The 226122-nt window shown below is 54.7% G+C and overlaps 4 protein-coding genes, 5 long non-coding RNA genes and 1 pseudogene across 75 annotated transcripts; 4 read left to right on the top strand and 6 right to left on the bottom strand.

Annotated features, from left to right (window-relative positions):
- Positions 1-20676: 20676 nt before the first annotated feature.
- On the top strand, positions 20677-57214 carry Plekhm1 (pleckstrin homology and RUN domain containing M1). Of its 6 annotated transcripts, none has more exons than XM_004859170.3 (12): positions 20677-20802; positions 26717-26803; positions 29385-29632; positions 30307-30933; positions 37437-37839; positions 42667-42922; positions 45501-46421; positions 48463-48608; positions 51506-51699; positions 54111-54174; positions 54531-54688; positions 55325-57214. In XM_004859170.3, exons 2-12 carry the CDS (start codon positions 26756-26758, stop codon positions 55434-55436), a joined length of 3177 nt encoding a protein of 1058 aa, XP_004859227.2. In that variant the 5' UTR covers positions 20677-20802; positions 26717-26755; the 3' UTR covers positions 55437-57214. The 6 variants fall into 6 exon arrangements, with proteins under 6 accessions (XP_004859227.2, XP_004859228.2, XP_021095717.2 ...); XM_004859171.3 differs by having other exon boundaries at positions 54978-57214; XM_021240057.2 differs by having other exon boundaries at positions 20725-20802; positions 29385-29568.
- LOC106010629 (uncharacterized) lies at positions 51764-56001 on the bottom strand. Of its 3 annotated transcripts, none has more exons than XR_015447778.1 (5): positions 55849-56001; positions 54715-54808; positions 53986-54208; positions 53181-53249; positions 51764-52561 (listed from the first exon to the last, which is right to left on the bottom strand). It is a non-coding gene; the product is annotated as an uncharacterized LOC106010629 (long non-coding RNA). The 3 variants fall into 3 exon arrangements; XR_015447777.1 differs by having other exon boundaries at positions 54715-54876; positions 55849-55978; XR_001184391.3 differs by lacking the exon at positions 54715-54808 and having other exon boundaries at positions 55849-56000.
- Positions 57215-58054: 840 nt separating the features above from the next.
- On the top strand, positions 58055-117247 carry Arhgap27 (Rho GTPase activating protein 27). 10 transcript variants are annotated; one of them, XR_015447776.1, is made up of 23 exons: positions 58055-59623; positions 60262-60415; positions 61311-61792; positions 77480-77893; positions 78047-78232; positions 78349-78429; positions 78512-78595; positions 78840-78907; positions 79124-79214; positions 79600-79707; positions 89551-89649; positions 90196-90274; positions 90352-90474; positions 90573-90671; positions 90763-90840; positions 90909-91043; positions 91121-91226; positions 91302-91507; positions 96360-99506; positions 104746-104787; positions 106702-106856; positions 106938-107842; positions 110540-117247. XR_015447776.1 is itself a non-coding variant. In XM_087202406.1 (18 exons), the coding sequence occupies exons 1-18, from the start codon at positions 59321-59323 to the stop codon at positions 91477-91479; spliced, it is 2832 nt and encodes a 943-aa protein (XP_087058532.1). In that variant the 5' UTR covers positions 58055-59320; the 3' UTR covers positions 91480-92392. The 10 variants fall into 10 exon arrangements, 9 of the variants coding, with proteins under 9 accessions (XP_087058532.1, XP_087058531.1, XP_021095718.2 ...); XM_087202406.1 differs by lacking the exons at positions 96360-99506; positions 104746-104787; positions 106702-106856; positions 106938-107842; positions 110540-117247 and having other exon boundaries at positions 60298-60415; positions 91302-92392; XM_087202405.1 differs by lacking the exons at positions 96360-99506; positions 104746-104787; positions 106702-106856; positions 106938-107842; positions 110540-117247 and having other exon boundaries at positions 61314-61792; positions 91302-92392.
- On the bottom strand, positions 81248-88767 carry LOC147821078 (uncharacterized). Its single transcript, XR_015447779.1, has 2 exons — positions 88220-88767; positions 81248-82958 (listed from the first exon to the last, which is right to left on the bottom strand). It is a non-coding gene; the product is annotated as an uncharacterized LOC147821078 (long non-coding RNA).
- Positions 97900-106868, bottom strand: LOC110344801 (uncharacterized). The gene is made up of 3 exons (XR_002387629.2): positions 106694-106868; positions 101205-101287; positions 97900-98084 (listed from the first exon to the last, which is right to left on the bottom strand). It is a non-coding gene; the product is annotated as an uncharacterized LOC110344801 (long non-coding RNA).
- A 14610-nt stretch (positions 117248-131857) lies between the features above and the next one.
- Positions 131858-137985, bottom strand: LOC101703082 (uncharacterized). Of its 28 annotated transcripts, none has more exons than XR_015447735.1 (10): positions 137581-137949; positions 137375-137504; positions 137111-137220; positions 136810-136996; positions 136484-136676; positions 135342-135466; positions 134439-134893; positions 134004-134140; positions 132478-132736; positions 131858-132378 (listed from the first exon to the last, which is right to left on the bottom strand). It is a non-coding gene; the product is annotated as an uncharacterized LOC101703082 (long non-coding RNA). The 28 variants fall into 28 exon arrangements; XR_015447737.1 differs by having other exon boundaries at positions 132566-132736; positions 137581-137948; XR_015447738.1 differs by having other exon boundaries at positions 132566-132690; positions 137581-137947.
- A 209-nt stretch (positions 137986-138194) lies between these two features.
- Map3k14 (mitogen-activated protein kinase kinase kinase 14) lies at positions 138195-173874 on the top strand. Of its 2 annotated transcripts, none has more exons than XM_004859174.4 (16): positions 138195-138346; positions 156774-157030; positions 158171-158240; positions 159831-160041; positions 160110-160718; positions 161920-162057; positions 166602-166731; positions 166907-167038; positions 167347-167451; positions 169053-169216; positions 169554-169704; positions 170642-170977; positions 171093-171199; positions 171560-171704; positions 172523-172623; positions 172876-173874. In XM_004859174.4, the coding sequence occupies exons 2-16, from the start codon at positions 156793-156795 to the stop codon at positions 173038-173040; spliced, it is 2802 nt and encodes a 933-aa protein (XP_004859231.2). In that variant the 5' UTR covers positions 138195-138346; positions 156774-156792; the 3' UTR covers positions 173041-173874. The 2 variants fall into 2 exon arrangements, with proteins under 2 accessions (XP_004859231.2, XP_021096029.2); XM_021240370.2 differs by having other exon boundaries at positions 138231-138350.
- Positions 173875-177863: 3989 nt separating this feature from the next.
- On the bottom strand, positions 177864-182582 carry LOC110344858 (V-type proton ATPase subunit G 1 pseudogene; annotated as a pseudogene). Its single transcript, XR_015447724.1, has one exon. The product of XR_015447724.1 is annotated as a V-type proton ATPase subunit G 1 pseudogene (transcript).
- A 3902-nt stretch (positions 182583-186484) lies between these two features.
- On the bottom strand, positions 186485-220024 carry Fmnl1 (formin like 1). 22 transcript variants are annotated; one of them, XM_087202270.1, is made up of 28 exons: positions 203096-203579; positions 197221-197304; positions 196122-196235; positions 195505-195578; positions 195292-195375; positions 194936-195061; positions 194755-194772; positions 193619-193727; positions 193333-193409; positions 193131-193224; positions 192477-192551; positions 192269-192379; positions 191357-191506; positions 191036-191137; positions 190825-190954; positions 190251-190523; positions 190039-190163; positions 189543-189745; positions 189095-189329; positions 188951-189019; positions 188270-188350; positions 188073-188202; positions 187782-187945; positions 187592-187693; positions 187409-187504; positions 187189-187309; positions 186964-187060; positions 186485-186799 (listed from the first exon to the last, which is right to left on the bottom strand). In XM_087202270.1, exons 1-27 carry the CDS (start codon positions 203204-203206, stop codon positions 186969-186971), a joined length of 3150 nt encoding a protein of 1049 aa, XP_087058396.1. In that variant the 5' UTR covers positions 203207-203579; the 3' UTR covers positions 186485-186799; positions 186964-186968. The 22 variants fall into 22 exon arrangements, 20 of the variants coding, with proteins under 20 accessions (XP_087058396.1, XP_087058381.1, XP_087058394.1 ...); XM_087202255.1 differs by lacking the exon at positions 194755-194772 and adding an exon at positions 193994-194125; XM_087202268.1 differs by lacking the exons at positions 186964-187060; positions 194755-194772; positions 203096-203579 and adding exons at positions 193994-194125; positions 202621-202678; positions 202772-202932 and having other exon boundaries at positions 196122-196278.
- Positions 220025-220342: 318 nt separating this feature from the next.
- On the top strand, positions 220343-221529 carry LOC101704041 (uncharacterized). The gene is made up of 2 exons (XR_205844.4): positions 220343-220439; positions 220786-221529. It is a non-coding gene; the product is annotated as an uncharacterized LOC101704041 (long non-coding RNA).
- The last annotated feature ends 4593 nt before the right edge of the window (positions 221530-226122 follow it).

Below are 226122 nucleotides of genomic sequence, written 5' to 3'. Positions count from 1 at the left end.
TCAATAAACATGTTTTCTGCATTGTATTATTTTAAGATTACTTTTTTCAAATCTTTAAAAACAAATAGTGAGATTTCTGTGCATAATTTAGGCTAGATCATGTATTTTAAAATGTCCCCTGAAAATTGGGGTCCTCAGCAACCCACAGGCCACTCCTGCCTCTCAGGAGCTATATCTCTCAATAATTATTTCTTACTCTTGATTTCTTTTTTTGGTACTGGGGATCGAACTTGGGTCCTTGTGCTTGCAAGGCAGGCAGTAGAACCACTGAGCTAAATCCCTAGCCCTAATATTTCTTACTCTTAACCTCTGTTGTTCCTTAGACTTCATCGTTCAATTTTGGGGAACATGAACTTGGCATATCTGACATGTAGCAGATTTGGAGTTATAATATTTCCACTATAACATTCTTGGAGGCCCCAGTGAGATACCTGGAAAGAGGTAGGAGTTTGCTTTTATTTCATGGATTCTGGATTGTGATTCATTTGGATAATCAAAAATTGTCATCCTTGGGCCGAGGATTTAGCTCAGTGTTTCCAGTGACTGCCTTCCAAGGACAAGGTCCCAAGTTTGATCCCTGGTTAAAAAATAATAATTGTCATCCTTGTTTGTCAATTGCTTATGCTTTGTCTCTCATACGCATTATTTTCTTGAAATGATGGTAAATTTTAGTTGAGAACATGGGAAGACTGTGATATCCCATCAAAGGATGTGTCCCATCAAAGAATAGGACATTTTATTTTTGCAGGCAAGGCCTTATGTTTCTGTTTTGTTTATTCTGTACTTCAACTTGCTTGATCTGTTTCTTGCTTTCACTGTTGTGGTTTGTTATCTTAGCACTAAGAAAAAGTAATGTTAGAGCGTCCCCTGGTGGACTTTGATGCTAACTAAAATGTGAATTTATGGAATGCTGTAAAATGGGTCTTTTATGAAATCTAGTTGACATTTAGGAAAATATTCATGCCTATTAATAAATTGTGGGACTCCAACCACCAGTTAAAAGACAAGAGTTTGATGGCCGTTCTAAAGACTTGGGGGACAGGTTTCATTGGGACAGACTGGCCCCGATCCCCCTCTACACTTTAGAGAGAATACCAAGCCTGTTCTGCATCAGGTTCCTTTCTGGTCTGATCTTCCACTGGTGAGGATGCAGTCTTAGCTCTTGAGATTCCTGCTGGTGTGTTTAATATGTTCTGTTATAAAGTGCTCAAAAATGAAAATGCTTATGCTACTTTGCAGCTCCCTAATAAAGTTTTAGTTACCTGTAACTTAAAAGGGGTGATTTATTGTGATATATCACATATATGAAAATACACTCTGATTTCATAGGGCTGTCCTTTAAAAGATTCACTAAAATGAGATTTGCTATGATACCGATCTTCTGCCTTTGTGTTTTTCTTTGTGGGGAATATTGTTTCTGAATTGGATTATTTTTCATATTAGATAAGACATAAATTTCTGACCATCTATATATCTAAATTTTAGCACAATAAAATGGATTAAATTGACTAAGATCTATAATAAATTAAGGCAAAGAATAAAAGCTTCAAAAAATTCAAATTCAGTTTAATTAGGCAAGCAATCTTCTTTGAGATACATATTTCCAACCTGGTTACAACCTCAATCCTACCTTCAGATATGCAAATTGAAGATTAAATATTGCATAAGACTAGTAAAAAGACAGGACAATAATATAACTTTTTAAAGGCTGATAAATTAGAACTTTAAGTCATTGCTTTATGTGTGTTGGCATAAATGTATATATTATGTTATGCCTACCTGTATACTTGTGTTTATATATTGTTGAGGTGGTACCAGATTACTTTCTTTAAAAAGTGCTCAATAGGGACTGGGGATTTAGCTCAGTGGTTCTGCCACCTGCTTCACAAGAGCAAGGTCCCAAGTTCGATCCCTGGTACCCAAACAAAATAAAACAAAACAAAACAAAAAAGTGCTCAATAACTTAAAAACATAAACCCAAGTACTTCTTTGTTCACATGACTTTTTAAAATGTTTTTAAAAGGTCAAGCATGGTGATGCATTCCTGTAATCCCAGCATGCAGAAGGATGAGGCAGTAAGATTGCCATGAGTTCGAGGCCACCCTGGGCTACATAGTGAGACCCTGTCTCAAAAAAAAAACAGGTTTGGGCTGGAGATTTAGCTCAGTGTTTCTACTGCTGTCCTCACAATTGCAAGGCCCAAGTCCAATCCCTGGTACAAAAAAAAAGTTTGTATTCATTAGACATTATCTAATAAACGTTTATTTGAGAGCTCTGTCTGTATAAAAAAAAACAGGCGATTTTGTCTTATACATTAACGTGTGTCTAAATAAGCACTGTCCAGCCATGCTGTACTTCTTCCTAATTTCTTGAAAAAGCTGAGTCCACATTTACATAGATACTAATTCATTCAACTCTAAAATGATTATACAAAATAAATATTGCTCCCTACAGTTCTTAGAAGTTTCCAGATTTTCTGAGCTATTCCATTTTCAATGCCCACAATTAATAAAGTTCCCTTTATGGTCTTCCAAGTTGAACCACTTATGGGTATCCTTGTTTCCCAAAATAGTTTGCTTTATTGACATCAAAATTTGATTATAAATAGTTCATTGGGGTCAATATGAAGGTTCAAGTTTGAAAGCCCCCCAAAAAAACCTTCAAAAATTTAAATGATATTCTGTTATAGTGTATGCAAAGGGCATTTTGAGATATTGACAACTTTAAATTTTTTTTCTCAACAAGTTTGCTTTAAGATAATTACTTATGTTTGTCAAATATTTTACATTTTACATACAATGTAAAAGTAATTGTTAAAAATTAAACAGATAAGCAAAAGTTCTAAATTATTTACAAGTTAAAATACTGAACACATTTGTTAAATATATATTCATATATTCTTTGTTGAATGTCTGATATATATCACTAACATAAGCTCAAATATGTAAAACTAGAGTTTTGTCAATCTACAGGTCAACTAGTAAAAATGAGTTTAAGAAAATAAGTCTCTTGGTGGGGATTTAGCTCAGTTGTTCCACCGCCTGTCCCTCAAGCACAAGGACACGAGTTCGATCCCTGGTACAAAAAAAAAGAAAGAAAGAAAGAAAGAAAAGAAGTCTCAAAGTGATTAAGGATTATATCTGTTCATCATTTTAAGTTATTTATGTAAGCACAATTTATTTCAAATTCTAATAACAGTCAGTTCTTAAATTCTTAAAAAATATTTTGATATAAAGTTAATAGCTATGTTACCTGGTGTGGTAATGTGTTTGTTTACACTGCCTAATGCTAATAGATTTAGGAGACAGTAAAAGGCTTGCTTCTCTATAATAAGAAAAGTGCTATTATTTTAGTGTCTATCTAGTCTTTGGTTAAATTAAGTACTTAAAATGAGTTTTTATTTTTAAATCTCTTTGTTTTTACTAAAACTATAAGGTTCAAAAGCAATGATTTGGGTTATTTCCAGCATCAAATTTGTTACATGGCTGTTCTTTTTTTAGATATCCAGTGCTTACATCAATTTATGACAGTTTGAGACACAAATAAGATCTAAGAACAATTTAGAAATACTGATGATCCAGTGGCAAAATTTTATAATATAAAAGTTATGGGCCTGGGGATTTAGCTCAGTGGTTCCAGTGCCTGTCTCACAAGCACAAGGTCCTCAGTTCGATCCCCAGTACCAAAACAAACAAAAAAATAAAAAATAAAAGTTATGTTTCTGTTATAAATTCATCATATATGTTAAACAGTATAACCTTTGAATAAAATGTCTCTAGAGACAGTCACTGAGCTACATCCCAAGTCCAGTAAATGAAATTTTAACTGCACCTTGTTTTAGTTGCAATGCTTCCTATTTAGCAATAATAATTATCTTTTTAAAATATTTCATCTCTGTGAATTGATGAACATATCCTGTGTTCACATTTCCTTCAGTTATCTCCCTATTTCTTCTTGATTTATATCTACTCCATCAGTTAATGATATGAATCATTTGTCTATTATTGACAGCAAAATGTTAAAATTATATTGATTCTTAGCTTTCAACATAGTTGGAAATATATACTAATTTTTATAAAATCTATGGAGAACATAATTTAAATTTTGACAGTTTGTTTTCTCCCTAGTATATAGTACTGATTATTTAGCATGAGCCTCAAGATTCTTTGAAGCTTAAATTTGAAATAGTAGTTTGTATATTCTGGAACTTCTTGAATAAAGGATTCTAGCATAGCCAGAGGTATACCTCATCTTTTCAGCTGTTACATATCAGGTACTTCCTCTGCTTGACAGTATTAATGATTTTGTATGGGTCTCATTTTCACATTCTGCTCTTTCTCACCTTTCAGAAAAATCAGACTTTGAATTAAAATATCTTGTGCTTTATGAATTGAATCTAAATCCCATTTTGTAGGGAAGAAGGATGAAGACTTACATATTTGTGACTTTACCTTCTAAATCTGTCTTCATGGCTATGTTTGGGGAGTGCTTTGAAATTGCAACTTTCTAATTTTTACTTTTTATATGTGCTAAAAATTATTAGTAATAATAATTAGGAGTAGTATGATAATAACAAAGTAATTATTATTATTGTATTTCATACTAATGTAACTATTTATTTCTCCAGTTTTTCACTTATATCTTCAGATATGGGGTATAAATTGCCAATAAAGAAAGATTAGATTTTTCTCTCTCTCATATCCCCACAGCTATAGCACAGTATTTGGTGCACAGCTTAGATGTACCATATCTTCCATGGAATAAAGAAGTGAGGAAAGGAGGGAGAAAGAGGAGCAGAAGTGGGGAGAAAACAGAAAGGAGGCAGGAGAAGGGGAGACAAGAGGTGGGAAGGAGATAAAGAAAGCAAAACAGTAACAGGGCATTTATATACAGGAGTAGAAAACCAATAGGAACATGCCATGGTTTTATCTGTGGGAGCAGAAGTCTCCTTTTTATTTTTTTTATTTTTTTTGGTACTGGAGATCAAACTCGGGACCTTGTGCTTATGAGGCAGGTGGCAGAATCACTGAGCTAAATCCCTGGCCCTTAATTTTTTTAAACTTATAATCATTCAAAGATGTCAGAGCTGGCTCAGAATCAGGCCACAATCAGGAGGTGTCTTGCCCACCTTCTGCACTTCATGACTTCCCTCCCTCTGTGCCCCAATGTACCCTGCCCAAATAGATAGCCCAGAGTGCAAGGAAATGCACTCTGTTTATTGTAGTCCTAGTTGACATGGTCCTAGGAACAGCAGGCTGGCATGTCCCTGTCCCCACCAGCCTTATCAGTCAGCTATTCTCAGATGTATTGGAACAACAAATTACCAAGGACACGCTGCCCCATCTTTCTGTTTGTACTTCCCCTCCTTATGCCTTAAATAAGGTGACATGCAGGCTGCAGAAGTGGTCTTCTCCACTCAGCAGGTGGGGAGGCCACACCTGGTCCTGCTTTAGTTCTCTTTTGCTTTCTGCATCTTCTGTCACCCTTTTCAGACCATGGACCCTTGCCACACAGGCCAGGTCACACAGATATTAAGTAAATAATATAATGTGGTGATAGGGAAAAGTTGTAAAGTCAATTTAGTAGATTAGCTATCAAAGTAGTTGTGGAGGCAAACTAGGTAGTGTATCCCTTTAAAAGCTTGCCTTAGCCCATTGCTTCTGCTGTTTAAAGTGAAGGTTACATAGCTCCTTTGATCTGCAGCTCCACTATAGATAACATCCTAGCTCTGAAGAACAAAGTGGGAATCCTTGAACAAACTTGTGATATATGAGCATTAACTGTCATGTGTTTAGGACTGCAATCAGTGGCAGAAACCACCTGTGTCTAACAAACAGGAATTGCAACTTTATTTACTTAACAAGGACCACTAGGGATGAGATAATGACTGACAAAAGTACAAAAGGTGATGGACAAAGAAGGCAGGGGGGGAAAATCTGGCCTATCCCAGCTAATGGGATGCTTCTGAAATGGCTCAGAACAGCTCACAGGAAAAAAGAGAGTGCATTCCATCCACCTTACACATATCCTGCCATGGAGGAGGATTCCAGGCCACAGTACGGCCAATCCCAGCTAATAGAATACCGCCAAAATGCCCCAAAACCCTCACAGGAAAAAATAGAATGCTTTTGGTCTGCTGTACTATATCTCCTGCCATGGAGTAGGATTCTGGGCTGGCAGCACGCAGCTCCCATACTGGAGGTGGGTTCCAGGCCACTGTACCAATCCTCACAGCAAATAGGATGCCTCCAAAGTGGTTCAGAACCCTCACAGGCAAAAAGAGAACATTTTCAGCCCACTGTACTATATCTCCTGCATGGAGGAGGATTCCATGGTGGCGCCACGCTTCTCCAGTAGTGGAGGCGGCTTCCAGGTTGCCGTACACCCAGTCTGAGCTAGTGGGATGCTTCCGAAATGGGCCAGAACCCCTCACAGGAAAAATGAGAATGAGTTCCATCCACCTTACCACATCTCCTGACATGGAGGTGGATTCTGGGCTGGCACCTCACCACTCCCATAGTGGAGGCAGTTTCAGGGCTACCTTACCGATCTCCACAGCTAATAGGATACTTCAGAAATGGCCCAGAACCCTCACAGGAAAAAAGAGAATGCTTTCAGTCTACCATACTACATCTGCCTTGGAGGAGGATTCCGGCCTGGTGCCATACAGCTCCTGTAGTGGAGATGGCATCCAGGCCACCATTCCAATGCAGCCAGCTAATAGGATGCCTCCAAAATGGCCCAGAACAATCACAATAAAAAAGAGAACGCCCTTGGTCCACCATACTACATCTGCTGCCACGGAGTAGCATGCCGGGCTGGCGCCATGCTGCTCCCATAGAGGAGGCGGCTTCCAGGCCCTGTACAGCCGCTCTCATCTAATGGGATGCTTCTGCAATGGCTCAGAAATGCACAGAGGAAAAATGAGAATGCTTTCTGTACACCGTACTACATTTCCTGCCATGGAGGTTGATTCTGGGCTGGCATCACTCTGCTCCCATAATGGAGGCTGACTCCTGGCCAACATATGGCCGCTCCTAGCTAATCAGATGCTTCCAAAATGGCTCAGAACCTCTCACAGGAAAAAATAGAATGTGTTCTATCCACCTTACCACATATCCTGCCCCAGGGGAATATTTTGGGATGGCAACAGGCTGAGCCGGAGTGTAGGCAGCTTCTGAGGAACACTACAGACACTCACAGCTAATGGGATGCTTGTGAAATGGCTCAGAACCACTCACAGGAAAAAAGAGAATGCATACGATGTACCTTACCACATTTCCTGCCACAGGGAAGGATTCTGGCCAGGCACCACCCTGTTCCATAATGGAGGCACCCTCTGGATTGCCATAAGGCCAATCCCAGCTAATTGGATGCTTTGAAAATGGCTCATAACTGCTCACAAGTAAAAAGAGATTGTGTTGGACCTCACTTACCACATCTTCTGGCATGGGGAGGATTCTGGGCTGGCACAATGCCACTCTCATACAGGAGGCAGCATCTGAACCACCGTACCAATGCTCACAGCTAATGGGATGCTTCCAAAATGGCTCAGAACCACTCACAGGAAAAAAGAGAATGCGTTCCACCCACCTTACCACCTCTCCTGCCATGGGGGAATATTTCAGGATGGCACCAGGCCACTCCCATAGTGGAAGCTTCTTCCAGGCCATGCGTACCACCACTGCGAGTTAAAAGGATGCTTCTGAAATGTCTCAAAACAGCTCACAGGTTAAAAGAGAATGCATTTGATGTACCTTACCACATTTCCTGCCATGCAGAAGGATTCTGGAATGCCATCAACCTGCTCCCTTAATGGAGGCACCTTCCAGGTTGCCATAAGGCCACACCCAGCTAATTGGATGCTTCCGAAATGGCTCAGAACTCCTCAAAGGAAAAAAGAGATTGCGTTCAATCTAATCTACCACATCACCTGGCACAGGGGAATAGTTCGGGGTGGCACCACACTGCCCCCATAGTGGAGGTGGTTTTCCAGCCACCGTATAGCCACTCCAAGCTAATGGGATGCTTCCGAAATGGCTCAGAACCACTCACAGGAAAAAAGAGAATGCATTTGATCCACCTTACCACATCTCCTGCCAAATGGGAAGATTCTGGGCTGGCACAAAGCCGCTCCCGTAATGGTGTTGGGTTCTGGGACACTCTAATGATTCTCACAGCTAGTAGATTGCCTCTGAAATGGACCAGAACCATAAAAGGAAAAAAGAGGATGCTCCTTTTTTTTTTTTTTTTGTACCAGGAATCAAACTCAGGTCATTGCACTTGCGCAGCAGGTGGCAAAACCACTCAGCTGCATCCAAAGCCCTGAAAAAAGGGAATGCTTTTGGTCCACTGTACTACATCTTCTGCCCCGGAGCAGGATTCCAGGCTGGCATCAGCCCACTCCTATAGAGGAGTTGGCTTCCTGGATGCCATAAGGCCGTTCCTAGCTAATGGGATGCTTCTGAAATGGCTCAGAACCGCTCACAGGAAAAAAGAGAATGTGTTTGATCCACCTTACCACATCTCCTGCCACAGAGTAGGATTCTGGGCAGGCACCAGGCCAATCCCTTAATGGAGGTGGCTTCTGGGACATAGTAATGAATCTCCCAGCTGAAGAGATGCTTCTGAAATGGCTTAGAACCACTCAAAGGAAAAAAGAGAATGCATTCGATCCACCTTACCACACCTCCTGTCAAGGGGGAGGATTCTGAGCTGGCACCTTGCTGCTCCCGTAATGAAGGTGGCATTCGGGCTGACATATGGCCACTCTTAGGTAATGGGATGCTTCCGAAGTGGCTCACTACCCCACACATGAAAAAAGATAATGCTTTCCATACATCGTACTACATCTTCTGCCATTGAGGTTGATTCTGGGCTGGCTCCACTCCACTCCCTTAGTGGAGGTGGCTTCCGGGCCACCATACCAATGCTCACAGCTAGTGTGATGCTTCCAAAATGGCTCAGAACCATACACAGGAAAAAAGAGAATGTGTTCTATGCACCTTACCACATCTCCTGCCAGAGGGGAGGATTCTGGGCTGGCAACACACTGCTCCCGTAATGGAGGTGGTTTCTGGGCCACTGTAACAATGCTCAGAGCTAGTAGAATGCCTCCTAAATTGCCCAGAAATCTCACAGGATAAAAGAGAATGCTTTCAGTCCACTGTACTACATCGCCTGCCACAGAGGAGGATTCTGGGCTGGCACCATACCACTCCCATAATTGAGGTGGCTTCCGCGCCACCAAACAGCAACTCCTAGCAAATGAGATGCTTCCAAAATGGCTCAGAAGTGCTCACTGGAAAAAAGAGAATGTGTTCAATCCACCTTACCACATCTCCTGACATGGGGGAATATTTTGGGATGGCACCTCACCGCTCCCCTGGAGGAGGCATTCAGGCCACCGTACGGCTGCTCCCAGCTAATGGGATGCTTCGGGAATGGCTCAGAACAGCTCAAAGGAGAAAAGACATTGTGTTCAATCTAACTTACCACATCTCCTGGCATGGCAGAGGATTCTGGCCTGGCACAATGCTGCTTCCGTAATGGAGGCACCTTCAGGGTTGGCATAAGGTTGCTCCCAGCTAATTGGATGCTTCCAAAAGGCTCAGAACCACTCAAAGGGAAAAAGAGATTGCATTGGATCTAACTTATCACATCACCTGGCTCGGGGGGAATAGTTAGGGATGGCACCATGCTGCTCCTGTACAGGAGGTGGCTTCTGGGCCACCATACAGCCACTCCAAGCTAATGGGATGCTTCCGAAATGCCTCAGGAACACTCAAAGGAAAAAAGAAATTGCATTCAATCTACCTACCACATCACCTGCCTTGGGGGTGGATTCTGCCCTGGCACCATACCGCTCCCATAGTGGAGGCATATTCTGGGCCACTGTACTAATGCTCACAGCTAATGGGGTACTTCCAAAATGTCTCAGAACTGTTCACAGGAAAAAAGAAAATGTGATTGATCCATCTTACCACATTTGCTGCCATGGGGGATATTTCAGGATGGCACCACGCAACTCCCATAGTGGAGGCACCTTCTGGGACACCATATGGCTGCTCCCAGCTAATGGGCTGCTCCTGAAATGGTCCAGAACCCCTCAGAAGAAAAAAGAGAATGTGTTCAATCTACTTTACCAAATTTCCTGCATGGGGGAGGACTCTGGCATGGCACCATGCAGCTTCCATAGTGGTTGCTGATTCCAGTCCCCCATATGGCCACTCCCAGCTAATCAGATGCTTCCAAAATGGCTAAGAACCTCTCACAGGAAAAAAGAGAATGCATTCCATTTACATTACCACATCTCCTGCCACAGGGAAATATTTTGGGATGGCACCACAATGCTTCCATAGTGGAGGTGGCTTCGGGGCCACAGTACGGATGCTCCCAGCTAATGGGATGCTTCCAAAATGGCTCAGAACTGCTCACAGGAAAAAAGAGAATGTGTTCAATCTACCTTACCAAATTTCCTGAAATGGGGGCACATTCTGGCATGGCACCATGCTGCTCCCATAGTGGAGGCAGCTTCCAGGCCACCGTACCAATGATCACAGCTAATTGGTTGCTTCCTAAATGGGTCAGAACTGCTCACAGAAAAAAAGAGAATGTGTTTGATCTACCTTGCCAGATTTCCTGCCACAGGGGAGGCTTCTGGCCAGGCAGCACCCTGCAACTGCAATGGAGGTGACTTCCGGTATGCCAGAAGGCCGTTCCCATCTAATTGGATGCTTCCAAAATGGCTCAGAACTGCTCACAAGAAAAAAGAGAATGTATTCAATAGACCTTACCCCATCTCCTGCCTCAAGGGAATATTTTGGTTTGGCATCTGCCAACTCCCATAGTGGAGGGGGCATCTGGGCCACCGTACAGGCACTCCCAGCTAATGGGATGGTCCCAAAATTGCTCAGAACCACTCACAGGAATAAAGAGCATGTGTTCAATCTACCTTACCAAATTTCCTGCCATGAAGGAGGATTCTGGCATCACACCATGCCTGTCCCATAGTGGACAGTGCATCCAGACCAGTGTACCAATTCTCCCAGCTAATGGCATGCTTCTGAAATGGCTCAGAACCATTCACAGGAAAAAAGAATATATTCAATCTACCTTACCATGTCTCCTCCATGGCAAAGAATTCTGACCTGGCACCATACTGTTACCGAAATTGAGGCGGCTTCTGGGTGGCCATATGGCAACTCCCAGCTAATTGGATGCTTCCAAAATGGTCCAGAACAGGTCCTAGGAAAAGAGAGATTGTGTTTGATCTACCTGATGACATCTCCTGCAACGGAGGAGGATTCTGGCATGGCACCATGCCGCTCACATAGAGGAGGCGGCTTCTGGGCCATTGTACGTCCGCTCCCACCTGATGGGATGCTTCTGAAATGGCTCAGACCCACTCATATGATAAAAGACAATGCATTTGATCCACCTTACCACATCTCCTGACTCAGGGGAATGTTTCAGGATTGCACAACTCTGCTCACTTAGTGGAGGTGGCTTCAGAGCCACTGTATGGCCACTTCCAGCTACAGGAATGCTTCCAAAATAGCTCAGAACCACTCACAGGAGAAAAGATAATGCATTTGATCTAACTTAAAACATCTCCTGAAATGGCGGAGGATTCTGGCCTGGCACCACCCTGCTTCTGTAATGGAGGTGCATTCCAGGTTGCCATAAGGCTGCTCCCAGTTAATTGGATGTTTCTGAAATGCCTCAGAACTGCTCACAGGAAAAAAGAGATTGTGTTTGATCTAACTTACCACATCTCCTGTTATGGGGGAATATTTCAGGATGGCACCACGCCACTCCCTTAGTGAAGGTGGTTTCCGGGCCACAGAATGGCCACTCCCAGCTAATGGAATACTTCTGAAATGGCTCTGAACCTCTCACAGTAAAAAAGAGATTTTGTTCAATCTACTTTACCACATCTCCTGCCACAGGGGAGGATTCTGGCATGGCACCACTCCACTCTCATAGTGGAGGTGGCTTCTGGGCCACCGTACGGCTGCTCCCAGCTAAATGGGATGCTTCCAAAATGGCTCAGAAAAAATCACACAAAAAAAGACATAGTGTTTGACCTGCCATACCACATCTTCTGACATGGGGGAGGATTCTGGCTTGGCACAACTGCACTCCAGTAGTGAAGGCTGCTTCCAGGCCACCATACATCTGATCCCAGCTAATGTGGTGCTTCTGAAATGGCTCAGAACCAATCACAGGAACAAAGAGATTGTGTTCAATCTGCCATACCACATCTCCTGCCACAGGAGAAGATTCTGGGCTGGCACTACCATACTCAATTAGTGGAGGCGGATACCGGGCCACCATACGGACTCTGCCAGCTAATGGGATACTTCTGAAATGGCTTAGAAATGCTCACAGGAAAAAAAGTGAATGCGTTCCATCCACCTTACCAAATTTTCTGCAATGTGGGAGGATTCTGGCATGGCACCATGCTGCTCCCATAGTGGAGGCAGACTCCAGGCTACCGAACTGATAATCACAGCTAATGGGATGCTTCTGAAATGGCTTAGAACTGCTCACAGGCAAAAAGAGAATGTGTTCAATCCACCTTACCACATCTCCTGACTTGGGGGGGGAATATTTCAGGATGGCACCATGCCCCTCCCATAGTGGAGGGGGCATCTGGGCCAACATATGGCCCCTCTCAGCTACTGGGATGATCCTGAAATGGCTCAGAACTGCTCACAGGAAGAGAAAATGCATTTGATCTACCCTACCAAATTTCCTGCCATGAAGGAGGATTCTGGCATGGCACTATGCCACTCCCATAGTGGACGTGGAATCCAGGCCACCATACCAAGGGTCACAGCAAATGGGAAACTTCCACAATGGCTCAGAATGGCTCACAGGAAAAAAGAGAATGCATTCCATCCTCCTTCCCACATCTCCTGCCACGGGGGGAACATTTCAGGATGGCACCATGCTGCTCCCATAGTGGAGGTGGCTTCCCGGCCACCATACGACCACTCCCAGCTAATTGGATGCTTCTGAAATGGCTCAAAACCAGTCACAGGAAAAAAGAGATTGTGTTTAATCTACCATATGACATCTCCTGCAATGGGGGAGGATTGTGGCCTGGCACCACACTGCTCCCATAGTGGAGGCAGCTTCTGGGCCCCCATAGGTCCGCTTCCACCTAATGGGATGGTTTTGAAATGGCTGAGAACCACTCACAGGAAAAAAAGAAAATGCGTTTGATCAACCTGACCACATCTCCTGCCATGGTGGAAGATTCTGGCCAGCACCATGTTGCTCCCTTACTGGAGGTGCCTTCCAGGCCACCATACTGCACCTTGCAGCTAATTGGATCCACCCAAAATGGTTCAGAACCACTCACAGGATAAAAGAGAATATGTTCCATCCACCTTATCACATCTCCTGCCAAGGAGGAATATTTCGGGATGGCACCACACTGCTCCCATAGTGGAGGAGGATTCCAGCCAACCATTTGGCCACTCCCAGCTAATGAGATGCTTCCAAAATGTTTCAGAACTCCTCACAGGAAAAAAGAGATTGCGTTTGATCCATCTTGTCACATCTCCTGCCACAGGGTATGTTCCGGGATTGCACCACACTGCTCCCATCATGGAGGGGGCTTCTGGTCCAACATTTGCCCTCTCCCAGCAAATAGGATTCTCCCAAAATGCTCAGAACCACTCACAGGAAAAAAGAGAATGCATTCAATCTACCTTACCAAATTTTCTCCCATGGGGGAGGATTCTGGCATGGCACCATTCCACTCCCATAGTGGAGGCAGATTCTGGGCCACCATATGGAATCTCCCAGCTAATGGGATGCTTCTGAAATGGCTCAGAACCACTCACAGGAAAAAAGAGAATGCGTTCCATCCATCTTACCACATCTCCTGCCATGGGGGAATATTTTGGGATGGCACAATGCTGCTCTTGTAGTGGAGGTGGCTTCCAGGCCAAATTACCACCACTCCTGGCTAATGGGTTGCTTCCAAAATGACTCAGAACCACTCACAGGAAAAAAGAGATTGTGTTCCATGTACCTTACCACATTTCCTGCCATGGGGGAGGATTCTGGCCTGGCACCACCCTGCTTCTGTAATGGAGGTGCATTCCAGGTTGCCATAAGGCTGCTCCCAGTTAATTGGATGTTTCTGAAATGCCTCAGAACTGCTCACAGGAAAAAAGAGATTGTGTTTGATCTAACTTACCACATCTCCTGTTATGGGGGAATATTTCAGGATGGCACCACGCCACTCCCTTAGTGAAGGTGGTTTCCGGGCCACAGAATGGCCACTCCCAGCTAATGGAATACTTCTGAAATGGCTCTGAACCTCTCACAGTAAAAAAGAGATTTTGTTCAATCTACTTTACCACATCTCCTGCCACAGGGGAGGATTCTGGCATGGCACCACTCCACTCTCATAGTGGAGGTGGCTTCTGGGCCACCGTACGGCTGCTCCCAGCTAAATGGGATGCTTCCAAAATGGCTCAGAAAAAATCACACGAAAAAAGACATAGTGTTTGACCTGCCATACCACATCTTCTGACATGGGGGAGGATTCTGGCTTGGCACAACTGCACTCCAGTAGTGAAGGCTGCTTCCAGGCCACCATACATCTGATCCCAGCTAATGTGGTGCTTCTGAAATGGCTCAGAACCAATCACAGGAACAAAGAGATTGTGTTCAATCTGCCATACCACATCTCCTGCCACAGGAGAGGATTCTGGGCTGGCACTACCATACTCAATTAGTGGAGGCAGATACCGGGCCACCATACGGACTCTGCCAGCTAATGGGATACTTCTGAAATGGCTTAGAAATGCTCACAGGAAAAAAAGTGAATGCGTTCCATCCACCTTACCAAATTTTCTGCAATGTGGGAGGATTCTGGCATGGCACCATGCTGCTCCCATAGTGGAGGCAGACTCCAGGCTACCGAACTGATAATCACAGCTAATGGGATGCTTCTGAAATGGCTTAGAACTGCTCACAGGCAAAAAGAGATTGTGTTCGATATACCTTACCACATCTCCTGAAGCGGGGTAGGATTCTGACCTGGCACCATCCCACTTCCATAGTGGAGGCAGTTTCCGGGCCACTGTATGGCCGCTCCCAGCTAATGGGATGCTTCTGAAATGGCTCAGAACCACTCACAGGAAAAAAGAGAATGCATTCCATCCACCTTACCACATCTGCTGCCATGGGGGAATATTTTTGGATGGCACAATGCTGCTCCTGATGTGGAGGCATCTTCCTGGTCACCATACCACCACTCCCAGCTAATGGTTTGCTTCAGAAATGGCTCAGAACAGCTCACAGTAAAAAAGAGAATGCATTCGATCTACCTTACCAATTTTCCTGCAATGTGGGAGGATTCTGGCATGGCACCATGCTGCTCCCATAGTGGACACAGACTCCAGTCCACCGTACCAATGATCACAGCTAATGGGATGCTTCTGAAATGCCTCAGAACCACTAACAGGAAAAACGAGAAAGCTTTTGATCTGCCATACCACATCTTCTGCCACAGGGGAGGATTCTGACCTGGCACTACCCTGCTCCAGTAGTAGAGGCGGCTTCCTGGCCACCATATGTCCAATTCCAGCTAATGGGATGCTTCCAAAATGGCTCAGAACAGCTCACAGTAAAAAAGAGATTGCATTCAATCTACCTTACCACATCTCCTGCCACATTGGAGGATTCCACATGGCACCATGCCACTCCCATAAAGGAGGCAGCATCTGGTCTGTCATACAGCTGCTCTCAGCTAATAGGATGCTTTTGAAATGGCTCAGAAGCACTCACAGGAAAAAAGAACATGCGTTCAATCCACCATATCACATCTATTGCCGTGGGGGAGGATTCCGGGCTGGCACCGTTCTGCTCCCATAATGGAGGGAGCATCCGGTCTTTTGTACTGCCACTCCCAGCTAATGGGATGCTTCTGAAATGGCTCAGAACCATTCATAGGAAAAAAATAGCATGTGTTGGATCCACCATATAAAGTCTCCTGCCATGGGGGAAGAGTCCAGGCTGGCATCTTGCCACTCCAGTAATGGAGGCAGCATGACGTCTGTCCTACAGCCCCTCCCAGCTAATGGGATGCTTCCAAAATGGCTCAGAACCACTCACAGGAATAAATAGCATGGGTTTGATCCACCATATAAAGTCTCCTGCCACAGGGGAGAATTCTGGGCTGGCACAATGCCACTCTGATAATGGAGATGACATCCAGTCTGTTATATGCCTGCTCACAGGTAATGGGATGGGCAGATTCCTGGATACATATGAATTACCAAAGCTGAATCAAGAAGATATAAAAATTCTAAATAAACCAATACTAGTCAGTGAAATTGAAGATGCAATTAAAAATCTACCAACAAAGAAACCCAGGCCCTGATGGATTCACTGATGAATTCTACAAAATATTAGAGACCTAATGCTACTACTTTGCAAACTTTTTAATGAAATTGAAGGAGAAGCAGTACTCCCAAAGTCATTTCTGGAAGCAAGTGTTACTCTCATACAAAAACCAGAGAAGGCTCCAATTTAAAAAGAGAACTTCAAGGGCAGGGGATTTAGTTCAGTGGTTTCACTGCCTGCCTCACAAGCAGAAGGACCCAAGCTCGATCCCCAGAACCAAAAAAAATAAAATAAAATAAAAAGAGAACTACAGGACAATCTCCCTAATGAACATAGATGCAAAAATCTTCAATAAGATACTGACAAACAGAATGCAGTAAACCATCAATAAAATGTGCAAGCCCCTCTTCCCATGCCTCCACAGCACCATAGGACCTGTGTCTTTATGCAGCTTCACAAAGGCTTGTAGATCAAGAGAGATCACAAGCCTAGAAAGTAAGAGACCAGGAGACAAGGGCTCCTGAAAAGCAGGCAAGAGATTATCTCAAGGGCTTGCCCTACCACTCCAGCATTCAGTGGCTGTGTGGAACTTCAGTGGAATAACTAAGAGACAGTAAGTGCTTGATTTGGGGAGAGGGCATAGCTGTGCCATGCTGCTGATGCTCGACTGCACCAGTTTTTACCAGAAATTTCTACCCTTTTTGATAGGTCTCCCACTGCCTCAGCAGCTATTATGTATAGTAGCTGCCCTCTTCCTATGGTGCCTTGCCCCCTCCCCTGTGTGACGTCATGCCAAGATGGTTGCTCCCACCAAAGAACATACCCTTCTTCCCAGCATGCCCCTGTTCCTGCCTAGAGAGTAACCTAATACTCGCTCACCTCCTACCACCTAGTGACATTACCAGCTCCTCCATTCCCAAATCACTACCTCACTCAACCCCACCTCAGCTCCTACAAACCCCACCCCAGTCTCTATAAAAGACTTTCCCTGCCCTGGCCATATGGCTTTTGTCTCTCCTTTGTTCAGAGACAGCCCGGCAGATCTATTCCCCTAATAAAGGCTTGTTGTGGCCTGGTCTGGTCTTGGTCTTCGGCCCTTTTACCTGACACTTTTGCCAAGGTAGACTTCCCTAGAAAATCCCTCACTTTCCACCTTGTTTAAAATGAGTTTCACACCACAAGTACAGTTTTGCTACCACATGATGAATTCAGCAGGTAAAACCCAGGCTCCTGTGTATGATGAGCAATGAAGTGCAAGTGGACACCAGAAGGCAAGTGAAGAGCAGCTATATTTATTGAAGATCACAGGAAGTTGAGCTCAGTCAAGTCCAGGCTGACAAAAACATGACAAAAACAGAAAAGTGGTGCCAGGGCAACAAGAAAGCAAATGCAGTGCACACACCACACAGATAAATCAGGCTTTTGGAATTTAAAGGATATGTACCTCGGCCCAAGGGCTCCCCTGGGTCTCCAGGTATGACTGATAGGAATGAATGACAGGGTATGGGTCATCTCAGGAAGTCTCAACATTCATGCCTGTCCCAGAATTCACTCTGATCTTAATTACACGCATGAGATGTAGTACATATTCATGAACACTTAATAAGGTTGGAGCTAGGTCAGGAGAGGAGATTCAACAGTGCAAGTGCTCTTGCCTAAAGTCAGAGATTACCTGGGTTTTTGTTACATGATTCTCTACCTCTCTAAGGACAATGGAAGGAGGAATGGCCCTAGGGTGCTGTTTAAAATACAATTTTTTTTGAGACAGAGTCTCACTATGTAGCCCAGGCAGGCCTTGAACTCCTGGCAATCCTTCCACCTCAGCCTCCCAAGTGCAGGGTTTACAACCACGTGCCACCACACCCAGCCTAGTGGGTGCAGTTTAGAATTAAATGGGTGGAAGGGAGCCACTTCCTAAGCTCCTTTGTTTCTTACTTGTAAAAATATGCAGAGTTCTATTCCCCAAAGCTGAAGAGAATTCTAAGGAAAAATAGAGGGTAAGAGTAGAAAAATTTACTGGAGAATAGGAATGTGGAATAAGAATAGCTCCTGAGAGACAGGAGGGGTCCTGAATGAGTTGCCAACAAGCCCACTTCTCAAAAGAAGTTTTACAGAGCAAAGTCACAAGGGGTGGGTACAACATCAGTAAAAACTATAATCAACCAATAAGATTACAAGTATAGTCACTTAGGTAATATTGATCTAATAGTAATAGGGGTATATAGTTGACATCATTAACCTTGGTTGATAATCTGTCATTTTAGTCTTCTTAGTCTTGTGGGACCAAAATGACTCCATTTTGGAGCCGTCTCCTTTGTTCTCTCAAATTTGTGCTTAAACTAGGAATTCACCACTTAAAATTCCTGAGTTTATTACCCAACCACCTGTGTACCCGGGGAAAGAGCGTTCCAGGCACACTATCTATAAGATAAACAGTTAATGAGCTAACTATCCACACAAGATAGATGCGGCCATTAGTCAGTGGGTCTGCTAACGATCAGTATGTGACAATCGGCCGTTAATCTTTGCCCCTTTCTCCCTTACAAAAACCAATACGTAATCCCCTTCGACCCCCAAAGCCTAGCCAACCAAAACCCTACACTTCATATGTATTAAGTATTAACTAATCACCTGGCTACTAATAACCAAAGCTTGTTGTATTCTCAATAAAAACCCTGCTAGTTTGGGACTCAGGGCTCTCAATCTCGATCCGCTGTGTCGGTGACAATTGAGAGTCCCTGCTTAAGCTTAAATAAACGACCCTCGTGTGCTTACATCGGAAACGGCCTCCTGGTGGTCTTTGGGACTTCACAATCTGGACACAACAGTCTTAATCTTAGTGGCCAGGGATTTAGCTCAGTGGTTCTGCCACCTGCCTTGCAAGCACAAGGACTTGGATTCCCGGTACCAAAAAAAAAAAAAATCTTAGTGGTCTTAGTTTAGTGGGTGGGAGAGGATGGCCCACACCCAGTGTCTATACAGGAAATCTCAAAAGGATGGTACATATAATCTCATACTTCTATTCCTTCCTTAGAGAAGTATGCAAATCTGGCCATTGTGATTTTAATCTTCTTCAGATGCGCCTCCAGCCACTGACTTCCTCGAGGGCCCACTCCTGTCTGACTGCCTACCATATTTCTACCTGACTTAGCTGTCTATAATCAATATGCCCTATATTAAAGCAAGGGTGATAGGTGGGAAGGGAACGTTCAATCCCCAGGGAGTAGCTGTCAGGAAGACAAGAGGATCTGGGTTTTCATTTCATGTTTTACTGACCTGAGTTCCCAGGTTACACAGACAAGGGAATCAGCAATCTGCAGTCAAACAAGTCTTGGTCAAAAGGTGGTTGGAAGATCTCAATCTTGGGGTTTGTCAGGACTGGCCTTGTTGAAATTGCTGTTGCCTAGGGAGTAGTTTCAGACTAATCAAAGTTGTTTATGGATCAGACCTGTTGCTCCCAGAATCCAAAGAGACTGCCAAAGAGAATGACTCCCAGCAAGAGCAAAGGAGATAAGATGCAAAACAGACGCAGCGATGCCAACTTTTAAATCCTACTTTTAGTTACCCACTGAGCATTTGCAGGCCCTAATGAAGAGCAGTATTTTTAACAAAAGCAGCCTCCAATTTTTGTTACAGGGGCACATCCCCAACAGGAGGTTTTACAATGGAAACAGGTACCGTGCCCCTAATCTTTGCAGATATGAGGGACATCTTTCTTTGCCCAGGAAGCAGAGGTAAGTTTACAGCACCCAAACCGGGGTCCACTGCTGACACCAGCTCCCAGGCCTTCGCTAGCTGGGTCGGTAGACTACTTCTAACATTTGTTACAAATGCAAAGATACTGCGTGGCTAGAAGGGGAAAAGCGGGCCCCTGGCTAGGTGGCTGACGGTGAGTCAAACGCGGGAAAGTGTCCAAGGGAGCCTCAAGACCATCCATCACAAGGCACAGTGACAACAAAGGTATCTGCCGGCTCCGAAAGCCTGCGGCTCCACCCTGGACCCGGCTCTGCCCTCTGGGCTGCGCTGGTGTCCTGAGAGGCGAAGGCAGGGCAGGCATCACTGGAGCAGCTCTTAAATGGCTCGTCGTCGGCTAGGGACAGCCCCACGGTCGCAGAGCTGGTGCCGAGGTCGAGCGAGGTCGGGGACCTGGACTCCAGGACCCGGTCTGACACGGATCTGCTGGAGGCGGGGTCACAAACACCTATACTGCGCCCCTGCCCCGGTCTTGGCGCACTGCTTCCGGGAAGCGCCGGCTCCGCCCCGCGGCTCCTCCGGGGCCCGCGATTGGCTCGCGGCTCGGGGTGGGGCCAGACGCCGGCCGGCGTGCTGACGTCAGCGTCGCGGCGCCGCTTCCTGTTGTCAGTGACCTGGGCTCCGAGGCGGAGGCGCTGCCTGGTCTGGGCGCCTGTCCTGCTCCTGCTCCCCGTGGTGAGTTAGGGCCCGGGAGCGGGGGCGAAGCGGGCAGGGCAGGGGCGGCGGGGTCTCGGCGCGAACGGGTGTTGGCCTCTAGCCCTCGCCGGATCCCAGACGCTTGGTTGACTGGAGACAGCTGGGCTCTGGAGCCCCAGCCCTCCCGGCCGGCACCCTACCGTCTCGCGTCTTCCCCCAGACCACGCCTCCCCCCCCCCCCGGCACCGGTCTTTCCTAAATGCAGCCCTCTCGTGACCCTTGCAGCCTTGCTGCACCCCCAGTCTGGGCCACAGCCCTTCACCTCTCCTTGCCAAGTCCTCACCCCTCAGCCCCTCTGGCAAGCCCAGTGCTCTGCGCAGGGCTCCCCTTTTCCGGCTCCCACACCTGCTCAGCTCCCGAGTGTCTGCTAATCGCCAAGCATCCTAACCCTGCCCCGTCTTGAAGACCCACCGCCAAAGTGGGTGCGCTGCTGAACTCCCCTCTTTCTTCCTGATGGCTTGATCTCAGGTTTACTCCAGTCTTAACGTGCACCCTGGCCTCACAGCCTCGGTCCCCAACTTCCTAGCTCATCATGTACTCCTTTGTCCTCTCCTACTATCTTGAAGACACCCCGTCTCTGAGTTTTTGCTAACCTGTCGTCAACTCTTGCTGCCTCAGTTCCTGTTACCCTCTGCCAGTGTTAGTACTCTGGGGTTTTCACCTCTGCTGTCCCCATGGCAACTCTTCACCCCAACTCTATGCCCATTCTTCCTTTGCCTTGCCTCCCATTCAGCCTGAGAACACATGTAGCACCGAGCCCCTGCAACCCTACCAGCTGCCCCTCCGCAGCAGGTCTAGGCGCTGGCTCAGCTGGGCAGTTAGAGGGGAGCCTGCTGACTGGGGTGTGCAGGCCCTCAGCTGGTGAAGGAGTGTGGAGGAGTCGAGATCCCAGCCCCCAGGCTTGGGTCAGAGGTTTTTCTGGTAGCTAGTCCCCTGGACCTGGACCTAGAGATTGTTTGTTGTTGTTGTCGCATTGTTGTCGCATTCATCTCAAATTGCTGGTGCAGGATATTGGAATGGTAGATGTCACTCAGCGACCTAGAAGGTGAGAGGTGGGCATTCATCCACCTCACTCATCCTAGGGTGATGGAAGCCATCACTTCCTTTTGGCTGGCGTTCTGGCCCCGGAGAACCTCAGGGAGTTGCCGCGCTATGGAGTTGGCAGTGATCACAGAGCCATGTTCCTGTGTCATGTGTCTTGTCCTGGCCCTTGTGGAGAATCCTCTCCCGGGGCTCCCCTCTGCCAGAGCTGATTGCAGACTGGTCCCAGTGCTTAACCCGGGGAACACAGTGAGTGTCGGAGGCGCGCTACATGTTGAGAAGCATGGAAGGGGGTGGACAGACGCTGTTGAATTGCCGACTCTTTCTGTAGGTGCTGGATCGTTGAATTTTAGCCGTTTGGGTTCCATGAACACAGGAAGCCAAATTTTCTCATAGCTGAGACAGAGGGCTGTTCCTCAGGCCCCCAGGCCCCTTGCTTGGCATTTCTAATCTCTGGGAGGCTTTCTTGTGCACATTTCCTCTGAATTCTGGTGATCTGCCATCCGGAAGATCAGCCATTTGATGGTTGTTTTCTGTTGGGGGTTTTTCTTTTTTGGTACAGGGGGTTGAGATCTGTTTGGGGTTTTTTCGGTGCTGGGGATCAAGCCAGTTTCTCTGACATGGCAAGGAAGAGTTCTACCCTTAGATACGCCCCTGGCCACCAGGGCAGTTTTAAAGAATCCAAAGGACCCTTGTCTTTGCCCCTTTGGTCTCTGCCTTTGAAAGCTGAATGTGGTTCTACCTTCAGTGTCTCCCTGCTACGGTGCAACTATCCAGATGGATTTCAGCATTATTGGCAGCTTGGTTTAATGGCAGTTCCACAAGAGCCCCACCACATCAGAGTGGTGTACCTCAACTTCCACAGTCCGTAAAATGAGCATATCTGCCCTCAGCTTTATTTTTATTTTACCCATCAAGTCAGTCAATAAGCATTTTTCAGCACCATTGCATGCCAATCACCATTCTAGGTATAGTAATTCCCTAGCTTCCGGGAGAATTTTCATAATCCAACAAAGTGAATCGATACATTACAGCTGTGAAAGTTTGCAACTCAAATGTGTGTAAGTTGGGGACTTATTGTACTAGAAATGTAGTGGTAAGTTAGCTAAAGTTCCAGTGCCCCTAGTTAGAATCCTGTAGCAACTGGGACAGAACATAGGGCAATGGGTGTTATCGGACAGAAGGGTGGAGAGAAGAAAAAAGGATACTTGGCGTTGTTCACGACCTCACAGTTCTGCCCTCACCCACAAGTCCTTGGCCTGGAATCACAGGCTGGAAGTTCTCACCCTTCACATTTGATTGAAGCTGTTGCTTAAAAGGCCTCCACCCAGTCTCCCTCATCCCACCCCTTCCGGGACCCCTGTCCAGAATCCAGCCTTCCTCAAATGGAAGGGAGTGCTGTTAACTCAGGCAGTCCTCACACGTCTGGCAGATCAGCTGCCTTTCTGAATCAGAAGATAATGTCATTCCTTTCCAGCTGAAATGACATGACTCTTCAGTTGGGACAGCAGCTGCATGCCATCACTGGCAGGCTTGTTGTCCCCAAGGGCCAGGTACTGCTTCAGGCGGTAGAAGAAAGGCTGTGGGAAGTGGCTGGGAAGTCACCACAGAGAAGCAGGTGCTGTTTACTGTTGGACTGAGTGTTCTGAGAGTGGTAAGGCCGGGTGTGCATCTCTTCCTGCTCTGTGTGTCTCCTGTAAGCCCTTCTTCGCTTTCTTCCTTGATCTCTGGAAGAAGTGAGCTCATGGGGACATGGTGTAAGCAGAAGGACAAGCAGTAGAATGAAGAAGAGCCACCGGGACAATCGCTCCCCACATGTGAGAACATTTAGGGAAGTAGAACTCTGAAACGTGGGACCAAGGGAAGGACTTGGGGTTGGCTGGGTGGGGCTAGAAATCCAACCAGCTAGACTGTCTCTCTTCAGTTAAATGGAGCTTTTGAAGAGATCTGTAGACTCTGTGAGCGATAGTGTGCTGGAAATTTTTCCAGCCGAAGACCTGACATGGTTTTATGTAGTGAAAGGAGTCAGGGGTCCCAAGAATTTTGTCCCTTACTTGAGGCCTGTTTCTGTGGAGCCCCGGTCTCACCTCTTAAGTAGGGACAACCACCTCTTACAGGATCATTCTGAGGAGGAAATGAGGTTGGAGAGTGAGATCAGAGAAGCTTGTTCATTCACCAGGGAAGCTGGGAAGGGGGAATCCAGGCCAAGGGGCAGGATAGACGTGTGGTGTCGTCTTCCCCTCCCAGACTTGCCCTGTAATGTTGCAGAGCCTGCAGAGGGAGTGGCCCAATTCTCTTCATGTTCCCTGCAGCATAGGTCTCCTCAGAGCTGTTTCTGCTGTCAGTGAAGAATACTCTGAGAACAGGAAGTGACACCAGTACCATAGGATGGTGAACTTGGGGTCTGAGCCACCAGGCAGAGGGTGCAGCGCTGACCCAGCGATCAAGACACCCAGTGCCTCGGTCTGGGCCCACCAGTGAGATCTTATGTCACTGATGGTCACACTCCTGACCCTGGAAGCACACTGACACGTGTAGGCTGCTTTGGCTTCATACAAGGAAAGGTCAAGTTGTCCTGAACTGAGTTGAACCCCAAAGCCTTTGTCCTGTTTTGTAAATTGTCAAAGGGCTATTATGGGTTCTTCTGAGGATCAGTCACATTTTGGCTTTCCTGACACTTGGTTTTCAGGAGTAGTTACTTGTCTCATTGGCCTGCTCTGACCTCTCCTAGCTTCAGTTTACTTTGGGGTTTTTTAATAGACTGTTATTTTGCCAGAGCACCTACTCTCTGGTAGCCCTTCCTAATGAATATTCTCTTACTCCCAGCTAATTAACGAGGCCTTAATGAACCCAGGCTATTTAGGTAAAGGCCTAGGCTCCAAGGTCCTGTCCTTGTAGCTGTTTGGGGAAGGGCAGCTGTCTAGAACAGCCCGAGGGAGAGGCATAGGCCTTGGGAATTGAGGACGGGCCCTGGAGCCCCAAGCCCTCGAGCCAGAGAGGCTAGATTTTGTCCGAAGAGCTGCACTGGGGTGACCCACCAGGAACCCAGCCTCAGGATAGGCATGTTGCCAGGAGTGACTGACTGTGTTTGGCCACACCACATCCCTTTTCCTGTCACCCTGAAGCCTAGAGTGCAGGGCTCCTCTCCAGAGCTCCTGACAACTCCTGATTAGGGGGAGCACAGTATGATGAAGACTGAGGCCTGCAGGCAGCCAGGGCCAAGGGCTCTTCCTCGCCATGCACTCCATATGGACATACACCTCCCTCCCTCTGCATGGCCTGACTCACTGGGCCCTCTTCCTCTCATCAAGCCCCAGGCCAGACTGAGCCAGAGGCTCCATTGAAGGCCACCCTACTTCCCTCCTTCTCCCTCCAGCCTCCTGCAAGCCTTGCCTGCAGACTGGCCTCTGTCCCCACACCCCTCCAGGGCCCCCACTGAAGTCCTGGCTCTGAAGATGGCCCTCACTCAGGAGTCTGGGGCCTCCCTTAGGCCGGGGGCAGGACAGTGGAGGCAGGACACTTGTCAGCCGTGGTACCCATGTCAGTTCACCCTGTCCTTATCTGTCAGGTGGAGATAATAAAATGGCTCTCCTGGGATGATTGGCAGCATAAATGAAGCAATCTGTCACATGCCTTGGTTTTTGTTAACTTCTTGGGGCCATAATTCTGAGCAGAAGCACCTTTAAGCCCTCCTTCCCCACATCCTCCTACTGGAGTTGAACCCAAGGCCTTCACATTTTTTTTGAGACAAGGTCATGCTAACTCACCCAGCCTGGCCTCAAACTTGACAATCCTCTTGCTTCAGTCTGCCAGAGTGCTGGGATTACAGGCTGCAGGAGCACATCTGGCTTATTTTCCAATTCTCATGTTCAGCAGGCCTGCCAGTACCCCTCAGGCTCAGACTCAGGCTGGAAGCCAGCTACCCTGAAGGGTTTAGCATTAGACCAACTTTGCCAGGGCGTGGGGGCACACACCTATCATCCTAGCACTTGGGAGGCTGAGACAGGAGGATTGCAGCAAGTTCAAGGCCAGCCTGTGCTGCATAGTGAGACCCTATCTCAAACAAAACAAAACAAAAAAGCATGAGGCCGACTTCTGGGAAATGGTATTCTTTCCTTGTAGATTTGTGTGGCCATATCCACTAGAACTGTGCTGGCGAACCTTTTAGGGCTTTCAATGTTAATAAACAGCCTGCCGAAGCACACATGCCAGAGGTTCACAGCACTGCGCTAGGATGACCAGTGCTGTTTATAGCAAGGCAGGAGGCCTGTGCTTCCGCACCTGAGCTGTCAGACCCTGCTCCACTTGCCTCGCTGATTAGTGGCAAACTGATCAGAACCAGTGTTGTCCCGTTTAGACTCCTCCTTGTGCTGCTCACGTGAAACCCTCATAGCCCAAAGGAGAAGCAGAGCTGAAGCTGATCTGTTTGGGCTTTGGCAGCAGGGCTGGCCATCCCTGGACTGGGACAGGAGTTAGGCCGGTACAGGGTATGGGCCTTGGCTGTGACTGTGCTCCTGCCTGCTGGTCGCCTTCCGCTGATGCTGCCCCTGTACCCTCAGTCGGCCCTTGGTTCCCCACTGGAACCCCATCCCAGGGGCCGGACACCCTATACAGTGTGTACAAAGAGTCCCAAACCACACACAGAGCTCCTTGCCTCCCCAGGACAGAGCCTCTGGTTTTTCTTTCCTTGCTTCCTTCCTTAAAATCTGCTCTTCAGTTTTACTTTCGTGTCACTCAGAGGCCTCTTGGTTGCAGTTTGAGTGAGCCGGCTGACCGCCTGCCCACTACTGGGAGGGACTGTGGCTGCAGGGAGTTGGGAGCATGCTCATGTGGCCACCATCTGTCCCTGCAGGTGTCATGTGAGTCTCGGCGGAGCTGCTCCTGAGTGGAAATGCTCTCAGTGGTCGAAAATGGACTGGACCCCCGGGCCACTATCCCGGTAAGCGGGCAGGGCTGATGGGGTGGGATCTGAGGGCAGGCAGGCCTCCCACTCCCAGAAAGAGGCCTTCGGAGAAAAGAAGGGAAGGCAGTCTAGAGGAGATCCTGCCTCTCCAGATGGGCTTATTTGCTGTGAAATTGCAGTTTATTTAATAAAACACTGGGGGTTAAGGCATGCTACCTCGAGACCAAGGATTTCCATTCAGACCTTCAGCCCTGTGCCCTTAGGCTGTGATGTGGTCACAGTTCGGTCAGAGCATTGATTTGGTCAGAACAGATATTCCTAGGTGCTGGCTTGTTAGCTCAATAATATGATATGTTCATAGCTTGCATCTGCCTTTCAACATTGACGGTTTTCCAGGGTTTTCAAACACAGTTGTTGGTGACTAGTTCACCAAAGTCCCTTCTGCCCTGTGCAGGCCCTGGGCTGTTCCAGGCATGCTGGACTGGCTCTGTCAGTTCCTTAGAGAGACGGAAGGTCAGGTAGGTTTCTGGCTGTCCCTCAGCAGAGTCCAGAGGTAGCTCCTTGAGAAGCCAGGATTTCCCTTTCTTCCCTCTGCTGCTCTGCAACTCAGAGCTTTCTCAGAGGTGCACCTTCCCCTGCAGGCCACCAGAGGGTGCAGTTCCACCTGTCGCCTTACTTGGTTTTGTGCAGAAGCCTTTACCAGACCGAGCTCTGGGTTAGATGGTCCCATTCATGTGGATTGTCCCCGATGGCAAATCCAGAGACAAAAACAGGACTGATCACCGTCCCAGTTCCCCTCTCCTCCAGCACCTGGCAACACTAATACACTGTTTCTTTTGTGGGTTTTGGTTTTTTTTGGTAGTGAGATCGAACTCAGGACCTTGCACTTGCCAGGCAGGGCCAAATCCCCGGCCCTGTACACTGTTTCTTTTGAGAGGAGATGAAAATGGCCTGAAATTAGTGGTGAATGCTACACAGTTCTCTGATTTACTAAAAACCACTGGACTCAATGAGTGCTTTAAATGAGTGCATTTGTGGTGTGTGAATTATATCTCACTGATATTTTTAAGTTAATTTTTAAAAACTTAATTTCCCAAAGCCAAGTGTGGTGGCACATATAATCTCAGCTCTTTGGAGACTGAAGCAGGATTGAGAGTTGGAGGCCAGCCTGGGTTCAACAAAAAAAAAAAAATTAGCTTCCTTGTTTGGGATAAATCAATGTAAAAGAGTGAACTATTTATCCATAACTCTGTACTCAGTTTAAACCAGTTTTTGTGCAGTCCCTTCTAGTCCTTTTCCAAACACATAATTTTGTCATAATTATGATTGAATAATTTTACTCTGTAATCCCAAAGGACTTTATACACATTTTGTAATGTGTTCATTTAACCAGCATTTACAGTTTGAGGACTCTCATGTTGTTTGAGGACTCTCATGTTGTTTGAGGATACATGGGTAAATTTAAAAGACCAGTCTGAGCTGGGCATCATGGTACATGCCTATTATCCCAGCTACTTGGGTGGCTGAAGCAGGAGGATCACAAATTCCAGGTCAGCCTTTGCAAGTTAGCCAGACTTTGTCTCAAAAATAAAATGAAAAGGACTAGAAATATACTCAGCACTCCCTGCGTTCGGTCCGGGCAGAGTAGGGGGCGTTCTTCTGCCTTCAGAAGCAATGCCACAATTGCTATAGTTCAGGAAATGTTATTTCTTTCCATTTAACAGATGCAGGAATTGAGGCTCAGAGAGATTAAGGAAATGTCTGAAGTGACTGGGCTGACACTGAATCTAGGCCATTGGCTCCCAGGATGAATGGATGGATGGATTGGTCAGTCTTGCATGCACAGTACTGAAGATTGGACCCAGGGCCTTCTCCCTGAGCTACATCTCCAACCCCTCCCCCTTTTAAATAAATTGTATTTTAATTTTATCCCATTCCCCCCCGTGCACCCCTTTTTTTATTTTTTATTTTGAGACAGGTTGCCCAGGGTGAGCTCAAGCTAGTGATTCTCCTGTCTCAGCCTCCAAGGGCGCTAGAATTATAGGCATATATGACCTTGTCCAGCCCCTAGGAAGGATTTCTCTTGGAAGCCGTGGTCCTTTTCTTTGATTTTTTTTTCCCAACAGTGCTGGGAATCAACCAGGGCCTGTGCTCATGTTCTACCATTGAGCTACATCTACCCCAGCCTTGCTTGATATTTTGAATTTTTCCAAAGCAGCACTTTTTACCTCTGAGCTTATTGATTCTGTTCAGACTCTTGGTCATATAATACCTCACTCCCATCCTAACCGAAGCTCGCTAGCCCTTCCTGTGATGGAGCCTTTATTGAAACACAAAGTGATATGGCTGTAAGTTTGCTGAAGTTCTGTTTGGAAAACAAAAGGGATCCTCAGTGAAGGATGCAGAACAATACTATTAGTTACCTCTGGGTACTGTGTACTTTCCTTTCCTTCTCTATGCGTTGTCTTTGGTGTGATTAACACATGCTGCTTCTGGCCCCAGAATCTACTCAGGAGTATGTGGTTGCGCAGGTACTTGGTGCTAGCCTGGGGCTGCTTTCCCAGGCTGTCCATGGGCTTCTCTTCTGAAGGCCTGCCTTCTGCTTGGCACTGCCTAGGTCATCAAGAAGAAGCTGGTGGGGTCTGTGAAGGCGCTGCAGAAGCAGTACATGTCCCTGGACGCGGTGGTCACGAGTGAAGATGGAGATGCCAACACCATGTGCAGTGCCCTGGAGGCTGTGCTTATCCATGGCCTGCAGGCCAAGCACATCCATGCAGAGACCGGAGGAAAGCGGAAGAAAAGTGCGCGTCAGAAGCCTCTGCCTCAGCCTGTCTTTTGGCCCCTCCTGAAAGCTGTCACCCACAAGTGAGACGGGCAGGAAGGTGTCGTTGGGGGAGGACCTTCCAAGTGTGGGACCCTTGGCTGCCCTGGCTGTGTGGAGGCCAGCAGACAGCGAGTATGGAGATAGGGTGAGGGCGGGCGGGAACGTCCTGTAGAAAGGGCTGCCTCCAAACCACGCTTCCCAAACTGCCGCGTGGCCTGCTCCACAGTCCAGGCCTATGAGCTTCGGACCAGACTGGCGGGGCTGGGTAGATTCTGTGTGGCCTGCAAAGCCTGAACTATTTATTTACTCTCTGGCCCTTTACAGAAGGGGTTTAGGGGTTCAGCACACATATCTTGGTCAGCAGGGATAGTAAGTAAGGGGTTATAACGAACATGACCGTTGTCCTTCATGACCCCTCAAAAGGTTGAGGATTATAGCTTAGCATTTCTATGTTTCCCTTGAAACATCATTACCAAGGAATTTTTCATGCCTACATACACTTGCCATTGTCACCAGAGGTTCTTGCTAACTAGTGAATAAAATAGTACCTCGTTACTGTTTTTTTTGTTGTTTTTTTTTTTTTTTGGTACCGGGGATCGAACTCGGGACCTTGCGCCTGCGAGGCAAGTGGCAGAAGCACTGAGCTAAACCCCGGCCCCCTCGATACAGTTTTATCTGAGGTAGTTTCTGAAACAAGTCTGCTCTGCCCTCCCAGACACATCATCTTGGACCTAGAGCGCCTGGCCTTCATCAACACGGACGTGGGCCGCTGCCGGGCCTGGCTGCGGCTGGCCCTCAATGACGGCCTGATGGAGTGCTACCTGAAGCTGCTGCTCCAGGAGCAGGCGAGGCTATGCCAGTACTACCAGCCCAGCGCACTGCTGCGGGACGCCGAGGAGGGCGAGTTCCTCCTGAGCTTCCTGCAGGGACTCACGTCCTTGTCCTTCGAGCTCTCTTACAAGTCCGCTGTCCTGAATGAGTGGACGATCACCCCACTGGCCCTCGCTGGGCTTTGTCCACTCTCAGAACTCGACCCCTTCCCTACCTCTAGTGCAGAACTCCAGCGTGAGGAGTCTCTGGACTCCATTTCCCACTCCTCAGGCTCAGAGGATATCGAAGTCCAGCACTCGGGCCATAAGATCCGACGGAACAGGAAGCTCACAGCCTCCTCACTCAGCCTGGACACAGCCAGCTCCTCACAGCTGTCCTGCAGCCTGAACTCTGATAGCTGCCTGCTCCAGGAGAGTGGCTGCAAGAGTCCAGACCACCCCGAGGAGCCCATGTCCTACGACTTGGATCTGGGAACAGCAAATGCTGATGATTCCAAGCAGTCCCTGCAAGAGTGAGTGCCTCCCCCTTGCATCCTCCTTTCCTCTCCCCTCCGGCCTCTGCCTGTGATTATCACTGAACTCTGCTGGGTATAGAGTCACAGGAGACACGGGCAACAGGGCCTGGAGTTTCTGGGAGCGGGGCCGGGAACGTGGCACCGTGGGGTGGGTGTAGAAGGACTCGGGGCGGGTGCAGCTCCAGCTGTGCCCCAGTGGCTGAACAAGTCAGTCCCCAGCCACCCTGTTCCTCCTTCCCATCCGTGCGACCATAACTATTAATGTCTTGTATATTCTTCCAAAGTCTCTAACAGCATCTGTGACAAATGATACACAAATTTTTAAACTTTCTTCCTTGTTTCTTACCCTCCCCTTTCCATAAAAGGTAGTACATTGTCCAGACTTCATTTGGGGGGAAATCTTTTTATATCAAAGCATCTTCTTTTTTTTTTTTTTTTGTCACATACCGCTCTGTTGTAGGAATGTGTCTTAGTTTATTTAATCAGGCTTACATTTAATGGGCATTGGAGTTCAGTGTTTCCATAAATAACCTCTTCTATGTGGCCTTTTAATTTTATGTAAATATCTCGGTTCAGTAAACTCCCAGGAGCAAAATTGCGGAGGCAAAGGATTTGTAATTTCAGACACTGCCTGTTGATACTGCACCAGGAATGCACCCATGTCTGCTTAGCCTTGCCACTAGGAAGCACTGTCAAACTTTGTCTGTTTGTGAAAATTGGTGATCTTTGTCGGAGCCTCCCTCAGTTGAGCTGTGACCCATCAGCCTGTGTCTAGGACCTTTCTCCTCTTGTGCGGTCCCTCACCCTGCCTGGGTTCCGGTCCTTCCAGAGTCCCTACCAGAGAGGGACTAGCACTGGCTTAGGTGCTGTGTGTACTGGGCTTGGAGCAGACCTGCTGTCCAGGCCTGTGCACCACTGACGGACGAGGCAGCAATGTTGGGCAGATTGCTGAAGCTCAGCCTCTTCGTCTTTAAACTGGAGAGGCCCTCATGGGGCTGAGACTCGGATCCGATGCCTCGTGGTGTCTGCCGGCTCCGCTGGTGGCTGTGAGCCCTGGGCCCAGGCAGCAGCGTCTTCAGGTGTCTGGCGGAAGAGCGGAGTGGAGACGGGCCCACTGAGCCTTGGTGTGACCGGGTTTGCTTTCCTGTCCCAGCCCTTCATGTGTCTCTGTCTCCTCCACAGACACCAGCTTCTGCCATGTGCACCTTCATCTTCGTGAGTCTTGTGATGGGAATTCCAGCAAAAGGTCACTGAGTCAGTAGCCCTCCACCCTCCGTGGGACGCATTGTCCTGAGTTTTATAGGAAGCGGGAGAGACAAGGGTCAGAATGCGCACAAGTTGTAGACAACTCCCAGACACTAAACACTGGACAAACACACATGCAGCACTGTCGCCCTTGCAGAGGGGCCCTGAAGTCAGTCTTTGAGCAGCCACAGAGGTTAGCATTTCTTGAAGGAAGCATATGTTTTAAGTGCAGAAATTCTCACCAGTCTTAAGAGTTCAGTTATTGTTAGTTTTATTATTATTAAATATTTGTAATTTAAAACTGGGCATACTTGGGCCAGGGATTTAGCTCAGCAGGATAGCGGCTGCCTGGCAAGCTCCAGGGTCCTGAGTTCGATCCCTGTACCAAAAAAAAAAAAAAGCCTGGGCATACTCTATGTTTGTTGTTACAAATGTAAAACCAATGTCTCCAGGCCAGGCATGGTGGGATTACAGGCCTGTAATCCCAGCACTCTGAGAGACTGAGGCAGGAGATCACCAAGTTCAAATCCAGCCTGGCAACTTAGTGAAACCCTGTCTCAAAAAATTTTAAAGAGGGCTAGGGTTGTAGCTCAGTGTGAAGGTCCTGGGTTCAACCCCTGCAAATTAAACATAAAATACAAAACACAATATTCAAAATGAAATATTTTAGCCAGACATGGTAGCACACACATGTAAACCCATCGCTTAGGAGGCTGAGGCAGGAGATTCAAGAGTTCAAGGTAAGTCTGAGCTACATAGTTCACAGCCAGCCTGGACCTCATAGACCCTGTCTCCAAAAACACCCCCAAAATTAAAATTAAAACACACACACAGGGTTCTTTTTTGCAGGAAGCAAACTGTGTCTTGCTTTATGGCCGGACAACAACTGTCCTTCAAGTCTGTGTTACAGTTGTGACCAAGGGGCCTAGGTCCAGTCCAGCGGAGTCAGGAGCCAGACTTGTTCATCTTTCAGCCACCTGACCTGGACATCCTGTAATATGAGGTTAAGAATTCTTCAGAGAAAAACAGTTCAGGGTCACACTGTGTAAAAGTGAGAAGGGTCGCCTAGGACGCAGTGAAGGTCGTTTTGTTACTAGGTTCTGGGACAGTAGGCTGCCGCTGTGTGCAGAGCTGCAGGCCCTCTGGGGGCTCATGTTCATGGAGCCTCCCTTGGGGGTGACACGTGTGCAGCCTCCGCTGCCTGCAGAACAGCGCCGGGCCTTGCCAGCCCTGGGTCTGTGGGTCAGAGAGCCCACAGCCCTCAGGTGGGTTCTCCAAGCCAGGCTCAGTTACTGCAGACACACGTGTGTGAGCACACAGTTACACGTATGTACATGACGTGCTGTTGTCAGACTGCTTCCTAAATGGAAGCACATTTTAAATACTTGAATAAAAAGTCTTTGGGAAATGCAGCCTCAAGCCAAATGGAAGCGGAAGGGCTGTAGCCATTTCAGTTTCCTTTCTGTTGTGTTTTCTTCAAACCTTTTTCTCTTTACGTTGAAAATCTCTGCTCTAGCTCGCATTTTTCCCCCTTGATGAGTATGTCTGTCTTATTTTCCCGGGGCCCTGAAGACTAGTTCTAATTCTGGACTAGTACTAACTCTGTGAACTTCATTTCACCTTGACCTTGGTTGTGATTTAGTGGAAGTTGATTTATTACCCAGGCTTGCTGCTGTCTGGTGGCATTTAGGCATTATTACCTATTCTAACACTGTCATTTCATCATTAAAATCTCCTTCATAACCAATGTAGTGGCACGTGTCTCTAATCCTAGCTACTTGGGAGGCTGAGGCAAGAGGTTTGTAAGTTCAAGGCCAGCCTGGGCAAGACCCTGTCTCAAAATTAAAAATAAGGGTTGGGCATATAGCCCAGTAATAGAACACCCTTGGGTTCGATACCCAGTACCACCAAAAAAATTATGTCTTGCAGATTAAGATTCATTTGTAGTCAATCTATGTACATGTCTTGTTTTTGTAATGGTAGCGAGTATTCTCACACTTCAGCTTTTTCCTCTGTATTTTTATATTTGTATGTGGCGTCTAAGCCATCTAATCAGTGGTAAAAGCAGCCAGCGTACCATCAAGGTGAGCGTTTTCTGAGGGCTTTGTCCCAAACGCTCCTGAGCCTTCTGCCTGTGTTATCTGCGTGGCCCTCGGCACAGCCACGAAAGGCAGTGACGCCCAAGAGCTGCAAGAGGCCGGGGTGGACGGGGCCCTCGCCACAAGTCTCCCTGGCCCATGCGGAGCTGAGCCTCACAGGGGACACCTGCGGGAAGTCTGCCCGCCTGGCTCCCCTCAGGTGGCCCCTCCTGTCACCGAGGTGTGGACATGTACGGTTGGTTGGAATGTGTCCTCTTCTCCACCGTTGGAAGCAAGCCCTTTGTTTCCAGAACTCAGCATTTCCCATCCCTGCAAGTTGCATTCTTAGATTTTTGTTCATCTGTTTGTAGAGTGAGACCTTAGAGCAAGAACCAGCCCCTGCCTGCCTCCCCCGAAACTATTCCTTTCCGCCTTTCTCTGATTGGTCACCTATATTTTTATCAAAACAGAAGTAATATACCATTAAATTCAACATTTTGCTCCAGGTGTGGTGGTACATACCTGTAATCCCAGCACTGGGGAGGCTGAGGCAGGAGTATTGCTGCAAATTTGAGGCCAGCCTGGGCTACACAGTGAGGTGAGATCCTGCAGGGCATGGTGGCATATTCCTGTGATCCTAGCCCTCAGGAGGCCGAGCCAGGAGGATCACTGTGAGCTACGTAGTAAGTTCAAGGCCAGCCCAAACTACACAGTGAGCCCCGTGTCTCAGAAAAACAAAGCTAAAAAAAAAAAATAGTGAGAGCCAATCTCAAAAAACAAAAGCAAAACAAATTCACCTTTTTTTTTCTAAGACAGGGTCTCGCTCTGTAGTCTAGGTTGGCCTCAGACTCACAGTGATCCTCCTGCCTCAGCCTCTCAAGTGCTGGGATCACAGGCATGCATCCCCACACCCAGAAAAAAATTCATCATTTTCAAGTGTTAATGAAGTGGTACTTAGTATAGTCACAAGATTATACAACATCACTACCATCTAATTCAAAAATACTTTCTTTTTTATTTTTTTCAATTCAAGAATATTTTCGTCACCCTGTAAGGAAACCCCTTTCCATCGGCTGTAGATTTCCAAGCATTCCATATAAATGGAATCATGCAATATATGGCCTTTTGTGCCTGGTGTCTGTCACCAAATAATAGTGTTTTTAGGACTCACCCATGTTACAACATGTCACAGCTAAATAATATTCCATTGTATGGATCTGCCCAGTTTATCCACTCATCAGTTGACAGTTCATTTTTCCCTGTATTTTGGCTTTTATGAGTAATTTTTCTGTGAACATTTATGTCTAAGTTTTCAGGTGCACGCATTTTTAATTCTCTTAGGTATATACATGGAGTAGAATTGCCGGTTGCCTGTAACTCTGTTTAACCTTTTGAGGAACTACCAAACTTTCCTACAGCAGCTGCACCATTTTACACCCTCCTCACTTATCTGTGAGTAAATTTCTCCACATCTCTGCCAGCACTGTGATTCTCTGTGGGTTTGACGGTAGCAGCTGTCTGAGTAGGTATGGATTGGTTTTTTTCCCCCATGGCCGCTGAGCTTGAGAGTCTCTTCATGTATTTTTTTCCTTTTTACTTCATGTGCTCATTATCCCTTTGTATATATTCTAAAGAGAAGTCTTCAAATCCTTTGCCCATTTTAGAATTCAGGGTTTTCTTATCGTTGAGTTGTAAGACTTCTTCATCCATTGTGGATATCAGACTACTATATGTGATTCCCGAATATTTTCCCCATTCTGTGGGTTGTCATTTCACTTTTCCTGGTGCTGGGGATCAAACCCATGGCCTGGCACATGCTGGGCAAACTCTCTACTAATAAACCTCACCAGCAGTCCCTCACTTTCTTGGTAGTATCCTTTGAAGCACAAATTTTTTTATTTTGTTAAAGTCTGGTTTATCCGTTTTTTTCTGGTTGCTTATGGTTCAGGTGTCATATCTGAGAAACTGCGGCCTCATGAAATTTATACTTATATTTTCTTCTGAGTGTTTCAGAGTTTTAACTGTTACAGTTAGGGTTTCAATGGATGTTCAGTTAATTTTTATGCATGGTACGAGCTGCCCACCTTTCCCTCTTCCACGTTTTGAAGACTGTCTGTTCTTCCCCCACCGAATGTCTTGGTGCCCTTGTTGGCAGCTACTTGCTCATAACTGTCTGGGTTGGTTCCCTGTTCTTGGCTGTAAATGTTGCTAGGGGTCAGGATGGTGTCGGTAAAAGCGGCCCTCAGTAGGAAGGAAGCAGGTGAGCAACGTGTGTTCTGGAATCCTCCTTTCCCTCAGCGAAGTCAAGGGAGCTCCGCGTGCCTTCCATGCCCCGGGGAAGCTGTGGTGGCTGCTGCACGCCACCTTTGGGCCGCAGGCAGCCTTTCGCCGTCTGAACCTGCATCTGTCTGTACCTTACTCCACTAGTTTGCTAGGCAGAGAGGAAACAGCAAGTGGGTTTATCTTAGAAAGGGAACTTGGCTTCCCAGAAGCCCAGGAGGGAGGAACGTCACTGGCCAGTGCACATTCCAAAGGCCCAGAAGTGTCACTGTGCAGTGTGTGCTCTGTCCGGAGGGCCTGGCATTGGCTCCGTGGCCCAGCGGGGCCTCTGAGGGGATGAGGAGTGGCGCCGCCCCCAGGGAGGGGGTGGAACACACACCCACAGTCTGCCCAGTCCAGCTCCGAGGGGCCTAGCCTGGCACCTCCACCGTGCCCTGCAGCCCCAGACTGTCCACAGGCAGTGTGTCCCACATCCCAGCCCTTGTCCCAGGAGCGGTGGTGTCCGGATGGATGCTCTGCTGCCAGGGACCCAGTCTGGCTCTGTTCCCAGGGCCTCTGCAGCAACGACATTCAGGAAACAACTGCCCTTTTTTGCCCACAGTGAGCCTGTGGGACGCCAGTCAGTCCCCACTTGGGTCTGCAGAGCGAGCATTCTCCCCTGAGCCTTGCTGCACAGCTCAGGTGTCCCTTCCAACACAGTGCCCAAGTCCTGCCTGCCCAAAGAGGGCCACGAAGAGCTGTGTGGTAGCCGGGGAGGGCAGAGGGCAATGACAGCCGTGTTGGATGGCTAGGGTTTAATCGCAAACAGCATTTTTCCATTCTCACCACTGCCCCAGTAGGCTCAGGCATTCTGGCCATTACCCTGTCACACAGGTTTCTCTGTTTGAAAACTTCTAGGGTGTTGTCGGAATTCAGCAAAGCCCAGGTAAACTCTGTGCCAACCCGCGGACCAAGCCAAGAGTCAGAGATGCCTATGTTCCAGGCCCCACTGTCCCTCCACGGCCTGGCCACCAGCACACACCTGCTCTCAGACGTGCCTGGGGAGCCCCTTCCTGCCCGTGCATCCTCTGAGACCCCAGACAGTGACCACAAGCGGGAGCCGCTGCCCCAGGCACCCAGCACCCTACGTGTGCAGCAGCCGGTCACTGCCCAAGCCTGCCCTGCAGGGAGCACTTCCGGTCAGCCTGCTGGGCCTGCCAGAGAGGCGAGTGGAGCTGTCAGCCAAGGGAGCGGTCTGCAGAAGGCCCTGGAGAATGGCAGAGTGGGGCTGAAGCTTGTGGTTTCCTCCCCCACCAGTCCGGTGAGTGTCCAGGCTGTTGGCATGGGGCCGGGAGTCCTGGGGAAACCTCCACGCTGAAGCAGGGTCTCCCAACATGACCCTGCGGCAGTAGTGTCAGTCACATCGTGAGGTTGAGCGCAATTGTAAGTCTTGGCATGGGTGCGGGGCCAGCGCTGGTCCCTTCCTGCGTGTCCCCTGTCGTGCTGACCCTGCAAAGGGAGTTCCCAGCTGATGACAGTCTGCTCTTGTCCCAGCGATTTCACCTCTCAGCCTTGGTTTTCTCCTCACTACTTACCATACTGTTATTAAATTAACATATTTATAAAAACCAGGCTTCAAGAATACTGCACTCATTTTCCATCGTGAAGCAGATTGTAGAACTCCATGGTCCCATGTGGCGGCTGCCCAGCACAGGTGCTCTGGGACCTCAGGTGGCCAGTCCGGGCTGAGATGAGCCACGTCAAGTAGGCACTGGACACCGGGGATGTAGCTCAGTGGCACAGCGCCTGTCTGGCAAGCGTGAGGTCTGGAGTTTGATCCCTGGCACCAAAAAAAATTTAAGTACTGGATTTTGCCAACTTTAAGAAATAATGTAAAACTCTCATTAATAATTTCTATTGATTTACATATTAAAATGAACATATTTTGGATATATGGGACTGCATAAGTTATTATTAAAATCTACTACTTCTTTTTGCATTTTTCACCGTGGCTAACTCCTGTTCTGGAATGAGCTCATCCAGGTCACCCGTAGCCCGAGGAAAGCCAGCCTGGGCATCACCCGCCCTGGAGAGCTATGGGCCAGGGAGGCCCATCAGGACCAGGCACTCGCTGCTTAGCCACGTCTGTTTGTTCTTGCCTGCCTTTGACGTTTCCCAGGCAGAGTTGCTGATTTATTGAGTTTGCAGGAAGGGCATGTGTGTGGTATCTGCCCTCTCTGTGACTCAAGCCCCAGCCACCCAGCAGGGCAGGGTGTGTGTGGACCAATGCTGTAGAACATACAGGAGTTCCAGGGGAGAGGAGACGAGACTGTCACCATGTGGCTGCTCTGACCTCCTCTGTCCGGCCTGCATATTAGAGCCCCGAAGGCTGAGCTGGGAATCTGTGCACCAGATGCCCAGCCGTGGTCTTTCTCTTTACTGCCTCGCCCTTGAGCCATAGTTTCTAGATCATAACGGGGGGGGGGGGGGGGGGGGGCAGGCCATGAAGAGGAGAGGCCCATCTTCCCCTCTTAAACAGCCTTACCGAGCTGTACTTCACATCACTTGATCACCTTAGCTTATCATTCCATGGTTTCCTGTAAATTCAGAGGAGTGTGTAACCACCACCATCACATTTTAGAGCATTTTAATCCCCACTAGGGAAACTCCCAGCCCAGGGGCAGCAGTCACTCCCTGTCCCCCGGTGACCACCAATCTACTTTCTGGATTTTGTCGTTTTTTCCTGGTGCTCGTACCTGAGCCTCCCGCACGCTAGACAGCAAGTGCTACAGTACTGAGTTGCATTCCCAGGACTTTATTGCATTTTACTTTTTGGCTTGGTTTTGTTCTTTTTTAAATAGGGTCTCACTATGTGGCCCAGGCTGGCCTCAAACTCGCAGCAATATTCCTGACTCAAGCTCGCAAGTGCTGGGATTACAGGCTCTTGTATTTTATTTCAGAGGCAAAGTCCTGCTAGTTGCCCAGACTAGCCTTGAACTCATGACCTCGGCCTGGGCCCCCTAGGTAGCTGCGATCACATGTATAAGGCTCTGATCTACTTTCTATCTGAAGAGATTTGACTACTCTGGAAATCTCGTACAAGTTAAACTGTACAGTATGTGAGCCTTTGTGACTTCTTTGGCATAGCGTGGTATTTTTTAAGTTTCCTCAGTGTTACGGTATGTAGCAGTCCTCTGTTCCTTTTCATTGAGAGTCATGTTCCATTAAATACTCCATTATATAACTAAGTCCCATTTCACTTACGTCTTCTCCAGTTGAGAGATGTCGGTGTTAGTTACACTTTGGGATGTTCGAGATAATGCTGCTGCAAGCATTCATGTATCAGCTTTCCTATGGGTGTAAGTTTTTAATTCTCTTGGACGCGTAACTAGGAGTAGCTCATATGGTAGCCTTTTGTGCAACTGCCAACTGTTTCCCAAAGAACTGGCTCTATTACGTATTCCCACTAGTAATTTGTTTTTGTTTTTGTTTTTTGAGACAGGGTTTCCCTGCATTGCCCAGGCTGCCCTCAAACTTCCAGCACTATTCCTGCCTCAGCCTCCCAAGAGCTGGAATTCCGAGTGTGTGCCACCATGCCCAGCTTTCCCACTAGTAATTTATATCTCCACACCCTCACCAATAATTAGTACTATCTTGTAGCTATCCTAGTGATTAAGAAGTGCAGCTCGCCATGGTTGAATCTGCATGGCCCTGGTGTACAAAGACGCTGATGCTTTTCTTTTGCTTCTTGGCCTTTTGCTCTTTCTAAGGAAGTGTCCGTGCATTTCATCATCCCACTCTCAGGGTGGTGGTGTGTGGTTTCTGCGTTGACTTTTAGGGGCTCTTTATGGATTGTAGATAGATGTTTTTATTGGAGGGACGGAGGGAAGGAGAAGGGTTCCAGGGTGGTTTGCCTTACGTCTTTTAACGGTATTTTCCACTGAGCAGAAGTTCTTCATTTTAATGATACTCAGTTTATCGGTCATTTTGTTTATGATTTGCCCAGATTTACACGTGTGTCTGTGTGTTGTGCTGTTGAAGAGATCTGTGTTTTCTCCAAGGCTCTGGCATTCTTCTCCCGTGTTTCCTGGTGGAAGCTTTTGTAATTTGCCGTACACAGTGACGGTCATAGTCCTTGGAGGATTAACTTCTGTGTGGGGGTGAGGTAGGCCAAGCTTATGTCGCTCCACACGGTTATCTCATTGACCTAGCACCATGCATTGAATGTGCCTATGCACATCACATAACTGAGCCCCGCTCTGCATCTGTTACCCTGAACATGGCTTCAGGAAGATGAGTGTTGGGGATCCCAAAAGTTGTGACCAGCAGCTGGCTTGACCGGAGCCAGAAGGTGTCTCCTGGGATGGTGGCCTTGCCACGCCGAGCTGGCCCCTGCCGATGACCTGGCCTCTGCTGTGCAGTCTCGGACACGCATCTGCCAGGGCCCCAGACCCGATGGAACAGGACCGCTAGCTTGGCGACAGAGCCCCTTCCCTGCCCACTAAGCGACCTCTGGCCTCCTCGCAGCTCCCTGGGCAAAGCAAAGCAGGGTGGGTTCCATCTGGAGATTCTGAGGAAGAATCTGCCATGCCTTTCTCCTCAATTCTAATGCTGCTGGCAAACCTTGGCATTCTGCGGCCTGTATCTGGATCACTCTCATGCCTGTCCACCATCGCATGAGTTCTCCCTCCCTGTTTCTGTCTTGTGTTTGGATTAAGAAGGGCCCCTAAAGGTCTCGTGCTCATAGATGGGTCTTTTAGAAATGATCAAATCATGGGGGCAACACAGCTGACTTGCTGTGGGGAAATGGGGTCTGGCCAGAAGAGTGGGCTCACAGGGGTGTGGCCTGGAAGGAAAGATCTCCCTCCCTGGCTCCTTAAAGCTCCTCCTCCTACTCTGCTTCCTGGCCACCATGACGTGAGCAAGTTTCTTCCACTCAGGCCCTTCCACCATGTTTCTGTGTTCAAGCTTGCCAAACCTGGGCTGAAACTTCTGAAACCCTGAGCTAAAATAAACCTTCCTCCTTTAAGTTGCTAATGTCATGTATTTTGTCCCAGCAACAAGGAAAGTGACTAAGGTGTGTCTATCTGTCTTTCCTTCTCTTTGTATAAGGACCTCAGTCGTATTGAATTAAGAGCTCACCCTACTCCAAAAGGCTCTCATCTTAATTAAATACATCTGCAAGGACTCTATTTCTAAATGAGGTACCCCAAGTCTTTAGGGAGCATGATTCAGCCCTTAACTCAACAACTAAATGATAACCCAATATTATGGATACAAATAGATTCTTCTCCAGTGAATGTGTGTACCAATAACCAATAAGCACATGAAAAGGTGTCATCATCAGACACTAGGGAAATGCACACATTAAAGCCACAACAGGATAGCACTTCGCACTCATCAGGAAGGCTAGAATCAGAAGACAGAATAGTGCATTACTGGTGAGAATATAAAATGGTATGGGCACCTTGGGCAACAGTCTAGCAGTTTCTCAAGAAAGGGAACATGGGGCCAGGGATTTAGCTCAGTGGCATCGAGCCTGCCTCATAAGCACAAGGTTTTAAGTCAATCCCTGGTACCAAAAAGAAGAAAGGAAACACAGAGTCACCTTTGATCCTGTAGTTCCACTCCCAGGTATGTAGGCAAAGACAGAAGAACATAAGTCCACACAAAAACTTGTTCATAGATGTTCATTATAGCCAAAACGTGAAAACAACCCAAATGTCCGTCAATTGATGAGAAGATAAACAAAATCTCACACAATTACTTGGCAGTAAAAAGGAATGCATGCTGATATATTTTTGCAACATGGATGAACCTTGAAAACATTATGCTGGAAGAAGTCAGTCACAAAAGATCACTTATTATAAAAAGTACGAATCTACAGAGACAGAAAATAGACAAGCAGCTGCCTAGAGCCAGAGAGGTCTTGAAGAAATGGCAAGAACTCCCAGTGGGTATGAGAGTTCTTGGGGCGGGTGAAAACAGTGTGCTGTTCACCCATGGTGGTTGTGCCGTTCTGTGGGAGACCAGATCTGTTCAGCCATACACCCGTTCTTTCAAACAAGTCCATGCTATGGTTAGTGAACCGTAACTAAAGACCTTTTCAAAAGGGTAAAAGCAGACTGCCTTTATCTTCTTTCTTTAGAAAAGCCAGAGCTGGATCTCCGAGGAGGACTTCTATCGGCCTCCCCAGGAGCCCGCTCCCAGCAGCGCTGCAGCTGCTCCTAGAGGATGCCCGGAGCCAAGGACTGCTCTCCACTGGCACCGCTCCCAAGGAGCAAGAAAGAGCTGCCCCCTGGGAGCCCTGAGTGAGACGTGCATGTCTTCCCCAGGACATGGGGGTGCCAGGGAGGCCCCGGAGGAGCACAAGAGCTTCTGGGTGGTGCACCGGCGCCAGATGGGTAGGTGGCCCCACAGGTCTCCCAAGGACCCTGCCTCTCACGAGGTCCTGTTTGCCATTACCCAGCAATAGCTACCCAGCAGCGGCTGCCTGCAGAGCTTTCAAAGATGCAAACAGCGCACAGCAGCACGGGTGCCATGGGTTCACCACCCCTGTCCTAAAACATGGTAATATGTATAGGGCACTCATGCTTAGTAATTCAGAAAAGCGCTATACTCTTCCCTAAAATCTTATTAAAATAAGTGTCCAAAACTGCCTACAGAGAATAAAGATACTTCATGTACTGAAAGGGAAGTATTCCCCTTGGAGTTAGGCTATACAATTCAGGATGACAGAGAAGGCTTAATTCCCTCAGGCCCAAGGCAAACCCTGCCCAGGTATCCAGCAGCTCCTTCCAAAGGTTTTCATCTCTGTTCATTTAAAACTCTGGTAGGGTTTATCAGACCTGCTCTTAGATTTCTGTCTTTGACGTGCTATTTAGAGTGAAGCCAGCTTGATTTCTATACCCTGTGAAAGTGCAGAAAGCATTAAATAATTGTAACCTAATTTTTGTGTACCGTCCAAATGAGTTTTCTTTTAAAACAACACAAGTGTGCCCGAACATCGGCCCTTCTCTCCTCATTTCCTGTGTGCAGTGATGCAGCAGAGAATGCTGCCAGGTTCGTGGCCCCGGCCTGGGAATGCGGGCAAAGCTCTGGCTCCTGGGTTCGTCTCAGCCCCTGGCTGTGGTGTGGAACCCTGTGGAGCGTGTGAGCCTCGTTGCTTGGCCCTTGGGCCCCTGAGGTGCAAAAAATCGTTCGAAGCTGTTTCCAGCCTCTGGGCTGCTCCAAGCTAGGAGAGAGCGCCGTGTGCCCCTGGGACTCGCTGTCGTGGCGCCTCTGGGGAGAAGGGAGCCGGAGTGCTGCATGGCACACTGGCACCCTCCGCTTGTTCTCCAGCAGACTTGCTGAGCGTCTGTCATGCACCCAGCACAGTTCCAGGTGCTGGGGACACGACAGACAGCACAGCGGTTCCCTCCATTTGTGGGATTTACTTCCTAGTAGGGGAGACAGGAAATACAAACATTGCTAAGTGTAGGTAGAGCATGGTCTGTTAAGAGTTAGGTGGACAAGGGCCAGGGATAGAGCTCAGTGGTTCCAGCGCCTGCCTCGGAAGCGCAAGGTCCCAAATTCGATCCCCGGTACCAAAGAAAAAAAAATAGTGAGGTGGACAGAGTCGGAGTGCAGCACTGGACAGTAGTCCTGCTGGAGGGGGACCAGGGCGGCCCTCATGAGCCAGGTGACATTGGAGAGGAAAGGACAGAGGGAGGCAGGAGGCGATCTGGGTGTTGAAAGCAGGGAGAAGAAATGCAAAGACCTTGCACTGGAATATACTACACATGACAGACTGGGTGCCAGGGATGGGGCAGCAGGATGGAGCCTGCGGGCCAGGTAGCTCATCTCTTAAACTCCTCCCGGCTCCCATGCTGGAGGAAGCAGCAGCAAGGGGCTGTTGTCCTAACCCAGGCCAGAGTGTCAGGACTGGCCCTGAGGTGGCGGGCAGGGGTGTGTGGTGAGTTCTCGCTGTGTGTTGAAGGCAAAACCTATGGGCACTGTTGATAGACTGGATGTGGGCCATGAAGGAGAGAACCTGAGGTGACTCCAAGGTGAAGTGAGTGGAAGGCTGAAGTTTAATGATCTGTGAGATAAGAAACTTTAGGAAAAAAGCAAGTTTGCGGCTGGCAGATCAGGATTTTTTTGGATATAGCAACTGTGAGATGCCTCTGAGGCGGGGCAGGTGGTTATGGGAGTGTGCAGCCTCAGCGGAAGTCTGGGCTGGAGAGGACAACTGGGGCTGGGTTGGCGGCCCTGAGAGAGAAGCAGCTGGGAAGTAGGTGTCCCAGAGAAGAGACAGGGCCTGGCCTGAGCACCAGGGCACGCCAGGCCTGAGAGGTAGGGCAGTGAGGGGACCAAGAGAAGCAAAGAGCACCCCAGGAAGGCCTTTGGGCCCTTCCCAGAGGCAGAGTCAGTGAGTGAGGGAAGGACAGCCGAACTTAGGCGAGCTCAAGAGGGAACAGGAGCAGAGGAACTAGAGACAGGTGTTGGTACTTCCTCGTGCAGTTTTTCTGTAAAAGGGACCAAGAAATGTGTGGTAATTGGACATGTGAGTCCAGACTAGAGGAAGTTTTAAGGTGGGAGAAATTACAGCATGTTTGTGTGCCTCAGAAGGGAGGGGGAATTGCTGGAGGGATGGCCTCGAGTGGGCAGGGGGTGGGAGTGAGCTCAGGCAGAAGCACAGTCCTTTCATCCCAGTGAGGGAGTCGGGGTGCGGGCACAGACGCCAGAAGGGGCATGGCGTGAGGACTGTGTGCAGGGGACTGCTGAGCTCGTCCATCCTCCAGGGGAGCTCGGAAGAAAGGTCAGCAGCCAGGCTGAGGCAGGGAGGACGCCTCCATGGGTATCCCCCCCCTGGCCCGTGGAACCCTGCCTGCATCCCTGTGGCTGGCCGTGTCTACCCCCGCAGTGGGACACTGGGCACTGCAGGCGGCGGGGTGGTAAAGGGCGAGGCCCACCTACTAACCTGCCGCTTTCTGCCTCCAGGGCTGTCCAACCCGTTCCGGGGCCTCCTAAAGCTGGGCACAGTGTCACGGCGGGGGGCCATGGGCATCTGGAAGGAGCTCTTCTGCGAGCTGTCTCCGCTGGAGCTCCGCCTCTACCTGAGCGCCGAGGAGCGCGCCTGCGTGGAGAGCTGCTCCCTGCTGCGCTGCGAGGCGGTGGGTCCGGCCCACAGCGACGGCCGCTTCGAGCTGGTCTTCGCCAGCAAGAAGCTGGCCCTGCGGGCCTCCTCCCAAGATGAGGCTGAGGACTGGCTGGAGCGGGTGCGGGAGGCCCTGCAGAAGGTCCGGCCGCAGCAGGAGCACGAGTGGGTGGACGTCCAGTACCCGGATCAGCCCGAAGAGCCCCCCGAGGTCCCTCCTGGCGGCCACCCCTCTGGCTCAGCTCTGTGCCCAGAGCCGGCCATGCCCCAGAGCAGGCGGAGTCACTGGACACCGGCCCAGGTTCCGGAGCCAGACGCCATCAAAGAGTCACTTCTGTACCTGTATGCAGACGGGACCTGGGTGCCCTGTATTTTCTCCCTGTCCGTGGAATCTCTGAAATGCTTCCGCGTGAGGAATAATGAGAAGATGCTGAGTGACAGCCATGGAGTGGAGGCCATACGAGACATCCTGCCCGACACGAGCCTCGGGGGTCCGGCCTTCTTCAAAATCATCACAGCCAAGGCCGTCCTGAAGCTGCAGGCTGGGAACGCCGAGGAGGCCGCCCTGTGGAGGGGCCTAGTACGCGAGGTCCTGGCCTCCTACTTGGAGGCGGCTGAGGACGCCGAGACACTTGCTGGGAGTCTGGACGAAAACTGTCAGGAGGGGCTGACGCCCGCCGCCCAGGAGAACGGGCTCCTCCTGCAGCACCTGGTGGCCGTCCCCACGGAGAAAGGCCTGGACTCCCAGGGTTGCTTCTGTGCAGGTGCCAGCTGGTGCCCACTGCCCCTGCTTGCCACAGGCTCCTGACCCAGGCTTCCCCCCAGGGCTCCATCCCTCCCAGGCAGCCCCGCAGAGGGCCTTGCCCTCCCCGCAGCCACGGCTCCTGCCCGTGGGCACCCCAGCCCCTCTCCCACCTCCCTCGGGGTGGGGCCTGTGGTGGCAGCCCTGCCTCCTGCGCCTCCTGCGCCTCCTGCCCTCCCTGCACCCTTTTTGCTGTTTGCTCACAGGCTTCCATAGCAGAGGCATTGGGTCCTCCCAAAGCAGAGACCTTGGCTTGCTTTTGCAGGTTGTGCTGTTCAGTGCCGAAGGGCTTTCTAGGTCTGTGCTGGCCAGCTCAGCAGTGAACACACACACTGCTGAATGAGTGGCTCGTGTGGCTAAGAAACTGGATTTTCATTTAACTTTTCTTTAAATGTAAAGGGTTACCGATGGCTCATGGCCCCTGTCCTGGGGAGCACAGCTCCACATAGTTCTGCAGCTTGGTGAATGACACATGGTGACAGTGTTTGTTTTGTCAGTACATCTGCTACAGAACAGTTACTGTGGAATCACACTGTCCTGAGCGGCACAGGACCGGTGCTGTGTTTGGATTATCTCATTTAACCTTCACACCGGCCATATAGATGGGTCTGTTTATGGCTGAGGAAGCTCGAGGCACCCAGCTGGGAAGCTCCTTGCCTCGGGCTCCACAGCCAGTGAGTGCACAGCAGATGGCGTGGCTGGCCAGGCTGGGCCTGTGCTTTTGGGCAGGACCCCAGAGGGTCTCCCCTTGGCCCAGGCTGCACAGTCTCCACTGCTCTGCCCATGGTATCTGCCTTCCCTGCAGTCGGGGGGATGCTCGCTGCCTGCTGCAGAAGGCAGAGAGGCCGAACCATGGCTTCAGAGCAGTCCCGATGGGGTGGAGCCTGTGGGACTGCAGGCAGCCTGCCTCAGGTGTTGAAGACAGAAGTGGCCTGCAGTGGCCCGGAGGATGGGAGAAGCCAGCAGAGCAGGGTTCCCTGCAGAAGCGTGGGTGAGGGAGGCCCTGCCTTTGGGTGTGAGGGCTGCGGGGTGCTCTCCTTGAGCCCCACCAGCCTGCCAGAGGTGCGGTGAAACCAAGGAGTTCAGGGCTCCTTTCCACCCTGCAGTTTTTCTGCAAAAGGCCAAGCAGACACCGACCGCTGACACCTCTGTTGTCATTCAGCTCCAGGGTGCAAGAAGACCCTCACTGGTGTGTGCTTTGCCTTTCCAGTTTGTCTCTGTTTTTGTTTTTGTTTGGGTGATCCTGGCAACAGTGTGCAGACTTCACACATGCTAGGCAAGTGCTCACCAGCGAGCTACACCTCGAGCCCAAATTTATCCTTCGTGATAACCCCAAAAAACAGAAGTAGCTGACTTTTACAGATGCTGAAATGGAACCTTGAGAAAATTGGGTGCATATCAGGATGAGGCAGTTGATCTCAAGGCCAAAAGGATCCTTCCCTCTTCCCTGGGGGAAGCAAGGCTGGATGGAGGTTTCAGCTGCCCCTTGGCTGTCTGCCCTGGGCACCGTTCACACGGCCCCTGCTGTGGAGAGTGCCTGCTGTCAGGTGGCTCCCTCTGTCCAGGCTGCTCTGCCTCTTGCCAACTTCCTGCAGCCGTGCCCACTGCTCACCCAGACCCCCACTTGGTGGCTTGTATTTCCAGGCCCCGTGGAGGAATGGACAGAGCCCTGGGGAGCGGGGAGCAGAGCCTGAGGACAGGCTGCCGGGTGTACTGGTGAGAATGGGGCTTCAGGCCCGCCCAGTGCCAAGGTGACCACTCAGACTTCTCAGCCTCTAAGCATCAGTTCCTCATCTGTGAAATGGCAGCAGTGACTCTTGCAGTGTACTGTCGCAGTTAGTAGTGTTAACACTGGAAATATGAGCAATGGTTTTTACCTGTGTACTTTCCTTAAAAAAAAAAAAACAAACAACAAACTCGCAGGGCCTTCCTGTCAGAGTAGCCTGTTTTACTCGGAGCTGACTCTGGCCTCTGCGTCTCACCCACCCACCCCTCCTCCCCAGGCTGCTCCCGGCAGATTGGCTTCTCCTTTGTACGACCCAAGCTCTGTGCCTTCTCTGGCCTCTATTACTGTGACAGCTGCCACCAGGACGATGCCTCAGTGATTCCAGCCAGGATCATCCACAACTGGGACCTCACTAAGCGCCCGGTAAGTCTGCAGGCAGCCTGATGTAACCACACAAGGTGCTGAGTGACCCAGCAGTGTTGACCCCTCTGCTGCTGCTCTTTGTCTATCTGGGGGAGTTTGACTAGAAGGAGGCCAGGGTCGCTAGTTCAGTGACCAAGCGAAAAGCTTCATGCCTACCCAAGTCCAGAGCAGAGCTCTGTGGACGCCTGCCTTGGTCCCCAAGTGGAGCATCTGAGGATGGTTCTCTGCAGCTCCCACAGTGACAGACAGGACTGTTTAAGGCACTAGCAACTAGCAGGTAGGTAGGTAAGTAGATAGGCAGGTGGATAGGTGAGTATATAGGAAGATTAGGATAGATTTGATGTTGATGGGTGGATGGTAGTGGGTAAATGATAGATGGTAGTGGGTGGGTGGACAGGTAGGCCAGCCGGTTGGCTACACCCGCTGGCTTTGCCAGCCCTGTGAGGCCCAGCCCTGCATGGCCTTACTTATTTCATGTTTTGGAAGGAGCATTTCTTCTGGGGCTCCACCCATTATTAAAACAATATGTGGTTATTGCTTAACATTTAAAAATTACAGACAAGCCCAAAGACAGATCGAAATTTTGTGTCAGCTGGTCATGGTGGCGCATACCTATAATCCCAGCACTCGGGAGGCTGAGGCACGATTGCCTCGAATTCGAGGCCAGCCTGGACTACATAGTGAGAACTTGTCTCAAGAAAAAACAAAACAGAATTTTGTGTCATAGCTCAGAGAGTGTCACTCGACATTTGGGGGCACAGCCATGCTGTGCGTTCAGTCACTCACTGTGAAGTTGGGGGTCGCGCTGGACTCCTGCTCGATCCGTCCTTGCTCGCTTCACACCACTTCTTGTGTGCTTTCTTACATCTACCTAGCACCTCTGAACAAGACCTTTGAAAGGTTGCTGCTTTTCTGTAGCTGAGCGGAGCCAGTTTTCCAGCTGTGTTACCATGAGCACATTAGCTGTTTCCTTGTCCCTAGCGGGGTGACTGACAGCGTCTGTCTTGGCTTGCTGTGAGGAGGGCCGTGCCAGTACATGCTCGGCACTGAGAACAGAGCTTCCCACAGTGCCTTTCCTCCCCAGAGGCCCGTCACGCCCTTCACCTGTCGGGGTCTGCCTCGGGAACACACTTGGCTCTCCTGGAGGCTCAGCCTTCCAGCACAGCAGCCCTGAGACACGTGGGAGAAGCTGCTTGCTTCCTTGGAGGCACAGGCCACACGCGTGTCGGTCTTGGCCTGTGGGTGTGTCCCCGAACTCAGCTTCCTGCTGCTGTTCCATTGTTTATCTTGTCCCCACCTCTGCCCTCAGTGCTAAGTTTGCAAATTAGCACACAGAAAATTAACCCTCAAGATTGCCACTGTAAAGAACCCTCTGACCATGAAGCACTCTCCCTCCTTACAAGGCCTGATGCTTCTGTTGATCCATCTCCTCACTGATGGCTGAAGTCTTTGTCTGCTCCTGTTTCCTAACTAGGAAATCGCAGTGCTTTCCTAAGACCAGGAAGTATACAGCCCTCCCTCAAAGGTCACTGGCCTGAGAAGGACAGGAAAATTCAAAGTAGAAAGTGGCTGGTCCTCGGTTGGGCCCTTCTTGTTCACGGTGGCTGCTCTGGCTGACCTACTTGTGCTGAGGCCCAGCTGGGCCTGGGGTGGAGCTGTTGTCTGTCTCCTCTACGCCCACAGAGTGGGGCCAGTCCCTGGGAGGGTGAAGCCCCTGCCCACCTGCACCCCGTCCTCTGTGTCATTTAACCTGGGCCTCACCCAGAGCTCTAGTGGAGCCCTGCTGGTTGATACTGGTGAGAGAACCTTGGTCTGCTCTTTGGCTTCCAGTGGCTGGGAGAGCCACTGAATCGGGCACAGCAGAGAAGAGCTGGGCTGGGACTGAAGACCGCACTTGCCTGCTGGACTGCCTCCAGCCAGGGCTCCCACCTCCGGGCCCTGGTTTCTGGGAAAGAGGAGATGTCCACGGTGGAGGAGGCAAGAGGTGCTGTGGAATTCTGAGACCGGAAGCCAGAGGTCTCCCTGGGCCCCGGAACAGGGACGGGTCCCCTGACTCTCTCGACCCTCAGGGGCGGCAGCTTACATTTGCTGAAGATGAGCTGCATGCCGGCCCAGTGCCAAGGACGTGTGTGGAGTCACTCTTCTCAGGAAGGAGCGTGCGCCTTCCCCTGGTAACCCTCAGCTCCTTAGCACACTCCTGGGAGACCACAGTGCCAGGGAGTCCTGGCGTTCAGAGACCACACTGCAGCTCAGAGCTGGGCTCCGCTCTCCGGTGGGCTGGAGAGACCACTTGCGCATCTCTGGGCCTGTTTCCTAGTGTATCAGATGGGGACACTGCCACCTCCCCACATGAGCTGCTCTGAGAAAGGAAAGCCTGTGGGCACAGCATAGGTGCACAGTTGTGGCCACTGGAGTGAGAGCTGGGCCCAAGCGTGGGGCCTTCAGCACCCCTGCGGTCAGCTGGGAGCGGATCTGGCTGGAGCGCGCGTCACAGGGGAGCCCTGCCGGTTGCTGCCAGCGAGAAAACCTGGTGAGGGACCTTTGGCTTCCTGGGGCTGGATGAGGCCCCTGGCTGCTGAGCTGGGCCCACGGAGGAGAGCCCGCATCCCCCAGGCAGGAAAGGAGCCAAGGGCACGAAGAAGGGTAAGGGTCTGTGAAGCCCAAGGGTGGGGCCCTGGATAGAGCCACCTCCGTCTCAGCAAGACCAGGAGAGGCAGCAACCCTGGGTCAGGTCTGGACCACACCCTTCTGAGCTGTGTGACCTTGGCCAAGAGGTCCTTGTCTCTCCAACCCATTTCCGCTGTGTAAGGTGGAGGAGGGGCTGCGGGGCGGGGCCGGGGGCCGGTGCAGGTACCCCAGAGGCCCGCGAGCTGAGCAGTCCCTTCCCACCGCCCCAGGTCTCCCGGCAGGCCCTGCGGTTCCTGGCGCAGATCCAGGCACAGCCCCTCGTCAACCTGCAGCTGGTGAACCCCTCGCTGTACGAGCACGTGGAGCAGGTGCACCTCATTGGCCGGAGCCGCGAGCGGCTGAAGCTCCTGGGGGATTACCTGGGCCTGTGTCGCAGCGGAGCCCTCAAAGAGCTGAGCAAGAGGTGAGCAAGCGCATGGCGGGTGGGCGGGGCTCCCCCTGGGCCCTCAGATTACCACAGCTTTGAGGCCCGTTTATACATTTATTGGTTCATTCAACAAATATTTCCTGGGAACAGGGAAAGTACCACACAGCAGGCGGGGCGTGTTTGGGTCTCATGCTGAGCAGGGCAGGTGCAGGGCCTGCCTCCTGGAGGTGATGAGCAGCGGCAACCAGAGGCAGGAAGGAGGCCTGCAGTTACAGAGGGAGACTCACCCAAGGAAGGTGGCACAGGCTGGGGGCTTCCTGGAGGAGTTGGGAAGGGGCAGGGGTTCTAGCCATGCACAGCAAGCTCAGCGAGGACCTTGGCCAGGGTGGGAGTGCAGTGAGTGGCCGGCTCCGGAGGCTTCCTGTCTCCTCCCTGTCCCGGCTGCTGGCAGCTTCATGGCGGTGTCCTCCCGAAAGTGCACACTGAGCATGGAAGGCTGATGCAGAAGCTCCTTGGTACTCAGGGTGGGAGGTGATGCTGGGCTGAAGGATGGGCATGAAGGCCACCAGGGCTCACTGCAGGTGCCCTGGCTTCGCCTCTGGGCTGCCCGGGGAGCACGGAGGGGCTCCTGGGTCCTGGTCAGCCACATCAGCTCTGCTCCTCGGGGCTGGAGCCGGCCCTCGACCTGGAGAGCAGCCCCTGCAGCGCTCACCTTCCTCCCTCAGGGCCTGGTTGGTCAGAGGCTGGCTGGGGGCTTGCCTGGGCCCCCCTTCTTGGCCAGGCCGGCCCATCCTGCCCCTTTCTGAGATGCTGTGGCCTCCTGTCTTGCAAGGTGGTAGAACATCTTGGGCTATCTCAGGAGCCTCATCTTCCCCGGGCACCTGGAGGGGCTGTGGACCTGTGCAGACCAGGACACCCGGTGGATTCTGGTGGGCTTGGTGCTCTCTCCGCCACCTTGCTGCGTGTGTGTCTGTGCAAGTACCATTTAGAAGAGGCATGGGAGGGGGAAAGGGGCCACCCTGCCTGGCCCCCGCCCCACTGGTGGCCCCAGAAACCCTGTGTTCCTGTGGCCCTCCTGAGGCGGGGTGAGGGCTGTGGGAGGAGCTCATCACCTGGCAGACAGATGGCCTGGGGCAGCATGGTGTGCACCTTGGGGGAGGGCACTGACTTAGCCTGGAGGCCTCTAGCCTTTCTCTAGTCTCTTCATCTTCTCATTCATTCTCCCTCCCTCCTTTCCTCTTTCTTTCTGATGTTTTGTTTTTGTTTTGAGACAGGGTCTTACTGTGTAGCCCAAACTGGCCTTGAACTTGTGATCCTCCTGCTTCAGCCTCCTAAGTGCTGGGATTATAGGTGTGCACTACTTGCCTATATCTGGCCTTGACTGAGTGTTGCAAGGCCTCAGGGAACAGTGGCTCCCAGTGTGGCCGGGCCCTGGCTGGTGTCCAGGGCTTCCAGGACTGGACAGAGGGGAGATGACAGAGATAATGCTCCATCCCAGCCATCCCCACCCTTCCTACCTGCTCAGGGCTGGCCTGTGAGTCCCTCTGTCTTCCTGGTGATAAATGGCAGCTTCCTGTTTCAGAAAGCTGGACGTTCAGTGGGGAAAACAGCATGGTGAGCAGAGTGGCCAGTTGGCAGTGTCCTCACCCCTGGCCCAGTGTGCCTGTTGGCCGTCCTGCACAGGTTCCCCCACTTCCTGTGATGCAGGGTGCCCCCCCATGCCCACAGACAGCAAGGCCAGGAGGGCTCCGTGCCAGGGGTTTTCTGCAGGCACTTCCTCTCCAACCCTCAGGATGTGACTGGGGCCTACTGGGGAGTGGTGGGAACCAGAGCCCTGGTCCTCCGCCCCCACCCCATCTCTGAAATGGGATCTGGGCTCCTCTCACATAGCACTGAAACCAGAGACCGAGTGTCCTTCGGCTGGACCTGGGGCTGCAAGAGGGCAGTGGCCACATCTGCATTTCTTCCCTTGGTGTGTCAGGAGTGGGTGGATGGGGGCTAGCCTCTGGTACCAGGCTCCCGTCCTCAAGCTCCAGCACTGACTTACTATGTGTCCTCAGGCAAGTTACTTAAGCTCTCTGTTTCCTGTCTTCCCCAAACAGCCAGTCTCACAGGATTGTTATAGGGTGAGATGAGTGCATCATGGGAAGCTCTTAACCCAGTTCCTGGTACCCGGGGTCGGCATGCAGCAGGAGCATCCGCACTGTCATTAGTCATGTGTTTGCTGTGTGCTGGGCACTGTGCCACATGCTTTAAATGGATTGTTAATCCCAAGACAGCTCCATTTCTCAGAGGACACCTGCACTCCGAGAGTTTGCTTACCCAAGTCCTGCCAGTTCGTGGTCTCCCTGTGAGGCCCTGCCAGCCAGCAGTGCTGTGGGGAGGGAGATGTCACAGGCTGGCCTGGGCCTCAAGCCTGGCTGAGGAAGCTCTTGTACTTCTTTCAGGCTTGGCCACAGGCATTATCTCCTGGAGTCTCCCCACAAGTTCAGTGTCGCTGACCTGCAGCAGGTGAGCAGGCATGGCCCTTCCCAGAGCTCTCGTCCTGGAGAAACCAGAAGGGAAGTGGGAGGAAGGGCCTGCAGTGCCTCAGCTCACCCCCAAAGAATGGGCTCCCTGCTGTCCCCAGCTTCCTGGGCAGGGACTGACAAACACGCACTCTGCAGACTCGGTGCCAGGGGTGAGAGTTGGGGACCCTGCTTTCCTCCAGGGAGAGTAGGTTTGGGAGAGGGGTTTGGGGCCCAACACAAATCCCACAACCCCCAGAGAGCTTGGGGTGCAGGGCTGGATGTCCCCCTGCCCCACGGGAGTAGAACAAGAGTGTGGCATGGCAGCACAGCTGCTAAGACCAGGCCTGCATGCCCCAGATTGCAGAGGGGGAGTACGAAGGCTTCCTCAAGGCCCTCATCGAGTCCGCCTCCCAGCACGTCTACCACTGCGACCTGTGCACCCAGCGGGGCTTCATCTGCCAGATCTGCCACCACCACGACATCATCTTCCCCTTCGAGTTTGACACCACGGTCAGGTATGTGGGACGCCCGCAGCACTCACCCTGGCCCAGGTCCCGGCGGTGGGTCAGTGCCATGGCTGGGTAGTGAGGCTGTCCAGAGCAGCCCAGGCCCGGGCGTCCCCCTCTGCTAAGCCCCTGTCACCCAGAGAGAGGCGGCACGGGCTCTCCAAGCGGGCCCTCCCTGACCTCAGCCTGCAAATGGGCTGAGGAGGGATTGAACAAATTCCCACCCAGCCAGAAATAAGCACCTGGTGGCTGGTGCCGGCCACAGCCTCTGCACTGCAGTGCTCATTCTTGCCCCCAGTTATTCCTCCGGATGGGAAGCCTCCATGGAGAACTTCACCCCATCCTTCCTTCAACCCACATAGGAACCAGTCCTCTGTCTCAGGAGGTTCGTCCGGCCAGGACGCAGCCTGACTGGGCCTGAGGCTGGCTTTAGACCCGAGTATTTTAAAGACGGCATTTAGGGACACTCAAGGAGCTGTTACAATAATGCAGCGGGGCAGACTGCAGTGTGCGCGGATGGCTTGCAGTGGCCTCATCCGAAGCAGCCTTCAGCACAGGAAAGGCTACCACGTGTGGGCTTGAGCTGCAGAGCAGAGCACAGCTGACCCCTGCCCCGCCTGGCACAAGCAGCTGCTCTCTCCTCAGGTGTGCTGAGTGCAAGACAGTCTTCCACCAGAGCTGCCAGGCTGTGGTGAAGAAGGGCTGCCCCCGCTGCGCCCGCCGGCACAAGTACCAGGAGCAAAACAGCCTCTCCTAAGCCGGGCAGGCAGCAGGCCCCTGCTCACCAGCATCACAGAGTCTCCCTCGTCAGAGACCCCACGCAGCCAGGGCGGTGCCCTGGGCTCCCTGCCACCCTCCCTCCAGATGCCGCAGCCAGGGCTGAAGGGGCCTACACCAGGCCTGCCCCAACATGCCACGACCCCACCCTTGGGGCAGTTCCAACGCTTCTGGCACTCGGGGACATGTGGTTGCACATTCCCAATTAAAAGCTCTAGTTTTTTAGGGTGGGTTTTTTTCTTCCCCTCATATTTCAACAGAGAATATTTTTTTATTCTTGATCCCAAATAAGTCTCCCCAGAAATCCAGGCCTTCGCACCCTAAGCAGATGTGCAAAAACCACTCGGCCTGGCGCCAGACGGGTGGGGGGGCACGGCCACTGCAGGACAGACCTGCTGCCAATGGACAGACGGCTGATGGCAGGTCGGGCCAGTCCTGGGGGCCGATGACGTCATCCTCTTCTCTTCTTGGCTCCCTCTCCCTGCTCCTCACCAAAGCCTCCCTTCTCAGCATCAGTCCCCCGCTCTTCACTCCTCGGGTCTGGGGTGCTGGCCTCGGCGGGAGAAGGAGAAATGACTCAAAACCAGCACTGTTGGCACTGTTGAGCTTTCCTTGTTCAAGGAAGGCTGGCATCACCCGCCCTTAGCCCACGTCCTCCTCACGCCCACAGACAGCCAGGGACGCCTCAGGCGGCTCTCGGGGTCACACCTCCACCTGGTTGACCTCGAGGACAAACAAAAGTGGATCCCCAAGAGGGCAAGGAGCCCAGGCCAGGGCCAGCCCCGGGTGCCACACTGGGGTAGCAACCTGTTCTGAGCTTTGCAGGGACAGACAGAGAAGCTGCTCTGCACGGTTCACCCCTGCCGAGCCACAGGCTCACACGTGGCTCCTCCTGGACTGGCCCAGCGGGGGTACTGCCAGGGCCTAGAAAGTTCCCTGGAGCATGACTGCCTTTTGAAAGGGGCCTTGGAGCAGGGAGGGAGGCTGAACTGGTCTCCAGGTGATATTCAGACCATGCAGGCTTGGGGGAAGTGAGGGCATGAGCTCTGCTTTCCTCTCCTCTCCTGCACCAGCAGGCCCCTCTAGCCACCCCCACCTGCCTTGGCTTGGAGTCGAAGGCCTCAGGACATGCACCTGTCACAGTCAGGAGGCGAGCGTTCAGGTGATGCGGCCCAGTGAAGGCAGTGCCTAGCATGCCCAAGGCCCAGGTTCCATCCCAGCACCGGAGGAAGGAGAAAAAAGATGAGCCTTCCCTGCCCTCCCTGGGGCGACAGGGCTGCTGAGTCATCTGCCCAGCCCCACAGAGCTGGAGGAATTATGCAACAGAACAGGAGGCGGTAGGCAGGTGACAGCAGCTGCCACACAGTTCCTCCATCCCCAGGATGTGTCCCCATGAGGGAAGGTGAAAACACCTATGCCCGGAACACCAAAGCCTGAGTGGGAAGTGGTCCACCTCCCCACCCCACACCCACAGTCAGCGTTGCTGCTCCCACAAACAGCCCAGGTCCCTGAGTGGGCAGGGGTCACCTGGGGCCTGAGAGTACATCCCAGGTGCCCTGGGAGGCAGCAGGAGCAAGGCCGGCCTGGAGGGGCCGCCTCCCATCCCGCCTCCTTCCAGAAGGCTGCTAATGCAGTCAGGTGCGTTGGCTCTAACCCACACCTCCAGACAACTGCTGCAAGCTTCAGTGATACCCACACTGCTTCAGTTGTGATAATACGCAATAAACTTTTGAGAGAGGGGCTCTGCCCCTGAGAATTGCTTGGCAATGTTTTAAAGGCACTGCTGCTGTGTGCTTTTGAGAGATTTTGTAGTAAAGGCCTGATCTTTCTCATCTGTCTCACTTAACCCTAACCCTGCTACTGGGGGAGATGTCAGCCATGGCCAGGGCTTCAGGGCCCCTCCTATTAGTCCATCTCTGAGCGTGGGGAGAATTGCAGCCAGGGTTGCACACTTACAGGCAGGGGTTTGTGGGCCGGGGTGCAGGGAGAAAAGGGTGCATGAATCCAGGCCTCCCTGTCTGCCCAGGAGCAGGGTCCCTGGGGTGGGGCCTGGGGTCTTCTTGAACTGTAACAGCCAAAGCTGGCTGCCCATGGCTTCATTCCCCTCAAATGCCAGGACACTGCAGCTTCAGGAACACCGGGGGAACCAGGGAGCCCGAAAGGGTCGGGAAATGAGTTCAGCACCCCCGCCCTGTGGGTTTAGGGTCTTTACGTGGCGGCTCGCTTCCTCTGCAGATCCCAGAGAGGCTAAGGGGCCCTGCAGGGAGAAGCCCTCACTGTCCCTGCAAGAACAAAAGAAGGAAACAAAATCCTGGGGAAACCAGATTGCAGGAAAATGAGGCAGAAAAAGCATTCAGGTCTGCCGCTTCCTGTTGAACACTCCTCTCAGACCATGGGTGGGTACCCCATCTCCGTCCATGAGCCCAGCTCCCCCAGGGGCAGTGGGTGGAAAGAGGCGAGCTAGGTGGAGGGCAGGGCTGAGCTGGTGCTGCCTCAGCAAAGTGCCCTTGCAGGCACAAGTTTCCCTCTGCCTAGAGCAGGATGGAGGGTTTAGAGAAGCGAACCTAGCCTGCAGAGCGCATCTCATGGTAAAGCAGTATGGAGCTACACACCTGGAGTTCCAGCGCTTGGAGCTGAGGCAGAGTCACAAGTTCAAGCCCAGCCAGGGCAACTTCGTGAGGCCACATCTCAAAAAATTTAATGGGAGGTTGACAATATAGCTGGGTTCAGTCCCCAGTACTGCAAAATAGTAAAGTGCTTACCAGCATTGCCCTTGCTGTATCTCATTCAGTCCTTCCAGCAAGCTGTGAGGAAGGCATTACTGTTCCCCGTGTGTAGGAAAGAAAGATGCAACCCTAAGGCCACACTCCCAAACATCGGAAGGCCAGCATGTGGCAGCACTGCATCAGACCACCAGACCCAGAAAGGACCACCACACACCAGCCACTGCCACCTGCCCGGCACATTGGGTGACTAGGGCAGTGAGGAGGGCTCGTGCAGCCACTGTCCTCCCAGCACACAGGGCACCATGCTTAGGTCTGCTGCACATCTGTTCTGGCAGATCCTGAGATGCCACCAGGCCTCGGACACACTGAGACATACCCAGCAGTGTGGACTCGCTGGTGGGCAACGCCAGAGTCAGAGATGTGGAGGAAAGGGAGTTCAAGAAAGAGTAAGAACCAGGTGTGCTGAGGCACACCTGTGATCCCAGCACTCCAGAGGCTGAGGCAGGAGGATCATTGTGAGTTCAGTGCCAGCCTGGGCTACAAAGTGGGTTCAAGTTCAGCCTGAACTAAATAGCTAGACCTTGTCTCAAAACAGGAGTATGAGGCACCATGGCACACACCTACTCAAGTGGCTGAGTCAGGAGAGATCAAGAGTTCCCGCCCAGCCTGGACAATTTAGGGAAACAGTATCTTAAAAAAGGGCTGGGATGTAGTTCAATAGTTGAGCGCCCCCTGGGTTCAGGCCCCAGTATGGGGGGGGGGGCTCTTATTCAGGTGCTGTCTGGAGTCCAAGGCTTGGGAGGGGCTCCCTCCTCTCAGCACGCGCAGCTATGTAGATGCACCACTGTTCCTTGGGGGCCCTGAGAACGAGGGGCCCACGGGGGCTGGTGTGCCCATGTCTGGAGTGAGAACTGGGTCGAGACATAGGGGCAAGGCTACTTTCCCGAGGCAGACCCTTCCCAGAGAGGAGACCCCCAAGGGCGAGGGCCCTGGACGCCACTGGAGACCCTGGCCTCCAGGGGGCGGCTGGGCAGACTGAAAGGGCAACCCTCTCTACAAGGGCAAGGGTTGCTATAAGAAGGAAATCGTGTTGAAGTCGGTGGGAGACCCCCGGGTCCTCATCCCTGGAGACAGCCAGATGTGGCCCAGGATCCCACCCCAGGAGGTGCAGGGGGAAAGGGTGGCGTCTCTGCTCCCGGGGCGCGGGCCGGCCCAGAGGGGACAGGAAGCCGGGACACCGGGGATTGTCTCTTGCAACCGCAGCCCAGCCCCAGCCGGAGAGGAAGTTCTGCCGGGCGCTCCGCCGGTGCTTCCCTGTATATTGTTGAACAGGAAACAGGGCAGCTCGGAGGCCAGGCGGTGCAGGAGGGAGCGCCGGACGCCGAGCCGCGCGCGCCTGCCGGGACGAGTGGAAGCGAGGCCAGCGGGCAGACGCCCTGAGGTGCCAGGGCCAGCAGGGCTGGGCGGGGGAGGGAGGCCAGTACCCAGGTGCCGGTCCGAGCCCCGTGCGCCGCCCCCCAAGGAGGACCCCGCGGGCCGGTCCCGTGGGGAGGTGAGGGACGGCCCTCTACCCCCGAGGCAGGAGGCGACGGGGATCAGGCGTTCCGCGCCTACTCGGCCGGCGTTGGCGCCTCTGTAGCTCCTGGGTCACCTGGGCAGCAGGCGCCAGGCACCTCTTGGCAGCCATGCGTGCTTGCGCTGGGGCGGGGGGTGGGGGTCCTCTCGGCTCCCCAGAAGCGCAGGCGCGGGTCACCTTGCTGCCCAGCCCGGGCCCTGCGCTGAGGCAGGTGACACTGCTGTGGGAATCTCCCTCCGCCGGCTGCTCGTGGCTGGTGACTCAGGGGCAAATGGCCTCGCTCAGAAAGGGAACACCCGGACCGGACCAGCAGCCCAGCCCGGCACTCCCAGAGCCGCGCGTCCAAGGCTTAAGGGGCCTCGCGGACAGCAGACAACGTGGGCGCAGGGGCGCTGGGGCTGCGCGCACGACCCACCAGCGCTCCTTCCGGTCCCCGCACCGGGTCCCACTTCCCCCGCAAGGGCCCTGCTCACACTGTGGCTCCTCCTCGCCCCCGCCCACAGCTGCTGAGGGCCCTCTCCGCGCTTTACCCTCGCCAGCTCCCGCGCGCGCTCCACGGCTGCTCTCCACGTCCTGCCCCGCGATGGGGGCCTAACCTGTGCCCTCGCCAGCACCGTGAGCCCCGCCCATGGGCTCCCCGAGGCCCGCCCAGCCCAAGTGAGTGCGTGGCGGGAGTCGAGAAAGGGGTCGCGGGGTGGGGCTCTGTCTCGGCTAGCTCCAGAGCCCAGCGTGCTCAGTGCCTCAGTTTACACCCACCCCTTGAAAAGCAGCGTTTGAGAAAGTGAAGGAGGGCCCTGTCTCCCGCACTCCTCGGCTCTTTCCCGGAGTCCTTGGCCTCAGCAAGCGGCCAGCTCCCGGCCGCTGGGGGCAGCCACCTTGTGGGACAGGAGCCAGTACTGTCCAGCGGGAATCGGAGCCACTTCCGGAGGAGGCCTCGTGTCGCCTAGCTGAAGGCGCGAGCAGGCGCGGCCAGGCTGAGCCGGACAGGCCGCAGGTACTCGCTCCAGAGAGCTCTGGGAGCCTGGCGAGACCAATGGGTTGGCCATGGTCACCGTGCAGATCCTAGGGTGGGAGGGCCGGGTTCACATCGCGGCCAAGTCACTGGGGAAGGAAAGAGAGATGGGGAGAACCGGTTCCCCCGCCTCCGCAGCCAAACCTGAGTCAAGGCCCTGGGACTAGGGCGAGGCAGGGACACCCCGGGGACAGCTGGGGAGGGGCGCACAGAGCGCCCCGCAGATTCCCTGCAAGGAACAGGCTGCTCTTCCCACTTTTCCAGCAGGGAAATGGGACTCAGTCAGTGCTAGGCTCCACATGCCACACTTCCCACCACGCGATCGAAGCGAGCCTCAAATCTTAAAATCAGGCCACGGAAGCAAGGGGTGGTCCTAATTCCGGCGCTGAGCTAAGATAGGGAACCAGGGGTGGTTCATGCAAGTCCCCTGTCAGAGACGCAGACCCTGGAGCCCGGGCACACGCGCCCGGCTGGAGCAGCCCTCTGTCCCCTCGTGCCTGCGGAGCTCACGCTGACCTCGCCCCTTCTCCGTGTCGCCAGCAGGGCACGCGGCGGCTGCAATGGCGGCTGGCGTCGAGGGCCAAGTGGACGTGCTGGTGGAGCACCCCTTCGAGTACACCGGCCAGGACGGACGCCACGTCGTCATCCGGCCCAATGAGCGCTACCGCCTGCTGTGCCGCAGCACCCCGCACTGGTGGCACGTGCGGCGCGAGCCCGGCGGCCGTCCCTTCTACCTGCCTGCCCAGTATGTGCGCGAGCTGCCGGCCTCGCCGGCCGGTGTGCCCCAGCTCCTGAGCGCGCCCGGCCGGCCCGCCCGCCTGTATGCGCGGCCCGCGGCGCCCGTGCGCCCGGCGCAGTCCCTGGACGACCTGGCGCGCGCCGCGCCCCCTGGCAGCCCCCGGGAGGGCGCGCGCCGCGCCAAGGCCTGCAGCGTGGCGGGCTCCTGGGTCTGCCCGCGGGTCCTGGCGCCCAGCGCCTCGGAGGATGTCGACGCCGCCGCCGCGGAGGGGGTCCCGGAGCAGGTAGGCCCCCGGGGCGCGGCGGGGACGCCCCCCCCCCCCCCCGGTCTGAGGCTCTCCGGCGGCGACGCGCCCTGGAGGCCGCCGGGCCGGGCCGACCCGACCCGGGTAGGTCTTTATTCCTCCCGCTGCTGGGAAGGTTCGAGTCCTGCCGCTGAAAGGCAGCCGAGCCGTCTGGGCCCCGACGCCCCCTGGCACGGGGTGCGCGCGCCGCCCGGTGGCGACCGGATCAGGGGCGAGGGCGGCTCGAGAAAGGCGCCGCTTCCCCCTGGCGGCTTCCGACCTTTCGTTTCCTCGCTGAGCTCGCGGCGGTTTGGTTCTAAAAGAAACGCAAAGCTGGCTCGGGCCCCTCAGTCCGGGTATGTGGATTTGAGAAATCGAAACGGCGCGCGTTTAAGACACCATGCGTCCCCGGAGTCCTCCTCTGGCCCCTCTGTTTCGACCCCAGGGAGGCGCGCGGAAGAAAGGCGCCCGGAGCCGCCGTCACCTCTGTCACATCCGCCCTGCTGGGGACCCGTCGGCGACTCGCTCCTGGCCCCGGCTCAGTGTGCTCTTTAGCCCGGAGGAGCGGGCGGTGGGGACCCCCGGGACTCCTATCGCACCGAGGCGGGTGCCCAGCCCCAAGCCGCCCGGTCTCGTCGCCATGCAGAGTTCAGGTTTTGTACCAACGGAAACTAGAATTTGACCCTGCTCGATCCCTTGCCAGCTGCTGCAGAGCCACTGACGGCCGGGGCTGGGTGTGGTGCACACGATACCCACGGTTTAGGCTTGCTGGGGTTCTGCAGCGCCGGGCCACGCGCCCCCTCGTGGCTAGAGCGAGAACAGCGCACGGCGGGAGCGCAAGGGGCCTGAGGGGTCACCTGCCAGCTGGGCGCCCGCGCTGTGTCCTGGCGGCCGTGTTCCCAGTCGCTCCGTAGCCTCTCCGCGTTCCGACGCTTAGTGATGGTGGGAGTGTGTCCACCGCCTCACCACGCACACTCCTGGAGTTGGGATGTGGCCCTGCACTGCGACCCTCACCATCTGGCCCATGGATTGTGCGCTGCGGCGTGTGTCGAGGAGGAGCGAGCAGAGGCGGCCCAGAGCCCGTGAGCTGGGGCTCTGCAGTGTGTCCAAGGGCCAGCAGTCCAGACTTCCAGGCCTCCACACCTTCTCAGAAGTCGCCCCCCCCCAGTCACTGCCCAGGGTGCCGGTGCCCTCTTTCCTCCTGCAGTGGTTTGGGGGGTCACAGGAGATGTATTCTTACACAGGGAGGGGCCAGGACCTCAGAGAGACCTGGGTGTGGCCCAAAGGTGCTACTGCCTCGCTGCACTGTGGCCCCAGTGCGCTGTGACCCCAAGTCCCTCCCAGCGTGAGGATAGCAAACCCAGCTCTCAGCACATCTCACTCAAGGCCAGCTATGTTCCCAACCAACTCTGAGGGCGGGAGCTGGCTGTCCCCGGAAGGAAGCCCCGGCAGTCTTTCCCTGTCTGGGCTGGGCTTCAGGAGGGAGTTTCCTGAAAGGTGAGCCTGCCTGCCTCCAGCTTCGCCGTGCAGGAGGAACCCTAAGTATGACCTGGCTGGCCACCTGCCCAGCGCCAGGTGAACCTGCAGCTCTGGGGCTCACCCTCTGGGACTGGTGACTTTTGGAGGGGACAGATAGTGAGCATGGGCGGAGGAGAGGTGTGGACATTCCGGGCCGGGTGGCATGGATGCAATCAGGGCAGGCTGTGTCCTCCTGGCTGCTCCTCCTGGGGCTTTGTCAGGAATTTAGTCTATCCCACAGCACTGGGAGGCTTTTCTCAGAGAAGGAGCATGGAGATGGGAGGCTCTTCAGGGGCACAGCCTGGGAGGAGTGGGGTGGAGGACAGGCGGGCAAAGGAAGGAAAAGCGGAGCAGAGAGGAGACAGCCGGGGGCAGGGAAGAAGAGCAGGAAGCTGAGGAGTCACGTCCAGAGGAAAGGGGTGACCGGAAGGCCAAGGGAGACTTATCTGAAGTAGCTGCAGAGTAGGCAGGGACGGGAGAGTCAGCCAGGAGCCCAGGCTGTGCCTAGGGCTGGGCAGGCACTGGGCTGGGGCTGGGGGGAGCCAGGCGAGGAGTGGCTCCTGGAGAGGGAGTGGGAGGGCCCTGGGACAGAGGGCAACCTGGTCCTTGGGGAGTGAAGGAAGGGGTGCGCTGCAGGCCCCAGAGCGGAGCCTCTGCCACACAGGCACCTTCCAGGCTGGGGTGCAGCTCACTGTGTCCTCCTGCGGGACACAGGGCATGCTGGACAGTCCCCAAGGGCGACAGCCCCATGGCTCTCACAGACACAGGCGCCCCATTGCCCAGAGCACAGATGGGCCCAAAGAGGGTCCATGAGCCTGAACCCCAAGCCCACCCTGGCCACCAGGCTGTGTCTCAGCCTTCCTGCTCCCCTGGGCAAGAACAGCACACACAGAGGCTGGGGGCAGCAGGCCTGTCCTCACCTCACCCTCCACGGCAGCTGGGGTGCCGCCACTGGAGGAGGGGCCAGACGTCCCAGGAGGAGCCCCACCCCAAGGGGCAGAGGTGGAAGAGGGCAGGGCGTTCAGGGACGGCTAGGGGCCTCGAGGTGTGGCCTCTGTCCCCGCCCTGGGCCTTGGCCCCAGGCCTTGGGCAGCAGATCTGGTGCGACCCCGCCCCACTGCTGGGCATTGGCCAGCTGCCCGATCCCGCTGCACTGCAACTCCTTACGCAAACAGCCTGGGAGGCGCCACACCTGAGTGAGGCCTGGCCTGGAAGGAGCCTGGGGCCTTGTTCCTCCCTCTCTGCTGCCCGGAACTGGGAGTGAACCCCCTGCTGGCATCAGGAGCTCAGGGAGGTTCCCCCAACTCTCCCCTTCCCCTGACTCCCCATCTGGCCTTCCATGGACACTTCCGGGACGGAGCTCAGGACAGACCCACACGTGCCCTCCCCTGGCCTGCCAAGGAGCTTGGTAAGAGCAGGGAACTGAAGCCAGACTGAGGGTCAGGGAGCTCCTGTCCCTCCTCCCACAGCCCTCACAGGTGGCTTAGCCGGTGCTTAGCTGGCTTCTTCATGCCTGGTCTGACCTTTCCTCCAGTGACTCACACAGCCCCGGGACCTGGCTTGTGAGAGAGCAGGTTCTTGGACCCGCATTTCCGGGCACTTAGGGTGCTCCCCACATCCCCCACCCAGCCGAAGACGCCCATGTCCCCCACAGCTCCCTGGAGTGGGCTCATTCTTCACCTGGGTCTCTGCCCTGCCAGCCCCAGGCATCTGAGAAAGCCACTCCCCGCCCTCTTGCCGACTGTCTCTGCCCTTCCTGAGCTGAACGTTGGTGGTCAGCGCCAGGCCCTGGGGTGCAGGACAGTGAAGAATGAGTCAGGATCCACACCAGAGTGTGGGAGAGTCTGGGCTGACGCTGGTCTGGCGAGCAGGGGGGCTGTGGTGCATGGGGGATGGTCTGGGAGCTCCGAGGCCCAGGGTCCAGAGGCATCAGAGCTCTGGCTTAGGCGGGGAAGCTCTGTTCCCAAAGAGGCAGGTCTGGTGCCAGATGAGGCTTGGGAGCTACTCTCCAGTGCGGGCAAGGCTCCAGCCCCCGACAGGCTCAGCCCTGGCCCCCGTGGGTGTCCCTGCCTCGGCCGGAGAGCAGACCTGGATCCCAGTGTTGTCCTGGAAGCAGGGGCCCAAGGGCGCCACCCCAGGTGCGTCCACCCCAGCCCTGTGGCAGACCGGCCTGGGGCACAGATGAAAGTGTGTGTCATTAGTTAAGACATGTGACGCAGTCAGTAACATGACTTCCTCTGCATGTTGTATTTTTGTTGGGACACGGACATGTCTGACTGGTGGACCCAGGCTGCACACGGCCAGCCCCCTCCCCGGTCCTGGGCCTTGGCCTCTTTGAAAGTGTGGATGGCAGTGTCTCCTGCACCTGGGCCGAGCCTCGTTGTGAGCACTGAACACTGGGATAATGGGAGGTCTCTGGCTCTTTCCTGCTGGGTTTCTTTCTGTGTCTTTGCTTCTTTGGCTTCCATGGTATGCTGACCACCAAGTGTCCTCCTGCTTTTCCTTTCTTTTTCCTTTCTTTTCCCTTCTCTCTTCTCTGCCCTTCCCCATTCCTTTCTCTCTCTCTCTCTCTCTCTCTCTCTCTCTCTCTCTCTCTCTCTCTCTCTCTTTCTTTCTCCTCTTTCCCTTTTCCTTTTCTCTTTCTGTCTTTTAAGACAGGTCTTGCTGTAGAGTGCAAGCAGGGCTTGAACTCCCACGCTTGAGCTCCTCCTTCCTCGGTCTGCTGAGTGCTGGGGTCACAGGCGGGTGCCCCACGCCTGGCAGAGCACCCTGCTCTTCCCTTGCATGTTCATTTGGTCAGGTAGGCAGGTGCTGGCCGGGCACTGGGAGAGTCCAGGGGCAGCTGGTCAGCAAAGCCCGGTCGGGTGCAGGCTGTGCAGGCGTCTGCAGGGTGCTGAGGCTCCCTGTCCCCTCCCTGGGCTTTTGGCAGGAGAAGCCTGGGAACACTTCCTGGAGGAGGAAGGGGACCTCCCAGGCCCCTCTGGATCCAGGCTTTCAGTGATAAACTTTTTTCTCATTGATGGTAATTAGTCTACTCAAGTTTCCTATTAGTTAATTTTGACGATTTTGTGTTTTATTAGGAAAGCATTCATTTTCTCTAGATTTGTAAAATTTCCATTTAAAAATATATTATGGATTTCTTTGGAGCCAAGGAAATGATTTTTCTTTTTCTTTTTCTTTCTGAGGCAGGGTCTCCCTTTGTAGTTCAGGCTGCCTCTAAACTCACTATGTAGCCCAGGCTGGCCTCAAACTCACAGTGATCCTCTTGCCTCAGCCTCCTGAGTGCTGAGATTACAGGCGTACACCTCTGCATCTGGCTCAGGAAGTGATTTTTCTAAGCTTTTCCTAGACATAGAAAATTGTGTATTCACTATTTAAGGAATGTAAGTTTTCATATGGATTGAATTTTCTAGTTATATTAATTCAGACTTTCGTATCATTCTTTGTCTTTGTTTCTTTTTCTTTTTTGGTAGTGAGGATCAAACTCAGGACCTCGCACTTGCCAGGCATCATCTTTGTTTCTGATAGAGGTTTTATAAAGTTTCCACTCAGATCTTATCTATTAAGTCTTTGTGCTTTTCATCATTTTTGCTTTTTATATGTAAGTGCAGTAGTGTTGGGAGCACACAGATTCCAGCTGCTCCATTGTCACAAGCAGGCCACCCTCTGCATCCTGTGTCAGTGCTTAACGTTCGATTTCAATATGGTCTGGTATCTTTTGGTGTCTTTTATTTTCAACCATAATCACTTTTTTTCTTTTTTGCTGCTACTGGGGACTGAACTCGGCCTTCACACTGAGCTACATCCCTAGCCTTTTATTATTTTTGAATTTTTTTTTTTTGTACCAGGGATCGAACTTGGGACCTTGTGCTTGCAAAGCAGACAGGGGAACCACTGAGCTAAATCCCCAACCCAGCCCTTTATTATTTTTGAGACAGGGTCTTGCTAAGTCACTAAATTGCCCAGGCTGGGTTTGAACTTGAGATTCTCCAGCCTCAGCCTCCCATAGTGCTGAGATTACAGGTGTGTACCACCATACCCAGCCATAATCATTTAAAAAAAGTTGTGCCCCCCCCATGCCATGTCCCAGTGCTGAGGGATAAATTTAGGGTCTCAGGCATGCTAGGCTAGCATGCTACTACTGAGTAAAATTCTGCCCCTTTTAGTTTTTTATTTTGAGACAGGGTGCATTGAGTTGCCCAGACTGACTTCTACTAACTTGTGACCATCCTGCCTCAGCCTCCCAAATAGCTGAGATTTAACAGATGCGAAACTGTGCACCTTGCCTAGAAAGTGTATTTTTGTATATGTTCTATGTACATGCACAGTAAAGTAGTTTATGTACAGTACTTGTAAACCCAAGGTCTTTGTCCCTTAACCCATTTATGCTGAAGATTGCCATTTTTTGAATTTAACATGAAATTCATAAACATTACCTAGAAAAATTCAAGGAACCAGAATTTGAAAGGAAAAAGGTTTATTATCTTCCATTGTCAGGGGCATTCTAAAAATGAAACCCTATGCACCAAAGGGTTAAATGGGCACTTCAGCTACACTCCACTGAGCAACCAAGTCCTGAGCATGCTTCTGTTATCTGCATTTATTGGTTGGCCTGTGGGTTTCCCCTTCAGTTGGGTTGCTATTGGTTCCCTCTCTTGCTCTGTGCTTCCTTCATCAGTGACATCTGTCTCACCAAACACAAGCATGAGCCCGTGGCAGATGGGTTCTTGGTGGGCTCTCTGCCACACGCCCCCTGCCACTCACAGAGCCGGCTGGTCTGCAGACTTGGTGTCTTAGTTACTTTTCTTGTGGCTTAGACAAAGTATCTGACACCCAAAGTTAAAGAAGGAAAGATTTATTTCGGCTCACAGTGTGTAGAGGTTTCAGTCCATAGTCAGCAGCTCCAGGGCAGGGTGGCCTGGCAGGGGGCATCGCAGAGGAGAAACCGTCCATGGCAGGCAGAAGGCAGCAAAGCAAGCACATGACCAGCACAAGCAGCAGCCGCAGCTTCTTTCTGCCCTTTTGTGCTCTGTCCAGGCTGCTTGGCGTAGGGCAGTGCCAGTCCACACGGTGGACTGATGTGGTCACCATGCGCCCCTAGTCCCTGCATCACACACTCTGGGTCCACCGCTCTGAGCCTATAGCCTGTGCCAGCACGAGGCTCTGCGGGACGTTGCGACACAGCCATGAGCTCAGGAAGATCTGACTGCTGCCTGACTGTCGCCCTCTCCTGTTCTCTCTGGGTGCTCAGCTGCATCATGCCCAGGTCCTCCAGGGCTTTATCTGCCCCTTTATTTCCACCACTATTTACTTTTATCCTGTGTTTGATGTATTTCTTCTGCTTGACCTTCCAGACCACACATTTGAATCTCAGGAGCAAATGTTTTTCTTTAGTTAGTACAATATGTATTTCAAGCCCTTAAAAAAGTCTCTTTTTAAAAAAATTTTTTGCTTCACTTGAATCTTCTTTAAAGAGCCCTTTTTTGTTGTTGTTCAAGTTGTAATTGCATTTCTAACCAATTTATCTGCTAATAGCCATGACTTTTTTTTTTTTAACTGGTAATGTGCTGGGCATGGTGGCGCACACCTGTGACCCCAGCACTCTGGGAGGCTGAGGCAGGAGGCTCACAAGTTTGAGCCCAGCCTGGGCAACTTAACAAGATCCTGTCTCAAAATAAATATGGGGCAGGAGATGTAACTCAGTGTGAAAGCCCTCGGTTCAGTTCCCAGTGCTGCAAATAAATAAATAAATCCCAACTGGTAATGGGTTTACAGTTTTTGTTTTGTTTTATTTTTTTAAATCAAGCTGGGCACTGTAATGCACACCTTGTCAGTATTTAAGCTTGTGTGTCCAATTTTTCTCACTTAAGAGCACGGTCTCAAGGTGCATCCATGTAGCTAGAAATGTCTCAAGTTTATCCTTCTTTATGACAGAGCAGTACTTCGTTGTATATAAAAAACCCCACATCTTCTTTATCCATTCATCAATTGATGGGCATTTGGGCTGTTTCCAAGATTTAGCTATTACACACTGTGCCACTATAAACATGGGTGTGCATATAATGCTGTGGTAAGATGCTTTGAATTCTTTTGGGAAGATAACAAGGAGGGCAATAGCTGGGTCAAATGAAACCTCTAGTGCACTCCTTTGAGGTGTCTCCACACTGATTTCCACAGTGGTTGCACCAGTCTGCACTCCCACCAGCAGTGGAGAAGGGTTCCTTTCTTCCCACACCCCCGCCAGCATTTGTTATTGGTTGATTTCTTGATAGCAGCCATTCTTTCTGGGGTGAGGTAGAATCTCAGTGTTGTTTTGATTTGCAGCTCTTAAATGACCAGTGATGTTGAACATTTTTTCATTTATTTATTTCCCATTTCTACTTCATCCGAGAAATGTCTGTTCATTTCAGATGCCCATTTTTGGATTGGGTCTAAATTTGGGAGGGTCTGTTTTTTTAATTCTTTATATATTCTAGATAGTAGTCCTTTGTCTGAGGAACAGCTGGCAAAAAGAAATTTTCCCCCTCTGTTGTCTCTTCACTCTGTTGGTGGTTTCTCTTGCTGTGCAATAACTTTTTTTTTTTGGTACCAGGGATCGAACTTGGGTCCTTGTGCTTGCGCAGCAGGTGGTGAAACCACTGAGCTAAATCCCTGGCCCCATGCAATAGTTTATTAATAAGATGAGACCCCAGTTGTTGATTCTTTGTGGTATTTCTCGTGCGATCAGGGTTTTGTTCATGAAGTCTTTGCCTACACCAGTGTCTTCAAGAATTCTGTCTATTCTTTCAGCAGATTTAGTGCTTTTATTTTAATATTTAGATCTTTGATCCATTTTGATTTTAGTTTAGTACATGGTGAAAGATATGGGTCTCGTTTTAGTTTTCGGCATGTAGAAAGCCAGTTTTTCCTGGCTTCATTTTTTAACATTTAAATCTTTAACCCTGAGGGTTCCTCCACATGGACGGAGTGAGGTATAGGCCCACCTCTGTTTTTTTCCCCACGGCACCCCTTGGTCAGCTGTGTCCAGCTGCTGAGCAATCAGAGGTGGAGCTCAGGGCCAGTTCTGCAGGGCGGTGGCTTCCCGGTGTGGTCCTGCCCTGGGCAAGGGCAATGGACGAGGGCCTGGCCTCTGCCTCTGAGCACTCCCTGCTAGGCCTTGGCAGACAGCGCCTCACTTGACTCTTGGCCCCCAGGGCTCCTGGGCATGGGGTCTCATCCAGGGCCACCCTACTTTCTCCCTGAGGCCCTGCTTGCTTCAGGAAAGAAGGTGCATGTGTGAGTCACGTCCTACCCAGGATGCCAGCCCCAGGCTGCACCTGAGGAAGGGAAAGGAGTCTGCCTCCATGGCAACCGGGCTGAAGACCAGTAAATAGTGTTTGAGAGAGGTTTTTATTTTTATTATTATTACTTTTTTTTTTTTTGCAGTACGAGGATCGAACTCAGGACCTTGCGCTTGTGAGGCAGGCACAGTGCCACTGATCTACATCCTCGGCCCCCTATTAGTATTACTTTTTGCAGAGCTGGGTTGGAGCTCAGAGCTGTATGCACTAGGCATGTGCTCTGCCACTGAGCTACACCCCCAGGACCCTCTCTTTATTTTTATTTTTTGGGGGGTACCAGGGATCGAACTCGGATCCTTGCACTTTCGAGGCAGGCAGCGGAACCACTGAGCTAAATCCCCGGCCCAGGACCCTCTCTTTTTAAAAAAGTTTTTTTAGGGGCCAGGAATTTAGCTCAGTGGCACAGCGCCTGGCTCACAGGAGTAAGGTCCTGAGTTCAATCCCTGGTACCAAGACAAAAAGTAAAAGGTTTTTACTATGAAAATTTTCAAGCATACAGAAAAGCAAAAGATTACCTCTAAAAATGAGCAGTTTGTTATGTAGATGCAGCTGTTTGTTTATTGAGTTGAGGAATGATAAGTTCCACACAGCATTTGTTACCCCTGAACCTCAGCTGGCAGCTCGGGGAAGGGTTCTCCACCGTCACTGCCGGGTCGTCTCGGAAAGTGGTAGCCTGAGTCCAGTGCCAGGAAAGACTGGGCGAAGTCAGACTTCCCTGCTCTCCTGAAGCTCGGCCCACTATGCAGCCAGAGGCCCCTGGATGCTCTGGGCTGTAGCCTCAGCCTGTCCTGGTCAGCCCCACCCCTTCCTCTGCTGGCTGCGGGCTGTGTTCCCTGGGCCCCTAGCCCTGCAGTACCTGGGAACTGATCATCCGGCTCAGCAACACAGGGACGACGCCTCTGCATCAGGGTCAGGAGAGACACCAACGTGCTGCTGGGCACCAGCCTCCAGGTGGGCAAAGAGGACACCCAGGGTCTGGGTGTAGAGCTGGGCTGTCGACCCAGCCAGCTGCCCACTCCTGGGGCGGCAGGGCACTGAGGCATGGGAGAGATGGGTGGAGCTGGCCCAGATGGCCAAGGAAGAGGAGGAAACAGGCTTAGTCGCCCCCAGAGAAGGGACAAGAGGAGGCCAGGAAGGGGGGCCGGAGGGCGAGGCAGTAGGAAGGCAGACGGAGAGACCGTGAGTCCCTGGAATGCCTGGCAACAGAGGTGATCAGGAAGGAGGTGAGGCCTCTCTGGTCAGGTGGGGAGATGGGTGTGGCCAGGGGCCCACGGGCCCTGCCCTGGGGATGGAGAATGGTAGGTGCAGGTGTGGGTACACAGGGGAACACCAGGTGAACACCCCGCCCACACTTCCCCTGAGTCCCAGCCTTGCTGGCCAGGAGGTTCCTCGACGTGGGCCCTGCTGGGCCAGCTCTCGCTCAGCACAGGCAGTGTGAGTGTCAGGGCTGCCGCAGACCAGCTGCAGTCGATGCAGGGTAGGAAGGGGAGAGGTCTCAGGCCGGCGAGTGAGAAAAGAACCTTCGCAAGCAATGTGCAGTTTCCCTCTGAGAAGTCTCAGGGTCTGATTTATTTTTATATCTTTAAGCAATGGCTAGGAGGCATTGGGCAGAACATGTTTACATTTTAGGTTGCCTTAGCAATTTCTATAGAAATAAAGGTTATTTTTTACTAAACAAAGTATATTTTTCCTAAGCTGATTCATTTTATTGAACATCATGAATACATTTAAAAATTACAATTGTCCCCTTATTTACCCACACCTAAGCAGAACAGAAAGTAACTTAATCAAAATCTCTATATCAGCGGGGATACAAGCAAGATTTAGTTAATTAAATGTCAAACTTGTGGTCGTCAGCTGGCCCTTGAGAAACTGCACAATGGTTAATATAGTTTGCTATTAGCTCTCTATTTTTTCTATACCTCTATTCATCTTGCTTAAATGTTATTTGGGTTCATGGTCCATGAGCAGGAAATGTTTACAGTACTTTGAGAAAAGCTGAGTAACTTGCCTCCTTAGTGTATTTATCTGTCTTAACTTTCTTTCTATTTCCCATTTTCTACTGTGTCTTACATCTAAAATCTGTCCTTTCAATCTCTTTATAAGACCCCTTTAGTAAAAAGAAAGTCATTAATAGAGGAAAGGAGTTACAGTGTCAGGAAAACAGAGGGAGTTTTAGGAGGGGTTTCTTTAGAAGTGGGTGTGACAATAGAACTAAGAGAAACAGGAATTTGGGACTTTTGAGCCAGATCAGATTTCAATACAACATTGCCAATTTGCATCATGGAGAATATGTTGTTAGTCACAAATACAATGATTCCTGTGACCAGAGTAACAATTGTAAACATTAGGGCAAGAAAAAATAAAACATGAGGGTACGATGTGTTCCACCCTCCTTTTCCCCCAGCTGGAACTTTGTCAAGCAGCATTGGAGGTTGGTCGGGCTTCGCCACAGGGCCACACCCCAGACCTGCCAGTCCCAGGAGCAGGCCCCACAGGAACCCACAGGGTCACCCAGGGCCAGGCCAGGGCCAATCAAAACCTGAGGTCAGAAAAGCAGAAGTGTGCCCTGCTTTCTCCCATGTCTAGGGCATGGGAAACTAGCCCCGGCCAGGGCAGGGCAGGACACCGGCCACATAGCTGCAGGACTGAGGTCTGGAGAGGTCAGTGTCACCCAGAGAGAGGCTGAGGCAGGGTCTCCCCCAGGCCCCTCTGTGGGCTCCTGCTCCTTCTGTTTTCCTTTCACCAAAGCTTCAGCCTCAGACCCATTATGTCCCGTCACGCGATCCTGTGGGTGCACCTCCCCTGGGCTGCATGGCCCTCACCTGAGGAGCCTGGCCACAGAAGTGGACAGGTGGCCCTGCACTGGTGAGGTGGGGACAAACGGGACCCAGTCCAAATCCATGTACAAGTGGAGAAGGGACACCCTTGAGCCCTTGTCTTTCCACCCTCCCGGCGGCACAAAGCAGCCTTGGTGGGTTCGTGAAGGAGGCCTGGTCCCCAAGCCAGTTCCTGGGCCTCTCTTGTCTCTCACATGAACGGTGGGATTTCCAGTTTCATCTGCTCCTGCTCAGCCCCTCCTGAGGATTTGCGAGAGGGATGAGGATGGAGGGGCTGGGTAGGGTGGTGGCTGCTGCTGTGCTCGGTGCCCCTCCCATGTCCCCAGAGGTGTGACGCTGTGCTGGATGGGACAGCCACCCTTGGGGGCCACCGTGGCTGCCACCTCCCTGGCTGGCAGAAGGAGCAGAGCTTCCTGGGTCTCTGTCCTGCAAGGCTGCACCCTGGGCCTGCCCTGGGGTCCGGGCTTCCAAGGGGGACACGGGGTCTGTGCTGGACAGAGGACAACAGAGGCTGCACATTGTGCCCCCTTCGTACCCCCACAGTTTGCCTGGCTTTACTGTGTTCTTACCCTGAGCCTGCAGGAGCCAGGAAGGAGAGGGAATCAGGTGGCCCTTGGGCCTGAGGAGGGAGCACCGAGGGAGAGGGAGGCAGGATGGTTCCAGGCTTGGAGGGGTGCAAGAGGCAGAGGGAGGCGCCAGCCTGTTGCTTTCACAGGGGGCGGGGTGTGGCTGTGGACGTGGGGTGCAGCTGGTCCTAGAGATGAAGCCTGAAGGACACAGACCACCTGCCAAGTGGGCGGCAGACAGTGGTGTGGCCAGAGCCCTCCCGCCCACGTCCACGAGGCTGGCAGATTCCGATGCTGCACCTGACACATCTGTTCAGACCCCTTCCTCTTTGGAAATGCACCTCGCCACAAGCTTCCTCTTTCCCTTCCATCCTCCATGGGCCTGGGGAGGCGACAGCAGCTTCTGGCTGTCCTGTCTGGGCTGCACCCCCAGCACCCCAGGACTGGGTGCCACCCTCAGGGTGCAGGCTGCTCCTGCACATCTGGCCCTGGGCCTGGGACCTCGTGGGCCAGCTGGGGTGGGGCGGCCCCCTCTGCCCTTGCTCAGGCTGCTACATTCTCGTCCGCAGCACTTCCGTAGCCCTGACAGGAAATGCTGCAGTCTCAACCTCCGCCATCTCAGGCAACTTCTTGTTTCCCAGTTGCCCTGTGCTAGCCCTGGGGTTGTGCCCCTTGGCTCCACCCCCAGCACTTTCCCAGGGCCCGGTCCCAGCAGCTCAGAGGGGACAGGATGGTGGACGTGATTGCTAAACTGACCAGGAGGCAGAGCCAGGCCCTGCGGGTTCAGGTAGGGAGGGAGGCTTGGGGGTGCACAGAGCCTGTGGGCTGCCCTGTGAGGAGCTGGCAGGCTGGGCTCTTCTGCCTCTTTCCTCCTCTGAGGCCCTGCTGTCTGAGTGGGTAGCAGGGATGCCAAGGTCTGCAGCTCTGGCCAGCAGGGTTGGGGATCAGGGGAGCATGGTTGCCAGGAAGAGTAGGGCTGCAGCGCTGCACAGCCAGGGTCCCTCTCCCCAGGCGGTGCTCTGCTCTGAAGGGAGCCACTTCCTCTTTGAAGCTCTGTGTCCCCTGTGTCCCAGGCTTAGACTGGGCTGTCAGAACCCTGTTGATGGGCTGGGCTGTGCATAGGTCTCTGGGACAGGGCCACCTCTGCCACAGCCCCATTGTAGGACAAGCATGTGCCCTGCCTCTGGGCTCCAGTGAGGTCCTCGTTCCTCCCTGCCCAGGCCTTAGAGTGCTTCCCTCTGGGGCTCTGCCCTGTCCCCCACCCCAGGTGGTACCGCACCCCTCTCTGCCCTGCGACAGCTCTGTCACCCTGGGGATCTAAGCTTCTCTCTCCACAACCGCCTCTGTACCTGTGGGTGTGCTCGTGTGTGGTCCTCATTGGCCCCACCAGCCTGGGGCTCCTGGTGGCTGCACAGCCAGCCCAGCGGGCTCCCCCACCTCCATCCTGCGGTCCCTTGGACAAGCCAGGCCCCTGAGTCCAGCTGCGAGGCATGGGCAGCTTTTCACTGTCACCATCTGTCCTCCCAGGGTCTCCCAGGTTCAGGGGCTCGAACCCTTGTTCTCAGAAGTTCCCACGCAGAGCTCTCTTCTGCAGTGTCAGGGGTGTGGGTTTGTGTGTTGCTCCTTAGACATGGGACTGACTTGTGTTTTAAAGCAGAGTTTGGGCCAGATCTGGCCTGTGCTTATCTTGAGCTGGGCAGGTGGGCAGAGGTCTGGTCCATTAGCTGACCATCAAGGCAGAATGGCACGGGCCCATTGTGCTGAGTTTTATGCCCACTGGTGAACTCTCCTTGAGAGGCCCTCTGAGATGAGGCCACCATGGAGCAGGACTTGGAGGGGCCAAGCAATGAGAGGACAGCTGGGGGAGGTGGGAGGTGCCTCTGTTAGAGGCTGGGTTCAGTCTGGTGTGCTGGGGATACCCGTGCCACCTGAGGTGTGGGGGCAGGGAAGAAGTGGGCAGAGCATTCCAAGGGCTGAAAGGTTCAAGTGGGAACCGGTAGACCCTGTCCCCTGAAGCTCCTGGGGTCTCTTCTCCGCTGACAGTGTCTGGCTCCCTACCATGCAGTGATGGGCACACCATCCTCACTGCCACTTATACACACATGCGCTCGAGGTCGGCATGGCACGCCGGGAATCTGTGCCCACTCATGTCCTGCTGTGTGCCCAGAGCCAGGCTGAGTGCCTGGCATGGACCAGAGCAGCCCTTGTTGGATGGATGAATCTAGGTGCCTGCGGGGGGCCCAGGCAGAGCCACCTTGAGCAGACAAGCTTCCCACTCCCTCCAAGGTGTCACAGTGCACAGAGGGACTTAAGAAATTTTAAAGTTTTACTGTACAAAATTTAGAAGCTACAAAAAGTTTAAAGAAAAACAATCAAACCCTTGGCTGGGCCTGCAGCTCAGTAGAAGAGCACTTGCCTGGCATGTAGCTCCAAGCTCAATCCCAGCAAAAGCCAAAGCCAAACAGAACCTCTGTATCACACTGGCCACCTCACGTGTTAGCATTTCGGATGATTTCCAAGCACACAGAATTGGACTGCCGCTGATCTACCATTCTGAAATCTGCTTGTGTATTTGGCATTACGTGTTCCTCGGAAACTGTATTAATCGCCCTTTGCTGCTCCCGCTGGGGTTCGATCACGCAGTTATCTGTGCCGAGGGCGGTGGGCTTCGTGGGCTGGGCACGGGGGATCTCTGCAAAGGCGTGGAAGCCCACCCTGAGCTGAGTCCTGAGGGAGGAAGAGGAGCCAGGCAGGTGCGAAGGGCGGAGCGGCCAGGCCACGCCCTCCCCAGGGGCGGGGCGGGGCGGGACCTGCATCCACTCGGAGCCGCTGGAGAGTAAAGTTCGCAGTGAGGGGCAGGGAGTGGCGGGAAGTGAGGCGCAGACAGGGACTGGGCTCTGCCTTCCAGCCAGCTGCGAGCCCGGACAGACGTGTGACTCAAACCTCGTGGGGGGGGGGGGGCGTGGATTTAGAGTGACCGGCGACCCCAGCCACCTGCTTCCTCCGCGGGGCGGGCACTCGCCCTCCTTCCCCCTCCACGAGCCCTGGCTGTGGATGCTGATGCCTGCGACTCCCACACTGGAAAGTGCAGGCCCCACCCAGAAGGGTTCGGACCCCAGGGCTCCCTGGGCTGAGCTCGGGCGGGGGTGGCGGCGGGGGGGGGGGGACCAGAGGGCCGTCCCACCAGCGGTCCTGCCCTCCCTCCCACGTTCCTGAGGCCTGGGTCTGGTCAGCGGGACCCGCCCACCCACTGCGCGCTCAGTGCCCCGCAGGCCGCTTATCTCCCCCTGCGCCCCCCCCCCTCCACAGCATTCCTGGCGTGGGCGGAGCAGGCGCTGACTCTGGGAGGCCGAGGCCGGCAGGGGAGGTGGGCGGCGCGCCCGTGACCCTGCGACCTGTCCCGGTTCCTGTCGCCGTCTGCAGGTGGATTCGCCCGCTGAGCCCGTGTATGTGAACGTGGGGCTCCCCCCGGCCCCGTCACCGCCCGCGCCCGCCGCCCCCCGGCCCGACGCAGCGTGGGAGGAGCACATGGACGAGGGCAGCGGGCGCCGCTACTACTACAACCGGGACACGGGCGCCACCACGTGGGAGCCGCCCTGCGAGGCGGGCCCGGAGGCCTCCCCGGGCTCGGTGGGCAGCCACAAGAGCCTGGAGGGCGAGTGGGACCAGTACTGGGATGAGGAGAGCCGCAGGGTGTTCTTCTACAATCCGCTGACGGGCGAGACGGCCTGGGAGGACGCACCCCGGGCCCAGGCCGGGGACGCGGACGAGGACACCGACCTGGACGTGCCGGACATGTGGCCGGGCCCGAGCCCGGGCAGCCCCGGGGGCCAGCGGGTGAGGGGCGGGGCCAGGAGGTGGGCGGAGGCCGGGGCGGGGCCTCGGCGGGGGCGGGGTCCGGGCCAGTGGCCCCGCCTCTCCCGTTGGAGAGCCGGCCACAGCGGCGGGGGGCGGGGCAGGACCGCGGCTGAGAACCCCTGCTCCCCGCAGCCCCCCACTCCCGAGGCCGACTACCCCGGGCCCCTGTCCAGTTACCCCGAGGAGGAGCACTGTCCCCCCGCTGGCGCCTGTGGGGAGCTCAGCCCCACGTCCCTGTCGTCCCCACCCCCCGGCTGGTCCTGTCACCTAGGCCCGGACCACCAGGCGCTCTACACCAACCACTTCACGGGAGAGCAGGTAGGGCAGAGGCTGGGGGGCGACCGGGAGCCCCAAGCCCGGCGTCCTGGCATCTGCTGGCGGGACCTCCCCTCCCGTGAGCAGGTCTGGGCTCTTGACGGCCCTCGTCCCCACAGTGGGTGCGGCTGGAGGACCAGCACGGCAAGGCCTACTTCTACAGGCCGCAGGACTCCTCCGTGCGCTGGGAGCTGCCCCCGGTAACCAGCGGGAGGGCGGGGGCGGGGGCGGGGGGCGGCTGGAGAGTGGAAGGGATCCACGTGACAGCGACCTTTTCCCCAGGTCCCCGTCCCTGCCCCTCGAAGCATCCACAAAACCAGCCGGGATGGTGCCACCCCAGCCCCAGCCAGCCCCCCACAGGAAAAGGTAAGGGAAGAGCATGCAGGCCCTGGAGACACCACCGGTAAAATGGGGAGTCCTGAGGGGCTGGGGCAGGGACAGTGTGGGACATCCTGCCTTCCCCAAGGCCAGCGCCAGGCCCAAGCTGGAGGGAGAGGGTGGTGGGTGGAGGAGCTGGCCCCACCTCAGCTGCTAGGAGGGCAGTGAGGAGGAGACTTGTCCAGCCTCTGCTGTGGCTCACCCCGGAGCTCCGCTTTCCCGCTCTCTCTAGATCAAGACCCTGGACAAGGCAGGGGTGCTGCATTGTACCCGGACAGCAGACAAGGGGAAGCGTCTCCGGTGAGAGCTCATCGGGGCCCAGATGGCAGGGTAGGCCTGGGTGATGGTGTCCCGGAGCACTTCCTGTGCTCAGGGCCCTCTCGTGAGGTCTTAGAGGCTCTGAGAGATAGGTGGTGCCTTGCCCCAGGCCCCTTGGCTGCTGGGCAAGATGCCCTCACCCTGGGGGCCACAGCGCAGGCCCTGCCAGGACCAAGTCTGAGCCCTTCCCGCCCCCAGGAAGAAGCACTGGAGCACCTCCTGGACAGTGCTGGAGGGCGGTGTCCTGACCTTCTTCAAGGACTCCAAGACCTCAGCCACAGGCGGCCTGGTGAGGCCGGGGTCCTGGCAGGGCCCTCCCCATCTGACCTGGCCTACCCTGGGCTGACAGAGCGGGGCTCGGCAGAGAGAGGGCGATGGCAGCAGATCCACCCAGGATCGAGGATGAGCAGTCTGGCCACCTTGGGCTGGGCTACGGTCCTTTCGGGTGGAGGGGGGAGCCGAGCCTGTCACCCTGCTCCTGGGTGGCTGGGTGGGCCACAATGGACAAGCCAGGACGTCTGGGGCCCAGGGTTCCTTCACCCCAAAGCTGCTGCCTTGCTCCACCAGGGTCCCCAGTCTGCCCCTAGAGCCAAGCCAGTGGGTCAGAGGCAAGTGCTGTCGTGGGCCCTGTGAGCTGAGGGTCCCATAACCCCACCACCCCCCACCCTCTGCAGAGGCAGCAGCCTTCCAAGCTTTCCACCCCAGAGTACACAGTGGAGCTGAAGGGGGCCTCTCTTTCCTGGGCCCCCAAGGACAAGTCCAGTAAGAAGAATGTGCTAGAGGTGAGCAGTGGGCAGGGAGGAGGGGCCTTCCCCATGGTCAGTACCAGGAAGGGGGAGCTGGGAGAGTGGGGCTGAAATTCTTGGGGCACAAGGCGAAATCTACCTATCCTGGGGCAGTATTTCCAGGAGCTGAGGGCTGTGAGAAGCAGAGGGTTCTGGGAGAGGAAGCTGTCATGCCCAGAGCTGCACCCTACTCTACCCGCTGGGCAGGGACACCTGCTCTTCCCAGCTAGAGCCAGCTTCTGACAACTGGGTTCCCAGTAAAGAAACCAGGGCAGGGACAGGCTTGCAAGGATCCCCGGCAAGAAGAACAGGAAAGCCCAGGGGAGGGCATCACAGTCCCACGCCTTTCCCTGTCCCGTTTCTCTGGTCTCCTTTTCAAACCATTCTGTCCGTGCCTCAGCCCCTGAAAGCCATGCAGCAGATTTTAACAAAAACACAGGTCATAGCTGGGTGAGATGCCAAGTGCCTGTAATCCCAGCACTGGGGAGCTGAGGCAGGAGGATCAAGAGTTCAAGGCCAGCCTAGAGCTCAGGGCTGACTTGTACTACATAGTGAGACCTTCTCTCCAAAATAAATCAACTCCTATAGGCTGTGAACTGGTAAAATCCCCTGAAAAGCCAGGACCGGGCAAAACAAATTAGATGTGGAAGTCAAGGTGGAGAGGGACTGGGGGCAGGTGATGACCAGGTGCTAAGGTGGATGCTGAAAAACGTAGCTCATGTCTCTGGTAGCTGAGGTGAGGAGAGGAGCTATCAGTGACATGGCTTATTGTTGGGGCAGAGGACCCTACCCAGCTCTTCAGGGAATCACAGTTCCTTCCTGGCCCTTTATTCTTCTTTTTCCGTACCGGGGATCCAACTCGGGACCTTACACTTTCAAGGCAGGCAGCGGCACCACTGAGCTAAATCCCCAGCCCTCTCACCCTTTGTTCTTAAAGAAATTCCTAGCGTGTAGTTCAAAGAACACTGGGTCTAGGGGGTGAGGCCAGTGCCCTGCCACCTAGCACCCTGGAGGGTGACAGAGACCTCATGCCATCCAGGTAGCTTATTATGAAAGGACCAAAGCATGGCCTTGAATCTCAGCTCAGAAAAACCAGCTCTTCAAGGAGCCTGAGTGCTGCATTTTCTAGTGATTCACCAAGGTTTGTCCAGTGCCAGAGCCAGGGTGTGCAGAGCAGTGGTGAAAACTCAGTTTTATAGATGAGCTACTCTGATCTAGAGCCTTCTCAGAGCCTGGCAGGGCGGAGTTTCCATCAAGTAGCCATGTCTGCCATGGTGTCCGAATAGGCAGGACATCATATTTGCAAGCCACGGTCCTGTCCACATTTGAGGGATGTCCTTCAAACTATTCCCTAACATGCCACCTCTGACTGGCTGCTGATGAGGCTTCAGAGGAGGCCTGGCCTAATGATCTTCTTTGTTTGGGGGATTTTTTTTGGTGAAGGGGTGTCCCGGCCCGCGGGTAAGTCAACGGAGACCCTAGAGGGGGAGCGAGGATGAGAGGGGACAGGGGACACGAGAGATGGAGACAAGACAGGTTTCTGATCAAGTCTCGTTTATTGCAGAAGCTGTTACAACATATATACCGTAGGGCTAGAGGGGAGGAGCAAGAGGAGGGTACTGGGGCTACTTCCTTGTTGCCGGGTAGATTTGCAGCAGGCCCGGATATGTCCGTAAAAGGCACTCAAGAGTTCTAGCGGGGGGGCAAGGCCCCCCACAGGTCCTCCCTTTAAAATTATAATTTTAGAAAGGCGTCAGGAGAGCCAAGCCTGTGGGGGCTGAGCCTGTCTTGGGTCAGAGCAACACACGTGTCTGCACCGTGCACCTTACCCGTCATCGGTTAACCAGAGAATCAAGGCTCTGGCACCTGTCTTAGGCGGCACACGAGGGCTCTCTCATTGCATGGCACGCTTGCTCAGTTGCCCGTCATTGGCTTGCCAGCCCACTCACCAGGTGGGGCGAGAACACTTCGCCACGGCAAGGACCTAATCGATGGTCCGACATTCGTCCTGGTCAGCCATTGCCAATCTATTATAGTAGACCTGTATGGGCGCTGTTTTTATTGCCTCTATCTGGGCTCTAAGAAAGGCCATGATTTTGTTATAAAGTACGGGCCCTAAAGAAATGAGCAAGAGTAGACCCAATAAGGGTCCCAGCAAAGGGAGGAGATAAGGGAGGAAACCATTGAGGCCAGTCCAGAGGGGATTTTGAGTGAATTTTTGTCGTCATCTGTTTAAATCTTCCTGAAGTTCGCGAATTTTTCCCCTGACGATCCCAGATTTGTTGGCATAAAAACAGCAATGTTCATTTAAGGCTAGACTGTGAATAAGAGAGTTAAGCTACCCTGATTAAGCTTTTGAAGATAACCAATGTGGACATGCTACAATAACATATTCAGAACTTAACCAATATGAACGTTTTGTAACAACATATTTAGTGCTTAAATATCAAGGACAACCAATACAATCAATTTATAACATATTTAGATAATATTCATTGTGATATGTCTCCCATAAGATTATATAATATAAAATTTACTAGGGGGTCCCTTTAATGAATTAAGACCAGAATAATCATTTTCTGGGTGGCCACTTCTATATTCATCAAAGGGAGTTCCCATCTATAATCGTTTTGACAAACAATTAAGAATATATATCTTTTTATTTTATAACTGTTAATTGTAATTTGATTGTTGCGTGTGGGTAACAATGCACGTCACTTTCATAAAATAAATTTCAGTGGTACTTTGATCAATTAACAACCTGGGAAGAAAAGCATGTCTTTAGTTTAATAATATTATCTATAAGTCAATTTAACAATAGGCGAATATCCTTTGAAGAGGAAGGAACATATTGAGCTCAACTGTACAAACACAAACAACAGACAATAGACAAACATATAAGATAGTGTGTAAAATTAGGGTGCACCCAAATATAACTAGCCAAATTGAATTATACTATACTCTTGATGATTATTAGATTGTAATTGTAGGTGCCATTGTTAACTGGTTAAGATTGGACAACGTCAGGTCATCGGCATCATCAGCACACCTATCAACTTGTTTTACTAGGCGTTCTGGGAGCCACCTGGCTGACTTCATTTCCTTGGAGTAAATACACACCGATCCTCAGCCCCAGATAAGTACAGGATCCGGCCCGTGCCATGAGTGGTCCAGGGGGTCTTTCCACATCACCGAGGCAAATTGTCGTTGCGTCTCTGGTTGCCAGAAACGATTGGCTGCAGATAAACCTTTGGCATCCAAATTTAAGAAGTTAAGAATAAATAGTGCATGTGATATCAGATTTCTAGGAGACCCCTTAGTAGGATACCATTCCCCCTTTTTTATTTTGTCTAAAGTAATTTTAAGTGTGAGATTAGCCCTTTCTATAATGCCTTGTCCCTGTGGATTATATGGGATTCCCGTTATATGTGTTATTGTAAATTGTTTGTAAAATTTGGAGAAGCCAGAGCTGATATAGCCAGGACCATTATCTGTTTTAATTTGTTGTGGGCAGCCAAGCACTGAGAAGGCAGTGAGGAGATGAGCAATGACGTGTTTAGTAGCTTCCCCAGATTGCAGGGTGGCAAATATGAATCCACTATATGTATTAATGTTGACATGTATATATTTAAGATTTCCAAATTTAGGGTAATGTGTGATGTCCATTTGCCATAGGGCATTTGGAATCAAGCCACGAGGATTAACTCCCAGATGAGGTGTAGGAAGGTGCAGAGTGCACGTAGGGCAGGCCTTAACAATTTGTCTAGCTTGTTCTCTAGTAAGCTTATACATAAGGCGAAGCGTGTGAGCATTAAGATGATGGAATTGGTGTGCCTTCTGTGCTTGGTCAATCGGACTGGGGGCATCAGTATTTATTGAATAGGCAAAAGCCTGAGGTCTTGTGGCTAGGTCTGCTAAGCGGTTGCCCTCTGCAAGTGGGCCGGGTAGGTTAGAGTGGGCGCGAAGGTGCCCAATGAAAAAGGATTTGGATCGTTTTCTGATTAGATCTTGTAATTGGAGGAAAAGACCACCAGTCTGAGAGGCAAGTTTGATCAGTCCACATGTTTCTAATAAGGGAACAGATTGGGCAATGTAAGCACTGTCAGTAAAGAGATTAAAAGCTCGGGCAGGAAATGCGGTAAAGACTGCTATGACTGCCTGGAGCTCGGTTAACTGGGCCGAAGAGTGGGCGGTTTGGAACTGGACAATGTTATCATCCCACACATAGGCAGCCATTCCAGTGGAAGAACCGTCTGTAAAAACGGGTAGAGCCTCTGGCAGAGGAAAGCAAGAAGTGATCTTCGGGAAAATGAAGTCATGTCTGTTGGCAAAGTCAATAAGTTTGCTGGGAGGATAGTGGTTGTCCAATAACCCTGAATAAGAAGCAAGAGCAATTGGGCAGGAATCGGTGGTTTGTATAAGCCAATCGACCTGGTCCTTAGGGTAGGGTTGGATAATGACATCAGGTTCTTTTCCAAAGTACATCTTTCCATGGTCTCTGCCCAAGATAACTAGGTCTGCAACTGCAACATAATAGGGGTAAAAGACCCGCTTAGGGGAAACTGGGAGATGAACCCACAAAAGGGGAGCGGTTTGCCAAAAGACAGCAGTGGGAGAGAGGGAGGTTTTGCAGATGATATACTGTAAAGGAGAGTTATAATCCATAAAATTAATTGTTTGATTTTGAATGGCTTGTTCCACTGTACTGATGGCTTTGCGCCCCTCGGCAGTGAGCTGTCGAGGTGAAGTAGGGTGGTTATCACCTTGTAAGGTATCATAGAGAGGCTTCAGGTCATGTTTAGTGAGCTTTAAATAGGGCATAAGCCAATTAATGTCTCCTAGCAATTTTTGGAAGTCATTTAAAGTCTTAAGACCGTCCAGCCGCAAGGTAAGCTTTTGGGAGGAAATGTGACGTCCCTTCATCTGAAATCCAAGGTAGTTATAAGGGTCTTTTAGTTGAACCTTATCAGGGGCAATCTGGAGGCCATGAGATTCAAGTGCCCGTCGAAGGTCAGCATAACAAGCTAAAACCTCACTTCCTAATTGCCCCGCTACAAGGATATCATCCATGTAATGGATAATATACATTTGAGGCCAATTGTCTCGGGTGGATTGGAGTGCCGCGGCTACAAATGACTGGCACAGGGTGGGACTATTGGCCATGCCTTGGGGCAGAACCAGCCACTGAAAGCGCTGCATTGGGGTACAGAAATTGGTCGCTGGAAGGCTAAATGCGAAGCGTTTTTGATCAGCAGGATGTAAGGGAATGGTGAAAAAGCAATCCTTTAAATCAATAATAATCTTGTAATACCCAAGGGGAATGGCTACCGGCGAAGGGAGACCAGGTTGTAAAGCTCCCATGAGTACCATGGTTTTATTAACTGCTCTAAGATCTTGTAAGAGTCTCCATTTTTCCGACCGTTTTTTAATGACAAAAATGGGAGTATTCCAAGGGGAGTGGCTAGGAATAATATGGCCAGCATGAAGCTGTTCCTGCACCAACTGTTGAGCTGCTGACAATTTCTCCTTAGAGAGGGGCCACTGATCGACCCACACTGGATCATCTGAGAGCCAGGTAATCTTTTCAGCATGGGCCGCAGGAGTGTCAATGGCCCCTATGGAAAATGGCCTAGCCCTGCCCGAGGGGGCCGAGGGACAGGCTCAATGGGGTGAGTAAGGTTTGTAGGGTGTTTCCCCAGTCCCGTTCCTGGAATGTACCCATTTTTAAACATCTGCATAGTGACAATTTCATTGGGGCTGGAAATAATTATCCCCATTTGTGATAGTAAGTCTCTTCCCCATAGATTAATAGGTAACCCTGAAATGATATAAGGTTGAATGGTGCCCTGATTACCATCTTGGTCTCTCCAGGTCAGATCTTTGGCACTTTGTTTAGGATTTTCACTCTGACCTATACCCCCGAGATGGGTGAGGGTGTCTTTTAATGGCCATCCCTGAGGCCAATCCTCTCCCTTTATGATAGTTACATCGGCACCAGTGTCAACCAGCCCAGAAAATTGTCTCCCATCTAACCACAAGGTCACGAGAGGCTTTTGTGCTGAAAGTATCTCTGACCAGTAAACATCAGATGAGCCGAATCCCTGGCTGCCTCGGGCGTTGTTTAGAGCCTTATTAGAGGTAGAGAGAAGGGGAAGGAGTAGCAATTGAGCAAATCTTTGGCCTGATTGAATGGTATTAATAACTTTGGGAGAAGAAACCATAACTTTAATTTCCCCAGAGTAGTCATTATCTATCACTCCTGGGTAAACCAACAGCCCATTTATGGTACTACTGCTTCGGCCTATTACGAGGCCAAAAGTCTCTCTAGGTAAGGGTCCAAAGACTCCTGTGGCGAGGGCCTGGACTCCCATTTCTGGGGTCAATACTGTGTGGGTGGTGGCACTGAGGTCCAATCCGGCACTTCCTTTTGTGGCTCTGATGAGGTCTGAAATGGATTGCTGTTTATTGGAGCAAAATTGAGCGCCCCGTAAATTTGTTTGGAGTTGGGGGCCTGGGGCTGGCCCCCTTTCCCGTTTCCCGAATTCGAATCCTTAAGAGGGGGAAGGGGTCGGCCCTGGGCATCAGTTTTGGATCGGCACTCACTCGCCCAATGCCTCCCCCGATTACATCGGGGGCAGGGCCCGGGGGGCGGAGCATTGGGGCCCTGCATTTTAGTGGTCGGGCATTCTCTAGCAAAATGGCCGGTGGCCCCACACCGGAAACACTTATTGCCGACGTGGCGTTGCAAAAATTGTTTGACTGTGAAGCCTTGCATGGCGGCCGCCATGGCAAGGCCCTGTTGGTAGGCGGCCCCAATCTCAGAACAAAGGCGAATGTAGCCGGAAAGGTCAGTTTTCTTTTTATAGGGGCGGATAGCGGCCTGACAGGCGGCATTGGCGTTCTCAAAAGCAAGCTGTTTAACAAAATCTGTCCCTGTCTCCGCGCTCCCAAAAATCCGGCCTGCCGCCGTGAGAAGGCGGTGGACAAAGTCCGCAAATGGCTCGTCTGGGCCCTGCCGAATGTTAGTGAGGGAGGCACTCACGTCTCCTTTGGAGGGGAGCTTTTTCCAGGCCCTAGTGGCGGCGGTCTGAATCTGGGCATATAACCCCGCATCAAATTGTATTTGTTGGTCGTTGGCGGCGTAGGCCCCCTCCCCAAGGAGCATGTCAAGCACCCATCCATTCCCCGCCTGAGCATTGCGCCTAGCAGTTTCTCGGCAATTTTTAACATATTTAGATTTCCATAATAAATAATCACCTCCTGTAAGGGTGGCGCGGGCCAGAGTCTGCCAATCAATTGGGGTGAGCCAATTTTCTGCCACCGATTCTAAAATAGCCATGGTGTAAGGTGCAGTGGCCCCATATTGAGCTGCAGCCGTTTTAAATTTTTTAATGACCTTAAAATCAAAACCACTGTGGTGTCTTCACGCCTGTCTCTGTGCGTCAGTAGTTTTAGTTACGGGAAAGGCTTCCGCATTTTTAAGTTTCAGGGATACTCCCGACCCGGATGGCACCCTAGGGGCCGCCCCTCTAACGGGGGGTCGTGGCTTAAGTTTGTCTTCTCTACGGACATTTTTATGGGCTTTGCCTGTTCTTAAGCCTTCAAGCTGGGTAATAAGTTCTTGGTGTTCCTTTTCTAACCTTATCTGTTCTTTTAGAAATTCTATTTTGTCCCGGAGTTCCTTTTGGGGATCAACAACAGGACATGCCAGAGTGGGAGTGTCGGGGCCTGAAGAGATATAAGGAGGGGGATATCCGGAGTCGCCCCACAATGCTCCCCCCGCGGGCTCCTCCGACCCGGAGCCCTCTTGGGGCGGATCTGGGGGCGGAGGCGGGCCACGATAGGCTTGAAGGGAGGGATATAGGGGCGGAACCTTCCGCGAGGGTGGGGCTGTCCTAGAGGCGGTGGCGGAAAGCAAGGAAGCAGGGGTTCGGCGAGGCCCTGCCCTACAGGGCTTGGCAGGGTTCGTGGCCGTTTGGGGTTGGTCCGAAGGGACGTCATGTCCGTCGGGGGCGGGATCGTCGTCACTGTCAAAGGACATCAAGTCCTCTTCTTTGTCTGACAAAGAAGTCGTGGTCTCAACGGGCCTGGGCCCCGGCGCCATATTGGCCCGGGAGACTGCGTCAGAATCACTGGCGGGTGTCAGCCCCTTACCATCTCGGAGAGCTACCTCCCCAGCCTGTATAGCCTGCGCCACCAGTGGATCCCTCGCTTTATGAGAAATAATATCATTAATCAAATTCCAATATGAGAATGCCGCAATAGGGACCTTCCCGGGTCCGCAAGTGGCATAATAATCCTGGAGTGCTTCCCCCACCTTTTTCCATCTCTGTTCGTCAATGGTTCCCTCAGCAGGGAACCAGGGACAGAGATCTTTAATATAATCAAAAAATCTTAACAACTGTTTGACTGTAACCTTTACCCCTCGTGCCTGTAATGTCTTCTTGAGACCTTGCACAAACAATTCGTGCTGACTAATGCCCTGTCCCATAATCGCTGCTCAACTTACCGAGGTGCAAAAAGACGGCAGGTCCACGTCAATTGCAAGCCTCTCCCGTGTCGAGTGTGCTCTTTGTTCCTCAATCTTAATCTTAGGGCCCCTGAGCAGCGTCCTTCACTGGATCCCCCGTTCTCTGGCCCCACGTTGGGCGCCACTTGTCCCGGCCCGCGGGTAAGTCAACGGAGACCCTAGAGGGGGAGCGAGGATGAGAGGGGACAGGGGACACGAGAGATGGAGACAAGACAGGTTTCTGATCAAGTCTCGTTTATTGCAGAAGCTGTTACAACATATATACCGTAGGGCTAGAGGGGAGGAGCAAGAGGAGGGTACTGGGGCTACTTCCTTGTTGCCGGGTAGATTTGCAGCAGGCCCGGATATGTCCGTAAAAGGCACTCAAGAGTTCTAGCGGGGGGGCAAGGCCCCCCACAAAGGGGTTAGTTGTTTTTTTTGTTGTTGTTGTTGTTTTGGTACCGGGGATCAAACTCGGGACCTTGCACTTTCTAGGCAGGCAGCGGCACTACTGAGCTAAATCACCGCCCTGGGGTTAGTTTTTTGAGATGAGGTCTGACCATATTGCATAGTCCAGGCTAGGCTTGAACGCATTGTGTAGCACTGGCTGGCCTCAAACACATGGCGATCCTCTTGCCTCAGCCACCACAGCAGGCCAGGTGACTTCTCTGGCGAGGTATGAAGGCCCACGGTGCCCTTCGAAGCTGTGCGAGCTAGGAAGGGTGCCAGTCCTGAGGGAAACGAGAAGCCTGCCTCCCTGCTGATGGCAGCGGTTCTCCCTCTGCCCGGGGTAGCCTGTGGGAGACTCGATTTTCCCGAAGTCTCTAGCACAGAGGCTGGGCAGCTTCTCGGGGACCAGGACGCCCAAGCAGAGCCACAGATGCTCAGCGGTGTTCCTCAGGTCAAGGCACCTTCTATGACACGGGCCTTTCACACTTCGAGGCCATGTGACTGGTTGTGTTCTGAGTGAGCTGCCAGAAATAATGGCGGTTGTTTTAGACGGCTGTCAGCCCCTTCTCTTGGGTCACAGGGCGGGTGGGGTGGCCGGCTGTGCAGCTCGGCTGTGTGCCACCGGCCCTGTGGCAGGCTTCTCTGGCTGCCGATGCTGGATGGACTGGAGTGTGGGGCAGGGGACACAGGCCGGAAAAGCTGGGGCAGCCCAGAGTCCCCAGTGTGCAGGTCTTGCTCTCCCCAGGGGGAGGGGCAGCCTACAGACCTCTCCTCCCTCAAGGCCAGGCTCGCCCGTGGGGACAGGGACCAGTCATCTCCACCTCTGACCCCACCCGACGCTGGTAGGCACCTTCAGTGACCCCTGACTTGTGTCCCTCCAGCTGCGGAGCCGCGACGGCTCTGAGTACCTGATCCAGCACGACTCGGAGGGCGTCATCAGCGCCTGGCACCAGGCCATCGGGCAGGGCATCGAGGAGCCGGTAGGCAGAGCCCTGGCCCCTGGGGTCTCTGCCCTGCACAGCAAGCCGTGGCACCCCCAGGGGTGGCCTCTCGGGAGAGAGGGCTCTGCAGAAGGGGACAGCCTGTGGGGCATCCCCCATGTCAAGGGAGGCAGGAAGCAGAGCAGGTACACTCAGAACTCAGGCCAGAACGACAGGCCGAAACAGGAAGGCAAACACGGACTGAATTCAAGTCTGCCGTTTTTAGGGTCAGAAATACCAACTAGCTAAGCAGAGAGGGGCGGCCCCTCACAGCTCTTCCTTCTCCGGGCCCTGACCTTGGGCTCCTGGAGCCAGCTTTGGGTGTGCGGCTTTGGGCGGTATTGGTGGAAGCAGGAATGCAGGTGTGGGGGTGAGGGCAGTGCCGCTGTTGATAGGAGGGTGTGCGACACTGAGGAAGGATCAAGAATCGGGCAGGGCCCGGGAGGGGCGAGGCAGGGCGGCCAGGATGACAGCCAGAGCCCAGGTACCGTCCCAGCGGGGCCTGCCAGGGCTCCTGGGCGCCGCCTGCTCAGGCCACGGTTCCAGCCCGCAGATCCGGCCCTGGGGGAGGACGTCGAGGCCAGCAGCGCTGACTTCAGGTCCAGCGAGAGGGAGGACGGCACAGGTGGGCCCAGCGGGGCAGGGTACGGGGACGCCCGGGTTGGGACCCAACACCCCGCTGACACCGGGGTCCCCACGCAGCCGCGCCCGCCCCGAGCCCCGGGACCCCCGAGAGCGACCTGAGCCGGGTGCGGCAGAAGCTGCGTAGGTTCCTGCAGAGGCGGCCGACGCTGCAGTCGCTGCGCGAGCGGGGCTACATCAAGGGTACCATGGGGGAGGAGGAGGGGAGGGCAGGGGAGGAGGAGGGGAGGGGAGGGGAGGGCAGGGGAGGGGCGCGCCCGGCGCTGACGCCCTGTCCCCAGACCAGGTCTTCGGCTGTGCGCTGGCCACATTGTGCGCGCGTGAGAAGAGCTCCGTGCCACGCTTCGTGCAGCAGTGCGTGCACGCCGTCGAGGCCCGGGGTAGGCGCGGCTCCCTCGGCACCGGCAGCGGGCGGTAGGGGGCGCTGGGTCCGGGGCTTGGGCGGGCGAGGCAACGCCTCCGTCTCCGCAGGGCTGGACACGGACGGGCTGTACCGCATCAGCGGGAACCTGGCCACCATCCAGAAGCTCCGCTACCACGTGGACCACGGTGAGGCCGCCCCCCGCCGGCCTCTGACTCCCACCCCAGTGTCCCCGCTGACCCCTCCGCTCCCGCAGATGAGCGCCTGGACCTGGATGACGGCCGCTGGACTGACGTCCACGTGCTCACCGGCGCGCTCAAGCTCTTCCTGCGCGAGCTGCCTGAGCCGCTCTTCCCCTTCTCGCACTTCAGCCAGTTCCTCGCAGCCATCAGTGAGTCGGAGCCCCAGAGGCCCAGATGGAGGGGTTGGGGACCCCGTTGCCCTGCGCCAACCCCCGTCTCCCTGCAGAGCTGCAGGACCCAGCCCGGCGCGGCCGCTGCGTGCGGGACCTGGTGCGCTCGCTGCCCACTCCGAACCATGACACTCTGCAGCTGCTGTTCCAGCACCTGCGCCGGTGAGCAGGGTCACCCTGCGCCGAGGAGGGGTCCCCACAAACCCCCATCCCCGGCCTGATTGTCCTCCCCTGCAGGGTGGTGGAACAGGGGGAGCAGAACCGCATGTCAGTGCAGAGTGTGGCCATCGTGTTCGGGCCCACTCTGCTGCGGCCCGAGACAGAGGAGGGCAGCATGCCCATGACCATGGTGTTCCAGAACCAGGTGGTGGAGCTCATCCTGCAGCAGTGCGCAGACATCTTCCCGCCACCCTGATGGCTGCCACCCACCCTTGTTGCCGCGGGTACGGCGACCTGAAGTGGGGCTTTCTCTGGGGCGTCCTCGGTGGGTGCCAGGGTAGGGGGAGCTTTTGTCTGGAGGGGGATTCGGTGAGGGTGTTTCCTGGCTCCTTCAGGGAGGCGCCTGGCCAGAGCCCTGTGCAGGTAACCAGGAAGAGCCTGACAGGACCATGTGACCTCCAGTCTAAGCCTCCCTGGCCCAGGATGAAGAACTGGCTTCATCTGCCTTCCTGTCTGTGGATCCACATCGGGATCCAGTCAGTCCACTGTGTCCTGGGCAAGGTTTTTTCACGCCCATGAGCTGCGAGCCCTGGGCCTGCTATAGAGGAGCTCTGTCAATACAGAGCCCTGATGCAGGAAGGAAACCAGCTCTCAAGGCCTCCCTCACCAGGGTGCGGGCTCCAGGGAGGGGACCTGGCCTCTGCCCCCCTTTCCAGCGTGGGCCAGAGAGCAGCCTGCCCGCTGTTCTGGGGGAGGAGCACGTGGCAGGGCCCTCACGCCCCTCTGCCAAGCTGGCCACTGGGGCCTACCTTGCCACAGCGCTGGGAGGGGCCTGGGGGGGACAGCCTCCGGAAAGGAGGGGTGCACCTGCCTATCCTCATGCACAAACCGCGGAGGCTGTGGATCTCAGGCCCCGCCTCCCCCTTCATGGCTCAGTGAACAATAGTAGCTCATTGCATTGAGCATCCACACCAGGCCACGCATCCTGCCCCAGTTACCTTTGTGTCCCTTGCAGTCGGTATTTATTGTGTTCTTGTGTGCCAGGCACATGCTGTCTGCCCCATGGAGCTGGGGTCCAGGCAAGAGATGGAGACCTCCTACCATGCATCTAAATATTTAAAAGATGCAAATCAAGCCAAGAACTGTGAAATAAAATATGCTCTATTCTCCTACTTTAGCAAGGGTGCTTTGATGACAGTTGGGAAGGCCAGGGTCTAATTTAAGCATCTGTGACTCTTCTGAGGTCCCTAAGAATGTGGTGGGGTGAGAAGCGAAGGCCTTCAGCCTGCCCCTCCCTCTGCCCACAGTGGAGCACAGAACAGGCTCTGTGCAGACAGGGGCGCTGCAACCCACTGGTGACACCTGAAGGAGGAGGTCTGGCCCATTGAGGCAGAGTGCGCTGGGCCCCATTTAGAAGCCTGGTCAATGGGAAACCATCCAGCCTCCGGGAGGCTACCTGGATGGCTTGCCCTACAGGGAGAGCCGCAGACAGGGCAGCCTGGCAGTCCCTGAGGTAGGAGACCATAGCAGGGACCCTGCTTCCAGACCAAAGGGCAGAAGCAGGTAGGTTCAGCTACTGATGATGTGGTTGTCCACGTTGCAGGAAGAGGCACAGGTGAGCCGAGGGCTTGGTGGGGGGTGACTGCCCAGGACCCCAGATGCCTCTGCCAAAGCATGTGGACCGGTCAGGTTTTCCTCGTGGGATGTAATGCGTGCAGCACAACCCAAAGGAGGAGAGGTTCAGTGTGGCCCATGGTTTCCGAGGCTTTGGTCCATGGCAGGCTGGCTCCAAGGTGGGGAGTCGTGGCAGGAGGCTGTTGGGGAGCAAAACCGCTTCACTCACGACAGCGGCGAGCAGAGCACAGAAGAGCACGGAGAGTGAGACATGCTCCAAAGTCCCTGTGACCTCGGCCCCAGCGGGGCCCGTGGTTCACAGCGCACTTGATGGCGAACGGCAGCACCTAGCAAGTGTGCGGCACTGTGGGGGCGGGGGGGGGTTCGCTCCGCTGCCCTTGTGTCCTTGCCTCTCTCTTGCCTCGAACACCTGATCTCTCTCCATGTGTCTGATCTTTCATTTGGAGAGCGTCCTGTAGGTGGACTGATGCAGCGGGCAGCCTTGCCAGACTAGCCTCTTGCCCTCAGCATGATCCCCTTCTTGCCAGTAGTTTAGGACCTGTGACATCAGATGGCCCGTATGGGCTTTGGAGTCCCTCCCAGCTGCCAGGAAGTATGAGGCAGGGTGATCAGCCATCAGGAGCCAGGTCCTGGAGGGCCTGGCTGTGGGGTGGGTCTGCTGCAGAGCTATGAAGCTGCCAGCAGGGGGCAGCAGAGGCCTTGCCCAAGGGCGATTCCAGCGGCACCCTGAGGTCTTGCCCCACTCTGGACCCCAGCTCACAGGTATCAGCCCAACCCTGAGATCCAAATTAGTGACTGAGGCTGGTGACGTGTGGCCAGGAGGGGACAGGGAAGGCCTGGCTGGGAGGGGGCCCACAGTCAGGCAGCCGGAGGCCCCGTCACCCACTACCCCAGGACTTTTGCTGCAGGCTCAGCTTTGCACCATTCCAGCCTCTCCCTCCACATCTTCTCTGCACAAAGCCTCCCCAGCAGGGTCAGCAGAGGTGAAGTCCTCAGCACCCCACCTCTCAGCAGAACCACTTTTCTGCAGCCTCAATGCCATGAGACCCACATACCGCCTCCCCCAGACTTCTCACCCGGCTCTGATTGCCCAGGGCTCAGCAAGGAAAGGGGCTGTGTGTGATGGAATGAGTGGATGAACGGGTCAGCGTTGCGTCTGCGAACCTGCCTTCCTGTGGCCCGCGTCACTTCCTCCCATCACTCCCTGGTGGCCTTCCTGGAGGCTGTCCTGCCCTGGATGCTGGCACGGTGCGCACTCCCTCCCAGGCAGCCTCACCCCCGAGTAGCTTTAGCTGCTGGCCCACACTGCCCAGCACAAACTCGCCAGTGGCCCAGAGCCCTGCGCCTGCCCTTGCCGCCTCCGCCCTTCCCACGGAGCTCCAGGGCTTCCCTGCCTGGGGCCGCTGACCCCCGCCCTGCACTTCTCCGTTGATATTTGTGGAATGAGTGAACGAGCTAATGACTCTGCCTCTGAGGTCCTGTGAGCGCTTCTAGTTCAACACGTACCAGGTGGTCTGCTCTCCGCCGCCATTCTCCTCTGCCTCCCAACTTAGAAACCCAGGTCAGCCCAGAGGGCCTGCTCCTCACAGGTAAACTACTCACTCTTATGTCCTGCCCCGGTGCCTGCATGCTCGGTGCCACCTGCCCAGTGCCCAGCTGCCCCACTCCAGCCGTGCCACCTCCTCGGGCTCCCTGCCTGTCTCTACACCCGCTCCTCTGCCCACACTGCCACTGGGCATCTGTTCTTAGTGGTCAGTCCCACTGTGCTGACCCCTCCTTAAAATGCTCCTTGTGTCCACACCCCACAGTTGTGTTTCCAAAGTGTCGGACTCACGATGGGTGGCACTTGGCATACTTGCAGGAGGCCGAGGGTCTCCTATGTGAGAGCCGAGTCCTCTAAGTGACAGTGAACAGGAGCAGGACACGAGGAGCTGTTTCTTTCCCAGCTCTGTCGAGCCTTCAGATTGCACCAAGGAGAAGGTTTCCAGCGATGCTTGTCTCCCCTCTTTGGCTAACCCCTTCTTTCAGCAGGAATCAGGCTGCAGCCAGCTGGCAGCTAGCACGCTAGCTCGAATGCAGAGGCAGCGAGGTCTTGTTTTCATTCTGTTTAGTTTACAGTTACAGTATCTACTATCTGCAACACGGGCTGTGGAGTTTCTAGCTATAGTGCTAAAGTCCCATAAATTAAAATTTATCCACAGAAGATACCCATCAAAGGGCCAATCTAGTGTCCAGGATACATAAAGCGATCTTAATTATCAATGAGAGAAATCAATAGAAATTGAAATAGAAAGACTCGGTCTTCACAAAGAGGATACACGAGATCCTTAAGTGCCAAGTTCATCAGTCATCTGAGAAATGCAAAGTAAAGTCGCAGTGCCACATTACTGACTCCCACCAGGGCTGACTCGAAGCTCACAGCCTCCAATGCTGACCAGGGTGTGGAGTGTCCCAGGCAGGTAGGACAAACTGACAACTTAGGAAACAGTGGCCTCAACCAGAACTCAGCCACACTCAGCCAGGAATTCAGTTCCTGGGGGTGATTCCAACAGGAGGGAGTAAAAGCACTGACCAGAAGTCTCGCATACAAGTGTGCACAGCAGCTACGCAAAACAGCCCCAAACAGACCACAGTCAGAAACTGCTGTGTGTTCCTAGGATGGAGTGGGTATGAAAGAGAACTGATGGATTAAAGAAAATCCCTATTGCATCAAAGAAGCCAAACTGGAAGAACAATTCTGCTTCCATCCATGCCAAGATCAGAGGGAGGTAAAACTAAAGCATTCTTAAGCCTCAGACCCAGGTCTCCTGTGGCCTGGAGGAGGCGCTGCGCCCCAGCCAGTCTGCCTTCCCACGTGAAAATCATTTTCCCCAACCGTGTACTTCTTCGCACACACCTGACACATCAAGGAAAATTGCCTAGGGCTGGGGAGGAGCTCCATGGTCCAGTGAGTGCTCAGCACCACAAGGCCTAAGATTCAGTTCCCAGTGCCAAAAAGAAGAAAAACAGTGACCTACAGTCAGGCTTCTAAACAACGGACTGTTTAAGACAAACATCAGAAACCCCTCGCTCAGGCTGTAACGGTCCTGCAGGCAGAGCCCACGGTGGCACGGGGACCAGAGCCTCACTGGGCAGTTCAGCCTCAAGCCACACAGCTGCCAGCTGGCACCAGGGGCACAGAGTGAGATCCTGGGAACGTGAGTTGGGATGTGAGCTTGCCTGGCCGCTGGGCTCTAGGCAGGTCGCCCGACACCCTGGGCTCAGCCTCCTCACCTGCAAACCAGGCTGGCAGAGCAGCAGCTCAGACACAGGGCCACCCCTGTTCCTGCTCGGCCTGGCTGAGCCCTGCCATGCCCTGGTGTCTGATTGTCCTTCCACCTGGGGTGACAGGGCCTTTCCCCCGTGTGGCCTCTCACCCCCACCCCTGCCTGCGGACACGGATACCCCAGCCGCCATGGTCTGTGCTGCTGTGTGTGCAGTCCACTCTTTCTGTGCTGGCAGGCCCTGGACTTGGCTCGTAGGACCAAGCTTGGACACCTCCTCCTTGATGGAAAAATGGGCGTTCTTCAAATGACTATCACCTCGCTGAGTCCCAGTCAGGACCTGGTTCCTTCTTCACAATGCAGACCTTCGGCCCTCACCATTGCTACGGAGAACTGGCACCACGAGATGGACTGCGAGTGGTGGTGATCGCTATGACGTCAGCTCAAAGGTTAGGGACGTCCCCAAGCCACTCAGTTCCTTCTCTGCCCTGTATGGATAGGTCACCCACGGGAGGGCCTCCAGCTTCGTCGCTGGTGGGTTCCCTAAGCCGGGCACCTTGGAAGGGAGGGACAGGGAGCCCTGTGCTGAGTGACCGCGAGTGGCCTAGGCCCCTGTGATTCGCAGTCAAGTCAGCTTCTTAGCAAGAAAAGTGCCGCAGAAGTCGTGTGGAGGCTGCCCTCCGAATTACGGTATGAAAATGAAGTCACCGCACCCCAAGGCCTCCCCACATGGCAGGCACTCACAGCAGCCTGCTTTTGCCCGAGGTCCCTGAGGCTCAGCTCTCCCCCTGCGGAATGCAGCCCCTAGGCGGGGACCATCCTGGGCTAACAGAGCAAGGTGGAGAGGGCAGGACACCCCTTCCATGCAAGGCCCAGGGAGCAGAGGAGGCTCGGGGCACTGGGTGGGTGGCTTCTCATTCTGACCAGGTTGCCTCTCTGTCCCCCAGACCTTTGCCCTATGCCCAGCCATTTTCCAGTGCCCAGGACAGTGGCGGCAGGGGTGGTGCTCAGCAGACTTGGGAAATCCCACAGCTGGAGTAGCACAGGGCCGGGGGAGGAATGCCTGCCCTCCTTTGCCATTTCTCACTTATTCAACAAATGCTGGATGTGCACCAGCTGCCAGGTGCCAGAAACAAGCCGCAGCAAGTGCAGAGGACACACTCAAACCAAGGCAGTCTGAGAGCAGGGTCAGTTCTGTGGGTGGCGTGGGCAGCGGGGCGGTCAGTGCTCAGCAAGTGCTGTCTCAGAAGGGGACACAGGAGCAGCACCAGCCCTGGGCGGCAGGGGACACGCAGAGGGAGGTGCAGGGAGCACCCAGCAGCTGGGCTAGGACAGAGGAAGGTGACTTGTGTCTCAAGAATGCTCGATGGGGCTGGCAGGAGTCAGAGAGACAGGTAGAAGAGGAAGCCAGCCTGGGAAGGGCCTGAGACATTGGATTCACTTCACCGCAGGATGTGGCCCCCGACAGAGCCACGTGTTCTCTGGGACACTTTACGAATTTCGTGCTCTGGCCAAGTGAGAGGCAGGGTGGAACGATGAGCACCAGGCCTGAGTCTGTGCGGAAGCTGAGACCCGTGGACCCAGCTACTGGCACGTTGCTTCCTGGCTGCAGTGGTCTCAGCTCTGTCCTGCTGTCCTAGCACTGGTGGGGAGAGCGACAGCTGGCTCTGCCACCGTGAAACAAGGGCTGGGATTGCTGTGAGAGTCATCGAGTTATCAGACCGTGGATTTTCAGAGACGGTGGCTGAAGGACACGCTGTGAGCTCAGGGCGGGAGTCCAGGGGCACACAGTCAGCAATGAGGACAAGGTTCCAGGGTGTCCTGGTGGAGGGAAGGCTGGCAGGACACAGCCGGGCACCGTGAAAATGCTGGCTCATTCTGAATGAGGCTGGAGGGGACACCAGACAGCAGCCAGAAGGGCAGGTGCCCGGGAGGCAGCAGCACCTGTGCCGACCACCTAGGGCTAGGGTTGGAGAAGATGGTGGGAAGCTTGGAAGCTGCAGCGGGCACCAAGAACCATGTCCACTCACCGTCCAGCACCTGCTCTGCACCCTAGGTGGGGTCCAACCTGGGTGCCAGGTTCGTGCCAGGCCCCGTGGGCTCTGTGCCATGCTGCTGTGGCTCCCAGGTGCCTCCTCAGCCATGTGACACTGCCACCTGCTTCCTCCTGGGGCTCGGCTGGGACCCCATCCTCGGAGGACAGAGAGAGGCTCGCCATAGGCTCTGCCACCGTGGCTGCAGAGACACTGGGACTTGTCCTGAGAACACGGGGGAGGCTGATGGGTGGGAAGTCGGAACTTAGCAAGCGCTGGCCAGCTCAGTCCCTCCTTACCCATTCTCCAGTGCCAGGCAGGAGAGGGTGCCACCCGGGACGCAGGGCTGAAGCCTAGTCCCGAGGTCCTGGGATCACAAAGACAGACAAGTGGCCAGTGAGCCGGGCTGGAAGTGAGGACCCGCAGTGGACATGGCTGCCCTGCGGAGGAGCCTCAGCCTGAGCTCACAGGGCTCACTCCCAAGTCGGGCGTCTCCAGGGGCCAGGCAGGGCGTCCAGAAGCCTAAACTTGCCTTCCTGGCAGGGGGACACTGACCCTGTGGTCCCAGCTGCCTACCCTTGACCTCTGGAGGTAGCATCCACCCCTCAAACCCATCTCAACACACCCTCCCTGCAGAGGAGGAAGCTGGCTCACACTGTGCCCGATCTGCCCCACAGTGGTGCGCACACCCCCGTCTTCTCTGCATCCCTCTTCTCCTCCCTCCCTGCTCCACCCCTCTTCCTCTCTCTTCCTCCCTCCTTCCCTTCATCCACTCCTCCCACATCCCCCATCCAGCCAGTTATGCAATGACATTTGTCACAGTGCTCTGGGGACCGCAGAAGGTGCTCAGGACACAGCAACGGAGAGGTAGACTGGATTGGAGAGCCGGCTGTGGTTCCACAGCCCAGCATTCCTAGGGTAAGGTTCTGGTCTGGAGCTGGGGCTGCTCCCTGGAGCCCCTGTGCCCGCCCATCTCCAGAGGCCATGACCAAATGTGTGTCCTGGCTCAGGAGCCAGACTTGGCCCAGGCCCAGCTCCAGCCCTTGGTGGGTGCTGACCCGGAGCGCCTCGTGGGGCTGCAGACACCTCTGGCTTGTCTATCCCCGCACCATCCTCTGTCTGTCCACACATGGTCAGAGCTTCTTCCAGCATGGCAGGCTCATACTGTGCACAAGGTGAGTGTCGCCAGGGAGCTGAAGGGCCCAGCCTGTCCCTTAGTGTAGAGGTGGAGCCATACGACATTGCTCCTGCCGTACTATTGTCATTCTCTCCCATAGGCTTGGCTCAGCTTCAAGGAGAGAGGACAATGTAGACATCACCTCTCGATGGAAAGAGTACCGAAGAACTTGCGGGTATGTTATAGAACAACCACAAGCAGCTAAGAGTGGTGGCCTTGAATTTAAAGCCAGAAATGTTGCTACACGCCTGAAGTCCCAGCTACTTGGGAGGCTGAGGCAGGAGTATCACAAGTTCAAGGCCATCCTGTGCAGCGTAACAAGACCTTGTCTCAAGATAGGCAGATACATAGATGGACAAACAGACTCAGGGATATAGCTCACCATCTGCATAACATGGGCAAGGCCCTGGGTCCAATCCCCAGCACTACACAAATAAGGAAGGCCAGCTTAGGATGAGTAATGACAGTCTGTGCCCTGGCCCCTGGGGTCCCAGGCTGTGAGGAGAGACAAGGGCAGGTGTCCCCCGTGGGCTGGATGTGGGCACAGAGAGCAGACCAGGGAAGGAGTCAGCCAGGAGGTGAGCGACCACCCTGTTCGCTGTGGACCCCAGCCCGGCGTGCAGAGGCCCCGAGTGCTGCCGCAGCAGGGCTGTGGAGCCAGGCGCTGTGCACGGTCAGTGAGACCCACCCTCCAGCTGGATCTGAGAGGGGCCTCCGCCCAGAGCCTGCACGGGCTCTCCTTGGTGCTGACTGGGAGCCTGAGGCCCAGGCCCCTCCGGGACTGTAGCCACCGCAGCCCTTGGGAAGTGAAACTTCTCAGGGCCAGGGTTCTCATTTGTCACCTGAGGGTGGCTTTCAGTGGCTCCCTGCTCTGAGCGGCAGAAGGTACACACCCCGAAACTGGCCCCTGGGGATTCCCGGCACACGCGCAGCGCGCCTGACCTCACCGCCCTTTTCAGGGACCCAAGGGGAGGCAGCCCGGGTTTTGGCAGCAGCATGGCCAGGAAAGACTTGTGTGACCTTCAGAAGCTGCTTCCCCCTTGAACACTCAGTTTCCTCATCTGTCAAAGGTCAGGTCAGGCTCCTCGAGACTCCCCTCGCCTGACACCACAGCCAGTGGCTCCCCAACTGCTTCTGAGCTGAGCCCGAGGCCGCTGAGCCGCATCTCCCCACTGACTGTGTCCACAGGAGAGGGTCTTGGGCAGCCACGCCTCAGCTGAGGACCCCTGGGCTCCTCTCCCAGCCAGGCCCTTCCCTGTCGGTGCCCATGGCCGGGCGCCCCAGACCAGGCAGGGGTGGCATGGAGCTTCTCCCAATCCTGTGAGTGCTTTTTGCATGTTTTGCCTTCACACCAAACTGTGTCTAGCCCTTTTTCATGTCTTGCACTAGGGGCACAATTTCTCCTGTTATCTGAGAAATTATTTCTGATTTCATTTTTTCCAGATCCCCTTTTGTTGCCAGTTCAGTGGGTCCAGGTGGTTGAGTATCAGAGTGCTCCATCTCATTTCCCTTTGGGGTTGCTGTAGGTGATCTGGGAGTCTGGTTTTGAGACTTATTTAGGTGTTTTCTCATTTCAACCGGGGGGGGGGGGGCGGCTGTTGGCGCCTGCATGGATTACCTCCTCTGAGCTGGGAGAGGTGGGACGGGGGCCGGGAGCAGTGGTAGGAATGGTGGCCCAAAAGCCCTTTCCTGTGGGCTGGGAGCAGCGGGAGGGATGGTGGCCGGGAAGCCCCTTCCTCTGGGCCAGGAGGGGAGGGACAGAAGGTGGCCCAAATGCCCTTTCCTCTGGGCTGGGAGCAGTACGCGGGATGGTGGCCCTGAAGCCCCTTCCTCTGGACCAAGAGCAGTGGGATGGCGGCTCAGAAGCCCCTACCTCTGTGCCGGGAGCAGCGGGACTCAGTACCGTGGCCTGGTGGTCGGTTGTCCTCTGCGTCTTTGTAGTGTGGAACCAGGTGGCTGTACAGAAGAGCGGGGAGGGGTCCAGTAGATTGTTGTCGGGCGCGGGCTGATTCGGCGTGTTCCGCGCAACTCAGGACCTCGGTAGGATGTGCGCAGACCTGCCTGTCTGCAGCGGGCTGATTCCGTGTCTAGCCCTTTTTCTATATTTTTAGGGGGACAGGTGGAACAGGGCCTCACTAAAGTACTAAGTTGCCCAGGCTAGGCTCAAACTTTCAATCCTCCTGCCTCAGCCTCCCATGAACCTAACCATTGAATTTGATTTAGCTCTTGTCCAAATCAGTTCGACCAGAATTGTGGAAAAAATTAAGTTCGTGAACTGAGGTACCACTGTACCTTTAGTCTAGTGGGGAAGATTAGACAAAAATACCATGACAAAAAGCCCTCCATGTCATTCATATTTATGATTATTATTTGATGCTGGGGCTGAACCTGGGGTCTCACACATGCTGAGCACGTGTTCTACCACGGAGCTACACCCCAGCTGTCACTTTGCTTTTTTCTGGAACCAGAGATGGAACTCAGGGCCTTGCACTTGCTGGGGAAGCACACACCACTGAGCTACATCCCGGCCCTGTCACATTTATTACTAACAAACCAGCGAACGTATGCTGGGATTCTCTCCATGCCAGGCTGAAGCTGCAGGCTCAGCACTTAGAAACACAGGATGCCCAGTTAAATCTGAATTTCAGATAAGCAATGAATGATTCCAGTGTAAGTGTGCCCGTGCCTACACATGTCCTTGTGTAAGTGCGTCCATGTCAGTCCGACCCACACCGATGCTCCAGGTACTGTGATGCCCACTGTGGCACTTACAGATGCAGAAGCGAGAGCACTGCTCAGGGTGCAGGGCTGAAGAGCCACAGGCCAGGCCGGGTCCTGGCAGGCGAGGCCGGCTCTAACCCGAGCCCGCTGCCAAACACCAGTGCCCACAGGGGGTGCCAGGCTGGGCTCTGGGAGCCAAGGACAACAGCGCTCACTGAGGTGAATGAGGATGGCTTCCTGGAGGGGAAGCAGGGAGGCTGGGGCAGGGAAGGTGGACGTGGCCATTCCTAGTGGGGCCCGGACCTCTCCGACCTTGGCTCTTGTGGTCTGCCGGGCACCAGACCCTGTCTGTCACTAAAGCCCAGGGACAGCACAACCTCGAACTCAGAGCGTCTAGGGCAGTGGAGGACAAGAAAGCTTTAAAGGTTCCCATCAGTGCTCTAGGATTTCAGGAAGGGATCTGGCCCCTGGGCTGCAGCCTATACCCTGGCAGATGGACACCTCTGCAGCAAACGTGGGCTGCTGTGGGGTTAAGACCAGGATTGGTCCACGCTCGTTTGCATCAGGATTTGCCATCCTGGAAGTTCAGGTTTCAGGCATTTGCGGATTTTGGGAGTGGAGAGAGGAGCCCATGGGCCTGCTGCCAGGAGGCCTGTGGGTTCCCCCCAGAAAGGGTGCTTTGGTCTCCAGGCTTCCCGGAGATCGTGGGGATCACGGGCCAAGGGAAGGTAAGGGGTCCCAGGAGGAAGGCACAAGTGCAGGGTGGATGGCTGAGAAGGACCCCCACCCCATACCCAGTGAGGCTCATGGAGAGGGGAAGAAACGGCACCATCCTCTCCCTATTTATTCATTTAGGTGATACGACTTTCGAGGCAGGGTCTCAGTTGCCCAGGCTGGCCTGTAACCTGCCATTGCCTTGTCTCATTCCCCCATGTAGCTGGGACTACAGGCCTAGGCCACCATACCAAGCTAATTTTCTTTCTTTCTTTCTTTCTTTTTTTTTTTTTTTTGGTACTGGGGATCGATCTTGGGACCTTGTGCTTGAGAGGCAGGTGCTGGAACCACTGAGCTAAATCCCCGGCCCCGCTAATTTCTTTTTTAAAAGGACATTCATACTTGAAAATGTAAAGATATCTCAGATTCTTTTTTTTTTTTGAGACAGGGTCTCACTATGTAGTTCAGGATGGCCTTGAACTCACTATGTACCCCAGGCTGGCCTTGAACTCACAGCAATCCTTCTGCCTCAGCCTCCTAAGTGCTGGGATGACCGGTGTGTGGCTCCACATCTGGGACTAACTGGGATCCTGAAGGGCTATTGTCACCACGAGCTCACATCAGGGTTATTCAGAGGCCAAAGGTAGAGCCCCAGGCACCATGGAGGGGTGAAGGGGTGAACAGGCGACGTGCTGAGGAGCAGGGCAATGCTAGTTACCTGAAAAGACACCTGTGGTAGCACGGGCGGGCCAGTCACACAAAGGGTCGGGTGGCCTTGAGCACAGACGGGGCTCACAGAAGGCAGCCGCCAGGGCAGGAGGGACGGGCAGAGTTCCAGTCTTGCCAGAGGAGCAGAGTGGTGGAGATGGACACCAGCCTGGGGAGCACAGACACCTGCACTCCACTAAGGTGGCCAGAGGGGACTGGCCCAAGGGGTATGCGTCTCTAGTCCCAGCTACAAGGGGGGGCTGAGGCAGAGGGGATCCAGGCCAGCCCAGGCAATATACTGAGACTCTGGCTGAACAACAGAAGGCTCAGGTGGCAAAATTTACCAGATAAAAAAGAAAACATGTAAAGATAAAAAATGACTCCACTCCTCTCCTGCGGGCCATTGGATTCCTTTGCCCTGAACACATACCCAGCATCACAGTTTTGTGTCTCCTTCTGGAAAAACCTGTCCATGATCCAGAAAATCACACCACAAAATATAATTCTTAGTTGGCCACACACACACCTCTTTATAATGCAAACAGACGCACACCTCGCTCTGAATTTCCACCTCACAGGTGTCATGGAGACCTTTCCAACTATGCCTAGCAAGCTTCCTCATTCTGTGTTTTCAAAAGCAGCTTTAATGCCAGGTGTAGTGGCGAACACCTGTAATCCTAGCACTTGAGAGGCTGAGGCAGGAGGATCACTGTGAGTTTGAGGCCAGCCTGAACTACATAGCAAGACCCTGCCCCAAAAAACAAAACAAAACAACAACAACAAAAACAGCTTCATTTTCTAACTCATCCACTGTGAGTGTCCTGTTCAATGGATTTGAGCAAATTTATAGAGTTTTGCGATGATCACCCCAATCCAGGTTTAGAATAATTCCACTGTCTCACAAAGTTCCTCGGGCTCTGCAGAGAGCCTCACTCCTGGCTCGGCCCCTGCCAACCACTGAGCTTTGCCTTTTTGTGAAGTTTCATGTAAATGGAATTACACACCCAAGTGGCTCACAGCGGTGTTTTGCTGTGGTTTTAGTTTGCAGTTCCCTGATAATAAATGATGTTTGGCCATTCACATATGTCCTTTAATAAAACATCTGTTCAAATCTTTGGTCCTTTTGTAAACCTAGTTGTTTCCTTATTATTGAGTTATAAAAGCTTGTTCTTTTTATAGCTCCGTAGTGGTCTATTTATGGATGGGTCTTAATTTGTTTAATTTGTTTACACTTGCTGTCTTGAAATTTTCGCTTTATGTATATTTTACAGTGACATCGCAGATCAGTGTAACAGTATGTGCCCCGAACACAGGTAAGGAAATACGTGTGCTGGGCTGCATCCTCACGTTGTCATGCTGACCCCTGGCTTGAGCCTTCACCCCCGCTCCCCTCTCAGCTCCACCCCTGTGCCAGGCCTGTTCCAGCCACCCGAGCTCCACAGACATCCTGTTCAAAGGCTGCCTCCCCAGAAGCCCTTGGTCCCCAATAAGCCTGATCAGGAATGGGAAAGGCGAGGCTTAGTGGGATCTACCTCGGAAATATTGGCCCAGTCTGACTTTCCGGGGCTTCCTGGAATGACCCAGAGCCTCCCTTCCCAAATCTGGGGGCTCCAGCATAGATGATGTGATGACTAGCTTGCTCTGGGTCCCCTGGTCCGGCAAGGCAGGAGCTGTCAAGGCCAGGCCTGGGGCAGGGACAATGCTGCCCTCGGCCTCTGCTCACTGTCCTGGTCTCCATCATGGCCATCTGCCCAGCCGAGCAAAGTAGATACTATGGAGTCCAGCTAAAGCATGGGCTTAGGGCACCACTAATTTAGGAGACCAACAGGAAGGAAAGAAGGAAAGAAGGAAGGAAGGAAGGAGGGAGGGAAGGAGGGAGGGGGAGAGGGGAGGGAGGGGGAGAGGGGAGGGAGGAAGACAAGGAGCAAGGGACAGAGGAAGGAGAAAGAAAAAAGAAAGGTCTCATCTTCAATAAACTTATTTAGAATGTTGCAATCAGAAAGTGTAAAGGGAGGCTCTCGACCCTGGGACCCTCATTCACGTACATGGAGAATAACCCTGGGCTCTGAACGACCCTCAGAAGTCTGACAAACAGTCTTTTCTGGCTAAGTCTTACTCCAACCCTGGGCTTTCACTGCCTGCAAGTGAAAAACCTCTGCTCACCTCCCCCTGCTCCATGAGCTTCCCGTGGCTACAGGACGGAAGCTTCCGGAAGGCGGTGCCGTGCCCTCTTGCCTAGCTCCATGAGCGTTTGCAGAATGATCCTCATGAGGAAAGCTCACGGTCCCTGGCACCCTCCCGGCGCTCCACCCTCTCCCTGCCTGCCTGGTGCTGGGCAGGGCTCCTGTCTGCCACGCACAATGGGAGGCCACCCATACTGCAGGAGCCCTGTTTTCCTGGCATACGCATGAAGACAGAATGAAGCCCGGAGATTCAGAGCCCCGCAGCTGCCATCTGGACATGGCCACTGGGGTGGAGACAGGGACAGCCACGGGGCAAGCTCAGTGCAGGTGGAGGAAAGCAGGACCAGGAGGCCAGGGCTGGGGCCGACCCTCGCTATGCTCGGCCTGGCCTTGCAGCTGTGTTGTGGACAGTCCTGTGCCACCTTCCCTGGGAAGCGCTGTGCAGTTTGTGAACAGAAGTCTGTGAGGCACCACGCTGTGCCTGGTGTGATGGCCCGGCCATCCAAGCCCCGGGGCCTCCCCATTTCAAGCCACGGCCTCTGTGGCCACCACCAGAAGAAAGGAGAGAACAGAGGGCTAGACACCAGCACTCACAGGCTGTGGCCTAGAGTGACACGCGTCACCTCCATCACAGCCCAGTGGTCAGGGCCACGGAGGTCCAGGTGGCTGCCGCTGTCCTGGGGAAGAGCAGACAGAGGACAGGGGAAGCCACAGAGCTCGGGCCTGGACACCGGCATGGAGCCTGAGCTGCGCTGTGCATTCTGTGTGACCTGGGAGTGTGGCTGAGGTGTCCCGCATCGTGCTGTCCTATGCCGCAGTCTGAGGGTGAGGAAGGGGCTCTACCTACTTTGCTGCAGGGCAGAGAAACCGATTCATGGTTACAGAGCCTGCTTCATGACGTCTGGCCCATGGCAAGAATTTGATAAACGGCCCCTCTTCAGTTGCACCAGGCATGCAGCTTCCTTGGGAGGGTTAGCCCAGTCTCCGCGCCCCTCTGAAGCACCCTGTCACCCAGCCCTGCATGTGAGCGTCTCACCCTAACAGGGCTCGAGCACCGGAGAGCATTCTGGCCCTCAGGTGGAGGATCCCGAAGGTCGGTGAGCAAGCGATGACTCGGCCCCAGGCATCGCCCTGTTCACATTCATCCAGAGCTGGAAAAGTCCACCTGGCTGCTGGGTTCCCTGCAAGGCCCCTCAGAGGTCAGGCTTAGGGGCAGCTCTGGGACAGACACCTGGGGTGGCTGAGTGGCTGGGGAGACGCTGAGCCCTCTCATTGTACAGTGTGAGGTCACAGTGGCGGGAGAGCCCAGCAGAGCCAGAGGTGGAGGCAGCAACCCAAGCCCCGTGCCCGGCGTCATACTGTCCTCAGAAGCGGTTTCCAGGCTGGCACCTTCCAGGCCTCCTGGCCCCGAGGCAGGTCCTCATCCTGTGTCCCTCCCGGGCCAAAGTTTGGGGACTTGGCCATGCCTTCCGGGGGCGTCTGCCCTCTGGCTACTCAGGAGCCGGAGAGGATGGTGAGAAGCCCAGTTCACTGATGGCCCTGGGAGTGGACAGCACCCACGTGGGCACCAGGTGAGCAGGGGCAAGTCACACAGCATGCTGAGGGCCTCTGGCGCGGTCAGCACGCTTCCTCCAGAGGCAGAGGGGAGCAAGCCCCGTGGGCACCACTAGTCGCCCTCCTGCCTGGCCGGGAGGCAGCTTCCTGCCTTCTGCTCTCTCTCCACCCATGCTGCTCCAGCAAAAGGGAGGGGACCTGGGATGGTGGCCGCACTGGCCTAGCTTCCCAGGACCCTGTCCTTAGAGCTGAGCTGCAGACTCAGCCCCACTGAGGGTGGGCTGGCTGGCCGGTAACTGGGTGAGGTGACACTGAGGCCCAGGGCTGTGGCACGGGAGGAGCTGAGCATTCCCGGCCCCACCTCCCCCTGGAGAGGCCAGGACGCATCCCTGGCACAGAGGCTGTGCCCATCCCAGGCTGCCAGAGCAGCAGCCTCCACCCCAGGGTTCCGGGGACCAGAGCAGTGTGGAGGACACCCAGGGAAGGCGGCCCTGGGAGCACCCACTCATGCCTCTCCCAGTCCAGACCTCCTAGACTGTCTGCAGTTGGCACTGCCCACCCCTGCCCTCACGCCTGGGACAGCCTGTGGATGGTCCCTTCTGTTACTCAGCTGTGCTGCCAACAATGGAAGGTGAGATCTAAAAGATTTCCTTTACAGTAGCACTTCTTAGAAAGCTGTGAAATGCTCAGGAGTAAATTCCACGAAACTTGTGCGAGACCTCTGCATTGAAGACTGCAAAGTGCTGCTGAGAGACATTCAAGAAGACTAAACAGGCCCAGTGATGGTGCATGACTGTGATCTCAGCACTGTGGGAGGCTGAGGCAGGAGGGTTGCAAGTTCAGCTTAGGGACTTTGCAAGACCCCATCTTGAAAAAAGGAGTGGGAGCCAGGGATGTTGCTCAGTGCAAGGGCCCCTGGGTAATTCCCAGTAGTGAAGAACAGAGAGAGAACGAGGGGGGGGGGAGAGACAGAGGGAGAGGGAGAGAGAGGGAGGGGGGAGGGAGAGACAGAGAGAGACAGAGAGAGGGAGAGAGAGAAGGGAAGAAGACCTAAGTCAATGGAGAGGTTTGTTCATTAATGTTATTGAGAAGACAGCTCCATCCTTCTCTAAGATAGTCTCTAGATTCAACCTGATTTCTTTTTTAAAATTTACTCATTTATCTATCTATCCACATCTATCTATCTATGCAGCTAGCTAGCTATGCCATACGGAGAATTAAACTCAGGGGCATTCTGTTACTTACCTACAGTCCCAGAATTCCTTGCTCCATGTGTGTGTGTGTGTGTGTGTGTGTGTGTGTGCGCGCGCGCGCGCGCGCGCGCGCGCGTATTACTGGAGCTGGAACCCAGGGCCCTCACACTGAGCTACATCCCTTTAAAATTTGTTATTTTATTTTTTATTTTGAGAGAGCGTTTTGCTAAGTCATTAATTTTCCCAGGCTGGGCCCAAACTTGCAGTCCTCTGTCTCAGCCTTCCCAGATGTTGGGTGTATAAGCATGAGGCACCACTCGTGGTATCATAAAAATTTATTTTAGGGCTGGGGATTTAGCTCAGTGGTTCCGCCACCTGCCTCACAAGTGCAAGGTCCCAAGTTCGATCTCCGGCACCAAAAAAAAAAACAAAAACCGTAGACAGGCTTTAGTCTGAAAGAAAAAGTTTGCAAAAACATATCTTATAAAGGACTAGTATTCAGAATATATGAAGAACCACTACGAGTCAATAATAAAAAGATAAAAAACTCAATTCTTAAAACAGGAAAAATATTTGAATAGGAACTTAGACAGATGGCCAAGAATCCTATGAAAAAGTCCTCAGCGTCATTACTCCTCAGGGAAATATAAAGTAAATTGCCGTGAGACATAAACTACACCCACCAGAATAGTTAAAATTAAAAACTGATCACACCAAATGCTGGCAAGGATGTGGAGCAATTGGAAATTTCACACACTGTTGGTAAGAATGTAAAATGGTACAGCCACTGGGTAAAGATCTGTTGGTTTCTTATGAAACTAAACCCATCCCAGCAAGTCCACTTCTAGGGATTTACCTAAGGGAAGGGAAAGCATAGGTTCACAAAAAGACTCATTAAAAGAAAGCTCATAGTTGCTTTATTCACTATCACTAGAAATTAGAAAAAGTCCCAGTGACTGTCTACAGAAGAATGAATAGCTCTTCTAAACGAGTCGTACAATGGAATATTACTCAGCAATTAAGTTGGAGTAGCTACCAATACACACAACAACAAGAACAAATCTCCCATTATGTTGAGTGGAAGAAGTCAGACACAAAACACAACACGATTCCATTCGCATGAAGTCCTGAAGCAGGTAAAACTAACCCACGGGGGAAGAAATCAGACTAGCCCAAGCTTGGCGGAGCACACCTGTCATCCCAGCACCTGCGAAGCAGAGGCAGGAGGATCTCCATGAGTTCAAGGCCAATCTGGGCCACACAGTGAGTTCAAGGCCAACCTGAACTACAAAGCAAGACCCTGTCTTGAACAACAAAGCAAAACACACAAAAAATAGGGTAACTTGGAAGTTTCGTGAGCGAACTTTCTAGGGAGATGCTAATGTTCTATGTCTTGACAGTGATTTGAGCTACATAGGTACAGACCTTGCCAAAACTTGCCTAATCTATAAATAACATCTATGCATTTCCTGCATATAAATTCTACCTTAAGAAAGATAAATAGATGGGCCTGGGCCAGGGCTCGGGGAAGAGCACTTGCCTACCATGCATGAGGTCCTGAGTTTGATTCCCCAAAACCAACACAAAAGATAAATAGACATGGAACTCCAGTTACTCATACATATCCTAAAGTGTTTAGGGGGTAAAATGCACTGATATAAGCAGCTTTCTTTGAAATGGTTCAAAAATACAAAGGTGGACAGAAGGAAGGACAGACGTGGGTGGCACGTGCCGTAAACGCCCTCTGCTCTCTGCAGGGCCAGCAGGCTGGACTCCTTGGTGCCGCCTCCCAGCCCGGCCCGCTCAGGTTTTCCTCTCCGACTTGGACCGATTCACTCGCCTCCACTCTCTCCACCCTTCAGAATCCCTCTCTGGACCATGCGTGCAGCCAGCTCCCTCCGCCGCACTGCCCCTTCTTCAAGCCCTTCAGCAGCTGTGTCGCTCTGCGCAGTGGCCCCTGGCTGGACCCACGGGCAGGACGCCACGGAGGGACCTAGCCAGCCTGGGTCCCCACAGCCCTGGGAACTGCAGCCCCAGCCCCAAGCTCCCTATCTTTAGCGTTCTCTGTTTTGCAAGAGAGATGACTTCTGTCTCATTTAAGCCATAATCATTCTGAATTTCTCTGCTATCCACAGAATGAATGCTAAGTGATGGGCTTTCTCTGCCCTACGAGGCTGCAGGCAACTGTGAAGAGACCTTGAGGCCAGAGGAGCCCACCTGAGCCTCCACCTGTGGCGAGCAGCCAGTGCCTGGCCTGGGCGAGGAGCGTGGGGTGGGCCGGGCAGGAAAAGCACGAGAGCTTGAGGGTGAAGATTCATGTTCAGTTTAGTCCTGTTTGTTGCAGGCTCACCAACTTACCAACAGTCCTAGACCGCTAGACTTCCTTGCTCTTCTCCTGTTAACAGCGTCCTCGAGCTGTAATTCACATACACGCGGCTCAGTCCTTCAGTGTTCAGTTCAGTGGTTTGCAGCAGATACGCTGTGCAGCCTGCACAGTGGTCAGTGCTAGGTCAGCCGTAACTCCTCAGAAAGAAACCCCACTCCCTGGAGCAGCCGTCCTATCCTTCCACCCCTGCCCCACCCCTAAGCAACCTCTAATCTCCTCCCCTCTTTATGGCATTAGCTGCTCAAGACTTCATGTAAGTGGCATTACACAATATTTGTCTTTCTTGGCCTGGCTTCTTTCACTGAGCACGATGATTGCATGGTGTGTCCAGGTTGCAGTGTATCTGCATTTATTCCTTTTATTGCTGAATAATGTTCCTTTGAACAGATAACGCTGCTTTTGGTTGGCATTCGCCCATCCACTGATGCACGTCTGGGTTGATCCCCCTGGTTTGGCCGTAGGAATGACACTGCTATGAGCACCCATGTGCAGTGCTCATGCGTAAGTGTGTCTTTAATTCTCCTCCAGGACTGTGCACCCACGGATGGATTTGCTGGGCTTTGTGGTCGCTCTGTGTGTAACACTTGAGAGCAATCACTAGGTGCTCCCCAAGCAGTGCTCCGTTTCGCGCCTCATCCTCAGTCTCCGTCTCCACAGTCCTCCCGTGCTGCCAATGTCCGTGTGGGGTTTTTGTGGTCTCCGTGGGGAGGTGTAGAGCGGCACTTGGCAGTTTCCCTGGCTCCTCCCTGAGAGCTAACGCTGTGAACATCTCCTCTGCCTGTAGGCCATTTGTACCTCCTCTGGGAAATGTCTATTCAGAGCCTTTATCATTGTTACACTGGATCGTTTGCCTTTTCACTGAGCTGAAATAGTTCTCTACATTTTCTAGACAACGGGCCCCATGGACACAGATTTGCAATTTGCAAATGTTTTCTCCCATTCTGTGGGTTGCCTTTCACTTTCTGGATGGTATTCTTTGAAACACAAAAGCTTTTACTTATTTATGCAGTACAGGGATTGAACTCAGGCATGGCCTACCACTGAGGTATAGCCTCAGACCATTTTCATTTTTTATTTTGAGACAGGGTCTCAGTAAACTTACCCAGGCTGGGCTGGATTTGTGATCCTCCTGCCTCAGCTTCCCACACAGAGGGTATTACATGCATGAGCCACCTTGTCTAGCTCAAAATTTTTAATTTTGAAGAAGTCCTACTTAGCTATTTTCTCAAGGGCCTTGCTCTTGCGAGACAGGCGGTGGAATCGCTGAGCTAGACCCCCGGCCCCTCCACTATTTATTTTTGTGTGTTGTTTGTATCCTGCTTCCTTGCTGAATTTGTTTACTAGTTCTGGGAGTCTTTTGGTGGCATATTTGGTTCTATGTAGAGGGTCATGTCATCTGTGGATAAGGATAGTTAGACTTCTTCCTTTCTTATATGTATTTCTTTTCTTTCACTTGCCTGATTGCTTTGGTTAAAGTTTCAAGTATAATATTGAAAAGGAGTGGTGATAGTGGACATCCTTGTCTGGTTCTTCACTTTAGAGGAAAAGCTTTAAATTTTTCTCCACCTAATGTATTTGCATAATATTTGTGGTTGCTTTTACCATTTATTTCTAGTTTCTTGGCACTATGATCTGATAATATGCATGGGATAATTTCATTTCTTTTGAATTTATTTAAGCATACTTGATGGGCTGATATGTAGTCTATTTCAGAGAAAATTCCATGTGCTGCCGAGAAGAATGTGTATTTTGTTGTTCTTGAGTAGAACAATGTATAGTTATTTATTAAGTTCATTTGTCTGAAGGTATGATTCAACTTTAATAATTTTTTTTAAGACAGACTCTGGCTATGTAGTTCAGGCTGGCCTCAAACTCACGGCGATCTTCCTGCCTCAGCCTCCTAAGTTCTGGGATTACAAACATGTGCCATCACGCCTGGCTTAACACTGATATTTCTTTATAGATTTTTTTTGTCTAATTGATCAGTCAATTTGAAATAGTGGGGTATTGTGCTCCCCCACTATAAATGTGTTGACATTTATCTGATCTTTTATGTTCAGTAGTATTTGTTTTATGAAGTTGAGTGTACTGGTGTTCAGTGTGTGTATATTTATAATTGTTATCTCTTCCTATTGAATTGTTCCCTTAACCAATATGTAGTGTCCTTCTTTTTCTCTTTTGAATAGCTTTGGCTGAAAGTTCACTTTGTCTGAAAGTAGGGTAGCTATTCCAACTTGATTTGGGGCTTCTAGTGCAAGGAATATTGTTTTTCATCCATGAATTTCTTTTTGGATTAAATGTGTTTTTGTAGCTAGTGTCACATTGGTATTTTTTTGTTTGTTTGACCTTCTTTGTCTCTCTTAACCAGTCTTGGCTTGAAAGCCACTTTGTCTTTGTCTGCAAATAGAATAGGTAGTTCTGCTTTTCTCCTGTTTCCTGTCGCATGGAGTATCATTTTCCATCCTTTGACTTTCAGTCTATGAATTTCTTTTTGAATTAAATGTGTTTCTTGTGTGCAGCATATTGTTGGATCTTGCTTCTTGATCTGTTCTGCAAGCCTGTTTCTTCTAATTGGTGAATTGAGACCATTTACATTGATGGTTATAACTAATATGTATTGACTTGTCCTCATCATTATTTTCCTGTTGTTGGTTCCCTTCATTTTTCCCCTCTGTTTACTTACTTGCCTTGCCAGTGGATTCATTTTGGTGGGGTTCATGGAATTGCAGTCCTCATTATCTGTTTCTAGAATGTCCTTCAGAACCTTTTGGAGTGCTGGTTTTGTGGTCATGAATTTCTTCAGGTGTTGTTTGTCATGGAAGTATCTTATTTCTCCATCAATTCTGAAAGATAGCTCTGCAGAGTACATCAATATGGGTTGAAGGTTGTTTTCTTTTAGTGCTTGAAATACTTCACTCTAAGCTGTCCTTGACTTGAGCATTTGTGTTGAGAAGTCTCCTGTGATTCTGATGGACTTTCCTTTGTAGGTGATTTGTTTCTTTTCTCTAACACCTTTTAATATTCTGTTCTTGTGTTGAATTTCAGGAAGCTTGATTATTATATGCCTTAGTGTGATTTTTTGTTTGTTTATTTTTGAGACAGGGTCTTGCTATGTAGCCCAGGCTAGGCTTGAACTCATTATGTATCTCAGGCTGGCCTCAAACTTGTGGCAATTCTCCTGCCTCAGCTTCCCAGGTGTTGGGATTATAAGCCTGGGCCACCATACCTGTCCAGATTTTTTTATCATGGTTAATTGGAGTTCTATGTGCCTCACTTATCTGTATGTCAAATCTTTTTCCATGCTTAGGAAGTTTTCTGCCATTACTTCTGTGAACAGGTTTTTTTAATATCATTTGCTCTATCTCCTGCTTTTTTATTGACTCTTATCAATCTTATGTTATTCTTCTTCGCATCATCTAGCAGATGTTGGAGTGATTTATCATAGTCTCTTGCTATTTTTAAGAAATCTTTCTTTTCATGATCACTAACCACAATCCTATCTTCTATATCTGATATTCTGGCCTCACATTGGTTCATTCTGCTGTGTATACTTTCAATGAGATTTTTAATATCTGGATATCTGTTTGAATCTGATTAATGGATTCATTTCTTTCCTATGTTGAGCATTCCAGTTTTCATCATTTTCCTAAGTGCCTCTTTTTTTTTTTTTTTTTTTAATCTGTATCTGCTCTAGAGTCACTAACCATGTCTTACATTATGGTCACCATCTCTGTAGTTATTTGAGAGATTATTTCTGATTTGATTTTTTTCTAGAGCCTCATTCCTCTGCTTTGTTACTTCTGCTATAACCACATTAGAGAGTCCAGGGGGTTGGCTTTCAAATTGTTCCATCTCATTGCCCCCTGGATTTGCTTTTGGTGCACTGGAAGTCTTGAGTTGCATCTTGCTTAAGTGTATTCTCATTGTCTTTTCTTTCTGTTTTTTAGTTTAATTCCTGGGTTAATGCTTATAAATTGCTCATGGCAGGTAGCTGTAGTGCTAATGTTTGGAACCCTTAGCAAATAACTACTTCTCAGAGATATCTTCCAGGTGTATCTGGCTTTTAGGTTTTGAGTCTGTTGCAACATCCTACCTCTTCAACTTATTGGGGATGAGAAGTTGCTGTCTATTTGGTCTGGCCTCTGGTTCTTTGGTACTAGCCTATAGTATTGTTTATGACCCTTAGGTAATCTCTGTCTTGGCATACTAGGAAGAACAACTGATTAGAACAATTATGCCACCTTGGCTAAAGTAGCACAATCAGAAATAACAATAGCATCGAACACAGCCTAGAATATGACAAAGTGTAGTAACCATCAATTTGCCAGCTTTAACCCTATGAACTATATTTGTGGTTATATAACAAAATCTAAAACAAACCAGGAAATTGTATACAGTAAATATGCCCTCGATATGGTGATTTTACCCTCAGGGGAGACCCTCAGGGGAGAAAATTTAAAAGGGATGAGAGGGAAACAAATAGAGAAATAGAAGAAGAGGAAGAGATTAGAAGAAAGGCTAAAGGACAAAGGAAGATTGTGTGAGCTTTGGGAAACTGGTAAAGAAGATGGGAGGAAAAGAGAGAAGAAAGAAATAAAAGCAAGGACAGGAAAAAACTAGAAATAATGTTCACACTAATATAAAACAAGAAGAAACAATCAAGAAAAACAGAAAAGAAAAGAAGAAAAAAGTATCCACTTCAGGGTGTGTCTCTGCTGTCACTGGTAGACAGAGTGGGCAGACAGAGGCCAGATCCATGTTGATTAATCCCAGCAAGCCAGCTGTAGCTCTATGGCAGGGTTGTGGATATTTCCAGCAATCCGGCACCTTTAGCTCTACTGAAGTTCAGGCTGATTTCTGGCTGTGAGGCGAGAACTCATTTTGTTCAGCCTGCAATGCTCTGTGTGCCTCCTACAGGCTTGAACTTGGATCCCTGCCAGCTTGAACTTTGTGGCTCCTTAACCTCCTGCCAACTTGAACTTGGTTGTGTCTCACCTTGACAATGGGAGCCACTTTATGGAGCCAGCCTGCAGCTGCTCTGAGTTCTGAGCTCAGTTGGCCCCTCTCCAAGATGGCCACTGGCCAATCACCCTCTCCTGGGGGACATCTGAATCCTCATAACTCACTAGCCACTGCAGTCTGCTGTGTTCACTGCTCCATTCCACTGGTACATTCTCTGTGGAGATCTCTGGGGTCACCGGTAGTCATCGTATGTCTACAGGGTTGAGCTGCCTCTCCCATGCAGCAAGTCAGGGCTCAGGAAGAAAGCACTGCTTATTACCTCTTTCTTCTGCATTGAGGTCTCTCTCTTCATTCTCCCCATGTGCTTCAATTCTCACTTCAGATCCTTGCTGGGTTCTGGGGGCCCACTTAACTCCTCCTTCCTCACATTGCTATATTTCAGGGTATGAACTCTAAATCTCAGAGAGGCTGATTCTCTGCTGTTCACCATTCCACTGACTTCCTGGAAGTCTCCTCCTAAATTTTTTTTTTTTGGTACCAGGGATCGAACTTGGGTCCTTGTGCTTGTGCAGCAGGTGGAAAAACCACTGAGCTAAATCCCTGGCAATATTTTATTATTTTGATGCTATTATCAATGGGGCTGAGTGTGGTGGTACACACTTGTAATTCCAGCAGTCAGGAGGCTGAAGCAGGAGGAATGCTGAGTTTGGGCTATATAATGAGTTGAAGACCAACCTGAACTACATAGTGAGACCCTGTCTCATTAAAAAAAAAGGGGGGGGGGAATCATTTTCTTAATTTTTTTAGATTATTTGTGGGAAGTATATAAAAGTAGAACTGATTTTTTTATCCTTAACCTTGCTGAACTTGCTTATTAGTTACAATAGTTTTTAAATGGATTCCATCATATTTTCTATATAAAAGACCATGCCGCCTGAGTTTATAGATAGTTTTACTTCTTCCTTACCAATCTAAGTGCCTTGTATTCCATTTTCTTCCTCAAAAACCCTGACTAGAACCTCTGGTACCATGATACATGGAAGTGGCAAGAGTGGAATCCTTGTTTTATTCCAGAAATTAGGAGGAAAGTATTCAGTTTTTCACCATCATGTATGTTAGCAGTGGTTTCTTTTTTTAAGATGCCCTTTATCAAATAAAGAAGTTCTTGGGCCAGGGATTTAGCTCAGTGGTTCTGTGCCTGCCTTGCAACTGCAAGGTCCTGAGTTTGATCCCTGGTACCAAAAATTTAAAAATAAAATAAAATAATAAATTAGGAAGTTCTTTATTATTCTTGCTCTGTTGAGTGTTTTTATCATGAAGGGTATTGGATCTTGTCAGATGCTTTTCCATTATGTATTGAATTGATCATATGGTATTTATCTTTTATGCTATTCATATGATGTATAATAGTAACTGATTTTTGGATGTCAAAAGTCTTTTATTTCTGGGATAAATTTTACTTGGCTATGGAATATAATCCTTATGTGTTTCTGGATTTGGTTGCTTGCATTTTGTCGAGGATTTTGTATTTGTATTCATAATATATCTTGGTTAGTTTTCTTTTCTTGAGCTATCTTTGCCTGGTTTTGGTATCTGAACAATACTGGCCTCATAGAATGAGATGGGAAGTGTCTAGGGTTTTTTTAGGGGGAGATTGACTAATCTTTTGGTCAAAATTTCCCTCCCCCCCCCCCACACTGGGTATTGAACCCAGGGCCTTCCCTCTGAGCTACATCTCCAGTCCTATTTATTTTTACTTTTTATTTTGAGACAGGGTTTTCCTAAGTTGCCAGTCTGGGCTTGAACTTGTGATCCTCATGCCTTAGCCTCCCAGAGTGCTGGATTATAGGCCTGTACCACCAGGGCTGACTTCAAACTTATCTCTTGGCTGTCACAGCACTCTCAGAAAAACCTAAAGTCCCAGGAGTTCTATCTGGTGTCCTCACCTGGACATCCTCACCATCACCTGGTTCTCTTCAAAGTGGATTCCTGAGTCCTGGGCTCTGGAGCCGAACTCAGAGCGTAATAAGCACCCCTGAGATGAGCACCCTCCCCACCCCTTTAGAAACATCAAGGCCGGGGATGTAGCTCAGTGGTGCTGCCGCCTGCCTCACAAGCACAAGGTCCTGAGTTTGATCCCTGGTACCAAAAAAAATTAAATTAAATTTTAAAATATAGAAACATCGACAGCCTGGCTCACACTGACCCAGCAGAGAGCCAGAGAGAATGGACTGGAAGAGCAGGGCTTTGTGCCATGGAGCCACAGGGGCTTTGCCAGGCTCGAGTCTGTGGTGGACTGGGAGCAGGGGAGGCATAGTTCTATTTAATCCATAAATAAGTAAAACAGGACTGATGTTCTTCCACAGTGCACACCTCGTCTTGAAGCCACTACTCTTCCCTCTAGCCCCACAGGGTCCTTTCCAAATTCCCCTGGCTGCATCTGGGCACACGTCGGAGGTCTGCCGAGGCCTCTGCTGGTTAATGACTGAGGCATCCACCCCAAGGGCTAAGTTTCTCAACAGTCAAGATAAATTGTTATGTGGAGGCTGAGTTGTCATGATGTGCATACGTGTCTGCATGATTGCACATGCATGCAGGTAGAGAACAGCAGCAAGGGACACTTAGCGAGCACCATGTGGGCCTGAGCACCAGGGTCCACCTGCATGGACAGGGGGGTGGCCAGGCCAGGCCTGCTTCTGGGTCCCCTGGCCTGTGAGCCCCTGCAGAGCAGGCACAGGTTCTTCCTGCCCCTGAACCCTAGTCTGTGGCACTGAGTGGGGAACACAGGACCAGCCCACTCCTCTGAGAGAGCAGGCACAATGCCCAGTTCCCCTCTGTCCCATCCCTCCTTGAGCACTGAACCCAGGGCTGCACTGCTGATGCAGGTTCTGTGGTGCGGGTGGATTCAGGGTCTCTGTCCTGTCTTCTGGTGCCACTTTGATTTGGATGGGCCCACAAATTGGAATTGGGGCAGGGGGTCCAAGAGTTTGTCCTTTCTCAAAGTCCCCTACTCTCTGTGTCCAACTGAGCTTGACCTCAACTGTGCAAGTTCCAACAATCAAAAGAGTTGATCTGGAGCCTAGTTGGGCTGGTCCTAGATGTTTGGCGTTTGTGCAGTCATCATGGCCTGATTAGACTCTGCAGCTAGGAGGCGCTCGGCCATGATGGGAAAATTCTGAAAGCAAGAATCATCACCAAGGACAGCTTCCTCCAGGCTGGTTTCAGGACACCTCCACCACCACCACCCCCACACTCCTGGGTCTCATTAAAAGGATTTACAGGGCGGGGGATTTAGCTCAGTGGTTTCGCCACCTGCTGCGCAAGCCCAAGGACCCGAGTTCAAGCCCTGGTACCAAAAAAAAAAAAGTATTTATAGGGCTCCTGTCTTTTCCTTAGAATTTCCATCTCATCTTTGTTCTGAGAACTATAAAATCTCATCAATTGATTGGTAACCACAGGAAAAAGAACAGAGTTCTTTTATTTATTTATTTTTATTTTTATTTCTATTTTTTGGTACCAGGCCTCAAGCTCAGGTCTTTGCGCTTGCGCAGCAGGCGGCGAAACCACTGAGCTAAATCCCCGCCCCAGGGTTCTTTTAAATAAGTTGTGTAAGAAAGTTATGACAGTGGCTCCATGTGCAGCTGCTCAGGAAAGGCCATGAGCTAACTCCCAGACAGGACTGTGCAGATGAGCCTCCAAGGACTACAGAAGACGCCTCTGTGCAGTGACCCTGCTTGTCGGCTCCTCCTAAATTTGCATGGCCTCAGAAGCTCCTAAGTACAGGGGCATCTTTTGGACCTCAAGCTGCGTATTAACCCCATGGTGTAGAACAAGTAAATTCAGGCAGAGGGGCAAGCCAGGGCCCAAGGAAACTCTGCGACTGTTTCTCAGGAACTATGCTCCCAGCCCCCAGAAAACTGGCCTCACAGGGTGAGCGGGTGACACAGTGATACACAGTGACCTCCAGACCCACCGCCTCTCTCCCTGTCCCTCCCGCTCCCAGGAGCAGCCCCTGGGGGGCGGGGGGGGGGGGGGGAGGCAGGAGAGCCCTGCACACTTCCTGCTGGGAAAGCCTGCTGGTCTCTCCCACAACAGCCCAGGCCCTTGAAATCACGTCTCTTTCCTGTGCTGTGAGAATCTTTCTGCTGTGTCAGATGAATTTCAGGCAGGGGGAAGAAGCTGGTGAGACTTAGGGGACCCCTGAAGTCACCCCTGGAGCAGGAAACGGTTCTCACCCTAGGGTGCAGTTCCAGTCTCCTGGGATCACATTAAAAGTCCCCAGGCCACACTCTAGGTTCACTGCATCAGAATCTAAGGGCAGGGTGAAGGTATCATCAAGATTTCTTTTTCACACTTTTAAAAATTTTTTTATTAGTTTCTTATGTCTGCAGTACATAATGACTACATGCATTGCAGGGAATTGGTACAGGCACATAGGGCGTCTCAATTATTTTTTCCCCTTCCCCTCTTTCCTTTTCTTTTTCTTTCTTTTTTTTTTTGGCCAGCATCAGATTTATTTACTTTATATGTCTTTTACAAGTTAATTATCATAAATACACATTAACGGCCAGGCTAACAGCCAAAAAAACATACAAACACATAAGACAATTAAACTAAATCAAGGTACACTTTTAGATAGACATTGGCCATGCTGGATCAACATCAGGATTTCTTAAAGCTCTCCGGTGAGTCCAACATCAGCCAAGTTCGGGAATCATGGGGTGAAACTATTCTCAATCGGATGAAGCCCAAAAGGGGTGCACACCTTTGGTGTCATGATGAACACCTGTCACTTATGCAGACAAACGTGTGTGAGCTCAGGCAAGTCACTTAATCTCTTGGGGGCTCTGTTTCTTCATCTGAAAAATGAAGATAATTTTATAAGCTCCCTCCCAGGGTTTGATAAGGGTCAAATGAGACAACATTTTCCTCAGTGCTTGCTACACAGAAAATACCCATTGGCTTTGAGCTCTTTCCATCATTCTGTTACTTGAGAGCTTACTGTGAAATTTTCTATGTGATGTCTTATAATTCAACTGTATTTCCTCAGTTGCAGAGACGCACATTTTCTGCCTTTTAACATCTTTACATGTGAGCTGAAACTTGTCACTGACGGTATCTGATGTTCAGTGACGCACAGTACCAGAATAATGTAGTGCCAGCAAAACAGAAAAGCATATTCTCAGTATCAAGTGCCAAGCAGACCTTCTTGTTCCCTTCATCCTCGCTGTATTCCTCTGAGAATGCTACTATATCCACCCCCACTGGACAGATCGGGAAACCAGGACAAGTTCTGTGCCAGTGGATGATGGCTAGTTGAACTTGGGTCCTGCTTGGAGTCTGTGCCCCTAACCCATGCTCTGTAGCAGCTCAGGGAAATGAGATTTCAGTGAGCAGAGCCACCCAACTAGGACTGAGTCCAGACACCAAAGCCCTGCTCGCTCCCTGCTGGCCTTCCACTCCAAAGCAGCTTCCTGGCTGCAGCTGGGGGCTTCATGTGGCATATGATGGTGTCCTCATCCCCTTCTTGCTGAGCTGACCCGGCCCTCACTTACCTCCTCTGGTGCCTTCTCTGACCCATCGGACATGGCTTGGGCCTGTGCAGCACCATGGACCAGTCCTTCCCTCCACCCCAAGGACCTCAGGCCTCCTGTCCCTTGTGTCTGCCTGGCCAGGGGTCCTGGGCCCTCACCCACCCGTCACCAACGAGATCCCCTCGATGGGGGTGTCCTTGTTTTCCCAGCGAGCCAGGCGGGATTATTATCCCCACCTTGACATAGTGAACCTGAGTGGCCTGCTGAGATGCAATAGGAACCGGAGCCTGTGTGGCCACAAAGCCCTCTTCCAGTAAATAGTTCCTGACTCTGTTTACTGGGAGCATCTCGGAGGCTGGGTGCTGGGCACCAAGTGAAGAGCAGGGCAGGATAAGGCTCAGACCCCATGACCCTGCAATGTGGGAGCAGCCTTGTGCTCACAGGTACCATCAGGCAAGTCTCTGTAAAGGAGGCCAACAGGAGTGGCCACACTGCCTGCCGAGCCCTAGTGGCAGGAAGTGAGGAGACCAGGAAAGGACCAGCCCAACTCCTAGGCCAGGGCAGGGCTGTGGAGGATGCGTTCCAAGGGCCACCCCCCCAGGGGCAGACTCAGCCTCTGACTCAGCACCCCACCCGAAGCCCCCGGCTGCATAGCATTCTGCCCCGCTCGGATTTCAAAGAAAAAAGGAAAGGAGACAGCAGCACAGCCTGACCTGGCCAGCGGAGCTGGAAGATTTTCACCAGAAACCTCATAGAAATCCAAGCCCTAGCCCAAGCCTCCCCTTCCAGATAGAAACTATCTCACTCCAAGTTCTCGCTGGAGCCATGGACGGCAACCTCTGGCTTCAGCACCCAGGGCTCAGGCAGCTGATGCCTCTGCCAAGCTGCAGGCCCTGCACGGCTCCTGCCCCTCCTCCCCATTACTGCTTGCGACATGTGTGCATCTGAAGAGACACTCCCCAATAAACAGCTAAAAATCAGTGATGGCCCAGAGCGCCACACCAAAACCATGGCCACTCCCTGAAGTCTCCCTCACCCCATGGTGCCCAGCTCTGGTGCCAGCAGGGAGAGAGCAAGGGGCAGGAGCAAGGATGCAGGAGCATCGGGTGGCACATCCCAGGAGCTGGAAGCACCTCAGCCTGGCCCAGAGAGGGAGAAGGCACAAGCAAGCGGTCACACCGGCAATGGGTCCTGCACCCTCGTGGTTGCTCCAGGCCGTCACCAACCTGTGGCAAGACCCTGCACATGCTCACAACCTTTAGGTGTTAGAGCCAGGAGGCCAGAGCTGACAAAGCCAGCTTCTCCCAGCTCTGTCTGCTCCAGCTGTGACCGGGACAGGTCCTTACCTTCCCTGGACAAAGGAGGTGAACAGTCACACACCAGAGTCCCTCGGTTGCTGCGAGGGTGGATGGACTCGTGGAGCCAAGTGGTTATGAACCGGATTCACAGTGGCCTTGGTCCTGCCTGAGGCTGGGTCCGAGAAGGACAGATGAGAGCAGAGGAGGCACCTCCAAACCCAATGCAGGGTGCCTCGCCCCTGCCACCACCGCAGGTCTCCCCCAAGGCTGCATAGTGAGGGCCAGGAGACCACTCGAGCCAGTGGCTTCTCACAGCTGATCTCGTGGCTCATCCGAAGGAGGGAGGCAGTCGCATTCCCCCTCCCGGGGGAAACTGAGGCCCAGGGAGCTCTGTTTCTAGGCTGAGCCAGCAGTCCCCTGTAACATCTGGGGCTTGACAGCACTGGGCTCCCGGACAGGCCCAGGAGGCCCAAGGCCTGGGGACCACAGTACTTCCAGGGGCCCATGAGGATGTTTAATTTTATTTTAAAATCAGAAAACTGAACATACAGTCATGAATCCAGCTTGGATTATATTCATCTTTATACCAAGGTTCATTTCTCTTTCTTTTTTCTTATTTTGTTTTTTCAAACAGGCTCTCCTTCAGTAATCCAGGTTGGCCTTTGACTGACTATGTAGTCCAGGCTAGGCTTGAACTCGTAGTGCACAACCACACCTGGCCGCAATATTATATAAAAATGTTGGTATAAGCAGACATGGTGCCACACACCTATAATTCCAGCACTCAGGAGGCTGAGGCACGAGGACTGTCATCAGTTCGAGGGCAGCTTGTGCTACATAGCAAGACCCTGCCCAGGGCTGTCTCTACACAGCACTGGGGGTGGGCAGCAGCTGCCCCTTGCCCTGCCTCACTGGCTCCTCTCACCCCAGTGGCTCAGCAAGGCCACTCCAGCTCGGCCAGCTGACTGCGCCAAACCCCACAGAGCCCCAGGCCGCATCCCCTGCCCCAAGTCCTCCCCAGTCCCTGTCGTGCCAGGGCTGAGGAAGGGCGGCTGCTCGTTCCTGGCAGAGCCCAGCTTCCTGTTTTCTCCAAGTGGACACGGTCAGGTGCGGCCGGAAAGGGACATGGGGGCAGTGATGGGCAGTGGATCCCAGCCATGGGTGGGGAGGGGGTTGAAGGCCCGCGGGGCTTCCCCTGTTCCATGCTGAGAGCTCGGAGTCTGGCCAGGCCCACGCTGCACCCCAGCCACCGTCCCTTCCCCTGGCCCAGCTCCTGGGGACCCTAACCAAGACACAAGGGCTCACTGCCTGGGGAATCCGAGATGCCAGGACTCATGCCGGGAGCTAGCCCACACCCTCAACCGTCCACGCAATGCCCCCGCACCTGCCCTTTGGGGTCAGACTCTCCAATCAATTCCAGCTCAGCCGGGACCAGTGTAAGGCTGTGGCACCTTTCATAACCCACCCGCTCTGTCTGCTCTGCGCGGCGGGACAGGACCGGGCCACGGACACTTAACTCCCTTCCTCTGCCCCCTCCTCAAAGCTGACTCCTGTCTGCCACAAGCTCTGCCACCTCTCTCCTGTCCTCTTCTCCCTCATCCTGCGGTGCTGACATCCAGGAAGAGTAGGCCAGGCCGGGAGCACAAGGGCACGGCCAAGCCCAGGCCCTGGTGAGAGACAGGACAGAGTCCACGCAGCCTGAGCCCGTCCCAGGCTTGGGAAAACCTCGGTCTCCTCCCCACGGGCCCTCTGTGGTGCTTTCCCGGCACCGAGACTCCCACGGAGGACGGGAGGCCTCTGGACACACGGAGCTGGCTGTCCGCCTTGACCTCAGCGGTGAAGAAGAAATGGAGCCGGCTCCTCCCACCCCCAGCAGAGCAACCCAGCGCCGCCCACCATTGGGCCTGAGCCCGGGCGCAGAGCCTGCCCAGGCTGGGCACTCCAGAAATAAAGGCTTCAGGGCCAAGAGGAGAACTGGAGACAGGAGCAGGAGGAGCGAGGTCGCCAGCCACCCTGCCACGCCGAGCGTCACAGGCAGCACAGGCGCCCTCCTCATGTGCCACCCACAGGACTCGTTACTGCCGGTAACCCTGCCCAATGGCTCTATTCTCCCGCCCTTGCTCCACAGACAAGGAAACTAAGGCGCAGAGTGGTCCAGAACTGGCCAGTGGCCACACAAACCCAGGCACTCCAGCCGAGAGGCTGTGTCTACCTACTCCACTCTCCTGCCTTTCCATTTCACTCTGAATCTTTCCGCTGATGTGCTCATTTTTCTGTTATCCTCAACTCTCAGCTCATGCGCTATTTTTCCATTAAATACCGTACTTTTGGCGTCCCTGAATTTCTCCAATTTAAGAAGCACTCACTTGGGCCTTTTTTTTTTTGGTGGTGGTGCTGAGGTTTGAACCCAGGACACACTCACAGAGCTGCATCTCCAGCCATGTTTATTGTTTTATCTTGACACAGGGTCTCACTAAGTTGTCCAAGCGGGGCTCCTCAGTCCTTCTGCCTCAACCTTCCGGAGTTCTGGGATGGCAGGTGAGCACCACCATACCTGTTGCCTCTCTTCTCAGCAGCTCCCTGCTGGCGGCTGCCTCAGCTCAAAACCAAGATGGTGTCAGCACACAGCAGAGTAGATGCTGGTTTGCACAGCGTGGAGATTCAAAGACAGGAAAGCTCAGGGCTTGGGGCTGTGCTTTGGACATAACACACTGAAGGGCTGCTGATACTTCGAATGTGGGGCGGTGAGAAGAATTACACCCACCTCGCTGCAGACTAAATGATATCACGCAGGAGGAGTGGATGGCGTGACGCAGGTGAGGTGGACACTGTCCGAAGTCATAGGGTGAGCAAGCTTGCTCCTGCTGCAGGAGTCCCGTGCCCCCACGCTGTGCAGGTAACAGCTGGGGCACTCCCCTGCAGGTCCCTGACATCCTGCTGTGCACTTCATGTCTGGCATGATGGTCTGGTCACGGTGACCAGCAGTGCCCTGGGCTGGGAGCTGTGAGGTGCCACTCAGACACCCACTGTTGGGAATGCAACCGGGAGACACTTGCTCTGTGAGCCTCTGGAGAAGGTATCGGCTCCTTCAGAGCCAGCCAGGATTCTGGGATGGACCCACACCATGGTACAAAAGCCACCCCACGCCAGGTGATGCTATAGGGCCACCTCAGCCCAAGGGCCCTGCGGGGTTGGCCTGTATCATGCTTCGACTCCTCCTCCTCCCCAGCCTTGCTTCGTCCCTTCCTTGGCAGGGGTGTGGACTCCCAGAGCCTCCTGATCAATGTCCCGAAGCTAATTGCTCTGGCAAGATCTGCTTTGTGGGGAACGCAACCTGCAATAATCATCTTTACTCTCAGAAGTGTCCCAGCTAGTATTATAAAGTGTAGGTCACACAAGCTCTAGGAGACCTACAGGGTTGCATCCCGGGTCACTGCTCCATGTTACTCATTTAATGACTCTGGACTGGGAGTCCCAGGAAGCAGGGAATGTGTTGGTCCCATCCCAGTCCTGAAGAATCCAGGGTCTGTCACAGAAGGTGTTCAGTTGTATTTGTTGAATGGATGAATGAACCACCTTATCTAGGGATTTAGAGACCACAGAAGGTCAAGGGAGAGGAGGAGGTGGAGAAAGAGGAAGAGCAGGAGGGGGCAGAATGTGGGAAGGAAGGAAGGGAGGGAGGGAGGAAAGAAAAGGAGGTTGGTGAGTTGCTGTGCACAGACGCAGGACGCAACACGGGTGCATCCAGCTCCCTGCCCATCTGCTGCCGTAACTCCAAGTCTGGCCTCCTCTTAATGGCGCAGAACCCTAACTGCAATTCCCGAATCACGGCGCCGTGGATTCGTGGATTCACTCCTGACTCTCGGAACAAAGTCGGGTGGTCCTGAGCATAGGCCCGGGGCAGAGAGAAAAGCCCTGGTGAGAGGAGGGGTGAATGTGTGCCTGACCCTGTGACACAAGCAGTCCCAGATTTTTATCTTAGCAAGGTTTCACCTCTACTAATGTTTGGTGGGAGGTGGAAAAGGGACCCCTTTGTTTATCTACAGCCTCGGGAACACCCCGGGCCCCCAGAGCCGACCCTGCTGGGGTTCCCCAGCCTCCCTGTATTTTTTTTCCCACTCCCCACTGAAATGATGCCTTCAGAGGTGGTATCTTGGGGTCCATGCTCCCGGCTTGGCAAAGAGGTGTTTAAGGATGGCCCTGGGGAGGCGACAGCCCTGGCTTGGGGGCCAGCTCCAGACCAGGTAGGCAGAGAGCTGGGCCCCAGACGCTGGGCACAGCTGGCAGCCACCCTCCCACGAGAGTGAGCTGGGACCCAGGAAGACCTGGAGCCAGCCTGGAAGCTGCCAGAGCCCAGGAGAGCTGGCAGCCAGGCCACCTCTCACCTCGGTCTCAGCCCTGTGAGGCGTGAGTCCGTGGCCTCCACAAGCTCTTCCACAGGGCAGGGTTCCAGGAATCAGCTGAGCGGCTCCTTGGCCTTTCCTTAAAGGTCTCCGGTGCGCCCTGTGCCACGCTCAGCGGTGACCTTCCTGGCCGTCCTGGCTGAGCTCTCTGCGCTGCTCCGTCTTCCCCTAGTTACACTTCTCCTTCTCGGCCTTCTGAGAATCCTAGAAGGTCACTGCTGGAAAGGACCCGCTGAGAGCAACAGAGGAAGCTGCAAGGCCCTGGCTTGGCTCACGGCCCCCACCTGCCCGGCCCTGGCCTCCAGAATCCAGCCCAGGTCCAGTCAGGCACCAGCTGATGTGTGGCACCTTCGTCCCATCTCCACATAGGGCACAAAATAGCAGGTTATACCGTCAGAAAAGTAGGGTGGGAGGCCTGCTGGTAACTCACATCACCTAACGGAGAAAGGGAGGAAAACAAGCCCACGCATTCCACCTCCAGCCTCTTCCGAAGTTCTAAAAAGACCAAGGACTGTCTGGGGCTGCCGAACCGACCGGGCACCCAGGGACAGGCCCAGAAGGCAGCATCTTTGGGGAATCGGGGAGGAGACAGCTGTGATTTGTCCTGGAATGACAATGCAACAGGCCTGCACAAGCAGGTGTAAGTGCAGTCTGGGGACAGATCACTGTAACCCTTTCCCCCATCCTTGTCCTCCTTCCCTCCTGGAGCCACAGAAAAGAGCCCTGCGACTACCTTGTTTCACCAGTCATCATTTCCTTCTCCCGCAAACACCTTTTCATGGTACTTGGGATGGAACTCTTGCATGCTAGATGGGCCCTGCACCACTGAGCTGCATGCCTAACCCTTTCTATTTTGAGGCAGGGTTTCACTAAGTTGCCTGGGCTGGCCTTGAACTTGCTGTTCTCCTGCCTCAGCCTCCTGAGTAGCTGGGCTTATCGGTGTGGGCCACTGCACTCAACCCACCAAAGATTTCTGAGCAGCTGTTTCAGACCCCAGCAGTACAGCAAGCCATGCAGATGTGGTAGCCGCCCTGCTGGGTGCAGGTCCAATGACGTGAGAGTGAGCAGAAAGAGAAAACGCCAATGGAGCAGATGAGGGCCCATCATGAGACCAGAGTGCCCAGCCTGGGGCAGGGACAGTGGGTTAGCCGGAGGACGACACACAAGAGAGCATTTGCCCAGGACAACACATCCAGTTGGTGACAGGCACAACTCTGCTCCTCATTCATGCAGACTGACTGCACCTGTGCCCTGTCTTGGCCACTTTCCAGCTAAGTGCCCTGGGTGAGTTATTTGGCTGTCATGTGCCTCAGTTTCCATACCTGTAAATGTAATGGAAGAAGCCTGCCTGGGCTATATGGAAAAGCCAAGTGTGTTAGTATCGCAGTTCCCTCAAAGTATGGTCCTGGGGACCCCTGGAAGCCCCCAGGACTCTCTCGGGAGTCGGCAAGGTCAACGCTATTTGCACAGCAGTAGTAAGACTTTGCAGAGAGCCCTCGTTTAATGACCTGCCTGTTAACAACTGTTCAGACTTACGACGGGACCATGAGTGGCACTGCAGCCCTACAGTGGCTTCTTTGGCAGCACAGCCCTGTAGTTTTTGCTGATTGTCCTGCACAGTACAGTACTGTGGTTTTATGTTCCGTTATACATTACAGTGCAGCACGTAAGACTTATGCAAATAGAGCAAAGTCATCAAGTTGAAGTTTCCTTTGACAGTTTCTTTGTTCTGAATATTGCAGTGTGCATAGTGTGTACAACTCCCCATTTAGTGACCGATTCACTGAACAGCCTGTCACAGGCCAGACTTGGTTGTTAAACGAGGGGTGTCCCTCCCTGCCTTGTGCAGAGTCCTCTGTCTCCCTGCTGTGTATGTAGCCAGCTCCCTTCCTCCTGTGTGAAGGGCTTTTGCCGTCCTGCCCTGGCCGGAGCCCTCTTTACACTGCCCTGTGCAGGATCCTCCTTCTCCTGCCCTGTGCAGAACCCTCTTCCTTGCTTCTGTGTACACAGCAGTCTCCCCTAGTATTGGAAAAAAAACAAGGTTTGGCGAGCTCGTCTTCCCAGTTCAGGCTCGTGTGTCTGTTTCTCGCGTAGTTGCTCTGCACGAATTCCAGAAGAGCACATTCCTCCTATCTCTGGTATCAAATTCTACTCTTGTCTGCTTTTTTTTCCCCTAGTTTATTAAATATTAAACCAGACTTGGGCCGGGGATTTAGCTCAGTGGTTCCAGCGCCTACCTTGCAAGCAGAAGGACCCAAGCTCGATCCCCGGTACCAAGAAATATATATATTAAACCAGACAAAAGGCTTTCATGACCAGAAGCTCAGCATACATAATCTAAGCATAGGTAAAATCTAAGCATACATAAAGATGAACAAATCACGGGCAATAACAAAGAAAGCAGAGAAGCTGCCTAGGGGAAGATGGAGGTAACTCCACTTCATGCCCACGCTGAGCAAGCACACAGAGTAAACACCCAGTGCCTCACCTCCTCACTGTTTACTTCAGTGACTCCCTCGCCCCACTCTGCACAGCGCATCTGAGTTCCACCTGTGCTATTCACTTAACATTTTTCTCCAAATTGTCTCACCTTTTTTTGGTAACAAATTATTTTGAAAGGAATCTTAGTACTTTGAATGTAGATGGAAAATCAGTGTGACTTGCTGTGTAAAAATAAATCCAGTTACACCCAGGTGCAGTGCCACATGTCTATGATCCCAGCTACTCCGGAGGCTGAGACAGGAGGATCGGGAATGCGAGGCCAGCCTGCACGATTCAGGGAGACACTGCCTCCAGAGTAAAATCTTTTAAAAAGGGCTGGGAACATGGCTCAGGGCTCCTTGGGTTCAGTTCCCAGAGCCCAGGTGGGAACCAGTAATGACCAACCAGTTATTAAACTCTGGCTGGGCTCTGCAGCCAGCAGCCCTGACACTTGAGCAACTAGCGAGTGTCACAGAGAAGCAGTAGGCCTCAGAGGTGCCAAGGTGAGCTTCACCTGCAGAGTGAGACTTTCCTTCTGACTTGACTGAAGGAACTGTGGCCTGCTCCTAGGAATGTGTCCTGGGCCTCTTCATGACTGAGTTGCTGTTCCGTGTTCACTGCTCCCTCCGCCAGCGCCTAGAGCTGACCCGGCGTACAGCAGCTGCACCATGAATGTTGGTGGACTGCATGGATTAATTAACATGCAAAATGAAAGAGCTGCAGGGACTCTCACTGCAGCAATTCTTATACTAGGAGATGGTGGAAACGAGGAAGTCCATGAGGAGAAGAGCAGATAAATTCTATTCTGCCATAAACCGAACAGCCTGCAGTCTTTATAAAGACTGAGACCACTCTAGGTGTAGTATGTGGAGCTCATTGGTGTGTCAAGTGAAATAAGCAAGCTATGAGTAGTCATGGACGGTAAGCTTCCATTAATCCTTTTAAAAGAGGCTGTGGGAAGTCAGGCATGATGGTGCACGCCTGCAATCCCAGCACTTGGGAGGCTGAGGCAGGAGGATTGCTGTGAGTGGGAGACCAGCCTAGGAAACATAGTGAGTTCAAGGACAGCCTGAACTACATGAAGAAACTCTGTCTCAAAAAATAGGGCCCGGGATGTAGCTCAGTGAAGCTATACCAGCCTGGCAAGCATGAGTCTTGACTTTGCTTTCCAGTACCAAAAAAAAAAGAGATAAGAAAAGAAAAGAGGCTATAGGAATGTATATGTTTGTAGAAACATTAAATATATCTGGAGGGGCCGGGAATTTAGCTCAGTGGCGCTGCGCCTGCCTGGCAAGCACAAGATCCTGAATTCGATCCCTGGTATCAAAAAAAAAAAAAAAAGAAAATCATAAATATATCTGGAAAAACACAAGAAGTAGGCACAATGGTCGGTTCAAAAGAGAGAACTAGCTGGTGTACGCCTATAATCTCAGCTACATGGGAGACTGAAGCAGGATGATTACAAATTCAAGCCAGCCTGGACAACGTGTTGAGACCTTGTCTCAAAATAAAATAAAAAAGGCCAGGGATGTAGCTCAGTAGGCAGGACCACTTGCCTAGCATGTGTGAGGTCGTGGGCTCGATCCTCAGTATTGGGAAAAAAAGCAGAAAAGAGTAGAATCTGATACCAGAGATAGGAGGAATGTGCTCTTCTGGAATTCGTGCAGAGCAACTACGCGAGAAACAGACACACGAGCTTGAACTGGGAAGACGAGCTCGGAGTGAGTTCACTGTGGCTCGGAGCTGGGGAGCTGCGGCGCTGCGGCTGCCACACGCCCTCCAGCGTGCTGTGGTCCGGGAAGCAGCGTCTGGGCTCGGCACACGGAGCCTGCCCCTGGTCACAACAGGCGTCTTTCCCTAACCTCTGGATCGAGGTTTTCTCTCCACCTGATGTGCGCATCCTGTCTTAATTAGGCAAAGCAAACCTTGTTCCTGTTCAGCCCTTACCCCGTGGATCCTTGACTGATACCAGCCACCTCCCCGGCCGACTGGCCGTTCTCCTCGCCTTCTCGGGCTGGCTCCATCCCGGGAAGCAGGGGGTGCTCTCAGCACTCAGGCTGCAGACCTGGCTTTCTTCCCTCCCATGCTGCCCAACCCTAATAAGCACTCACTAGAAATACTTTCAGGCGTCACCGAAGTACATCTCGGCTCAGGGCTACTTTTCTCTGCCAGGAATCCTCAAGTTGGCTCATTCCCTCCAGCCTCCCAGTACTGCCCAGTGTTGCAGGTCCCCAAAACCAGCTCAGGGGCTTTATCGTGTCACCAGAAGCTGCAGGCTGGGGGTCCCCAAGGGGTGGATGTCCTTGATCACAGGCTGGTTCCATGTGTCTAGCAGGGACTCCGGGCTCTGCCATCCCAGTTAGGAAGAAAGGAGAAGAAAGGCACAAGCTCGACAGGACAGGTTTATTTCAGAACAAACCTGAGTGGGCTGCTGTGGCACTGAGACCAAACGGGATGCTCTCCTCGGGGCTCTGGGGTCCTTTAAAGGATCATGGGGGTTGGGGGGCTGGAAGGGGAGGTGGCTGCTGGCTAAGACAAGGCTTGAGAAGGGGTGAGGCTGCCAAGGACCAGGCTGGGCTGTGAGGGAGTGGCCGCCGGCAGTGGCAGGGCTGGCAGAGTGTGGCTGTGTCCTCTGTCAAGACGGCAGGGGCGGGTCCCTCCACCAGGTGCTCCCTCTCAGGCTCAGCCACTGGTCCACACGCTGGTCCACACGCAGGCAGAGGAAGGGCACAGGTCACAGAGCAAGGGGCGGGCGCATGGCAGCTGGGGTGGCCGCCCAGGGGACAGAGCCACAGGCATCCTGGTCCATCTAGCTCACCGGCCAAACGTGCCCTCTGCTGCCCAAGCTGCCAGGGAGCCAGGGGCACATTCCAAACCAAGTCACTACTGAGAAGAAAGTCACTTCTGACCCTAAAGGAGAGGTGGAGGTCCTGTGAGCAGGAGGCTCTTCCCAGCACGCACTGCACTGCTCCCAGTCACAGAGCTTCCCTCCCCTGGGAGTTGGCTCACTTCCAGCATACGGTGGAAGGTGAACACGGGCCGCATTCTGGGCTACAGTAGGGGAGCTCGACACCTAGGAGTGCAGCTGGGAACCTACTAGGAACAGGTTTCTGAAGTGGCTGACACAAGGAGCCATAGCAAGTTCTTGATCTGAGGGAAAGTTTTCAAATGGATTGCTCTGGAGCCCTCTGGTGATGATGAGCTCTGTCCAGGTGTGTGCCTCTGTATGGGGGGGGGGGGGGGGCTAAACAGCTGGGAAACATGACCCCTGGAGAGAAGGCATTTCATCAGGGACTAGGATAGGTGCGATTTGCCGGGCATGGTGGTGCACACCTGTCATCCCAGCACTCTGGGAGGCTGAAGCAGGAGGATCACAAATTCAAGCCCAGCCTGGGCAACTCAGTGGCTTAGCAAGACCCTGTCTCAAAAATTAAAAATAAGAAAAGAGGCCCAGGGATTTAGCTCAGTGGTACCACCAACGGCCTTACAAGGAAGGTCCTGAGTTCGATCCCAGGTACCAAAAAAAAATTTTTAAAAGCTGAGGATGTAGCTTAGTTCGATACCCTGCCCTAGCGCGGGGGAGAAGGGTGTGAACTGATAGGTCAAAGCCAAAGAGTACATCTGCGTGCCCAGCACCCACTGGGTAGGGCAGGGTAAGCACCACAACAGCGCCCCAGGGACTCTTCGAGGAATCATACGGAGCAGAGCTGAGCTGGGCTGGACTGGGAGGCCTTCGCACAGAGCCCGGGCCTGGACTCCACCTCTGGGCATCTCTAGGGCTCCATGGAGTTCTGAGCAAGGACAGGCAGTGTACAAAGGACTCGGGGAAACAAGAGGAAGCAAGGGGAAGAGCGAGTGCTCATGAGACATCAGCAGGAAGGGGGGACCCAGGGGAGCCCGCCACCGGGAATGTGAGGATGGAGGCAGCATGACTCTGGACACTGCAAGAAGAGGGATGGACACTGGCATGAGGTCCTTCATGCAGAGCACGCAGGAAGCACGGGGGGCTGGCGGAGAGGAAGGGACGCGCACTGTGGGCCGGGGAAATCCTGGTGTGGAGCTCAGGATGCAAGTCCTTGCACCTCAGGCCCAGGTCCCCTAGGGTTAGTACTAGTATTGTTATACTGCCAGCACCCTACCATGAGCTACATCCCCAGCCCTTTCCAAATTTTTTTTTTAATTTTGGGACACAGTCTTGCTAACTTGCCCAGTTTATCCTCAAATTTGATTCTCCTACCTCAGCCTCCCAAATAGCTGGGTTTATAGCTGTGTGCCACCACGCCTGGCTCCCAAACCATGACTGCCCCGTGTCCATGCCTTTGGACGTGTGATTCTTTCTGCCAGAATGCTTTCCACCTCCTACAGCAGCTTACTGCTGTGTACCTGGCAGCCATGCATTCACATGTCACCTCCTCCGGGAAGGCCCCAGGACCTCTTCTATGTGTTCTCACCTCTCCCAGGGGTCCCTCTGCCCGCCAAGCTGCCTTGAATCCTTGTCTGTCCCCCCGTGGAGGGCTGGCCTCAGACTTGCTCACCTGTGTCACCAGGGCCTACGCAACGCCTGGCACACAGTAGGTGCTCAATAGACGTTTGTTGAGTGACTCTGCGAAGCCAAGAGTGTATCAGAACTCCGAGCTGAGAGTGTGGAGAAGCAGGAGGCTCACGGCTGAAACTTGGGGAGCAAAGGAAGCGGCAGCACAGGGACTCAGGAGCCTGCCCGGCCTGCCCACAGTAGCTTCCACAGGACACCCTCCCGGGGCCTCTCCACTAAGGGGGTCCCCTGCCACCCCTGTCCTGGCGCTGGGCTGGGAAGGGGAAGCAGCCAGGGCTCCCCACATCCGGGACTGGGGCAGAACAGTGGGAGGGGAGCCCTCCTTGCAACCATCTTCTCCCGGGGCCAAGGGCGGGGGTCCCGCCGGGGCCAGTGGTGGGCCGGGGCTGTGCAGTCTCTGGGGCCTGGCTGTCTGCACCTGGGCACCTGCTCCCGGCAGCTGGTTCTGTCTGAAAGCTCTGAGCGGGTCTGCTGCCCTGGCTGGCTCCGGCCTGGCCCAGCACACTCCATCCCGCCTTGCACCGCCCTGGCCGCCCTCGGGATGACGCAGTCCTGTTTGCAGTCCACTCCAGCTCAACCCGCCTGCCAGACTGGAAGCTCGCTCTGGGCTGCAGGCTCTGTGCTCCCTCCCCAGAGCCAAAAGGAAGAACCTAACAGAGGAACAGACAGAGTTGGACGTGGGGCACACACCTGTGATCCAGGGCGGCCACGGCAGGAGGAACAAGAGTGACGAAGACGACAAAAACTAAAGGAGGGACATGCTGGAGGGCAAGAGGTGCTGGGACAGCATGACCTGAACAATCTCTCAGGCGGACTAAATCCTCCAGCAGAGTTGAGGATGATGTGGAGAGGACACCGGGGTGGGGAGGCAACCTAGGGGGAAAACCCATCGGGAAGGAAAAAGAATTGCATCAAGCCAGGGCTCCCTAAGAAGGCTCCCTCAGAGATCGGGACTGCGGTCTCAGGTCTCGGGAAGGTCCGTCCAGTCCCCGCTGCGCCCCGCCCCAGGCCTCCCTCTGCCACAACATTGCCCTCCCCCGTACCCACGCTGCGCTGACCTCCCCTCCGCCATCTCCACAGTGAGTGACAGAGCTGGGGCCCCAGGGGCTGGAAGTGTCACCCGCCAGCCGGGCCATGGGTTGCCCTGGCTGGCACACTGTCCGAGTTGCACGCTGTGAACACTCCCACCTGCCCTACTCCCAGCTGTCCGTCCATCCCCAGCCCTCCCACAGACCACTGGGTGGTGGCAGTCACAGGGGGGCAGCACCAGCCTTTCCTCTGGGAACGCCCACCCCGTGCTCTTCCCAACACAGGGTCTCACAGGAATGTAGGCCCCAGGACCTTGAGGCACTTAGATGATTTACTGGTCACTTTCTCACTGGACACGGCTGCATATCATGGGCCAGCTGACTGAGGCAGTAAGAGCCAGAATATAACTTCCTTTATCTAAAACAAATAGAAAAGGACAAATGATGCAAGGGCAGCAAAATCTACTCACTCTTCATCACCCTTCTGTGGAAGATGCGTTCAGGCTCTTTTCAGATCTTGCGTGCACTGGGGCAGGTGCTCTGAGATCAGCCCTGCTTTTGAATCCTGGGCCTTTCGTTACAGTGAAGTCACAACCTCAGGCAGGTCACTTCTATCCACATCTTGGTTTGCTTGCCTATGAGACAGGCATGATACTAATATTACCTACTTTATGGAGTCAGACTGCAGCTCTCACCTGGGCACAGTATCACTCCTGTGAGGACATCCAACAATGCCTGGAGACATTTTTTGTCTTGACATGGAGGGTGGGGTATGAATGGTATTTAGTGGACTGAGGCCAGACATGCTCTTAAACACTGTACAAAGCACAGGAAGTTCCCCTTTAACAATGAATTCTCTAACCCAAAATGTCAATAGTGCTAGGTTGAGACACCCTGGAGCACAGTGAATATTCAGTGAGGTTACATGCACAAAGCACTGAGTAAGTGTCTGGCTCACTTTCTGAAGTTCTGGAAAAACAGAAGCTGCTATTCTTTAGGACTGGCACAGTCTTCCCCTCCTCTTTCCAAATCTAAAGTGGATGGGATGTGAAACCCCCTGAATACTGAGAATTTAGCTCACCACTCTCCAGGTGTGAGTCACCCTGTAAATGTCAACTATTTCATTTAATTCTGAGCTGAGGCTACACAAGTGAGTCAGAGCTAGAAGCCTTCCTGGGCTGTCGAGACTTGGGCAAGGAGGAAATAAGCCTGGCCGGAGCACTCCTTCCAGAGGTGTGGGAGCTCCTCACTGCTCAGAGGTGCCGCAGAGCCCCCTTGTGTGGGGAGAGGGGTTGGGCTGTTTCTCACCTCACCTCACACACCTTGAGGCTTAGAAAGACCTGAGGAAAAAACAGCTGAAACCAAGAAGCCCTGCTCATCCCAAACACTTTCCTTGCTAGTGTGCAGTGTGGTCTGTTCTCCCCTGGGACCTGACCTGAAATTCCTTCTCCAGAGCTGCAGCGCTGGGGCTGGGTCGACAGAGTTCCCTTTGTCACTGCACATCAGTGCTAGTAGTGCACAGGTGTAGAGGTGGATGGTCCCGATGGGGCAGCTGGGCCACTCGAGAGAGTAGGGACCAGAGGAATGTCCAGGGAAGCTGGAGACACAGGGGTCCTCAGGAAGGAAGGCTGAAAAAGGCCAAGTTATCCAGAGAGCATGTGCAGAATCTGGGCCCACACCAGGACCTTCCTGAGAAGTGGTGTGCCCAGAGGCAAGCAGGTGTGGGAGGGCCAAGACAGGCACCCCAGATCTGATACCAACCTGCACAGCTGGCTCAACTCTGACTCTGCCTGAGTCACTGCAGTGCAAAACCCTGTGGTGAACCAGCTCTGGGGGCCCAGCTCTACCTGTCTCTTGGCTCCACCTCCCAGCAGGCCACTGGCAACCAGCACGACCCCCAGAGTCTGCCCGGCTCGGAAGCACAGGCTCTATAGAAGCCATGCCTTGTCTGTGGAGGGGGACAAGATGCAAGACTGAGTGCCTGAGAATAAGACAACAGGGGTGGGGCCTATGAGGAGCTGCAGGCTCTGCACAAAGGCACTCAAAACGAGGTGGTACACACCTGTCATGCCAGCACCTGGGAGGGTGAAGCAGGAGGATCCCAAGTTCAAGACCAGCCAGGGCTACAACAGTGAGTTCAAGGCCAACCTGGACTACATAGCAAGACCCTGTCTTGAAAGAAGAAAGAAGCAAACGACATTGGGCCAGCTGAACAAACTATTTTTGGCCCAGGTGGAGATGGGGCCCTCAGGTTGAGTTTCCCACCCCGCCTACATGAACCGGCTTCCCCAGCACCCAGCCAGACGTCTATCCACTAGTTACTGACCTCCAGAGAGAGGCCTGGAGTGGGGGGTCCTGCCAAGTGGTCCTGGGCAGACCCTCTCTCTGGAGATTCACCCATGCCCGCCTGCGGGGACCCTGATGGAATCGGGGAGCCAGGGTAGGAACACACCTATCTTGGAAAAAAATAATAAAGTTTGGAGTTTTTATGGCAAATAAAACAAAAGCTCGTGTGGGAGCACTAGGAAATACCTCAGCAAAGGCCGGAAAGGCTCTCCGCCTTCCCTCCCCTCCTGTCCCCACCAGGTCGGAGCACTGCGACAGCGGCCTCTGTCCAAATCCCGGGTCTTGTCCGCGCTCGGCCGGCCGCATGTACGGTCCGCTCCGCGTGGACCCCGGGGCCCCGACGCTTTTCGAGGGACCACTGTGACCCTCTCCCTCGCCCTCAGGGGGTCTGTGGTGGTCGGGAACAGCATTCCTAACCCCCTACCCTCGCCTCCGCCGAGGAGAGGAAGCAGCCCGAGGCCGGGGAGGGAGAGCGCCTTGCCGTCTCCAAGGTAACCGGAGTTCGCGCAGGGAGGGCCCACGCATGCGCACAGTCTCCCTTCCTTCCCGTAAAGTCAAAAAAGCAACCGATCCGGAGCGCCAGGAACCGAGTGCGCATGTGCACGACCGCACCGCCTCCGCCTCCTGTCAATCGGCCCGCCCAGCAATCTCTACAAATCTTGCCCGGAAATAGTGCCCATTTCTGGAAACCAAGCCTGGTTAACCAATCGTTGCTAGACAGGGAAACACAAGCAGGCCGCATCTGGACGTCTCATTCGCTATTTTGGAAGGGAGGGCGGGGCCAAGGTGGCGGCGCGGCCCGAAGAAGGAGGTGCGAAGCCGGGTAAAGTCACCGCCCCGGGGGGAAGCGTGGCCAGCGAGCGGGCGGGGCGGCCGGGCCCGGAGCTCAGGGGGCGGCGGCGCGACTTCGCTGGCCCGGGCGCGCTCGTGTGGCGGAGTCGGCGCTCGGCCGGTAGGTGAGCGGACACCGGGCGGTCCGGGCCCGCCGCGGGCGCCGCGGGGCGGCGGGCTGGGTCGCGCTCAGCTTGGGGCCGAGTTGCGGCCTGGCTGCCGCGTGCGTGGGGCTAGCGGGATCGGCTCGCGGAGGGCCTGGAGCCCATGTCCGCACGCCCCCGCGCGGGCCCGCTTTGCCCGGCCTGGCCCGGGCTTGGGGTTGCTGTGGACCCGCGGCGGGCGAAGCCGGCCTCCCGCGCCCAACCCACTCAGGACTGGGCCCGCGCTGGTGTCACCCCCACCGGGAGCCTTGGCGGCCCCGCGACTCGGGCAGACCGGGATTCCCGCCTGCCCGGCACCTCCCTGCAGCTCGGTTGCTTCAGGGAAAGCCTCCGGATTGGGGTGGAAGTGTTACTAGCCGTCCGAAGGGCGCTGGGCGCGAGTGTAGGGAAGAAAGGGTCAACGGAGAAAAGGTGCAGAAACCACTGGTGTCGATGACAAGGTTATTTTTGTTAAGCAGAGACACTTGATGAAGGACGCCACTAAAAGTGAGTGAAAGGAAACGCAGGTAGGACCGTGGCACGAGAGATAGGCCGAAGTTTATGCGAAGGGAACTTGAAAATCCATGCCTAGAAACACGAGCTTCCTGGAGGATCAGAGGGAGACTTCTTCTGAACTTAGCAGTAGCGTCATCCCTGCGACCTCCGTCCTCGGCCTGGCGAAATGGGCACTGGCCTGGCCGGCTCTGCACTAGGTGATGCCCGGCCAGGCCGGAGGGTTAGGACCACGGAACAAGTCCGAAGGAGGCAGGAGGAGGAATGTTGGGGCTGCTGTTCACCTCTTGCTGTGAGAGGACACTTTCAAGGTGTTTGCCTTGCTTAGGATGTGTTTGGATTTTCTCTTGATATTTTTAAGTGATGTCAAAGTTCTTTCCATTGGAGTGATGCCAGACTTCTGAGCTTTTCAGACATGTTTAAGACATCCTCATTTATATGGAAGGGTGTGATGAACTTCTAAGAAGATTTCAAAAGAAAAGTGAATGTCTGGCTTTGTACCCGGGTATATATACCCAGAAGTAGGTACCGGCAGTTTGTAAAATCAGACCGCCCGAAGCTGCCAAGCTGTAGTCTTCTGCTGATTGTTTTCTGATTATAGGGAGCAGTTCTGAACGGGGATTTTGCCTCTGGTGTTGTCTGTTAGAGTTTGTGGGAGGGGCACCCCAGGCAGACCCTGCCAAAGAGCCTTCATCTGTTAAACATCTATTTCACTTCAACAGATGGATGTTTGGTTCCTCATTTTGGTTCTCCTGATGAACACTGGCTCCTTTGTGATCTGCCCGGAGTGTTTGTGTTTCACTGAGTGCTGAGAAGAGAACTCACCCTGATTGGGTGTGCAGCCCGAGGCAGCTGCCGAGAGTCCTTTGTGATAAGGGTTCTGCTGGGCTCCTGGCCGGGCGGCCGGCGGGGAGAGAGAACTGCAGAGGTGTGAAAGAGACCAGAGTTTTCCCAGGGTTGTGTGTCGTGCGTCCAGGTCCCTCTGAAGGGTGCTAGGTCACTTTGGCTGTGAAGTCACTTTTAGTTTTGTTTTTCCTGTTCCTGTGGAGAGCACATGGGCTCTTGTTACAGGCCGCCTGCCTTGTGAAAAGAGCTGACAGATTCATCCTGGTCACCTTGATAGAAGGGGATGGGGTGTCTTACAACCAAATTCAGTCCTAAATAAAAAGCTGAATGAAGGCAGTTTGACACTCACATGGGCAGCATATTTCTGCCAGTGGTGTCCATCATCTCAAAGCTGCTTTTTTTTTTCCTAGCAAAAGGTTAAAATACAACTAAAATTTTGCTTTCGTGATTAATAAGTCACTACCGCAGTTGTGTCTGATGCTTCCTGTTTGCCCCATTTTAGTGTTTCAGTTAAACTGGAAACATCTGAGCACTTTTGATGGCACCCGTGTGAAATGGGAGGAGTGGGGCAGTCGGGGAGTGGACTCCGGAGGCCTCAGGATAAGTCGGGCAGCCCTGCAGAGGTCTTCGGGAGGGCGAAGCGGGCTGAGTGTGCTCCGGGGCGGGGTGTCTGGAGCCGGCCCTCTGCCATCCTGGTGCTGGTGCGGCAGACCAGGAGACAGTGGGCTTGAGGCTGGGCCCTCACTCTGGCCCCTCTTGTTGCCTGAGCAACGGTCCAGAAAGTGTATTCCTCAGTGCCTGTATATTCTCCTTTGGATTTAAAGAGTCCTCTTCCTTTCTTTCTGTTTTACATCCTTTAATCCTTCAGCTCCCTGGTGTAAATCCTTTGACACTGCGTGAGGAGTAGCTTCGCAGGCACCCTTTGAATTTTCTTAGTCTTTATATGAAGAAAGAAGGGACACCGATTTTAGAAAAGTGAACCCTAGGAGGAGAATAAAGTAGACAGGGTTACTTAGGAAATTAGTGTCACACCTGGAATCGAAATCCACTTTTCTTGGCATCTAGTTTACTGCTTTTTCCACTAACATGCTCAAGAAAGGATCAGAGTGAGGTTTTTCCCCAAAAAAGGTATCAATTTTGAACTTAACTAAAGCAGGGAAGCAGCTTTATCTACTTACTGTAACAATTGTTAATTGATATTCATAATTAACTATTGCTACTGTTAATTAATAAAACACCAAAAGATGAGTAGCTTATCATACAGACAGGTCTGCTTATTCCCATTTTCCAGAGGCACAAACTGAGGCAGATAGGTCAGTCTGCCATCCCATCCCAGATGGTCTGCTGCTGTGTGCCCTCAGGCTAGTCCTCACTTCTCTGAGCGCCCTGTACCTCCCCTGTCAGTGGGATCCAAAGTGTTTCAGGGGCAGCTTTAAGTAGAAGGAAATGAGGGGGCGGAAGTGCTGAGCAGCTGTCACTGCTGTTCCTGTTGTTGTTCGGAGTAGCAGTAGTAGCACTAGGTGCAGTCACTGATTACTGCCTCGTGACAGATCTGTTTTCTGTACAACGATGTTAAGAAGGCTCAGGCTGCCTGATAGAGCAGTCATTTTCTCAGTAGGACCTGCAGGGGAATGTTTCTCCACCCTGGAGGTTTAAGCCATTGAGTTCTCGCCTGCACTCCGTTCCACCCTCACTGCACTCTCTGAGACTAGAGTCCCGGGCCCTGCCCAGTAAGAGTCGGTGCCCTGAACAGTGGGCACCCGTGGGGCTCTGGGACTCCAGGCCACAAGCGGGGCTGGACCTGTCCAGGACTCCCTGGTGTCCTGCATGTGGTGTACCAGCCCCAGCAGCATGGACTCCAGGGGTGAGACAAAGGAGAATCTGTGTAAATACAAAGCAACAGGACTCAGTTTTTGTCTGGGGGCCCAGGCAGGCTTGTTTGGCTCTGTGAGGGGAGGGTCTCACCACCACAGGGCATCCCAGTTCACCCGACTTCTCCCTCCTAACCAAGTCTTGTCACCTTATCTCCCCTGCCAGGTCTGGGAGCCCTGGATCAACAGTCAGGCCTTGCCGATTTCTCTTAAATCTCACAAGAAAAAATTCATACTAGATTTTAAATTCTTTTTTCCACCTTACCACAAAACAAAAATATAGGTCTCTACCTGACTGGCATTCCCTTTAAATAACAATTTGTTTTCCCTTGGGGAAATTGTCTTGAGGGCCAAAGAGTCATTTCTAAAGTGAACCTTGTTTTTAGAAAAAATAGATCACCGGATGTCAAGCTTCGTGTGGAGCTTGCTTCGGAGGAAAATGAAAGTGGCAGCCTGCAGTGGCAGCTGCTCTTGACTTCAGGCTGAGGGGAGAAGCAGTGTCTGGATGCCACCCAGGCCCCAGCCAGCCCCACGAACTGTGCTCGATGGGTGCCTTAGTCGTTTTCCAAGTAGCTTGGCTTAGGTGAGCAGAGCACTTTCCCTGGAAGGTGAGTCACCCATGCAGGGTATAGGTTACAGGCGATTTGTCCTCCGCACATTGCAGAGGAAGTCCTGAGCAGACCTTCTTGAAGAGCCCTCTGCCACCATCATCCTCACTCCAGCCCAAGGCCAAGAGGAGGGGGCAGGAAGCAATGGGAGGCCTAGGTGCTTGCTGACTGACAGACGGACCGCCCACAGGTCATGTGGACAGGGCACAGAGCCCAGGGCAGCCACCTTGAGGGTGGAAAATGGCCCTCTTCCAGGTACAGGCAGCACAGCAGGAGGAGCCGGGAAATCCCTTGGCAGAGAGCAGAGGGAGACAAACTGTACTTTGGTATGAAAGACCTTTTGGGGAACCCTCTCACCCGCCTTCTTCCTAGCCACCTGGGTTGGAGGCTTGCAGGCGTGCCAGTGATTGGAGTGGCCACATTGTACCCTGGATTTCTGGAAGCTTTTGGAATTCTGAGCCTGCCACCACCTCAGCTGGCTCACTTCCTGGGCCAGTGTTGGACTCAGAAAGCAGCAGCAGGGAGGACCATGAGCCATCCTTCCCTCCCTGGGCCTGGCAGTGCGACTTCTGCTGAACCTCTTCCACAGAAGCCACACTGCAGTGTCCAGCAGGGCAGAGATTTGCTCCCAGTATGTGTTCTTGACTAGTGCAGTTGGTGTGGGGTTCAACTGCTGATGGCCAGAGACATCTAGGAGTAGGTCCAGGGTCACCGCAGGTGGCCTGAGCTTCATGGAGCTGCAGCAAAAGACCAGTTATTCCCTTCAAGTTATCTAGTGTCCTGCCTCGGTCACCGGCACCTCCCTAGTCCTAAGAGCTGCACCCCGTCAGTCTGGGCTAACCACGAGTCACTTTGGGCTGTCTGGCAGGATTCAGTAACCTTAGACCTTAACTGCTCTCTCAAAGAGCTATTAGAATTGCAGGCTAGAAACAGTTATTAGTGTTTGTATCCTCCTATTTTGCAGAAGACAAAATGGTGGCCCAAGATAGCCAAATGAGTCGCCCAAAGGCACCCAGCTACTTAACGGCAGAACCTGAACCAAACCCTAGGCTGTGTACACTGAGCACTGCTGCCACTGGACACAGCAACTGCTCCTGCAGTGGGAATTTTGTCATCCAACTTCTCCCTTTGTTCCCCACACCAACCCTAACACTCGAAGCCTTCCTGCAAGCTTCACCAGGCCTGAGAAGGGTGGAGCCCAAGCAGCTGCTGCTTAGCTTCTGAGGAAAAGTAAACAGTCTTCTATTTGACACTCTTGAACCATGAGGTTCATGTAATCAAAAGGACTAAAGGTTATTAAGAAAATCAAATTCTGGGCAGAGTTATCCGGAAGTTCCGGAGGTTGCCTGTGCCCTCAGGGCACTTCCTGGGCTCTTACTTAGCTTGCCAAGCCGTGTCTTTCCAGAGTGGGCATGTGGTGACTGTTGATGACTGACTGCCAGACTTCAAACCCACTGGGCACCTAGACACTGATCTGCAGCACTCTTCCAGCAGAAGTGATGTGCTACCCAGGCCATGCTGGTGTCCAGAGGACCCAGAGTCCTTGGTGTCATCCCAGCTGGTCTCTCTGGCTCCTCAGCAGGAGCATGAGTGACCCCCTGGATGGTGGCCCCCTGGAGCTGCTGAGAGCACTGTAGCCTCGATCCCCCACTCAGTCTCAGCTTCTGCTGACCTTTCCTTTCAACAGGCCAGAAGGAGCGCTCAGTACAGATGGTTGGGAGGCTTGAGAGGAAAGGATGCTTAGCCTCAGACGAGGGTGTCACTGCCAGTTAAGTCATGCCAGAGTCTTTCAGCCAGGGAGTTATTTGGGTGAACCTAGCTCCTTTGCCTGTGCCCAGCAGTCTGCACTGGTGGGTGCTGGGCTTTGAGAGACAGGAAGATTTCTGCAGAGGAAAAGGTAAAGGCAGTGGTTGAAAATAAATGGGTCTCTAGGTCGCTCTTAGCAAAGGGGCAGATGTGGCTCAGCAGCTGGAGCAAGTCAGAACAGCCATGTGCTGTGGCTCCTCGAACCCCCGCCAAGCCGGCTCCAGGACCGGAGTCTCAGGGCTCCCCAGGGCTGTGTCCATCGTTCTTCCCCTGGGAAGGGTGTTGGCCGAGCCAGGCCCTGCTAGGTGCTAGAATATGCAGGCGTCCCTGCTGACAACGGTTCGGGTTAAGGTTTCTCGACTTTGTGATAGTGTGGAAGCAATGCACATTCAGTAGAAACTTCTAGTTTTGAATGTTGGTCTTGTCCTGGGCCCATGGTATGTGATTCAGAACTCTCTTCCGGGGCTGGGCAGAGCCGCAAGTGCAGCTCCTGGTCAGCCCCGCTGTCGGGGGAGAAAGAACAGATACACTGTGGTGTGCAGTGTGGCCCGGCTGCGGTGCTCATAGGCCCAGGAAGTGGTGGCAAAGCTGTGGCCACACCACCGCGAGCTGCTTGTGTCGTTGAAAGCTCTAAAAGGTTCACCATCACTGGATTAGGGTACTCAAAGCATTTTCTGTGTACAATATTTTCATCTTCTGACCGATGTTTCGGTATATAAGACCATCGTAAGTCAAGGAGCACCTGTAAAAACAAGCACCACGAGGCACTGCCCTCCAGGGGCGCACCATGGCAGGGTGCTACAGACACGATATAGGTCAGCCTGGGTGCTGAGTCAGAAGCCATGGCTGTGGGCCCAGAGAGGAGCCAGGAAGCCACCACAGCCCAAGGCCTGACTCCACGCTGAGCCAACGCTGACCATCACGCACAGAGCTGCTTGGCAGGAGGGCCTGCCAGCTTTGCATCTGCAGGGTCTAGTCAGGAACACCCTCGGCCTTCCTCTCACTCTGGACCTCGTTCCTTGTGACTCCTTGGAGCTTGAGAGCAGTGTGGGAACTTCAGCACCTCAGGGCAAAGCCGTGCATCTCCAGAAGCCTGGGTACTGTCAGGGCAGGAGCAGTGAGCAGCCAGCTCCTAAACCCAGGGCTGAGACAGGCCAGGGCCCACATCAGCAAATCCACGTGCTTGGTGTCCTCAGACTGGATTAAAGCGGGTGGTGGAAGGCTGACCTGTCCACCGTGCTTGACAGTGAGTGTCCTGAAGGGCCTTTCGGGGCCACAGCAGGGCCACTCCCACCTTCTGCGGTCACCATCATGCTCCAGGTGGCCAGCGCAGTACCCCAAAGGTGGTAACCAAAGGACAAGAACTTGCTGAGTGAAGGTGGGAGACTGTAATCCAGGCTCCTTCTGCTGGGCCCTGCTGGTCTGAGAGGATGAGGGGGCCCCTGGCTGCTGCATGGTTTTCTTCTTCCACCAGGGAATCGGCCGCAGATAATTCCCCACAATACCCACATCCTAAGCCTTTTGCTCCCTTCCTGAGAGAGCGAGAATATACCCTTATTATAAAGCAATGTGTCATTCATCGCTAGGGTCCTCAGACTGGTCTCTCAGGGCTTTGTCCAGGAGTACGGAGGGTGTTTGAAAGCAGGTCTTGGTCAGGCTTCTTCTGCCAAAGGCTGAGTGTACTTCCTTCCATGCCCCATGCACTGAGTCTTCTGTGGAAAGCCAGATTGTTGGGGTTTCTTGTTTGTCTGCACTTCCGCAAACTAGTTCCTCAATTTCAGAGCCAATCACCAGTGATCCTCCTCCCTGCAGGGCGCCTAAGCCTGTCTTTCTTCATCTTCTCTTGGTTCAGGTAAACCCTGCCTGAACCCAGCCAGTCCCATTTGGGAAAGCTTAATTTGCAAACCCAGAAAGGAGAGCGTGGTTGTATTGGCGCGGGGGGGGCGGGGGTGACCACAGCCTAGTGAATGCTTCTTGTTCTGAGTCCAACCCAAGACGTTACATAGTCGCTTGTGATGGTGACCTCAAGGTGTGGCGAGGTCACAAAGTGCACTTTGACTTATCAAAGAAGTGCTGTTCTAGTGTCAAGGGCAGCAGATGGCCCAGTAAGCTGCAGAAATATTCAGTGACACAAAATGCCCTAACTTGCAGATTTTGACGGCACTTGAAATTTTTTACATAGTATACATGTAAAAAAAAAAAATCCGTGCTGCATTATAAAGTACACCTGTGCTTGTTAGGGTTTTTTTCTCCTCAATACTACTTTGGCACCATGTTCTGCATTCCGGTTCCACACTGGTCTCTGGCCTGATGGTACTGTGGAATCCTTTTTATTTGCCATTGGCATGGATTTGAAAGTTGAATTGAAAATGTTTTTGGAACGGTGTTCTTTTAAAGCTTATCAAGTGCTATGTTAGGGGCCTGGAGATAAAGTAATGATCGTATTAATGACAGTGCCAGCTGATGCTCAAGGCTTTGTTATAAAAGAACAGTCACGTAGACTCAAGAAGCCTGGAGCCTGACTCTATAACATGAGTGGCAGATTTGAACGTGGCGCTAGCATCTGTCCTTGGGGTGGCCCCACTAACCCTAACCCCATCCTTCACGGTTCCAGCTTGGACCCTCTGCCTCTGCTCCTTCATCCAGATCATAGGTGGTTGTGTTCCCGCTCCTAATCGAGAGACTTCCTCCTGGGTCAGTCCCTGGATTTCTTACTAACAGATCTTTGACTTGTGACAGCTTCTGCATTTGGATCCCAATTTTTAAACCTTAGATCATTTGAAAAGGGATTCAGTGTCGTGGCTGAGAGCATGAACGTTAACATAAAAGCCCCTCGTGCGTATCTTGCCGCTGATACTTCCTGCAGTGTGGCCTTCAGCAAGTTACTTGACCACTGAGCCTCAGTGTCTTCCTCCATATAGGAGCCATTACATTAGCGCCTTGCTCAGAACTGTGAGGTTTCAAGAGTCCTGCGGATTGCCTAATAAGCAGCAAACGTGATAGCTGCAATAGTGACCTATTAACCTTGGGTAACTGGGTGCAGTTGTGTGTGCACAAACAGCACAGAGCCAAAAACACCTAGAGATGACCGCGGGACAATTAAGCTCAGGTCTGTTGCCAAGGAGTTGTGGGTCCAAGTTCATCGTACAACACTGGATTGTCCCCCAGCCCATCCACTGCTGAGCTGTCACTGGGGACAGAGGTCAGATGAGGTGTGGAGAATGTACTTCAAAGACATCCTCTGGAGTTGTCCTTCTATTTTTCCTTTTTCCTTTCATGCTTACGTTGGGGGGGGGGGGCGTTCCTGGGGACTGATCTCAAGGCCTCAGTGCATGCTAGCAAGCGCTGTACTGTACAACTACGCCTACAGCCCCTTTTTAATTTTATTTTGAGACAGGGTCTCACTAAGTTACCCAGGCTGGCTTTGAACTTAAAATCCTTTTGCCTCAGCCCCCTGATCAGCTGGATTTCAGGGGTGCACCACTGTGCCTAGCTTGTAGTTGTAACAAAAGGGTCCCCCAGAAATCTCAGTCCCAGCAATTGACCCCCTAGAATTATTTGTACAAGTATATAAAAATCTGAATAAGAATGAGCTTTTTTGTAATATTACTTATAAGTGAAAAGTTGAGGGACTGGAAATGTAGCTCAGTATAGAGTACTTGCTTGAATGTGCAATGCCCTGGGTTGAATTCCCAGCACCACAGAAAAAGAAAAAGAGGGCTGGGGATGTAGCTCAGTGGCACCGTGCCTGCCTCAAAACCTCAAGGTCCTGAGTTTGATCCCCAGTACCAAAAAAGAAAAAGAAAAATTGGAAACAAAGCCCATCCATCCAGGCATGGTGGTGCACACCTATAATCCCCACACTCTGTGGGCTGAGGCAGGAGAATTGCCTCAAGTTCCAGGCCAGGCTGGGCTACATAGTGAGCTCAAGGTCAGCCTGCACTACAAAGTGACACTCTTATGTCTCAAAAAAAAAAAAGTCCATCCATAGAGAAATGCTGGTACATCTGTACCAGTCATCTTCTGAAGCCATTAAAAAGGATGAAGTGGATCTTTGTAAGCTGAATTGAAAAATGTCTGTAATCTATCAAGTGGGAGACGTGTCGCATTATGTATGTATAGCCCTGTATTTATCGAAACACAAGTCCTGAGTGTGTGTGTGTAGACAGAGGGCTGATGGGGCTGGGAGGATTTACAGCACATATAAATATTTCTTATGTTAGAGGAACAGAGAATGCTGCGGGGATTGGTTCTGGTTGATGATACTAGTATTGCATTTGAAAAAACTAAAGATTTTTATTTTTAAAGAAGCAAGCTCAGGATTATATGTAAAGAGGGCAGGAGAGAACAGCCAGAGAGACATGGCCCCGCGGGTGTGCTGAACTGGGGTCTGCATTCCAGCCCTGCCTTTCGGGAGGCACCAAGGAGGGCCAAGGTCCTCCCAGACTCACTGCTGCTGCATCCCACTCCCAAGTGCTCCAGGACAAACCTGGGCTGTCAGTGGACAAGTGCAGGGCAGCTGGGCCTGCAGATCTGGAGGAGGCGGCAGAGCTGTCCCCAGGGAGAGCAAGAAAAGGAGGGAAATGAACCCAACCAGGAGGGCCAGCCTGCCACGTCCAGCCTCCTGTTTTGCATCCCAGCCCACTGACTGCCTCAGAGGTTCCAGTGAGGTTTCAGGGTCGGGACAGCCACCCCAGGCTTGTCAGCCTCCACTCCCCAGCATGACCACAGGCTCCTGCCTTTTCATCCTGTAGCAGGAGGTCCTTTCTCAGGTACAGCTTGTTCACATTGTGAGAGTATAGTAACACCCTGCAGAGAAGTCTGGGAGGGATCCCCTAAGAAGGATGTGGGAAGGGGGGACTTTGCTGCTCATGGTGTATCCTTTCTGTATTTTTTCTTAACCACTTGAAAATATTGTCTATTAAAAAATGAAAACTTATGTAGCTCAGTGCAAAGGCCTTGGGTTCAGTCAACAAAACCACAAAGAAGAACACTGAGAAGACACACACATACTCACTGAAAAAAATTGTGGAGAGAAATAGAAAAGTATAAATATGGAAACAGCCATAAGCCCATGACCACAAGGGAAGCCTTGCTCCATGTCTATGCCTGGTGTCTGGTGCTCTGCGGGTCCCACTTTGGATATGACGCTGTACCCCACAGGTGTGTCTTCAACTGTTGCTTATTCATAAACATTTTAATGCATGTGCTGTGGTTTATTAATATCTTCCCCTGTAGTTAGACATTTTTGTTCCAGTAGTTTTCAGTTATAGAAGGACTCTAATGATCTTGAAATGTGTTTCCTTTGCTCCGTACTGTGCTTGGATGCAGTCCTGAGAGTTGTGTGCACAAACGTAGCTGTGGTTTCGTGGTCCATGTTTGGCTGCCTGTTTTACTGATGAATAAAAGAGAATGGGGGTGATTTAGGGTCGGGGGGAGGGAGCAGCAAGGAGGCCAGGCACAGGGGTGCTCAGAAAATGAGGCTGAGCTTTGGCCCACGCTTGGTCTGCGAAGGACAAACAAGCAGTGTTGAGTGGCCACAGGAGAGTGGCCACCAGGAGCCTGCCACATCTAGTCGCTGGGGGTCTGTGCAGAGAGAATACGGACCAGAGCCAAATTCTGGGCTCGGTGAGCAGTGCCCAGACGATTACAGACCCCAGGCTTCGGACTGGCCCATGAGAGTGTGGAGCCAGCAGATGTCTCTGCTCCAGTGGTCTGAAGGACGGTTGCTTTCGGATGAGCTGGGCACAGGCTGGGTGGGTGGCAGGCGGGTGCAGCTGGAAGTGGGCGAGGCCTGTGCTGATAGACAGATGCAGTTGCCTCCCACACCCACAGGATCCTTGCCTCACCAGTGTCCCCCACAGCTGGGGCTGGCCACATCCCCAGGCGCGCAGTGGGAATCAGAGGGCAATCAGAAATTTAATTTCGCCATTTTATTTACACTGCAGTTGGACCTGTGGAATGGGCACCGAGACTGAGTTTTTGTGGGCATGTCCATGTTTTTAAAAAGATAATCCATCAGCGAGATTTTAATGATTCGTGAACCTTCACGTTTCATACCCTCCATAGGAAGCACAGGTGCAGCAACAGCTCCCCAGGAAACAGGAGTCAAGCTGCGGGGACGCCAGGCTCAGCGGCCTCCAGCTGAATGTCACCACAGGGCCTGGGTGGGAGCTGGGGTGCCCCTTCCTCCTCCCTGTGCTCACTGCTGCTGCGACTCCTGGTCAGGGGAGGAACGAAGCCTCCGGAGCCCTGTAGGGTGACGTCATGGTGCCGGACTGGTGGGGGCTCTGTCTCAGTAGTTCCTGTGTGATGCCTAGCACCCACCACCTGCTAATTAGCAGCTTCCGGAGAGTGTGAAAGAATGCAGAATGTACCCCTCGCTCTTCTGAGAATTAACCCAGAGGCATGAGGACCAAGTGCATTTCCGCAGTCTGGTCCCTGAGCTTCACCTGCAGTCTCACCCCTGCAGTAGTGGGATGTACGTACCCTCCGGCAGCTGCAAGGCTGCATTCCCGCTGAGCACTGTGGGCCTCGTCTGGGTCGCCCTCCCTGTTTCCATGGGCATCCCCACATGCCTGCTGTTGTCCCTGTCCCTGCACTCCTGTACTCTTGTACCTTTCTGACCACTTGTTTCTTTCTCAGAGAGACCACAGCTCCTCCAGGGGCTGTCACGTTCCTGAGCGTTACCTGCCCAGGGCTCACTCCCGGCTCCCGCTGGTTCAGAGCCCGAGACGCTGCCCGAGGCCCCCTCTGGGATTCGGGATCACTGTGCCTGTGTTGGAAGCGAGTCAGTGCGACTCCACGTGTTTTGTTGGTGTTGGCCATCCTTCTATTATCAGCTCTTCTGGATAATTTTGTTTTATTTTAGTCAGCATCTTACTATATCCTTTTAAATTCTGTCTGATTTTGTTTTTTAATTTAGTCATACGTATTGATTACTAATGTATTAGTATTTTGACTTATTTCTGCCACCCTAACTTATATTTTCATTTTATATTTATTGTTTTTCCCTTTTTTCCTTTCTTTTATTATCTTCTGTTAGGACAAAGTTTTTATTTTTCTTCTTTGCGCTTTTGGTTAGGAAGCTCTGAATTGTATTTGTTTTTATAGTAGCTACTCTTAACATACATACTGCCTAACTGTAATTTTTTTTTTTTTTAATTGAGACAAGGTTTCACTCTGTAGTTTAGGCTGGTCTTGAACTCAATATGTAGCCCAGGCTGGCCTCAAACTCACAATGACCCTCCTACCTCAGCCTCCTAGGTGCTGGGATTGCAGGTGTGCACCTCCACAAAATTGGACCTTAATACTCCACCCAGTGAACAACCTCATTCCACCCTTATTATTGTTGTTTAGATTAAATGTTTTTAAATCACTTAAACTAATTTTTATACATAACTAGATTAAGTTGATGAAGATACCACATCAGTTCCTCTCCCTACCATTTTGCTTGTGCTTTTATTGGACAAGGGCTCGCTATGTAGCTCTGGGTGGCCTTGAACCCACTATGTAGTCCAGGCTGGCCCTGAACTCAAATAGATCAAAGTGCTGGGATCAGGGGTGTACGCCACCACGCCCAGCTGACTTTTGTTTCTTACATTGCATTCTCTTTCCCTGGTTCACCTTTCTTCCTTCCAAAGCACATCCTTCAGTGGAGGCTTATACTACCTTACCTAGAATTGTTGTTTTGTATATGTCTATCCTGGGTGGAGTTTTGTTTTGTTTTGTTTAGAGAAAATGAAGTGACCTGTTAAAATCCCAGTCAGGTTAAAGATTGCACTACAGGAGCATGTGCTGGTGTAACTCAGTTGATATGTCCAAGCAGATCCAGCCCTCACTGGCAGGGCTCCACATTCTGAGTTCTTACACTTCCTGCCGACAGGGCTGAGAAGTGACTCGCAGCAGTAGATGAGCAGACCCTGGGGTCGAATGGGGCCAAGAGCATCCTGATCTGAGCCCTAACCTGTGTTCGATGCCCTTGTTGCATAATTTAGCCTCATTTGTTCTGGCAGATGACTTATCCCTCTATGTCTGCGGAGCTGCGGCAGCGAGCCCCACAGAAAGACATTGGTAGGCAGCCGTGGTCACTGCATACCACAGCGAGGAGGCAGGTCTGAAAGCACCAGGGAGATGTGGGCAGGCGTCTCAGGAGGCAAGCAGTCCCCTGTGAGGACCTCTGTGCTTACTGAGGAACAAGGGGGCTGGGAAGCGGTGGGAGACCTGCCGTGGCTGGCTGGGCAGGGTTCGAGGAAGGAAAAGCCAGGGATGAGCACATGTGAGGGCCCTGGCCCACAGCCTGGCAGATGGCTCTCTCTGCCTGGCCCCCTTGTTGATAGGCAGACGCTTGCCCAATGTGGCCTGCTGGCCAGGCAAGCTAAAGGCTGAAAAGAGGAAGCACAAGGATGACATTGGTTTTCAGCCAATATCTGATTAAGGAAGTTGAGTCTTTCTGCTTCTGCTGTTTATCCCTTCTGGGCATTCAGAGAAGGACAAGTTTTTGCTTCCAGATGAAACAGTTAAGAGAGGGGTTTGCTCCAGGCCCTCAGAGGACATTTGCAAGGCAACCCTGTAAAGCAGACCCTTGTTTCCCACCACCTGGAGAGCCAAGACTTGGGGTGGACACCTTCGGGGAGGCTCTGCACAGCTCGGTCATGTGATACCAAAATGGCCAACAGCTCCACGGTGGCTCTCAGTCTGGAGAAGTGAAAAGGAATGAACACTCATTTGGCATCTTTCGTTGGCATTTTGTGTATTGCGCTGTACCTCCAACCACCTCAGAACAACTCTGGAGCAGCTGAGAGAAGCTAGGGAGCCTGCGGGAGGTCAGGGCAGAAGCTCAAGAGGCGGCAGCTGAGCCCCATCCTGTCTTGGGGCTGTGCTACGTTATGCTGGTTTCTCCCAGCCACGTCTTCACACTGGTCAGGAAACACTGGCCACTGTCCCAGCTTGGAGTCATGGTCCTCAGATGATCCCAGCAGATCAGTTACATTCCTAGATCTGGAAGGAACCCCAGAAGATGTCTTAAGTCCACTGGCTTCCAAACTCTTCCTGGACACCTAGGACTCTGTAGGCTCCCTTGGTGGGTGGCGAAATGCTGGGCAGGTGGAGTTAGAGCAGCTGTTTGTAATGTGAGTTGCATACCAGTTGCTTGCTCTAGCTTTCATATGTTGGAGGATGCATTATGATTTCACTTGATAAAAATGGCCCTACTACCCTTTTCTTTCATTTGCCAAGGTTAGAACCCATAACTTTCTGGTTCTTAGTCTGGCATTTTCACTATACTTTACTTATTAAAAGAGGAAACTGAAATATGGTACATTTCAGAAAGATCAAGGTTTCAAACGTTAGTTTTCTACCGTCTAGTGAATGAAAAATTCATTTAGCTTACACCTCATTCCTGTCCTAGACCCCAAAGAGCAGAAATTTCACTGTCCAAGATGTTGCTGTAGTAGCCTTAGACCGGCACTGTCTGCTGGAACTTTCTACACGATGGAGATGTTTTCCATCTGCACTGTCCAATAGGGTAGCTAGTGTAATGAGGAACTGGGTTTTTTTTATTTTGTTTAAATGTAATGAAATGTGAACAGCTAGCCCCTACCATTTTCGACGGTGGAGCCTTTGAGAATAGGACAGGGATTGAATGGCAGTCCCTGGCTGCTTCACTTCAGAATTGTCCAGACAACTTGTCAGTAGTAGATTCTGGAGCCAGGGCACAGTGGTGCATGCCTATAATCCCAGCTACTTGAGAGGCTGAGGCAGGAGGATCACAACTTAATGAGACTTAGGGGGCAATTTAGTGAGACCCTATCTCAAAAGTAAGGAGGGCTAGGGTGTAGCTCAGTGGTCGAACCCTTGCCTCACGTGTGTGAGGCCCTGGGTTTAGTCCCGGCACCATTACAAAGAAAACATTCCAGGCCTAATGACAGTGACTGATTGAGCAGGTCTAGGTGAGCGCATTTTGAAAATTCACAGTCATCCAACTTGCACTCAGGCTGCCGGCTGTGGCATGGAGAGCTCACTCTGCACTGCAAGGAAGGTGCTCACCTGGTCCTGACCTTCCAGGACATCTGAGCAGCCTCCTGGGGAGTGGCAGCCCCTGTGGAACCTGAGGAACACTGTGCCTTCTCCCCTAGGAAAACACAGGTCACAGGTCCTTCTGGGGCTCCCAGACCCCCGAGCAACCAGATGCAGAGATCCTCGTGCAAATATGGCTCAGGGCTGACCTGGTGCCAGTCCAGTCGTCCCTGCCTCAGACTCCTGCGGGGGTCATCAAGGCACCACGAGAGACCAGCTATTAAAAACGCTGAGGGAACTCCGCTGCTTCCCTTCCTCCTTCTGTGGTGTGTGGTATGGCTGGGCGGTGTGGCACAGAGCAGGGGTGAGGGCACTCGAGGGCAGAGTGGGTGGGAGAATGTCCAGGCTGCATGGACAGGCAGAGCCTTGCTTCCCTCCAGGCCAGGACAGAACTGGCTCCCACTTAGGCAGGCTGTGGGAGGAAGCAGGGGCACAGCCTTCTGCCAAAGCCCAGGCCTGGGAAGGCCGCTGGCCAGCACCCAGGGGTCGATGCAGAGCCACAGGCAGTGGGGAGGGAGGCAGGGGCCAGGGGCCAGGCCTGTGTGTGCGTGAGGAGCCCTGTTGCGGGCCAGCGTCAGCACAGCCTCCTGAACTGGGAGGCTGCCAGTGCAGGGCTGAGTCACAGTCGTGTGGCGCGGGAGGCAGCCATGGAAGCTTCGCTGCTCCCCACTGGTGACTGTGCCCGGGGAGGCAAGAGGCCAGCTGGCATCCGCCAGCTCAGCTTTTCAAAGGTCTCCTGGGTCTCTGCTGCTGGCTGTGGCTGTCATCAGGGACAGCCATGGCGGTGGCCTCCACTCCTTGCAGGGACTGGGGCCTGGCCCGCTGCCAGCTAGCGCTGAGACCAGAGGCCAGCTCTTGGAGGAGTTCGGCTCAGTACGAGGTCCTGGAACGCAGGCTGCCGGAGCTCCCATGGCCCCACCTTCCTACTCCTCGGCTCGGCTCCTCTTTAGCCCTGGTCGTGCAAGGCACTTTGCTTCCCTCCTTCAACCAGCACTGACTGGTGTGTGTGTGTGTGTGTGTGTGTGTGTGTGTGTGTGTGTGTCCGTGTCCGGAGGGCTCCACGGTGCGCAGGGCTCCTCTGCCCCCAGGAGCCTCTAACCAGGAAGGGTGATGAGCTTCCCAGGAGGCCTGGGGCACGGGGACGCCGTGCTCAGAGCCTGGTCCTCGGTCGTGGCTCTGCTTTGCCCGTCGTCAGTCTCCTTAATGAGGCCCTGCTCTTCCCATGAAAATGAGCGGACTGCTGTGAGCACAGCTCTCCTGCTATCAGGATGGGAAGGTCAGGTTGGTTCTTAAGACACATTTCCCCTGGTAAAGAGGCCAGGAAATTCTTAGTAGGGTCTGCTCTAGGCCTTGGTTGGCTGTCCAGCTGAAGAGAGGCCTGGAAAAGTGTGCAAGGTGTGGGAAACTGCTGGTCACCAGAAACAGTGGCCCGCTTTGGAAGCCTGCGCTGCCTTTTGGTCTGTGTCCTGCACTCTGGGGATAAAAGTACACAGTATATTAACTATCGTCATTCTCTTATTATTTTGCTATGAAATTTTTTTAATTTAAGAAAAGAATGCTCCTGGGCTGGGGATGTAGCTCAGTGGTTCCACCACCTGCCTGGTAAGTGCAAGGACTCAAGTTCGATCCCCGGTACCAAAAAAAAAAGAATGCTCCTTAGACTTGTTAAGGTGACCAAGTAACAAGAGGGTGCCATTCCAGCTGTTTGGCATCTGGCTGCCAGAACCAGGCATGTCTGCTAGCAGCCAGGCTGGTTGGAGCCAGGAGGCCCTTGAAAGCAGAGAGGGGAACCAGTCAGCAAGCTCAGCAAACCCCACACCACCTCCCAGGTGGGAGATCTGAGTGAAGCAGACTCTGTAGGAAGAAGGCTTGCGCCTGCTATTCCTCAACTCCCCACTGTCTCACTTAACATGCAGGCCTGGTGAGGCAGAAGGCCAGCAGCACTAGAGGCATGGCTCTGGGGCCTGCCCTTCTGCCCTGAACGCAGAGCGTGATCCAGGCTTCAGGGCATTGAGTCAGGGAAGACTGCGACTGTCAGTAACCAGACCCAGGCAGCACCATTTGCAGGCTGAGTGCGTTAGAGCCTGGTCCTGCAGTGCATAATGGCATCCCAATCGCGATAGGCCTCATTTCCTCACTCCTCAGTGCCCAGGGCCGTGGGCATCCTGATTGTGTGAGCTCACTTTGATGTTCACACAGTGATGAAATTGCCTGATGAGCGTTTCTCGTTAAGCGTTGTATGACTGTACACCTGTGTGTGGGGTCGGCCTGCTGGGGGACAGACCAAACCTGAACCCCTCCACGTGGACGGCATAGACGCGTCCTCTGTGAAGGCAGTGCCCTGGTGGGGTCAGAGGGTGGGGTTCGCCACCTGCCCTGGGGAAACACAGTTTACCAGACAATAGCAAAAGCGTCAGCCATTGTGCAAGCGAGAAACAGTTGGCCGAGGTTTGTGTCCCCCTTTGGCCCACGCCCGTGGGGGAGGCTGTGTATGTAGGGTGGGTAGGACCGGGGTTTCCCGCGTGGAATGTGTCCGTGGTGAGAGGCTGCTCCTGTACCGTTTGGAGTGTGAGTCCACATGGCAGAAAGAGGCCAAGACCCTTGGCCCGAGCTCTCCTCCAACCAAGCCTGACCTGTGGCCCTGCAGTCTGGGCTCTGGAGTGACCAGCTCTGTCTGTCCCCAGGGGAGCGTGAGCCTGGGAGATGGCAGTGATGGAAGTGGCCTGCCCCGGAGGCCCTGCCTCCACAGTGGAGCAGCAGAAGGAGCTCGCCAAAGCCCAGGAGAAGACACAGGTGCTCGGGCAGAAGCTGGAGGCCGTGGGCAGGAGCCCCGTGTTCTGCGGAAAATGGGCCATCCTGAACGACGTGATCACCAAAGGCACTGCCAAGGAGGGCTCTGAGCGGGGCCTGGCCGCCGTCTCCATCATCGCCCAGCCAGAGTGTGAGCTCCGGGGGTTGTGGGCCGGGGCGGGCCAGCCTCCGGGTCCCTGAGGCAGGTCAGGGTGACCGTGCTGAGGTTCTCAGACACAGCGGGGACGGGCCTGGTGGCACACACCTGTGATCCCAGCGCTGGGAAGGCTGAAGCAGGAGGATCACCATGAGTTCAAGGCCAGCCTGGGCTACAGAGTGAATTCAGAGCCAGCCTCAGCCAGGGATGTAGCTAAGTGGTTTCGCCGCCTGCTGTGCAAGCACAAGGACCCGAGTTGGATCCCCGGTACCAAAAAAAAAAAAAAAAACAAAGCCAGCCTGAACTACATAATGAGACCCTGTCTCAAAAAAAACCCACAATGGGGCTGTTGGGAAGCTGAGGCGGGAGGATCACAGTCTTGAGCTCAGGCTGGCCAACTTAGCATCCTAGCGAGACTTTGTTTCAAAATAAAAAAATTAAAGGCTGGAGATTTAGCTCAGTGGTGCCACCCCCTGCCTTGCAAGCACAGGGTCCTGAGTTCGATCCCTGTACCAAATAAATAATTAAAGGGGCTGGGGCTGTAGCTCAGTGGTAGGGCACCCCTTTCAATCCCCAGAACCACCAGACAAAGAAACTTGCGGGTCTCACTGCAGAACCAGTGTGCAGTGGGCACTAAACATGCCAAGACGGACCACAGGCATGGCAGACAGCCATGCCATGGAGACCTGAGCAGGCAAGAGCACTGTGAGGTGCAGAGCAGGAGCACCCTGTGCCCACACCTGCGGGACATGTGGGTGACGGGTTGGTGGCTGTCCCTGGGACAGGAGCTCCCAGGAGGACAGAGAGCGCCGGGTCCCCTCTCACTCCCACACACACCCCAGTCCACTCTGCCGCTAGGGGCTTCTGCAGAGAGCTGAGGGGCAGCGAGGTAGCACGTGCTCCCGTCTGCGTGTGACTGAGCTCTGCACACGGGCTGCTGTCACCTGAGCTGACATGTGAAACGTGTTCTCGCAGCCTGTCCACTGCAGTGTCACAGGAAATGAAGGGACACCCTGAACCCCTGCTTGTGGACATCCCCTTCTCTCACATTAAGCCAGAAGAGGCGAGCTCCCAATAGCGTTAAGAGTCCTGTGCCTCCTCATCTTCTGCTAACCCAGCCCTTTTGCCTTTAAGGTGAGAACAGCCAGGAGTTCAGCCCCACCTTCTCAGGAAGAATCTTCATCGCCGGCTCGAAGCAGTACAGGTGAGCGCATTGGGTGGGAAGGAGGTTTCTGCTCCTGGCAGCCGCTCACGGCTCACAGATGGCTGCTCCTGCTCCTGCTCCTGCTCCTGCGGTGTGACGAGTTACTATCATTCTTGCCTAGTTCTTGGTACAGCCCGGTTTCCATCCACAGGCAGTGCCTCATGCTGGTGTGTGGCCACCAGTGCAGGCCCAGAGGGCCACTTCCAGTGTCCTCTGCCACAGGGACACAAATGGGCAGCAGGGCCAGGCCCACCCTGCACACCTCTCACCCCAGAGATGACTTTTGGCGACTGAGCTGAACCCAGAAACAATCTCACCTCTACAGCAAGGCTGACCCTTGCAAGCAGGAGCCAGACACAGTGGCTCGAACTTGTAATCCCAGCACTGTGGTGGGAGACTGAGACAGGAGGGTGAGAAATTTGAGCCCACCCTGGGCAACTTAGTGACTTAGCGAGACCCTGAATCAAAATAAAAATAAAAGGGCCAGGGATTTAGCTCAGTGGTTCCAGCACCTGCCTCGCAAGCGCAGGGTCCCAAGTTCGATCCCTGGTACCAATAAATGAATGGATGGATGGATGGATGGATGGATGGGGCTGTAGCTGTAGCTCAGTGCAAAGGCCCTGGGTTCAATTCCTGGTACCACAAAGGGGGTAGATCTGGGGGCTTCTGCTGTGGACACAGGAAAGGCTTAGTACTGGGTCAAATTCTTTACATTGCCTGTGGCACCTCTTGGGCCAGAGAAGGGTTTCTGATGAGCCCACACTGCTGAGCTGAGCTGAGCTGGAGAAGCCTGCAGGCCAAAGTGGTCCCCACAGCTGGCTGTCCTGTGGCTAGTCCCCTCAGTCCCTGGCAGGGTAGAGCCAGGCAGAGCCATGGTGGTGACAGGGAAAGGCAGGCACCTGGCACAGACTGGCATCTGTACTGGCAGCTTCCCACATCCCCACAGCAGCCGGGGGCTCCAGGACCCCATGAGGCAGAGGACACTGACAAAATCACTCGTGTCCACAAGAGCCAAGGATACCTGTCCAGGGAAGCCCCCGGGAAGCAGCTGCCCCAGAAAGCCCGAGCCCAGGCCCCCTCCCTCGGGGACAGGCACTGAGCTGGCCATCTCCACCCTGCCTGGCAGAAATACTGTGCTCATGTTGCAAATGAGAACGCTGGTGTCCTTGGGTGTCCCTGCAGGCTCCCACGAGCACAGTCATGTGCCACAGTGCCATCCTGGTCAGCAGGACACCGTGTGTCCGATGGTGGTGGTCCCGTGAGAGGTCTCACCTAGTGACACTGCGCTGTCCCAGCTCGAGTATGAGTGCTCCGTGACAGTCACCCAACAGGGCCACCTGGCACGCCTTTCGGGATGAGCCCCTGTTGTCAAGCGATGCGTGCCCATAGTAACAAAGCGGGGTTGATGCTCACCTCTGCCTCCCCTCAGATACGGTTATGCTCCGTCTTCCTACCTCCTGGGCTCACAATGTAAACCTGGCCCTCTTTTATTTTTTTCTCGATACCGGGGATCAAACTCAGTACCTTGTGTTGCAAGGCAGGCGCAGCGCCACTGAACTGCATCCCCTGTCCCTGTCCCTCTTTTGACAGCCAGTCGGAGAGTCTCGATCAAATCCCCAACAATGTGGCCCATGCGACCGAGGGCAAAACGGCCCCCGTGTGTTGGAAGGGAAAGCGTCGCAGCAGAGCCCGGAAGAAACGGAAGAAGAAGAGCTCGAAGTCCCTAGCAGAAGCCGGAGTGGCCTTGGCCAAGCCCCTGCCCAGGACCCCCGAGCAGGAGAGCTGCACGGTCCCAGTGCAGGTGAGACCCACCACCCTGGGCCGGCCTTGGCTGGAGGGCCTAGGTCCTGACACCGTGTTTCCCTGCAGGAGGACGAGTCTCCGCTAGGTGCCCGGTACACCAGACACGGCCCCCAGTTCACCAGGCCTCTGAAGGACCCAGGCTCAGGCCACCTCTGCTTTAAGAAACTGGACGAGGGCCTGCGGCCAGTGCCGCCACGACCGGAACTCCACAAGCTGATCAGCCCTTTGCAATGTCTAAACCATGTGTGGAAACTGCACCACCCCCAGGACGCGGCCCCCCTGCCCCGTCCCGCCCGCCCCTTCCCCTACAGCAGACTGCCCCATCCCTTCCCCTTCCACCCTCTGCAGCCCTGGAAGCCTCACCCCCTGGACTCCTGCCTGGGCAAGGTGGCCTGTGCACAAGGCCAGCAGCCCCTGCCTGCCCCGGCCCTGGGCAAACCGGGCTGTGGGGACAGTCCGAAGCTGCTCCCCGGCCCGCCCCATGAGCCCACCTGCCTGGCTCATACCCGGGAGAAGTGCTCTGTGGAGGAGTACCTGACACACGCTCTGCGTGGCAGCGTGAGCTCTGGCCGGGCCCGCAGCCTGGCCACCCTGGCCAAGACCTGGGCGGGCGGCCCCGGGCCCCAGAGGCCTAGCCCTGAAACCGAGGACAACGAGGGGGTGCTGCTTAGTGAGGTAACTAATCCCTCGGCTCCTGCCCCTGTGCCTGCACCACTAGCACCTAGGCCAGGAGCCACAGCACGGCCCTCCAAGCCCACAACCTTGGGGTGGCTCTCCCTGTCAGCCGAGCCTGTGGCAACAAGTCAGAGGGCCACGAGGGTCCATCAGGACTGTTAGTCAGCTTTCGTTACCATGGCAAGATACCTGCAGGAATCAGCGAGCAAGGAAGGAAGGTTTTCCATGGCTCACAGTTTCAGAGGTCTCAGCCCCTGGTCCCTTGGCCCTGTTGCCTTTGACCTGTGGTGGCCCCGTACAGCGTGGTGGGAGAGCCTGGTGGAAGAGGCTGCGCACCTCACCATGAGAGGAACTGGTGCCCTTTTTCCAGGCCTCACCCCCGGGACCCGGCTCCACCCAGCCTACCTCAGAAGGGCCCACCACGCACAGCAGCTCCACAGGCTGGCAGCCAGGCCCCCGGCACAGCCCTGGAGACATCCAGGGCCCAGCCACAGCAGGGCTGGCACCATTGTGTCGTGACCTGCAGCCTCACTGCACAGACTTCCTAGCCGCTCCCGTTTTCAGTTCTTCCAGTCGGTCACCCTGCAGTGGCTGAATTGAGCATTTGTGGGAATAACGTGCCTTCTGCGAAATGAAGGAAGGAAGCTTCTCAGGCTGAGGGAGGATAAGGATCTTCCCTTCCTCACTACCTGCTTCCTTCCCTTCTCTAGTTCTTGTCCTGGATAATGTTGGAACTTGAAACAATTTTACTTAGCTTTACTTTCTAGGTTTTTTGTTTGTTTTTTTGGTTTTTTGCGATAGGTTCTCACTATGTAGTTCAAGCTGGCCTTGAACTCACTATGTACCCCATACTGGCCTCAAACTCATGGTGATCCTCCTGCCTCAGCCTTCCAGCCTGGGTCTGTTCCCTTCTAATGTTACCCATGACTCCATCCTTTCTGTTGTTCTGGTAGCTCCCAAGGTATTTTATCCACCATCAAGGTTGTTGGCAATTCCATTTCCGTCCCAGTCACACACCCAGGGGCTTTTTTGTCACCAGCACCTGCCGACTGGCCCTGCCTCGCCATGCCCTCCTGCCCCTCTCCAGCCCTGCCCCTCGGCCCCGCCTCACACCAGCAGTCCCGGCAGGGCCACTGGCTGCAGACTTTCAGCCCTATGCCCCCCGGCCACTGACACCGCCTCTGTCTCTCTCACAACCCAGAAACTCAAGCCAGTGGATTACGAATACCGAGAAGAGGTGCACTGGGCCACCCACCAGCCCCGCCTGGGCAGAGGCTCCTTCGGAGAGGTGCACAGGATGAGGGACAAGCAGACAGGTTTCCAGTGTGCTGTCAAAAAGGTGGGCTGGGCTCTGGGGACCACTGCATTCTCTGCTCTTTCAAGGGCAGTCCTGGGTGGCCGTGGCTCTGACGTGGTGACAGCCTGAGTCAGCTGGAGTGCAGGGCAGTGTGGTCACATGCCAGCCACTGGCCTTGGTATGCATGTGCCTGAGTACCCCACTTCAGAGTCTGATCTACCCAGGCCGCTCCTGCCTCCAGGGCCTGTGGGGTCAGATCCCAAAGACAAGTCCTGGACCGGGTGTGCCTTGTGAAACCTGTGTGCACCGTGACCCTCCGAGTGGACTCAGGGTGGTTAGAGGGTGGACGCAGGGAGCTGGGAGATGCTGAGTTCAAGCCCTGCCTTCAGGCAGCACAAAGGAAAGCAGCTTGGGATTCGGACCCAGGCTCATCCCACCTACCGTGCAGCTTTGAGCCACTCTTCCAGAAGAGGAGGAGGGAAGAGGCTCGTGGTCCTGGGATTTCAGTGGTGGCGGCGGCTCCCGCCCCATGACTTGCCCAGAGCCCAGTGGGAGCTGCAGACTCCTGGACCTCTTCCCCTGCTCCTCAGGTGGAAGCCACCTTGTGCCCAGCCCAGGCTCAGCACCCCGAAGCACTTTGATGCACAATTTTCTTGGTTCATGGACAGAGTGAATAAGCTCAGAGACATTGTTTCAAGGGGCTTCTGTCAGAGACACTGATCCCCAAAAGGAATCAAGGGCCAAGTTGCCAGCCCACACAGAGCAGGTACCACCAGCGCCATTGGGGCTGTGGCCAGGTGTGAGTCAGCCGCTCCTGGTCTGTGCACAGCCAGGGCCTTGTGCCTCTCGGTGGGGGATTACCCAGAATTACCCAGAATTCACAGACTGTGTCCAGCGACAGCAGCACCTTCCGCCCCCACCAGCAGAGACTCGCTGAGTTCTCGTCAGCATGGACCACCCTCTTCCATAGGCCTGACCTCAGCAGCAGTTCCCCACCCAGCCAGAGAAGGCTCCGCTGCCCCTCCAGGGAGGGGTGAGAGTTGGGCACCCTATGCGCAGAGCTTAGTCACTGACTCTCAGCTGTCCCTCTGCTGAGGCCCTCAAGTCCCAGGCAACAAGGTCAACAACCCTATGCAGTGGGAAAAGCACACTCCAGTCCCATCCCCACCCCTAGGGCAGCCGGAAAGGTCCACGCACAAGGACGGACTTCCCTGCACCAGGGTGTCCACACACGCCCCCACCACCTTCCTCCAGGAGCACCAGTGGAGCATAGCCTCTTCATAGCGCAGAGCTTGGGGCCGGCAGGATGTCCTGTTGGCTTTTCAGCTGGAGACCCCAAGAGAAAGACTTCCCAAGGTAAAGCACTCAACTAGAACACAGGAGGCACCTGGACCAACAGACAGGTACCAGAGCCTGGCCAGGGCCCCTCCAGTGTAGGGGCCACCAGGGGACACTCAACCCCAGTTGCTGATGCCTGCCCTCCTCAGTCTTCATTCCAGAGTACCCTCGGCCTGAGTCACCTGCTGACTGCCCACAGGAGCAGAGTTCAAGGGAGATGGGGGTTTTTAAGGCTTTCTCTGAACATAACTCTTGATTGCAAACAAATACAAGCTTGAGTCAAATGATACCATAAAAAGCAAGTTTCTGCTCTCTGATCCCACTCTGAGGTCAATGCCATTTGACTTGAATCTTTTTAGACTTTTTAGACATACATAGATGTGGTTCTTGTAAAAAGTGAGATCTACTCTAGAGATCATTCTGTGCCGCGATTTTTCATGTGATGTGTGTCGTGGACAGAGTTTCTCATTGGTTTACATACAGCCATTGGGCTTTCTAACAGCCAGTGGGTATGTCCTCCTCCCTGTCCCTGGGGAGATGCATAGGACCCCTGACATCTGGAACCCGATTGTGTGCACCGCATGTGTGGGCACACACACTTTCGATGGGCGGGAAAGGTCCACACCACTTCCCAGGCTCTCAAAGGGTCTGTGGCCTGAAGAGGGTTAAGAGCTGCTCGTTTCAGGATATCTGGCTTGAGCAGGGCCTTCTGGGATCAAGCATAGTACAGCCTTGCCCGAGCTGTCAGCAGGCACCTGTCTGCTTTGCCAGGTGCTGTGCAGGGCCTGGCAACACAGGTGGACCCACAGCACTGAGCTGAAGGAGCTGTTGTTGTAACTGAGGACAGGTGTTTACACAGCTCGGAGGTGCAGCAGCCATCAGCCCTGGACACATGACTATCGATGATGGGTTGAGGGGGACATCTACACACCCAGGCCTGTGTTACTTTCCTGTAGTTTATGTTCCTGGAGTCTTCAGTTGGTAGCATTGCTTATACCCCCTTTTCACCAATTGAATAAAGCCGATAGGGATACACAGGAAAACAAGCGGGAGTTTCAAGAGGGGGAGAGTAGTCCCCATTCGAGCATGGGGGCAAATGGAGTGAGGGAGTGGCTTGTGGATATGACAGTGGGCCGAGCGCCGTACACACACACAGATGCCCCTGTGTACACAGGCCTGAGTAACGACTAAGCCTGGAAGTTCTTCCAGGGGCACAGTGGCTGCCAGCTCCCTAGCCTCAGACCTCGTGCTGCACTGCATTCCTAGTGACCTCAGGCAAGTTAATGTCCGGGGCTCTGCTTCCTCGTCTGAAGCGGCAGTGATGAAACCACCCACAGACTGTCAGGCTGAGGCTTAGCAAATGTTAAAGCAGTGCCTGGCCTGTGTGGTGGGCCTGGAATTCAGCACTAGCTGTCGTCAGCATCCCCATCGCAGTGCAGCCTGCCCAGGGCACAGATCCTGCCGCAGGCCACGTGCCACCTGCCGCCTCAGCACCCTTCCACCTGCTGCCTGGCTGGCCCAAACCCGGCACCTGTGCCCAGTGTTTGAGACGAGCTAGGTGCTGGAACTTAGACACTGAGAAAAAGCGCTCTCTGATTTTAAAGCAAAGACCCCCATACTGTCTTGGCTCACAGGCCTTCATGTCGGTTTTTCACAGCCAACCAAGTCTCTAGCAGCTCCATTCATTAAACAGACCAAGCTGGGCCAGGGATGTAGCTCAGTGGTGCCACCGCCTGCCTTGCATCACAAGGTCCCAAGTTCGATCCCTGGTACCAAAAAAAACCAAAATAGTCCAAGCAGTCTCTTTACTCTGAACTCCATCAGCCATTTGAAAATCAAAACATATAAGTTGAAAGAAAAAAATCTCCTTCCATTCTTAAATAGAGTGTTGCCGGGGCACAGCCTTGTTAGCCATGGCTCAGCTTCTCAAGCCTTGCACTCAGACCAGACAGCACCACCTTCACCTGCTGTTCTGTGTCCCCGAAGCACCTGTGAATCAGCAGCCCCAGCACAGCGCCACGGCTCTCTAAAGATCTCCCATCTGGATGAGCACAGTGTGACTGGCGGAGCTCAACCCTAGTGGGCAGTTGACAGCATCTCCAGCAGATACCTGGCCGGAGGGGTGCTGGGGTGCCCCACCCACGCTCCAGGCAGCACAAGTGCTGTTGGTGAATTAGTCCCATCAGTGCCTGTGGGAGTTGGAAACACATTAAAGTCAAAGTTCATGTGAACATTCTCTAACCAGAGAGACATTTTCCACTGACAGGCAAAAGTCCAAAAGCCTCACCTCATCAGAGCTCCGGTTTGCCCAGTCAGCAAGTCTGCACAGCACCTGCCAGCCCCCAGCCATCTCTCCCAAGTTGTCTCTGTTGCCGCTGGTGCCCCCTGGTGATGCCAGTCCAGGCTGCAAGGACTGTACAGAAGTCCGGGTGATCGGCTGCTCAGCCCTGGCCAGAGAATGTGAGCAAGCACTTCCTAAATGCCCACCAGTGGTCAGCGTGGCGCCGGCTAGCACCCTTCCAAACACGCTACCCTGGGGCAGATGCCACTGTCCCCACCATTTGCGTATGGCAACGCATTGGAAGGGACACATGCAGCCTTATTTTAAATGGCCAAGCCAGGATCCAACCCCAAGATGTGTGTATCCAAGGCCTACTTCCCCTGCCATGTCAAGCTGCTGGTCCTTACAGAAAGCAGCAGGTGTCTCCAGCCTGCCAGTCCACAGTGGGAGCGACCCAGGCAAAGCCTCCCCAGTAGCTATGTTTATGCCCTGATGCTGGGGAAACAGCTGCAGGCAGAGTAAATGTAAAGTCAGACCTGTCTGGACATTTTAGTCCTCTGGGAAAGAGGTAATTTTAAGAAGAGCTAAGTACCGGCAGGGCTGCTGAAGGCCAGTGCTGAGGGCACCTGACAGATGGGAGAACCTGCTTCTGAGGAGCTGTGGGTGCCGATCTGCACAGCACCCTGGGCTGGGAAAGGAGATGCTGCACTGGGCACCTGCAGGCAGCAGCGGGCCAGGATGCTGTGAGGACCGTGGGGTGTGCGACTGTGCACCCATGGTCAGCACTCTAGAATCTCAAGTATGAGCGTTGTCCTGGCACCCAGACAGCAGCACCCAGCCCCATGCGGCCTGGGCATTATCCCGGGAGCATCTGCAGCTCTGCCTATGGAGCACTGGGGTCCTAACAGTATGGTGGCCACCCAGCCAGCCCCTCACCCTGGCTCAAGCCACCTCTGGGCCCTTTCAGGTGCGGATCGAGGTGTTTCGGGCAGAAGAGCTGACGGCATGTGCAGGACTGAGCTCGCCCCAAATCATCCCTCTGTATGGCGCAGTAAGGGAAGGTCCTTGGGTCAACATCTTCATGGAGCTGCTGGAAGGTAATGATCCAGTGCCACTCGTTCTCCTCACAGTCTTGACAAGGACGATCTTGCTCTCCGGCCAGTCCACACTCGCCCTCTGGAAAAGCCTGCTTTCCTCCATCTGCCCTCGCCCTGCCATTGGCTTGTGTGGCAGCTGGGCAGGCCCCAGGAACAGCCTGCCTGTGTCTCCTAGGTGGCTCCCTGGGCCAGCTCATAAAGCAGATGGGCTGTCTACCAGAGGACCGAGCCCTCTTCTACCTGGCCCAGGCGTTAGAGGGGCTGGAGTACCTGCATGCCCGAAGGGTTCTGCACGGAGACGTCAAAGGTGAGGCTCTGGTCCCCGTGGCTCCTCCCTCGTGCCTTCCTGCCGGGATAAGTCTCCCAGCAGCAAGTCCTGATCAGGCTTCCAAGCCATGAGAAGGGAGTGCCATTCTCCAAGCTCGGCCTGGCACTGTGGTTAGACCCCTGTGGAGGGCAGGCCAGCAGAGCGAAGTGGTGAACACTGCTCCCAAGGAAGCAGCAGCTGCCTTGTAGGACCAGCCAGAAAATGGCCTCATGGAGCCCCGCTGAGCCAAAGGGGCCTGGGCCCACGTGACACTGTCCCCTCCCTCCCATGCTGGGTGCCACCTGCAGCTGACAACCTGCTCCTGTCCAGCGATGGGAACCGCGCAGCTCTCTGCGACTTCGGCCATGCTGTGTGCCTGCGACCCAGCGGCCTGGGGAAGTCCTTGCTCACAGGTAAAGTCCCACTCACTCCTGCGAACAGCAGTGGCTTTCGCTGGGCATCAGCTGTGCCTTGTGTGCCTTTGCTAGTGGAGCAGGTAGTGTGCACGCCTGACTCCCCACAGACTCCAGCCAGCTGCCAGCCCTGGCACAAGGTCTCTCTGGGCGTACGTGCAGTCATGGACTCCACACTCATTCACTCCTCAGGACTCTGCCCTAGGCCCAGGCGCTGTAGTGCCAAAAGGTCTCTTTTTAACTGCTGTTTTCCTGAATATTAAAACAATATGTCCATTCGATAATACAGTGTAAAAGGGGCCGGGGATTTAGCTCAGTGGTTCTGCTGCCTGCCTCGAAAGCGCAAGGACCCAAGTTCTATCCCCGGTACCAAAATAATAATAATAATAATAATAATAATACAGTATTGGGGCCAGGGATTTAGCTCAGTGGTTTTGCCGCCTGCTGCGCAAGCTCAAGGACCCGAGTTTGATCCCCGGTACCCAAAAAAAAAAAAAAAAAAAAAAGATAATAATAATACAGTATAAAAGGAGGAAAAAATAATTCTCACATTCCTCTTGCCCAGAAAGTTAATCATGAATATTTTATGTAATTCCATGGTTTTTTTCTGTGCCTGGTTAAGCCCGTTATAACACAACTTTATGTCCTGTTTCCTTCATGCATAGCATTAGGCATAAACTGCTTCCATTTTGACCAGAGCAAAACAGTCTTTCAGAAGTACAGTTGAGTGCCCCTAATGGGGAAATCCGAAGTGCTCCAAAATCTGCAAGTTTTTGAGCACTGATATGATATCGTGAATGGAAAATTCTATGCCTGAGTTCATGAGAGGCTGCGGTCAGAACTCAGGCACACTAAAAATTGTGTAAAATTACTGTGGGCCATGTGTTTATGCATATAACACACACATAAATGTCCTGCGGACGCCTGTCCCCAAGGCATATCATTGTATACGTGGGGTTTTTGCCAATCTGAAAGAATTTGAAATCTTGAGTATCCCGGTCCTCGGCACTTCAGCAAGGGTGTGCAGCCTGTGTCTGATACGCGTCATGTGTTGTTAAGGGGCTGTGTTGCGGTCCTGGAGTTACAAACTGACTTGCACCTGACTTCCACCATAAAATAGCACTAGTGGGTTTTTTAGTGTTTTGGCACAACCTTTTCTCATGTCTTTTGAAGAAAGTAGAGCTGAGCAAAAACTTAGAACACAAATCACTAGGAAAATTACAGTTAACATCTGCCCTCGCTCCTCCTAGTCTTTTATGCATATAATTTTTTGCTATTGGTGGGGGGTTTTTTCACTTAACTAGCATTCCCAGAACATCACAGCAGTAATTAATCTTCCTCAGCCAAATTGTCAGTGTCCAGCCCATCCCCATTAGGGTTGTGCCCCAAGGGCCAAGCCTGTGTTGTAGCTGAGACATGCTCTGCCCATTCCCCAAGTGCCTGACTCAGTTGTCCCCGTGGGCTCAACTTGGAGGCCTGCTGTCTTCATGTGAAGCTCGTCAGCTGAGAGCAGTCCAGGAGCTGCAGGAGCTGACAGCAGTGGGTCTTGGCAAACTCCTGCCCTGGCTCACAGTGCTGTTTCCGCCTCACCCCGGCCTTAGGTGACTACATCCCAGGCACAGAGACCCACATGGCCCCGGAGGTGGTGCTGGGGAAGCCCTGTGACACCAAGGTGGACATCTGGAGCAGCTGCTGCATGATGCTGCACATGCTGAATGGCTGCCATCCCTGGACCCAGTACTTCCGAGGGCCGCTCTGCCTCAAGGTCATAAATTCAAGATCCTGATTAAAATGTCTGCCACCCAAATCTGGGGGTCCAGGGAGACCCTCCCCAGCTAAGGGGTCTTCCTGCTCATGGCAGGCCGAGCTCTTTCCTGCCTGTGACCTGGGCCACCTCCAGTGGCCTCCCAAAAGGCTTTGGAACACGGGCATCTCACCACCTGGCTCCTTGTGTCCCTTTCAAGCAGGAGTGAAACCTGACCCAGACCTCCAGTCCCCGGCAGCGCCGGCCTAGCATTGGTGGGAGGGCCGGGCAGAAGGCTGTCTGCTGGGCCTTCTGGGCAGGAGGGGACAGGCTCCAGATGCTGTCTTTCGACCCCCAGATTGCCCGTGAGCCCCCACCCGTGAGGGAGATCCCAGCTTCCTGCGGCCCTCTCACTGCCCAGGCCATCCGGCAGGGCCTGAGGAAGGAGCCTGTCCAACGCGCGTCAGCCGGGGAGCTGCTGGGGAAGGTGTGTGGGGCACTGCAGCAAGGTGAGCCCCAGGCTGGCTGCTCTTCCAGGGGCGGGTGGGGGTCCCCACCTGGGATGCAGGGTGCCAGGAAGTTGGAGGTGCTGGGACCATGCGAGGGGTCGGGGGACTCAAATCCATTAGGATCAGAGAACACAGAACGAAGCCAGCACCAAGAGACACTCAACAGGGAGTCAGACCTTGGCACAGCAAGTGCTGGCGGGGCTGGGGGCAGCAGGACCCCCGGCACCTCAGACGGGAGCCAGGCCGCAGACCTGGGGCCCAGCTGCTCCCAGTGCAGGGCAGAGGGCACCCTGTGGCTGTGCATGCCGGCCTCAGGAGGTGGGCTGCAGGCAGGGTCCCTCCCCCAGGAGAGTAGAGAGGAAAGTAGGGATGGGACACCACCAACACTGAAAGCCATGCAATGTTTGCCAAGCAGCAGGGGTGGTCTGAAGCCACAGGGCTCAGGGACAGGAGGAGCCGACAGGAGGAGACCTGGAGCACAATGTGCCTGTTTAAATTAAAGACTAACCAGGGAAAGCACATTGTATGGATGCAGTGAAATCAGAAGTGACAGGTGGAACCCAGTAGAAGGTACCCTGGGGAGACAGCGGTGGCGGTCATAGCAGAGAGAGAGGCCAAGCGCAGGTGCTGCAGAAGCCCGAGCCAGAGGTGCTGTCTGGGGCTTGGGCCGTGTCGCCACCATCGTCAGCACTTTGTTTTCGCGGTGCCGGGATCCAGTCCAGGGCTTTGGCACATGTGAGGCAAGCTACTGCCACTGTGTTGTGACGTCGCCCCAGAGCCATCTTAAATCTGTCCTCGTAAGAGCATCCTCTGGAGCGGGTTCCGTAGTTTTGAGTTTGCTCCTGACCGCAGAAGGAAGGCAGGACAAAGACAGAGCACCCCACTCCGGCAGCTGCTCCTCGGGACGGCCGCGCCCACTTCCCCCCCTGTCTTCCAGTGGGAGGTCTGCAGAGCCCCTGGAGGGGAGACTGTAAGGAGCTGAGACTCCCGACAGACCAGGCCGCCCGCCGCCCAACCCCAAGTGCCCCGCTGCGGGAGTGCCCACCCCCGGAGGACGACATGGGCCTGGGCCTGTCCCCAGAGCTTCAGCCACCGCCGCCACCAGAGCCCCCAGAGCAGAACGTGTCTCCCACCCTGCATCTGAGCGAGGACGACTCTGGCCCCTGGGAACCCCTGCCTCTGTCCTCCCTGGACCCAGTCCCGGCTAGGAGCTCGGGCTCGCTGGAGCGGAGAGCAACCCTCCCTGACCTGGAGCTGCAGCAGCTGGAGATAGGTAGCACAGCCAGCTGTGCCCGCCTGAGCATCTGCCGCTCCTCTCGGCCCTCCCCTCGGGTCTGCTGCTGCTGAGCCCCACCAGCTTTCCCACCCCTCTTGCCCTCTTCCTGCAGAATTGTTTCTGAACAGCCTGTCCCAGCCTTTCTCTCTGGAGGAGCAGGAGCAGATTCTCTCGTGCCTCAGCATCGACAGCTTCTCCCTGTCAGACACCACTGAGAAGGTGGGTCAGCCTGGCCTGGGCTCTCACCTGGGCTTGGGCTGGAGTATGGGCTGTGTGCAGCGCTGGGTGGTGGGTGGTGGGTGTGGGTGGTGGGTGGGGCCTGGGCCTGGGCCCACCCCTCCCCTCCCTTCTGTGGTCCTCCCTGAAGGGGGGGGTGGCTGTGGTTGGTCAGAGTGAGACAGCACACCTGGAAACAGAAGGGGACTTAGCTCCTGGCGTAGTGGGGCACAGAATTGCTCCCACAGAATCAGCCCTTGCCCTCTGCAACGCAGGCAAGCCCAGGCCCCTTCTCTCTGAAGGAGACAAGGCCAGCAACAGTCCCCGAGCCCGGGGGCTGAGTCTGAGCTCACTCTGTTTCAGAACCCATCAAAGGCCTCTCAGAGCTCGAGGGACACCCTGAGCTCTGGCGTCCACTCATGGGGCAGCCAGGCAGAGGCTCGGAGCTCCAGCTACAGCGCGGTGCTGGCCCGGGGACGACCTGCCGACACCCCCAGCTACTTCAATGGTATAGCCCAGCAGCCTTGGGCGGCCGGACTGGGGAGTCACCAACGGTCTGTGTCTCCCGGCGGGGCGGGCAGCTGGGGCCCAGAGGGTGAGGTCCGTGCCAGTGCGATGGTGCTGGGGCAGAGGACCCCAACACGCGCCATGCTGGGAGGGGAGCAGTCTCTCCTGGCCCGCTGGCCCGAGGCGAGACCCCGATGAGTTCATGTCTTCTGAGGGGAAGGGAGGAACGCGGTGAACCCTGAGCCCCGAGCGCTGTAATCTGGGAGTCTGCAGCAAGTTTGTGGGCCGCCCCCGGCAGAGGTCAGAGATGAGGAAGGCAGCATGCAGGCTCTCAGTTTTGAAGCTGGGCGCGCGGGTCATGCTGTGGCTTTGCCAGAACAAGGGCTCCAGGCGCTCACGGTTCCCAGCTTCCTCGGGCCTGTGTGACTCACCGCGTGGCCCCATGGCCAGGCCAAACCCACTCCCTTGGGAATCGATTCAGAGTCTGTGTTCTAGGGCCGGGGATTCAGCTCAGTGGTTCCGCCGCCTGCCTCGCAAGCGCAAGGACACGAGTTCGACCCCCAGTGCCGAACAAAAAGAGCCTGTCTGGTTCTGGTTCCTTTCTGCTGTACTCCACAGCAGCCGCCCAGCTCGAAGCAAACAGTGCAGACCCCAGGGCTCAGCCAGGAAGCCGCAGGTGGACGAGGCTGGGCCTCCAGCCGGACTTTCACTTTGCCACTTCCTCACAGCCAGACCTGCTCCCTCTGAGGGGAGCCCCCGGAAGGTCTCCCCTCCTGGGGTGACAGCCACTCTCCTGACTGTCACCTTGCCCGCCTCTAGGAGTGAAAGTCCAAATACAGTCTCTCAATGGCGAACACCTGCACATCCGAGAGTTCCACCGGGTCAAAGTGGGAGACATCGCAACTGGCATCAGCAGCCAGGTGAGACAGCTGCTTTCAGAAGCCTGGAAATGCCACCCTAGGGAGCGGGCATGACCTCCCCTGCCCCTGGCATCCCAGGGCAAGACTGGCAAGGCTGGGGTAGGGTATCATTCTCCAGGCCCTCCCAAGTGGAAGGCAGGGCCTGGGCTGCCCGTTGGCTGGAGGGAGGCACCTCCCAGTGTGCCAGGACCGTGGCCTGACCCCACCTCACACTGCTGAGCCCATCTCCACCCTTGGCTGCTCCACCCCCAGATCCCAGCCACAGCCTTCAGCTTGGTGACCAAAGACGGGCAGCCCGTTCGCTATGACATGGAGGTGCCAGACTCGGGCATCGACCTGCAGTGCATGCTGGCCCCCGACGGCAGCTTTGCCTGGAGCTGGCGGGTGAAGCATGGCCAGCTGGAGAACAGGCCGTAGCCCCGCCCCCCACCGCCGCTCCACTGACGAAGCAGCAGCGTCCTCGGTGCCCAGTGCTGCCCTGCAATGAGCAGCCTGCTTGGGGTCTGCCATCCCCTGGGAGCAAGTGAAATGCCACCCAGGCTTCAGGCCTGAGCCAGCCCGCCCTGCCCTCCGTGTGAGGAAGCAACGACAGGAGGACTACCGCCAAGGGGCCCAGGGCTGGGCGAGCCACAAGGGCCTGCACTCCGCTCACAGGACCGGGGCAGCCCTGGGCCTGGCCTTGGGCTCGTGGGAGCCCCAATCCCTAGCCGAGTTCTGGCCTTCAGCCCCTTTGGGGTGGAGGAGAAAGGAAGGGCTGCCGGCCTGGGAGGGCGCCTTGGTAGAACTGCCACATCAAGAGTTGCAGCAGAGGCTCTGCATCGACCTCCAGTTCAGCCAAGGACCAGAGAAGGTGCAAGGGAAGCAGTTCTCGGTCCCCACGCATGGCACGTGCCCTGCGCTGCTGGCCCCACTGCTGCCCAGACGCAGGGCTCTGTCTGTGAGTGCAGGTGACAGGAGTGGTCTGCAGACGGGGTGCAGTGGGCAGGTGCAGATGCCTGCTCAGCACCAGCGTCCACTCACTGCCCTGCCTGCCCTGGCACGGAGGGCCACTGCCAGCCGCACTTTACACTCTGATGACCTCACAGCACTCTCCTGGCTGCCCACCAGGACGGCGGTGGCCCTGCATGGCACAGCAGGCCACAGTCTGAGCTCGTGTCCCTCCAGGATCCCCCACACTGGAGACGAGCACCCTCCCCTGCTCCCGGGAGCCGCTCAGCACTCGTGTAGCATTAAACCAACTGTGAATCAAGAGACACTTGTCCCATGCCAAGCCAAGCCAAGGTGGCCTCTGTCCAGCTGTTCGCATGCAGCCAGTCTGCTCCAGTGAGCAGCCCTGGCCCATCTGAGGGCCCAGCCCTGCAGTGTGTAGGTTGCAGAGCTATGAGGAATAAAATGTGGGGGTTGACAAGTTCCTCAGCCCAGGCGTCTGGCCTGCCTGAGCCGGTGGTGGGTATTTAGGTCCCCGTGCAGGGAAGGTCAGCCACTCCCAGGGTACCAAGGCCTGCAGGCTTGGCCACAGTGGGGTGCAGGCAATGACCAGCTGCCCCTGAGCGACTGCCCGGGTGTGACAGCTTCCGGGAGCGGGGCCAGGACATAGGGTGCCTCGCGCCCTCTCTCAACCGCCCGTTCCTTGAGGGGTTGGGCAGTGGCCCTGGGCCCAGAGTGCAGACAGAAGCCCCTGGCAGCAGGGTCACAGCAGGGATGTCACTGAGGCGGTGGCCTCACGGGTGCCAGTGCCGCCTCCCAGCCAAAGAGAGCACTGGAGGCCCCGGGGATGCAGCCTCAGCCGGCGTGGGGCACACAGGTAGGGCGCGGGACCATGGTCACCAAGCGCACGCCATGGGAGGCGTCGTCCCCACCCCAGCTAAACTCGGCGTGTGCTCGGGGCCCCTGTGCAGGAGCCCGTGCTCTGTGGCTCGGAAATAACATGGGTTGTCCCAAACTGCAGCTAATCCTGGGAAATCATATCCAGTTGCCCTTGGTGCTTAGTGCTTTCGGGAGCAGCAGTCTCCTCCTGCCATGCTTTCCTTGTGCAAGTGGGCTTGCACCTCTGTGCCAGGTCCCCCCCCAGGCAGGCCTCAGACCGCCCCTGAAATGGCTTTTGCTTGGGACATCTCTCTGAAGGATTTGAGCCAGCATTAAATATGTGTCACGCAGCAACCACCAGAGAACCTCGTGCCTGCCAGTGTTCACAGGGACCCTGTTCACAGGGACCCTACATCAGTTCTGCCACTGACAGGGCGGTGGCTACCAGTCCAGTCCAGACGGTGGACAGCTCAGTTTGTCAGCAGAGGAGACAAGATTTGAGTCAGGTTTTCAGACCCCGAGGCACAGAAGAGCCCTCGAGCTCAGGGCTGGAGAGCAGGACTCCAAGAGATGGAAGAAGGCAGAGCCAGGACATGCAGCACCTCTGAGGCCCCCGAGCTGCCTGGCCAGAGACAGGGGGAGGGGCCCCGGTCCTGGGGCTGTGGCTGCCCTGGTCTGGCTGGAGGCTGGGCTGCTTCGGGCAGCACAGTGATCAGCATCAGGGTTCGGAGCCAGGCAGTCCTGCTCTAGGGGCAGCAACTGCTTTCTGAGGGGAGTCGGGGCCTACAGTGCCCAGAGCGGAAGGAGGCCTAGCTCTGGGTGGACAGAGAAGCGGGCTGGTGCCACAGGAGGCGTCCAAGGTCAGCATCAGAGGTGGAAGGTCAGAGGCTGCAGACGAGGAGGCATGGACACGGCTTCCTGGCAAAGGGAAAGGACACAGGCTGAGCTGGGGAGTGGGGGGGTCCAGAGATGAGCGACCGGCAAGGGAGACGCGTGGCACGCAGAGCCGGGTTGCCCTGCCACAGTCCTAATGAACAGGGTGTAAATGAGGTGAGATGCCGCACACCTAGCACTCTGGCAGGCTGAAGCAGGAGGACTGCAAGTTCAAGCCCAGCCTGGGCAACTTACTGAGACCCTGCCTCAAAATTTTAAAAATGGTAAAGAAATCTAGGGTAAACCACAGGGTTTGGCAGAATAAGAAAAATAAGAATTTTGTTTCTCTGCAAAGACATTTGCTGAGCATCCACCTTGGGCCAGATGCCCTGCTGGAGACAGATGCAAGGGAGCCACCCACACGTGCCCCAGGGGTTAGGGTTAGGGGTCCCCACATGAGCAGCCCTCACTCAGTGTGGTGGGTGGGAACCCAGAAACCCCCATCATCAGAATGGGACTCCAGGAGCATGGGGGGGGGGGGCAGCACACGCCCCCAAGGCTTCGCATTTGGAGCATAGCCGATTCCAGTCCCTTTGAGGAAAAATGTACAGGCAGCGGCCAGAGCTGAGGATGGGGGGAATAGGAAGCGGAGCCCTGAAGGCAGTGTGGGCAGGGCTGGCTTTGCTCGCGGCCTTATTGTGAGCCCCACTGAGTGCCTGGCCGGAGCTGAGGCTCGGCGCTTCTTCCAGCCTCATCAGAGAACACAGGCCACAGCTCAAGAGCACGGAACAGCTCATTTGGTGACGGAAACCAAGGGTCCCCACAGACAGCCCCCGCTCCTCACTGAGCAGCACTCTGTCCCTCTGTGAGCTCCGGCAAGCTCCCGGGTGGCCTAGGTGTGAGCACTGTCACCAGGAACCTCACCCTTATAAGCTGAATGCACTTAGATTTCTATTTTCCAACTTTCAACGCTGAGGCCGTGCTTGAGCGCCCCTGCCTTTCTACCTCTCTCCAGCTTTCCTGCTTGCTTTCTACCTCCCCCAAATTCTAGCCCATATTTTTATTTTTTAAATATCAAGGTTGGTAACATTTACATTGTCCTATGTATCAACCATGTTTCCAAGTATTGTTTACATGTGGACTGTAAAAATTGACAGTTAATGTAGAGGTTTTAAGTTATTGTGACTGTTGTTCACTGCAGAGGCCAGGGAGCTGCTGCAGTTGCTTTTTCTTTCCTATGCAGCTTTTTGGTTTTCCTGGGACTTCTGATTGCCTTTTTTCCTACACCTTTTGGTTTCATCATAGTGCTTCTTCAAGCGTTTCTTCTAGTCAAGTATTCTATCATATTTTCTTGTTTCAGACCACTGCCTGAACCCTCCGCTCTCCTGCCCCAAGTCCGACCTGGCTGTCGGCCTCTGTGCAGTTCACATGTGGGAGGGGCCCTTGCTGGGATGAAGGAGCCACTGTCTTCCTGGTTCCCCTGGTCACACATTCATTTTGCTTCAACACATCCTCAAGTAATTTCTTAAAGAAAGAGAAGTAAATTTTCTCTGACTTTCCATGTTTGAAGTGATAGTTTGGCTAGATATAAAATTCTGAGGTAAAAACTATTTTTCTCAGAATTTTATTTTGTTGTTGTTGTTGTTTTATTTGGTACCGGGGATCGAACTCAGGTCCTGGAGCTTGCGGAGCAGGCGGCGAGACCACTGAGCTAAATCCCAGGCCTGTTTCTCAGAATCTTAAAGGCACTCAATTGTTGCTAATTCTTCTGCCAGTATGATTTTCCTCCCCTTGTAGGTCACTGGGTTTTCCTTTTCTGAAACATTTGGGACTTCTTTGTTCCTGATGTAATGGACTTTTCAAGCAAGGGTCTTATGATATCTATGGTGTTCTTTTTTTTTTTTTTTTTTGCGTGACAAAGTCTTTACTTTTACTAGTAAATGATTATCAATACACCAAATAATAAGTAACAAGTTCTTAAGTCCTATCATCTAGTAAATTTTTTTGTTTTGTTTTGGTTTGAGACAAGGTCTCACTAATGGTCCAAGCAGGCCCAGATCTAACTATGTAGCCCAGGCCAACCTCAAACTTGTGATCCTCCTGCCTCAGCCTCCCGAGTGCTGGGATTATAGGCGTGCACCACCACACCTGGCTCATCTAGTAATTTTGGTTAAGATAAGCTAAGCGCAGCCCAAGCAAGTATACTAGTATTAGCTGTTCTAATCCTTCCTCAAAATATACTACTTTAAGGCTGGCTGCTGCATAATACAAGTTACAAATAACTATTTACTACTTTTTCATAGATAAAGCCCCTGACCTTTAAGAAAGTGTAAGGGAAAAAAGTTATTTAATCCCTTGCTTTCTTTAAAGAACTGTTTTTTCTTTTTCTTACTAAATCTAAGAATGAAAAAGTCAACACATATACATGGTGCTTCAGCTAAAAGGTATAAGAAAACAGACAACATATACTCATTAAATTTCTAAGAAATACAAGGTAAAAAGATGAAATCTTTGGAGAAAGTACAAAGTTTGTCCAAAGAAGCTAGATATGCTACTCTCCAAAAAGTGAAGGGAACTATTTATTACACAACATAAGAAATAATTTAATGCATTTCTTAAGAACAGAAATCGACTTTGCTAAAGCTTCATATTCCATGAGAGCATCTACGATGCTAATCCACAGAACAGGTGTTTCTTTCTTCTATCCATTGATGCGGTAGTTTTCATGGATTTCTGGCTGGATGTCACAGACAAAAGCAAGGAGGTTATCCAGGACTTCTCTGTTCTTCTGGAAGTAGGTCTGGAGGATGGCCATCTTCTCCTGGGTTTCCTTCTCCACTTCACTGCTGCAGCTGCCCTGCGATCCTAAGGCCGCAGCTTCTTCGGCCTTGAACTCTTTTTCCCTCTGCAGGCGGTACTGTTCGATCTCAGCCTGAGCTTCTTCTTTGGCCTGCTTCATCCTCCGGTTCTTTCGCTTGCGGGCCTCGGACACCTTCTCCGCGGCCCGCTTCTCGGCCTGCAGCAGCTGCTGGATTCCTGCGACTGGCTGGCCATAGCTGCTGCCCATCTATGGTGTTCTTAATAAGGTCTTTTAAGGAAATGACATCCTTCAGCTCAGGAAAATTCTTTTTTCTTCTCCATGTTCTCTATTCTCTCTGGATCTTTTAGAATTGAGAACTGGATCTCCTATTGGTCCTTGCCTTTTGCATTATCTTGATATTTTGGCTCCACTTCTGGGAATATTCTCTGTGCTTTATTTTCCAATTCTATTTGTCAAAAGCTCTTCTTTTCTGTAATGCCTTTTTCATAGAGGCTGGGCCCCCTTGGGCCATGACTGCCATGACCTCTGAGTGCTTGGATGGCTGAACTTAGGGATAACTTCCCTAGGCTCCCCTAAATGCACAGGGAATCCAGGAACTCTCTTCCCAGTCGAAAGTTTTAAAGTTTTGCACCCTTGAACCTGCAAGGTGTGGGGTCTTGCTAATTTCCAAGATGCCCTCCATGACCCCTTTCATGGTACCATGTTCTGTTTTGTCTCTTTCTCCTCACGCCTCACAACCACACCCTAAAGGAGAGCAGACTTATTTGGGCTCACAATTGCAGTGGATTTGGTCCACGGCCAGCCGACTCCCAAGGCAGAACGGAATGGCAGAGGAGAGCTCCTCATTCATGGTGGCCCCAAAGCAGAGAGAGATGGGCGGGACCAGGGTCAGAATGCATCCTTCCCAGTCGTGTTCTCAGTGGCCTGCCCCTTCTGGCCTGGCCCCACCTCTAGACGTGAGACTTTTAGGGACCATTGTAGATCTAAACATAACAAGGCTAGTTCTTTATGATCAATAAAACTGGTAGATCCCTTGCCAAAAATATAAAAAGGACAAAAGTCATCAGGAACAAAATGGATATTATCGCTATAGATTTTGCAAATATGAAATGGATAATAAGGAAACACTATGAACAACTTTTGTCAATAAATTTGACAATTTATATAAAATGGACCAATTCCTTAAAAGATACAAATTCCAAAAGCTCACTCAATAGAGCAATTCTTTCTGGGCGTGGTGGTGCACACCGGTCATCCCAGCACTCAGGAGGCTGAGGCAAGAGGATCGCTGTGAGTTCAAGGCCAGCCTGGGCTCCATGGTGAGTTTGAGGCCGGCCTGAACTGCATAGTGAGACCCTGTGTCAAAAAACAGAACAAAACAACAAAAAAAGAGTAGAGCGATTCTGGAGATGGATGGTGCTGATGGGTGTGCAGCAGTGTGAATGGACTCACTTCCCCAACTGCACACTTACGAATGGTTCCGAGGGATGGAGTACAGCTCAGTGGTAGAGCACGGCGGAGGACACACAAGGTCCTGTGCTGAACCTCCCACACTTAAGTAAATAAAAGGAGAAAGAGGTTAAAAATTGTCACCTTTGTGTTATATATATTTTACCACTCTAAAAAAGAATACCCAAAACAGCCCTGTATCTAGATTTTGGGGGGTGGATCTTGATCGGTGGTAGGTATTGAGCCTAGAATCTTCACCCTGAGCTAGACTCCAAGCCCTTCATATTCTTTTTATTTTGAGACTGAGTCTCACCAAGTTGCCCAGGAGGGGCTCAGACTTGCCACCCTCTGCCTCAGCCTCACAAAGTGCTGGGGTGACACGTGCTACACATGCCTGACTGTACCTAGCTCTTAAATTTAGATACGTAATTGAAAATGTTCCCACTCCAAGCCCAAGTTCATAACCTTCACTTGTGAATTCTACCACCATTAAGAAAATTACATAATTGAAGAAAGAATACTTTCAAGTCATTCTATGAAACCAGAATTACTCATATCAATATCTGAAAAACTCATTACAAGAAAAGAAAACTAGACACCAATAGACCTCATAAATATTTATGCAAAAATTCCAAAAAAGTTAGCCAAGCCTGGTGTGGGGTACATGCCTGTCACCCAGCACTCTGGGAGGGTTGGGACAAGAGGATCGCAAGTTTGAGCCCAGCCTGGGTAATTCAGCAAGTTAGCAAGGCCCTATCTCCAAAGAATTTTTGTTTTTTGTACTGGGGATCGAATTCGGGACCTTGCGCTTGTGAGGCAGGCAGCAGAACCACTGAGCTAAATCCCCGGCCCTCAACTAATTTTTTAAAGGGACTGGGAACATAGCTCAGTGTTATGGCCCCAGGTTCAATCCTCAGTACCCACCCCCAATAAAAGGTTGACCAATCAGATTCCACAGTATAAAAAGGGATATCTGGTTTGTCCCCAGTAAAGCAAGATTGATTTAACATTAAGAAAATCCATTTAGCCAGGTGCATGCCTGTAATCCTAGCACTTGGAAAGCTGAGGCAGGAGGATCCCTGAAAGTTCAAGGCCAGCCTGGGCTACATAGCAAGACCCTGTCTCAAAAAAAAAAAATCCCTTTATTTCACCTTGAACAAAATATTAGCAGACTATAAAGGAATTATTAGCAGACTAATATAGCACCACCCATACATTAATGTATTATAACATATATGACAGATGCAATATTTAACAAAATATTTTTAAAACGTGATTATCTCAATAAATGAAAAAAAAAAAAGGTACCGGACAAAATCCAACATCCCTAGATAAAACCTAAGCGAACATTCTACCAACATTCTTTCCCCCCAGGAAAGAATTTCCTAAGCCTGATTAAGGGCATCTATAAAAACAAAAACAAACCCTACAGCTAGCGTCATGCTTAATGGTGAAATGCTGACCCTCGTCCCCAGAGCCCGGATGCCCACTCCCTTCTAGTCACCATTGAGGGGCGGCGGTTCCCAGTGCGGTAAAGCGAGAGAGCAGAGGCATCCAGACGAGCTGCTCTGTGTCGGTGCTGTGGGAGTATGCATTCCTCTAAAAGCCACTAGAGCCAGGCCCAGCGGTACACACTGTAAGCAGCTACTCAGGAGGCTGCGGCAGGAGGATTGCAGATTTGAGACCAGCCTAAGCAACTGAACTAGACACTCTCAAAACAACAGAGGACTGGGGATGTATCTCCACACTACCCCCCAAAAAGGCTTCTAGAACTAGTAATATTTTAGCATGGTTGTGAGATACAAGATTAATCTATTTCTACATACTTGCAACTGGAAATTGGAATCATTTCAGATATCACAGAGTGTCACTCGAATCCACATTAGACCTCTCCTAAGTCAGGTGCAGTCATGTCCCAGGTCGAGTCAGCCTCAGGTTTTTCTTCCAGCCCTGAAGGCTGCTATGAGGCTCTCGCTGGAATCATTCTCTCCAGTTGTACCCAGCTGCGGCCAGTGGAAGGGCTGAGATGAGGTGATCAGACTGGGAAGGAGGCTGCCGTCAGAGGCTGGGAGCGGCAGTGCTGGGGCCTTGGCGGCTGGAGACCGGGAAGTCGGTGGGCACGCAGGGTACGGTGCCGCGCTGGGCTCACCCCTCGCCCATCCAAGATCCAGGTCCGCCGCAGCAGCACCAGGACCCGCCGAGCAAGGAAGGAGCAGCCCACTCCAGGGCTGGCAGCTCTCCGAAGAGGCTCCGGCACCCTGGGTGCCTCCGACCGACTCCTCCTCCACACCCCACTCTCTCGGATCTCGGACTCAGCTTGCACGGCTGCCACAACTGCTCCGCCACGGTGCCCTGTCCACCACCCTCGGAGCAGAGGACGGGCCGCCTGGCGCCGCCACAGGGGATAGGGAGCAGCTTCGTGCCGGAGGGAGAGACGCGAGGCTCAGCGCGGGGCCGCCGGGCGTGCGCTCCGATCCAGCGTGGAGCTGCAGCTGCAGCTGGAGCGGGACCTCGGCCGACTCGGAACGGAGGCTGGAGGCTGCGCGCAGACGGGAGGGAGGCGGGGTGAGGAAGACCCCGCGGGCTCTGACGTGACAGAGTCCTCCCTGGGCGCCGGGGCCGGGGTCTGCAGCGTCGGTCGGGCTGGGCTGCGGAAGCCTCCATCACAGGCGGGAGGGCTATGGAGCCAGCCTGGGCGCGGCGGCCAGGCATCCAGAGAGCCGGCCTGGGCCCAGACGGCGCGCAGGCGGGGCGGCGGTGGGACCAGGCCTGGAGACGCCGAGGGCAGAGCGAGGCCCGAGGCAGCCGGGCCCTGCAGAAGCCGTGCCTCGCCGCCTTCCCCACCAGGTGGCGGCAGGCTCCCCTGCTGCGGCCAGGGGGCGGTGCAGAGCCTGGAGCCCCCGCGAGAACGAACCCTCCCCGCAGGACCGCCCGGAACCTGCGCCCTACACCCTACACCTAGGGCCTCCCCCGCCTGGCCCATTTCCGGATCCCCCGGCCCCACGCTGTGTGTGACGTCACCCCTCTGCCCGTCTGACCTGCCCAGCGGGGAGGAGGGGTGGGGTTCCGGCACAGCAGAGGCCTGAGTGGGGACCACTGTCTGACGTGGGTGGGGGCACCTGGGAGGAGCGCTGAGGTCCCGGGCCTCAGCTCTGCCCGGAATCCGCTGGGCAGGACGGGAAGAGCTGCCCGGCTCTGAGCAGGGTCCTGAGCTCTGCGAGGCTCAACCACGGGCGGGTTCCACGAAGGGAAGAGAGAAGGAAACGCCCCAGGGCTCCTGCGGAAGTGGGGAGCCAGACCATCTCGCCAGCCCTCCAGGAGGGGGGACCCCTGCCCTGAAGCCACTGCCCTGTGGACTCCTGCACCCACCTTGACTCCTCTATCTCAGGATCGACTTCGCCCACTGCCACTTCCACCCCCAGGCAGCACAAGAGGAAGGCAAGACTGAGAGGAGCGGGGGTCACCTCCCCTGGGGCGGTGGCAGGCGCGGGGGAGCCCTACACCAGGCCAGTGTGGACCCCTGCCTGCGACAGCTCCCGGAGAGGGTCCCCAAGGGCATGAGTGGGAGGGGTGTGGACAGCGTTTAGCGGAAACCTTTCAGCTGCAGACAGGGTTGCTAGCTAGGGAGCCAGACCCAGGCTCGGTCCCCGAGCTGCAGAGCCTGGAGATGGAGCCATCACCACGCCCAGTTCTCCAGCCCGAGCCCACGCCCGTCAAGGGCCCAGGCTGGAAAGTGACCACTCTGGTGCTGTGCGTAGAGACTCCAGGCAGCCGGAGACCCACAGACACCAATCAGCCTGTCAGGGAGGAGCCCCTTGTCCACCAGGAGCTGCCCCATCCAGACCTGCAAGCACCTGTTCTGGGCTGACAAGCCAGGGACACCTGAGTCTGAAGATAGTCCTTCCTGTCCCTCTGTGGGAAAGGCCTGACAGGGGAGGACAGTGTTCTGGGCTTGAAGGAGGGAACTGTGATCTGGGGACTGGTCCTTCAAGGAAGCACACAGCCTTGAGCCAGAGGCACCCAAAATGCAGGGAAGAAGCTCAGGCATGGTGCCACATACCTGTCATTCCAGCTATCTGGGAGGCTGAGGCAGGAAGACCACAAGTTCAAGGCCAACCTGGGCAGCTTAATGAGACCTGTTCGCAAAATAAAAAGGGCTGCAGGGCCGGGGATGTACCTCAGCGGCGCCTCACCTGCCTTGCAAGCATAAGGTCCTAAGTGCGATCCCTGGTACTGAAACAAAGGGGGGTGGGGATGCTGCTCAGTCCAAGGTCCTGGGTTCAGTCTCTGCAACCACGGGGAGCCCATGTGTAATGGGGCATGCTCTCCTGGAAGCCACTCACGCACACTGTCAGCTTAGCCTTCACACAGTGCATCCACACACACAGGAAGCACACTGCACACACGCCAGGCACCCGTGTGCCCACCGGAATCACATGCATAAGGTGTGCAAATACTCAGCCTGCTCTGGAGCCGGGGCAAGGTGGCATGGAGCAGTGTCCCCCGAGGTGGGCAGGGTGTGCCCTGTGGGAGGGGGACAGGCCAGGCCACCTGGCCCTCATGTACCTCTGACCAACTGCGTGCCTCGGGCCCCAGCTCCATTCATCTCGCGACCCTGGAAGGGGCACAGGAGACGCCAGGTGCCAGGAAGCGGGGTTCAAAGGAGGTGCAGGTGGAAGGGAGCGAGCAGGAGGCTGGAGGGCACCAGGAGGAGAGGCATGGCGTCCTGGGAGGGCTGGCCCGAGATGCTGGGGTCTCTGGACTGTCTGTCTGGATTGGGTGTTGTTTAGGGTTAGGGCAGTGTTAGGTCCACAGCAAAACTGAGCTGGAAATGCAAAGTTCCCCAGCTCCCTGTCCTGCCCACACAGCCACCCTGCTGGCCTCCTGCCCCAGAGCCAGTGGCTGCCCCTGGCTGTCTCCAGCCCCAGGTCCAGCTTCCTGTGGGCTCAGACAAGTGTGGTGACAGGCACCTGCCACTGCCGTCCTGGCCATCCTTCCATGCCCCAGACCCTCTACTCTGGCTTTGCTTTTCCAAAGTGAGCTGTTAGGATTGGCTCCTTTGGCTTGGGAGCAGTCAGTTCAGTCTCCCCAGGCTGTTTCGGGGTGGGGTAGCTCACCACTGCTTGGCCCTGAATTCCACTCTATTACCCACATCTACCATGGTTCGCTTATGCGTTCACCCACTGAAATTACCCCAGTTGCTCCAAGTTCTGGTGAACTAAGAGTAAAAGTAAACACCGGGTACAGTTTCTGTGCGGACTCACATCTTTTGATCATTTGGGTGAATATCAAGAAGTGCAGTTGCTGGACAGAGCGACTGGTGAGCGAAGGTGTTTGGATGGGGATATATGGACAGGATGGAAAAGAGGAAAGAATGAATTCCCAGCCAGCCCGCAGGCAGGCAGAAGGGCTCGCTGCACTCCGCGAGCACGCCTGACGCTGTCGGAGCCCGCGGAATGGTCACCTTGCACATGACCAGCAGCACTCAGCACCCGCCTCCGCCGGGCCCACAGGGCTTGGAGCACCCAGTTGCTCTTGGGACTGGGTCCCGGCCCCGAGTTGGGGTTTCGGGGCAGATCCCTGGGTCGCACATCAACTCACCTTGCTGTGGCCACTCTACTGTCAGCCTCCAGATGCAAAAGCCGTGGACACATGCAGCCGGAAGTGCCCTGCACACCACAGGCTTCCTTCTGGCCGGTCCACTGGAGGTGGTGAGGCCCTTTGACGGCAGACTGGGTGCCAGGTGCCCACCCCTGCCCATGTGCCCTCTCCCACCTCCAGGCCCTCTCCTGATGCCGAGAGCCATGGTGCTTTTTTGCCCACCATGCTGGATGGAACCCAGGGCCTCACAGGAGGCAAGGGCTCCCCACTGCACAGGCTCCTCTACCCTTATTTTTCTTCCTTATTATTTCTTGCGAGCTCTGAGTTGCCCAGTCTGGCCTGGATCTTGCAATCCTCCTGCCTCATCCTTCCCAGTACCTACAATGATAGGTGTCCTTTTCTTTTTAAAGGTCCCTCTTCCAGGAGGCCTGCCCTGACCAACACCCCTATCTCATGGCCCCTGAATGCTGCTGCTGAGTGCATCCTCCTCCTGGATGAGACTCCCCCACAGGAAGGCCCCCTAGGCAGCCAAAGGTTCCGCAATGCTGCATGCTCCTAAGATGTGTGCAGGGCAGCCTTCCTTCTGGGCGAGTCACTCAGAGCACCCTCCTCTGGATCGCCCCAGGCGACAGAGTCCTCCTCCACGGTAGATGCTTCCTGGGTGCCCCACTGTGGGTGTGATGGGAGGGCTGGTGCAGGAGAGGTGTCCCCAGCGTGTCTGTGACCCACAGCCTGCAGACCCTGTCCTTACTGTCCAAGCTGCTGCGGGGCTGGGTTTGTGTCCTTCACATAGCGGGGGGTGGGCGGCCCAACTGTCCCCAGCTCCCCGGAAGGGTGCGGGCAGAGCCCACTCCACGCAGGGAACCCAACGCCCTGCAGACCACAGCCCTGTGTTCTGGGCCGCTGTCCTGAGCCCAAGGCCAAGCAAGAGGGCTCCTATCCTGCGTGGGTTCACGAGAGGGAGAAGAGACCGGCAGGAGGCCCAGCCTCCTCCAAGCTGTGGCTCTGGAGCGGGCACTGAGGTGGGCGAGGGTGGGTCCAGGAGGTGGGCTGGGTTTCCTCCGGGCACCGAGGACAGGGACTCTGACAGGAGCCAGGCAGATGGCGCAGAGGCGGCCCCACAGACGGGGCACCACCAGCGGGCGGTGGGCGAAGAGTGGGAGCAGAACCAAGGAAATGGGACAGAGCCTCGCAGAGGGAGGCGGCCAGGGAGCTGGGCAGGAGCAGGGCTGACCTCTGCTCCACACCCCACCTGGGGGACCCTCAGAGGAACACACGGACAGAGGAGGGCCAGGCAGGTGCAGACCTGGGTATTATGCAAACACCTTTATTAATCTCTTATAAAAATAAGGTTCAGGGAGAGTCCTGGGGTCAGGGGCCCAGGCCGGCAACATGGCCTTGAAAGTCACAGGCCAGGCTCCTGCTGAGTATGGCTGTCTCAGGGCTGAGATGCTTGAGCAGCGTTTGAGGTTACAGCCGTCCTCAAGCCCCCAGCCCTCAGCATCTACCTGCAACCGGGCATCTACAGGGCGAGGTCAGCGGTGACTTGCAGGGGCGGAACCGGGGGACGACGGCGAGCACTGCGTCGACCCGCGTCCGCACGGATGTAGGGCTGATTCCGTAGATCTGGAGTGGAGCAAGGAGGGGCTCAGGAGCTGCCCAGGCCAGGCCAGGGTCCCTGCAGGACCGGGCTGCATGCTCTGGAGAGGGCGCTGCACGTTGGCCAACCCGTGTGTCTGGCACACGCTGGCCAGGACAGGCTCGGGCTCTGCTCCCAGGCCACCAGGTACCTGGGCTACAGGGGCAGCTCCTCCCCAAGGCTGGCCTCACAGAGGAGCCGGGACGTCCGCTTGCCCGTGCGGGCCGTGAAGGGCGCTGTCTTGAGCACTGAGGCATGAGGCACAGACAGAAAAAAGGACAGAAGAACAGACGGTAGCAGGAGGCAGTGAGGCCAGCAAAGCCTGCAGAGGGGAGCGCAGCACAGCCCTGGGCGCTGCCCGTGCCACCTGGCCCACCTGTGATGATGTCCTCGATGGCACCGTCACGGTCACTCTCGTAGACGAGCGGCTCCTTCTGCTGCTTCCGCTTCAGCTCTGAAATGAGGTCCATCTGCTGGCGCCGCGCCCTGGGTGGAGACTGGGGGCCTCCAGGGTCAGGACCGACACCTCTTCCAGTCCCCATCCCTCCCCGACCCCACAGAACAGTGAGGGGTGCCACACCCCGGCCCAGGCCCACCTTGGGCACAGGGGCCTCTCCCCGGCCTGGGGTGTCCAGCCCCGCCTCCTGTGCAGCCGCTGCTTTCTTCCACTGCTCCACCTCCTGCTCTGCTTTCTAGGGCCAGAGCCATGGGGTGAGGGTGGCCCCTGCTGCCCCTCCAGGGACCTGCAGGGCCCCAGCCATCCTCAGCCCTCTGCACACCTTGTAGGCTTTGGTGAAGCGGCTGAAGAGGCAGAAGAACACGGCGGGGGGCGTGGTCTTGGGGTTCTCTCCGAAGTACTCCACCACGGAGTCATAGGCCTCCTGCAAGCCCGGCTGTCACCACCAGCCAAGAGCCTCCAGCCCTGGGCTGTGGCCTCAGCCCACCCTGCCCCTGCGCCCGGCCTCCCACCTGTGCCGTCCTGCTGTCAGCCAGCAGCTTATCCATGGTGGGCGAGTTGGCCCTCAGGAACTCCTTGAGCACCGTGCAGTCATCCTGCCGCACAAACTCCCGCTGCGCCACCTCCAGGCCCCGCTGCAGGCTGCGCACATCAGCTAGGACGCTGTCCAGGGACACTGAGGGGCAGCGTGCAGTCGGATCCGCTCCTGCCCACTGCACCCCAGGCTTCCCTGTTTCTCCCAATCCATGCCACCCAGGGCCCAGGACCCAGCCCCCACCCACCAAGGACCTGGGTTCTACTACCTGTGCCCGCCTTGTCCAGGAAGTGCAGGTCGCTGTGGAAGCAGGACAGCTGCGGGTACTTCTCGCCAATGACCTTCACCAGGTAATGCAGCAGTGTCTGCTTGCGATCCGTGGACTTCATCTCCAGCAACTGTGCAGGGGCCTTCGTCAGCCACCGGCCAGGGCCGGCCCGCTTCCCGGGCCAGGCCCCTCCTTACCGTGTCCAGGCTCTGCAGCCGGAAGCCATAGGCTGCCCCTCGCTTGCTGCTGTTCATGTAGTTACCAAAGGCCAGGACGATCTGCGAGGGCCAGGGTAAGACTCAGCAGGGAACCAGGGCTGGGGGAGCCTCCGAAGTGCACACTGCACAGGAGCAACAAGCCCTGCACACTCAACCCCACTGTGCTCAGAGCTGACCCCTGACACGCGTCCAGGATCCCATGCGTGCAGGGCAACGTCGTGGCACATCTGGTTTTGTCCTGTGCTGGTCCAAACCAGAACTAACATTCCCTCCCAGGCCATGAGGTCGCTGCCTTGGAACAGCAGTCTCTATCCAGGCGTGGCGGGGCACACCTGTAATCCCAGCGCCTGGGAGGCGGAGGCAGGAGGATGGCCAGTTAGAGCCCAGCCTGAGCAGTTTAGCAGTTTAGCGAGACATGGTCTCAGAAGAAAAACTTTTAAAAGGGGCTGAGGAGGCAGTTCAGGCTCAGAAGCCCCATGTTCCATCTCCAATCAACAAAATGAGGACCTGCACCGTCCCGGGACCTCCCGGACAGCACCCCGAGGCGCCTCCTCAGCAGTGGGAGCCTTCTCTCTACTGCACCCTGGCTGATGGGGCCTGGTCCCTGTCACTCCCAGGACGGGCACAATGGCCACAGCCTGACCCCTTGCGGGCGCTCACCTCCAGAATCTGGCGTAGTTTGTCGGAGGACTTGATAGACATGGAGGCCGCGATGACAGCGTTCAACTGCTGGAGGAAGGAAGGGGCGGGAAGTGCGTCAGAGCCCCGCTCCCCTGGCGACCCCTCCGCTGCCCCGACACCCACCGGCATGAGCAGCTGGGCCGTGTCCAGGAAGCTGCCCAGGAAGCTGAGCGTGGCCATGCGCTCAGGCAGGCGAGGGATGCGGCTGAAGCGCAGCATGAAGCAGTCTTCCTCCGACAGCTCCTCCAGCGGCCGCCGCTCCCGCTCAAAGCGGGCAATGAGGCTGCGCTCATACTCCGTGGGCAGGAAGCGGGTCAGCAGCTCCAGGAAGTCCAGCCCCAGAGCCTGCAGGTCGTACCTGTGTGGAGAGAGAAGGAGGTGCTGCTCCCGACTGCACCTCTCTGCGGACTAGACAGACGGCGGTTAGCGCTCAGGCGACAGAGGCAGGAGCCCGGCCCTCCAGGTCAGTACCAGATGCCAGCTGTGAACCCTCAGCTAGAGCCGGCCACTGAGCAAGGCAACAGGAGCGGGGACCTCGGGTCTGGAGGGGCCAGCCAGGCCGCACACTCACGTCTCAATGGCCTGGCAGATGCGGTCGGCACCCAGGTTGCCCTTGCGCAGGGTGATGGCCAGGTTCTTGGCCCGGTTGGCCTCAATGAGCGTGGCCTGGCTAGGACCCTTCTGTGTGGCTCTACCCTTAAGGGCGCTGAGGTCCAGGCTAGGACCCTGCGACTTGGTCTTGAACTGCTCCTCGAAGTCACTCATGTCCAGTTCCTGCGCCAAAGATGGGCAGGGCTGGGCTGGCCCTCTCGGCAGTGCACCGTGCTTGCAGCCAGAGCCACCAGCCTGCCCCTGACAGCACCAGCAGAGACAAACCAGCAAAGCCCAGGACCCTCCCAGAGTGAGCAGGAAAAGCCTGAGGGACCACAGGAGCCGGAGGACCCAGCCCAGCTTCCGCCCTCTCCGCCTCCGGAGAGCTGATGGGGCCAGCGGAGGGGGCAGGGAGCTGAGGCCCGAGCCCTGGCACCCACACCTGGGACTCACACCCGCCCGGTCCCGCCTCTCACCTGCAGCACCTTCTCGTCGTCAAGCTCAGTGAAGACGGTGCCGGAGATCTGGCTGGGGTTCAGAGCCACCCAGTTCAGCAGCGGCATCCGGAACTTGGTCTGCACGGGCTTCCTGGCCTTCACGCCTGGGCAGGGGCGGTCAGCGTGGGGGGACTGAGGGGGGGGGCCGGGGGGCCGGGGGAGCGGGGACCCGCGGAGTCTGCTCCACTCACCCAGGCCGGTCTCTGCACCCGGCCCACCCGGGGCGTCCGGGAGGCTTCCAGGAGGCGGTGGCGGCGGCGGCACCAGCCCCTCGGTCACGGGAGGGGGCGGGGGCGGCGGCGGCGGGGGCGGCGGCGGCACCAGCCCCTCGGTCACGGGAGGGGGCAGAGGCGGCGCGGGCGGGGGCTCCGGGCCTCCCGGGAGAGGCGGCGCTTCCGGCGGGGGAGGGGGTCCGGGTGGCGGCAGCGGCAGCGGCGGGGTCCGCGCTGCTCCTGGCGACGACTCTGCGGGGCGCCGGGCGTCAACTTCCTGCACCTGCGCGGCTGCTGGAGCCACCCCGCTCCCGCCGGAGACGCCCCCAGGCCCCTCCCAGGTCCGAGCTCCTCAGACGCCCCTAGCGCCCCTCCCGGGTCCTGACCCCCCAAAAGACGCCCCATGCCCGCTCCTGGGCCCCGAAGCCCCCAGGTCTCCTCCTGGGACCGGACCCCTCCCTCCCCAGGTCTCTCGGGTGCCGAAACTCCCGGGTCCCCACGTCCGTCCCGTCCAGGGTCCCCCAGACGCCCAGCCCTGGCAGCGCCTGCGCACCTGGGCGGGGGGGCCCGGCCGGCGCCCCGAGAGTTGCAGCAACCTGCAGAAGCCCCTGCGCCTCCAGCTCCCCCAGCTTCAGCTCCAGCGCCGAAGGCGCGTGCGCGGGGAGCGCCTCGCCCACCCGCTCCTGCGGCGGGACACACGGGTCAGGGCCTCAGCGCAGCGCGGGACGCCCCTCCCTCTCCCCGTCCCGCGGCCCGCCGCGCACCCGCCGCGTCTCCAGCTCCTTGCGCGCCTGGCTCAGCTGCTTCTCCAGCTCAGCGATCTTGGCCATGGACTCGTTCTCCGCGTCCCGCAGCCGCTCCGTCAGCTGCGACACCGGCACAGGGTGAGCGGGGGGGGGGGGGGGGGGCTGGCCGGTGCCAAGGAGGCCGAGCCATGGCCAGCGGGGGGGGGGGGGGTGACGCCGCGGCGGGAAGACGGGCAGGGGCTGGCGAGCTGGCGCATCCTGTCCCTCGGCGTTCCCCTTGGCGGCCCTGAGCACAGGTGAGCCCTGACGCTCCGGGTGTGGGCTCTCACCGTGCCTCACCTGCGTCGTTTGCTCCTGCAGCTCTTCCATGTGCTCCAGCAGGGCGTTCTTGGTTTCCGTGTCCTCTAGCAGCGCGCTTACGTCGAAGACATTGTCCAGGTAGGCCTGGATCTGCACCCGCAGCTTGTCGCTCTCCGTGAGCCGGAGCCTCTGTCCCCAAAGCAGGAGTGGGTGGAGTTCACGGGGACCCAAAGGAAGAGGCCTGAACCCCGGCCTGCGTCTTTCGCTTTTCAGTGAGATATTTACGTGCAGTAAAACCCACCACGTTAAAGCACGCGGTTTGTTATCCTCAAGGTCACGGGGCCACCACTGCTGTCAAATCCGGGAATGTCTTCATCACCCCAGAAAGAAGCCTGCACCATCAGCAGCCACATCCACCCCTCCCTCCCAGCGCCTGGCGACCACTGCTCCCCCTTCTGTGTCTCAGGGTTCATCCATCCTGCACACTGCCTATCGTGAAGCCATCACACATGGAGGTCGCTCAGTGTGACATTCTCGAAGTGCACACTGGCACAGCCTGCCTCAGCCCCAGCTCCAGCCCTTCCTTCTGCTGTGCAGGAAAAGCCTGCCTGCTCTTCCCCTGTATCAATCTGGCTTCCAAAGGCCAGGCTCCTCCAGGAAACCTCAGGCCGCAGACCTCAGTGTGAGCGGGCTCCTCGTTATGCACTGGGGACAGCGACCATAACTAGAGAACTGGGAGCTATCACATGCAGGCGCTGTTCCGCACTTCGCTCACCGAAACCCTGAGGCTCCTGTTTGACAGATGGGGAACCTGAGCCTTCAAGGAGCAGCCTAGCCACAGGCTTGGGGACTCGGAAGCAGCATGGCCAGGATTTGAGTCCAGGCCTTCCAGCCCCTTGGCCGTACTGTGCAGTGGCTCAGGGCGCTGGGTATGAGGGGTGTGAGGCTCACCTCCAGGTCCAGGTCCAGGCCCAGGTTCGTGAACTCGTATTGCAGGAAGACTCGGAAGTTCATGTTCTCCACCGAGTGCACCACGATGTTGATGAACTGCATGCAGGCCACCTAGGGCCAGGACACGGCACCTCGATGCCTCCACCCCACACATCCGCTCTCCCTCCCAGCAGCCAGCCCAGCCCCTCTGCTCAGTGGCCCCGCTCACCATGAAGTCGATGTTGCTGTCCTCCTTGTGGAAATATTCCATCAGCCTTTCAAAGCGGTGCTGCTCCCCGCACACCTGCGGAGGGGCCATGGCACTCAGAGGAGCTGGTGACGCCCCGCTAAGCCATCACTTGGCTACCCACCACCCCTGTGCCTCCACAGGCTCCTGAACAGCTGGTGCTAAGTCAGCTCCCATCACTCTTCCTCACATTCCGTTCAATGGTCTCCTACCACAGACCTGGACTCACAAGCTCGTGTCTCTCGCCCACACTCCTACTCCAGGGCCTTTGCACTTGCTGCCACACCCAGTCCCCTGCCTCCCTCCCCCCTGTACTCAAGTCTCACCTCCTCAATGAGGCCTGTGCTGACCACCCTGCACCCTGCTCCCCCTCCTGGCAGCCTGTCCTTTCCCCTGGGGTATGCATCACTTTCTATCACGTTATGGTGTCTGCTTATTTACTGCGTTATTGTTCGTCTTCCCTGCCTCTCTGAGGCACAGCAGCCCCCGGAAAACACTGGTTAAAGAGATGAGCACACCCAGCCCCTCCCATCAGGGCCCTGCCTGCTGGCCTGGCCCAGGGCCTCCCGAGGCCCCTCCTCTCAGAACGCCCCACCCCACTGTGCTCGGGACTCCAGGAGGACTGGGCTGCAGTACCTCTTTGAAGTTGTCGAACGCCGAGAGGATGATGTCGTGCCCTCCCCGCACCAGGCACACGGCTGCCAGGAGCTCCAGCACGAGAGCCTTGGTTCTGGGGAAAGAGGGGCCGTGGGTCTGGGAATGGGCAGGCGCCATACAAGGCACAGAGGAGAAGCACCCGACCACAGAGGGCAGAGCAGCCAAGGGGCCTGGGCCGCACCTGGGGCTGTTGTTGTTGAGGCTCAGCGCGATCTCGTTGACGCAGGCTGGATGGTTCATGACGAGGCTGAAGCCAGACTGGGGGCAGAGGCCAGCTTAGGAAGTGCTTCACGGCCAGTCCCAGCCACACCCTAACCCCACCTTCTAAATCTGCGGGTTCCAACCCGGTGCCCTGTGTGCACCCCTGTGAAGCTCGTCGCACCCCAGCCGGGCCGGGGACCCGCCTGGAGCAGCCCAGACCGGGCGCCCAGGGGGAAACGGGGCGGAGAGGGAGCCCCACCGCCCACCTGGTAGTTCATGATGGCGCGCAGGCACATGATGCACACGTGGACGTCGTCCTTCTGGCTGACGAGGCGCGAACCTCGCAGCGTCTTCCTGCTGTGCACGGGGGTCAGCCTGGGTGCAGGGAGGCGGCAGGGTCACGCACAGGCCTCCCGCCCGCTGTCCCCGCCCACAGCACCAGGGCGCCTTCCTCGGACCAGGCTGGCACGGGGCGGGCGGGAGCAGCGGCCCTCAGGCCCTGGGCATCAGGGACCGGACGCTGCCAGGCGGTGAGGCCCTTCGGCAGCGAGGCCAGTCACACCCGGAGGGCTCCCGGCAGGGGGCGCCCGCAGCCCGCCCCGAGCGGCTCCTGCTGCCTGCTTCCTAGCCGGCGGCCTCACCTCCCTGTGGCCCTTTCTCCACGTCTCCGACGGGAATGCAGAGAACCTTCCTGGTGGGGTCGCAAGGACCAGGAAATGAAGCAGCTCGGTGCCTGGCCCCCAGGAAGTACTGAGCGAGCGTGCTCAGTTATTCTTGGCCAAAAACAGGTTTGCTATTTTTACTTTTGCAGAAGGGGCAGCTGTGACTTCCACACATCAGTCCCCTTGACAATTCCACCAGGTTTCCAACAAACTGGGAGGCCCGCCTCACCCACCAAGTGCCCCTCGCCCACCACGCGGGCCTCTCCCAGCGTGGCTCGGACGCTCGGAGGTGCCCTTCTCGTGCTGCCCCCTGGGGTAGGCATCCTTCCCCGCTCGACCGTGTCCAGTGTCACCTCTCCTGGGAGCTGTCCCGATGCCCTGGGGCATGCCCAGCCCCTCCTCAGAGCCACCAGCCTGCCACACTGAACGTCCCCTCACTAGACTGGGCACCTGGCACATATCTAATTCGTGGTAAACCCTAAAAAATGTTTGGTGAATGGATGAACAAAAAAAAAACACTGGAAGTGTCTGGGGCTTAACATGGCAGTTCATACCCCAGAGCCAGGGCTGGGAGTTGGGGTCCACATGGGGCTCAAGGGCCACCCCCTTACTCCCAGACGTGTCCACAGCAGCAGAACCTGGGATCAGCAGAACGCAGGGGTCAACCAAACGCCCCGTCCAACCCGCCACCCCCCTGGCGCCTGCCAGGCATGCATCTGCCCTGGGGGGGGGCTACATACCGGGGAGAAGGGGGACACCTGGAGGCCGCATGGAGAAAAGAGGGGGTTAGATTGGCACAAGAGGGCCCCAGGCCCCCGAGCCCTTCCTCATTGCAGGCACCCCTAGATCTGGCCCCGAAGGCTCCTGACTCCAACCCTCCTCCCACCAGCAGCTGCAGTACTCTGCCCCAGCCCCACAGACCTGACGGTCAGGTGGCGACTCCGTGCCACCGAGGGGGGCGGCCCCTTGCTGAGGTCCTCCACCGACTGCTCCAGGGGCTTGCTCTTCTCGCTCTTCTCCCCACTGTCCGTACTCTCCACGTCGTACCTGGAGACAGGACACAGGGAGCTTGAAGGCCAGCACAGAGGGGACCCCCAGAAACGGGGCAGGAACTGTGTCCTGGCTCCGTCCCTCCCATCAGAGAAGGCCTGCAGGAAGAGGCACTGCCAAGCCTGAGCACCACCAGGCTGGGCACCCAGCAGGGGCAGGGGTGATGTGCAGGGATGCCTGGGCCTGGGCTCGGGGGGCGGTGGAAGGGTTGGGGTGAGGGGGCTTACGTGACAGAGCACTGAGCAAAGGCCAAGTACTCGAGGAGCACATCCAGGCCACGGTTCTCCTTGTTGAGGAACTCCTGCACCCACCTGCAGGGCAGGACACCCCAAGTCCAGGGTAGCCACCAGCATGCCCACCTCAAGGACCCCATGGTGCTGAGGGACATCCAGGCTCAGAGCCCCACAGCCCAGCCGGGGGGACATCGGGCCTGCTCTCACCCAATGTGGTTGGTCCTCAGGGAGGTCTCCAGCTCCCGAAGCACCTGCGTGGACTCCTGGCTGCGCCTCTTAAACTGGGGGTGGAACAGGAAGCCCGGTGGGCAGAGCCTCCACAGGCCCCCAAATCCTGGGGCCGCAGCCAGCACCCCCACCCCCCAAAACATGTGGCCTTTCACACCTGCCCAGCTGAATGGCACAGTACCGTGTGCTCCTGGGCACAGACGTGAGGGAGCCGACACGGTGCTGCACACACACACAGGGAGGCCACACACCCCCATGCAGACACATGGGGCACGTGCATGTGCACATGCTCCAACACAAACACTCCAGCCCGCACAGAGCACCTGGATACAAACGCGGTACTCGCACACCCATACATGGACACATGGGGTACACACACCCACACACATGTCCACAAACAACCAGGTGTATACACAGCACACACAAGCATTTGTGGACATGGGTGCGCACACAAAGGCACACGGCAGCCCTGTGTCAGCAAACCCAGGGCTCCCTCAGGGCCCTACAGCGCACATGTGCACACTCAGGCACCCACTCAAGCCTATACACAGCGACCTGAGGGCCAGGGGGAGGCCCAGATGAGGGGACAGAAATACCCCCAGGTTGGACATCCAGTCCGCTGCGACCTTGCGGCCGACCCCCCCAACATCGAGGTAGCTCTTCAGTTTCTGGATGTAGGCTTCGGGGGGGTTCTTGACTTGAAACCGCTCCTGCGGAGGTGGACAGGTGGGCAGCGGGCCGGGCAGAGCTGCCCTAAGGGGGAAAGACCAGCCCCCACTGAGGTCTCTTCTGCTCCAACCCGGCCTCAGGCCGTCCTAAGCTCCTGGGCCCAGGCCTAAGGAGCCACAGGCAGGGGAGACCCCAGCCAGTCCAGCCAGTCCCCGCCTCTGCACTGTGGCCTTGGAAGCCCAGGCTCTACTCTGCCTGCGGTGGAATAGCAGGGTGGGAGGGGCTGGTCCAGCCAGCAGGTGGCGCCCTCTCCCCTGCCCGGACCAGAGCAAGAAGGACTGCCGAGGCCCGGCTTCCTGCAGACTCAGCACCCTTGCCTGGGTTGCATCCAGTCCACAGGGTGGACACCTGTGTGCCCCCGCTCAGACAGAGGCCCCTCGCATGTGCCCAGCCGTTCCCCCTGCTGCCCCAGGCTCTGAGTCCCTGCCCCATGTGCCCCTTCCACAGCCCGAGCCTCTGCCCGCTGGCCTTGCCTGCCAGCTCCTCCCATCACTTCCATTAGCCCGAGCTCTGCCAGGCCCCAGGGGAGGTCCTGCTCCCGCCTCCCCACCCTGGAGCCCATGCATGCCAGCCCCTCCTTGCCCACCCAGGGCAGCGTCTTCCCCACGGGGCCATGGGGCAGCCGGGTGGACCCAGGCCTTCCAGGTGGATGGGCTTCCGGGCCAGGGTCTCCTCTGGCTGGCCTGGGGCTGCTGCCAGACTGCATCTCCTGGAATCCACCAGGAAAGGACAGGGCTCCTGCCTCCTCCCTTGGGGGCCGAGCCCAGCCCAGGGCTGTGTCAGGAGAGGCTGCCGGGCATAGCGAGGGGAGGGTGCCTTGGCCCAGCCCTGTGGGCCCCCAGGACAGACCCACCCTGCTCACGACACCCAGGTCTGGGGCAGCCACGCCAGGCGAGGCCTTGGGCCACACGGAGGTGCTGCTTCCCCTGGCAGCATCCGAGGGAGGGCGGCAGCTGAGTGCAGTACCTGGTCGCAGATGAGCTCCCACTTCTTCTCGTCATCGTACTGGCTCAGCAGCTGCACCTTATCCGGGGGCAGGTTCATGCAGTTCTGGGGGCCAAAGTGGGGATCTTGAGCCTGGGGGGCCCCGCAGCATGGGGCATCTCTGGGGCCCCACTACACTTCCAAGTATCACAGGAGATAAGTGGCATTACCCAGAGAAACCGAGGCCCGAACGGCACCTTCCCCAGGGTCTGACAGCCGGAAGGGGCCCGGGGCTTGACTCCAAGTCCAACTGGACAGTGTCGCCCCACGCCTGCTGTGAGCCAGATGCTCTCATTCCCTGGGGACCCCAGGCTCCCCCAGCCCCGTGCTCCCCATCTTCAATATGGGGCATCAGCTGTCCCCAACCAAGGGGGCGCTGACCCGGACCCATCGCCAGCCAGCCCACGTGGCAGCAGCTGGGCTGTTCCTAGTGCCACCAGGCACCCGCAAACCTCTCCCGAGGAGGCGACACAGCCTCCTTCGTCCTCCCACCCCTCCTTCCTGTCTTTCCAAGAAATGAGGGGAGGCAAGTGGGGTGGGAGCTCCAGGCAGGGTGGCACGGCCCCGAGGTCCCCAGCCTGGTCTGTGCTGCTGTGCCCCAGGCTGGGGAAGCGCTGGAGCTGCCTGGGCCACAGTGTCATCCCCACAGGCCAGGTGCCAGGCAAGCCCGGCACTATGGGGTCAACCAGGTGCCACCAGCATTCCAGACCCCCAGAACCCCAGTTCAGCAAGTCTCCCAACAGACGCAGAATTCAAGGCCAGTTCACCGCAGCTCAGCCAGCCCAGGTTCACTCCAAAACACAGTTCTCTCCCTCAGAGGCCCGCAGAGGGTGTGGGAGCCACCAGATCCCAAGCCCAGAGCTGGGGAGGCTGCCATCCCCAACTGAGCCACAGCTGGAGCAGGGAGCGACCACACCCATCCACGACTCAGCCACCCAGCTTCCTCTCTGGTGGGTGCTGAGCCTAGATCTGGGGCTCTGACCAGACCTCTCCCCCAAATCACTGCTGGAGCCAGCTCAGAAAACAGGAAGCTGGTGTCCCGCCCCCCTTGCCTAAGCTTCTGGCCAGGCCGCTCCAGAGGTGAAGCTGCCCACCCCAGACTCCAGCCAGCTGGGGCGGGGTGCATCATGCCTGTCCCTCACTGCCAAAGCGAGCTGGGCGGGGAAACTGACAGGCCTCATCCGCCACCCCTCAGGCACATGGGGCGCTCTGCACTCTGTGTGGGGGCCTGGAGGCCCCACCTCTGTCCCCTCTGTGCCATCCTCACCACGGAGGTGCGGAGAGTCGGGCCAAAGGAAGAAGTGAGGCCGAAGGCAGGCCAGGACACAGAGCCAGGACACAGAGGACAGGGCTGGGGGTCGGCTGGGCTTCAGGCGGCCACTTCAGGGTGGGGGACCCTTCCAGCCCTCACTCACCCCACCGAGACCCGCTGGCTCTGGGAAAGCCCAGCAGCACCTCTGGCCACGTCCGTGACCACCACAGTCAAGGCGGCCAGCTCCCTGGGCCGCTCTGTGCCACCCTCACAGCTGTTGCTGGCACCGTCATCCACTGTGCCCACTCCACAGAGCGGGCACTGGTCTCCACGGCGACTGCCCCAGGTTATGAGGCCTGGGACAGCCATAGCCCGGCCCTGCTCCGAGAGGCCTGCACACCTGCCTAGCAGCAGCGAGGGCCAGGGGCACATGCCAGCCTGCCAGACATGCTAAATTTAGACTCAGAAATCAGAAGGAGCTCTGACGGCACTGAGCGCTAATTAGCAGCTGCTCCTTGACTGTGCCTGTGTCCACCAAGGTGATGGGCACTCCAGGGAGAAGGAGCGGAGGCAGGAGGTGCCACACGTCACGGGGGTGAGGCAGCATCCTCGGAAAACAGGAGCAGAGCCCAGGCCAGGGCCCTCAGTGTGGACATGGCACCACGGGACAGGAAGGACAAGCAGTCCGGGAGCCCTGTCCTGGGGCAGCTGTGATAGCAGCAGCTGGAGCAGGGCGTGAAGCTCCAGGCCCTGGTTCACCTGGCAGAGCATCTCAGAGCCCTCTGTGGAACTGGTGCGGAGCCTGCCTCAGCCTCCCAGGGCCCAGAGACAAGGTGGGGGGGGGGGGCAGTTGTGGTTCGGCAGGGTGATGTCATGCGACCAACACTAGGAAGATGCAGCTCCAATGAGGGGCACAGGCAAGGGGCCCACAGAGGACCCGAGGCAGGACGGGGGAATGATGTGAAAACGTGCAGGTAGACAGGCCTGCATCCAGGGCTTGGCCAATAGCAATGGACCCTGCGCCCCCAGGCTCTGTGACCCACGAGTGGGACTCATCTTTCCGGGTAAGGCCGAGAAATGGAGCCGACCCCTAGATCTTCCTGTGAGAACGTGCAGGACCACGGTCCTCCATCCACGCCCCACCTTCCGGATGCAGAGGGACTCGGCCTCCGGTCTCACCACAGCCCCTGCCCTGGATGCCGCCCGATCGACTTCTGAGGCCACATCTGGACAGGGCCACACCCTGCAGTTTCACTTTGAATCTCGGCAGAACCTGCATCCCAAACCAGCAGCCCACTTTCTCCCCAGGGTCAAGTCCTTCCAGCCCCAGGCTGGCCCCCAGTTTGGACCCCAATCCCAGGGTCAGGAGGCCCCATGGGTCCCCAGCCCTTCCCCTCCTCAGTGGGCTCCCAGCCTGGCTCTCACGCCCTCAGGGAAATCTCTAGAAACAATTAGTCGCTTCCCTTGCGCCCTCCTGGAGCTCTGTGAGCAACCCCAGGATCAGAGGAGGCTGTGGGGTAACCCCGCCTGAGGCAGGTGTGAGACCGCACAGCAGGGACTGGAGCAAACAGAGCGCAGCCAAGCCACCAGGCACGGCCACAAAATGCAAGCTGGCCAGAGAACGAGAAGGGCAGCCATCCACACTCCCAAGCCCGCCCCCGCTGGGCTGGGCCCACACAAGCGCCTCATGTCCGTTAACTGCTGTAAACCTCAATGACACGCATGCCAAGTGGATGCCATCATAACCTCATTTCACAAAGGGAAACTGAGGCACGCAGAGCTTAAGTCACTTGCCCGGCTTCCTCAGAAGAAAAGGTTGCAGGACAGTGGGAAGCGGAGGTCCTGGCCCCTCGGGGGGTCTTCTGCAGACAGCCCGGCCCCAGGGCCCCCATCTGAGGAACCAGGACCAGCCGGTGCCACTTCCTGCCACCAGCACCCTGCACTTCCTGTTGTTCCCCACACCGAGCTCTTACTCACTGGGGAACCCCACCCCCAGCAACCCTGTGTCGGGGGAAGTGGAGGCTCCCCACCCCCACATGTGCACAGGGCGCCGTTAGCCACCGTGCCACACCCTGCTGGAGAGGTGGCCCCGTTCCCCAGCTCCCCAGGGTTTCCGGCCACCAGGCAGCACTGGGCCTAGGCCTCCCTGGGGCTGACCTGCACAGTGCCTGCAGCTCTGTGGGCTCCTGGGGACACAGGGCCACCCCAGAGGTCTTATAAGGGATGGGGACGGGTGAGGCAGGACCCCCACAGGGAGAGAGCCAGGTCAGCTCCTCTTCCTCGAGGTGGAGAGCTCTGCTGATGCTCACTCCGCAGGAGGCACCGCGCTGAGCACCCCACGCAATCCCATCACTCAGAGCCCGAGCAGCGTGTCCCTCAGTATTCTCTTTCATGGGGAGCAAAGCACAGGCTTGGACAGGTTCAGTAACTTGCCCAAGGTTACACTGGTAGTAAGTGGTAAAGAAATTCAGGCCCCAAAATCAACCCTCAAATCCAGAACCCTTCCGTGCCTCTGAGCAACCCCGGCCCCTCGAGGCAGGAGCCCAAACCACCCTCCAGAACTCTGTGTTCCCAGGAAAGATGCAGAAGCGGCCCAGCCCCACCTGCTCCTGTTCGTCTCACCCAGCATGCTGCCAACTGCCCCAGATGTCCCTGTGAATCATGCCCAGCACAACCCTGGTCCTGCCTCTGTCCAGCCCAGCATCTGGCTGCAGGGCCTAGCCCTCTGCCATCCTTCGAGGCAGGAGGCCCAGGGCCTGAGCACCCCACGGCCACACACCCCCAACCCCACCCAGCCCACCCCAGCGAGGAGCTGGCCAAAGGGCTCCCTCTGCCACAGCCAGCCAGGCCCAAAGGAGACCCTGCTCTTCACCTAGCCCCAGGGATGGGGACAGACACTCAGGGCCACACCCACGCTGCCTGGCCATGGGCACAATAGGGCGGTGCTCCCCAGTGGCTCAGGCCCTTCGGGGACATCATCCCGAGACCCTCTGCCGCGGCAGATCGGCTCCTCCCCAGCTGTACCCGTGCACTCCAGCAGCTGAGAGAAGGTGCACCACAGTCTGCCCAGGAAGGGCGGCACGGCCTGGACCACACCCAGCCTGGGCTGGCTAGCGGGTGCTCCCACCAGCAGCACCCCATCCTCAGCAGCAGCCGGCCCTCTGCATGGTTGCTAAGGCAGCAGCTGCACACCCTGGCTCAGCCTGCTTTCCTCCCACCCCACATAAAGCAGGGGCTCCCTCTCTCCCACAGCCTTCTTGGAAAGGGGGTGCCCCACGGTGGCTCCTGAACAGGAAGAGGGCTCCCCACACCTCCCCCATCCACAGCCAGGAGAGGAGGGGCAGTCTGGGTGTCAGGGTGCTGTTCCACCGGGCAGAAAAGGGGGCCAAGGAAGAGGTCCCCTGGGTGCCCCGGGCAAAGGCCAGGCTGTCACCCAGGGTGGGTGGAGGTAGAGGGCCAGGCCCTAGAGAGGGGGCCCTGGGCTGGGCTCTGCCTGCCTCACTCACACCAGGCTCCTGGGGACCTCAGGGGCCCAGGGTGCTACTGCCCTGGGTTTCTCTCCAGTCACCACTCCTCTCTCCAAGAAGCACCCCTAAATTCCTCCCTGAGCCTCTCTTCAAGGGCTCCTGTGGCACCCACAGCAGATGGGGCCGGTCTCCGCCATAGCGCCAGTCACGTCCCACAAGCCAGCGGTGCGGCAGGACCTGAATTCTGGCCTTTCCACCTCTCAGCCATTCACAAGGCTCCTCCTCATCGGCGTCCATAACAGGGAGCAGCCTGGACCTCTCCCCAAAGCTCACCGCGCCACCTATGCCCCAGCAAGACTGTGGGGGTCTGGGACCCACCACCACCAACACAGGCTGCCCGGTGCCCTGCCTGCCCACCCAGTCCAGCACTGCCAAGGTATGGTCTGGAGAAGGGACAGAGGTGGAGGGGCACATGGCGGCCGGATGTGAGCCCCAGGGCCACACAGGAGCCTTCCCAGGAAGAGTCCTGTCCCACCCCACCTCCTCTGGGAGGGGACAGTGGCCACAGTCCCAGGAACTGAGGACACTGCCCTTTGGGGCCATGCAGAGGCCCAGCAACCAGCTGGTGGGAAGGGAAATGCGGAGAGGGGCTCCCTGTCACACCTGGCTCCCTTGGGTCCTCTCCTCGAGCCTGAGGACAGCCTGGCCTCATTGTCACCACCTGTGAGCAGCCAAGGAGGGCAGAGCCAGCTGGGACCCCCGCGGCCGGCGAGGGAAGGGAGAAGAGCCCCCTGCCCCACCTCAAGGTTCCGACCTCCAAACCCAGCTGACTGCTCCAGGCGCCCTGCCCTGGCCCGGACTCCAGACCCCAACTCCCCTCAGGTGACAGTGGCACCGGCGGGGGCGACTCTGCTCCGCCGCAAGTGCAGGGCGAACCCCGACCGCCCTTGCCAGCTTCAGCCCTGGGCACGGGGAGGGGACACAACCCCCCCACACACACGCGACACACACACGACACACACACGCGACACCCCGCCCCAGCAGCCAGGCCCGCACCGAGCACCCGGAGGCTCTCCGAACCCCGCCTGCCCGCCCGATCGCCGCGGGAAGTTGGGGACCGCGCCGCACCCCTACTCACCAGCGCGCGCGAGAATCGCTCCTCCAGCTCCCCGGCCGCGGGCATCGGCTGCCGGGCGCGGGGCGCCGCGGGGCCCACGGGGGGCTCGGCGCTGCCGGCCGCGTTGCCCATGGCGGCCCCCGCCCGTCTGGAGCCGCGCAGAGCCAGCGTCGGGCGAAGCGGGGCCCGGGGGAAGTCGGGGCGGCCGGGCCGGGCGCCGGCGGGGGCAGGAAGGGCCCCCCCCCCAGGCGCACGACAGCGGGGGCGGGGACAGCGGGGCCGGGAGGGGACGACTCCTGGGCGCGGGTTGTGGGGTGCAGTGGGGGAGGGGCGCAGGCGCGGGGTGCAGTGGGCAGCGGCGCATGGGGCGCCGTACCGGGGGCTGCCAGCGGGCGTGGCCGGGGCGCGGAGTGCGGGGCGCGGGGCGGGGGTCCCGCGCCCATGGCGCCGGATAGGAGGAGGCGCGGCCCGGCCGCTGCACCTGCCGCCCGCGAGGCGCCCCCGGGTCCTAGAACCGCACCCCTCGGCAGCCGGGAGCGGGGCGCGGCCGCGCCGGGCTGGGGCGGGGGCCTCCGAGCGGAAGCTTCCACACTCGCGAGCGCGCGCGTTGTCCCGGGCGGAGGAGAGGACCCCCTTCCGGGCCCCGCCCGACCCTCTCCTCCCAGGGCGCCATCTGCAGCCGGAGCCCCTGGGGTGCGGCGGGAGCCGGGCCAGCGAGACCCTCGGCGCCCGTGCCCCGCCGTCAGCCGTGGGCGGCCGGGAGGAGCGCAGCGAGGCCTGAGGGTCAGCCCGGCTGCCGCAGCAGTGGGCAGGGCCTCGGGCGCCACGACCCCCGCCGTCTGCGTTCGGCCGGGGGTGATGCCCTCGTCGGGTGGGAGGCGGGCACAGCCCTGCGCCTCCTCGCAGAGTCCGCCGCCTGCCCTTCTCCTTCGCACTCTCCGCGGACCCTGAGGGCCAGGTCTACACCGCACGGCGCTGGAGACGCAGACTCTGCGTGCCCCGAGGCCCCTCAAGCTCAGCACCCCCCTCGGGCGGGAACCAGAGCTGGGAATTTCGGGCCGCCTGTGTGGGCCGGAAGCTGCCCTCTGCCACAGCCGCTGCACCCGGGTGAGCAGGAGCCTGGCCCTGTTCCCCGCCCTGCGGGGACGGGGCGGGGGTCCAGGCAAGACTCCCCTGGGCCTGCTCGGAAGCGGGCGCCTTGCCCTTGGGGCCCTGCCCTTGAGATTAGCCAGGATCTCTTTCGGTGTCTCATTTCAGGAACTGAGCCCCTGGTTCCCCAATGGCAGCGTCTTTTTCAGTCCCACAGCAGCGCGTCCCAGCTCCGGCCGTGTGCCCAGCCTGTGCCCGAGGGGACCCCCGTCCTGGGCTGCTCCGAGGCGGCAGCCGGCCAGCTTCCCCGCCCAGCGCGTCTCTGGGGACGGGGCGGGCGAGCGAAGGTCAGAGCCGCCCCCTGGCTGGCCAGACCCCGGCGGACAGGAGGCCAGGCCCACTCGCACTCTGCACGCCCGAAAGGCCAGCCCTGGCCAGGCCGGGATTCCCGGGAAGGACGCAGTGGGTCACGGCCTGTTAAATCAGGTCGACCTGCAGAACCGTCCCTCCATCCGGTCCTCGGGCATCGGAGGAGGCGCCGGGGCCAGGGTGGGACCAATGCTCGGGTCTGTGCTGCCCTCTTCCGGGGACAGGCGGTATGACCGCCAAGACAAGGCCGGCTTCCCGGGAGGCTGGACGGCTGGCGAGAGCGGGGTGACATTTCTGCGCTGTTGTCACCTTGCCTCACCGCGGATGGAGGGGTGTGCCCTGAGCAGGTTTCCCCAGGAATCTCACTCGCGTCCTCCCTCTCACATTACTCGGTAGCTGTCTCTCTAAAAAGTGAAAAGAGGCCTGGCATAGCACATGCCTGTAATTCTAATGCTCTGGGAGGCTGAGGCAGGAGGGTCCTGAGTCCAGCCTGGGCAACTTAGGGAGAACTTGTCTCAAAATAAAAATACATATTTTTAAAAGGGCTAGAGAGGGGCCGGGGATTTAGCTCCGTGGTTCCACCGCCTGCCTTGCAAGGTGAGGACACGAGTTTGATTCCTGGTACCAAAAACAAAAAACAAAAAAACCAAAAAGGGCTAGAGAGGACTCCAGAAAGAGTGGCTGCTATCAGGAAATCAACCAATAACAAACGCTGGTGGGGCTGTGGGAAAAAAGGAACCCTGCTCCACTGCTGGTGGGAGTGCAGACTGGGGCAAGCACTGCGGAAATCAGTGCGGAGACACCTCAAAGAGCTAGAGCTAGAGGTCCCATTCGACCCACCTATTCCCGTCCCAAAAGAATTAAAAGCACCTTACCACAGCGATGTATGTATACCCATGTTTATAGCAGCAGAGTTTGTAATGGCTAAAAGTTGGAAACAGCCCAAGTGCCATCAACTGGTGAATGGATAAAGAAGACGTGGGTTTGGGGCTGGGGATGTAGCTCAGTGGTTCCACCACCTGCCTCACAAGCGCAAGGACCAAAGTTTGATCCCTGGTACCAAAAAAAAGATGATGTGGGGGTTTTTATACAGTGGAGTACTACTGTGCCATAAAGAAGGATGAGCTTGAGACATTTCTAGCTACGGGGATGCCCCTTGAGACCGTACTCTTAAGTGAGAAAAATCGGACACACCTGTTTAAACACCACATTGCTTCTCTGGTGTGAGAAACCGAAAGTGGAAATAAGAACCAAAATGCATAATAGATATTGGGAAATGGGAAGAAAATGTCCAAAGGAGGAGGGGAACAAGGGAGAGGGAAGGAAGGAAGGGACAAGGCAACAAGAAAATAGAAGGAAAACTGGAAACAAAGCTTTTGTAAATGAGGAGGGGAAGCGGAGTCGGAAGAGGGCAATGGGAAAGGGGAATCGGGGTGCGTCACACACAGGTGCAGGTGCAGGCTCCCTGTGATGAGGGTGACCACTGTGTATGTCTAAAATGTACCAACGAAGGCTTTGCTTCCAAAACCAGGGCTGGAGATGTAGCTCAGTGGGTGAGTCCTGGGTTCAATCCCAGGAAAAGAGAGGCAGGCAGGGGAAGGGGCTGCACCCCTTGGGGCTGGTTGTGGCGGCTCATTCTTGTGGTCTCAGCCACTTGGGAGGCTGAAGCAGAAGGACACAGCAAGTCTGAGGCCAGCCTGGGCAACTCAAGACCCCGTCTCAAAATAAAGAAAGCAGAGCCACGGACGCGCTCAGCATCCCCTGGGTTCAGTCCCCAGTACAACAAAACAATGAGCAACGTAAATGAATAGAGGCAGCAGAATCAGCGTCTTCCTACAGGGGCCCGGGCACACACGCAGTGCCTGTGTGACTGTACCTTGCTGCTCTCTCCTGCTGCCCCGTCTGGCACTGTGAGTGTCCCTGGCTGTCACAGGTCACCTCTCTGCCCCCCTGTGGGTGTTGAGGTTGTGTCAGCCTTTGTTACTACCAACGATGGTGCCTACAAGAAATATCTTGGTAAACGTGTCTGTTCACGCTTTTGTGTGCATCGGAAAGATACATTTACAAACATGATACTGCTAGGCCAAAGGTTACATGGTTTTAAGTTCTGGTAATCAGACTTGCCCTCTAAAGACCTGCAGTGTGCAGCCCCGGCAGTGGAATGGCCCCTGTCTCCCTGCCTCCCCACACTCACCCGAGTGGCAAGCCTGCGGGCACAGGGGCCTCTGCGGCCCAGGGCGCGGAGCTGTCCCTTCCGTGGACTATGGGGGCTGGCGTTGTCCCCAGCCCTACGTCCCAGCTCGGTCTCGGGAAGGGCTTGCTACGCTGGATGCGGCAGAGGCTCAGCTGGGACACAAGTTCAAGCCCAGCCTGGACAAGTTATCGACACTGACTCAAAATAAAAAATTTAAAGAGCCATGGATTCAGCTCAGTGCTAAGGCCCTGGGTTCAACCTCCAGTACCAGAAAAGAATGAAAAGTGTTCGCTAAACCAAATGCAGGGAAGAGTCCTGCACGGTGGCAGATATGGGGAGGAGGTGGCGGTTGGGGCTGAGCCGGCCTCAAGAGCTGCCAGTGCTCCCAGCCAGAGCCACCACCTCCTGCAGGTCCTCCCAGAATTCCCAGGCCCACTCCCCCATCTCTGCATGCCTGAAATGGCCAGAGCTGGAAAACAACCAGGACCCGCTGCTGGACCCGCTAAGCCGTGGTCACTGGGAGAGCGCTGCAGTGGAGGTGACGTGTCTGCCTACTGTGCCATGTGAGGCCACTGGCCACACACAGCTGCTGAGTATTCAAAATGTCACTAGTAGCTAGGGCAGTGGCACACGTGTAATCCAGCACCCTGGGAGGCTGAGGCAGCAAGACCGCCAATTTTGTTTCTTTTGTTTTTTGGTACTGGGAATCGAACTTAGGACCTCACATATGCCGGGCAGGAGCTGTGCCGCTGAGCTACATCCCTGGCCCTACTTGAAGGACTTCGGATCCAGCTGTCCTTTTATAAACCAATAAATTTGTTACTATGCTTTTATTTGGTACCGGGGATCAAACTTGTTACTATGCTTTACTAAACAAAACAAAGGCCTAAAATTACAAGGCAGCAAGGCGGCTCCAGGCAGAAGCCAGGCCTGCAAAGACCTGGTGTTGCTGCAGGAGCATCGTGCAGGACCATGGTGTGGGGCATGTCTGGGAACCTGGGGCTGAGAACAGAGAGGAGCCCAGTGTCCTCAGTGAGGCAGGAGTGGCCACGAGAGACATCCCCTCGGGGAACGGAGGAGGGGAAGGGAGACGGAAGACCAGTGGCCAGCCCTTCCCAACCACAAACCAGGAAGAAGGGGCAGAGCAGGGAGAGACTTTCGGGGAGAAGATGGCCGGGATGGAAAGTCAGCTGGAGAGACGGCAGGGTCACTGTGGGCAGACAGGGGTGAAGGGGGAGACTAGCAGCTCTGGTCAGCAGCAGCAGGGCAGGGCTCAGTGTGCCCCACCCTGTGTAGAGGAGCAGCAGAGCCTGGAGCGTTCGAAGACTGTAGTCCAGCAAGGTCCCACCCAGAGACAAGGACAGGGTGGGCAGCCCCCCTGGAGCCCAGGGCTCTGAGGACAGGACCCTGAGTGCACCCCACAGCCACCTCCTGCAGGACTTCGAGGGGCGGGCAGAGACCGGGACCTTCCGGGAGGCAGCAGGCAAGAGGGCAGGATGGGACGGAGTCTTGGGGTGCCCCAGCGGCCTCAGGAATGCTTTCAACAGCAGCTGCTGGGATTTGGGGCCAGAGGAGGAGGAAAGAGGCAGAGCATAGGTCACCAGAGCGCAATTCACTGGGCCCTAACCGGCATGAAAACGTGGCTGGTGCTGGAGACTGAGCTCAAGCTTTGCCCATGCTAGAAGAGTGAGTTCTCCACCACTGAGTTGCACTCCGACCCTTTAAAAAACATATTTTTTTTTGGTAGCAGGGATCAAACTCATTATTACCACTGAGACAAGGTCTCACTAAGTTGCCCAAGCTAGCCTCAAACTTGTGATCCTCCTGCCTCAGCCTCACAAGTAGCTGTGATTACACATAAATGCCACTCCACCAGCTAAAATCTGATTTTTTGGACAAACAACTTGGATGAATCCTGAGGTTCAGGGGTTCTGTGAACCCCTTGAGGTGAAGAATCCCACCTACCGTTCAGATTCCCAAGGATTCCTAGCCTGAATCTGTGCACAAAGAGACACCAGATAGCCGGCTATGGTGGCTCACGCTTTTCAGGAGGCTGAGGCAGGAGGATCACAAGACCTCATCTCAGAATAGAAGAGGCTGGGGCGCAGCCGGGTGTGCTCGCCCAGGGTGTGCCAGGAGCCTCCGAAGTCAGGAGCTTTCTTCGAGGACAGACCCGCGGCCAGGCCCTGGGCTCCGGGTGGCACTGGGATCTCGGCCGGTGCCAGGTGTCCAGGCCGCTCTCGGATCGCCGGCAGGGGGCGCTGTGGGGCCGGAGCCCACGGACGCGGGCGGGAGGGGTGGAGGGGTGCGAGGCCCGTCCCGCCCACGCAGCCGCGCGACACCGACGACGCCCTCCCGGCCCACCGCAGCCTGTGGGCCTTTCTCCGGGCGCCCCGGAAGCCCCGGCTCGTTCTCGCCAGCGTGCGGCGCTGGTCTGCACCCAAGGCCGACGGCGCCGAGGTCGTTTCATCCCGGCTGCGGGAAGGAGCAGCAGGGCGCTGGTCCCCGCCGGCCTCTCGGGTGGCGGCCGCGCCGGTACAGCAGCGTCACTAGCTCAAGCCCCGGACGGGCCAGCGCAGACGACCGTCGCTTGTGCTTGCTCCCCGCCGCCGGCTTCCCCTCAGCCCGCTTGGGGCGCCCAGAATAAAGGTCCAGGTCCGGCTCTGCCCCCTCCCCACGACCTCCAAGGGACCCTAACCTGCGCCAGTCTGGGCTTGGCCCGCGCGAAGGCTCCCTAGGGCCGGCAGGGTGGCCGGAGGGCAGAGCGCGACCTGGCAATGGGCCGGGTGGAACCGTGAGGGAGCCAGGCAGCCAGGGAGGGGAGCCTCTTAACCTTCTCGCGGAGTTGATGAGGGAATAAAAGAAGGGGTGTCTGTAGAGTGCAATGGGTTTACCTTTTGAAAGGGAAGAAAACGTTTTAAGCAAAATGTCTGGCAGCCATACCCAGTGGTGCACGCTGTGAGCTCAGCACTTGAGAGGCTGAGGCAGGAGGATAATCAGGTCTAGTTTGCACAAGGCACTGGGTTTGATGTCTGGACATTCTCCTCGGTTGAGATTTCAGAGGTGAGCTGCTGGGTCATTCAGTACACACTGAGAATTTTCAACATGAACAGACCTCACTACATGGGTCTTCCTTTCCTACCAGTCCAGTACAAAGTTGCTGTATGCTTGCAATGTGTTAGTGTTAAACTTCAATTAAAAGTTTACACTACGGGGCCGGGAACGTAGCTCAGTTGTGCTGGCACCTGCCTCAAAAGTGCAAGGTCCTGAGTTTGATTGCCCCCCAAAAAAAGTTTATGCTACAGAGCTGGGCCTGGTGGCACACACCTGTCATCCCAACACTCGGGAGGCTGAGGCAAGAGGATTGCCACAAGTTTGAGGCCATCCCAGGCTACACAGTGAGTTCAAGGCCTGTCTGAACTACATAGCAAAACCCTGTCTCAAAAAATAAAAAGTTTACACTACAGGCAGATGGGGTGGTGCACGCCTGTCGTCCCAGCACCCTGGGAGAGAGAGCCAGAGTCGGAGGGGGGCTGCAGTCACCGGGCAATCCGTTTGACCTGCTGGTGACCATGGTGTGTTCCCCCAGGAGCCACGGGGTGGTGGTGGTGGAGAGCTGGTGCTGGGCCACACTGGCAGCCCAAGTCCCCCGTGGTCACCCCTTCACCACGTGACACGGGCAACCCTGCAGCAAGTGGGTGGGGTCCTATGGAGACAGGGGTGTGAAGCTCCTGCAGCGGGCACCTGGCGAGTGTGGGTTGGTGTCACTGAGGTGAGGATGTAGGCATGCAGCCCTGCACAAGTCAGTTCTGCCTTCAGAAAACTCTGTCTCCCTGTGGTGGAGGCTCCTGGACACTCCAGGTGCTGCATGAATGAGGTCAGAACTTCAGAAACCGTGTGAGCCAGGAGGGCCGCCCTGGGACTCAGAGCCTGGCCCAGCTGGACGGCCCCACAGAAGGGCAGATCAGAGTCCTAAGCCCCAGTACCCCAGAACGCAGGCTTGTTTGGAAGTAGGATCTCTACTGCCACATCAAATTCAAGTGGGGTTGTTAGCGTGTCCTGTGAACCAGCAGGACTGGAGTCCTCATAAAAGAGGAATCTGGGCCAGCATGGTGGCACACATCTGTAATCCCAACACCCTAGGAGGCTGAGGCAGAAGGACTGCTGCAAATTTGAGGCCAGCCTTGGCTCCATAGTGAGTTCCTGTCTCAAAAGAGAAAAGGAGGGCCAGGGATTTTACTCAGTGGTGCCACCACCTGCCTCGAAAGTGCAGGGTCTTGAACTTGATTCCCTGGTACCAAAAACAAAACAAAAAAGAGAGAAAAGGAAGGGGCAGCATCTGGGCAAAGAGGTGCAGAGAGAAGAGGCTATGTGAGGACACGAACTGGAATAACACATCTCTAAGTCAAAGGGCACAGGAGCCCGGCATATGGTGGTGCATACCTGTGATCCCAGCACTCTGGGAGGGTGAGGCAGGGGGACTACAAGTTCCAGCCTATCCTGAGCAATTTAACAAGACCCAGTCTTAAGTCGAAAAATGAAGAAGGGCTGGGGATGTAGCTCAATTCAACTGCCAACACTGAAGAGAAACAGCAGCATGGTGGCCCAGCATTTGCCTCTGAACTCCTTGCAAACCCCTACACAGCACTTGCTACACACACACTACTCACAGACGGCCTTGGGACCCCAGTGAAAAAGCCCTTGCCCCACAGTGCAGAAGTCATCACACGCGCACGCGCGCGCGCACACACACACACACAACCATTGTGCTGTGTCGCAATGCACAGTGCACCGCAGAGCAGGATTTCAGAACCTGTTCGCCAGTGGGCCCTGAGCACCCGGCAAGAGGCCTCAGCGCCTGCCCTTTCCCAGGAGCCCAGGCTGGCTGAGGGTCTCCTCCTTCTCCCCACCCTGAGCCCGGAGTTCCTTCCTGTGCACCCCCAGGGTCCCTGGGTGTGGCAGGGAAGAGCTCCCTGGACCAGGCTCCCAACTAGGACAGCCACGAGGAACAGCACCCAGGCATTGGGGCTTTACCCAGTGCCCCCCAGATGGAGGAGCAAGGGTTTATGGGACACAGGGACACCGGAGGCTCTGAGGGGCAGCACGCAGGCCTCCAGCAAGGGTGAGCAACAGGGCAGTCGTATCAAGAGCACCCATAGGGCTGGGGATTTAGCTCAGTGGTTTTGCTGCCTGCTTCACAAGCACAAGGACCCAAGTTCGATCCCTGATACCAAAAAAAAAAGAGCACCCACAAAGCCCAGCAGTGCTCACCAGGCCTGCGGAGGGGCGGGGGTTGTTCAGTGTCTAAAGCCTGAAGAGCTCTGGCAATGGATGTTGCAGGCAGTTACACAGCAGCATGCATGTATTTAATGGCACCACATGGCACACTTACAAACAGCTGATAAGGCCAAGCTGATGGCTCACTCCTGCAATCACAGCTGCAGGGAGGCTGAGGCAGGAGGATCATGAGTTTCAGGCTAGCCTGGGCAAATTAGCCAGAACCCCTTCCAAAATAGAAAAGGCTGAGAACACAGTCCAGGGGTGGAGCTCTTGCCTAGCACATTGAGCCCCTAGGTTTGGTATCTGGTACTGACAAAAGTCAAAATCCAAACAAGAGTCAGTTTTGCCAAGCATGGTGGTGTACACCTGTAATCTCAGCACTCGGGAGGCTGAGGCAGGAGATCCACCAGAGTTAGAGGCCGGCCTGGACTACTCAAGAGAGACCCTGTCTCAAAAAGCCCTGCCCCCCCAAGAAAAGTCATGGTTTCTTGGTTCCATCATTACTTGAAATTGACCCCAGGACAGTGGGTGCTAGGCAAGCACTCTACCACTGAGCTGCACCCCATCCCTTTTTATATTTTGATACCAGATTTTGCTAAGTTGTCCAGGCTGGCCTTGAACTTAATCCTCCTGCCTCAGCCTCCCACGTAGCTGGGGTTACAGGTGTTGCACCACCATGACTGGCTTCAAAAGATATTTAATCCCCCCTAAAGATGGGTATTGCCTTAGCTGACAGCTAGTATATTGGATGCCTCAAGGTCTACATCTGCCTATTGCTATGTATCTCTACTAGAAAGCTATAAATTATGCTTTCAAGAGAAATCTAGACAAGCTACTTTAAAATGTAATCTGAAAATTAGCTGGGCATAATGGCACATGCCTGTGATCCCAGCACTAGGGAGGCTGAGGCAGGAGGATCACCACAAGCTCAACACCAGCCTGTACTAGTGAGACCCTGCCTCTAAATGTTTCTTTCTTGGTACAGAGTTTGAACCTAGGAGCTTGCACTTGTGAGACAGGCATGGCACCACCGAGCTAAATCCCAGCCCCTCTAAATAAACAGCCCTGCAGAACCCGGAAACCATGGAACAAGGGGCAGGGAGGCATCTGGGGGGCTCTGCCAGGATGGGGGGCAGGAAGGGGAGCCTGGGAGAGGGGCAGCTGCAGACACAGCTAATAGGGTGCAGGTGAGGATACTTGGGCAGAGGACACGGGCACCCCTCCTTTTAAGACCCACAGGATGGTGCAGCATTGAACAGAGGTCCAGCCAGGAAGGACCAGGGCCATGCAGCTGCAGGGATGGCTCCAGGACAACCAAGGAGCCTGTTTGGGTCCCCTGCCAGGCTGCAGGTGTCACAGGGGCTGCCTGGGTGTGGAGTCCCCAGGAGGAATGGAACACAGGCCTCAGGGTCCCTCTCACACCCGATCTCTTGGGCCGTCCTCTCAGCCGGAAGGGCTGTCAGGTGGGGGTCCCACTTGGAGGGTCAGAGGGTCTCAGGCAGTGTCCAGCCCTTGGGCAGCAGGACATGGGGCAAGACCGAGGCAGTCCCCTCCCTCTCAGGTCCACAAGGACTTCCTGTTTGGGCCAGGGATGGGCATCCCACAGGGAGACAGGGTGAAGGACATCATCTCCACCTCAGGAAGGGAGGGGCCGTGCTGCCCACAGCCCCCCACAGCCCGTGGCCCGACAGCTAAGGGAACCAGTCACAACCGCACTGCACGCTGTTCTAACTCGGAGATTCTGCAGATCAGAGTGGCCAGCATCCCACTGGTGCTGCATGGCCTTCAGCAGTTTCTCAATCTCATCTGGAGTTCCTCCCCGCCTGTGTGTGACCCCAGGCTGCACAGTATGACTCACACCATCCCCAGGGGCCACATTCCAGCCTGGAGGGTCCCTGGAGGAGCAGGAGTGGGGCAGGCAGGCCCAGGCCCAGGACAGCCTTCGAGTGACGGGTGAATCCCAGGCCCCAGACTCCTGTCCACTGTTCCTCGCCACAGCCCAGGAAGGACATCCCACTGTGAGCACGGGCACCAGGCCTCTGCCTCCCCTTGATGTAGCCTGGAGCGGACCCACAGGCACAGAGGACAGGGCCAGCCTTCCTAAGCTCCAGGGCAGCCCAACAGGCAGAATGCACACAGTGGAGCTGCTCCTGGGGAGGGTGAGCACTCTGCTGCAGGCTGCAGGAGGAAGAAGGGCAGGTGCCCAGGGCTGACCGGGAGGGCACTGAGAGCAGCTGCAGCCTGAAGGAGGGCCCCGGGCCTGGAGGAAGTGGGCAGACTAGAAGAGGGGCCCTGGGAAGGCTGGGGGTGGGAAGGTGGTCTAGGCTTCCCCCAGCACTGGGTATTCAGGCTGGCAGCCCCTCCCCACCCCAGTCCGAAACGCCTGGCTCCAAGGGGATGAACTGGGCCACACCAAGCAACAAGATGATCAGGATGCTTAGCCTGCACCCCCTTGGAAAGTGAGGTTGGCAGAGGTAGCGGGAGCTCCAGGGCTGGGCCTGGCCAGCATCCCTAGTGGGCAGCACCCAAACCCCAGGCCTGTGGTGACCCAGGAGTGGATGCAGGCCTGGAAGCCAGGGTGAGACACCCCCACCCCACCCTGCTGTACAGCTCTGCACATGCTCAGTGTGGCTGAAAGGGACTGGCAGGGAGGGCACTGCCTGGCACCCCCACTTAAAGGGCCAGCGCCACCCTTTGGCTCCCAGCAGGGGCTATGGGACAGGGCTGCCTCCCCACATGCCTGTCCCGCCTCCACTTCCACTGGCTCCTCCACCAAACTGCAGGCAGGGTCCGAGGTTGGGGGGGGTCCCTGCCAGGGAAAAGGAGTCCTGGGTGCCAGGGGCCCAGGAAAGCAAGCCTGAGGGCCTGGGCAGTGGTGGGTCTGGCTGGTCTGGCCCAGGGCATTCTGCATCACAGGAGTGAAGTCAACACCAGGCCACCGCCAGAGGGAGCAGGAAGCCCCTCACCCCTCACCTGGCTTGAGCCAGGGCAGGGAAAGATGGGGCAGGGACCCCCCGGGCCCGCCCAGACACCCCTCCAGCCCTGCACACTCAACTCATGTTTTGCTGCACCCCGCCCATGCCCCCACTCAACCCCCTTCCCAGCCCTCAGCCCCAAAGCCTCATGGGGGGCTTTTCTCCCTCCCCAGGCGCTCAGCTGCACAGCCCAAAAGGCCAAACACCCCCTCCCCTCTGGGCAGCCCCCGGGCCCACCCCACAGCGAGTCTTCTCCCGTCCTGGTCAGGAGCACGCACACACCCTGCCTTCGAGTAAACAACCCGTGTAGCCTCCCTGCCCTAGGCTCCAGGCTTGGGGACCTCGGGGCTCCCTCTGTGAGTCTTGGGCTTCCCGTGTGCTGGTGGGGACAGGGACAGGTCAGGCAGGAGCTGCAGGCCAGGCAGGGCTGGGGGGCAGTGCTCCCTGGAAACCGCCCTTTCCTAGAAGCTGCTCCCTAGGCCTGGGTGTGGCCAGCAGAATAAAAGCTGTCCTGGCAACACTCACTCGGGCAGCAGTTCCATCCTGCAGCTCCCGCCCGCTCACCCAGCCTGGCTCACCCGGCCTGGCTCACCGCCCAGGAGCCTGGACCCCCCTCCCAGGCCCTGCCTCCCACACCCTGGGGCCACGAGAGGTCCCCTCAGAGCACAGTGACCAGCATGGAAAGGGCCGGGAGGAGCAGGGTGTGGGAGGCACTGCAGGCCCCAGGGGCCCAGCTCCCTGTCCTCCTTCCTTCCCTCGAGTGAGAGAGAGAGAGAGAGAGAGAGAGAGAGAGAGAGAGAGAGAGAGAGAGAGAGAGAGAGAGAGAGAGAGAGAGAGAGTGTGTGTGTATCTGGAACCAGGGATAAAGCCTAGGTCTTCCCACTGAGCTCCATCCCCAGCGGTTTTTGCTATTTTCTTGCTAAGTCACTAAATTGCCTCGGCTGGGCCCAAACCTGTGACCCTCTTGCCTCAGCCTCCCAGAGTGCTGGAATGACAGGCTTGTGTCAACACGCCTGGCCAAGTACACTCCTCGATGGCCTCCCTGGAGGCGGAGGGGGAAATGGAATGACTAACCTCAGGGCCAACCTTGCTAGGGTGGGCTGGGGGCAGGCCCACTCCACTGGGGACCTAAGCTGCCCTGCATGGAGTGCACAGGGGCCGGGATAAGTCTTGGAGCTCCCTGCTCCCTCAGCCACCCAGCATCTGCAGCACCCAGCAAACCTGGGGCTGTGGCCCATGCTCCTCCTGCGTCCTGGCACCCTGGGGACCCCACCAAGGCCCCCTAGGGGCCCGCTGCTCTTCCCAGGCTGATTCCAGGACACCCTGGTGAAGGCAATCCTAGCCATCCCCTCAGGCTCCACTGTGACTATTTAACTTCTCCGTGAAAGCAAAGGAAGATGACATCCGAGACCCTGATGTGGAAATGAGTGTGGGGTTGCCTCTGCTGTAGGGAGGGACAGGTCCTAAGAGGTGCCCTCTGCCAGCCATCTCGGAGCACCAGCATGTCCACCTGTGCGTTGGCCCTGGCTGCGGTGGCCCTCCCAGCTCTGAGACTTGTTCTCTTGCTGAGGACACAGCGCCTCTGAACCTGGGAGGCCTCTCCAAGTCCAGGTGGCCTCCCACCAGCACCTGCTCGCTGTGGCCCTGCGGCTCTTGGGAAGCAGTGCTCAGAGGGCTCTGTGGGACTCACCCTGGGCTCAGCCTGACCCTTCCCACTGGAGCCAGGGTGGCACTCGCCGGGGGCACAGCGAGACCCTTCGCCAGGAACTGGATGGTGGTATAGGGTGCTGAGGGCTGGCCTGGGCCACTATCTCCTAGCACACGCAGGAGGCACCAGGCCCTGCCCCTCAGTCCAGCTCAGCTCCAGGCAGCCCAGGCTCACCCACCTCACCAGTGGACGCCACTCCCAGCCTGGGCAAGGTCTCACTCGCTACGGGGCTCTAATTTCAGGGTATTAGCAGCAGGGACAGTGGCAGTCCTGAGGCTTGGAGCATGAGAGGTGCAGACAGGGGAGGGCCCTGGGTCACAGAGCGGGGGGGGTCACCCCTCCCTGACACACTCAGACTTTGCATCCCCCAACCCTCACCAGGCAGAAGTACAGCCAGGGAGGCGCATCCCGAGGAGCCCACGGTAATTTCAGTGCCCAGGACAACGCCTGCACAGAGGAGGTGCCCATGAGTGACTGACTACTTACCTATATACACCGTTCAAATGAAGAAGGGGCAACCTGGGGTGGATGCCAGCTCCTGATGTACCTGCCTGATCCGAAGCCTAAAGGGGCAGAGCATGGTAGCCCAGGCCTGTAATCTCAGCCTGCAGGAGGCTGAGACAGGGACGATCCTAGTTGCAAAATCAACCTGGGCTAGATATCGAGTTCAAGGCCAACCTGAACTACATAGTGAGACCCTACTCAAAAAAACACAGCTGGCCATAGTGGTACACACCTATAATCTCAGCACCTGGGAGACTGAGGCAGGAGGATCACCACAAGTTTGAGGACAGACTGGGCTACACAGTGAGTTCAAAGCTACATAGTGAGACCGTGCCTCAAAAAAATAAAGACAACAAAGACCCAAACTTGAGCAAAGTCCCAGTGGTGCTTGCTGTTTACTCCCTGGAAAGCCTGTCTTGCAACACAGAGCAAGAGCCCTGCCAGGGGTGTAGCTCAGTGGCACCGCAGCTGCCTCCAAGTGCAAGGTCCTGGGTTCGAGCCCTGGTACCAAAAGCAAAGGAAAAAAAACAAAAAAGAGCCACTGTGAACCAGAACCGACAGACAGCCACACTCAGAAAGGCCCCACACTTGCTTGGTGCACTGCTGTCCCATCCTGGGCTTCCCAGTGGCTCCTGAACAAGGACAGCCACTCCCGCTTCCAGGACTCTTCTCATCCTCAGGGCTTAGTTCTGGTCACCTCTCTGGGAAGCCCTCCACCTCCCCCCAGGGACTGTCACTATGTCACACAGACAACTAGACTCAGCACATCACCACGAGCCATCTGTCCTCCACTCAGCACAGCTAGGGCAAGTCCTCCTCACTTGGTGCTCATCCACCAGAGGACCTAAAGCTAGGGTTGTGGCCTCCAAGAGGTACCAGAGAGAGACTCAATGCTGTCTGTCCTCTAGGCTAAAGGACTGTTCACCCAAGGTGCAAGTTGTGTCACTCCTCTCCACAGGTGGAAAAAGTGGTCCATCCAGGGGAAGAAGGGCTGACGCCACCCTGTAGAGGTGGAAAGCATCTGTCAAGAGCACGTGTGCACTTGGGCATCGCCCCTGCTGTGCAGGTGGTAGAAGGACCAGGGACAAACTGCTCTGCATTTGTGGTCTGGGGACTTCTAATTAGCACCACTGCCAGCATGCTGTTTTATAAACACATGGTTCTGAGAGGTAAGCACAGGCTCCTCCAAGCAAAGGACATGTGGAGGAAAACTTCAGGGAGGAGTATTTGGAGTGTGACTGTGTGTGTGCTGGGGGAGGTATCTCACCTACGAGATCACCACTCATGCATCCAAGCCTTGCCGGCAGCAGTGAGGAGTGTGGGCCCACTGAGGCAGATCTGCTGCCCCACCCAGAGGCAAGGCCAGTGGGGTGGCACAGCAGGGTGGCCTATGTGTGGATTATTCCCCACTCCCAGCTTGAGTCCATGTCCCCTGCTGATTCCTCCCCCAACCCCGATGTGACCTCTCTCCCCAGGGCTTTGTCCTCTGCCACTACGTGACTATCACAGATAAGCTAGGTGAGTCCCTTGCTTTCTCTGAACCTTCTAGCCCTGACATGTCTTGAACTCCCAATTAACCAAACCCAAGGAACACTGCATGGGGCTGGGCAGGGGGCCTCAGAAGCTTCTCTGACCTCCAGCCCTCTGATCCATGGCTGTGGGCCCGACAGGAGAATGGGTATGGGGCAGGAAGGGACAGCATTCTCGGAGGGTTATATCCTACCTACCATCTCATCCTAAATTTTGACCCAAACTCTTTCCTACTTCAGACTGGGCTTTCACCCTGGACAAAAAGCAAATATTCAACCAAGTTGTTTGTGGTTGAGATCAAGGCAAGTTCTGGTGCCCTCGAAACAGGAGGCCCTGGGTGTAAGCCCTGGTCTGTAGTGTGTAGGTGCCATGATTCTGCGAAAGCTACTTCAGCCCTCAGAACCTCGGTTTCTGTTAAGTGGAAATAATTCCTACCTGGAAGGGTTACCAGGCGTTCATGCGATGTCATAGCTTTAGAATCTGGCCTGTTGCCCAGAGCACAGTAGAGACTCATTTAAAATACTAGTTTCCCAACTCTACCAACGGGTGTCAGACAGGAAGTCAGTCCTCGCAGGAGGGCGCCATGTGCGGGGCACCCAGGTGGCTGGTGTGACCTTACCTTGACCTCCAAAGCTGATGCTGACTCTGTGGGACTCTGTCCCAATCTCCCCGTAGTAGCTTTTGAGCCTAACACCTGTTCTGACCGACAACAGACACGTAAGTCTTGAAGGCCAGTTCTCAGGAGGAAACCCGCTGCCCAGGAGGGCCGCCACCTTGTAACACCAGAGCTGTGCTCATTTCCACGAGGTCCCCAAGCGCCCGAGCCGTTTCCACACCTCCAACAGGCAGGACTGCATGGGGCTGGGGGCCAGCTTCCCGGCAGGGCCTCTGTCCCGCACGCGCCTCCTGGAAGCTACTAGGCCTGGGCTGGGGTGATGGCGGGCCTGACCTTTGCCGCGCAAAGTCCCAAGGGGTCGGGGCCTGCAAGGGAGGCCGGAGCGAGTGGGTCTGCAGCTCCTACAGGCCACCACCATGGGGCTCGCCCGCTCAGCGGCCTCTTCCGCTGCCGAAGGCCCCGGGCCCTTCGCCCGCCTCCCTCCATCAGGACCGGAAGCAGCGGGAATGGGAAAACGAAGCCTTCGCACCCCAGGCCGCCTGGGCGGGAAGCCGGCCGAGCGGAACGGATTTCCTCCACGAGGGGCGGCAGCAGGCGGGGACGCTGTGCAAAGGTGGGACCTAGGTGTTGTCAAAGGCACGCACACAACTACCCCCGACTGCCTTTCTAGTCAGTGCCCTCGTCTCAGCCGGGCCTCTGGCTACAGCCGCAACAGTTCAAAACCGCAGGGGGTGACGGCGCCGCGCGGTCTGGCCGGGAATTGTAGTCCTTCCGGGGCGGAGGCGACCCAGGGCTCGGCTCGGCCACTACAAGTTCGGGACTCCAAGCCCCATGGGTCCTTGTGCGGGCGGCGGACCGCCTTTCCCGCTGCTTGCATTGATTGGTCATAGCGCCTGTTAATATTCTGAATTATGTCCGTGATTAGCTAGGCTGAGCAAGGTGGGTCCGCCCCTCCAATTGGAGGCGTGCGTCTTCGTGGACACGAAGTAGGCCGGGGGGGGCGGGGCCTGCGCGGAGGGATCTCGGCGGCGGAGGCGACGGAGTGCCGCCTGTCGCCGCCATCTTGAGCTGGGAGAGGCCGCGGAGGGACTCGCTGCTCTGTGAGACCTGGCCCGAGCGCGGGAGGCCGGGGCGGGGCGGGGCAGGCGTCCCGGGGCTCGGCCCTCCCGTTCCGTGGCCCGGCAGCCCCTCCGCCTCCCTCTGTGAGGGCGGCGCCCGCTCCCCGGTGGGGCGGCCTGGACGGGCCTCGCTACTCACGGGGCGCGGGTTCCGGGCCGAGCGCTGCCATCCTCTCCGCGCGGGGCCCTGGGTGCGGCCCCGGGAATTGCCCGAGGACCGGCCCTGCATTCCGCAGCCCGAGTGGACACGGAGAGGCCCAGAGGAGGTTTCGGGGACACCTGTATCACTGTGAATCCCGAGCCCTAACTTTTACTGAAACTTTCCCAGCAGTGGCAGCCCAGGGAAAACGAGTCCGGTATCGCGTTGGGGAGGCTGTAACATCTTCCCGGTTTAGAGAACTTTGTTTCACAAACTAAACAGTGGGGCCGTTGTCACTGGGGCCCCTCATCCGTCGGTCCGGAAGCTTCGAGCAGCCCGGGAGATCCGATCGACTTCGTGTTGTGGCGTCAAGGGGGGACCCGCGGCGACAGTCAGCTCGGCCTTGTCACCGCTGTGCTGGCTTCGCCGTGAGGGAAGCTTGCTGTGAAGCGAGCGCATTGAGTTGCAGAGTAAACCATTTTGTTCCTCCTGTTTGAAATCTAGCCTAGAGAGGCCTGTGGCTCAGGGATGTCTTCAGAAATAGTTTTGTCGCCACCGTGTCCGTTAAAGCTATGTCCAAGGAGGCCCTCAAGGAGGACGGCATCCTGGGGATGTAGGTCTGCCCGGCGTCTCAAAGTCCTGGGTCGGATCCCAGGACCGGAAAAAGGAGTAAGGAAAAAAAAGAAGGACAGTGCCTGGGCAGGGAGCTTCGCTGGGTATCTTGCGATGAACCTGTTACCAGCCACAAATGTTAAATCATTCCTAAGCCTTTGGCCCTAAGAGCAAGAACCTTGAGTCTCTGCAATTGATGTGCTTCCCTTCCTGTTAATAAAGTCGTTTTTGGCTGGGGATTTAGCTCCGTGGTTTCGCCGCCTGCTGCGCAAGCGCAAGGACCCTGGTACCCCCAAAAATAAAGTTGTTTTCATAAATTGAGTGATAACTCCGTAGCTTCTACCATTTTCTCTGTCCATCCTTCAGATATTCTCAGAAAGATCTCAAAAATAGATTGAACATCAACTATGGTTCCTCTTCCAAAATTTGAACCATTTTCGGTTAACTGAAGCTTGGGTGGACTTGATCCATCCTGTAGTTTGATTTTGGCACGTTAACTTCACATTGGGACCAGCTAGACCGGGTGCATGGAAACCTCAGCTCACTGCTTAGAGACCTCTGGGAGCTCTGGCCAAGATTTCTCCCATGCAGCCCATTTTCCAAATGACTTGACTTTACACTGAGAGATGAGTTAGGAAAAGCTAATTTAGCAGGAGGCAAGTAAAATAGTCATAGGAGCTGAAAGGGGTCCTAGGAATAACCTTTGTGATTCTTTTGTTAAGAATTTATTGGAGGAGGATCCTGGACTCTGATTCATCCTCCATTGTGAAGTAATCCAGCTAAGCCTTTGGTTGCTCTACATGGCAATACCATACCAGGTGCAGAAATGTGCTACTCATTTATAAATGAAAGCTTTCCGTCTTTAAGGTTAACCCGTAAAATTTTGCATTTCTTTTTTTTTTTTTTTTTTTGGTACCAGAGATCGAACTCGGGTCCTTGCGCTTGCGCAGCAGGTGGCAAAACCACTGAGCTAAATCCCCGGCCCTGCATTTCTTGATAAGCAAACTTGGGAATAAAACCAGTTTGTCAGTGGAAGTGAAAAACCCAAGTTCTGGTTCTGTGGGTGCTGCCTTTTTGTTGGCTTGGCCAGAGGCCAGATCCTGAAGGTGAGGCCAGGCTGGTCATTTGTTGGGTCTGTTGTTCATCTTGTGTTCAGCCTTCAGCTTCCTCACGTGCGGTCCCTTTCCAATGGTTGCTTTGTGCCTTAGGACAAGTTCTATAAACCCTGCCTGCCTGATTCCTGATTTGAAAATGGTATCTGTGAGGCGTGCTGGTAAATAGCTCCACTAGCTGTGTAAACATTTACTCCCTCTAACTTTGTGTTTGGGGACTTTACAGCTTCTCCATAAGTTCTTAGGGCAGCAGGGAGGCAGCAGAGTGGCTATCCAAGCAGGCTGTGTGACCTCAGCCTCGGGGTACAACACAATTCACAGTGCACATTTCCCTGATGGCCAACTCCCATGGTCCAGCATGAGCAGGACCCGTGGACAGGAGGAGTCTTCTTGGTTGTTGTAGTTTTTTATTTTTTTCCCAGTACTGTGATTGAACCCAAGCCCATGCATGTTATGCACATGTTCTACCACTAAGCTATAGCTCCTTTAAAAATTTTTTCTTTGCCTGGGATTTAGCTCAGTGGTTCTGGCGCTGGCCTGGCAAGCGCAAGGTACTGAGTTCAATCCCCGGTACCAAACAAAAAAAATGTTGAACTACTTACTTATTTTTGGTTCTTTGAGATTGTCTCACAGTGTAGACCAGGCTGGCTGATGGTGATCCTCCTATCTCAGCCTCCCTAGCTCTGCGATTACAGGTGTGGACCACCATGCCCGACAATTTTCACTCTTCTTGAAAAGAAAAAAAAACAAACCATTAAATCCAGTGTAACTGCTCTTGATACTGCGCTTAGGGAATGGTCACATTAGCTATTTCAAGACTTACTGATATTTCCTGTAGTGGCTCAGCCCTTTGAGTTTTATCGGCAGGCAAAAGTTGATTAGTGGATTACAGGATTATTCCTGCAGTTTCCTGAGTGCTTACATCCTTGTCATTACTGACCCTTCTCAAGTATAACCTAAGAGAGGGCCGGGGATTTAGCTCAGTGGTTCTGCCACCTGCCTCGCAAGCAGAAGGACCCGAGTTGGATCTCCAGTACCAAAAAAAAAAAGAAGATACCTAAGAGAAAGTTTACTTGGGAAGATTTGTAAGTGCTAAGTTACTGGTCCATCTAAAAATCCACATTCAGGCCAGGGATTTAGCTCAGTGGTTCTGCCACCTGCCTTGCAAGAGCAAGGTCCTGAGTTCAATCCCCAGTACCAAAAAAAATTTTTAAAGTTAAAAATAAAATCCACATTCGTTTTTTTCAACAAGAACCAGAATGGTAAGCTTTCCAATATTCAAGAGAGCTGGCAAAAATTAGCCAAAGATTCACTCTGTGCCTCCTGGATCAAATATTTTATTCTAGTTGCAAAGTGTAACATTATTCTGCAGTCCTCAATTCTCATCTGGTTCAGGGTCTGAATCTGACTTTTCGGGGTGGGGAGGTAGTCTAGGGATTGAATTTAAAGCTTTTACACTGAGCTACATCTCTAGATCATTTTTTTATTTTTTATTTTGCCACAGGATTTCATTTAATTGTCCAGGCTTGGCTCAAACTTGTGATCCTCCTACCTCAGCATCCCAGGGTGCTGGGATTACAGGCCTGCATCACCATGCCCAGCTTTATTTATTTATTTATTTTTTAAAGTTTTGTTGTTGTTGTTGTTGTTGTTTTTGGGGGGGGAGGTACCGGGGATGGACCTTGCGCTTGCAAGCCAGGCTGCAGAACCAGAGCTACATCCCCTGCCCTGTTGTTGTTTTGTTTGTTTTTTGTACCGGGGATCGAACTCCGGTCCTTCCACTTTCGAGGCAGGCGGCGGCACTGAGCTGAATCGAGGCCCTGTTGTTGTTTTTTGAGATGCGGTCTCACTCTGTATGTAGTTCAGGGTGGCTCTGAACTCGGACCGGTCTTCCTACTTCAGCCTCCCAGAGTGCTGGCATTACAGGTGTACACTACCATAGCAAGCAGGCTTCCTTATTTTAAAATTACTTTTTTGGCCGGGATTTAGCTCAGTGGTAGAGCTAAGATTTTTTTAAAATTTACAATTAAAAAATTTTTTTTTTTAATTTTTTTTTTTTTGGTACTGGGGATCAAACTCGGGTCCTTGCACTTGCGCAGCAGGTAGTGAAACCACTGAGCTAAATCCCCGGCCCATAATTTTTAGAATTAAAAATTCAGCTACCTGCCACCTGCCTCAGAAGCACAAGGTCCCGAGTTTGATCCCTGGTACCAAAAACAAAAAAATTTAAATTTGAAAAATACCAGCAAAAATTCAGCTATATGTGGTATGTGCCTGTAATTCCAGGACTCTTTGCAACATCAGTGATTTAGCAAGGCTCTGTCTTAAAAAAATAAAAAATTTAAAAAGGGCTGGGGATGTAGCTCAGTGCAAAAGCCCTGGGTTCAATTCCCACTTCTACCAAAAAAAAAAAAAAAAGTAAAATCTTGGTTTGGGAGCATAATTTGGCCTAGAAACATACTTGTAATCCAAAGTACTTGTATATCAAAGCAAATTTCCCCATAAGAAATAATGGAAACTCAGATCATTCGTTCGACAACCCAAAAATATTCATATAAAAATGATTACAATACTGTAATACAATACAAAATAATAAAGAAAATACAAAGAAAAATAATTGCATTTACCTTCATGGCTGAGCATGGTGGGGCATACCTGTAATCCCAGCACTTGGAAGGCGGAGCCAGGATGGTTGCCATGAGTTCGAGGCTACCCTGAACTGCATAGAGAGACCCTGTCCCAAAAAAACAAAAAGAAAAAACCTTTGTGCTGATGTGAGAGACACGGGAGGAGGGTTATTGTGCAGGACAACTTTCACTATCACTAACAGAATCACGGCTCTCTATTGGCTCGATGGAATCTTTTTCTTTTCATGCAACTTTAACAAGGAACCGGGCCTGGGACTTAGCTCAGTGGTTCTGCCACCAGCCTCACAAGCGCAAGGACCCAAGTTCAATCCCTGGTACCAAAAAAAAAAAAAAACATAAACAAGGAACCTGTCCAATGACACTTGCTTTTGCCTCCATTTGAGGATTTTGTGGAAATGTGACATTGCATTATCGTGACACAGATTCATCACTCACACTGCTACAGCATTATTCAGGTGAAACTCTTGCTTGTACAAACTTTGCACTGTTTCCCACATTTTGCACATCTCCCTAATCGTACTAAAGTGAGGGGTTCCTCTGCCTTTTTCTCCTCCTCTAGAGATAAGATCTCCTCCATGATCTCTTGCTTTTGGGAGATGATCACCCACAATTCTGCAGTGAGAGATAGAGGGGGAGGAATCATTGGCTATTGGCTCAGTTATGATCATGTGACATTCAGCATCACATGCTACTCCTATTGCAAAACATTGCTCATTTATCAAGTTAAAATTTATTAGAAATGTTTGTCATCTTGCAGAACACTTGAAAAACAAGTTACAATTCAAGCTTTTACTGAATATATACAGTATAAATATATATAGTGTGTATATATATCTATATTTCCTTTCTAACGTAAATCATTTACACTTTGCAGGAAAAGAGAGTAGATTTTTGTCCCTAGTGGTACTGGGGATTGATCCCAGGGAGTGCTGAGCTACATCCCCAATCCTTTTCTTCTGCATTAGGGTAGAAGTTGCCCAGGCTGGCCTCAAATTTTGTTTTGTTTTTGTTTGGTACTGGCAGTTGAACTGAGGACTTTGCACTTGCCAGGCATGCAAGGCACCACTGAGCTACATCCCCGGCCCTTTTCATTTTGTTGTTGTTGTTGTTGTTGTTTGTTTGAGACAGGTTCTGGCTATGTAGTTCAGGCTGGC

Source organism: Heterocephalus glaber, unplaced genomic scaffold, assembly GCF_053883595.1.
Source record: "Heterocephalus glaber isolate CG9 unplaced genomic scaffold, H.glaber_assembly_v1.0 deba00001773, whole genome shotgun sequence".
NCBI classification, from domain to species: Eukaryota; Metazoa; Chordata; class Mammalia; order Rodentia; family Bathyergidae; genus Heterocephalus; species Heterocephalus glaber.
Note: the sequence above shows the minus strand (reverse complement) of the source record. Positions and strands in the feature narration are given on the sequence as shown.

Bases quoted from the DNA above. Each gene is read 5' to 3' on its own strand.
- Map3k14 (XM_004859174.4), top strand. From the start codon at position 156,793: ATGGCAGTGATGGAAGTGGCCTGCCCCGGAGGCCCTGCCTCCACAGTG. The intron at 171,200-171,559 runs GTGGGTCAGCCT...ACTCTGTTTCAG, and splicing joins TGTCAGACACCACTGAGAAG to AACCCATCAAAGGCCTCTCA. The intron at 172,624-172,875 runs GTGAGACAGCTG...CTCCACCCCCAG, and splicing joins CAACTGGCATCAGCAGCCAG to ATCCCAGCCACAGCCTTCAG.
- Plekhm1 (XM_004859170.3), top strand. From the start codon at position 26,756: ATGCTCTCAGTGGTCGAAAATGGACTGGACCCCCGGGCCACTATCCCG. The intron at 51,700-54,110 runs GTGAGCAAGCGC...TACTTCTTTCAG, and splicing joins CTCAAAGAGCTGAGCAAGAG to GCTTGGCCACAGGCATTATC. The intron at 54,689-55,324 runs GTATGTGGGACG...CTCTCTCCTCAG, and splicing joins GAGTTTGACACCACGGTCAG to GTGTGCTGAGTGCAAGACAG.
- Arhgap27 (XM_021240059.2), top strand. From the start codon at position 59,321: ATGTGGCCCAGGATCCCACCCCAGGAGGTGCAGGGGGAAAGGGTGGCG. The intron at 78,908-79,123 runs GTGAGAGCTCAT...TCCCGCCCCCAG, and splicing joins GACAAGGGGAAGCGTCTCCG to GAAGAAGCACTGGAGCACCT. The intron at 91,044-91,120 runs GTGAGTCGGAGC...GTCTCCCTGCAG, and splicing joins CCAGTTCCTCGCAGCCATCA to AGCTGCAGGACCCAGCCCGG.
- Fmnl1 (XM_087202256.1), bottom strand. From the start codon at position 195,965: ATGTCCACAAATGCTTGTGTGTGCTGTGTATACACCTGGTTGTTTGTG. The intron at 192,552-193,130 runs GTACTGCAGCCC...GCCCCTCCGCAG, and splicing joins CGTTCGACAACTTCAAAGAG to GTGTGCGGGGAGCAGCACCG. The intron at 188,203-188,269 runs GTAAGGAGGGGC...GCCCCTGCACAG, and splicing joins GGCTGCAGAGCCTGGACACG to TTGCTGGAGATGAAGTCCAC.